Raw genomic sequence first — 230,000 nt, 5'->3', positions numbered from 1 at the left:
ATTGCCCGGTTTAATTGGAGGCCTCTTAACGACCAGTGACTGGACCAGCCAATCAATTCACACAAGGTGTACGTGTGTGTGTGCCTGCGTGTGTGTAGCTGCAGGGCCTTTTTGTAGAGTTGATTAGGCCAGATGGGGTCAAGTAAAGGGGGAAGAGGAACGAACACATACTGCATTAAAATGTAAAATATGTTCTGCTGGCAATCAATGAGAGAATACGGAGAGTCAAGCATTAGGCGGTGAAATGAAAAATAACAAGCCATATCATCAGATCACCAGGGAGATAAGACAATGAAAGACAGTAATTAGTTGAAGTGGAACTACGCTGATTGGTATTGTTAAATTGATGGGTCAGATGACATTGTTATGAGGATTTAGGTGATGTTTCAAGACATTTTTCTCAGTGGTGCAGCATTAGAGACAGATCCCTTTTGACCTTTGCAGAAACAGGGTTACAGTGACCACAGAGCAGAGGCTGTAAAGAAGTGTCTACACTCAAAGCACTGCACATAAAGGAGTCACGTCGGCATTTGAACTTTTTATTTTCCGATACTGACTGTATTGATCCAAAAGCAGTGATCGCTCCATTCCCGATTTTAAATCTGTCTATCACACAATGTGGAACATATTTTAACCAATTGAGGCCAGCAGTTTTTTAAATGACATTGACAATGAAACTGTAAATGAATGTAGACTTCTAGTTGCCAGTATCTGAGATGCTTGTTGAGATCGGTGTCCTTTTTGTGCTTCTTCATAATTTGATTCCAATACATTTTTGATTTAAATAACAAGTTGAATCTATGACACCAGCTGAAACAATAAAAGTCTAAATGTTGTATTTCAGATTAAATTCTTTTACATTTGTGCTTTCTTATATTTCACTGTTTAAAATGTTTTTTTAATACAGGAATGTTTTTTCATAAAGCATTATTTCTCAAAGATCCTAACACTTGTTACACCACAGCTTTAGTCTTTTCATCTTTCAGGAAAATAAGTGGAGGAGTGTGTGCGCCTCCCAACCACCTCCTTTATACAGAAATGCACAGCGGTGGGTCAGCTGAGGTGCTCGTATTAACGCTGTGCTAGTGTTTTGAGAAGGACGAGACAGTGGGAGGTCAGTTGGGGTCACCGTGGCTGTCCTACACTGTGATAGGCTGTCACCCAGGGGTGAGGGGTCAAGATAATTAGGCATGCAGAATCCCAGCGCCGGATTCTAACGACGCCTGAGCTCGTTAACGCAGAGTTTTACACTCAGACCTGCCACTGGGCTGTGCTGCACCGTCACACACACACATACACTCACATGTGGAGTACATGTTTGCACTCACACACACACACACACACACACAAGCGCACACCCCTGCTTCGTTGTGAACGTCCGGTACAAAGGCTGTCATCCCTTGAGCAGCGGAGCAGCCACGAGGGAATGGTGGTGATACAAGACTTGTGAAAAGTTCAAATTATGAAAAGTATGGAGTTTAACTATGTCAAGATAAATACAGGCAGTGGACACAATGTGATGAAACCCATTATAATAGATTATCATTGTTTGGGTGTAACTTACTAATATAAATGTTTTGTTGCGACGGAGAGAAGTGTGTATCCATGCGGTGTCTCGGCTGCGATGCTTTGTACCGGGTGGAAAACTTGGGTTCTTAAAATTGAAGCCAATGTGGAAGTGACATAAACTTGCATTCTTTCTAATTGCCATCAGGGGGATGAATCCTCTGGTTGTAAAGAGAAGTCAGAATGTATAGAAGTCTATGAGAAAATCAGTAAACATGATACATGTGTGGATGGTCTTAATCACTCGTTCCATCTTTTTCAATCCAGCATGATGTTCATTAAATACATTGATGGTCCCATTTAGAGTAAAATAGACGAAAAAAGAGGGGTGTGCTTTAGGGCGGGGCAAACTTGTGATTGACAGGTTGGTTGAACTTGGCTCCACGCCTGATGTCACTTCTGGTTCTGAAAAACCAGATGGGGACATATAAAATGCCAAACTACAAGGCTTAAGGCTTTTTCAACCAGTAACCAATGTGTGACATCACAGGGACTTCATGGTTCACCTCTTAGAAAGTAGACCGAGTGTTTATAATGCAGAAGAGACGCTGGCTTGCGTGTGAAGTTGCGTCTCTTTTATCGAGTTGTTACACACAACCAGATGTAACAAACACGAATGTACATGCAAACGTGTGTGTGTGTGTGTGTGTGTTGTTGTGTGAGTGTGCCGTGTTGCTTCTGCCAGGTTGGCCAGCTGGCTCACACCAAAACACAACCTGGATGTGTTTGTTAGCTGTTGATGGCCATCTGTGTGTTTGATTTATTCTGTAATATAGATTCATGACATATGGTCCTGTTTCGAACACCCAATGTCAACTCGGTTCCCCCTTTCCTTAATGATTTGCATGCATGCAAACATGTCACCTTTTGGAAAGAAATTGGCTGATTTGAATCCAAATCAGATTGTGATTTAGTAAAGATCACGAGTGAACATGGTGTTATGAAAGTGACAAGGATTGCATTAGTTTAATTTACTGAAAATATGGTTGCCATTTTTAGTGACCTTATTTTTTGAGTAATTAATTGGATTTAATTCATTGTCATTGCACAGAGGCAACGAAATGTATTCTCTGCATTTAACCCATCCTGAGTTATTAAGGAGCAGTGGGCTGCAGCGATGCGCCCCGGGAGCAACTGGGGGTTCAGTGCCTTGCTCATGGATACTTTGACTTGTAACTAATGGGGAGAGCGGGGATCAAACCGACAACCTTGGGGTTGCAGGACGACCCCCTTACCCCACTGAGCTACAGCCGCCAATACCATGCAGTTAAATGTCAGCTCAATAATGAAAGTAGGATGTGTACATTACTTCTTGTTTTTAGATCAGGTTCATCAGGTTCTTTGTTAGTTGTTTCAGTTGTTTGTTTTTGATGTTGACGGGGGGAGAGTCAAACCTTTTGGTCCAGTCGAACAGCTTCATATGGGTCACCATTGCCTCTCAAACAGATCCAGTGCACACGCAAATAAACGCACCAACATGTGCAGCGTTGTCTGGTTCCAGTTCAGATTGTTACAGCAATATTTATGTAGAAGCAAGGCAAACAAATATCTTAAATAACTATGTTTGTTGGTGCAGGTTTTGCTGTTTGCGACCACCGCTTTGTGTATGTTAAAAAGTGTTTGCCACTGCTGGCAACCAAGGGCCAAGAAGTAGTTGCCAATTCCTCAAACTCTTACTGTACGATTTATTTTAAAATCTATCTGTTCACATGTTGAGAGTTTAAGAAAAAATTGTTTATGAATCTTAACCCTTGTGTTGCCTTAGGGTCAATTTGACCCGAATCAATATTACACCCTCCCACCGCCTTAGGGTTAATTAAATGTTTAATGTCGGTGTTCTTTCGGTAGTCAACAAACAAACATAAAGTGCCTCACACTTAAACTTGGAAAACAATATTAATTCTAATAATTTTCTGGAGGTTTTAATTGCTGGCGTCAAATTTAACCCAAAGGGTAAAATATGTTAGTAAATATAAAGGTAACAGGAGGGTTAAACATTGAATCGGGTCAAAATGACCCTAAGGCAACACAAGGGTTAATAAGCAAGTTATAGAGCCATAATCCAAATATAGTTAAAGTAGGCCTTCACATGTTGCTATAAATCACTGAGGATGAGGAAAGACAAAGGCAGGATGGTCTTTGGAAGTCCAGTATGTTGGTGTTTGGATTCACAAAACTGGAGGCCAAACTTAAGATGAAGAACTCTTTCGTTTTACTCCTGGAGTGTGCTGCTTTATTTGCCTTTCTGTATGTTTACCCAGCACCTTTATGTGGCATCTCAAAGCAGTCTCAGTTGCTGTGGATTTAAGTCCAAAAAACATGCTCCACACATCCACAAGAAAATTCATTTAGACTTTCCACCAGTATGAAATATGAATTTCCATATTAAGGGTTCTGTCTGCGCTGTATGTTGAACACTGACTTTGAATAGTTATATCCTGAAGCAAAGCAGTGGTTTAGTGTTAACCTCACACATTGTCTCTCTGTCTCTACAGATTCTTCCTCAAGTTTTTCCTCAAGTGCAACCAGAACTGTCTAAAGAACGCAGGAAACCCACGAGACATGCGGAGGTTCCAGGTAGAAACACTTCTGTACTCTCAACATCTCATTGTGTGCATGTCCTCCGCCTCCGTCTCCCTCTATTCTCCCTGGGTTTTTTTCCGTGGACTTAACACATAATAACTCACATAACTTATGGTTATTGCAACACATGAATGTGTGTGTGTGTGTGTGTGTGTTTCTGTGCAAGTAAATTAGCTATCGGCGCCTTTACAGGAAACATGAGATCCTGACCCTGACGAGTCAGAACAATAATATACACACAATGCCGAGAGACCGAGAGGAGAGCGTTGGATAGAGAACGATAGAAGGGAACGAAGGAGAAAGAGCAACTTGAGAGAAACAAACAAACAAAGAAACAAAGAAAGGAAGAAGGGAAGAAAGGAAAACAATAAAGACGGCATGTTGTGGGGTTGTGAATGAGATTTAAGGCTCTGTGGTCTATATTATGTCCTTATCTTCACAGCCGCCACACAATCAGGAAGACACCACTTGAGACTGAGTGGAGATATTGGACGCCCAAAAGATACCGATAGATTTATTACCATGGCACGTGTGTGTGTGTGTGCATGTGTGAGAGAGAGAGTGTGTGTGAGAGTGCGTGTGTGTGTGAGAGAGAGAAATAGCATAGAGAGAGTCGTTCGGTAGCGAGTGTGTGACAGTATCTGTGCCTCTAATTGTGCTGCTCTATTGTAGTGGAACCAGAGAAGACAGCTCTGTTTCCCTAGGAGATAATTAAGGGCTGGACCCATCAGGAACTATTGAACAGAGGAGGATAGACACCACACACACACACACACACACACACACAGCCGCAGAGTTACTTAGTGTGGGTTGATTGTGATGGTAATAGCAGTGATAACGGGTCACATTTCAGGAGCTTTTCCCAGTTTCACGCTTTTAACTCCTGCGTGCAATGATCTCTACACTTTGTAACGCCTCATTCTTTCTCTTCTTCTTTCCCTCTGCCTCTTTGTCCACGCTCTCCCTTCTTCCTCCTGCCTCACCCAACCCGCTTCACTTTGATCTCATCGCTCCTGACCCCCCCACCCTGTCCCGTCTCGTGCTTCTCGCCAGGTGGTGGTGTCGACTACGGTGAGTGTGGAGGGACATGTCCTGTCGGTCTCCGACAACATGTTTGTCCACAACAACTCCAAACATGGCCGACGGGCCCGCAGACTCGATCCCGTGGAAGGAACGCCGTCTTACCTCGAACACGGTAACAGGAGTGTGTATGTTTGTCCGTGTCTGGGCATGAATGTGTGTGAGTGTAAGCAGCATGGACACCAGATGGTTGATGGTTTAATCCTATCAGGTGATTCCTGCCCCTCCATCTGGCTAATCCAACCCACTACACACACACACACACACACACACACAAAACGCTTGGTGTAATACTCTATATGTGTGTGTGTGTGTGTGTGTTGCTAGGTCTAATATCATTATGATTCTTTTTTACAAACAAACCCAGATTAAAGGACATTGTTGTAATTCAGATGATGCCGATAGTCACACACACACACACACACACACTTTGAGGAGAGTTGTTTTTTGACAGATGAGGTTTTATAGATGCGATATGGAATTGGATCCCAAAGTGACAGCTGAATGTATCCATTCAGTTTGAGGTATTATGATACCACACCTCCTGTGTGTGTTTTTATCCATGTCATATCATTAGTTTAAAAATGAATCGCCATAATCTCATGCCAGTCGGGCTTTTGGATTACAAAAACAGTAATTAAACAGCACAGGTCCCCTCTAAAGGATAGCTGAGGATCATAATGCATTTGAAGTAAGTAAATGTATTAGAAAACATGAATGCTTTTACCAGAAAGAAAATAAGTTACTTTTTACTTTAAGAAGTTACGTAAATCTTTTGTCTTTAGCGGCACATCTACGGCTCAAGGCCTCAGGGAAACATCAGTTTTTTGTTCTTGACAACGATGTCAGCGAAGAACTAAACACTCAAGCTTTGAACTGTGTCTCATGGTCCAAACGAATAGAGTTTCAGTGTTCTCATTTTCATGAAAGTTAGTTAAATTCAGTTGTGTCCCAACTCTTCAAAAACTGAATGAATGGTGGTTTAAAATAAAAAATAAAAGAAGCTAAAAAATCAGGAGTTATTTGCTTTGTATGTTCTCTCGTTCCGCTCGGCGGACACATTTACAGGGACAAACTCACTACTGAAGAGCCCATTGAGAAGGACTCAGTCTTTGAATCTACAGTGTGTTCAGAGAGTGAGTGTGTGGTGTGGTGATCTGGACCACAGCCAAAAGCCAAGGGTGTAAGCATGAAGAAATATGAGGTGCAGATCCAAAAGGGACATTAAGGCTTCAAGCCAGATTTACATCCCTGTTTAGAGACTGAGTTGTCTTTAACCCTCCTGTTACCTTCACATTTACTCACATATTTTACCCCTGGGGTCAATTTGACCCCAGCAATTAAAACCTCCAGAAAATTATTAGAATTAATATTGTTTCCCAAGTTTAAGTGTGAGGTACTTTATGTTTGTTTGTTGACTACCTAAATAGCCCTTTAAATATATAAAAAAGTTGATATTTCTTATATGTTTGACACAGTGAAAAACAGCCTGGGGTCAAATTGACCCTAAAGGTAACAGGAGGGTTAAATGAAACAAATGCTTTTTCCCTACAGCCACAGCTTGTTGAGTCAAGTTGTACATGTCCAGAGTGGATGTTGATTTCAGATTGAAACAGTCTTTTCATATTTGTTTTACTAGGGCGACTATGGGTCAGTGGTTAGCAGGTCCGTCTTTCAATCAGTGGGTTGAATGGGTCAAATCCCTCCTAAAGGTCAGGAGTGTCCTTAACAAATGCTTTTCCCGACACTTAACCCTGTACATGTCCAGAGTGGATGTTGATTTCAGATTGAAACAGTCTTTTCATATTTGTTTTCCTCCCATCCCACCAGGAGCAGCTCCTTGCATTAAAGCCATCAGCCCCAGTGAGGGGTGGACCACGGGGGGCGCTACCGTCATCATCATCGGAGACAACTTCTTCGATGGTCTCCAAGTCATCTTCGGTACCATGCTGGTTTGGAGCGAGGTCAGTTTTCCAGCAATCATCATCCTGTCTCGATGTTGTTTCAGCCCCTCGACTGTGTGCTTTTGCCATCGGACGTTGGAAGTAATTCAATATGAAAACATACTTTTCCTCATGGTCGGGCTCTTAACTGCTCGTGATCCTGTGAATGTTTGTGCTTGAATGTTTGTCTAAATGAGGTTTGCCTCGCTAATGAGTCCCCGCCAACGAGCAACCGCCGCCCATCTCTACCTTCCACCACTCCCTCGCTCCCTTTCTCTGGAATACCGATCAAATCAGCACATTCTGATAGCCTTTGGCTAAATGCTCACAAAAAAAACCACACAAACACACACACACACACACACACGCACATACAGAGCTCACTGTCGTACTTTTTGCCAGCACAACTCCTCCACAGAATGTTTATTTGTCTTCTGACTCCACTCACCGTGAGCGCCGAGCAACCATGGCTGGCTTCCAACAACAACACCCAGTGTGTGTGCGTATATGCTGGCATACGTGTGTGTGTGTGTGTGTGTGTTAAGAGCTGTGGGGTTTGTTTACAGTATTGAGAGCCACACTTACACACACCAACATGTGTACTGAGTCTCAGTTCAGTTCTAACTGACTCAGCTCTCTTGGCGTTCCTCAGACTGGCTTCTAATGGATTTTAGCCAGCCAAATGTTTAATTTTTACTCAACCTGATTATTGATTCCGTAGGAAACAGTTTGTAAAGCGATTATATGTTTGCCAAGTTCTGTTGCTCTGCAGCTCTTCCTCTATACCTGCAGATTGTTCAAACATTGGGCCAGATAATAAAAACAATTTTTGAAAAGGAATCTATTAAAATGTGATCCTAACAAGTTAGGATTTGTCACATACAGTTCAATATCATGTTTTATTTTGCCAACATAGATGCTGGAAAAAATTAATTTTTTGTGGCATGCCCAACATTTGTTACAATACTGAGATTGAAAGACACTGTTGTAGGTCAAAGGTCCAGTAACACATTCAAATCCACAACAATATCAGAAAGCCTAACATTATATGTCTATTAACAGGATTCCAACTAATACATATCTATACATAACATTTTAATAGGTATCTCATTCTCCCACGAAATAAAAAAGAATAATTCTAGCGACACCAAAACAAGAAGAAACTCTCAAAGTCAGTTAGTGATAGTAGTGAGTTTGTAACAACTCACCAGTTGCTCTCTTCTGACGCAGAGAGTCAGGTGATGTGTTTTTGTGTCCTAACTCTTGGTCTGCCCTTTCCTTCCTTCTCCAGTTGATTACGCCACATGCCATCCGGGTGCAGACGCCTCCCAGACACATCCCCGGGGTCGTTGAGGTCACTCTGTCTTACAAGTCCAAACAGTTCTGCAAAGGCACACCAGGAAGGTTCATATACACAGGTAGGTCCACCGCACATCCCAAAACACATGCACATGCTCTTCATATAAGTATCTATTACATTTTAATACTTAAGTCATTGTTGTATACATGTTTGTGTGCATATATGAGTTGCAGTTCACTCTCCGGCCAGACAGCGGTGAACTAATGACTGCAGATTAGTCAACATTAACGACACACACTCGTTAGAATGCTGCCATAATCAGAGCCTCGTTAACTCCAGCTACAATTAAACAGTCTGCTCTTTATAGCTCTCCATACTGAAACTATTAGGGAAATCATCCAGAACACCCAGTTTACTAACACACACACAAACACACACACACACACAAGCACTCACACAATCTTTGAAAAAAAGTGTGTAATTTCTGACTGGAGTGAGCGCTTTCCTGCTAATCTCAGTCAAGGAAGAAATGGAGAGAAATGCAGTGTGTGTCTGTGTGTGTGTGTGTGTGTGTGTGTGTGTGTGTGTGTGTGTGTGTGAGTGTGTGTGTATGTGTGTGTGCTCATTTGGCTCGCACATGAATGTGGCGATGGATGGAGGTGATGTGATGTCTGGTATCGATCCGCTCAACATGGCTCCATCACATCGTAACAATGACGTCATTCCCAGAGAGAAAAGACAGAAAAGAAAAACAGCTGCTGTATGAATTTTTTAGTGACATTTAATGACCAAACGATAAAGATGAAGATTTAAACCTGATCAATAGACATGAAAAAACTCACCATGAATAAATTGTCACTTTTTATGTTGTCGTCAAGTCACGGACACTTTAATATCTCCTAAAAAAAAGCTAAAGAAAGGGACGAGTTTTGTGTTTCAAGCTTCAGCTTTAGAATTGAGTCAGTGGCCTTCAAGTAGCACGGCAAGAATGATATTCTAAAATGCAACAACAGAAAAGGGAAAGCAGGGAAGAAAATGTTGAGCAATTTGGCTGATGAGACAAAGAACATAGCTCCACCGAAAGGAACTCATTCAACAATGTCAAACGTGAGAACACGGACCCCAGGATAGTCTTTCTGGACAGAGCTGATAAAACAAGTTAAATGAGTGAAATCAAACAGACGCAGAATATTGATTTTGTTTTAAATATCTTGATGAAGTTTAAAAGACTGAAACAAGTCAACGCATGTTTCTGAAATGGGCAGTGAGAGGTGTGCTATGTGTCGCTGGTCTGTAGTTTCTTTTCGTCCTCCTTCAATGGTTTTCAGTCAGAACATTTCGGTCTGACCCTGAGGCTAGCCGGCTGGTAATTGGTCCGTCTGGTGTCTAACTGCATCTCCTATTGGGCGGAGATGACCCCCCTTGACCTCCCCATTGGCTGATCGCTTCAACATGCGACCCAGGAAACGTGATCCGTTCCTGCGGTTGCTTGACCCCGCCTCAAGGTCGACTTCTCTCTGGAAGTCGCTTGTGAAAGGTCACGGCGGTTGAAGCCGATTGGCTGTTGAGGTTTCGCAGTGGTTCTTAGCCGCGGTCGCCTCTGGGTGTAAGGAGCGAGCAATTAAACACACTCGCGAGCGCACGCACACGCGAGTGTGCAACAACGCACAACTTAAACACACACACACAAAGCCACCCTTGCATCGGGTCGTGTCTTACCACACACACTTTCAAACGGGGGCAGAAGTTGAAAGTAATTGTAAATCAGAGAGATATGAGGGAAAGATGGTGAGTAGTCTGGTAAACAGATGGTCTACTGCATACACACCCACACAACCACACATGTACCCAGAGTGCCGTATGGCGGCTTCAACGCCCTGGTGGGAAAAATTAGCATTCTCAACATCACACACTCCGATAAAAATACAATGGTACAAAGTGACAATCAATAAATACTCTCGCACACACAGACGTGACACATGCTTACACAACGTGCATACACGCACACACACACACACACACACACACACACACACAAGCTGATTTGTTGTCAATGCAGCTGCATGAGAAAATGAATATCACATCTGTAAAGAAGAAACTTTTAGTGAAAGCTAAATAGGCCATAATTTTACACCTTTCTCACTTTTATAAACAATTTAAAGTTCATTTTGCAGACACAGAAAATGGGAAATATAAGAGAGTAAAAAAGAAAAAGAGAGACATAAAAAAGAGAGACAGAAAGGTGGACTTTTAAAACCAGATTGTAAATTATTGATCTGCTCATAAGTGGATCACACATGTACTGATACACACATGCAGATACACACATGTACATACACACATAGACGAACACACAGCAAGTCACTACAGTGGAGCCAGAGAGAGAGAGAGATCTCATCTCATAAGGGGAAGAATGAAGCAATAATTCAGTGGTATTGAACTGCTGGCTGGCCAGAGAATCGATCTCAGCACACCTCCTCTCCTCCACCTCTTCTTCTCTTCTTACATCAGCACAGTCCTTTCATCCCCCCCCCCCCCAGCTTCACCCTTGTTTTTTCTCCTTTAGCCACAGTTGCTCTCTTTTTTTTAAACCCTATTAAAAGATAACTAGAAAAACGTCACCTTACGAGATAACAAAAGCACATACAAAATTGACATGCAGCATGCTTTTGTGTGTGTGTGTGTGTGTGCACCTTCCCTCTCTACTTTTCTTCTCTCTGCCTCCTTCTGTTCACGTTTTATTGTGAAACAGGAGTGGGGGGTCTGTCCTCATGAAACTTCTATGAGTATTGATCTGTGGGCAGCTCTGGACTCTGGGAGGAAGAGCCAGGCTGGAGGGAGAGTGATGGAGGACTGGATGGATGAAAGTGGCAGAAGGTGTAGTTAAGAAGAAGGGGGGAGGAGACAGAGCAGTAGAAATGGAGGCTGGGGAGGGGGAGGTGGGGGGGGGCGATAGAGGAGAACATGAGGGTTTTTAGGTTCAAGTGTCTTCGTTCGATGTTCCGGATGTCGTGACGACATATCTGTGGACATTTTAAGCAAAATTTGCAGGAAAATAAGAAATGTTAAAATGTGAATATTGTGTTGAGACTTTAAGCATGGGATCGCTCTGAAGAGCTGCTTTGGGAAATGTTTACAAATTGGAAAGGTGTTCATAGATATACTAGAAAACACTTTTGGCCGTTGAGGTTGGATGTCGGTGGACTTGATATCTTCTCTGGGAGTTTTCAGCCAGAGTCGTACATCTCAAACTGCGTCACTGGGATGTCTTACATGTGTAACATTGTACACGTGTAACAGTGTACATGTATTTGGTGTTTGCGTGTTTCAGTGTGACCATTGTTCTGTGGTACAGGCACCGTGCTGCTGGTGCCGTACACTGTCATCAATTGAATGACTTTTGCTGCATTCACACTAATTCTGTTTATGTGCAAAAAGAAACCACCAAAGGAATCATTGGAGAAACCTGACCTTTTGTCTTCTTCAAACTACACACACACACACACATACACACACACACAGACACACATTCACAGACCATCGAATGATTTAAGGAGCGTATTGTTCTATTAATAACGAGTCGGTTGGAGAAACGTTAGGCCTAAGGCAATTGAAACTACTCTTGGTCATCCTGGTGTGTGTGTGTGTGTGTGTGTGTGTGTGTGTGTGTGTGTGTGTGTCTGTGTGTATGTGTGTATGTGTGTGTGTGTGTTATATTAAAGTTGGCATCGGTTAAGCGTCTCCAGAGATTACCAGAGCGTGTGGATCTGACACTGGCAGTAAATTCTGACAGCTGATATCCCGCCGACTGTTAGGCATCTGTTTTTGTAGTTTTGTTTTTCTCATCTGAGTTTAGTTTTCTTTTTCTTTCTTGGATGGTTTCAGAAATGATCTCTTCTCCTCTCCTTTATATCTCCTCACCTCTTCACTCAGCAGAATTGTATTTGTAGTCTATTTGTATTCCCCAGTTAGCCCTTACTTCCCTTTCTCCTCTGTTCTCCTCGACCTAACTCCTCCAGACCAATCATGGTGATGTAATTATCATATTTGAATCATAATGTGTCCAGAATTAAGAGTGGAGGAAGTAGTGAAGAAAGTATTGTTCATGACATTTAAACATCTGCTATTTTTACAGATCACAATTTAGTTTGTGTGGGTAACTTGGATGTGATAATAAAACCGACATATATATGAAACACATGCACACACACACACACACACATGCTAAAAGAAACTAGAAAACAACACATAATACATTCAGCTGCAAGTAATTTATCAGCGTTGGACGTGGAAAGTACCAAATATCACTCCAGCTGCAAACTTGGACAACACACACACACACACACACACACACACACACACACACACAGTACACATGCAGTAACATTTGCATTGGAGCTTCAGTAATGGGGTGAAGACACATGTTCAGAACAGAGAAAGAAACAACACGATACTATAACCATCACTCTGACTGACAGCAGACCTTTCAGAACCCGACTTGATTGACATAATGATCGGATGAAGACTCGCGAAGAACATAATTGCAACATTAAAGCGACCACTAAGCATTCTTTAAGACCCTTTAAATTATACCCGCAGTGTCATTATTATACAGATGCTTTTGAAATCATTACTTATTCCACCAGGTCTATCCATCTCTGAACATGTGCGTGTCGTTGGACTGCGACGTTGTATCGAACAGCAGAGTCCTAGTGACCGCCTCTTTTATCACTCTTAAACAGTTCATATCAGGGTTGACAGCCCAGAGCAATGAAATTATGAGTGAGCACGAGTGAGAAGTGAATGGTAGATGTAAGATGGATAAACTATTCATAGGCATGCAAGAGTATCAACTTCCTGACTAAAATTACACTCGAGCTTCATGTGGCGGGAATTGAGAAAGGAGATGTGGAGGCCAGAACAGAGATAAAAGGTAGTGAATATTGGACCAAAATAATGTTAATGTTGCTCTGGGTCTGCTGGATAGGCAATATTTGGTATCAAGTTTGCCATATGAACTTAAATGGTGATAACAACCCCCTGGTGTGTTTACAGCTTGTTTACAACTTGTTTCCGCTGCCCCTCTGGATGCTCAGTGTTGTTTTACTCAAAGGTTCCATGAGTTTAAGCCAACGGACTACGGTTGCTGAGTCATAAAAGAAAGGCGAGATGAGTCGAATATTTGCGATTATTTTATTGGTTGGAGTTACAGTCACACCCACGAGCGCGGCATTAGGTGACCACTGAAGATGCACTGCCCTCCAGACTTCTCCTGGATGTTGAGACCTTCATGTGTTGCAACTAAACCAAATGTTTTACTCCGTCTCTTTGTCTTCTGCAGCATTGAATGAGCCAACCATTGACTACGGTTTCCAGAGGCTTCAGAAGGTAATCCCTCGACATCCTGGGGACCCCGAGAGGCTGCCGAAGGTACGGAAAAAAAATATTCATTCATCACTTTGCTCATTTATTGGAAGCTTTAACTGGACAATGAGCGTAGAATGAGTTAAGCTCCATCTCTTGCTTCAGGGCGCTTCAAAAACATAGACGCGTTCAGAGATCAAACCGGCTACTTCTCAGTTGACACCGAGTTGCTCCGCTGTCAAAGACGAAGCACACAGAGATGCAAAACACGAAGAACAAAAAAAAATTGTGTTTATGCTTGATTTGTTTGTGTTATTTTTATATTTCTAAGCAGAATATGTTTTCAAATCTCTTGTGGGTTGTGCTTTTACCTCTGTGAACTCTCTGTGTGTGTGAGCTGCTTTAAGCCATTTACAAGATGCGTTTGAATCTGCTCCAGATCAGAGAGTCACAACTGATTATTTGTTCATCAGCTGGAGATCAAGCAGCGTTTCAAAGATCAGCAGATGTAAACAATTAGCACCAAACAATGAGCGCAGCTTTGATACCGAACGTGTGTGTGTGCGTGTGTGTGTGTGTGTGTGTGTGTGAGAATGTGTGAGCAAACTGAATTTCAACTTAGAACTTACCTATCTGGGTGGGCGGGGTCATGAGCCTTTAAACAGCTGCTGTTGATTGGCTCCCTGTCCCCTCTGGAGCTGGTCCAGGACTGGCTGTCTGTGCTGTGACATCATTAGAATGTGGGCGCTGGTCGTGATGTGATGATTTGGTTATGATGTCATTACCGTCGTGCCCACACCCTGGTTCCTGCTCATGTGTGAGCAATTAATATGTGCACTATTGCCGTGAGAAACAGGATGATGAGAATAAAGGTCATTTGAGATATAGCTAAAAGTTATATTTTGTGTTCTGTTAATAACATTTTAAATATGAAGTATTACAGAATATTACATTTAATGTTATTTGCTACAGTAAGTTTAGGAACTGTTACAGATGATGTATTGAATTATGTCAACAGAGGAGATAAGACATTCGTTAATTAGTGTAGTTTGGTCAAATTCAGCCAGCTATCCTAACAATGATGTCCATATTGGCCAATTACACAGCTCAAAGTGTAAAGCCAGTATTCACCGCCGATACAAGTAGTGTGCTTTAAGGCTGCAACTGTGGATTATTATGAACGGTTAGTCTATAACACACAGAACATTTAAATAAAAGGTTTTAGTTTTGTCCTACCAGCCTATTTGTCTAATTACACTCTATGTGGGTTTCAATAGAGGATTTATCACATGTTATTATTTATTATTGGTTATTTGATGTATGAAGCTTTGTATGCTTATAATGTTTTCTATCTTTTTGTATTGAATTGGGAACGTTTTCATCTGGGATTTAACTGGAAACTGGCAATCTTATCTGGCAACTCTGGCTCGAGCATTATTAGTCTCGACTGCTCGACTACAAACAGAAACCAGAATCTTGACCCTTTGCCTACAGATTCTTTACATGAATGCAGAATCTGTTTGTCAAGATGTTCTTTGACTTCCTTGTATGATACTCTGTTGGATAACGTCATCGGGAGTTCTTGTTGAATGGCATCAGACGGGTTGAAAATGTGATGTTTAAATTTTAACGTAAATGGTGCAAAAGGCTGCATGAAGTCAAGCCATCAGAGAAAATGTAGCTCTCTTGAAAGCTTTTACCTTTGACCATGCAGGCCTGTTATATTTAGAACGACTAACTGCTGCAGAAAAAATCTGTTCGGAGAAGGATGTTAACAGCAAGCGTGTGATACCATAAGTGATGTTAGTTCCACCTTAAAGTCTGAGTCAGAGCAGCCGAAGGATAAATGCATAAACACACACTCTATTTGTGAGAGCTTTACACAGCATGACACACACCTTGTTAGCTCAGAACTTATGATGCGTCCCTCTCTGGATTTCCTCTGAAAGGGAGAGGGGATATAAAGCTTTACCTCCTCCCCACTACTGTTGTTAGATTTATTTATACAATGGATAATTTGAAGCAATCAAATTGGTCCGACCTGTATTTTCTTTTGTGTCTGTGCTTGTCAGAAGAAATTAATAATCAGCATTTAACTTGTACTAAATGGGTCCATAAATACCATTAAGCTCTTTAACATAGTTTTTTTTAAAGACAATAATGACTGGGCTTTTCTAGACCTTTTTGTATTTTTCTTATTCCCATGGATAACCACTCAGGCTTATTATCAGCAACATAATGTCACACAAGATATTTCCACGAAAAGCTCCAATGAGAACTAACATGACCCGCAGATGGTTTGTCCCACACCTGTGAAGCCGACATAGTAAACTGTTTGGAAACGTGTAGACACGAAATGGTGGCAAGTGATTGCTTGAACCATCTGTCAATCATATCTTTACCGCGGGGAGAAGAGGGAAGACATCTTGTCCATGGAGAAAAGCCTTCAGTGCTGTTTTTCTCCAGTGATATTAGTGACGCTGCTGCAGCCTCCACCCGAACCTCTTATTGTTCAGAGCCAACATTCGCCTCTCTGTGTTGTCCACACCCACTTAAACCATGTTGTTGCCAATAGCTCCTCACAGGACACCGATTGGCCGGTGCTTGGGCTTACCGGAGACAGATTAATTAGTTGAAGCCTGAAAAGATAAAGGTCAAATTAGAACCAGCAAACTGCTGTAATGGCAACCAGAGTGGCTGGATCAGTGCCAACTGGGGAGTCCCTTCCAGGGCTTTTCTATCATGAAAATATTAAGAGCAAGTTCTTCGGGAGCACAAGAACTGAAACGAGAGAGAGAGAGAGAGAGAGACTATATCAAGATCAATAGAGACGATATCAATCAATGGATATCAATCATTATAGATCAATATGTGTGTGTGCGTGTGTGTGTGTGGGGGGGGGGGGGTTGTGTATTTGTGTGTCTGTGTGTCTGTGTGTGTGAGTGATTTAATATCCTGAGTGTTTTAGTTGGCACCACACACAAAGATGTCTGCTCGTTGCGAGTATCGATCAGCCCTTCTATTGAAGTTATAGCTTTGTTTGTTGCGAGCACTACGAAGACACAGACAGAGACACAGACAGACAGGAAGACAGACAGACAGACAGGAAGACAGACAGACAGACAGACAGAGACAGACAGACAGACAGAGACAGACAGACAGACAGACAGGAAGACACACAGAGAGACAGACAGACAGACAGAGACAGACAGACAGACAGACAGACGGGGCAGTGAAGTGTGTGAGAGGATTACCAGTGGACAGACGATTCTATAATTGTTCAGTGAACATTGAGAGGATTTTGCCTGCCTCACCCACACCCACACACACACACACACACACTGATGTTTAGCTGCCAGTTCGTGTCACCTTGATCTCGTCAGCATCCATCCATATGTGCACAGACACTTGCTGTATTCAGTAAAACACAGACCCAGTGACGCCTAAATACATAGACTTGGTTTTTATTGAACAATCTGGAACTTTTTGTTTGACAATCCAGGACTTTTCTGGGGGACTCAGTACAAACACAAGAATTAAGAATACTGTAAAATGTCTTGATATTGCACTAAATCGTCAGTAGCTTCAAAAAACTTAACATTTTGGAAATGTTTCTTTGGATGCACAAAAAGTCATTCACTTCTCGTGTATCATTTCATTACATCAACAAAAGGTGGAAGAAAAAAAACAGCCCTAAAAGACAATAACCTCTCTTTATTAGCATTTTTTTGTCAAAATCTTGGTTACATTTGAATGTAAACTTGACTTGTGATATCTAGAAATCTATTGTTGCAGCAAGACTAATTCAGTTGTACTGGATGTTATTATTTCCCAGAATTACATTGTGGAATATTTAAGTAACGGCAAATGCAAATGCTCACTGAAAAGTATACTTTGAAGGAATCATTGTGTGCAGAAATGTGCAGACCTTTCCCAGTGAAAGGTTTGAATCCTGAAACAGTTTGTAACCCACGATCGACTGTTGACTTCCTTTGGTGACTCACTCAACAGACATGTATGCAATTCATTTTGATGAGGTCATACATCCTACTGAGGTCATGGCATCACCAAAATGAGTAATTCTGGTGAGGCAGCCAGGGACCTGGAATCTCTCTCTCTCTCCCCCACTTTCTCCCCCCTCTCTCTCTCTCTCTCTCTCTCTCTCTATATATATATATATATATATATCAGAGTGTAAGTGTGTGTAGGTGTGTGTGTGATTGTCTGCCACATCTGAGCCGACATGTGCAGTATGACATCATCTCGGTGTGAGGTGTGACCCTGCGTGTACGGCATCCCTAATGGGACATTAGAAGCGGATCAAGCGACTAATGTACCAGCATTAGGGAGGAATAAGTCATGTGTGTGTCATGTACCGTGCACGGCCGGCACACGCACACCACACACACACATCGGACTTCAGAGATACTCAGCTCAGCAATTCCATACAGTGTGCGTGTGTGTGTGTGTGTGTGTGTGTGTGTGTGTGTGTGTGTGTGTGTGTGTGTGTGTGTGTGTGTGTGTGTGTGTGTGTGGTTATCACATTAGAGCTGGTCATAACTCAGACAGTAAAAGCACTGAGACACCTCCAGTTATTCCTGCTCTCTGCCATCAGATCAGCATTTTCTTTCTCATCCATTGTTTCTCTGACTATCATTCGATCTGTCGGTCGGCATATTTACCCGACACAGACGATAACAAATTATACTAAATGAGACTTGATGATGATTTAAATAAACTCAAAGGCGTGTGTCTTGATGATGGTTTTATAAAGACTGACAAGACACCACAATGCTGGGTACATGTCACGCGCATACTCCATAGATCTTTGACAACAGATAGAGACAATGTAGGACGCTCACATCAAGCCTTTAGACTAAAGCTTTAAAATCAGGCTTTGTTTCAGCAATTACTGGAATCAAAGAATAATGCAGCGAACTGTGAATAAAAACAACACATTTCAGAGTCGGTTTCTGTCACTGTTATCATAATTTATCACTACCTGAACCCGGGAAGCAGTAAATGGACAGAGACATGAAAGCACTGATTTGGTGGTTTTGGTCCAAATTGGACTGAATGTGTACTCTTACTGATCAAACTTCAATCACTATTGAAGAAGACGATGATACGCTTGAAAAAAGGAACTTAAATGAAGATAATCTTGTCTAACTACTATTTCCAAGGTCAATAATGAACTTATGTCCTCGGACCAAATTTTGTTTGGATGTGAAGATGTCAAATACTATATTTGAATATTTATTTATTTGTACCTATAGACATTGAAATGAAGTCCTTCACATGCTGTTGAAACGTAACTTTCTATCATCAGTACCTGATGTGTTGAAACACTTTTTCTCAAGCATCTTAGTTGTACCCGAGGCACGCAGTATGTATTGACGTGCACGTCATCACAACCAGGAGACGAACAAAACATGTTGTCAGTATAACTCAGTTCAACTGTTGGAAATGATACCCAAAAGGTATACTTAGTCCCCAATTTCATTTTTAAAAGTTCAGGATGCCAAAGCCAGATTAATTTAGACTTTTCAATCCGTTTTGAAACATAAATGATGATCAACAACAACACTTTCATTCTCATGCATGTAAACACGAAGCAGCTGGAAGCACTATTCATTCGTTTTCGAGCAGGAGGTAATCCGACAAACAATGCTTTCTTATTTACAGACGCAACCTGGGAGAGATTAATTAGGCGATGTGAGTAGCTTTGTTTCTAAATATGAAAAGATGTGAACAGGCAACGAATTCAACAGGCAAAGAAATTAACATGCATCGATCGCAGCAGTCAGGGCTTTGAGTGATTTACTAGCAGAGGCCTGCAGACCTGATAATGATGATGTTACCAGAGGATCATCTTTCCTTCCCGTTTATCAGCTTCTGCCTTACTGGAACCGCTCGCACATTCAGGATCATGTTTCTGTAAGTGTGTGTTTGTGTGTGTGTGTGTATGTGAGACAGAGAGACACTCAGCTCGCCAGTATAATAATGAGAGGTTAACACAGACCCGGCCTGGCCATAATAATGTGTAATAGATTGAATTTAGCACCATGGAGAGGCACACTAAAACTGCTGACTGGCTCTGTGACCTCTCATATCCTCACGCACACACACACACTTATGGAGTGGGCAATATGTTCCACAAGGCACACACTCAAAAGAGGCACACATGCAGCCAACCGTGTGTGTGTGTGTGTGGTGTGTCACACAGTGCAGGTTAATACTGTGAAGCACAGAGTAATTTCCTCTCTCTCGCCAGGCGGCCTCACGTTGTGGAAAGGACAGCACATTAACTGTTAAACAAGACACCTTAGACCCCGGGGTGGGAGTCGAGAGACGGAGAGGGAGGGCGGAAGAGATGCAGAAACAATGGAGAGACTGGGAGAAATGGAGAACTGTAGAGGGTTTGGTGGGCGGGGAAAATACGAAAGACAATTCCCAACGTGGATGCAAAGCGAAATGAAGAGAGATGTGGAGAAAAGGTGAACATGGAAGAGGCAGTAGATTGAAACAAGAGATTAAAATGTCAAATAAACTTATAGAACTCCTTGTTGCTAAGTAGTTTACCGTTGCAAACACTGGAGAATATTTGATCAAAAAAATAAAAATTAAGATGAATATATTTTCCATTGAAAAGACTTTCCATCATTGCGGTCTGATATGAACAGCAATGCACAGAACAATAACCTACAGAGCACTTTAGATCTACTTCAGAGTACATCTTAAATGCCTGTCACTTTAACATGTCATTTAGACAGAGGAACGCTCTGACAGCAGAGAATCTGCCTTTAAAATGAGTGAAGAGCAATTTATTTATCATGAATAGATGGTGAAATGAATGTTGGGGGGGGGGGAGATTGCACGTCCTCAACATCATCTAAAACCTTGATGTATTTGGTGTATTTATATTTCGATGTTTTTCCAAAAGGGCTATATTACACATGTTATTTGTGTATAAACTGAGGCAAGTTCTACCCTCTTCTTTTTCACAGGAGGTTATTTTAAAGAGAGCAGCCGACTTGGTAGAAGCCCTCTATGGTTTGCCACATAATAACCAGGTAAGGAGCACACACTCCGTGAGGAAAGCAAAAAAGAGAATGAAAGTGGTGTTTTAGTTGTCCTGTTTGTGGTTTTCATCCTTTTGTGCTTTTTCTCTTCCTGTAGGAGATCATTTTGAAACGCGCGGCCGACATTGCAGAAGCTCTCTACAACGTTCCTCGAGGACACACCCAGCTCTCAGGCTCCACCCACAGCGGCATGATGGGGGTCAACTCCTTCACCGGGCAGCTGTCCGTCAACGTCTCCGAACCCCCACAGGTCAATCAGGGTAAGCAATACAAGTTTTAATCATCATAATGTTCATTTAAATGGAAATGTACTTCTGACCCAGAAACACAGAATACCTTTATTTTCTCTCTTTAAAAGAAAATCAAGATATTTACAAAGAATTTCATAGAATCTTGTGTTATGATGAATGAATAGTTCTGTACATGTATTAATATAGATGTGCTTTGTGTTGTGTTATCAGCTAAACTGCATTGTCTATTTTTGATCAATGGGTGGCAAAGTATTGCAGTTGTTATACAAATTGTATCAAAGTTCAAATATCCTAATTAGGCATTATCTAATTCTAACTCTTGGTTAGTTTAAGAGATATGTACAGATGCAAAAATGCAGGAAAATAAACATCTGAATTAGTATTTTGGATATTTTCTTTCCACTGGTCTGAAGCCAACAATGCTCATCATGTAATGGAAGCAAAATAGCCTAAATCTAAAAATTGACCATTACATGAAGAACAAAAACTATATTTTGCCTGCAAAAGCATGCGTGGTCTCCCTAATACGTGATGTCATATTTTATCGGCCACCATAAATCCTTCAACTACTCAGCAATCTTTTTTATCTGTAAAGTTTCTCTCATTTCCAAAGTTAACCTCACTTAACTTATATTTCATATACGAGTCTGAACTTTTCTCACAACAGTTTACTTTATGTCACGTATGATCTGTGTTCACATCACTTCGACCAACTGTCCAATCACCACCTGCTCCTCCTCTTCCTCTCTTCCTCTCCTCCTGCAGGTTTCGTGCGCAGCAGCAGTAGTGTGTCTCCTCACGGTTACGTGCCCAGCTCCACGCCGCAGCAGACCAGCTACACCTCCGTCACCAGCACCATGAACGGCTATGCCAACAACGGCGGCATGACCAACCTGGGAGGCTCGCCGACTTTCCTCAACGGCTCTGCAGCCAACTCGCCTTATGCCAGTGAGTGTCCACATGTGCCTTTACTCCACTGGCAATCACACCCTACACATTAGAGCAATATATGTTTTACAAGCTATTAGCTACGTATTACAGTCCTTTTAGCCACTTCAAAAATGCAGTTACATAGCAGCACGTTTAATAACTGGTGCTAATAATTGCAAACACTCATATAGATCTTACATGCTGTCCGTTGAGAGTGAAAGTCACACATCTGGATTCCCCCCATGAGACTTTCTGTCTCTAGATTTAAAAACAATCACCAACTCCATCATGTCCTCCTACCATCTCCTACCTCCTTTCCTCGCTTCTTTTTCATCTGACAGCCACGCCTCTTTTCTCTTGGTTGGTTAATTGCATCTCTTTTTCATTTAGCAGAAAGCAAGAGGGAGGGAGGGGAGAATGAGGGTTTCAGATAGATCTGAGAGGTTGTTTGTTTGCTGGTGTTTCTCTGATTGGGGTTAGAGGACGAGAAGACTGGAACCTTCTGTATATTTTGGATCCTGCCTGCGGGGATTTTGTTCAATTTAAAGCTTCAGTGAGGACCGGCCTGGCTCTCAGTTCGGTTGTTTGAATTGATCCTTAAGATGTTAAGTGTTCTTTCACACCAAACTATTTCTTCAGGAACCTGAATTTGTTTCTGGTGGTGATGTCACGTTAAAACACAAAATGGCCTTTCCCAATCTGAACTAAAGAGTCCAAACTATGGAAACAGCTCAAGACTAGAGAAGACAAAGATATGCAGACAGGAGTGTCTTTGCTTCTGGCTATAGAGCATATTCTCAAAAGGCCAGTTTCTAGACTCTTTTATTTACAAATTGTCAAATTTCTTTGACATAACATCTTAAGAACATGTTATGTGTATCAACATGTCTCTCATCATGTTGAAAGTTTCAACTGTAATTACGGAAACAATCAATTGAAGCGTGAAATTCAATGAAGTAACCATAATCTCTCGCCTTTATTCTCCACCCTTCATCCTTAATCCACCCTTTCATTCATCATCCTACATCTCTTCTTCTCTTTTTTGTCCTCATTCCTCCTCTCTTCATTCAAACATTTAATTACCGCCACCCCAGTTGTCCCATCTAGCCCCACTATGGCCTCCTCCACCTCTCTCCCCTCCAACTGCTCCTCCTCTTCTGGCGTCTTCTCCTTCTCTCCAGCCAACATGGTGTCGGCGGCCGTGAAGCAGAAGTCCGCCTTCGCTCCAGTGGTCCGGCCCTCCTCCCCTCCGCTCTCATGTACCAGCTCCAACGGCAACGGGCTCCAAGGTAATTTGCCATGACGACAGCCAGTCAGTCAGAGGATGCTGAGCAGGAAGACTTCCCCCGAAGGATTTCCAGCCGCCAGAGACCCTGTTGTGTTCCACATTATTCTCTGATAAACGGTTGGAGCATCCTCTGTGTTTAGTTCTGAGGTCAGTCCACTACTTTGACCCAGACAGAAATATGTTAACAACCATTAGATGGATTGCAGGGAAATTGTGTTCAGGAATTTATGGTTCTTAAAAGGGTGAATCCCAATAAATTAGGTGATTCTCCAACTTTTCCCTCAAGCGCTATGTGGTTTAGATTGGTGTTTTTAGTGAACTGTCTCAACAGTTATTAAATGGATTTCCATGACATTTAAAACATGCATGCATGCTCCCAAAGGATCAATCCCGATAACATTACTGATCATTGTGTATATTCTCTCTCTCTCTCTCTCTCTCTCTCTCTCTCTCTCTCTCTCTACCAGATCAAACATTTGTGGACTCGAGCAAGTACTCAACAGCCAACTCTCTACAAGGCCTGGCCTTCACCTGAAGTATGTCCCTCAACTATATTTTCCTTTATCTCTGTTGACAAATTGTTTTTGCAACATTTAAATTAGTAAACTGAATAATTTTATTAAAGTAATATCTTCTATCTCTGAATTATCTTCCCCTAACCTTCCCAATTGTATTAACCCAACATCTCTTACATGTCTTATTTTACTCGTCTATCTTGTCTACTTCTTCCTTAAGTCTCACCATCACCTCTCCATCCTATTTCACCTTCCCTTTTCCATCCACCACACCATCCCACAGCACAGAACTAGCCATTATGTTGCCTAGTAACTCCTCCCTGTCTTCCTATTGGCTGGGGAAAAAGACAGGAAGTTAGAGATTTACAAAGACAAAAAAAGGATATTTGGCACATGGATTCATTTCTCAACATTGCTGACTTTGTTTAGCTGTGTGTGCCTCTGTATGTGTGTGTGTGTGTGTGTGTGTGTGTGTGTGTGTGTGTGTGTGTGTGTGTGTGTGTGTGTGTGTGTGTGTGTGTGTGTGTGTGTGTGTGTGTGTGTGTGTGTGTGTGGAGACAGAGCATGTGCGGGGGTGTGGGAACTCAAAGCTCAGCCTCAAAGCACAGCTGAAATAAACACTCCCCACTTACAGATATACACACACACTTTCCTCTGTCACACACACTCGGTGATCACACACTGGCAGCTTACCAGGGAGCGATCAACAATGACAGCTGTTCGACTCCTGACAGTTTATACTGGCAATATACCGGTCCTATGGTGTGTGTGTGTGTGTGTGTGTGAGCACCTGAAACAAATATGAAAAGAGGGTTCCATGCACTTTACATACATACACATACAATTGTTTTACTTTTGTCATGCTGCATGCTACTAACAATTCAATTCTTATCTCCATGTCATGAAATATAGAACCAGTTATCTAATGTGTCTTTTCTTCTGTGTGTGTGTGTGTGTGTGTGTGTACTTGTAAAGCAGTCTTTGTGAGGACATTTTGGCCAGTCCTCACTTTGAGATAGATGTTCAAAGACTTGTTTGAGGGTTGAGACTTGGTTTGAAGGTTCAAGTCAGAATTAGGTTTCGGTGAGGGTTAGGGTTAGGGTTGTGTTGGTCAAGCTGAGGGTAACGTTCTAGGGAATGCATGATGTCATTGAGTGTCCTGGCTGGACTCTGCCTCTCACAGGTTGACACCCATCACCTGGGTTTAAATACACCATGATGCAATCTGTCAGGCACACACACACAAACATACAATAAAATACAGCAACTGTTCCCTCGCACAATTCAACGTGTGTGTGTGTGTGTGTGTGTGTCTGCTCGATTGTTCTGATTTATCTGTCTATTGATGTTTTAAATGTCGCTGCAGACACACAGCTCACCAGATTGGAAGACATACTGATGTATTTATGAAGGAATCTTTTAATGACGATGAAAAATATTTGGCTGTGTTTAAAAAAAATGTTTTCTCTTTCCTCCTTCTCTCCCTCTGTTTGTTTTTCCACCCAACAGCAATCCCAGGAATGATCGTTCCGCCCATGTAAAGGTGTGCCTGACTGTGTGCGTGTGTGTGTGGTTGTGTGTGTGTGTGACTGTGCGAGATGAACCAAGCACATTCACACCGATTCCTGCGGAGGGTTTCGATGTGAGACTCCGGTCGGGGATGGAAGCAACTGTCCCGATCTGAAGGAACAAACCCAACTCAGGCCCTTTCTAACACAAAAACAACAGCAAGAAAAACAGACGAAGAACAAACGAACAAAAGACTATTTGCAAAGAAATAAGTTGTTTAGACTTTGTACACCTTGATGCTTTATAGGAGAACGGCCACGCCTACATTATGACTCTCCACAGACACAGGAAGTGTATTTATTTTAAGAAAGAATCCATTTCATCCCTTGAGTGACTTGTTTTTCTTTGTTGTGCAACAGTCAACATGGGATAATCATCTTCTATCTGTATCTCACATGAGGGATTTTCTTTTTATGAAATGTGGTCATTAATGAAGGAATATAATGTGAAGAATACCTGATGATGAGGATGATGATGATGATGATGATGATGAAGCTGCAGGAGTCATACAGGGTCAAATCCAGCCAAACCAGACACACACTTTCACTTCATATTGCCAAATCCACACCACTGTCAGCGCACTCGGACAGCGAGGTCTCCCTCTGCATTTAATCGATCAGCTGACGGATTGAGATGCTTCCCGCCTGCTGCAGTTTTAGCCAATGGAGAAATCCCCACGCTGGCTTTGAGCTTGCCGTACATCTGCCCTGCCACTTGTCTCAGCCAATAGACGCCGCCGAAAGAAACGCAATTCTGTCATTTCACAAACCAGGAAACAAATATATTTAAGCAAGAAGGCCACACATATGTGCATGAGTTAGTGACCACCGGGTGCCAACAGCAGCTTCTCTGTCCCCACATGGTCTGTTATATAGTCGGCCACCGCAACCTCTATGAGAGGGCCAACACGTCTTGCTGCCATTTTGGCTTTGATTTTGTTGTGAGAGTTCTCAAATGTTTGTCTTAATTCATACATCCTTGTTTCTGGTTTGTTTAACTTTCTGTTTGCTGTGTTTCTTATTTTCTTCCTGCCGTCAGCCGGCCAATCCGATTGTGTTTTCCTTCGTTACCTGGACACTCACCTGGGGGGATTGAGAATTTGAGTGAGAGAAATAATCGAGCGGTGTGTCTTGAATGCTGCGCTGCAAAGAATGTCATTAAGTCTCCAACTGAGTTTTAAAATCAACGTGATCTCACAGGATTATGGGAAACGACCACACAGCGCTTTGCGTGGTGGTGTCACGTAATGTGTTAAGATTACTCGCCTCCAACACGTAGAGCAATCTAGCTGCAGGCATTTAAACTACTTATGAAGACATTATGGCTTGGTTTAAGATTACTGAATCTATTAAAACATATTTCTGCTGAACCTGGGAATGTGTGTGTCCATCATGAAGAGGGATCTGGATGACCGTCCGTTGACATTGTTTATATGATGCCAGCCCATCATTATAACATATTACAACCTCCATGTAAGATGCTGTTAAGAGATCATGGTCACTTCACGTATTGTGGTGAGATCAAGCTGCTTGAAATCAATTTTTTGTTAAATCTGCTCCTGAGTTCAGTACCTTTTTTACAGTGCATCTTTAATTCAAAGAACACCACTTCACCATCTTGCCCTTCTCCAGGAGGTAAAGATGACTATAAATGTCTTTTTTTTGCAGCGCAGGACAATTAGCCAGCGACATGTCTTAACTTCGCACGAATAGGAGCTGATGATTTGTTGTGAAAGTCACTGCAGTGTGTGTGTGCTTCAACAGTCTTAATTAATTGATGAAAATGTTAATTTAGCCAAAGCCCTTATTTGAGACATTACTGCCTTCACAGTCTTATGCCGCAGCTTCAACGCTATTTGTTTTTGTGTGTGTCATACATGTAAGAAGGCCCTACGATGTACAACTGTCGCTGTTGTTTTCAGACCTTTTTTGCCACGAAAAGAAACTATTTGAAAGTGGACATAAACACCGAACTGGCATCACATGTTAATGAAGTAAACTCCTCTCATCTGATGAAGATGAATCATTCATCACTCATGCCTGAGGGGATCCGGCCTGAATGTTCGTGCTCAATAAAAAAGGGAAGAAAATCCTAAACATCCTGATATTTAAAAATCTATAATAAATAGGTAAAAGCCACCCCCGTCAGCCAGACGTCTTTGGAGCAGTAATCAAACAGTTTCAACAATTTGATGAAAGAAAGATAATTATTTAATTATAAAATAATAATAATAAATTGGCAACATTTCAGAAAAAGACATTCCCTCATTTCCATCGATCTGTCTCTCGTTTAAATATGTGAAGGTTAATAATCTTTCTTTTTTTGTATTATAGTGTCAGATTATCAAAAGCCATACTTCCACTGCTAATTTCAATTAAACTCAAATAAGCCATGGTGTCATTTCTTTTTTCTTTGTAATTCAGAAAAGTAGGAGATTTTTTTATTTTGTCACAATGTTGTTCATATCGATGTTCAAATTTGCATAATTTAGTTGTGTTATGTAGGTGTAGAGTTCATAAATATGTCTTTATGATTGTCTGTGTTTGTCTTCCATGTGAGAAATTTGAAGATGGAACAGAGCTGCTTCGTGTCAGTCAGGGTTTCTGTCCTCTCTGCTCCCTTCCTCCGTTCACTTCCCTCCTCCACCTTGTTTGGATTGGTCCTTTAATACTCTGGATGTTTGCCCTCTTTCTTGCCTTTCCCTCACAAAATGAGCCACCTATTTATTTTATCTCAAATATGGGTCTGGAGACCACTTTTCTGTTTGTGTCTGTGTGTGAGAGTGCCTGCGACTGTGTGTGTCTGAGTGTGTCATCACGTTTCTCTGAAAGAAGAATGTGATGTTTAAAAGTTTGAAGGATGTTTTTTTTCTTTTTATAGTACATATATAAATACCTGTACAGGAAGGACGACAGAGGGTTAAAAGAAGTATGATCCGAAGCACTTGTCCAGCAGCGGTCATAGCGGCTCGTCTGCGTTCAGGCTCACAGTAGTGTTCATCATCCATACACGTATCAGCAGTATCAGTGTGGAGGGGAAGAGTTCAAAGGAAACTACTGTAAAGATGATGATGTTGATTCGTTTTTTTAATTTTAAACTTTGAAGTGTAAAATAACTTTTGATTCTCTATATTTAATTAAAGTTCTTTCTTCTCTGTGAAAAAGGTGTCATTTTTTTTCTTCACTTTGCTGCTCATCGCTGTCACTCAACATGCAGCGCCACATGGGGAGCTACACATGCCAGGAGAAGACGCTAGTGAAGGACGCAGTGAAGGGAATCGAGATACGCCAATGTCGTTTCCTCTACAGGAGCCTGAAGGGAGGAGTCAGGTCGTCACCGAGGTTCAGCTCCTGTAGCAACCGCCTGAATCCTCTATATAAACTGGTGGGAGTCACGTCGTCTTCCTTTAAATGGCCTGTATCGGTTGCTTTTAGTTTGTGGATCCTTCACTTAAAAATAAACCAGTTTGAGTTTATAATCTCAGGCCCCAACTTTGATGCCTTATGTTTGTTTGGGACATTCACTTCTCTTAGAAAGCCCAAAACACATGTCCAGTTCAGTCTTGATATCCTGTATTGTTTCCATTTATTTTACCTGCAGATGATGATGACATTAGAGAGGGACAGGAAGGTCAAGATTCAAGGTTTTATTTGCTATTTGTGCCTAGACCAACATTCCAGACCCATTGGAAATCTAGTGCAGGGCTCTGAGTCAACAGTAGAAATAGCACGATACGGAAAAAAATACAACATATAAAATAAAACACTATACAGAAGGTTGTAATATGTACAAGAACAAGAGAGGTGCTAGTATGGTAGAGTTAAAGACCTGCACTGAAAGAGGGTGCAATGTTGAATGAACAGTGAGTAAAAGATAAAGTCAATTCCTTCATCATGAAACAGCACTCGATTGATTATCTGAAATATTGGGAATCAAACCTGCAGAACGAGAAGTGGAAGATGAAGTAAATGTGATGCCTTCCGTGCATTGGAAGTGTTAAGGTTACGGGTACTTGAACCCAAAAGCAGGACTCGGAAACAGGAAAGCAGGAGGAGGATCTTTACTTGTTAATTCAGGCAGGGTCAACACCGGGTGGTCCGTCCAATAGGGCAACAAAACCAAAAGGGGGTAGGCAAAAATCTTAAGTCGGGTCAACAGGCAGATCACAATTACTTTTTTGGAATATACTGGAGAGCTTGGCAATGACACGCAAGACTATCTGACAGAGGACAAGTGGAAGTGAGGGAGCTAACAGTGAGGGGCTAATGAGGGGATGGGCTGCAGGTGAGACGGGCGTGAGGACCAGGTGAAGGGAATGAGGGACTAACGAGGTGAGGATGACAGGATCTGGAATGACAGGAGAGTTAACTAAGCATGCAGGATGAATACTATGAAGGTGGAGAAGTCGTGACAGGAAGGGTTGCTGCTTGACCGCTGACTCAAGTATATCTAATGCCTTGGTCACAGTTCCACACAATATCAGCTCAATAATGGCCTCACCTGCAGACGTGAGTCGTAGCAAAATACATACATGCACGTCAGATGTATTTTTCTTTTGCAGTCGGCTGTTGAGTTTGACAGCGGAGACTTTGACCCACAATATTTACAGAAAATATGTATAGATCAGTGCTGTGGAAAGTGATTAACAGCTGACTTAAAGACAATGAGTCATTGAGGGTAGTGCACACACAAACTAATCCATAGAATAAGAAGTGAGATAAAATAGTTTAAATATGACTAAACTTCTTCTTGACTGTTCAACAATTAAACTCTATATTCCAGTAAAGATCACACAGCTGTAGAGACTTCTGGGTCAAACAGCTACACAATAAGTTGTAAAACTCAAACAGAGACGTTATTCATTCTGTGGCTATATTTGTATTATTATTTAAATCTTTTCTCTCTATTTCTCCTCCATTCTTTTGTCACGTCAAGCTGTTTCTGTCTCCAGCAGCTCTGATGTTGAGCAAGGATACCAGCACTGCCTGTGATGTGGTCACACGTGTGTGTGTGTGTGCATGTGTGTTTGTGTGTGTGGTGGTGGTGGTGTGTGTGTGTGTGTGTGTGTGTGTGTGTGTGTGTAGGTGTGTGTGTGTGTGTGTGTGTTCATAAACAATACAAATTCTCTAGTGAGAACCATTTCTGTAATGAGACAGATGGGCCCTGCCTGAAGTTAGCTATCAGCACAACCACAGGCTATGTGCGTGTGTGTGTGTGTGAGAGTGTGTGTGTGTGAGAGAGAGAGGTGTTATTCTCCTATTCTTAGCCTGCAGGCTTAATCAAAGAGGAGCCACAGATGTCTTATTGACACCAATTAGTTTCTGTCTAATGGCACACACACGCACACACATTAACGTATTAGAGTGTGAACACACATCTGCGTTTTCGTTTCATCGAGTTGATAAGAGTTGAATTTGGGATTATTTATGGTCTCGTTTCAATGAGTTGAAGAATGCTGTGAATCTTTTGGAGCGCTAACTGCACACATTCACAACAAACCACCAGTTCGATAGCTTGTTGCCTACGTGCGTGTGTGTGTGTGCGTGTGTGTGTGTGTGTGATAAGTCTGACGAGACCGGACTGAAGACATCCATTAGCTAATGGATCTACCCTCTCTAAAACTGTTCTCCCCTCTCCTCTTCTTTTATCCCTCATCCTCTCTCCATCACCACATCACACTCCCGTTTCTCTTAACCCCATCAGGAGGAACCACACACACACACACACACATACACACACATATGCACACACCCACACACACGCTAATCCCCTCTCTCCCCCTTGCTCCTTCAGCTCGATTCAAACCCGTTATGTACACAGGCTACATGCTGACAGCGATCTTTTCTTTTCAGGTTTTAAAATCAAGAATGTGACCAGAACAAATTCAAACTGCAGCAAGATTTGATAAAAGAATGATGCTTCACTACTTTTCACATTGATTTAATAAGAATATAGTTTATATATGAGTGCTACTTGTCCCCCTGCGATACTGGTGTCAAAACCCTCAAAATTGTCAAAATGTTGGACAAACGTACCTCTTTGCCTCCATGTGCCAGCTTCATGCTGCAAGGTTCAGTTTGAGCAGCTTTGCCTGGAGGTCCAGGGCTAGAGGGCTTTCTCTCTTGAACATTAATATTTACAGTATGTGTTCTTGAGACCAAAGCTGAAATAACCTATACGGTCATTTCCAGGTGGTTGAAGTTGTCGGTTTGTTGAAATGCAAGAAGCCCGTGAAAGAAAAAGTGAGGGAGTGAGGAAAGAGAAAGATAAAAGGATGAGGGACAGGATGAGGATGAGTGGGATATGAAGGAACAGGAGAAGATGACATGATGATTGTGTGTACGAGGGTGAGTGTTAATGGAGTCTCCTCTCTCGATAGTAAGAGGATGTTGATGTATGATTTAGCAATCGAGAGCTAAAGAACAGTGACATCTCCCCACTGTGTGTGTGTGTGTGTGTGTGTGTGTGTGTGTGTGTGTGTGTGCGTGCGTGCGTGCATATGTGTGTGTGTGTGGCCTGTGCATTTGAATGAGAAGTGCCAAAGCTAAGTACAGGCGATGACACTCTTTCATTGCTGCCACTCCAAAAGCACTTGTAACACACACTTACACACATACTGAAACACACTCATACCCACTCACTTAAATGGAGGGTTTGAAATTGAGCTGGGACTTGGAACGAATACTCCAAACAATTATCTCTCCCTCCTGCGTCTAATCCATTTCCCATGAATATATTCACATCTGCCTCTTTATTTTTATTTTCCCGCTCTTCCTCCATCCATCTCCGGCCTCTTCTTTAGCACATTATCACCTCCCTCTTTTCTCCTCCCTCACAGGTGATGGCATCTTTCCCTGGGGGCCTCGGACACAATGTAACAATACAGCGATCATACTTCTGATTTAAGGCAGCAGATGCCTGTCACATAATGTCCACACTGTGGTTATTACCTGCAAGAGATACACTGTGTTGGCTTCCTCCTGGTAGCAGAACATTTAAACTGGAAAAAGACAGAAAAACTGGGTTGGAAAAAATAATAATACTAATCAATTAAAAAGATGTATATTGGAGACAGTTTACTGTTGGATTTTATGACATAAGATTCACTTTTATGATATCCGGAAATCATATTGTAGTTTATCCTGAACAATATCAACCAAAAATGATAGGCAACAACATTCTAGGATGCAATTGGATCTCTAAATAGTCAGGGTGTCATCAAAGTGATTACAATTCATTCTGAGGGGGACAAGAAGGTCTGACGCTTATTCCAAAATAATCCATCAAATAGTTTGTCCTAATATTTCACTTAAAACTATCCAATTGAAATTGTCCAACTCATGGTAGCAAGAAGAAAATCCAGAGGTTCACCAAAGTTGGTAGGTTTCATCTTCAGGGGACCATGAATGTATTTTACTGACTTGTTCTCTAACTCCTTCTCCTAAATAACAGAAACATTAATTGGTTCTGTTTGTTCTGCTCTCGTCTTCGACTCTATTCATATTATTAAATTCATCTCCAGCGTCCTCTTTTGATCCCAGTTGATGATCCGTGAAGAATGAAATGGTCAGCGTGCTTTTTCTTTGTCACTTCTCATCTGGAGCTGTGACATCATCACTTACTACCTGATGACATCACCCTCTGCCAGGAAAATTAGATTATCAATGAGCTGATGCCCAGAAATGCGTGGTGATTGACCGGGATGATTGATGATGATATCATCCTGTTGATCGACATAAAAAAAGAAAATAGCGCCCTTCTGGTTTGCATGGTGATGATGATGTCAGTGCCGTTGTGTGAAGGCTGTGTGCATGTGTGCTTGTGCGTGTCCACAGATTGTGGATATATCATCTTCACTTCCCTCCAGGAGTAATGCCTACCCCAATCATCTCAGGGATCTAACACACACACACACACACAGACCACACACAGTGTGTCGGCAGTGCTCGAGTGCAGCCGGCTTGTTAAAGGCCAGACTGAAAAGTCAAACGCCTCGGTGGCGAGTTTCTGTTCACCTGGCAGAAACACTGAATCGGTTCTGAGCAGGCCTGAGCTTCAGCATGAAAAGCTCCTGCCAAGCAGCTGACAGCAAGAGGCTCTGATAGCACAGCGCATGTCAGAGTACACCGTGAGAGGAAAGAAAGAAAGATGCTTGTTGTGGACCAAAGACAGAGTATCTTTGTAGTTCAGAATTAGTTTGACCTTTCCTTTTGTGAGTAAGATTCCTGTTTTTTTCAGAGACATTGCTCTTGAAGGTTCTCAGCTTTGGTAATTGTCATTTAAGGATAACAAAGGAATCACATTATCATATAGATTTTATGTTATAAAACATTAAATGCTGATTTGAACTGCCAATTGGCATTTCTCACATGCCAAGACACAATCTTGCAAAAATAGGACTGAGTTGAAGACTTAAGAGAAAACCAACGCCCACAAGTGTAGCTCCTCGATTGTTCACGAGCTAACGGTGTAATGAATCAACTGAACCTGGTTCCGCCTCTCAAGTCTACAACAAGCACAGATTGAGTGTGTTGTGTTCTAAGTTCTACCAGACCAGAGAATATTAGGTCAAAACAGATCCGTGATGGTTTTTTGCCCTGATTGTTTTCCGTCAAGTTTGCTGGTAGTGGCATAATGTGACATCCTATGTGGAGAGTGTAACGCCCTGTTCTGTTTCTCCTGTGTTCTGTGTCTCCTCTGTGTCTCCTCTGTGTCTCCTCTGTGTCTCCTCTGTGTCTCCTCTGTCTTGATTGTTTAATTCCCTGCACCTGCCCTCAGCCACCCTTGTCTCGTTAATGTCTCATGCCGTACACCTGTTTCCCCCCCCCCCCCCCCTATATATTGTGCCAGTCTTTCCAGTGTCTCCTGCTGGATTGTTGTCTTTTGTCTGTCGTCCTGTCTTTCGTGTTGCTAGTGTGTATTCTGCCTGTTCTGACCCGGCCTGTCTGCCCTGACCTCCGATCCTCTGCCTGCCCCGGTTTGGACCTTGTTGTTTTTTGTAACCTTTTTGGCCTCAGTAAAGACTGTTTTTTGTTATTCATATTGAGTCCAGCCTGTTTCTCTGTGCCTGAGCCTCACCCCGTGACAAGACCCTCACAGAGAGCACTGCGCCATTTAAATGTTACATTGCTCATCAGCAGCCAGTCTTATGGTAAATTAGGACGCAGTTTGGCGTTGTGTGCTCCGATTAATTTACCATGCAGTTCACACACCGGTTATGATTCTGTTTTCATGAAAACTCGGCACCTGGTATTTGGTTGTGGTGTTTGTCGTCACTGTTTTGGAGGGAGAAAACAGGAGTGACATGCAAACCAGCTTTAAAAGTGATGTATTTTCTTTTTAAATAAGGGTAACAAATTTAATAAATAATATTTTATGAAACTTTAAAGAAGTTGTTGAAGTTGTGTTGATACGTGTTTGGGTAAGTGAAAAGAAGCCATCCTGTCTCTCTTCTAAAATGATGTTGAACTTTTTAAAAGCCAACTAAATAAATGCCAGAAAGGAAATAAATAACTTGTACTCTTAAGTGAGGCGTGGCTGAACGTTATTATGGTTGTTTTGCGTTGAATTATAAAAACAGGACATCTATTTGATCAGTATCATTTGGTTAAAACTAGGGCTGTGAAACGATTAAAAATTTTAATCGGGTTAATCATAGGTTTTTGTGGATTAATCATGATTAATCACATATTACCGATATTATCGGTATATTTTGTGAGAACATAGAGATTTATGACAAAAGACGGATATATACATTTATACATTCTTCTATACAATGGTGCTGCAACTCAGCAGTTATTTAGCAGTTTTCTTCCATATGGAACATTAATACATCCTCATCCTAAACAGAATGTTTAACCCTCCTGTTACCTTTCGAGTCAATTTGACCCCATTCAATGTTTAATGTCGGTGTTCTTTGGGGTCAATTTGACCCCAGGCTGTTTTTCACTGTGTCAAACATATCAGAAATATCAACTTTTTTATTTATTTAAAGGGCTATTTAGGTAGTCAACAAACAAACATAAAGTACCTCACACTTAAACTTGGGAAACAATATTAATTCTAATAATTTTCTGGAGGTTTTAATTGCTGGGGTCAAATTGACCCCGAGGGTAAAATATGTTCGTAAATGTAAAGGTAACAGGAGGGTTAAACAGAGCATTTTTCTCTTGTTTGTCAACCATTAACTCCACCATGATACAATCTAAAGGTGGACAGATTGACAAGTGACTTTTATTTTGCTCGGTCCCGATGCGCGCGCACGGAGCTCTGCGGCGCGCCAGACGGAGATCGATAAGTGTTAACGCAACGCGAAGAGACAGAAATGACATGCTGCTGTGGAGATACGATCAACAACAGACGTTTAGTTTAATAAAAGAACAAAGACGTGCTATAGAGAACATGTCAGGGGCGGGCCAATCTCTTTAATGTCATGCGATCTACCGACACTACGCCGCGATCGACTGGCAGGTCGCGATCGACGTGTTGAGACCCTGATCTACAGGAAGTAAAAGTCGTAACAAGGTTTCCGTAGGTGAACCTGCGGAAGGATCATTACCGATGAACAGACCGTCTGCATGAGAGCGGACAGAGTTCAGATTGAAGTGGTGTATTGGAAGCTCATTTTGCAAGTGACTTTTTTTTCGTCCCAACGACCAACAACAGACGGATTGGAAGCTCATTCTGCGCATGCGTTAAATGCGTTTAAAAAAAAAAACTAGTTAAACCTGTAATTGGATTAACTGAGTTAACGCGTTATTTTTCACAGCACTAGTTAAAACATGAAAACTGTTCCCTGAAGTTTGGGGAAATGCCAGCCTGTTTTGTCAGTCATGCAAGAGGAAAGTGGCTCTCAATCACCCATTTTCATTCACCAATCGGGGACAGTTTGAGACCAACCAGCCCTGGATGACCTGCTCTTCCACCTGGAAGATACTTTTGATCATTAATTCCGATCAAAAACGCATTTTTCCGCAGTCGGAAAATACATCATTTTATCACTTACTTCCAGTCCAATGTCAAGTGAATGGAAAAGCAGATGCTTTTGAGTCTAGATTGAATTCAAACCATGTTATTTAGTTGAACAATAAAAAGTAGGGAAAAAACAACGTAAGAAATATGTATCACTTTAACTTCTCGGGACAGAGCTCACTCCCCCGTAATCCTCTCTATCTCCCTGAGTGTTGCTGTTGAACCCGAGCCAATTGAATAATGCCTCTGCCCAGTCAACCGTGTGTGTGTGCGTGCATGTGTGTGTGTGTGTTTGTGTGTGTGGGTGTGTGTAACTGAACCCCGGATTTTAGTTCATTTGTGAATATTTGAGCAGAGCGAGTTTCCAGCACACACACACACCTACACACACACACACACACACACACACACACATACTGAGTGTTTCTCAACGTGCAGCCCTCTGAAGCTCTGTGTTGCCAGCTGAGTGCTCAGGCAGGAGGTCTGCAGCCTCCGCTGACCCCCTCAGCGACCCTTGGGAGTCTTTTTCAGAGAACCGAGGCTCGAGTGTGTAACATCGAGCACTGAGCGAGGTTTGATCTGCTGCTGCTCTCCTGCAGCAGTAAACACAGAAACACACCACCAGGGATCGAACGGTTATCAATAGTTCATCAGCTGCCGTGGACCTTAACCCTTCGACGCAGAACTGCAGCCTAGCAGAACTCTTTCTGATGGAACATCTTGTCCAAAAACATACATTTTTATTTTGTTTTCTCAGCAATGCTTTAGTTAAATTGTTTCAATCTAAACTGTGTATTTTTTTAACAATTATTTAAACTCTACTTGTGTTGTATGTTTTATGCATTTTTTAGACTTTCATCAGAAGTAGAGAAGTAAGATAAATTGTCTGCTGCTGGCGGGATTTTAACCTCCCAGTGTGGTGCCAGTTTCTTTCAATGTATTTGTAACAAAATATACAAACTTTGCACACAACATTTTGGTAAATAAGTAATATGAGAAGTAATTTTATATCAAGTGAACCAGGAGGCGTTAATTCGTTTGGATGATGATCTTTTTCACAAATCTCCGCTGATAATATCAAGTGACTCAATGTTTCATCCCCATAATTAGGAACGTGACCATATATTTAAACATGGGGATTATCGAGTTACAAAATACATGGAGACTATTACGATCATCTACATCCACCAATTTATATTGACAGACCGATAAATAATAATGGCAGTGGCCGTGCTTGGCTATTAAAAGTATAGATTGATATACACCCAGCTCCTCTGTATCATTGAAATGTGTTTTATCTCTTCTCCGTCCTTGGTGGACTTTCACTCTCCGAAACACGACCTGTCCTGAAGACGTGAGTCTGGATTTTTTACTTTGGACAGAGCCAGATGTTTCCCCCGCTTCCAGTCTTCATGCTAAGCTATGCTAACCACATTCTGACGCCATCGCTGTCTCCTACACAATTATCGGCAACTACACTGCATATTTAACTATGTTTTGAGGAAAACATGTATTCCCCCGGGTCACGGTTGCAGTTTTTAAACACATATTTGTTGTTGACTCAAGACTCAAGATGAATACTTGGGTAGATTTAGTAAAACACAATAGTTTGGCTTAAAATAAGTATGTTTGTTCTTTTACTTAATCGATGGACAATATAAGCAGTCTCCTGGGTGAAAGTCCTGTGTTTGTTTAACCCCGCCATTCACCCTGACCACCTCCTGAGCACATTATGATTAGAAAGGTATTTGTGATATGACAATAATAAATGTAATCCTGCAGAAAATACCTTTCCTTCCGAATGTAATTGACAACTCAGTTTTGTTATATGGGAACATCATGTTTAGAAGATCAGTCTCCAGCTTCACCCTTAAGTCGGGCAACAAGTGGAGTGTTGCTTTGAACAATGTATTAAATGCATTTTTTTTTACATTTCTGCAAACCACCGAGATGTTGAATGTGGACAGTTTTTTATTATTATTATTTTCTATGGCTTTGCATAAAGTTGTGGCAAAAATATTAAAAACCAACCCCGTTTGACACATCTGAATCATCACGTCTAAATCAGTACGGTCTTACATGTTGGTGACACAGGAGTAACCAAAGTCCAAACACACACTTTATGGCTGACAAGAGTGCTTTAACTCACTTCACTCATCACATAATCTGCACACAAACACACATATAGGTCGACACATATAAGTCCACGAAGCCACGTACATAAATATGTGTGTGCATACTGTATGCACTCTCTCTCTCTCACACAGGAGTGGACACACACACTCACACACATACACACACACTCCAACTGGGTTGTTTCTCTAGGGGGTGTTTATGTAAAGGAAGTTGGATCCTGAAACTCGGTGCATACTTCACATTTATGAAGGTTGGAAACAGGCCGACTGCTGATATGATTACACCAAGAAGCAAGCCGGAAAAAGCTTTGACATTCTCATATGGAAGCCATTATCCTTTCTCTATTTATCTTCACCTTTTCTTCTACCCCCTCTTTCCTCATTCTCTGACTTTCTCACCCCCCACCTCCCTTTCTCCTAATTTCTCTTCTCTTTTCTGTCTTCTTAGTTTCTCACATGCTGTTTCTGTTTGTTTGCGTTGCAGGAGCTGCATGCATGCGTATCGCACGTCGTGTAGACACAAGCATCAGAAGTGGGGCGCACAAATACATACGCAGGGAAATGGTTTGATTAACGGCTAGTTGGCCTGACTTTCCTCTCCGGATCAGCCACAGTGTTAGGCATTAAAACCCCATAACTCACAAACATCCCACCAGATCTGTGTGTAGGTGTGTGTGTGTGTGTGTGTGTGTGTGTGTGTGTGTGTGTGTGTGTGTGTGTGTGTGTGTGTGTGTGCGTATGGGGGGGGGGGGGTGCGTATGTGCGTGTGTGTGTTTTCTCATAAGCCCCCTCCGCCCATAAATTCCCTCCCAAATGACATCAGAAGGCTGAGGAGTGAGAACACAGTACTTGACTGACAGAGACCAGGACAAGAGAGGGGGATACATGCTGAGAAAGAGAGAGAGAGAGAGGACAACTCTGTAATACACGCCCTAGATGCTGTAATAACACAATCATCTTGGGCTGAACAGAGTTGGTGTAGAAAGAAGACACACACACACACACACACAATCACACTGAAACTGAGAACCACCCTGCCTGACTCCGTTTCCAAACATTGCATCAAATTCCCAGAAATATGACAACAGAAACCTAAGAAGTCGGAGCGAGTCTGTTGCTGACCTCTGAGTCACCACTGAATGGGTTTTAAACTCATTTTAAACGGATAGTTAACAATCAGATGCAGATATTATCTAACAATACATGTGGTTGGTTTCGACATCTGTCTTGTTTTCATAGTTCTCGCCATCATTTCTTACACTTACAAGGGTGGAAACTAAATGTACTCACTATGCTTTCCCTTTATTCTAGAGGGGAATGTTGTACTTTTTAATCTACTACATTTGCTTCAGAGTATTTTTGCATCTTAAAAACCTGATCTTGTAGAATGATGTGCATTGTGTGTTCAATTAAACCACAAAGCTATAAAAAGGATAAACTAAGCTCTACCACAGCCAGTTCAGTTACATCATCAAAATGCTGCTTACACATTGAATATATTATATTATTGGATTATACATCCAATAATATGGTATTGTAACATTGACAGAGCTTTTATTGCCTGCAATACGTTTTACTTTTTACTTAAAGTGCCTTATGCAAAGAACCCTTTATTTTACTTAATGCGGCTCTAATCAATATTATAGCGTTTATAGTTTAATTTCCTCTCTGCCTTTGTTTTAGACTTCTTTCGCTGCGTTCCCAGATATCAGCAATCAGCTCACTGAGTACAATGTCACGATGACAAAAACTACAATGAGATCAAATGCAGAACATGTTATTTTAAGTAGTTGCAGCTGCTGGTTAACATAAATAGTAACAGGATAAATGCTGCAGTCAGTATGAAAAACAGATGTAAATGTAATGTACATGGAAGAAAGACCTGAAGTCTCCAGAACAAAAAAAACATGCTGTGGCCGGTCCATCTCCCATAAATAGAATAGACCCGGGTCTATTTCAGAAAACTTTCACAGTTGCAACACAATCGTTTGAGGTCTACCACATATCACCACCATGACTGGGGGACAAAAAACAGAGAGGCAAAATAAAATTGGCAAAGGCAGAGGGGTCATATGTGTCCCTGGAGTCCTCCATTGTTTCAGCCCTGCGGTCGCAGCCTCCGCGTTGGGTTCTGGTTCTGGTTGGGTTGCTTTACTTTACTCTGTTGGAAACATTGGCATTGCAGTGGGACAGCCTGAGAATGTGGTTGAGTGACACAGAGGGGGGGGGGGGGGTCGGAGAAACGTCAGTTTGTTTGTTTCAGGAAGAAGAAAAGAGCAGAGTGAAGGCATGTAATTCATTTTAGGAGAGAGTCTGTAGTTTTATTGAGTCCAGAGATCATCTCGTGTGAGGGCGGGTCTCTTGTCCACCCTGCGGTGTGATTGGTGGTTTGTTGTCCTTGTTGATGGATTGATGGAGGCTGCTCCCCCGTGGTTGGGTGAGGGGTTAATCCATCATTCACCTGTCCTCCAGGTGCGTCGCAGACATTCACTCTCTTCTCAGCTCATCTAACTCCTCATCATCCTCCTGCATCGCCTGTCATCGTCTTCTCGCTACACCTCGTTTCCTTGTGCTTTGCTAAAAATATAACAGTGACAATAAACTCAAACATGTAGTACAATATAAAAAGGTTTTATTTTTGCTAAAGTATTTCTACATTTCCCTCCAGAATATTATTTTCTTAACATGTCTGCCACGGAGAAAAAGAGATAATTGCATTGTAGGCTATACCACATCTGAACACTCCTCATCGCTCTTAGATATCTTCGCCTGCCTCCGGTAGTGGCCTCACGCTACACACTGAGCAGCTGTGATTCCAGCAGACCTCTCAGGTCTTTCACACATCACCAGAACACCAGCAACATCTGCTGAAATTACATTTAATCTTGAGGTGATGGTCTGCACTGAAAATATGCTCATTAAAAAAACTACAAACTGAAGACATAATGAAAGTGGGAGTGTTTTACATTTACATAGTTCAGACTATAATCCTTAATTTATTGCCGAGCACTGGCCCCATGAAGGAAGGAACAGAAGAACAAAGTGTTTGTGTGCTTTCTGTTCATATCGTATGATGACGTATAAAGTCTATTTTTCAATGTGTTTCTGGTTTTCATTATCATCTGTCTTTCCTCCTGTGAATACATACAGAGCTTTTTTTGTAAAAAGAAATAAATTAACTGTGCACATGCTGTACATATGTTGTGGTTTGTAAGTAGCGGCGTGCTAGTACGGCCGCCTCCGACACGCCCCACCATGTTGGTACTGCAAAGGGTCTCGGACACTGGCCCATCACTTGACTTATATGGATAAAGCTTCAATCACTCCTCTGGTAGATCACATGAAATATCTGTATTTTCATATCAGCCCACAAGCAGACAGAGATATTTGTGGCCGGCACACACACAGCGTATCAACCGGGTCCCGTCGGACAGCAGGATCGCCCACGTTGCCGTGAAGGAGCAGTTGTTCAAGGTGTTGCGTTGGCCATTCTAGCATTTCTGAGCAGCACCTGTGATCGTCTCAAATCTCTCTCTGGGCGGATGCAGGTGCAGGCTACAATTTGTAATTCTTCCCATCTGGCATTTTAATTCTTCAGCGAACGAACAGCATTTCATAAAACACACATTTGGTTTGCATGACTGAAGCTAAACTCATTTTAGCAGCGTCACTGACATGTGGACATGAACTGTGAAAAACTAACCTCAGAAGACTTGCATTCTACTATATACACACAAATACACAAAGACCCACAACATGTCTCCAGTCCTCCTTTACAGCCACCTCTTCCCTAATCCCCGTTCCCCTTCTCCTCCATCACCCCCTCACCCTTTTACCCCGTGCTTCCCTCCACTCCTTGTCCGGTTCAATTTCTGTAGCAGATTAGCGTGCCATGTTGGTGGTGGTCCAAAGGAAAGCACCTATACCACACACATACACAAACGCACACTCAGACGCACACTGTGAGGGTGCTGTATGAGGGGCCGTGAGGGACATTATTCAGAATACCCTCTCACACACACTACTGAAATGCTCTCACACACACTACTGAAAAGCTCTCACACACACACACTACTGAAAAGCTCTCACACACACTAGTGAAATGCTCTCACACACACTACTGAAATGCTCTCACACACACTACTGAAAAACTATACGCTCACACACACTAGTGAAATGCTCTCACACACACTACTGAAATGCTCTCACACACACTAGTGAAATGCTCTCACACACACTACTGAAATGCTCTCACACACACTACTGAAATGCTCTCACACACACTACTGAAATGCTCTCACACACACTAGTGAAATGCTCTCACACACACTACTGAAATGCTCTCACACACACTAGTGAAATGCTCTCACACACACTAGTGAAAAACTATATGCTCACACACACAACTGAAAATCTCTCACACATACTAGTGAAAAGCTCTCACACACACATGATATGAAAAGCTCTCATACACACATATAAAAATTTCACTTGAAACGGAAGGCATTTCACTTGAAACGGAAGGCATTTCACTTGAAACGGAAGGCATTTCACTTGAAACGGAAGGTGCAGTGTTGCCAGGTCCGCGGTTTTCCCGCGGCATTGGGCAACTTTTGAAGTGTTGCCGCGGGTTGAATTTTGTGTCCGCTGGTTCGGGTAGACCTATTTTGCATGCAGATTACATGAATATCTTTCAATAAAAATCCATATTTTAAATGAAATAATTTATTTATACCCAAATCCTACCATAAACTGCTTTTAATGCTGGCATACTAAACATTTGGTGTTACTTTGTAGATATTACAATACATTTGGTAATGATAGCAATGCTGTTGGACTTTAAAAGCAGTGTATATGGTTTGGCACGGGCATATTTTGAGTTCTGATATTGGGCTGGTTTTATTGGCCATTGGGCTGGTTTTGTCACACAGACCTGGCAACCCTGGGAAGGTGTTTCAGTTGAAACGGAAGGTGATCAAGGATGGCAGATCAACCATGTGCTCAACAGCCCTCAAGCAATTTTGCAGAAGCAACGGCGTTGCTAAACAACATATTGGCCTCAGCGGAGACAATCAGAACACTGTCTAATGCCTCAACTGTTCGGCAGCAGCCGGTCGTTGCAGCAGCTCCAGGTGTGGATACAGTAGACAGCCACCTAGCAGCTCTCTTTCCGTCCCGGCAGCGCAGCGGCGTGCCATTGTCTGCTGCAGGTACAGTCAGGAGCAACTGTGCACCTGCACCCCGCTATCAAGCGCAGCAGCACTTCGGCGCATGGACATCAAAAGGCATGAGGAGAAAAAGGTAATTACACCTAGTCGCAGTTTGAAATTATCTTTCATATTACCCTCGTGTGTGGTTTGCTAGCTGGCTAGTTCACCCCTACGACACTAGCCTAGCCTACTGTATGAATAAATAAATGAATGAACGAACGATATTAAACTCGAAGGAGTAAATGTGGGAATTAGGTTAAACTGAAACCAGGAATGGCGTATACGTGTATGAAATGTACGATGAACATTGGCTAGCAATTTCGCCAAGCAAATACCAAAATGTTCGCGGGAAAACGAGAGGAAATATATAATGTTAAAGGCAGCTGGAGGGTTAGTTCTAGGGCTGCAACAACGAAACGATAAAAATCGATAATTAAAATAGTTGGCAACGAATTTCATGATCGATTCGTTGTGTCGCGCGATTATTACAGCGCTCAATAAGTCACGGAGTATAAACAAAGTTGAGTTGAGCGCAGAGCGGCGCAGGAGAAACAAGAGCGGAGGGAGAGACGTAACGCTGCGTTGTGAGAGCCAATCAGCGCTCAGCTGCTCCTCTGTTGATGAATCTAATTGGCTGCTGCTGCTCACGTGGCGCTGGATGCGGAAGTCATTCACGTAGTCGGAGACATTCACGGAGCTAAGTGCGCCTCCGGGTGACGTCATGACCCCAGACACCAGGGCGCTACATGTCACGACGTGTGTGGCATTTCCACAAGAGTATAACGTAGAAAACGTGGTTATTTATTCCACGGAGAAAGGCAACGGAGATAAGCCACGACGCTACTCGCTGTGTGCGCTGCGCGTGCAGACAATATTTAACGGAGCGGAGCAGCGCGTGAGCTCTGATCGGGCGCTCTTTAAATGAAGTATCGATACTAAAAATATGCTAAATCACGTGTTTAACGTACGGGTACTTTGTTAGCATCGCTACACCGTGCAGCGTGACAGCAGCAGATGTAGCGGACTAACATTCAAGCTAACCTAACTTCCCAAACGCTGTCGACATCTGAACGCTGATTGGCCGAGACGCGACACGTCCATCAAAGATGTTTTATTGTGAAGAGCACCACTTCACATTTTGTCCGCGTCTCACTGCAATCTCAACGGCAGCGGGCCAGGTGAGAAAAATAATAAATCGGAACGCGTCTCTGATATTGTTCAGGGGTCCACATGGGGACCACTGCTCAGGAGAGGAAAGCTGTCAGTCTGTTTGTGACGGTTCATCACCATGGTGACCAGTGAACAGGGTTCATCACCATGCTGACCAGTGGGTCTCCAGGACCTTTCCATGACGTTAAACCAAATTTCCATGATTAAACATTTTGTGAAAACTCTGTCTATACGTGACAAAGTGAGAAGATGTAGTATTTAAACTAACAATGAGAATTCCAAAGCATACCGTATCTATACCGTGTAAATTAACATTTGAATAAAACAAATTTGCATGACTTTTCCAAATATTTTGGGATTTTATTTTTTCCAATTACTTTTCTAGGCCTGCTAATAGCCATTTAAAAATTCCATGACTTTTCCAGGTTTTCCATGACCGTACGGACCCTGTTTTGAATAAAGGGTTGAAAATTAAAGTTTTTTTATCCGATTAATCGATAAAATAATCAACCGATTAATCGATTATCAAAATAATCGTTAGTTGCAGCCCTAGTTAATTCACAGCCAAAGGAGGGTCGATAAGGGGTGACGGTTAGTATTTTGCTCTTGTCAAACTGGACGTGTTTAAGATATCTATTGTTTGTATGTTGTTCTCGACTGTGGTCTCTGTCTTGTATTTATCTATGTTAGCATGACTTAACGTGCAGTGGCTGTTTTCATGTCGTCTTAAGAGTTACATTCTCATTTCAGAGCTAGATCACAGCAGCATGACCATTTCAACAAGGACGTAATATTACTTCCCAATCCATCATGGGGAATAGTGTGCAAACAAAATCCAAAATTATGGTTACACAAACATGGGCACATCCTCAGTGCCTTTGAATTCCAGAAGGCCTGGGACCACCAGACTGTTGTGGAATGCATCAGAGATGGTTTTGGTGTGCACATTCCAGAGGATGTCAGGTAAAGACATGTTTTTCTTACTTTGTAAATAATATTATAATAATCTTTATTTATAGAACACTTTAAAGAACAAACACAGGTTTACAAAGTGCAATCATGATTATAACAAACATAATACAATAGCATTTGTTATAAAATGTACATGACTCGGTCACATACCTCGTAGGAGCAAGAAACCAAGGAGACACACAGACTCACACCATCGTACAACAAACGACATAGCCTAAAAGCATTTTTTGTTGTTGTAATATCCCCATCTTCTTTGTAGCCTCCAGTTTCTAATGGCTTGTGGCAATAAGCTGGTGTCCCTAAACTCCAGGAGGGCCAGGAGCTGAATGGAATGCTAATCCATAAGATTTTTAAAACCAAAGGCCTGTATGTGAGACCATCAAGGACCATTTTAGTAAGTTTGCTTTCTTTCTTTTATTTGTTTTTAATACTTTTCACTGAATAGAATTGTATCTTTCGAAAATGAAATGTAAACTGTTTATTACTTGTAGCAGTATACAATATATACAATTAAAGCAAAGGTTTGAGCGCAATCAAACCAGAGAAAAGCACAAACAAAGGTTCCTTGTTTTAATCGGTCAAACGATAACTTGTTTCTAATATGGTTATTTAATTTCAAAGTTGTGATTTTGCTTTTGATATATATTTTGGTCTTTCTTTTCTGTTTAAGACTGACTCAGATGAAGAAAATGAATGTTCCAACATCACTACCAGATCAACATTAAGCAGTTGTGCAACTGCTAAGGACCAGGATGATGACTGTTTGGAAGTTTATGGTTCACAAATCCACACTGGCAGACCTAGCACCACCAGGGTTGCTACAAGAGCAATGAGAAGTAGGGATGACCCTGTACTAGCAGTCAGGATGGAGATGGAAACCCTGGCACTGGCAGTGGTGATGAACATGGCTATGGCATCACACACGCCACCAGAAGTGTTGTTAGAAGGCGTACAGCAATGCAAGGAAGTGGCACTAGTGGTCACGATGGAGGCTGTCTTGCAAGAAGTGATGGCAACCCTGGCACAAGCGGTGATGATGGAGGCAGCCTTGCAAGAAGTGATGGCAACCCTGGCACAAGCGGTGATGATGGAGGCAGCCTTGCAAGAAGTGATGGCAACCCTGGCACAAGTGGTGAAGATGGTGACTACTCTTCATATTTGAGACTTATGGCTGCTCTTCCTGATGACTCTTCAGATGATGAGGAGTTCAACCAGGCTATAATTGCCAGTATGGAGAGTCAAATGTGAGTAGCACAAACACAGAATGTGTCAACTATTGAGGATGATGTGATCACATAGTTGATATGAACTATTTATTTTAAGATTATTTTGTCATATCTGATCATTTGTTTTTGATGTTGTCTTTATAGTGTAGAAAAGGTCCCGGTTCAAGAGATACTGCTGGAACTCTCAAGCAAAATCAACACAAAGCAACAGTGCAAATTTAATATAAATCGCTCTGCTGTCTGGGAGGGAGCCGTGCGAGGATTTCAAAGGGTGTCCTATAACCCCAACTTGATGATCTGCGTGAAATTCTCAGATGACATGGGGAGAAATGAGGAAGGATTGATTTAGGAGGGCCAAGGAGGAATTCTTGAGGCTGCTGATGGAGACCATGGCCAGGTCACCCATGTTTGAGGGAAAGAAAACAGCAAGAACTTGGCTCTTGACAGTGCTGGTAATGACCATTTTAATTTTTGTAATCTTTTTTTACATACAACTTTCAGCTTTTGAACTGATTTACAATGTATTCAATGGCACAATGAAATCCATGATTTTATGTGGTAGTGGGTCTTTATGTATTTATCAATATGACATTTCCTTTTATCCTGTTGTTTTGAAGCTCTAAGAGAGGACGGTACTACACAGCTGGCAGAGCCATTGCTGTAAGCTTGGTACATGGTGGTCCGCCACCAAACTTCCTCTCGCCAACAATATTTTCTCTTCTGGTTGATGGTTCAGCAAAGCCAGTGCTAGACGACATAGCTGACAATGAACTTTTGGAAAAAGTAAAAAAGGTCAGTTGGTAGTCTAAATGTTATCTTGCATTAAAATTAGGTTACATTATAATATTCTCTTGCCGTTTTCCATTTGAGAGGGAATACCAATCCAGCCCAGTCTGCTCATTGCTGAATGCTCACTTCCTATAGGTTGTCGGCAAAGTGTATTTTCCTTATTGTTTATCACATTGTAGCTATCTGGAAGAAAACAAGTTAGGGCACCCTTGTTAATTATGCAGACGTCCAGTGTCTGGGTTCTTACTAATAAGTAGCCTCCATAACAAACTATCCTGATGCTCCTTGTGATGCTAGGTATCTGAAAGTACAACCCTTGAGGACCTTGAGATGACAACGGCACCTCTGCTTGACTACTTGGCCAATGCAGGATGTCTGAGGCCTATGCGCTCTATAAGAGACAGGGATTTGCTGGTACATGACATTGTCATGTTCCAGATCATCCACAGGGTTCAAGGTCCATTTCAAAGGTATTCAGAGGTGTTGGTTGTTTGCAGTCAGATTAATCAGAGTAGCAATCAGAATTTTACCCATAGACCAACTAAATCTATTATTTGTATATAAAACTAAGTAAATTTACAATGCACAAGTGAATTAGGAACCCTAATTAAATTCTTCAAAATTCCATGTTATTTGTACAGATTCTGTGAAGGACTGAAAACGCTTGGGGTTCTGGAGAAAATCCAAAGGCATCCAGACAGCTTTCGTCCCTGCTCTGTCATGAGCCAAGCACACTGACTGCTGACCAGATGGATGATGTTTTCAGCATTTGGCTGTCTCCAGAAGGGAGCAACAAGAGAGCTGCTGAGGAGATAGTCGTTACCTTCTGGAGAGACTATCTCCAGGATGCAGAGGGTAATTGACAGTTTAGTGTATAAGTAAAGCTATGTGTCTATTTATATTTTAGTGTTATTGTTTTTTGTGTGTGTTTTGTGAAGAAAAAAAAATACTTGTGTAACAAAAACATTATAGCTTAAACTTACTTACTTTCTTGGTTGTAATGTCATCAAGTAGCACCTTTGAGATTGTTAAAAGATGAAAGGTGTTTTGTAAATATATTGCTATAAGAGTTATTCAGTTTTTCAAGTACAATACTCTTATTTCACAATTTATTTAGTATCAAATGAGTTGCTGTTTCATATACATGCTTATTGGACCAACTACCACTTACAATGTTTTTCTGTTCTTATAGAGGAAGAAGGGCCATCCAAACTCCAAAAATATTGGCCTTTGCAACTGGAGCATCTGTGCTACCACCGATTGGCTTCTCTCCAACTCCTTCCATCCAGTTCATCCAGAAGGAAGATGACGACTTCTCCTCGACCCCAATGTTCCTGTGGCCAACACGTGTGTCAACTGTCTCAAGTTGCCACTACATGTTTCATATCGGCTCTTTAAGGAGAAGTTCGACTTTGCAATCGGAAACTCGTATGGGTTTGGCAGGGCATAAACATATATGTCTTTGAAAAAGGAATAAAATGGAACTGTTCTTCCCCTCACACTGATATTTATGGAAGCCCGTTTCCGCCACTGTGATAACAAAATTAAGATCCTGTCAGTCATAATTATGAGATAGTATCTCATAATTATGACTTCACTATCTCATAATTTCGACTTACGATCTCATAATTATGACTTAGCATCTCATAATTATGAGATAGTAAGTCGAAATTATGAGATAGTGTCTCAAAATTATGACTTCACTCATAATTTCGACTTACTATCTCATAATTATGACTTAGCATCTAATAATTATGAGATACTATCTCATAATTATGACTTAGCATCTAATAATTATGAGATAGTGAAGTCATAATGACTTGCAGGATCTTAATTTTTATCACAGTGGCGGAAACGGGCTTCCATAGATATTGCCTTAGGCAGTTACGTTAAAGTTAAAGTATATTGAGTCATTTCCCCCTCTGTCTCTTATCCGTCCGTGTCTTATGTGTCTGTCTGTTTCTCCCTCTGCCTGTCTTTTTGAAAAATGCGTTCACAAATGTTTGTTCATTTTTTGTGTAATAAAACAATGTTAACTTTAACATAACTCTTGTAATTCACTGAGAAAACTGCACAGGTGAAGTAAACAATGTTTTAACAAAACCTTACATAACATGCATGTTTTTCAGAGAAGAAAATGCAGAAGAGAAGAAAACACATCTATTCCATGGTTCCCATCATTTTCAAGTGGATTCACTTGTCGAATACTGTCCATTGTGGTCTCATTAATCGTTACATCAATGTCTGGAATTCTAACATCATTATTGGTTTGAAGTTCAGGTAATGGCCCTTCTTCATCAATGCCATAGTAGTTATCGTCATCAAAATGTCATTTATAACGGGATGGATTCCTACATTGTTTATGACCACTGTATGCCACAGCTGAAGAGGAGTCCTCCCCCCTTGTGTGGACAGGCCGTGGTTATTCCACTGGTTGATAAATTCTGTTACTGCCCTTTCAATTCTTGGGAAATAAACATAATGCAGACAGAATAGATGTACTTCATTCAATGAGTCCAGTATACCCTGCTCCTCCATGAAGTTAAACATATTAATAAAGTGTCTAGATACAACTCTATTCAATTCTGCCCATAGTCTCTCAATCCTTTGGTTGTGTACTGAAACTCCTGTAATAACACTACGACTGTTCAGTCCTCTTCTTTCCAACATAAACTGGGCAACACGTATATTTTCCATACCATGATCACATCTGACCCGTAAGGGCAAACCAAAGTTGTGTACTCCTCCCAAAAATAATGACAAGACACTTAAGGCTCTGTTGTTAGATAAGCACCGTAAGTATATAATGGTCCGACTGAAGCCATCAACACAGCCATGAAAGACCATCCGCCATCTAATCAGCTTGTGGTTGCCGTCAAAATGCCTGTTGGGAGATATAAAGTACATTAAATAAAAACATATATAGGTAAAGCTTGCAAACTGTTGATTACCTTTATTGATAATACAAAATAGTTACTAGTCAACTTACCATAATTGGTTGGGGCCTGAACACTATAGACCCTTGGCGTATGGCATGACGGCGTCTAAATGACCGCCCAATGGGATCCACTTGATCGAGGCTCTGTCTGACCCGCCAACGCTGAACCCTTAAGCCACGTGATCTCAGGCTTCCAAGAACGTATGCTTCACCTGCATTTGGAGTGTTCTGTAGTATAGTCGTCACAACGCTGTCCAGGTCTTGATTTGACAATATTGCATATCTTAATGGCTCAACTCCCAGAGTTTGTCTGTGTCTGTATAGGGTTCTTGACTGATTCCAAAGCACGATGCAATTCTCTGCCATGTCATACCAATGGATACACAGTGAGCAATCTGTTCGGCGGCTATGCTGTATCGGGGCCGACCTGGATGGCCAGTCAAGATTGTTGGGGGTATCAAATTGTTGGTCACATCACTGGATCCCTGTCTGGCCTCATGTTCATGAAGAAAGTTGCAAAGCATCTATACAATGATCCTAGTAGATTACTCACATCACTATCATCATGATTATATCTGGACACAGCAAGAAATGCAGATAGAGTTCGTGTATGATCTTCAAGCTCTCTATAAAGCCTCTCCTGACCGTAATTGTTGGACTCCTCACGTTGCAATGACTCAATGCATTGCAGAGCACTAGTAAAAAAACGTACGATATCGTCTTCGTTGCCTCTTACCTCAAAAAATAAAGTTTGGACGTGAAAAACAAAGAGGATCAGGTGAACATGCATTGTGTAAAAGCACATACACGGATGGTAGTCCTCTACCGGATCCTAGACATATATATATATAACCCAGCGGACACAAAATTCAACCCGCGGCAACACTTCAAAAGTTGCCCAATGCCGCGGGAAAACCGCGGACCTGGCAACACTGCACCTTCCGTTTCAAGTGAAATGCCTTCCGTTTCAAGTGAAATGCCTTCCGTTTCAAGTGAAATTTTTATATGTGTGTATGAGAGCTTTTCATATCATGTGTGTGTGTGAGAGCTTTTCACTAGTATGTGTGAGAGATTTTCAGTTGTGTGTGTGAGCATATAGTTTTTCACTAGTGTGTGTGAGAGCATTTCACTAGTGTGTGTGAGAGCATTTCAGTAGTGTGTGTGAGAGCATTTCAGTAGTGTGTGTGAGAGCATTTCAGTAGTGTGTGTGAGAGCATTTCACTAGTGTGTGTGAGCGTATAGTTTTTCAGTAGTGTGTGTGAGAGCATTTCAGTAGTGTGTGTGAGAGCATTTCACTAGTGTGTGTGAGAGCTTTTCAGTAGTGTGTGTGTGTGAGAGCTTTTCAGTAGTGTGTGTGAGAGCATTTCAGTAGTGTGTGTGAGAGGGTATTCTGAATAATGTCCCTCACGGCCCCTCATAGTGCTGATCCCACTTTCTGTGAACCATGTGGAAGTCATTGCTGTGTAATCTGTTGTAATTGTGTTGTATTTGAGAGAGAGAGAGAGAGAGCTGGTCTGCATTACCTCCTTCATCACCACGAATGGGCGTGTGTGTGTGCGTATGTGAATGTGTGTGTTGTAAAAAATTGACAAAAGTAGGGTGAATAGTGAACATCAGCATAAAGAGACGTTATTCAGACATTGTCACAGTTTATCTCACGTGCCTCTGAATATTGAAATAAGGGACTTACTGACCTAAAGTGCCGGCAGTGCATAAACGTGCGATGAGATCGAGCTCTATCTCTACAGATATTTACATTAAGACCAGGACACACAATAAACCCACACATACGCCGTTACACGCGTATAATTACACATAACGGACTGAGGGCTGCACACACTCTGAGCGTACATCTAGCTTGTAACTACACAGTCCTCACTGTGTCGTCGACCTGCAAACGAGCTGCAATTAGCCATCTACCGTGCTGCGTGGTTCAAATGATCATCCAGAGAAGCTTACATTAAAAAAGTGCTATTATGAGTCAAGAAATAAAAACAAAGTGACCAGTGAAGTTGGAATATGCATGTTTTCTAATCTCTGGGTGAGATATGACATTCGGAAAGAATGTCCATCAGTGTTAAGACAAGCAGACACAAAACAGATCATTTTACTAGAAACTGGAGAAAACGAAGGAAACAAAAGTGTTTTCTTCGAACGAGAGCCGTGATGTTCTGATACTTTAAACTTATTATTCAAAGTTGAATAGCATCTCTACAATGTAAAGAATGTAAAGGATAGGTGCACATGTACGTTTGTCTTGAAACAATACTGACATGACAATGCACATTTTTGTGATTGTTTCTCTAAAGAAGGTTTTTCAACGAATGGGAGCCATGATGTTCTGATACTTCCACCATGATCACTAAGCTTTTCATTTAACCCTTGTGTTGCCTTCGGGTCAATTTGACCCAATTCAATGTTTAATGTCGGTGTTCTTTCGGGAGTCAACAAACAAACATAAAGTACCTCACACTTAAACTTGGAAAACAATATTAATTCTAATAATTTTCTGGAGATTTTAATAGCTGGGGTCATATTGACCTCAAGGGTAAAATATGTTAGTAAATATAAAGGTAACAGAAGGGTTAAACATTGAATCGGGTCATATTGACCCGAAGGCGACAGGAGGGTGAAACATTGAATCGGGTCAAATTGACCCGAAGGCAACACAAGGGTTAAAGGTGAAAACCATCTCGACATGAATTTAAAGGATAGGTGCACATGTACGTTTGTCTTGAGACAACACTGACATGACAATATCTCCAAAGAATTCCCTTTCTAAAGCAATTTAAATATGAGTGAGCCATAGTCCTTGTTCTGTGTATAAATGCATTGTGAAGTTTATCTGAAGCTAATCTGAGGCTTCGGCGGTTACAGTTAGACTAAACAAGAGGGTATCATCAGAGGTTGCGGCCTTTTTATCGAATGAAATGATTTCTTTGTGCTGCAACAGGCGATGTTCCCTCGCTGAGCAACAGCACAGGGAAAGAGAGAGAGCAGGAATGTGGGGGAAAAAAAGACTGGAACCCCAACTGAACTTTACACTTAATTTAGCATGGAACAAGAACTGATGATTTACTTGAAGGGAGCGAAAGCATTGTATTACCTTTTCTAAACAAAACGTTTTAGAATAATTTGAAAGCGATCTTGATTACATAAACATCACACACACAGCGAAGTTAAGTGAGGCAAGGCGACAACAGTCCTGAGTAGGACTGCTGTCAGGGAGAAGATCAAAAGCCAAACTCAAAGTAAACTAGAATGAGCACTCGGTAGAGCGCATACCTTCACATATCACAAGATTGGGTATTGAATTATGAACATTTTGGCATTAGTTGCATGCCAATTGGATATAAATTGACCGCGCTATGGTAAAAATGAAGATGTTGACCTTTTCATGACCTTGACCATGACCTTTGACCCGATCGATCCCAAAATCTAATCAAATGGTCCCCGGATAATAACCAATCATCCCACCAAATTTCATGCGATTCGGTTTAATACTTTTTTACTTATGCGAATAACACGCATACAAATAAATAAATAAATACACGGCGATCAAAACATAACCTTCCGCATTTTCAATGCGAAGGTAACCGTATGCATGTCATGCACAGTGTGTGACACAGAGCAACGAGTACATATAGAAGTCAACTGCAGATGAAGAAAAGCAAAAACTTTGCCCAGCCAGCTGTCGGCTTCATCCTCACTGGTCTGAGATCAGCCCTCCTGGGTGAGTCCAGAGTGGAGCCTCCCGGAGCATCACTCACAGCCCTGCTCACCGGTCAGCCCTGCCAATGCTGCAGTGATCGATGCACTGAGTTCCTGGCTGCACACTCACCTTCATCCATCCTCAGGAGAGAGCATGAATCGAGAGAACAGAAAGAAAGATGTAAGCATCAAGTGAGAAGCAGAGCCAGGGAGAAGATAGTCAGGAAAAGAAACATCTCTCAACGCCTGCAGAGTGAGATAAATAGGAAGGGCCGTCTGATACATGAGTTGATGAATGATGAAGCTCACACCTCCCCCAACAGCCTCCCATCGCTTCCCTCTTCGACACACATCCTCACTTCCCCTGCTAATTTATTTACTTGAATTGTGCAGCGTGGGACCAGAGAGGAGAGGTGATGGATGGAGCGGAAAGTCATACAGGGCCGGGGCAGCGTTTGGACTTTTGTGTGTGTGTGTGTGTATGTGTGTGTGTGTGTGTGTGTGTGTGTGTGTTGTTCTTCTATTAATGTGAGAACCAGTTTCAGGCCTTTCAACTAACAGCATTTTTTGCATTTCATGAAACTGTGGTCAGTCCACGCTTCTTCCAGCCGGTCAGGTTCTGATTTAGTAAATTGGAGTTAATAAGTTAATAATTAGAGATCAAAACTAGCATTAACTACCAGGAGCCAAATGTTAAAGCCAGTGTGGAAGAGCTTCAAGATTTTGTTCCTCAAATGCATCCAAGTAAAAGCTCGCACTGCACTGACGTCAGTGGGAAAGAACAGCGTGGGCTTTTTTCTGGTGTATTTACTTTTTTCTTTTCATGCCTTGACTTGATTTGTGAATCTCAGCAAAATCTCTGAACAATTAGCTTGTTGTTCACAACAGATTTCAATGTGTCATTCCGTGAAACAAACTGCACATGTCGTCACATGCAAAAGGAGTTAGTGATCAAAACATAGAGAGAGAGAGTTTTACAGTTTTGTCTTTTGATGACAATGGTTTTAAACAATCCTCTGCTCAAGATAAATAAACATGTCTCTGTTGTCCCGGTAATGTGAGAAATAATCGGATTAATAAATGGTCCTGGTCCTTATACAGCATCGACACCACCTCGAGCCCCTGCAGCTTGATGCACTCACACACTTACGCCGAGTGTGCCGGGACGTTGACAACCCTCTCTGAGGGCTCAGTGCCGAGAGGATAGATATTGAGATTGGTGACATCATCATGGTCATGCTGGCCACACGCCAACTCTGCCTTCTTACCCAAAGGCGTGTGTGTGTGTAACTTCAGTTCACTCGATCTAAATGCAACTTTATTCACTCAATGTCTACCCTCATTCCTCCAACAGGAAAGCTGGAGCCTTTCCATCAAGACCTCCGAATTTAATAAAATGTGTTTTTGCTGTAGAACGACGTGAAAGGATTGTATGATCTGACGCTCGGTTCAGACAGAAACACATCACGGTTAAGGTGTGGGAAAGGTCATGATTTGGAGTTAATAGAAGTTCATTTTAGAAGGACTGCAGTCGGGGTCAAAGAAAAGCGATATTGGAAACAGGAAATGAACAGCGGTCGTCTACGGTGAAGTCCGATGTTTTATTGAACCACGGCAACCAACGTCACCCGACCTCTTGCTCGACTCCTGTCTTCATCACGACGGCTGACATGTGGCTTTGTCGTTTAATGTCATCTGTTGTTGTTTTGGGTAAACAACTGATGCAGTCTCATGATGTCACACATAGTCAATCAAAAGACACAAACATAGTTTGCTCCATGTGGCAAAAACTCATTTTTGTTGAGTGATTCTAAATTAGAAACGTGGGTGGGAATCTCAGTTATTACACACACACACGCACACACACACACACACACACATACTGTATTTAGCTGTGTTTTAACAGACTTCTAGAGACAAAATAATACTATTTTTGAAGAAGTTTTATTGGGAGTGAAGTCCTCTGAACTAAAATCCAGGAAGGGTGTGTTGCTTGGAGACATGAAAGCGTCTCATCCTCTCTTCCTGGCTTCCTCCGTACAGATTTGACATATAAGCGAGTTCCGTCTTAATTTGTGAATTGCTCGGAACTTTGCACTGACTGGTTTATTTACAAAGCATTCAGAGTGTGTGTGTGTGGGGTGTGTGTGTGTGTGATTTTCTTTGCTTGTGTATAAATGTTTACATGGCCCAGGAATGTTCTGCAATGTGATCTACTCGCCAGAGTGCCAACAGCCACACACACACACACGCACGCTCGCGCACATAGTCACACGTGCACACACACACGCATTACGGCTACGATGAACATTACTGGTTGGGTGTGCTGCTTATACGGTTGGTTAGCTCAGTTTATTCAGTGCCTTCCTCTTCCATCCACGACTGAACACACAGCACAGGCATGTCCCGGAGAAATGTATTGTCATTTTACACATAGATACACACATGTATACACACACACTCACACACGCGCACACAATGTGTCATTATCGTGATGTTGATCGTGAAGGCCAAATCATGAATCAGAGTTTGGGTATGTTCAATTGACCTCCTATAAAACAGATTCTGCAGAGCTACAGAGGCACCACTTGATCCCAAACCTCCACCCCACCCACCCGGGCACACACACACACACACACACACGCACACACACGCAGGATAGTGGGCCAGGGGTAGGGATGGGTATCGTTAGGATTTTATCGATACCGATACCGATACCGGTATTGCTTATCGGTATCGGTATTTTTCGATACTCTTATCGATACTTTTCAATAATTTGGTGCTCAAAATTATAGACATGAATACAAGATGTGAAGATTAAACAGTTATTTTATTGATATTGTCTTGCAGAAGTAACTGTATAACTTACATTAGCTTCTCAGAAGCAGACAAAAATAAATATAATAACTTAAAGGGGCCTGGCTCTCCCTATCATGCTTTTTGGAGTTTTCCCTCAAACAGAGGATGAACATTTTTTGTAATGTAGTGGAGCGTGACCGTTATGTAGTGGTCCTGTGTAATACTGGTCCACCCATCACTTGTAATGGCAACTTTTTCCACACTGGCAAGCTCTGCCCTCAGGTTCTCTTTTTCGATGTTATACCAAGCAGGTATGAGTGTGTTGGACAGAGTGTCTCTGGAAGGGGGGTGGTAATTAGGGTTAAGGGCTGTGGTCATCTCCCTACAGTTGTAAAAATAGCAACAAGCATACATATTTAATTATATACATGTATATTGTAATTTATTACATCAGTTAAACTGAATAACTTACTACACTCTGTAAATAATATGTTACATCTTTGCACTTCTGTTTATATGCTACCTGCCATACTCTATGCTGTAGATTTTTCAGAACATCCAATTTAAGAAGTAACATAGAGTGCAAGAATGCTCACAACGTCGTAGTCTGCTTATATTCAACACAGAAGAAAACGTTGGGCAAGTCAAAACTAGGGCTAACTTACCTAACAATTAGATAGCGATTTATGCTAAGCCAGCTACCGGCTACCAAACGTACCTAAACCAACTGGACTCCACTGTACTGAAGGGCTGCATATCCTTCACAATATACTTTGCGATAGCCCTATGACATGTTGCTTTCTGATCCTGTGTCATTGTCCCTCGTTTAGCTATAGAGAATGGAGAGGCCACCGCTGTCTGACTTCTCCTAACATTCTCCTGTGTGGATGCTGTCGCTGTTGCTGCTGCTTGACTGACGTTGTCTATGGGATTATTTGGGGACATACATTAGAAGTTGCTTGATGGCTCCGAGTTAATAATTGTAGAGTTATAAACAAAAACAAATGTTACCTTCACGTGTCGAAGTCGAGGCAGCCGTCCCGCAACTCGCACCAGGTTGCACTGAGGAGGAAGACGTTGTTGTTGTGCTAATGCTAGCACTATTAGCACTAGCATTACTAGCAGCCACAGTGTTTACTAGGCTGTCAAATATGCTGCACCGTTTGAGATTCAACGAGTGTCTCGTTTGCAAATGCTTCATCAAGTTGCTTGTGTTACCCCCTTTACAAGCAACGACTTGAGTACAAAGATTGCACTTTGCACTATCGCCACTCAATTTTTGAAAGTGCACCCAGACCTTTGATCGCTTCGCTCTGTCCGCCATGACTGCGGGAGTCTCACAGTCACAACACAAATCACAACAATGATAAGGGCGCGCCGCTGGCCAATCAGAGGGGTCTCAAACCGGGATGAGGGTCACGTAATATACCGATAGCAGCACCGTATGTCCAGCGGCTTAACGGTAAACCGATACCGTCAAATCAGGTACCGGTATTGACTTAGTACCGGTTCTCGGTACCCATCCCTAGCCAGGGGTGAGCATGGCTGTTCTGTTTAACAACTAATGAAGCAGGTCTCAAAGACAAGATAGCAATTCCTGCCATTTCCACTCTGAACAAACACACACACACACACACACACACAGGCACACTGCCATCCATGACTCTGAATAACAATCACAACAAATAAAAGTGCCTGTGAGGGGGAAACTTTCCTCATCGTCTGTTTTAATTTGAGTCTTATTTAATGAGTTGAGAATCAAACGTCGGATAAGGGGGTGGGCGGCGGCGGGCGAGGCGGCACGCAGAGACGACAAAAGACGCTGAGAGGGGGAGAAGAAAAAAGAAAACGACAAAGAGACATCAGACTCCATCAGTCTGAAAATAGAGCAGCTTTTTGTTTCATCCGACACGGAGAGGTGTCGATAATTAGGCTCTGTCAGGTAGAGCGGGGCTGTGTGCACATGTGTTTGCGTGCGTGTGTGCGTGTGCGTGTGTGTGTGTGTGTGTGTGTGTGTGCAAAGTCTTCCTGACAGTATGTGCTGAGAGCACTGTAAATGCATGGGTACTGGTTGTCAGTGTGTGACAGCTATAAATGGCCCTTTGGTTCTCTTCTCAACACCACATCGACACTCATACACCCGCTCTCTCTCTCTCTTTTCTCATACACATACACACACATCAGCACCTATACTGCTAAGTTAGAGCAAAGGATCTTCATGTTCATGTTCATCGACTTAATTATCATCAGAACCAACACTCGCCTGCCTCCCCACTCGATGGAGTAACGCTGAGAACGAGGATGATGGAGGTTCCCATGCAGCTTGTTAACATCCTGTAAATACAAAAGAACTTGACTGGCAAATTATTGTAAATGATATATTTATTGTAACATAGGGGGAGTTTTATTTCAAAGAGGCATTAGAGTAGATCGCTATTATTTCAAAAATAACATTTCGGGAAAAATTTGGAAAGTCATCTTCATTAAAAACTCATTATGATCTAAATTATGCATGGTGGTTGTAATATAAAGGGCAAAAGATGTTGCTTGGCACCGAAAATTTGAAGTGGATGTTCGAGGAGCAGATCGATGGTAGAGAGTAAAAAAAATCAATTCGAAAAATTCAAGTGAAACAGAGGTTAAATGAAAACTGGTGAAATAAATAAAGAATAAATACTAAAAAACAATAACTTAAAATGCAAGACAAGTGGGAGAAAAAACAAGGGTTAAACCAGCAAGCTGCCACCCACTCTCCAACTACCACTTTAAGCTACTGGGTTAGGGTTGGAAAGATCAAAAAAGATAAGACATCCTTTACAACTTGGGAGGCTGCAACGAAATGCAACGATCCAATGATGTATATGATCAATTAGGTATTATTGTCACATCCTCACCATAACTATATTCACATAAATGTCGTAGATCTTCAGTGAATGGTAAAGTTACAAAAATAAGTTTGAAACGTTTCTCTATCAAACTTTATCTGCAGTATTAAAAATGATTTTCCCATCGTCTATTGTAAAAGGGAAGGAGAGTAAAGCTAATTATAATTTATATCAGAGGCCTCTTAGCGACTTCGACATGTCGTGGTGAGTAACACCCAGCCATGACTTATGTTGTGTTGGTAACTACGTGGTAAGAGATGACCGACGTGGTCATCCGAGAAAAATCTTAAAGGGTTAAAGTTAAAGAGCCCATTAAAAAAAAAATCTTGTCTGCTAAAATAGGTTTTTACACTATCCATCACTCACTGTGTGTGTTGCTCACAGTCAGCGAGGTCACAGTTCAGACAGCTGGATATTAACGTTGCAACTAATGGACTCATCTGTTTATTCATAAAGGTTTCCTCTCTCTTTTTTTTTCTCTGTGGGAGCAAGTGCAGTGTGTGTGTGTGTGTGGGGGGGGGGCATGCAAAGAGGACCGTTTTTAGCGGTTTCACGTTGCGTCTCCTGGGATGCTGTGGTGACTCTACCCAGAGTGCTTTGCTGCACAGGCAGGTCTGTGTGGAAGTGAGCTGGTAGTTTTATTACATTACTGTCAGGCACAGAGACCCACTGTAGCCCAGCATCAGGATGCACGCTAATCCACCGCCAACTAGATGTGTGTATAGTGTGTGTTTTTTGTGTGCGTGTATTTGTATGTGTCCATACCTGCATATAAAGTTTGTTTGCATACGTGTGTTTTCGTATGTACCACTTAAAATACTTATTATTATATTATTTATTTTTCAGTGTAGCTGATTGAATGCAGTCACATGTGTGTGTGTGTCTTGATAAACAGGAAGGAGAGTGTGTGTTGAGGAGCGCGATGTGTGTCGGTGCTTGTGAATGTGTTGTATGTGACATGGCTGATGTCTAAATCATCAACAGGCCACAGGTGCCATCAAACACCTGCTGTTGACAGCAAGAGGTGCTCATGGGAACTGCGGTGCAGATAGAAGAGCATGGACAGTCCTGACAGCTGGCCAATCATCGCCGCTGAAAACCTTTCCCATGATGACCTCACCAGACCTCAATCGTTGAGCTGAACTATCGGACTGCTCTTGGAAAGTTGCAACGAAATGGCTCTTTTTAAATCGGATTATTAACAAAGTGGAAGTTCATGATTGTGAATCTGAAACATGTTGAGATTCATTAATCTGATATAAATGTTGTTTATTCTTATTCTTTTAATTTTGGGGATTTTTCAGAATGCAAGCTCATATTTGTTTTAACACTTGGGGTGTAAGCATATGTAGGTTAAATTGTACATTTATTTTTTAAGTGTATAATCAGCATTTAAACATAGGTTTCCAACTCTCACTGAAACCAGGTAAACAAACCTGCTGCGTGTTTCCTCCAATTATTCCAAGAGGTCGGTCGTGAACTCTGATGTACCAGCTGGGATTTTCTAACATTTGGCTTTAATAATATCAGCAAACACAATACTGCCTGGCAACTAAAAGAGTTCTGAAATCATGTATTCCCTTTTGGGAATACCAGTAAAACCTGTTGATGGTGTTATTCTAACACCTCCGAAGGCCAGATTCAAGCCGGGAAATAGCCTTTTTTACACCTTGATTACGCATGTAAGTGGTGTCAGTGTTGTAGTGGTTCCCAACCTTTTTGGTTTATGATGCTTAAAAAATCTATATTTTAAATAAAAAAAGATAAAGATGAACAATTTGCATTTACTTTCAGGAACGTACACAAAATGTGACGATTACATTTAACCCATTCTAAAGAAACGGGGCTTCTGTGAAGAACAACTCGCTCAGCTACACTTGGGGACATACAGATTGCAGCAGCTGAGGATCGAACCAACGAGCTGGTGGGAAAGGAGGAGCCGCTCTCCTCCCTGACCCCAAGACGCCCCCTAAACATTGCAATGTCTTTACTTTAATACACTCGCTGGTGTTATCTATTAACTCACAAGAATAAAAGCAAAGGAACAATATAAAAGAATAAAATGACCACACACTGACAAAAAATTAGGAAGTTCTTCTGACGCAAAAATAATAATATTTGTAAGGGAAGAAAGGTTTGAAAAGCAGGTGAATTGAATTACTGTTATGTTGGTAGCAATATATATAGCTAAATATAACATTATGAGTATGTGCTTTGATACATATGTTGTTTTATATTAGTGAAATGGGTTTACTGGACGTAAAGCCTAAATAGCATTAATTGAAACATTAAATGATCAAAGGCTTAAAAGCTAACAATTAATTATGGAGTAACTAACCCCTGTCCGATTTGACTTTTTTGAAAAAGATTTTTTTTAAAGTTATAGATAGTTATATAAGATACAAATCATGAACCAAAATACAATATTTTAAAAACAAACACAAATGTTGAGAAAATATATTTTTTAACTCTTTTAATTTCTGTGGCTTTGCTCCAAACTGAAAATAATTTATCTGTGGGAGGGGCCTGTTTCCCAGGGCAACAGTTGGCTGCTCTGAGAGGCAGATGAGCAAACATGAGATATGTTGACGAGTCGTCTAACGCTGTTCAACCCGCCAGCAACGCAGGAAAGTGGCCTTAATGGTTTATCACGATCTATCTTTACAACGAGCTGCTCCCAGTGTTCTTATGATCAGCTGCTGCTGTTGTTGTGTGGATCAACAGAAACACATTCATGTCTAAGTTTCCTCAAACAGTTCCCAGACACACAAAGCTACGTCTGTGAAATGGACGGACGTTTATTACAAGCCCACTCCTCGGGCCACAAATAGCCTCGCTGCTGCTCGGAGCTGGAATAGTTGGCTTCCCTCTGTGGTGCGAGCAGTTTGGGAGCGTTGCTAATGTGGGATGACAGGTAAACTTGTGAGGCTGGCCTCCGTACCAGCGGCCACTGCTGAGACGCTGTGTGAGTGTGTGTGTGTGTGTGTGTGTGTGTGTGTGTGTGTGTGTGTGTGTGTGTGTGTGTGTGTGTGTGTGTGTGTGTGTGTGTGTGTGTGTGTGTGATCGTGGCGTTGTGGGGGAGTAGCCATCAGTGTGTCCAGGCAGTAATCAGGTCGTAAACTCCATCAGGTTTTGTTTTCTCTGGAAGACTTTGGAGGGACCGAGGGGAAGGACTAAGGTGGGCGAGAAGGAAGGAGGCAGTAAAACTCTGGTTAGCTCTGTCAGCTCTCCGTCAATCAACAGCGAGACGGAGGGGACCGAGCGTAGCCAGGGGAATTAGGAGAACATAAAACATGCAAGGAAAAGATGGGGGGGGGGGGGGGGGAGTCAAACAGGTTGGCAGAGAGCAAGAGAGCAGCAGGACAAAAACAATATATGGCTTTTTTGTGGTTTAAAAGTATTTTCAAAAATGTTTTATAGAATTTTACAGCCTTCTGTGGCGGCAGATGGTTGGAGTTTGACACATGTGACAATAAATAAGAATTATTAGACTGGAGTCTGGTGGGGGGCTTCTGTCCGGCAGTCGCAGCCCTGCATAATCTCAGTCATCACTTGTCTCTAGTTTGTCAGTAGCGGCCGACACATGTGGTGCACTAAATGCACACACACACACACACACACACACACACACACACTCTGCAGACTTCAGAGGTCATCTTGGGGGGGCTTTTGAAGCGAAAGAGGGGGCTGATGATAGGTCGAGGTTATATTTGTGTGTGTGTGTGTGTGTGTGTGTGTGACGACGACGATGATGATGATGATCATGATGATATGGAGTAAATGGTCATATCTGTCAGGTTAGGTGGTGTTCACAGCAACTGTTGTGATGAAAACACCATTTCATTTTTGTGAGAGAGACGCTGGATATTATTACACACACACACACACACACCTACACACACACACACATAAGATAACATACACCTGGTCAAATACGCAGCAGGGTTTTCTAATCTTCCGCTATGAGAGACAAGATCCAGCTGTTTTCTTGTTTGTGTGTGTGTCTGTGTGTGTGTGTGTGTGTGTGTGTGTGTGTGTATGTGTATGTGTGTGTCCTTGCTGGAGGACTAATTGTAACTGGACCCGGTCCTGAAGCTTTTCAGAGCTTCCTGTTGTGACTCCTTTCGGGGGTCAAACACTCGTCTCCCACCCAGTAGCCCAAACAACAGAACAGTGTGTATCTCATATCAATATCCGATCAGACTGAAACTAAATGTATGTTACATCCCCCGGTCTGATCGCTGCAAGCCAATGAAACCTTTCTAGAAGGGAAATCAAAATCAGGACATTGACCAGGTTAATAGGCCTTTTTTTAACCCTCCTGTTACCTTTAGGGTCAATTTGACCCCATTCAATGTTTAATGTCGGTGTTCTTTGGGGTCAATTTGACCCCAGGCTGTTTTTCACTGTGTCAAACATATAAAAAATATCAAATTTTTTATATATTTAACGGGCTATTTAGGTAGTCAACAAACAAACATAAAGTACCTCACACTTAAACTTGGGAAACAATATAAATTCTAATAATTTTCTGGAGGTTTTAATTGCTGGGGTCAAATTGACCCCGAGGGTAAAATATGTTAGTAAATGTTAAGGTAACAGTAGAAAAAGCAGAGGTGTGAATAATAACATGATTAATGGCTGAACTGCTTTTAGCTGCTTCAAGTTTAGGGTCCTGGTGTCGTTCATGCACACATTTAAACACAAATAAAAAGCAACTATTAAATGCCAGTAAGAAACGCCGCACTTTCTCTTCAACTTCCTCTTTGAATCGGCAAAAAAACTGAATTCACTTAACTTTGTCTTTCTTTATATATTTATTTATAATACTTTATAATTCCTTTAAAAAAAAAAGGTTTTACAAATGGTCTTTGAGTAGATGTTACTACGGCCTTCCAGTGTGATTACTGTATATCAGTTTCTCCAAATCAATACAATGATCATGTATTTCCTCTGTCATGGGCATCCGCAGGCGGTCAGCAGGTCAGTGGCAGCTCACAATCTGATTGGTTCGCACTCCACTGGCCAAGGAACAACTGACTATGTGTTGCTAATCTGGGATCTGTGCTTTTTTTAGTTTTCTTTAGTTTTTTTGCCATTAAACTAACAGACAGGGACCAACATATTAAAATGCAATTGTTTCAGTTTAAAGAGATGAATAAGATGAAAAAAAAACGTGCATGAATTTTCAACCAAAATGTATTGTTGTTTGGGGTACAGTAAGTACAGGGTTGACTCTCAACCCTGTTTTCAGATGCAAAGAATACAGAGTATTTACTGAATGGTTGGAGTCCATCTTCACAAATGTATTCACTGATTATTAGAGGCAGTAATAAACATTTAGAAACATTCACATTTCAGCTTTCATGTCTAAGAGGCTGTGATTCATTCTCTATCAAAGGCATTTGAAAAGCAATTAAGTGCATTAAGTTTTTAACTAAATACATGTTCACATCTCCAGGTCCCCCACCACCTCCTCTTTATAGCATACATTCATGCATAAACAAATGCACATGCACACACACACACATACACACACTCACAGACACACATATATCCCCCCTCGTGATATCCGATGTGATGTTTGAAGCTGTGAAGATTGTCAGGATGTTTTTTTGCCGTAAAGCCCATGGGCCTCATTTAAGAACAGAGAGGTGCTTTCGCATGTTAAACAACGTGTGTGTGTGTGTGTGTGTGTGTGTGTGTGTGTGGCATCAACAGTTTTTAAAAAAATTTAAAGCGTATACAGTTCAGTATCGGGGTTGTGTATAGTGGGAATGTGTGTTTGACATAATGGTGAAGACGTGTAATGAAGACAAACATGAGGCCAAAGCAGAGCATACCATTTGAAATATTATAGGAGAAGAGTTAATGTATCTCACAGATCTAAAGAAGTTAGGGAGCACTAATTAAAATTGCTTCCATGACCCAGAAGCACTTATTAATTCCCAGAATTCAATTAATTTGATAACAAAAATCATGTGAATGTCAGTCACCTAAACCAACCTACCGTGTATTACTTCAAATATAATTATTAATCACACAAGAACCAGCCTTTTCGGAAGGTACACACAAAGTAGTTGAGTTATATCATTACATTTGTGTTATATATGAAACATAATGTTGTACTTCTGAAGAAAATGTGGATTGAACTATCGAAAAAAAAAGGAATAACTGTTAAGAATATAGAAAATATATACTAAATAAAGGTTGACATTTCATATTTGTAGAAAACTAACTTCAGGTTAGATCTGACCAACTGAACATGTCCAATAACTTTAGCACAATGTTCAACATCAAAGTAAAATAGTTTGAGGGATTGAGGTTCTGAGTTTATATTAGCTTGCACTGGTTTCGACATGAAAACACACACAAATACACACACACACACACACACACACAGGGAGACACACAGTGTCTAGACCATTCAGCTGCAATGAGACCCTAAATCTCCACTTTGCATTAGTTAGTCTGCTCACGAGAATTATGGTATAATTAGCCTAATTTGTTGAATTCTGCGTGTCCCCATCTGTAAATCCCAATGACACCCCCACACACACACACACACGCACACACTAACACACACACACGCTCTCCCCCTTCCTCTCTTTGATGATTAGAGTACACCTCACTCACGGGTGGCAGCTCTGCCATTTCACAGTGTTGTAGTTGTGGTTAGTTTAGTTGAGGTTAAGTCAACAATGTAAATTACTACAGTATGTAACTCTGAGTGTGTGTGTGCGTGTGCGTGTTTGTGTGTGTGTGGGGGGGAGGGGGGGGTATTACAGTGCCCTGTATCAGCAGCAGCCCCTGCTCTAATTGAGCAGCAGTTGTGTGTAATGGCTGTGATATGTATCAGCACAGCTAGATCAGGAATGATAACGATCCGGGTTGCCAGGCTTGGTCTCGTGTTTACAGGACATGGTCTTATCTCCTGAGCCTCTGCAATTATTGTGAAGCCATGTAATGAGTGACAATAAGCACTTAATAGAGCAAATGAAGGGGAGTTGTGTTTTTTGGTTCATTCTCACAGTACTGAAAGTCTATTATTTGTTGTACTCTGTTTAGAGAGCCTGACAATTACATGTGTATGTGGTATTACTGCTAGAAGTACATCAGGTTTGATTATTTTCGGAGGTGAAATGGATGAAGCTGTTGAAGCTTATTAGCTGTATTGCACCGTCCTCTTTTATCCATTGTCACAGTAAAAAAACGAGAAGGGTTTTCAGACGAGACGAGAATAAAATATCTTAAAATATTCTTCATGTTATCCAGTGCAACAGTGTGGCTGTGGCATGTTTACATGGTGATCGAAGATTCTTTCAATCTTCTGATCAAACTCGTCAAAAAAGCCCCGCTGGGCCAATAGTGAATATTGAGCTCACTTTGGGTGACGTGGATAGACTTTCTTCATTCATACCTCACTGAAGATCATAAAACACGCTGGTCTCAGCCGTTTTAATCCTTTGACCTGTTTTCTCCCAGTTTACTGCAAACATAGCACATGCACGCAGACACATGCAGGTTTAAACGCAGCGCACTAATGGTTTCCATAAAGTGTTCATCAGTCTGTGGCCTGGAGGGAATGATTGGTAAGTCATACTGTTGAACTTGGATCACGGCTCGGGGCTAAGATCAGCTCCTGGGCGAAGCATATAGGGGCAGCTGCAGCCACTCATTTGTGGCCACCCAGGACAAGCTAGTGTGTAAGCGTGTGTGTGTATGTGTGTTTGTGTGTGTGTGTCTGTCTGTGTGTGTGTGTATGTGTGTGTGTGTTACTAAGTGAAAGGCATGGCAGCTGCAGAGGTCTATTCATAGTGCACTGATATCTCTGATGAAGACTGATGTCTCTTTCCTCTTCTGTAAACCTGCCATCCCTCCATCACCAGGACTTATTTCTGTCAGCTCGACCGTCATCGTTCTTTTACTGTACGACTTCAGTAACCATCCCATCATCTTAACACACCAGTGAGGAAAGGAGAGACCATCAGTAGTAGAACAGTTTTTTTCCCAATATTATTGCTGTAAGTGAAAGATACATTGAGATAGATATCACGATCCAGGATTACACGCAAAGACGAGGTCGTTTGACCGGAAATCAACATCAAAATATGTTTCCAATAGCGATATACTATCCATCACAGTATGGCAAATGTACGCAAACTAATATATATTAGCTTGGATTCGTTCAGCTGGACAACAGAATTTCTGAAAAAAATAATGAAATATTATATCATCACAATACTATTCAACAGAAAGCCATTTAACAGTAATATGTAATTAAAGTCCAGCCCTTTTATGGATTCCTGAAATCAAAGGATACATGACAGACAAATAATCTCACCAGCCACAATCTTCTCTCCGGTTATGTGTGTTATCCATCGAGGAAGGTTGACACCCCCCGAAACTTGGGAAAGTACCACTCTCCCATCTGTCATGCTTCTGATGGCCCTCCAGGGAAATTTGACCTTGAAAAGGGAGCGGCCTCTCTGGACAGTGCCCTACCATTAGTTGGGATATTGCAGAACTGGGCACTCGTTTATTCTGCCGGTTACAACCGGTTGCATCAGGAATCTGTTCTCCAAACACAAAACATCCATCAATCCATCAATCTATCCATATATATATATATCTATCCGTCAATCTATATATCCATCTATCCATCTATATATCCATCTATCCATCAATCTATCCATCTATATATCCATCTGATCTATCCATATATTCATCTATCTATCTATCCATAATCCATCTCTCCATCTATCCACCTATCCACCCATCTATCCATATATATAGCTATCCATCTGTCCATCTATCCATCTATATATCTATCTACCCATCTATCCACTCATATATCCATCGATCCATCTATCTATTCATCTATCCATCTATCCACCTATATATCCATATATATATATATATATATACATATATACCCATATATATATATATTCATCTATCTATCTATCCATCTATCTATCCATCTAACCACTCATCCATCTATCTATCCATCTACCCATCCGTCCATCCGTCTATCCATCTATCCATTTATGCATCTATCTATATATCCATCCATCCATCTATATATCCATCTATCTATCTATCCATCTAACCACTCATCCATCTATCTATCCATCCATATATCCACCTATACATATATCCATCCGTCTATCCATCTATCCATTTATCTATCTATCTATCCATCTTTCTATCTATCCATAGGAGTACACATGCCTGTCACCCTTGCTCATCTTCCTCCAGCCTCATTCATCCTCCCTCTGGTCTATAGGTCCAACAACCTCGTTAGCACCAAGACACTCACAAAAACACACATACACACACACACACACACACAAACAAGCCACAACTTGCCCAGCAGATACACATTTAACCATGATGCCTCAGGGGACAGCCAGAAGGTAGCCGGAGGGGAGAAAACCCAAGAGCGAAAGAGATGGAGGGAAGAAAGAACAGTGCAAACATCTAAGGTCACATTCTTCCTGGTGCAGCTGGCTTCCCTCTTTGATTAAAAGGGATTTGAGTGTTTTCACAATGATCAGTGTTAAGTATGATACTCCTCGCTCTGTGCATTTGTGCATCAACTCATGCATACCCACATACAGGATCTTCATAAGTCTGACAGACGTCGTTTTGTTCACGTAAGCCACATTCTTCCATATTTGGGCATCGTTCCCATTTCCTGCCATGAATATGTATGCAAGTGGATGGAATCTAACACAAGCAGAGCTCCCGACGCACACACACACACACACACACAAACACGCACACACAATGCCACCGAGTGTTAAGAGATTTACAACAACACTTGTGTGTCGCTGAAAAAACAGAATCTATTTAAATCTATTTCAATTAACTTATCAACACTTTTACATTACTTTACACTGCATGTTGAGTGACAGGAGGCGACTTATCCAAAAGTAAATTTAGGTTATATTCATCAATAAATGGATGGATGGATGATTTTGAAACAAGGTACGTCATACTTGATCAATCAAAACAGTGGAATATGTTTTTTTAACTGCTGTGTAAGTTTAAATAAAATACACAAACTTGCCATTACAAGTTCTCAGTTGGTCCTCGTTGAAATAATGGTATGTATTGTTTAAACATTCAGAATACAGTAGCTAAAGTGTTCGGCTGTAACACTGGCTTTATTTGATCTGCTGGAAGGACAAAAGGGAACTTATCTCTCTCCTCCTTCACATGTTTGCTAAATATATTTTTTTTGTGGTTGTATCGACCGATCGGAATCGAATCTGACTTGAGTAACAATTTGACTGACTAATTTGGTTTCAGACTAAATGCAAAGAACATTTTAGAAACCGCACATGACATAAACAGTCAACGTGAGGAAGCAAGCGAACACAAAAGGACATGAATTCTCTCTGCTTGAGCCCAAACTATAAATGTTTATCCCGTTACATCACGTCTCCAATTCATGAACTTATGGAGATAAGAAGGCCTTGATGTGAAGAGACTCTGGGATCCTGTGCCTGTTGACTTTGGCAAAAATTGTATTCATCTTGACAGGGACCATGTTTTTATTCTTTTAAAAAATGAATATGCCATTCCCTATGTTCAAGATATCTTATCCTTTCAAATCACTGCTTGACTTTTATCCTCATTTAACTCAGTTTTCCACCGATGACTTGAGGCTTCACAGCCGTGTGGCAGACATCCTTTTAAATTCAGGAGACAAGCAGAGTGAGGAAAAAGTTGGAAACACCTCTGACACGTTAACACACTTGGAGGTGAGTTAAATAACCACAGTGATTAGCGCCATAGCAATTCCCTCACTTCCCCTCTGCACAGCATCTCCCACACTCACACACATAGATGAGTAACACGCATGTTACACACACACGTATTCACTCTGTTATGCTGTAACATGTGACTGTGACAGAGCGTCATTACAGAGAGACAAAGACAACTATTTTTGTTCTGTGAAAACAAAACAGGATTCAACACTTTGTTGCATTCTGTTTGGAGACATAGTATAAACAAGCAGTATAATTATGGGCTTATTTGAGACAAACAACCGGTGTCTTTGTGTTTGTGTGTCTGTCTGTACGAGTGTGCGCAAACACGACTAGTTCTCTATCAGGGATGAGATGAGAAGTAAAGGATGAAAGATACTCAGTCTTACTTTGGCAGATGACAAATAAATGACAGCACACAAACACCGATACACACATGAACTCATAAATATACAAAAACACACACACACAAGCAAGCAAGCACGCAAACACACACTCCAAACAAATTTGTTTGAAAAGTGACACTTTTCACACTGTCATTACACCGCTCACGGCTGTCATTTTTAGCGTTTCTCATCAGTACATCACAAAGACAAAAATGTGTTCATTCACACACAGACACACACACACAAGGCTGACAAATGTGCAAAAATCATTTTAACACAAACAGCGAACGCACAGGCAGAGAGCAACACAAACCGTGAGTGTTTCTACAAAACAAACTGCCTTTTTTAGTTGTGATGAAGCTCCAACAGCAAGCGCTAATGAATACAAACACTGATGTGACGGATACAAGGATATATGTTCATACGGGGTAATATTAGCATCAGAAACTGTCAGATTTATTTTCTCAGGGGAGTGAGACACCACTAGTATTAATACGATGGGTTTTAGTTTAAATATCATACGGCATTCAACACTCTGATATGTCAGAATAGTTTACCTCCACAAAGGAATGTTTTTCAGATCATAAAGGATTTCTGTTTTGTTAAAATCCGACGACATTTCAGGACTAATTAATGCTTAGTGATATGTTTTTTTAGCTGTCTTCGTGTGGAGCTCAATAAATCAACTTGAACATGTGATTATGTATTAAAAACATAACTTTGTGTCTTTAACCATTCACATTTATATCTTATCTTTTGATTAAAACCATCACAAACTCACTCTAGTGTGTGTTACCACAAAACTGGCTCATAAGTCTGATTTTACGTGATTAATATTTTTTATCCATGAGTTGCAACTCACAACCGCCAAGCTTGCAAAGAAAAAACTTAGAACCGTAAGTAAGATTTATCTTCGGCTGGCTCAAATTTCCCTTATTCTGGAGTAATCGTGCCCTTTTTGAAACAGAAGGAAGCTGGAAGTGAGCGTTGGGCGCTCCTCTTGAGGCTCTGATAACAAGCTCTCTGCTTCCTCCATCCTTCGCCTTTGCTCTAACTACCAAACTGCAGTGTTGCATTTTTCAACATGAAAAAAATCTGGTAAAATGGCTAAAGAATTAGAGCAATGTCGTTCTGTAACCCTGTCAAAATGGGGTTGAACTGTAATGTTTCTACTTCAAAAACTAATCCCAATAGCTTTTTATTGTATATATATGAGTCTTTATTTAGGTTTTCTGCAGCTGTAAAGTTCAGATTGAGTTGCTTTAAACTAAGCACACACATATATTTCATTGTTTTTAAAACGCTGTCTCGCATTACATGTTAAGTATTTCGGGATGCTGAACGAGGTGATGGACAGAGCCATACTGCCCCCTGTTGTGTCAGACAGATCATGGCACCATATGAGTTCAACACAAAGCAACTCTCAAATAAAGACTCAAGAATCATGTTAATGTTTTAGCCAGGTGAGATTTATTAATTATATTAAGAAGGTATATAACTTTTATTCCAGGGAAAATCTGCTATCGAAGACACATTCATATCTTTAACTTTAGTAGATGTACCAAAACAATAAAATAACTACATTTCAAGTTAACGTCTTGCATTCATATTTATACCTGGTTTCTATATTATTACATACGCTATTATTAGATTGCTAAAATGATATATAAGAAGCATGTTAGTGTTGGAGCTGGACAAGGTGGAGCTGGTTTTAGATACTTTATATAGAGTAACGTAGTTTATCCCAGAGGTCTGGCTCTCAGAGGGGTCACGTGATAAAGGGCGATAGAGGGGTCGGTAGATTGTTAATGGGGCACAAAATAAGAAGAAGAAGAATCTGCAACTCAAATATGTGTGAATAACTGGATGATTTTATCTCTTTGTGCCTCAGCCAGTCAAATGAAAATGGACGAACAATGTGGTGTGTCAACTCACAACTCACATGCATCTGAACTGTGACAATTGGATTTGTTTCTTGTCAGGTGTCAAAGCCAAAAGGTTTGGAAAACACATATTTATGCTATTATATTTTAAAAGCTTATTAAATATTTTTTGTAGAAACAACTTTAGGGATACAACTCCAAATTGTGCTCGAGTAGATTGAGTAAATGTACCCGGGAACTTGCATCCTAACTCACAAATACAGCTTCAGACATTGTGAATAGTGTGTGGGTGTGTGTGTGTGTGTGTGTGTGTGTGTGTGTGTGTGTGTGTGTGTGTGTGTGTGTGTGTGTGTGTGTGTGTGTGTGTGTGTGTGTGTGTGTGTGTGTGTGTGTGTGTGTGTGTACATGCATGTGTTCCTTTAGAGTGGAAGTAACTGCTGTATAACCCCACATTTCTCAATTATTTCTTTCATTCGTTCTCTCTGCCACAGAGAGAGAGAGAGAGAGAGAGAGAGAGAGAGAGAGAGAGAGCGAGAGACTGATGCACACTTAGAGAAGAAGGACACAAAGTATCAATTAAAAATAGTAACCTGTGACGGATGAGGAACCAAAACAGAGATTTGAATGAAGGGACTGATGTCCGGCTGAGAGAAATATAAAGCCTAGAAGGATAGCGACGGGTAAGACGAGTTAAAGCTGGCAGCAAAAGTGAGTGAGAGGTTGAAAGAGGAGGATGAACAAGTAGAGGAAAGGTTCATCTTTCTGCCCCTTTTCCTCTCAATCCTCTTCTCTCTGTCTTTCTCTCTTGGCCAGTTGACAACTCAGGAGGAATCGGACTACCATCTGTCTATTGGAGAGGAGTAAGCAGCCCTCCACCTACTTCTCCTCCTCCTCCTCCTCACTTCCCTCCTTATCTCCCTCTATTCCTCCTCTCCCTCCTCTGCCTCCTCCTCCTCCTCCTCACGCAACTCTTCATTCTGACAGCATGTGAGAGAAAGAAAACCAGACAGAGCCAATTGACAGACAGGATACTAATAAGCTAATATGCTAATCCTGCTCTGCACTTGTATGCTATCTGTGTGTGTGTGCATGCTTATGTGCTTGCATTTGTGTGTGTGTGTGTGTGTGTCTATGTGAGTGTGGCAAGGCCTAGCCCCTGGGTAATAAAACAATACAAAGAGAGCTTTAGGCCTGCTGGGCCCGCAACGGCACTTGAATACCAAATCAGCCAGCAGAGATCACTGGGGGAAAAGTGTACCGTGTGTGTGTGTGTTTGTGTTTGTGTGTGTGTGTGTGTGTGTGTGTGTGTGTGTGTGTGTGTGTGTGATAGCAGAAAGCGGAATTGTTTTTCCAGTGGTGACCGTTGTTTGGTAACTCTCGCTTCTAAAAGTAGGAGAGCAACTTTGCAACAGCTCTGGGCACAGATGGATGAATTTCTAAAAAAGAGGGGATGCTTGATGATGGTGGGGTGGGGTTTGGGGCATGAAAAGCAAACAAGAACAGGGATTTAAAAAGATATAGAGCATAGAGCGCCGTAGAAAAGATTGCACAGTTAAAACTCTATTTCTAACAGTTTCACTTCTCTATTGGTCGTCACACACATGTTCATACAGACGAACACACCCATTGCTTTTTCTTTTTCTCTCTCTCTATATCCCCCTAGCCTGTCAGCCAGCCCTTGCTATAATGGACCATACACACAATTACTACTGATTAATATAGCACTTAACATTGTGACCCCTCATACAACACACACACACACACACCACTTAACATTCTGGCCTTGCCCTGGTGTCATTGGCTTTTCAGGTACCCAGCATGCTGCAGCGACGCTCCAGGGCAGCCCCGCTGAGACCACTGCTGTCTGAAGAGGAGAGTCAAAGTGCATGCGGGTGTGTGTGTGTGCATGTGTGCGTGTGTGCATGTGTGTGTGTGTGTGTGTTTGCGATGAGGTGAGAACATGCCGGTGCCAGCTCCCAGAGGGACGACCATCCAGTCCAAGTCTTCGGGGAGCCTCGCCACTTTAGGAATGGCACTACAGTCGGGCATCGTCGCAGCCAAGAGGCCCAGAGGGATGAGGGAGAGTGAGGGAGAGAGACAGGAGGTCGATTGGGGAACAGTGGGGCTCAATCATCATCAAGGGCCCCAAAGGGAGGATGGACCGCTGTTTGTGAAAGGTGGATAAAAGACTCAAGTGTGTAATATAGAAGGGGTCGGTGCAAAGCTGTCAAGATATCTACGCATCAAACATGAACCTGTCCAAAACTGAACTGCACTCAAACTAATCACTTTCTGGCAAAAATATAACATTTCATATTACTTTTCAACCCAACAAAATATGTGTGAATACTATTGAATGTAAACCTGTGGAGTTGGATATGAGTCAACATCCGCTGTTCCATGAAGTGAGTTTCTAAAGCAGCGATACTTAAACCTGCAGTCACAGATTGTTCTGGCCACTTTAGTGGAAACAAGCAGTGAACACAACACTGACATGTCATCACATTTGAAGGTATTAGTGCATACTTGTTAGCAAATAGTTTAGCTTATTTAAACAGACAGTTACGAAGCAACTTTGCCTTCATTTGGAGCATGTGTGTCCATCTGGTGAACGTAGATCAGATATTCATTCTCTTTCCTCTCTGCTTTTCGTCTCCTCCGTCTCCTGAGGGAAATATCTGTCTCTCAAGCAGCTAAATGCTCCACTGTGTTCACCAACGAGTCGCTAACTGTATCTGGCTGCTGTTTGGTGCTGAGCAGGTGGTTTCAGTTAATTTCTTAGAGCTTTTTCAGTCAAAAGAGTGAACTACATACAAGTTACACCCGGCCTGAAATGATGAACTGAAATTATTTAAAACACCAGTCTTCTGCTTTGTGGTTTATGTTGGTCTTTATACAGTATATGTAATCACACTCCCTGAACATTTTCTCTGGGCGTCTAATATAGATGCGGATGGGTCCATGTTGTAGTTACTTGAATGCGTCTCACACAGACACTAAAGGTTATCAGGCAGCTAAAGGCGCGACAACGAGCTGGTAAAGACGATGCAATACTGCTGTGTTGTGTACGGTTAAGGCAACAGTTGGTCATCACAACACTTAAACAAACTAGCTTTTGTTAAGTTGCTTTAACAGCTCACTTTTAGACTGTTGGTATCAGGCAGACAGACAGCCTGCACACCCTGCAGTCCAACACCTATGAGCACTTTATTTCACCATAAACAGGCTCAATTTGGTAAACTATCCACTTTGATATGAAAGTGAGCTGAGAGCAAAAGGATGAAAGCCCCACAAGCTACTGAGGGAGTTAAATGATATAAAGAGGGAGAAGAAATACATTATAGAGATAAAAGGTTTGAATGAGGCGTAAAGGTAGCAGTGAGCGAGTTACAGATCAAGGTGTGAGGATCACAAGGGAGACAGGGATGGTGTGACAGTGAAGGCTGGAGGCAAGGTGTGAGTCAAAAATATTAATCAGAGGAGAAACATAGAGACGGGTATTAATTATATGCAGGGCACTGATGTGAAAACACCACAGGCCTGATGTTCTTATGATGGAGACATGAACATGCACATCACACAAACCCAAGAGGGTTACCTGGGGCTGGAGATCTGTGATGGTCTGACAGCTCGGTCCCAAAGTTTACGTTTGAAGGAAAGAGTTGAAGAAGGCAGGAGGTTTACTCGGCGCACTGAAGTTGAGGAAACTATTTTTTTTGTTTTTTAATCTTTGTTGGCTGCAGTGTGGGCAGGTATTTAACTGTCTCTATGTGGATTCATTTGACAGACTGGGAAGATAATCTCTGGTCATTTTGGAAACATTATAATAATCATTGAATTCTACATGTTATCATCTTATATCCATAGCAAGGCTATAAGTGAAAGTAGCAATATTGCTTTATAAATACTTCATCATGTTAGTATTCTAATGGGAAGTACATAAGAGCAAAATACAGTTTAAGAAGTGTAAGTACGGAGGACCAATGGCACCTTTCAGAGTGTTATTTGTATCATATATAATTTAATAATCTATAAAAACAGAACGTATGCTAGATTTCATATTAGATTCTCACTGCTCCGTATAAGTTAGTGGGAACAGTGTGAACGTTCAGGCTGCCTCGTGTGGCTCAAAGCTGTGCTGCCGTTACTGTTGTTGAATAAAAGACTGGGAGAAATTTAGCTAAATATATATTATGTATAGACCCAGTGTTTGGGAATGAAAATATATATGGCAAATAGAAAAATGTGAACATATCTGCATAATATATATATTTGTTTCCTATTCATTATATCTGCTCATTGTGAATAAAAGGATGATTAACATGTTTCTGCTTGTATTTAGGGACGCACAGGACTCGGTTAAGGATAAAGAAGGATTGTAGTTTTGCTAAAAGGTATTTACAGGATGTTTTTATCACAGTATTACGTAAATATGAATCCCACACTGAAAAAACATGCCAGGCAACATAATCCAGGTGTAAATTACATTTCACTGCAAAATGTAAATGAATAATATAGAAATGTTAAAACTTTATACATCTACAGTTTAACAACAAAAATATTAGTTTCAATATTAGAGATAAAATTGGGAATGTTAAATAGAACTCATGTGGTGAACAACGAGGTAAGTGATGGAAACTATGTGCGGAGCCCACTAATGATAGATTTTGACTATTTGTGACCGGTACATTGTTTATCCCACTCATTTATTTATGCACAATTGATGTGTGGGTTCAATTCAATTCAATTCAGTTTATTTGTATAGCCCAATTTCACAAATTACAAATTTGTCTCGCTTTGCAATACAATCTGTACACACACCCTGCCCCCAAAAACCTCACATCGGACCAGAAAAACTCCAGAGCAACAGAGGAGATCCTCTCCAGGATGGACAGTAGGCATATTCCACGATGAGACCTCCACGATCCATCAGGCAGATGGCGGTGGGGAGGAGGAGAGGGAGGAGCAGGAAAGTATCGGCGGGCGATCCATCAGGCAGCGATCCATCAGGCAGATGGGATCCAGATAGATCCGATGACCCCATGAGGTGAGGGCGAAAAGGACTGAGAAGAGAAAGGAGAGTTAAGAGTGATTGAAGAGGAGAGAGAGTGTGATTGAGAGAGAAAAAGAAAAAGAAGGAGAGAGAGTCCCTAAGGGCGTCCCGGCAGCCTAAAGCCCATCAGCTATAAGCGGGGCCCTGAGCAGGGCTGGACAGCTGGAGACCAACTAACAACCTTGTCAGCCCAAAGGTCTTTCAAGTCAGAGGAAGGTCTTAAGTCTACTCTGCCTCCCGTGGGAAAACTGAGCTGGTTCCAAATTGGAGCTTGCTAACTAAACAAAGGCTCTCCCAACTCTGACTTACAAAGACTCTAGGAACTACAAGTCCCACATTTTTAGTGAGTACAGCTCTTCTCGAGTAGCATCATGTGGCATGACAAGCTTAAGAATATGGGATATCACCAATCAAGGGCTTTGTAGGTTAGAGAAGAATTAAAAGTGATTGAATTTTTTTTTGGGAGGGGAGCAGAGAGAGCAGCTAGTGCAGAGTGCAGTCTCTTCTGATGTGATTTCTTTCTTAACACGAGCTGCAGCATGGATCAACTGGAGGGACCTGGGATTGAGGAGATTATTGCTAGAGAGGAGTAATAGTAGTCCAGTCAGTCCAGCAGTCTCAATCAAGAAACAATTTTTCTGCATCTTTTTCTTTTTGAGACAAGATGATTTTTGATTTTTTACGTAGATGAAGAAGATGAAAGAATGTTTTGAGATTTTGCTAGTTGGGGGTTAAAAGGACAAGTCATCAAATAACGCCAAGATTCTTTACAGTGGTGTTGGGATGCCAGGGCAATGCCGTCTACATCTGTGCTCAGGGGGCCGATTAAAATTAGGTTTTGTTTGTTTGAGTTTAACAAAGTTGCAGGTCATCCAAGTTTTTTTTTTATGTCTTTAAGACATGAATTTACAGAGTTGTTGCTCTCCTCTGGTTTTATAGTTTGGAGTGTTTGATATAATATTGCCCAAAAGAAAGATGTATATAAAATAAAATTGGTCCAAGCACAGAGAACCTTGAACTCCGTGATTAACGTTGGTGTGGTTGTCGGCGCCATCGCTTACAAATACAAAAACCAAATTAGTGCCGTGCCTGAAATGCCAATCGACTGCATGTCATGGTCATGGTGTCGAATGCAGCACTAAGGTCTGTAATTTTCACAGTGCCGTCCTCGTGCTGTGGTGTTTTCTAAAGTAGAAAGTACAAACTGATTTTTGAACCACTTTCTCAAGGAGGGGGAGAGGAGGGAGGGTTAGAGAGAGGGTCTATAGTTAGCCAATACCTCTGGATCCAGAGGCTTCTCTTTCAGAGAGGTTAATAACAGCCACCTTGGAGTGTGTGGCGTGGCCTGTTGAGAGAATTGATAATAATATCTAGAAGAGAGTCGCCAATTAAAAAAAAACTTTCTTAAGCCAGCTCGGGATGGGGGGGGGGAAGAGACAGGTAGGTGAGAGAGTAGAAAGACGTTGAAAATAATTGGTCACGGTTGATAGGAGAAAATCCCTCCAAATATACACCAGGGCATACAGCGGTTTCCAAGGCCATTCCACTTGAGGTTCAGCTGAGTTCCTACAAACACACGCAGAGTTCCTACAAACACACGCAGTGAATGAGCGATGCAGAGCGATCAATATGCAACATTAACACAGGGTATAGTCTTTAATTGTATTTTCATTTGCAAAACACAAACACACTGTTTATTTCCATTTCCACATCCCTCATTCTCTCATAACTGATATATTTCGTAGAAGCTGTCTCACCCCAACCCCCCATCCAAACACACACACACACACACACATCACACCCAACCTGGCCTTCTCTCCCTCCTGGCTGTGTCAGCAGCAGCTCTACTTGGGTCTTTGTGTCTCCTTCATATCATCTTGTTAAAAATTAAAGTGATTCTACTTCCCTCCATCTTTCTCTGTCTCTCATGCTAATCTGTTCCCTGTTGGACCGATATGCAGATGAGACGCAAATACTGCAGAGCCTGATGAATAGTGATGAGGCTACAACACACACACACACACACACACACATACACACACACACCTGAGCAGCCTTGGAATGCCCTGTGGTTTACCTGTCTGTCTGTCAATCAAAGCAATGACCGAGTGAAGGAAAGGTTGTGTGTCTGTGTGTGTGTGTGTGTGTCCCTAAAATGACTCCTCAAACCATGAAATTGGAGTACATCCAAAAAATACAGAAAGTCTGTAATTCTTTTAATATAATTGTACTAGCAATGTTCTTGCAGATGACTTTCACTGTGTCTGTGACCAGCAAATGTAGATGCAAATATCATATTTTTTTATAACAGTTGACAGTACATACAAACAAGTAAAAATGTAACATGACTTGAGTGTTGATTGGAACACAAACATACAAGCTAGATGTTTACATGTGCATATTAGTCAGTTAAAACTCAATATGAAGATATGTCGACTGTGAACTATAATACGTTTTCCGTATTAACATGGCTTCTCTCCCTGAATATTTAATGGGGGTTCCTTTACATCCTGTTGGTAATTAGTGACCCGGATGTGAATCGGGTCTTTTCTTCCAGACATCGACTGACAGGAAACAGAACTAGGAGAAACCCCTTTAGGGTTAACATGTGGCTCAATTTGAATCCATGTTGTGACATTTGATTATCTGTGAGAACATTTCAAAAAATGACAAACATACGTGGGTGATGGGTTTGTGATGTGGTGAACTGGTGCTGACCTGCCATTATGACGGCAAACTTAACATAAACATATTAGATGTCTGCAGTGAGAGTCAAAATGATGTTCCAGTGCAGCAGCAAGAGGAGCTTATGACAATATGGCATCCGGTACGAATGAGGCTGTGAGATGTTGAAAATCGTCATGTCTGAAGGCGCAAGGAATTAAGTGACATGAATGCAACCTGTATGACCTGAAAGAAGAGGATGCACAGAGAGAAGATATGCAAAACAGAAGAAAGTTGAGTGACAGCTGGAGGAGTTCTGGCAAAAAAGAAGACTAAACTTTTGCTTCAACAGGATGTCATCAGGCAATGCATTGACTTGTGAATTAAATGCAAGAGTACATTACTGGCAGATTACCTTGTAAGGTGAACTGTGTATATATACTGTTAACCTTGTAATTATCTTGACAAAAAATGAAATAGTCGCCAGCAGTTTCCACAGTTGAAATAATGAGATGGCATCAATGTATCCCCTGCGCTATTTTTTACTTTAGCGGTGCTTTGAGTTAAAGACATTCTAACAAAATATTAGACAATTTATCATTTTGACCCATTGATGACACGACATAAAAAGTTCAAGGGGGATATAAATGTCTGTGCCAAATGTTGTGGCAATTCATCAAGACATTTCACAAAAAACTATCAACCTCATGGTGGCACTAAAAGAAAACAAGGAAGATCACAGAAGCCATTAGGATCTTTTGGGGATTTATTGTTTGTGAACAATGAATGTCTGAGAAAATGTTGTGCGAATCCATTTAGATGATAAGATATTTCACAAGAAAAACTTTAAACTCGTGGCAGCACATTAGGAAAAGTCAGTACGATGGATGTCTATAAAACATTGATTATAGTTTTATTGTAGTATTTTAATCTGGAGAAACATAGTGGCCTGACCAACCGCCCTGTCCATCCCTACAGCCACAGCTAGCAAATGTAGCTTGTGACCCCTGAATTAAAATGGCTCAAACTAAACATAACCCATACAATTTAGTTTACCCCTCAGATTCAATTTAAGACCTCTTGTTGGTTCTCGGCCCCCAGGCTAAGAAACATTTCATTTTTTAATCAATCATTTAATCAGACTTTATTTGTGTCGCTCTTTTCATAAAAATAGGATGCGATACGACATGAATTCAGCTACACACAAACAATAAATGGCTTTGTAGTTCTTAAAAAAGACATTCAATAACAGCACTGAAAAAACAAACTGATGAAAACGCTCACATCAATTTGATACATGTTTAGTGAGGAAAAAACAGAGATTAAAAAAATAAAACTCAATTAAAAGACAGACTAAAAGGTAAAATACATTAAATCATTAGAAATATACATAAATAAAGCTGAGTTAAGTTAAATACCAGACTAAAAAGGAGGTCTTGCTTTTTGAAAATATCAACATTTTTCTGTAGTCAGCGATGAGAGACTCAGCCTGACTGTCGGCTCGAGTCTTGCATAAATAAATCAGCTGAGAAAAGTGTGAACGTCTCCCTTTTCGCAGGCCCTATTCCCCAACATTAACAGTGTTTATCTGCTAAATTATTAATTTCTGTCCAAGGTTTCTGTTTACTTTATAAATTATCAATCGCATTATAGAAATAACATGTTTGGTCTGGTAGTTTCATCGGATTAAGATCCGTTAAAGGGGATTCACTCTGTTGCGTGATGATGTCGTTCGGCTCGATGTCCTCAGCATGGAGGGGACTGCAGAGCGGGGGCAAGATAGTCAAATAGTTCTGCAGTAAATTACATTTATTTACATTTAGTGTGCTCGTCATTGCACAAGGGTGCCCATAGATGAGCTGCAACAAAAGACAACATTTAACCCTTGTGTTGCCTTCGGGTCAATTTGACCCGATTCAATGTTTCACCCTCCTGTCGCCTTCGGGTCAATATGACCCGATTCAATGTTTAACCCTCCTGTTACCTTTATATTTACTAACATATTTTACCCTTGAGGTCAATATGACCCCAGCTATTAAAATCTCTAGAAAATTATTAGAATTAATATTGTTTTCCAAGTTTAAGTGTGAGGTACTTTATGTTTGTTTGTTAACTCCCGAAAGAACACCGACATTAAACATTGAATCGGGTCAAATTGACCCGAAGGCGACAGGAGGGTTAAATATTGAATTGGGTCAAAATGACCCGAAGGCAACACAAGGGTTAAGAAAACATTACATTCGTGTTAATTGTTTTATTTGTTATTATTTGCATGCTTGCTCTCTGTTTAGTTCACCCTGTATGACCTGTGCAGTGGTGGGTGTCCATTAAGTCATTCACTGGAGAAGTGGGAAGATAAAGCATAAGAAGTAACGGTTTATGCGGACAAATGCTTGAATTTCTTGTTTGTTTGTTTTGTTTTTGTTTGTTTTGTTTTTGTGTGTATATATATATATATATACACTACCGTTCAAAAGTTTGGGGTCATCCAGACAATTTTGTGTCTTCCATGAAAACTCACTTTTATTTATCAAATGAATTGAAAATTGAATAGAAAATATAGTCAAGACATTGACAAGGTTAGAAATAATGAGTAATATTTGAAGTATTAATTTTGTTCTTCAAACTTCAAGCTCAAAGAAGGCCAGTTATAGCTTATATCACCAGCATAACTGTTTTCAGCTGTGCTAACATAATTGCACAAGGGTTTTCTAATCAGATATTAGTCTTCTAAGGCGATTAGCAAACACAATGTACCATTAGAACACTGGAGTGATAGTTGATGGAAATGGGCCTCTATACACCTATGGAGATATTTCATTAGAAACCAGACGTTTCCACCTAGAATAGTCATTTACCACATTAACAATGGATAGTGTGTATTCTTGATTAATGTTATCTTTATTGAAAAAACAGTGCTTTTCTTTGAAAAATAAAGACATTTCTAAGTGACCCCAAACTTTTGAACGGTAGTGTATATATGTAAATAAACTCAAACTCAAGGAGGTGCAGCTTGCCTTCATTAGATTTTAATTATTTTTACTTCACTACACTTCAGTTTGGGGTTCCATGTTTGCCTTTGTTTCAGTAAACTTTGTGTTACTAAAATCAACCTTTTATGCATTTTACTGCTTATTTACCTGCTCTTTGATTTGACTTGAATATTCTATGGCTTGCTTTTTATCTTCTCTGTTGGTTTATATATTTTATTGCACCATCTTTTTACCGTGTATTCTACTTTGCTCTTTAAACTGTTGATATGTTTTGGCCCCTGTTATTGCCAAATTGTTTTAAGTGACTACTGTACTGTACTTTGTGACACTTTTTCTGTGATAAGTGAAATATAAATAAACTTTGCTTACTTACTTACTTACTTTCAACATTCCTTTTTTAGGTTTTCCAGTGCTAAACAACACAATCTGCCTTTACGTGAAGCGGCAGCGCTGCAAAGAGAATGAAAGGGACATGCGTAACATTTTCAGTCACAGTGGTGAATCATGCCACCGTCGGCTCTGTTGACTATTACTGCATCCATCTATGGCCTCTTCTGAATAGTTAATAGACAACAGCACACTGCTGCTTCTAATCACAAGCACACATATAAATATACCCACACACACAGCTGCAGAGTCGGCTGTTTCCTGTATACTGTTCTCAGTGTCCACCATCTGCACAGGCATTTCCTGTCCGACCTTGAAATCAGGCCCTCAGACACGACCACCATCACTTCCCCCCATTTCCCCTCATATTCTGTGCTTTTTGAAGACATCCTTTTTGCATGATATCCATATATCCATTCACACACTCACCATTCAACCACATAACTCCCTCATATGTTCACTTAACTACTGACAGGAGTCCAAATTAAATCGTGACTTGGCAAAAACAATCACCAGTGGAATATAAATAAAAAGAATGCCTAAAGAAAAACTGTAATTATCATATTATGAAAAACTACTTGGCATTGTTAGCATGACTAGAAGCTACAATACAGAACAACCTCGAACTTTATGAGCACCCAGAGCTACTCCTATCTGCCACTTTCACACCGGGGAGCCATGATGTCATCAATCAGTAACCCAGCGTTGGAGCAGCGGCCAGCCTTCCCCCAAATCAGCCACATGTGTTTTTATTTAGCAGGAAAGTTATAGCAGAAAAGGTTAGGTCACAGATAGTTTACAATAATATTATTCATGAAAAGGAAAGTGGAAACGATCCCTGCATGTGACTTCACTCTATTTACACAAGCATGCCCTGAATACATTGATATCGCCAGACAGTAAAACACACCACGCGCACGCACACACACACACACACACATTAATTCCATGAACTGGATTTCATAAGGTGAAGGAAAGGAAGCAAGCCAAAGTCTGACAATTAGCAAAGATTTAAAATAACAACTGAGGGCCTGAGGCGAAGTGTTAAAGCTGAGGAGACATAATGAGAGTCAGAGTTATGATTCCAACTCACAGGAGAAACAGAGTCACTGTTGTAGTGCTCGAATGACTGATGCCAAGTTGTTACAGCTCAGAGAACAGAGAAGTTGGTTCTCTGGTTGTTTTTGATACTGACTTGATGAAAAAAATATTGATTAAGGTTAACGCATTAAAGGTGTGGAGAAGGCGTGGTGGCCATGTTGTTTAGACCAAAAGCAAGAGAAACTAGAATGGGCACTCGGTAGAGCGCATACCTTCGCATATCACAAGATTGGGCATTGACTTATGAACATTTTGGCATTAGTTGCATGCCAACTGGATAAAAATATACCGTGCTATGGTAAAAAGAAGATGTTGACCTTTTCATGACCTTGACCTTTGACCCAATCAATCCCAAAATCTAAGCAAATGGTCCCCGGATAATAACCAATCATCCCACCAAATTTTATGCGATTCGGTTTAATACTTTTTGAGTTATGCGAGTAACACGCATACAAATAAATACATACACGGCGATCAAAACATAACCTTCCGCATTTTAAATGCGAAGGTAATTAATGAATGAAAACTATTTTTGCTGTACACAGAAGTCTTGTCCGAGTGAATGTGAGAATGTGTGCAGATTGTGTAAATCTAACTGGTATTAATCACATTTTGAGGACGTAGTGCCGACACACCATCGCATTACGGGGACTTCCATTCCATTTGAGGGCTGTCCCCACAAGGTAAACCATTCAACTTTGGGGTTACGACTTGGCTTTATGTTGGTTAGGGGACGTCTCCAGGGATTCAGATACAATGTCCTCCTAAGTAATAAAAACAAGTCTGTGTGTGTGTGTGTTATACAGTCATAGTTTCCGTGTGAAAAGAGGACACATCGTCAGACACACAGGATACAGCACCACACATCCCATGGGAAAAAGCAGAACATAGCAGAGGAAAGAGAGAGAGAGAGAGAGAGATGTGGTCAGGACTCTGAGCGTTCACACAGCTGTTGTGTTGAAATAAATGGAGACCATCCGCTTGTTTCCCCTTAATTTTCTGCCTTCTTATTTACTTGAGCTAGTTTGCATTTATTTATTCATACACAAATTATTACAAAAAAGGTTGTTTAAGCTTGGCTAACAAATTAACGATCAACTTGTTAGGTGTTGCGTTTTTAGCTTTTTTTCTGCTGCCCCCAAGTGGCCATAACTTTTTTAATCGCAGGTTCAGAGGTCCCAACTTTAGGTTCATACCTGGATGTATACAGAAGCTGTAATGCATGCAGTTTTTTAGAGACTAGAGTGCCTTGCTCAAGGATTTCTTGGTTAACAGTTACTGGTAAAGGTTTGATGAGTATCGTATTTCCCCCTGTTCAAGATTCAAACCACGTTGTGATGGCCCTTCTGTAACCATTCAGCTACGACGGGACCCTTCAGCGGGAGCACTTGTGTTTTAAAAATGCAAGACAGTCTTTTTCCCTCACCCACACACCAATAAAAACACGCACACATAAAGAATCAACCCTGTGTCATGTTCCCAGTCGAGTGGAGCATCTGCAAATAATCATCGTTGCTTTTCCTCCTTCTTTTCTCTCGGTCTCCCACTCCCTTGTTTCCTCTATTTATTTATTTGTCAGTTGTGCTGTTGATGCATGAATACTGGCGCGCACAGGTGTTTGTCTTCATCCGGTCTCAGCCGTTAAGTGCTGCCCCGAGAATCAAAATGGAAAGGAAAATAAATACAAATTATTACTAGATATAATTCCCATACTTTCTTAAGAGCTCAACTATTCAATGGAATCGCTGGGATCCATGTCAACTGCTTTTTCTTGACAGACACCAGTATGATTGTCTTGTCCCTGAGACGTCTTTGTCCTTGCTGTACAGAGCTGTTATTTGCTATGTTCTATTAAATAATCAACTGAATTAAACCCTTTTAATAACAGCTGCTTCTGGGTTTGTTGCAGAGGATGTTTGTGTGTGTTTGTGTGTGTGTGTGTGTGTGTGGGGGGGGGTTGAGAGAGTGAAACGTGATTGATCATCAGTCAAATTGGCTTGTGATCAGTCAGTTTTAGATTCACCATTTGTACTCAGTACACGACTCTGTGGGCGGCTCGAGTTCCCAGTTCACACACCCCGCCCTGCAGGCTGTTAATGGAGCGGGACCTGTTGTCCATGCAGCGCAATGCACACATCGACTGGCTAGAATTTCCCATGGCCGATCGTCATCTTTGGTCACGGACGCCTTCCAACACCCCCCCCCCCCCCCATCTCTCCATCCACTCTCCATTGCAACAAAGAAGGAAAACAAATCAAACAATTTACAATTTCCCATTATTCTCTCTGTCTGTCAGCACATGGTTCCAATCAGCATTGTGTGTGTGTGTGTGTGTGTGTGTGTGTGTGTGTGTGTGTGTGTGTGTGTGTGTGTGTGTGTGTGTGTGTGTGTGTGTGTGTGTGTGTGTGTGTGACAGACCATGTGAATGTTTTTATTTATACATTTTCTCAACAGATACAAAGCTCTTTGTCCACACTCTTTCCCCCCATCTCATCGGCTCTCCGTCCTCTCACCCCCTCTCCATCTTCCATCTCTCTCTCTCTCTCTTTCTCTCTCTCACTCACTATTTTAGTCTTGCTTTTCTTGGCTGCATGTCAGACCTCAGGCAGACCTAGAGGTCTTTTTCCCAAGCGATCTCCAGGGTGGACCCCAGGGAACAAAACACACACACACACACACACACACACACTCACAGACCCTGCTTTCACAGGCTCTGACCATTTCCTCCTCCGTCTCTGCTCCAGCTCCATATCTTTCTCTGTCTGCGCCTTCTTGATGACTCATATAATATTGTTGCATTACTGTCAAAATGTGTTGCAGTCACAGTTTATAAGAAAACAGAGAACACAGTGTTCAAAATCAAGTATTGTGTTCAAGGCCTGGAGGAACTCTGCACCACGTACACCCATTTGTCAATGAAATGCTTTGTGGGTGTTTTGAGGTGTTATTTATCCAGGTTAGTCCAACTGGGATTAGGGTTCTCCTTTACGAGGGAGACCTGGTTGAGGCTGCATGAGCACACTTAGTAAGAACAACTGCAAGTATCAAATGCACCTACAAGATTTATCGATTTAGCTTCTTAGATGTATTGTTGAATAACACTGAAGGATATTGTTATGAGTTATGTGCTGTATCCTTTACTCGCCCCTGTAAAAATGGTATTTACAAAGAAACTTTATGAGTTACTGTAAAATATCCTTGCATTCAAATTGGCTCAAATTGGTTTGACATGGCAATAATTTGCAAAACTGGTTGAAGAAGAACTCAGATATGTTAATGAAGTATTTTAGTAAGTCTACATGGAAATTAGCATCAACATATACTTCAATGACCAAAAGTATCCCTCATGCAAAAGGACCCATTTCAGAATTTTATATAGGCCTATATATAGAAATATATATATATATAGAGATATTATATATATATATATATATATATATATATATATATTGGCTTTTAAGATGCAATGCAGCTATGTAACATAACATAACATACATAAGTAATGATATTAGTTATCATGCTTTGTAGAAATAATTGATATCTCCAATCTAACAACTCTCTGTGGAGAAGAAGTATAAAGTAGCGTAAAAAGCAAATGTTGAAGGAAAGTACAACTCCAACTGAGGTTCTCCTTGAAGGTACTAAATCATCGTTGGCTGAATCTAATCTCCTTCCTCTCAAGAATGTGTTGAAGCTCAGATCAACATGTGACTTGTTGATGTTACTCAACCTGCATGCTTGCTTCTATGACCTTCTATGATTACATAACCACATAACCATATTTCATGTAATGACTTGTGCAGTTAATTAATGGCTGTAAGACTATTCAGAGAAACACAATACAATATGATATATGCATTAATAATGTAGGAAACATACAGACAATTGTATGTAATATTTTTCATGAATGTGCCAAAAGATATCACCTTCACACTTTATATAAACACCTTAAATGTACATTGTGACTTTCCACTGCTTCCTTCACAAGAAATATTTGCAAGGGTTCAAAAATCAACTTTAAAAATCCAGCTGTTGTGGTGTGTATGTGACATAACTCTCATATCTACTTTCTATGAAAGCAAAGTTCACCAACCATCAGAGGCCAAAGCAGCATTACAGTGCTCTCTAGTGGTGAAACTGGGAGGATGGAGCTGCTCCTTAGAATCATTAGCAGGAAGTTGCGAAACGACTAAATGTGTTCAAAAGAAATGCGATGTGACTATATATATATATCCTGGCACTTCAACTGGCACTAATATATCTGTGAGGTTAATGTTGAACTTTAATGGACCCTCAGGGAAGGTATTTTGTTTCGGGATGACACACTTTTTGCTTTTCTGTCGATGAAATGTATCAATGTCATAGAAAAATTAAAATAATATAGAAATGTACGGTAAAACTTTGTATATATATTCTCTTCTTGCTCCCAGCTGAGCTCTTTATGGCTGTCTGCTCCCTCAGAGCAGCATTTTCTGCAGCCAGCTCCATGTTTTCTGCATTGTAAGCCATAAGGACTTGAAATAGACAAGTGAATGAAGGGTTTGAATGAAGGTTAAAAGAGCCCTGCATCCCCACCAGCGAAATGGAATGCAATTGCCTCAGCAAAAAGTTTAAAAAGTCAATTTCTCAATTTACTATTGAGTAATGATGGTATTCAAAGATATAATATTGTAAAAGGTTTAATTCGTATGTCTTTTTAATGCCTATTTTGCATGTTTTTATTATATTTATAATTATTACATATTTATAATTATTAAATAATAAAATAGGCTGTATATACAGCCTATTTTTTGTATTTGTGTTTTAATTGTTCCTTAATATTTTTCACCTCTGTCCAACATGAAAATCTTTTAAAATGTGCTTCTTGAATAAAGACAGGAAGAGAACCCATGGCTGAGCAGCTTAAGGAGGACCAATGGCTGAGCATTTTGAAGAGGACCAATGGCTGATCAGCTTGAAGAGGAATGAATAAACTGATCCATCAGGAGGAATGGGGTGAACTGTTGCGCAATATGCATGATACTTATTTTAGCTGAATAGTTCAAAAGCCACAAAATACAAAATAACAAGGTAAAAAAGGATGAACTAATTCAAGGTTACACGGCCAGAAATTCTTCCAGTAATATAGATGTGTGTAAATATATATACATGTGTGTGTGTATATATTATATATATATATTAGGGCTGTCAATCGATTAAAAAAAATTAACTAATTAACATTTTTTTTTGAGTTAAATTAATCGCGATTAATCGCGATTAATTGCGATTAATCGCAATTAAAAGTTAAAAGTTAAAAGTTCATTCTTTTTAAAGACCAAACTTCACACAGAGCTGTGTTTCAAAGAGGCTCCTACCTATAAAGTGCCAGCGAGGTATTTAATATTGTGGATGATAAATTGTTTCTTCAGTGAAACATCAGATTAGTAAAAAAAAAGAAGTAGGCCTATATTGAGACCCCATTGGTCCTGTCATCTTTAACGCTGAAAAACAGCAGAACCAGTGGCCTTGGTAAACTGACTGACATTCAAATATGTCCTGTTAACCCTCTGGAGGCTGGGGGCATTTTCTCCATTTTACAAAAACATTTAAATTCACCTTTTAAAGGCGTTTGCATATGACACATACCCACGTGTTATACATCAAACATTCCAGAACAATCTCAGCTCTATTCAATGAGGCTCAGTTGTCCTGGTGCCGTGTTCTCTGCTCTCTGACTGACAGGCTGCTATAGAGCCTCGCCGTGAGGTGGGAGGTCCTTTATGATTTACTGAGTGTTCATTGGTTGTTTTTCCCAAAATGTTGACAGACAAACGGATTGACCAATCACGTTGAAGGTTTCGTGGACGTTCTTTCGCGCCGCGTCCCCCGACACGTCGCCCCTTCGTTCCTCTGTGTATCAGACGGGAGGAAGGAGGAGCAGGAGGAAGGAAACCCGACTGATTCATCCACGAGTTTAAACTGATTTCTGCTCCTTATTTTCGCGGAAAATAATTGTTTTCACTTCAACGACACCGGAAGTAAACAAAGTTGCGTTAATTGCGTTAAAATATTTTAGTGCGTTAACGCGGCCAAATTAATCGCATAGATTAACGCGTTAACGCTGACAGCCCTAATATATATACATACATCTGTGCAGGCACGTGCACAGGTAGAGCCCTAGTGGTGCTCAAGCACGTGCCCCTTTGCCCTGGATGAGAAAAGTGCCCTTTCTGTATTCATGTCAAATACACATTATTGTGGTCGTCATGCTCCGGTTTATTTTTTCTGTTTTTTAGATGTGAGACGGGAGTTGTTCTTCCAGAAAGCCCGTCGGCCCAAAGATGAACGGGACGATTAAAGTCTCCGTTTGATTCCTTCTACAGGTTGGAACCGACATGCCACCTTCAGCGAGTCCAGAAGGCTGAGCCCTTTGTCCGGCTGCTGGGAGGCGAGGAGCTTCCAGATGGACTCTCCAGGAGCTGGTGGACGAGATGCCGGCTCATATCTCCTGTCCTCAGCCTCCAGAGGACATGAAAATAATCCTGGGCCTAGCAGAGGTCACCAATAACAAGACTGCAGTGTAATTTCTTTCAAGAAATTTACGGATTTGCTTTAAATACAATTCAAATATTGACATAATATTAATAATATTAATTTTCCGCTCACTTTAAATTGAATTTTCTCCCAATCCACACAGTGATATCTCATGAAAATAATCCTGGGCCTAGCAGAGGTCACTAATAACAAGACTGCAGTGTAATTTCTTTCACGAAATGTAAGGATCTGCTTTTAAGAAATATCAAATATTGGAAATATATTAATATTATTTTCTTTATGAAGTGCTTTCATTTAGAAATCAAACGTCAGAATGTCTTGATTATCTCTGGATGACACCTTGAGGTAGTCTACCATGAATCAGAAGTGAACATATTTTATAACTACGCACCATTTTGTTCTAAATCTATTCTGAAATTAGACACACATTTAAGATAAGATAAGATAATCCTTTATTAGTCCCACAGTCGGGAAATTTCAGGATCACAGCAGCATTGCACGTTAGAGCATTAATAAAAATAAAACACAATAACAATACTAAATACTAAACTAAACTACTAAATATACAGAGTAATATAAAATAGTAATAGTAAATATTTGCGCATGAATGTGATTTTCTTTATCTTTTATTTTGAAATTCTAAATCAGAATATCCCAATATTGGAATAATTACTTTCTTTCATTTAATGTATTCATCATTCATACCATTCATGATTTTTCATCTCTTCATTTAGTTTAATCTATCACTATATCTGTATTTAAAGGTGTGTTTCGTCATATCACGTTCTTTTTTCTTTTTTTTATGGTTTATTTAATAAAGGACAGTACACATTGATAAAAACATTGCAGTAAATGTGCCAGAGTTAGCCAAGAGGCTATTTTTCATCTGTAGTCCCAATGTTGCTGATGTTCACCGGAAGTTCGCTCTTATTTTGAAAACAGTTTTCACACACTCGCACCGTAATGCCTGGTATATACGTGTACTGAAAAATATCGGGCGCGCTGGCTTGACTGTTTTCCGAAGTGGCGGCTGGCTTGACCGCAGTCATCTCAGAGCGCGTGGAGGAGATGCTGGAGGCAGCGCGCGCTCGTGCAGTTAACTCTACTTAACAAACAAAGCACTGCGACAACGAGCACAGTGCATTTTAATGTTAAATAAATCACTTTCATATGATAAAGTAAAAGGAGCAGACGTGTGTACAATAAGGCCCGTTTCAACGGTCACAACAGAGCAGCTCCGGGTCACGCGCAGCTCAGGTCAGGTGACGCCCGCGCGTTCCCTATGGTTACCATGGTGCCGAGTTCATGCAGCTTACAGGGTACATTTGAGAATTCTATAAAAATGGTTCAGGCGCCATCTTTTTTCTGTAATTTCAAAGTTAAATTTCGACGTTTTGATGCCTTAAAACAAAAATAAAAGGTGTTTCGAGGAGTTGCACTAATTGTCAACACATTCCGCACATCTCCTGACATTTTCAAGACATTCTGCAGCTCAAATCTCATTTTACACGACGAATCATCGACTGAGTGTCACTTTTCACAAAATATGTTTTCCCAAAATTTCCTGTCAACATTCTAAACGTTAAAACTCAAAAGGTTTCACTGATTTCTAAACTGAGAACACTTTTATGGATTTAAGGGGATACGTTAATAATAAAAATGCTAAATTAAATGTAGAAATGGTCTTAACTGTATAGTCCAAATCACAGCCCGGTCTCTTCAGCAGGGGCTCGTCCTCGGCTCTCGGTCGTCGGAGCGCCTTCCTCGGGGTCTCAGGTCTCTCGTAGTCCGGATCTCGTGTAGTTCTGTTCGCCAACAAGTTTTGTTTCCAACAAAAAGTCTCAAGCAGTGCAAAAGGCCTCAGAGTTTCCTTCACAGGTATGGGTTCACAGGAGGGTTCACAGGTGAGGTCCGCTCGTGTCAAAGTCCAAAGTGCAAAGGGCAGAATCGGAACGTCCGCGGCCTTAAATACCCTCGGTCCGGTTTCCATGGCATTGACTGACGTGCGTGCGTGCGATTGAGCAATACAGAGAGGCATTATATATTTCCCCCATATTTTTAAAATATATATTTGATTCATACGAGTTATTATTATTATCATTATTTTTATTTGTATTATTATTATTAGTCTTATTATAAGTATTATTATTATTATATTATTATTTCTCAGTTATCTGTTGCTATTCAGTACAGCTGTATGAGCTGTAAAGCCAAACTGTATGCTCGATGAAATATATTATATTATATATTATAATCGTATTATTTCAGAGGGACCATGTACCATTTGATGCACTGCACCAGATTGTACTTGGCAGATGGATGAGAAATAGATGAGGCGGGCTTGCAGGTGTATGGTCTTCCAACTAAACTTCATTTATTTGACAGCTATACGTTTCCCCTCTCAACTTCTTGAAACTGTTAGAGAGGTCAAATGATTTGTTCTTCTTCTTTCAACAAATAATGTATTCTTTTATTTGGAAATATTGACAGGTACATAACACAGTAAACATGAACTGATATTTCCATTGTTTATCATCTTTTTGTTGAAATATCATATAACAACCCACTCCCCCACCCCTCCCACTGTATACACTAGAGTACAGGACATTAAATACATAAACAATACATACAAAGAGGTCACCTCATTTCGCCGAGCCAGACGTATACGCACACACCCATCTGGAACATCTGTATGTAGACACACCTGCACAGACAAGTACAATACACTACCGTTCAAAAGTTTGGGGTCACTTAGAAATGTCTTTATTTTTCAAAGTAAAGCACTGTTTTTTCAATAAAGATAACATTAAATTAATCAAAAATACACTCTATACATTGTTAATGTGGTAAATTAATATTCAAGGTGGAAGTGTCTGGTTTCTAATGAAATATCTCCATAGGTGTATCGAGGCCCATTTACAGCAACTATCACTCCAGTGTTCTAATGGTACATTGTGTTTGCTAATCACCTTATAAGACTAATGTCTGATTAGAAAACCCGTGCAATAATGCTAGCACAGCTGAAAACAGTTATGCTGGTGATATAAGCTATACAACTGGCCTTCCTTTGAGCTTGAAGTTTGTAGAACAAAATTAATACTTCAAATATTAATCATTATTTCTAACCTTGTCAATGTCTTGACTATATGTTCTATGAAATGTTCAATTCATTTGATAAATAAAAGTGTGAGTTTTCATGGAAGACACAAAATTGTCTGGGTGACCCCAAACTTTTGAACGGTAGTGTATATCCAGAAATTAAATGACAATATGAGTTGTTCTTCTTCTTTGAGTACAGCCAACCTATTATACCACATGACTTGGGGAATAGACACAACTGAACATCAGAAATAGGATATTGTAAATCGACAACTGGCACATCTCCGGCTCAAGATTTATTTCCCAGGGACGTAGACACATTTTTTCATCATTAATCAGTATTTAAGAATAACACTTACTCTCTCTGTCATCAATTCCCCCCAAATGTGTTTGGATATCTGTCGGGGCATATATTTGAGTTCTTGTGAGAATTTCGCCTTGACATACTCCGCGGCGCTCATGTCTTCAGCTCTCATGTCTTCTCACGGCACAATGTGTTTCAGGTGTTTTGTAACAACCAATTACTTGCTCACTTCAAGTTACAGTGATCAATAGAAAAATCATTTTGCCAATGGGTGCCCTTTTTTTTTGGTTTGAGCACCTGCCCCCCAACATGTCTGTGCACGTGCCTGCATCTGTGTATATATATAATACTGTAGCGGTATTAGAGTTGTAGTATTTACTTGTAGTTTTACAATGAGATGTTTTGTTACGTCGTCATGAGAGCTGCATCTTGACTGATTAGTTTTCAAAATGTTACAAACCCGAAATACTTTATTAAACACATCAATACTCATATGTACAAGACAGCATCCAAAGGGAGCGTGTGTTTGTAATAAGTTTGTCTTATAGCACATGATCCTTCTTACAACCTCAGAGATCTAGATACTGGACCAAAAAGGAAAAGGCCAATCTGTTTTTGTTTGCATTTATATAGTAAATGTACTATCTATCCAGAGTAAGAATAAGTATATTGAGTCTTGTTTCAAAGCCCTTTTCCATGAAACAGTGTCAGCTGTCACACTGGGACCCGAGTCTATCTCGTCTATGAAAATTACAAAGAAAGTTGTTTTAAGCAAAAATGCAACGACTGCGGAAATGAAACTGAATATTGTTATATGTGCCGAAATGACAATCTATACCGTGTAACAATATACATTGTGTACTACCGGAGTAAGTGTCCATTTAAAATATCTATTCAGTCTCCGTTGTCTTTTGTAATTCAGCAATATTCCATCTGATCAGCACAAACCGGCACACTCAAATTCAGAGAAAGCTGTGCTGCTCGGCAAGAGCAGATCTAATTACGGTGTAAACCAAAATAGTTAAAATAGGGTAGACAAAATCATAATTTTATTTTTCTACATTACAAAACAGCTCAAACTTTCCAAATACCTCCTCCACGTTTACCACAGTTCACAATCAAGCAGGACAGTCCTGATTGGTTGCCATGGGGACCAACGATGTGCATATAAGTATCTAGGCTTTCTCATTATCACTTCCAGCTTTCTCATCATCGCTTCCTTCCATGCTGCTATCTGTAGAGTCTGCTTCCTCTTCCTGTTTCTGTGGTTCTATTTTGGGCTGCGGTTCGGGCTCCGTGGCGCTGGCGGGTTCGGGCTCCGTGGCGCTGGCGGGTTCTGTTTCGGTGGTGCTGGGTTCTGCTGGCTTGGCCGTGTTGTTCTGAGGGCCCTTATCGCCTCCCTCCAGGAAAGTAGACCAACCCTTCAGCCGCTCCTCCCGCTCACGTGTTGTTTCTTCCACCTGCACAAACGGTATCAGCATTTTAAGGCCGCAAATTCTTTCCAGATGCATCGTTTAAGTGTAACAAGGATATCACAAAAATCAGCAAATATATTTATATAATATGAGAGCTTCAAAAATGCCACATCCGTAGAACCCCTATAACCAAATTCAATGGGATCTGTTCATCATCCTGGGTTTACCTGATAGTCTGTTGTTCCATCCCAAAGCTCAGCAGTCAGCTGCCTTCCTCCAAACCAGCGGCCATTGAACGACTCTATGCACGCATCCGCTTGTTCAGGCTCCTTAAATGCGACTGATGCCACGCCGTCTGGGTGTCTCTACGGCACGAGCACAACCACATAGCAGCTCCTTATTGATGCCACTGACACACAATTCAAACCATTACACTATGAATATTAAAAAGCATGAATAACATCAAACTCACATCAAAGAGGATGACCTTCTTGACCCCTCCAAACTTGTCACACTCTGACCGCAGATCCTCACGATACTCATTCAACTCCAGTGGGTCTTCCTACGAAGGCACAAAGAACAGAGATGAATACCCTCATTGGACAGTGTGTGTGTGTGTGTGTCTCTCCCCACCTCAAAGTCACTGGGGTGGAACATGTTCCTAATGATGACAACTTTTTCATGCCTCTTCCTCAACTCTCCTTGCTTCTCTGGCCTCCAGTCCAACTGTCTGCACGGACACAGACAAGAAAATACTCAAGTACTTGTTGAAGTCTGTTTAAGCCGACATGCAGAGTGGGACTAGTGGGCGGTTAACAAAATAAAGGAACAAGGAAGTAGTATTAACTTCTGCTGGTTCTGCATTCTTTTCCGATGGTCTTTGTTCTTCTTCTTCTTCTTTGTGGCGTCGTACTGGCCTTTCAGCTCAAACCGGGCTGCTTCCACATGGAGCCTGTAACCTCGCACCTCTGACTCATCAATCAGACGCAGAGCCAACTCCACTGACTCCTTCTGCAGAGAACCACAAACACACGCCGTCACTTCAACTCAAACTTCTTCTCGATGCAGCGTCATTCAAGCCAAAACCCACGTGGGACCTTGTGAACATGCAACTGTGGTAATTATAAATGACGCTTTTAGTCAAGCAAGGACGAACAGACCTTGAGATAGCAGCAGAGACCGTCTCCCTTCAGATTTCCCTCTTTATCCTTGTAGAGTTTGACCTTGAACTCTTCACTAACGGGGTCCCGCATCACAATGCCGCACTTGGTCATTAACTCAGCAAACTCCTCCGTGCTGATGTCAGGAGGCAGGCCTGAGGAGGAAGAAGTTAGGGGGAGAGGGAGATGAAGGATGAACAGAGTCAGCTACTCACTGGACAGCCGTCTCCTTGACGATGACAGAAGAAATGTTAGCAATACCAACCTGATACGTAGACGTTCGTGTTTTTATTTTCTTCTATATCAAACCATCCTACAAGCACGAGAAAGGAAAAAAGCATATATCAAGAGACACGTTTGTACAGATATAAATTCAGAAAGTCTACCTAAAAATGTATGCGTGTAATAATCCCTATTGTAGACAGGAGTAAAGGTGGAAACATACATCAATGACTATAGTTTTTTTATTTTTTCTAATCCATTATTTACCATTTGTGTGTTCGTTAATCTAGTTAGTCTCTATGGTTGTGGATGTCACTTTACCTGGATCTGGTTTTCTCTTCTCCCCTTTCTGTTTGGCTTCTTCTGCTGCGGTCTCAGGCTTGTCTGGCTTCTGCTTCCTTGGGGTATCTCCTGGTTTCTCCTTTTCTGAGCGCTTGCTGTGTGGTTCTGGTGCTGCTGGGTTGGCGCTGCTCGCTGCAGCTGCATCTGGATCTGGATCTCCTTCCGGAGTGAAGCCATAGTTGGCCTGGTAGGCAGCAATGAAGTCCTCCGTTATCTAGAGAAACAAAGCAAAACCTACTTAAAATGAACACTGAAACTGTTACGACTACAGACTAAAAAGAGGTCTGCCATCCAATTTGGGGTGCATGGACATCTCTATTTTGTGGTTCCAACAGTGCATTTTTTTGCCAGGTGTGGTCAGTGGCAAGTACAAGCTGGTATTTCAACTTGTATGACATTATTGTTGCCCCAGTCAAAATAGCATTGTATATTAATCATAATCAATCGAAATCTCAATATGGCCAATTACAATTTTCCAATCTGGGAAGTGCAATATTTGTTGCAGGTGAAATGTTTGATGTCAACTTTTATATTTATCAGCATTTAAGAATAAAAATGACTCTGTCATCGAGTCCCCCCAAATGTGTTTTGATATCCGACGGGGCATTTATTTTAGTTCTTGTGAGAATTTCACCCCGACATGCTCCACGCCGCTCACGAGCCCCCGCCTCCCTCCTCCTCCTCCACTTAGTGCTCGCGCAGTGCTCCTCGCGCCACGCTAAACGGGTCAGCCTACTTCTTCTCTGACCTGCAGCATCAGACCCACAGGTAATGACTGTGTTTGTCCCCTGACGTTGTTTGGTGATAAATTAACCACGTCAACATAAGCGCTGCTGAAAACATGACGTCGCAACTGGTCCGATGTTTCCTAAGATTTTTTTTTTTAAACTCACGAAATCCATGGTTTCACAGGCTTGTCCAGCTGTTTACTGACGTCATGTTTAATGAACAGAGAGAGGGAGCGATATACAGGCAGGCATCTTCTTTGTTTTGTATAAATGCTATTGAGACAATTTCGAAAGTATGTTGAAATTAATAATTAATTTGATACGTGTCACAAGAATTCACAGCTATAAAATTGCAGCTAAACTATGATTGCTATCCTTGTACCACATTGTTTTTTATGTGGTATGTTTCTCTTTGTTTTGCCTGTTCCAGTTTTACAAAGATCAATCTTGTATGAGCATTGCAGAGGGTGAAAAGAGTAAACGCAAGAAAAAACAACACTTGTAATAACTACTTACTAACCGAGAGTGAGGTCATTCCGGGAAATATCAGACAAATGCTTTAAATAAAAATAAAATAAATATACACTTTTATTAATCCCCAAGGGGAAATTAGTTCTCTGCATTTAACCCATCCTTAGTTATTAAGGAGCAGTGGGCTGCGGTGAAGCGCCCGGGAAGCAACTGGGGGTTCAGTGCCTTGCTCAAGGACACTTCGACTTGCAGCTAATGGGGAGAGCGGGGATCGAACCCACGACCTTGCGGTTGAAGGACGGCCCTCTTACCCCACTGAGCTAAAGCCGCACCAATATAATTATAACTTTTTTACAGAGGTTTGATAATTCCCGGCATGACCGAGCGGTCGAGGTTAGTAAGTTGTTTATTATATGGCATTTTTTGCTCCTATCATTTTGTAAATAAAAACTAATTGTCATTGTTAATAGAAAACAATTTCATTTTGTTTAGCTCTCATGTCTTCTCACGACACAATGCGTTTCAATTACTTGCTAACTTCAAGTTACAGCGATCAATATAAAAATCATTTTGCCGATGGGTGCCCTTTTTTGGGGTTTGAGCACCTGCCCCCCAAAATGTCTGTGCACGTGCCTGACAGAGTATTCAAAAAACAAATACATGCCGTAGGAAAACAAAAGTTCATACTTTAGGGAACCAGGCCTTCTTTTCATGGTCCCAGTCGTACACGGTGCCATCCTCTGGGTCAGTGTAGGTGTTTGGGTCAGAGCCAGCCTCACGTCTCCTATTATAGAGCTCCTGCATCCGCAGCTGCTCCATAAACTCGTTGTTGGCATTTAATTGACCGCTCATCTGCAACAAGAAAGTGAAATGATCCAAGTAAACATAAAGCGGCTGTATTATACCCAAATGTGGCAAATATACCTCAATGTGTCTTTTCGCTGTGCTCATAGATTTATCCCAGTCGGGCCTGTGCTGTAAAATAATAAACGACTCTGTATATAACAACGCCATGCAATTAACCAACCAATCAAATGTTGCTACTGGCACTGTCACCGCCCCGAAAATCATGAGGACGGTGCCAGGCAGGGCCTTTAATTAAGTATTCGCACGATGACGTGTTTGCTGAACTGACTGCATGGATCGGGGTCAGAAAGGTAGTTTAGACAATTCTGCTGTTTACTCGACTGTCGATGTTCAGTTCGCACTATGATAATTTACTCATGAACATTTGGTAACACCGAAATGTATGTGCTTTTGAGTATGAAGATAGTTAGGAAATACAGTATTTCATGGTAGCCACCACAGCTAACATCGTTTCACACTGGCTATCGGTACCTTTAACAACAATGGCGTTCGTCCGGCCTAAAATCTGTTGGGAAGGTTAACGGAACGGATCCCCTCCGTCTGAAGACCCAACCACAGAAACGATCTGTGTTCAGAGAATTCAGCCAGTGTGTTCACTTAATGTATTACCTTTAGATTTACGCGCAAACGTTGAGGTTACCCGACACTTGCATGAAGTACTTCCGATGTCAGGTTTCCACTACGCATGCGTGTCAACTGGAAACGGAGCGCTCGATTTGTTATACAGCGTCTACCTTTTTTTCCCGTAGCATCTCCCGCGGTCACTCCGCCCGCTGTTTTCTAAGGACCGCACGTGTTGAAAAGAAGCGCCCCCTAGCTAAGCTAGCTAGCCGGTAAGTTAGCGAACCTCTTTCTCGGTTTGTCATGGCGGACGGTGGCGGTAACGGTGCGGCAAACCTTCCACCGGGAGACCCGCAGCTAATCGGTATGATCGTGGAGCATCTGAAGAACCGGGGTCTTTTTGACGAGTTCCGTCGGGACTGTCTCGCCGACGTTGATACGAAGGTAAGCCAGTCCTCTGTAGCACAAGCAAGGCTTAAAGCTAACCTGGGAAAGGCTCGAGCTCAAACTTCAGTGAGAATTAGCAGCTATATCTCTCTCACGTTAGTAGTCGTTTCTAGTTTGAATGGGAATAATGTGTGTTCTTAAGTTGTTCCAGTCTACTTTCCATGTTACAGTATACTTCGCTGTATAATGACTGGGTTTATGTCGCTGTCGTTGCTGCCAGCCTGCCTTTCAGAACCTGCGGCAGAAAGTTGACAACTATGTCACGTCGCACCTTGGCACGCAGGACTGGAACCCGTCCATCAACAAGAACCAGATGAGGAACGGACTGCGGCAAAGTGTTGTTCAGTGAGTGTTACTGTCAGCTCTCTTTAACGTATTACTTGTCCTCTGTCCAAAGGAATATGGATGTCCGATGAACAGCTGCTTTTGTTTTCAATTTCTTCAGAATAAGCGACGTTTTCATTGTAATCTATATAGTCTGCAGCTAATTGTTCCATGTCAGTTCAATCCAGTTAACTATACTGCTATATTGATTTAGTCAGTCAAATAACAGTACTTATGTAGCGCCTATTTGTGTTGTCATTTATTTTGTTTATTCTTTCTTTCTAGATCGGGTATGCTGGAGTCCGGTGTGGATAGGATCATCACTCAGGTCGTCGACCCCAAGATGAACCACACTTTCCGGCCGCACATCGAAACTGCTATCCATGATTTCTTGTCAGGGGAAAGTAGGGAGGAGAACGCCTTGGGTTGCAACTCTGCACCGTCTGAGCAGACCGAACTACAGGAGGCACCGTCTGCCTCTGGCCCCAAAACCCCTTGAGGTCTGTTTTTAAAAACTGAAGAAAGGTGTAAGGTTTTTTTTTTTTACGGTTAAGACATCTATATTTCCTCTCCTGCTGCAGGTACACGTGCTGGTCTACACTGCTGTGTTAGCCTTTTTGAAAGGTACAGCATCAGACACGATGATCACGATGAAGAGGAGGAAGAAGAAGAAGAATAATGTCTTATTTTTAAAGACTAGCGTCTAGAGTGTTTGTACATTCAAGGTTTTCGGCATGAAGACAAGTTACATGGCTCGTCTGCGCTGCTCTATGCTACTGCTGGAGAAGTTGGACAATGTGGAGCGGTGCACACTGCACGACGCTGCCGCTAGAACATGTGACAGACAGATTTTTTACTTTGAAGTTGTATATTATGTCATGCAGATTTCTCACTCGAGCTGTTGTGTTGACATTTTCAACAAGTAACTTGTTAAATAACGGTTAAACATGTACTGCACGGATTCACCATGGAAGGTGAAGTCATTTGGCTTGTTTCAGTTGGGGTGTTTAGAATGAAGACCCTAAGGTTTCTGTCTAAAATTATGTAAATATTTCTTCAGGTTTCCTTTTTCTTGCATGTATTTAGTATGCATCATTGATTGTGCTTTACGAAACACATTTGACATTATGTCCCTTTTTTTTCTTATTGTACCTTTTTGTAATGCCTGTTAAGAAAATGTTTTATTAGTAAAGATACTCTGCTGAAAAGGTCTTGGCTTAGTTTTTGAAATCAATTAATATTTACTCTGAATGATGGGGGAAATGTTTCCTGCATAATCTAAAACTAAACCAGTAGGTGGGGTAGTTTTTTTCAGTTGGTCATTTCAAAGCTGAAATCTACCCCAAAGTATTGGGAGACTTTAATTTTTAAGGGAAACTCTGTGATTCCACCACATGAAACCTCTACAGGGCCTCGCTGCATGAGACCAGACATTACTTATTACTATATGAGGGCGACAACCTGGATCCATCAACCCTGGAGAGGCTTAATGATTGAAGCAACAAAATGTTTTATTGGAATGTTTATCTCTAAAAAGTCAAAAATAAGCTGCAAGTAGCGTCCCAGTCTGGTTTAGTTTCTAGTTTCCTCACAGCATAAGAGGTATTTCTGAAAATAAAGCCTTCACAAATCCAGTCTTAAATCTCAGTCCATCAGTTTTTGGGATTTGTGTGTGTGACATAGCTTGCGTAACTTTATTGATTTAACTACTTGTTGGCAGTGATGCACATGTTAACACAAATGTGTGTCAGAGAGTGTCCAAACATTGGATGCCCTCTGCCTGCGTGTATATGAAAAATACACTGTTACGTATTAGGCTAAACTAATTTATTCAACATTTTTAAATTATTTAAATTATCCTTACTTGAAAAAGGACTTCAATTAATGAAATACCCCAAATATAAGTGTTGTATACTATTTATTTGCTTGATGCAAAAACTTGCTAGAATAAATCACTTCACTTATTTAATTGACTTAACTAATTTATTTAATTTAGGTATTTAAGTGATGCTCATGGTCCTCCATATGGGTTCAGCTAAATCTAAATCATATTTTCTTATTCATCCCTAGTTTTTCTCAAAGCATCAACCTCAACAGCGGTATGTTCACGTGCATGAAAAAACAGAAATGAACACAATATGGTTCTTGAAGATGAATAAATGGTGAACTGAACCGATCCGGGCGAACCCAAACGTTACGGCAACGCTTCCTCCTGAGTTCAGGAATCACAAAGCAGATCCTGAATGAATATGATTGATACTTATGCCTCCAGGGGCGGACATGTTATTCACAACATGATCGTGTGAGAGTCGGAGCTGAAGAGGCTCCTGCTTGCGTGCTGTTTGCACAGTGGTGTCTATATGCATTAGGGGAGCATTTTGTGATTGTGTGCGTGTGTGTGTGTATGTGTGTGTGTTCAGTGTCGGGGTGAAGGGTCATTGCGTGGGTGGTCGTCAGGGTTTGTGTGAGGGAAGCTGTGGGATGTTGTTTTGAAGCAGGATGAGACGGATCGCGCTGAAGAGGTCAGGGGAAAGAGTGCTTTTAATGAACGTCCGAACATTAGCCCCCCAAATGATTGTCTTCCCCATCGGGCCCTCTGCATGGACACACACGTGGATACACCCTGCCTCCGTACCTTGACCTCTCGCTACAACACACACACACTTGTATGAAACCATCTTCACTGGAGGGTAGATAAACCTGAGCAGGCGTAGTAGTTTCTTCTTTGACTCACGTGGCGATGCTGATGCCACGGTGTCACATGACTGTGGCCTGTCTCTTTTAATGTCAAGGGTCAGAGGTCATGGTTGTTAAGAGGCAAAACACGACCACAACAACTGGGCTGCGAGAATGGAGCGTATCTAAAGTCACACAAATCAAAGCTTAACTCACTTTGGACTCGCAAACAAAAGCATGTTGCTCCTTGATGTGACCGCAGCTTAAAAATCACATGTCACAGTTATTGTAAGCAAATAAAGCCTCATTACCAATCTGAAGTACAAAGGAGTGTTTTTATTTCCTATCCCCTGTAGTTTTAAAGAGTCAGTTAAACAAAAAGTATAGATGATCTTACATAGCTTTCTGCTTACTGACATGAAAGAGGTCTCTGATCGAAAAAATAATTACTTATTATTATATAAAATAAAGATATATCTAAAAAGCATATTGACAAGAGACATCAAAAACAATCGCCTGAGCCTAGAGTCCAGCATATTGTGTTTGTGTGTGCATGAACCAAAACATTAATAACAAATGGGCTGCATTGTGTTTATCTTTTCTCGTTGGTAATAATTCAGTTCAGGATTTCTCTCTTTCTAATATGTAACTGAGTTTGCAGTTATAGATGTTAATCAGTCGTTAAAACGTGTCTAGAGGATTCTGCATGGCTAATCCTGGTCTGGAGCATTCATGTGGTGAGAGTTGTTTTTTACCCAACCTGGAAACACCATATTTCTTTGTATCAAAAATGTAATGTTCCTGAACTATAATGAATGAGCTCAAATTATGTATTAGTTCTCAATAAAGCCATTAATTACAATTTATGAACCCTTTTATAAATTGTGGTACCGGATATATCAATATTATCAACTCTCCCTCCCTCTCAATTCAATTCAATATGGTTTACTAGCATGTATGTTGCAACAACAATGTGGCCAAAGCACAACAACAACACAACAAATATACAATTCATATATATCTCTCTCCCTCTCTCTCTCTCTTTCTTTCTCTCTCTCTTTCTCTCGCCCTCCCCTCTCTCTCCTTCTCCTCCCTCTCTCCCTCTCTATTGCCTCTCTCTCTATATAACCTCTCCCCCTCTCTCTCCCTCCTTCCTCTCCTTCTCTCTCTCTCCCTCTTCTCCCTCACTCTCTTACCCTCCTCTCTCTCCTCCTCCTTCCCTCTCTCTCTCCCTCTACTCCCTCTCTCTCTCCTCCCTCTCTCTCTCCCTCTCTATTGCCTCTCTCTCTCTCTATTGCCTCTCTCTCTCTCCCCCCCTCCTCCCTCTCTCTCTCTATAATCTCTCCCCCTCTCTCTCTCTCCCTCCTCCCTCTCCTTATCTCTCTCTCCTTCTCTTCCCTCTCTCTCTATCTCACACCTCTCTTTAACCTCTCCTTCTCCATGTTCTCTCTCCCCCTCCTCCCTCTCTCTCATCCCTCTCTATTGCCTCTCCCCCCCTCTCTCTCCCTCCTTCCTCTCCTTCTCTCTTACCCCTCTCTCTTTAACCTCTCCTCCCCCTTTACTTCTCCCTCCTGCCTCTCTTTCTCTCCTTCTCCTCCCTCTCTCCCTCCTCCCTTTTCTCTCTTTCTCCCTCTCCCCCCTCTCTCATCCCTCTCTCTCTATAACCTCTCCCCCTCTCTCTCTCTAACCTCCCCCCTTTCCCTCTCCTCTCTCCCTCTCTCTCCCTCCACCCTCCTCTCTCTCTCTCTCTCTCTCTCTCTCTCTCTCTCTCTCTCTCTCTGTGTGCTCGCCCGATACGTTTCTCTCAGCACGTTTCCCTGCTAAGAAAGCAGCTGCTCTCCCTCCAGCACACTCGTAACCCTCTGTTGTGTAATTGAGTGTGGATGTCTTGAGTGGTTGACCTTGCCGACTCCAGAGGAGTTGCACGACCTTATACAGACAGTTATGTCGTTGAACGATAGGGTTTGGACGTTATTATTTGATTGGTCCCTGAGGGCCTCGAAGGGGGCACGGGGTGGCACACTCTCCTGGTATACGTTCAAAAGACACGCGTCCAGTGGAGAGACGAGACGCAGGGCTTTAATGGTGCCCTTAAATGAAGACAACATGATGCGGTTCCCCTTTGGATGCTTGCAGTGCCCTTTTCATTTAGTTTCAGCCCCTATACCAGCTATAGTCTGAGCCTGCCACTGGTATCATAATAAATAGACACGCTGATCCGCTTCAAATGTAGCTGCAGGCTCCATTCTGCTCCATTCAGTCCTCTTTTCTCTCGTCAATGATAAACTTTTGTCTCCATGGTCGTGTGTCCACAGGGCTGCGCTGTGATTGGTGGAGATTGGTGAACGCGCAGTGATCATGTGGCTTTATATATTACAGCCTTGATGCCGCGGAAATACTTTACAGCGGGAACTCTTCTGCCAGGCTGCACCCGCGCTGCTCCGGTCTGTAAGAAGACTTACGTATACAGACAAAACTCTCAGATATTAAGCTTCGGTGGGTGGTAAAGCATGCCGTCGAACTTGTCCGCTGTGTTTTTCCTGCTCCTGGCCTGTCAACCGGTGCTGACCACGGATCTGCATGATCTCCATGAGAAACAAGTCAAGAAGCGCCTCTCTCTGCAGAGCACAGGTGAGTCCTGCTTCAGGTGTAGGCCTACTGCTGCGCATTGCCTCCATGACGGCGCCTCCGACCGAAGGGCTGCTCGACATCCACAGAAGCAATAACCCTCGACCTATATCAACAAGAGCAACACTATCATCCTATATGTATGGGAAAGGTTCAGGTGAAGCTAGATAATCCCCTACTAAAAAATATATATTATCTGTCTCATAAGGCCTATCGTGATATTGTCTCCTCGGCAAAAGAGAACAACAATTATTCTAAGCGATATCTTTGTTTAGAATTGAAATGACATTTCAAGCACTTATCACACTGAAATGAAATATTGCTTTCAACGTGAAATAAATGCTGTCCATCGCTGATGTTGTACAATTTGAGCTCGCCGTCTCCTCTGGATGATGTTGTCATCCTATCCTGCTGTCCACTAGCTTGTGTTATAGGAAGTATTAAACTGTTCCCAGAATCCAAACCAACTCCAAGAACATGTTCCCATGTCATCCTGATGAGTGATATCAATGTATTTGTAATGCCTATATGTCTTCTCATATCTCATGTGATTTGAGAGACACTTGATTCTGTGGATGTTTACTGATCTCTCTCTCTCTCTCTCAGCGGAGATCCAGAGTTGCCTGGTGAGTTCAGGGGATGTCGGCTGTGGGACGTTTCAGTGTTTCAATAACAACTCCTGTGAAATCCAAGGGCTGCACCACATCTGTCTCACTTTGCTGCACAACGCAGGGCGCTATGACTCACAGGTGGGCTGAAGCACGACAATTAAACAAAACAAAAAAATACAACGGGGAATATAATGGCGTTATGGGGGGATTACATCTAACCATGTTACTTTATTTGGCAAAAGCAACACATTCGGTATATAGCCGTTATACATTTACAAAATATCTGGATATTGTGCAATAGCACATTGGCAGTCTGACGTGGCACACATTTGTTACCGGTAGTTTGGCGGCCCCGAGCAACAGTTTTCATATTTTCAGTTCCTCAAATGTTTTCATAGAATGTATAAGGCAACATAATTGAACTATAGCCTCTCTCTTAAGAGAGGTGGTTGAAACGCAACTCCCGCAGCACAGGCCAGACAAGATATATCATCCTTCCAGCGTATTCTGAGGGTATTCCAGGGCCTCTTACCAGTTGGGCGTGCCCGGTAAACCTCTAAAGAGAGGCGTCTCGGAGATATCCTGATCAGATATCCAAACCACTCAGCTTCCCCGTTCCACTTGAGGGAGCAGCAGCTTTACTCCGAGCTCCCTCCGGATGTCTGAGACTTCTCACCTATACCGCAAAGGCTCAGCCTCAGCCACCCTACAAAGGAAGCTCATTTTGTCCACTTGTGTGCGCGTTCTCATTCCATTGGTCACGACCCAAAGGTCATGACCGCAGGTGAGGATCAGAACGTGGATGGACTGGTCCATTGAGAGATTTGCCTTCTGGCTCAGCTCCCTCTTCGCCACAGTGGCCTGGTACAAACACCGCCATCACTGCTGACGATTACTGAACTCCCTCGCTTCGGGCAGTGACTCACGTCCAGCGCTGACAGCGCAACACAACGTGTTCTAGCAGAGAACCACGGCCTCAACACGGAGGTACTGACTCTCCTCCTGGCCGCTTCTAGGTCTGTGACTGACCCAAAGTATTTTATTAGCTTCTCAGCATTACTATGGTCTAGATTATGTCTGTTATTTCTTTTTGTTCAATGGGATAGGAAAGGTTGACCAACTGCTAGTGGACATTTGGAGAAATGTGTTCCAGTGCCACCATGCATGAGAGTTCTTGATAACCCCGTTAGTTGCCAATATATCTATCAACACATTTTCCAAATTTGGGGCTTTTGTCACAAAATTGTTATTATGTTGAGCAATGCCATCGCACGAAAGTGCTCTCAGGAATTGTGTGTGGTTTGAATGTATTGATACAGTACACTGCCTTTTTATGACAGAATATGGCATTTTAATGGCATACTAGACGGATGTTTTCGATACAATACTGTACTATTCATTTTTAATGTCATTGTTATGACATACTATCGCCGTACTATACTTTTGATGTATTTGATATACGTCCTATACTATGAATTTTCTTAGGTCATTTTTATTTTACTATAACTTTTTATTCTTTACAATTTTATGGCGTATACTGAATTATGAAAGCGATTTTTATGGGATATTATTCTATGACCTTTTTATGATATACTATTCTTTGGAATTTCTTGGCACTGAATTGTTGAACTTTTTATTGCAATGACTTTTATGAAATATGACTTTACTCATGGTGTTTTTTATGACTCTTTATCACATATTATATATTTTCATACATTCTATACAATTAATTACTTCTGACATTTTCAAGCTAAATGTCGATACTACAGTAGATGTTGACTTAATGATGTCATACTTGAGAATCACTTGCAATACAACATTTCTATTCATCTATGACTTTTTCTGTCATATTATACTAATATCATACATAAGAGTATGCATATATATATATATATAGTATTGGCATATATTATACATTTATGCATAACCTAAACGTCGATTTTTCATTAATATGTCATACTATGTATACAACTGTTTTATATTGTTATGGCATTTTATACTATACAACTTTTTAAAGGCAAACAATACTATGACTATGACATACTATGATTTCTTTGCAATATTGCTAGAATTTTTTCTAGGAAGTGGCAAAAGCAGGGGAGATGGCACAAGTCCCAAGTCAGATTTGACATTGTGATCACTCACTACCTGCATCTTTGTTGACCGAGCAATCAGAAATTAGACTAATTCCTCCTCCTCCTCATCCTCCTCCTTCTCCTCCTCCACCCAGGGAAAGTCCTTTGTGAAGGAAGCGTTGCGCTGCATGGCGCTGGGACTGCGGCAGCGCTTCAGCTGTGTCAGCCGCCGGTGCTCATCGGTAAAAGAGATGGTGTTCTCGCTCCAGAGAGAGTGTTATTCCAAACACCAGCTCTGCCTGGCGCCACGAGACCACATGGATACCATGGGCAACCTGGTCCAGTTCCACCTGATGTTTCCCCCGGGGTGAGAGACACTAATAATCAGTCAAATAATATATCGACCCATAGTTTTACATTAATAAACAGTCAATAAGGTCATTTAAAGTAAGAGTATCACTTTTTAAAATAGAAAAACGGACATAGTATAGCATATCAGGAAAAGAGTCATAAAGATTCCTGGTATTATGTCTGAAAAAAAAAATGTATATCGCATTACAAATAGATTTAGTATGTTGAACTATTTATATAGCGTCTTTGAGTATTATGGAAAGCGCTATAGAAATTTGATGTATTATTATTATTATATAGTATAGTACATTGAAAAAAATCATAATGATAATAATAGGTTAATTAAAGTATTAAACTATTGAAAAGTTTATTATGTCAAAAAAGTCTGTATAGTTTGTTCAAAAAAAGTCATAGTATACTAGGTTTAAAAAGTCAAAGTGTACTTGGTTAAAAAAGTCAAAGTATACAATGCTACAAAAATACTAGAACAGGTCATAGTATACTTGGTTTAAAAAGTCAGACTGTAGTATGTAAAACATTTTAATCATTGTATTTTACGTATAAAAAAAAGTTAAAGTATAATGTAAGGAAATCATAGTATAGTACGTCACATAAACGTTAACGTTTGTAATTAAAAGAATTATGATTTGTATGCCATGAAAAAAGTCATGGTATAAGGTCATAAGTCATGAGTAATAATGTGATAAGTTATAAGTAATAATGTCATAAGTCATGAGTAATAATGTCATAAGTCATGAGTAATAATGTCATAAGTTATGAGTAATAATGTCATATGTCATGAGTAATAATGTCATAAGTACATTTATGTCATAAAAAGGTAAAAGTGTAGTCAAAACATCTGCTGTGGAAAAAAATTAGTCTTACTTTCAGTGGTGTTTTCCATAAAAAAATATCAGTCTGTGTTAAAAAAAAAAAAAAAAACTTCCTGTGTGTGCTTTGGCCATTAGACCGTACGTGGAACTGATGAACTTCCTGTTGAAGTGTGGAGACAAGGTTGAGTCGTGGGTCGGCCAGCGGCTGCGCAGGCAGTGCGAGCAGCACTGGGGGGCCGTGTGCAGCAGCTTCAGCAGCACCTGCTCTCACAGCCAGGCAGACGCGCTGCAGCAGACCACCGCTACACCGCCCACCTGGTCCACCGGGCCCAGCACCGATCAAGGGCCCCCGCAGCAGCCGACCAACGTGGCCGAACCAGAGGACAGTCGGAACGACAACGCAACCGAATTTGGTCGTCTCACGTCTGAGAAATCCAATGTTACTGCTTTTTAAAACAGGGTACACAAAAGGTCATGCACTTATTAGTAGTAGTCGTCGTAGTTTAGTGTCTTATTGCTGGTGAAAGCAATGTAACATAACTTATTATAACTCTGTTGGATATCTGTGCTATATTATTATTTTTTACTTTTTACAAGGATGAAAACCACGCATCTACCTCTCTTCAACGTCACAGTAAACCACAGTGATGTTTGTACTGCAGCAAAGGGCCGTGACAAACACGAGTCAACGCCGCAGGGAATATCTCAAGTGCAGATGATAGCTCAGTCAGTATTCTACCTATTTAAAATCAACTTTTTGTATTCATGAGTATCGTTTTATTACGCCCCGTGAAGTGGACATGCTATCCAACGTCATCTTGTAGACCGTCGGGTTCAGTCTGCAGGAAGGAAAGCACTCTTTGGTTATGACATTATAGATATGTATTTTTGATGCTCAACATTTCATACAGACTACAGGTTTCAAAGCTATGTTTTTGTAACTTTTTATTTAAAGTAGTCTCAAAATACAGGTGTAGGCATTTTGATTGAAATTAAATAAACTACAATGATGTCACTTGACAGAGAGAAGAGTGTTAGTCCGTCCGGTCCTGTAAAATAATTCTTCATACAAATGAACAATAAAGCCTCTGATGGTGGTAAATATTGGGTATTCTGCCATCTACTGGCACATCTGTGTCATTGCTTCACATCAACATTTGCCTCAATAAATGGAAATAGAACTCTAACAAAACATTGTTCAACATTCATAACATCTGACTTAATGTGGGAGACAACTTTTACGGTATAGGTAAGTCATAAGATTTTTAAATCAGTTGTCCAGACGTCCGAAGGAAGAAAGGCACAAGGTAAACTGGAAATAACTATAACAATGGCATCTTTGGAATAGCCGTCCAGAACAGATGCACAGACATGTTCTATGTTGAATACACACACACACACACACACAGATTGTAATTCAAAGTGCTTTTCTATATTATTCACGCTTACTTTGTGACCAAGAAGTAAAAGTAGATGGAATTAAAACTTCTCAATCCTCCTTTCCACTGCCGACACTTCTCCTGCAGCACCATGACGGCCTTCGATGAGAGAGCGCTTGAAAGAGTGCACTCTTATCTTAAATTTCAATAAATTGCCGCTTCAAGACGACAGCCATAGCTCTCGGGATGTGACGCGGGGAAAGAAGAAGCTATGACAGCCGGCTTCGAGTGAGGCTATTTGAAAGAAGTCTAAAATATTTGACCTTCAGACACGTTTGAAGCAATTTGAGGCTTTATCCCGATCACTGTTGTTGCATGAAACCTCAGCATATCAATTTAAGTTCACCATTTTATAAACTCACATATTGCGTAAGGTTAAAATAAAAAAATGAGGACGCTAAACGAGATTAAAAGTGTTCTATGTGCACGAGTCCAGCCGTGGGACCGCTTCCATGTCTGCGTGTCGTCCGCACCGGTTTAAAGTCTTTGTGGTAACTTTCCGCTGAGGGGAATAACCGCCTGCAGCCTCGGCGAGTTCTTTAGTCACGCAGCTAAATGAAAGGGAAGAGACGTTTCTTAAGGATGTAGAGGACGGTGGCGAGGAAGAGGGCCACGGCCAGGAAGATGAGCAGCTTGTCCGTCAGTTCCCGCCGGTTGTACTTGAGGATCAGTTTCCTCCCCAGGTGAATGGTTCCCGTCATGCTTTTAAACTCCTCGTTGGTTTCCTGCACTGTCCTCGAGGAAGTGGCTGTGCGAGGAGAAGAAGAACAAGGAGAAGTATACGAGGTTTAGGAGGGAAGATGTGTTGGTTAAATATTGATTTGAGATCGAAACATTAAAAAAAAGGGACAAACGTAAATTGGATGTATCTTTTGGACACACACTATAACCCGTAGAAAGTAAAACACATGGACAAAGTAGAGTTGTTTTTTACCCAGAGTGCCGATAGTGTCCTCGCTCTGCTTCACCTGTTCCGCCATCATCCTGCTCATAGACATCAGACTCTCTGTGATGGTGCTGCTGGTTTCTACGAGGCTTTCTTTGGTCACCTTCCTGATATGAAAACACACACAGAGCAGTTCTGAGGTCTGCATGGGGTCAAACCACCGTCAATATCGGCGAGCACAAATGAGATCCACACTCAAATTACTTTAGCGAGCTCGGCACAGATTACTCCGCGCAGAAAGTTTCTGCTCCCACGAGCAAGATTGAACCCTGCGAGGACAAAACTTTGCTTTGAGTGCTTTGCTTTGCAATCCCCGAGCACACAACTTCTATCTTCTGCTCGACCAATCACAAACACAAACAAGTCGATTAACTGTTGGTAATGCACCATTTTTATTTATTTTTTTAAACGAAGGGCAAATTAGGCTGTAACATAAGACAAATACAAAGAAGTTATGATCAAAGTCATAATCCGGGCTGAAAGCTAAATTCCCCGACTGTGTGTGACTGCACAAGTATATCATAATTTAAGTTCTTATCCGTAAAAAGTTACAAATTAAATAACTAATGAAAGCTCCATTCACACAGGATTGATATTACAGGGTGGTGGTTAATACTAGCTGTAATTATATTATATTATTAATAAAGACAGTCAGAAGAAAGTAAAATTGTTCTCAATATCGATGAGGCTGCTTTTGCAGTAAGAAAGAAACAGGTATCCGCAATGTGAACTCAGCTGAGAGATAAACTTTTAAAATGCATATATTCTATAACTTAATAGTTACGATGAGACATGAGTGTTTGACTGAGGTAGAATAAATACCGGGATGCGTGTTCAGGCTGAATACAAGCGAAGCCTCAGCCTCTGGGTGTCCTGACCTTTGTCTGGTGCTCTGGTGTTCGACTCCAAACAGCAGCTCGTCCTTCTCCGTGCTGTCGATGACTAGTTTACACGACAGGTTAGCTTTCTTCCATGCTGTCTGGTTACTGGAATCCACAAAACAAGAACAAAAAACACACATAAAAACAACATTTTCAGAATCTTTGTTTCTGTTATAGATTTGCAACTCCTCTGTGTGCATAATGTTTAAACTTATAAATATCAAGTGTAATACTTTATCTGCCTCTCAAACTACTATTGGATCCAGGTTTGAATATATAGCATTTTTTTGCAAGGGGTCATCACCTAGAATGCAAACTCCCAAAAGCACCATGGACACGGTAAATTAGAGCTTTTTGATTTACACTGCTAATCCTAATTGTCTTTATCCCCTAATTACAACCCACCACAGGAGACAGAGGCACCACCAAACCTGATGCAAAGAGGAGTTACAACCAAGCACTACAGCTCATTGTGATGTGTTAACAGACTGAAATACAGATGGGCTCACTCACTGAAACACTGGACTGGACGCTGGCATTCAAGCGATATTAATGACATCAATAAAGTCAGTGATTCAGGCAAATGAGTGAAAATGAGTTCACACACCTCAGCATTTGCCTTCGCTGGCTCTCCGTCTCTGCCTGGATGGACAGTCTGTCCGTCTCTCTGTCATACTCTCTGGCCATCTGCTCCAGATCCTGACAACAGAACACAAATCAAACAGTTTGGACTCGAACACAACACATCTGTCGGATGCAACACAGTACACATGTGATGTGAGGCCTGACCTGTATTCTGAGTCTGAGCTTGTTGAACTTCTCTTTGACCTGCGAGTTGAGCTCCATGAGAGTTGACTGAGGTCCAGGGCAATCCCTGATGTCCTGCATGCAAAACAAAACCCCATAATAAATGACATGGTATGTTTTAAATATATAACATTGATCATGATCTAAGGTCTGCAAGAGCAAAATTAACACTGAAACATTATATGAAAGACTTATTTAGAATTTTCTTTCGGACAACACAGCTCAACTTAAATTGTTGTTCTTAAATATAATGCATTTTAAAATAAGTTGTAAGTAGTCTGGTGGTGACCCATAATCATGTACAGAGGTGGTACTGAATTTAATTATCAATCTTTTCATATTCATCAGTAATGTTCCATCATCATATTTTCTACATAAACTAAAACCTTTTAACATTAATCCTGTAAATAAAAAATAAAACATACCAGTAAACTGTTCTTTTGATTAAATGGTTTGACTTATATTAAAATGGACCAATTATCTACACAATACTACTAAAGAGATAACACAGCATCGGCGTAAAAACCTTTGCTTTTATTTTATGATTATATCCAATGCAAGCATTAGTATTTTGATCATTTTACTTAATTTGAAGATGCGGCTGTGAACTTCTATTCCTCAACATTTACAGACCACCTAAATACTGTGCAACCTCCTTTGATGAGTTTACTCATTTTTAATATCCATGTTGAGAATCCTTAGGATAGAGGGTCTGTAGAACTATGTGCACACTCTAGACCTAATCATCACCATTTCCAGGTGGCGAAAAACTAATCTCCAGGTTCACTGTGACATCTACAAATAGACGTATTATTATAATTTGGAACTTAAAAATGCAAGGCAGATCTTATTCTCTGACTTCATAACAAAAAACATGAACAATACATTGACAGGCTAACACACCCTCCAGTGTCAGTAACTGCTATGCATGGAATCAATTTGCCTCCTTTATTGTCAAAATTCAGAAAATTAGACAAACAGTTGGTGCCTCCACACCAATGTATGTGTTGTCCCCATCTTTAAATAACATCCATTCAAATATCCCTACACAATGTCACTCAATCAACCAAAGAACGCTTTATACGACACCTGAAATGATCCTACTTCTGGATGGATATTCTACAAACATACTTTTCCAAAAATATTTCCGACTGCATGACCACTGACATAATACTAGACAGACTAAAAGTATGGGTAGGACTCTCAAGCCAGAAATCTAAGTGTAGTTATGGATGCAGACCTCAACTTGAACAATGACGACTACAAAATCAGGCTACCATCACCTGAAGAATATATCAACCTGAAGAATATATCAAGGTTATTAGGTCTCAACAGAATTTGGAGAAACGTGTCCATGCATTTATCTTCAGTAAACAGGGTAACCTCTGTATCGTTTGGTCACGTGTCACGGTCTGTCAATAACAACATGATCGCTGATCATTGATCCGTCCGACGCGTCGCCACTTTCACGATAGTTAGACAATAAACATCGAAGCAACACATCTGTTGGCAGTGAAGGATGTGAATAAAGTGACATTTAAGTACTCTCATTATACTAAACAGCTGGTGTCCCTCTTTCCTCCGTCTTTTCCGGTTTAGCCGTTAGCTTCACCTTTGCGTTAGCAAACGACGAACCAACAGACAGTGATTCAGGCGGACGTTTCACTTTTTACCTGAACGAGAGCCTTAATTTCTAGGTCATATTTGATAATTTCTTGTCCACAGATTCGGACGTGGACATCCGCGGAAGACGCCATATTTGTTTTTGTACGACAAGCCGGACGGCCAAAAAGATGACGGGCTTGCTGAAGGCGAAGCGATGACGGGTTTCCGGTCACTGGGAATATTACAACCACTGTGTGATAAATTAAGAACTTATTCTGTTAACATATGATATACCTATTAACGAATAAATAATGTCAAGAAAATATATATATGCATGTATATATTTATATATATTTATAACGAAAGACACTAGTAAACTACTTTTAATTGTTATGATCTAGACTGTATATATAGCTGGACAAATGTGAGAGCGAAATACTGCATTAGTAATTAGGATAAAAGACGTATTGTTAAAGGTTTTGCACCAAACTTACCCTGGCAAGAAAGTCAATTGTAAATCAGTTCTGTTTTAGGACTAGGTCTTACAATCCCTGATTGATTTGCACTCCTGAGATGTAAAGTGGGTTGACGCAGACATGCAAGGTGTTTCCGGGTAAGGGTCATGGTGCCGTCTGTGGGACAAAAGGGTTAAAAGCCTCATTGGAGTCATCAGGTGGGCACCCTCCATCTCCGGTGTTTCGATGATAGGCCCACAACACCTCCAGAGGGCTCATCAGCAACACCTGGCGTCCCAGATGTGCCCCTCTGCTTCAACCCTTCTGCGCCACAGATGCTATTTTGGGGCCCAGGTGGCGTCTCTCCTCTTTCGTAGGCCTCCTCTACAGCGTCCTCCCAGGGTACAGTCAGCTCTACGATGTACACCTTAGTTGAGGAGGACCAGAGCACGAGGTCTGGTCTGAGGTTCGTAGTAGCGATCTCTGATGGAAAGTAGAGCCTTGGACTCAGATCCACCACGAGCCTCCAGTCTCGCGCTGCTCCCAGCTGACCGAGGTCTGATGTTGTATTGGCCTTGGTTGGCTTTGCACCTTCACAGACAAAACCTCTTGCAGATGTAGGACGGGATGATGGAGGTAGGCCATTGATGGTCGTTCGTCTGGTCTCCAGCATAGCTGCAAGGCACTTCAGCACTTGGTTGTGCCGCCAGGTGTAACGGCCTTGAGTCAGGCCTGTCTTGCAGCCAACCAGGATGTGTTTAAGGTTTGCTGGAGACGGGCAGAGTGGGCACGTTGGGTCTTCTCCGTACCATTGTTGAAGGTTACTGGGAGATGGCAAGACATCATACGTTGCTCGTAAGATGAAGCTGGTGTGAAATGCTTCCATACTCCACAGTTCCTTCCAAGAGAACTTTCTTCTCTCAACACCCTCCCACCTCATCCACTGTCCCTGTTTCGATTGGGAGACAGCCTTTGCGCACCTTGTTGCCTGCTCTTGCCGGCGCACCTCCTCAACGACCAGACCTCTGCGCTGAGATGGAGCTGCCTTGTGCCACGATGGTCTGCTCTCTCCGAGGCCAAAGCCTCCTCTCCCCTGTTGCACAAAGCCAACGATGTCACGATGCCTTAGGTCTGCCTTTGCCTGCTGTGTAGCTGCGCTTGCAGTCCATTTCCTTCCGGTCGCCAGAGTAGGAGCTGTTTGGGCTACAGATGGGTCATGGGATTCTGTTAGTGTCATTTCCAGCCTTACTTTGGAGCACTTGAACTCCTCTGTAAGACTGGACACAGGCAGCTCCAGAATGCCTCTTCCATACAGCCCTATGTTGCTGAAGCACCTGGGAAGACCCAGCCACTTTCTGGCAAACGAGCTGATCAACCTCTCCAGTTTTTCAACCTTGGAGATAGGGACCTCATAGATGGTAAGAGGCCACATCAGCCGGGGTAGAAGACCGAATTGAAGGCACCAGAGCTTTAACCTGCCAGGAAGCAGGGACTTGTCGATACTCTCGAGGCCGCAGATTGTGTCCTGCCTAAGCTGGTGCACTTGATCTTTGTCCTTGAGGTTGGCATCGTACCAGCGCCCTAAGCTCTTCACTGGCTTCTCTAACACTGTTGGTATGGGTTCCTCGCCGATGAAAAAGTGCTGCTCTGACAGCTTGCCCTTGACGACTGATATGCTCCTGGATTTGCTTGGCTTTTTCTTCATCCGGGCCCACTCGATGTTCTCCTGGAGCTTTTTCAGCAGTCGCCTTGTGCATGGCATGGTTGTTGTGAGTGTGGTCAGGTCATCCATGTACGCTCTGATGGGAGGGAGTCGAAGACCAGCTTTGAGCTGCTGACCTCCTACCACCCATCGGGAGGCTCGGATGATGCCCTCCATTGCCATGGTGAAGGCCAGAGGGGAGATGGTGCATCCTGCCATGATCCCTATATCCAAACGCTGCCATGCTGTGGTGTACTCCTTAGTTGTGAGGCATAGCTGGACATCCTGGAAATAGGATTTGACAAGAGTGGTGATAGCCTGTGGGATGCTGAACAGGTCAAACGCAGTCCACAAGAGACTGAGGAACAGAACCAAAGGCGTTGGCGAGGTCCAAGAACACGACATGGAGATCTCTTCCCTCCTTTTTGGCAGCTTGGATTTGATGCCATATCATGTTTGTATGCTCCAAGCAACCAGAAAAGCCTGGAATCCCTGCTTTCTGCACTGTTGTGTCGATGTATTTGTTTCTGTCTAGGTACACAGCCAGCCTGTGAGCTACTACGCTGAAGAAGATCTTGCCTTCAACGTTTAAGAGGCTGATGTGGCGAAACTGGCTGATGTCAGCAGCATCCTTTTCCTTAGGGATTAGGACGCCACCGGCCCTTCGCCAAGCTGTTGGTATCGATTGTTTCTGCCACACCACCTTCATTAGCCTCCAGAGAAAGCGTAACACATCTGGTGCGTTTTTATAAAGCCGGTAAGGGACTCCGTTGGGCCCAGGAGAGGATGCAGCTCTTGCTCGACGAACAGTTCTTTCCACTTCACTCCACTTGGGAGGACATACATCTAGCTGGTGTTCTGGAGGATGTATTGGTGGCATATCCGGTGGAAGGGTGATCTGTTCGCACCGGTGGCTGTCAGTGTGGATTCTTTTCAGATGTCAAAAAAAATTTGTTTGTGTTGTGGCTGTTCATTCTTTGGCAATAAACCTGTTTCTGATTCTGATTCTGATTCTGATGAGCTTCAAGATCTTTCCTTGTTGTTATGAGTTTGCCGCTTTTCTCTTTCGTGAAAAGACTCTTTACAAACTTGAAGGGGTCTTTGAAGAAGCTTGATCTTGCATGCTCCTTCCTTTTATGCCTCCTTCTAAGATTCTCAGCTCTCCTGAAAGTTGACAGCCTGTTTTGGATTTCTGCTTGCAGCAGGTTTATTCCATCCTTCTCCTCCTCTGGGGCTTTCCTCCACTGCTTCTTCAGCTGTCTTCTCTCAATCTCCTGCTGTCTCCTGGACTTTGTTGGGATGATTGATGTTTTTTTCCTTTCCTCTGTGATTCCAAAGCGCTCAGCACCATAGCTGTACATCAGCTCTCCCACCTTCTCCAGCTTTTTAATCGCAGTTCCCTTCAGTTGTTCAAAGAGTTTGCTGATGTCTGTGTTGATCGCTTCCCACTCCTTTTTCTCACAGGATTTAGGCCACTTGATAAGTGGCTTTCGCCCTGGGATCTTTGTTTCAGTTGCGAGCTGAGGTAGGCTGGGCTCAAGGGGCTCTGCTGTGCTTGGCTCCTCTTCCTCTGGACCCGGGGGATTGATGTCCTGCAGACTTTGGTTTTTGTCCTGCTGCTGAACTTCACTTGACTGACTCGACTTGCTTCGTAAGAAGTAGGGGTCGATGCGAGGTCCCTGTCCGACTTCCTTCAAGCACTTTTTTCGACCTTGATGTATTCTAAGGCCTGCATAGGATGTTACTTTCTCCCAGCCACAGCTGCACCTCTGAAGCTTGATCCCTGGAGTAGATGTTGTAGTCTCAGGTATTGTGCCGATCATCTTTGCCGTTGTCTGTTTCGTTCCTGGGTCAATTACCGTGTTGTCTACCGATGAGTCATCTTCCGCCCCCGCTCTCGCAGACTCTAGGGGTGTTTTCTTCTTTGAATTTTTAGTAGCCAGTAAGTGGGTGGGACCTGTACACTAGTAGTGCCAGGTTCAAGATGTTTGTTTACACACACAGGTGTGCATTGCACCTTTTATTTCCTCCTACCATAGGGAGCTAGCCTATGGCAGGCCCGTTGGGGTCTTTCCCTCCGGTCAGCTGTCTTTCCAAGCTGTCGCTAGGTCTTTCCCTAGTTGCCAGCTGCTCTTTCACAGCAGTCACTGGGTGGATCCAGATGATCAGTTCTGTTTTTGGACTAGGTCTTACAATCCCTGATTGATTTGCACTCCTGAGATGTAAAGTGGGTTGACGCAGACATGCAAGGTGTTTCCGGGTAAGGGTCATGGTGCCGTCTGTGGGACAAAAGGGTTAAAAGCCTCATTGGAGTCATCAGGTGGGCACCCTCCATCTCCGGTGTTTCGATGATAGGCCCACAACACCTCCAGAGGGCTCATCGGCAACACCTGGCGTCCCAGATGTGCCCCCCTCTGCTTCAACCCTTCTGCGCCACAGATGCTATTTTGGGGCCCAGGTGGCGTCTCTCCTCTTCACCCACAGCCACCGGCTTGCCCACTCAGCAGCGCTTGAGAGGGCTTTGATGGCTTGGTGTTGGGCTTGGCCCCGAATTCCAAAAAGCTATAAATATGAAAACTATGCTTGTGATTTCTGCTATTTATACATTTCAAATATACTTATTTCTTGTAGGTAAACATGCAGAGCTTTATCAAACATAGATAATAATATCCATGCACTGGTATTGGAAGTGATGTATCTTGTAGTCAGTGGGCTGGAAATTAATATTTTTGTCAGACTACAGCTGCTCATTGATCCAAATTCCTCATTTCAAAATTAAGACAAAAAGACAAAGATGTATCAAGAGATGCAACCTGCAGTGGTAGTTGCACTGGCTGCAGCCTCTGGTTGAGGTAGTTGATGCTACGTTTCACTTCCAAATACATGTGGCACAGTTATCCTTCCTGTCAGCCATAGTTATTTGGTATGGTAAGTCTGGTGATATTATGTAATGTCCAGAGAACCAAATCAACAGTAAATTAAACCTACTGGGTATCGCTACAGCTCTGAAAGAGCATCTCCCTGTGCCACAGATCTCTAATTGGTAAGCCCCAGTGTTACACTGGGTGACCAGTTCTTCCAATATGATAAAAGGTGGGCATGGAAGTTTATGGCAGGTCAATCCCACAGACACCGTCCTTATGTCATCAATACTTTCGAGACCACCAAATTAAACAAATTCATGTTTCCCTTATTCGGAGTATCACCTACTGAAAAAAATGAATGCGCCTTTTCTAGAAATTATATTTGTGAGCCGTAAACATCTTCAAGAAATTCACAGACTTGGACCTGTAATCTCCAACCGGGTGTGTCATGCAATAATAGGTATCGTGTCCCTGTATTTGTTCCTTGCTCATACCTATATCATTTCTTTAAACTGGACATATACGTACGTTACATTACATGTCATTTAGCAGACGCTTTTATCCAAAGCGACTTCCAATAAGTGCATTTCAACCTAGAGTATAAACCAAGAACAACAAGAACACAGGAAGCAACACTTCCTCAACTCAGTCTAACCACAAAAGCACCACAATAAGTGCCATCCCAGTGCCACTGAAGTGCAAATCTGTGTTTTAATCCAGATATAGTCGGAAAAGATGTGTTTTCAGTCTCAGGCGGAAGATGTATAGACTTTCTGCTGTCCTGATGTCAGTGGGGAGCTCGTTCCACCACTGAGGAGCAGGACAGCAAACAGTCTGGATGTAGAGTGATGAGCTCGAGGTGCAGGAGGCACAAGACGATTGGCTGTTGCCGAGCGGAGCGAACGTGCCGGGGTGTACGGTGTGACCATATCCCGGATGTAGACGGGGCCCGATCCGTTTAGAGCACGGTACGCCAGAACCGATGTTTTGAAGCGGATGCGGGCAGCCACCGGTAACCAGTGGAGAGAGCGGAGGAGCGGAGTGGTGTGGGTGAATTTCGGGAGGCTGAAGACCAGTCGAGCTGCTGCATTCTGGATGAGCTGCAGAGGTCGGATGGCCTTAGCAGGTAGACCAGCCAGGAGGGAGTTGCAGTAGTCGAGGCGTGAAATGACCAGAGCCTGGACCAGAACCTGTGCCGCCTTCTGAGTAAGAAGAGGCCGTATTCTCCTGATGTTGTGCAGCATGTACCTACAGGACAGCGTCGTCGCAGCGATGTTGGCCGTCAGGGAGAGTTGACTGTCTAGTGTCACCCGAGGTTCCTGGCAGTCAGGGGCGGGGCCAACACTGAGCTGTTGAAGGTGGTAGTCAGGTCATGGGGGGGGAAGCCTTTCCTGGAAGGAATAGTAGCTCGGTCTTGTCAGGGTTGATCTTCAGGTGGTGAGCAGACATCCACTGAGAGATGTCGGTCAGACAGGCAGAGATTCGCGCCGCCACCCGTGTTTCGGCCGGTGGAAACGAGAAGATCAGTTGGGTGTCATCAGCATAGCTATGGTAGGAGAAGCCATGCGAACGAATGACAGAGCCGAGAGAATTTGTGTACAGAGAGAAGAGCAGGGGACCCAGGACGGAGCCTTGAGGAACCCCAGTAGTGAGAGGACAAGGATCAGACACAGATCCTCTCCAAGTTACCCGGTAAGTGCGGTCGTTAAGGTAGTTAGAGAAAAGCGCGAGAGCAGTGCCTGAGATCCCCAGGTCCTGAAGAGAAGAGATAAGGATCTGGTGGTTCACAGTGTCAAATGCTGCAGAAAGGTCTAGAAGGATAAGGACAGAGGAGAGAGAGGCTGCTCTAGCAGTCTGAAGCTGCTCGGAGACAGCAAGGAGGGCCGTCTCTGTCGAGTGGCCGGCCTTGAATCCAGACTGGTGAGGGTCAAGAAGGTTGTTACTGTGGCGATAGGAGGACACTTGGCTCAAGATAGCTCGCTCCAGAGTTTTGGAGAGAAAAGGAAGAAGAGAGACCGGTCTGTAGTTGCTGACTTCAGACGGGTCAAGCGTGGGTACGTGAACACTTTAGAGGAATGTGGGAATCTGTGATCTTCTTCCCAGCCATTCTAAAGCCCATGTGCACATAGTTACATGAACCAATTAAACACACAAGATTTAGGATGGGGTGCTAATGGTTTTATTATTTTGATATTAAAATCAATAAACATAATCAGACTATTGTGGTTACAAGCAGAGTTGTGGTACCAACTCAACAGAGAAAGAATAGTTTAAAAAACAAGAAAGCAAAAGAGAGGCACAATAACACAACAGCCACAGACAAAACTGTCAGAAGCTCAGAAACAGAATGAGTTATTAATGTACAAACCCAAAATAAAATTTAAAAAAAATCATCCTTTAAATGTCCATGTCTGTGCATAAAGCCCCTCCCCCCGTGTGCATCCAAGAAATAACAAAACAATGTTAAACAAAAGTAAAAACGTTAGATATAACAAAAGTAAAAACCCAGCACAACATTTATTACACAACATAAATATAACAACTGTCAAGATATTGTATTCGAACAGGCATATATGTGAACTACAAATATAGACGTCATTGCTAGAGAGAGGATCAAGTTAGTTTCAGCAGGATACATTTTCTGCAGGTTTTGCTTCTTAAAGAAATTATAAATCACCAAGAGATCTATTATAGAGCACTTAGAAGTACAGCCTTCCTACTGAGACTGGGGAGAGGAACACACACAGGACTAACTACAGAAAGATCCCATGCTGTTGATCTAGTCCAATAAGTTACCATACAAGACCAGAAGCATCATAACAATGGCATGGAGCTGTGGAGCTCAGAATAACCGATACCATCTACATCAGCTACATGGATTTGACTATAAAATAACTTCGTCTTGATTATCAAAACGGAAAAAATATAAATAAAGAAACAGAAACATATGCTTTAGGATAAGTATTTCCTGTTTGTTAAATGTCTCTCTCTCTCCTCGTGCATTTTGGTAAATCTGGAAGGAGTTGAAATCACTGCAGTGGTGTATGATGACATGTGATATAGAAAGAGGGGTTGTTTGTATTGCGAAGGGTGGTTTGTTGTTTTGTTGTTTGCTTCAATAAGATCAGTCTGCAGAAGAGGAAATCATTCCCCTCCCCCAATCATTCATTGCAGGGGAGGATGAGGGGTCTCTGCCCACCAGCCTTTAGTGGCCCCTGGCTAAAACCAGGAGCTCCCTGACAAGACAACTGCGAACCAAAGCCCTTCTGAAAAGAAAAGAAAAAGCACCCAGAAGGGGGCGAAAACATCTCTGGCGCAGTAGTGACGTTTTCCCAGAAAACTGATCAAATGTTTCATTTTCCCAACGAAGTCAGAGAGCAGGCGAGCCGACTCCTTCAACCTCAAACCTTCAATGACAGAACGCTTCGTTCGCTTAATCAAAGTCACAATGAAACCGCAGCTCTGACCGCATCCTGCTTCCCGTGGGGCAGAACACTACACGAGGAAGTGGAAAGTCATAGATTACTGAGGGCGAGACGGGCAATAACTGAATGTGTGGGATTTTGATCTAATCATACAAAAGACATTGGAAATTTCGTGGCCAAATCGGTGCAGTTTGTGCGTTACTTTCAGCTTATTAATATCAGCTAGTTTGCAATGAGCCAACACTTATTTATTAACGTTTAAAGTGACGTTTAGTATTAAAAAACGGCATGCGTCCACACAGGTCAATATTTCTTGATCCCAATAACTGGAGTATTTTCTTCATGTGCCTTCAAAGCTTTTGGTTTTAGCAGGATGTTTTGCACGTGATTTACAAATATTGTCTCTTTTGGGTATGTATCTATCTATATTAATTATCTGTTGATTTATTTAGTTATTTAAAAATCCATTTTGAAAGAGATTTTAATTTGTAAAATTTGTATCTCTGTTGTCAAAAGTTGGATTTCTATGTAAAAATACAAGAAAATGTATTCAGTCCATTATGTAGTTATATACAGCTGTGTAAAATGGCATAATGAAGCAAGATAAGTAAAAAAATTTGACTTTGATTCAGGTCTATGAACTCCGTGAAGTCGATGACGCCTGGTAAAGCCCGTTTCAGTGGAAACACTATAAAATCTAGTTTCAACAAATTGTCTCCTTACATGTTAATGTACAGGACAAAACAAATAAATATCAAAGAAATGGTATGAACACTGGGATTGGAAAAACATGCAACACAACATAATTTAGGGGAAAACAAGTCTACCGTGCAACATTTGACAGAGTCAGAGCATAAATATCAAACATATTATTGATAATATAAAAAAAAAGGTTGAGACATACACAAGCAGGACAGCGCCGTATAAAGATACAACATTCATTATCTTTCTGGATTCTGACCTCTGTATCCAAACATAAGTCAAACAGGAAGTAGCACAACAGGAAAAGCTCAACGAGACACTCGCGTCGGTCTTCGTGATCCTGCTGAGGAAGACTAATCTACATTCATCAGCAAAGCAGCAGCGTTATACCTCGCTATGTCAGCATACAGCAGTGTAGCAGTCAGAAACACAGCACTGACTAGAGTCGTCGACAGAAGGAATAATATGGCTAAAACTGCTTTTTAAACACAGCCATGATAGCACCCAGCCACTGACAGATTAGCACCACAGTTTGCCTCGATGCTCAGTTCGTCGCTTCATTCGCACGCTGCGACCTCAGTGCCAACACTGACTTCAAGGACGGTCTGGCACTTTATAATAGCAAAGTTAAGAAACGGAAAGTTCGGTTTTATGCTTTTTTGTGTGTTTTGTTTTGCTTTTTTCTCGAAAAAGAGGCGGCAACACGGTGCGCCGTGTCAAAAAACCACAGAAGAAGACAAATGCAATTTAATTGACTCGGTCAAAAGCAGGCCCAAGTGTCCCCTCGGCCTCAGACACAGAGGAAGTTTGCTCTTCTCTACACGGGACACACCAGCGGTTATAGTAGCAGCAAACTATACAGAAAACACAACATGACGTAGTGGGCAGAGAAAGAGTTTTAAAAAAAACAGAGCCAGGTTTCCCAAAACATCAATTTAGAGTTTGAATTTGTGTTCTTCTTCAGTTCCACGTTAAAAAGGTATAATCCATCGCAGACACGACAAACAGCATATCGGCTGTTTAAAGCTGCTTGGACAAAATCTATTGATTTGGGATTTAAATGATTTCTTTTTTGTACTTCAAGTGTAGGTTTTGGGAAACCCAGTCCCTTGTTTCTGTAGGGTATCCCCTCCAGACTGATAGAAGGTGCAGATTTGTGTTCTTATATATTTGATTAAAGCACCTGGTTCAGCAGGCATCATATTCAAAAACCAAGTGCAAGGTGAGTAACACTGTTGGTCATTTGACTGTCATTGGAAAAAGGTGTGAAAAAACAAAAACAAAAACAGGGTGTGTGGTAATGAAATACTCTAATTGTGTCATGGACACTTAACCAAAAACCTCTTGTGCTCGTTCAATTGCAGCAAGTGTGAAATCATTTGACTGCGAGTGCAGTAACAATGGAGACACTTTCCATTGATTGGCCAAATAATTTCACGATCTGCAAAGAATTCCAAACGTTACTCGATTCTCTCAGTGCTATGCAGGAAATCGTCAAACATTATTCCTACTCTGTTTTTTTGTTCGGAGTACATTTCAGTTTGTATTCTATTGGAAACAATGTGCAGGTTAGTGAGTATACAGCCTCTGAATATGAGGTGTATTGACAAACGGGGTGGCCCAAATGGGTCCGAACAAGACAGGACAAGTTCGAAATGCCCCGAAAAAAAACTCAAAACCAGACAGATGACACCACAGCAAACAGGAGGTAAAGTAATTGTATCTTTTTTTCTTCTTTTTTTTTTTTTTACAAACCCAATATATTGAGATGATAATATTTGGTGGCACTCATTTTAGAGATTTATAATTTCCTAATAATTTCCTAACAAGTCTCTTGATTCCTTTTCACTAATTATAAACTTATTATACAAAATAAAGTTTTCTGTATTTATGTTGAATCATATGTTTTGGCATGTTGCACCAACTACAACTCAATTTGAATAATTGTAAGTTCCATTACTAAACTGCAAATCTCTTTCAAAGAAACTTCTTTTGAAATTAGTCAAAAATGACAAAAACAATGATGACATCAAGCATTACCAAATATTTCCTCTCTCAACGTCAACTTATTAACATGATAATAAAATTCCACTTGCTACTTAAATCAAAAGTGAATGTTTTGTACCTCTCAGATGGAATAAAGATCCTCTGTGGCTTTGGCCGATGGTATCGAATCAAGGAGTCTGACTTTTACATAAACAAATGTGGTATACCCAACAATAGCAACCATACAGCTCAATCTAATACATATGACATTTTCATTATTGGATGGTTTCTTGGAAAAGTAATCAGCACCATGTGACTAACCCCAGTTAGAACCCGGCGGGAAATCAGAGTAAAATCCTTTTGCGAGAGGAACATGTTGCAGGTTGTGTATGTTTGAATACCGACGTGGAGAAAGCGGAGAATCTTTGTGAATTATTGTGCCAACTCTGTTGGCCTTTTTTAAGGTGGTGTAGCGAGCATTGCACGATATTGATTGACATTAACAATTCATAACACACACAAAATATTTTGTACAGAGTAAAGAATGGCGACAATAATTGGAATACATAAATATATATTTCTTTTGATTTTATATGTCATCACATATGTCAGATAGAACGATATTACCCTGATTTGCTGAAGAGCTTTATGGATCCACTTAGCTTTTATTGGACAAGAGGAGCACACAAGGTTACACACTATATTAGCTTAATAGTCGACAGTATAGGATTTATATCATCAGAAAGAAAAAGAAAAAGGAATAGTTTAACTGGCGTGCATTTTCACTCATTTCCTTGACTGTTAAAATGCCACAGAGTCTCCTGGTCTGAATGTAAAGTTGCACAGCTTGCACCTATCACGTTACATGTACAAACCTGTCAGGACTCTCGAATCAGCAATGTGATCGTCTACAAAACACACACACGCGCACACACACACACTCCGCTGAGCTGGTCTACTATTGGCCAACCAGTGGCTCTTTAACCACTGTCGACCCCCTACCAGACCTCGGCAAACTTATAGTTTAAAAAAATGGCTTCAAAAGTTGTCCTAAAAGATACAAGTAGGCCAACGTGTTGAAGCCATTTCTCAGATCTAATTCACCACGTCTGCTACTTCAGTCAAGGTTGTTTTGAGCCAATCAGGCTGAATAGTTTTGTTGTTATTGTTGTTGTTGTTGACAATATATTGGCCAAACAATGTCTTAAACCTCAGGCACACCCCTTGGCAACTGACATGTCTGCTAAGTAATTATTTGTTTTGTGTGTCAGTTCAAAGTTCAAAAAGGCAATAAGTGTCCGGATCTCCATTTGTAACTGGCTTGCCATACAGTACAGTGATATAGTAACCTCCCCCGAGGCGGCCCGGAACAGCATCTTTAAAGCGGGCTCTTCCTGGCCGCCTCGGGCTAAACCCTCTCCTCATTAAGTCACAAGTAGAAATCAGTTTACAAATGATAACAAAATAGCTCTCTGGAGAAATGTGTCACACTGTACATCACCCTGAAGAGGAAGCCAAAGCAGAATCAACTTTTCCATAGGAAACCTCTACTGAAGGCAAATGGATCATGACACCAAGGGGGTCAGCATCAAGATCAACGTAGGGGCCCTGGAATCAAAACCCTCTTTTTATATATATATATATATAAATATATATATATAAGACCACAAACACACTATCCACACAGTTCTTGACCAAGAAATAAATCTATCCCGTCTGGGCTTCCCAGAGCAGTGATACATGCTCATACAGCACCTCATATCATTACATTTAGACCCGACCCTCATCAGGCCGCGCACCTATTCCTTGCTAGTTCACAGACCTAGCCAAGTCAGGTGACTGACCTATCCTGGCAAGTAGTCATCAAGTACACTTGCAGCATTCACACCAGGCCTTTTAGCAGCAAATGGAAGAAAAAAATGCTTTCTTTTTGTTTTTTGGACAAAGTGCTTTTGTTTTCAAACATATAAGATAGAGTATTCTATACATATATATCTAACATTTAGAAGGTACATATCAACTTATATATTCTATTTACAAAAATGAATCACTACTAAGAAAATAGCCATGGACGGTCGGGGGAGGGCAAGTCATTAGGCTACAACGAGCACGAAGAAGTCGAATAAGAATCATGGATACTAATCATCCTAGTTTCAGAAAAAAGCACCATTTCTCCCTTTTTAGACAGAAAACAAAAATCGGTAAAAAAGATATAGATTGCAGCACTAGCTGTTTTTCAGTCACACAGTACAGAGAGACCACAGCTCGGCATCGCCATCAGCAGACATCAGAGTTCTATCTGTGAAGGAGTACTTTCCTCACTTCAAACTAATCTGAATTCAGCCTTGTCACACATGTACTTTTTGTTTGTATTCGCCTGCTAACAGAGAAACTCTGGTTGAATTTTTAAAATTCCTGGGTATGGCAGTGTTTCCTCTGAGGAGACATTGAGAAGGCCAGCATACAGGCATCATGCATTTCTAAAGGTTGGACATGCTGCCAATCTGTGGCCTGGATATTGTACCTCTGCATGTTTTGGGGGGGAAAAATAGACTTTGAGGCTGCGACTGGTCAGGAAGGATGTGAGCTGAAAACCGAAGGTGAGGCCAGCCTCAAAGGCAGCAGTGTCAATCCCAGGAAATGCATAATTCAACCGGTTTCATTTTCAAAAAGGGAATATGTGGGAAAAGGGGAACACAATGCACAGTTCTGAATCCAGATCGATCTGAGAAATACTCGAATGGCTTTGGCTTTCATGGAGCAACTGCCCTCAGGTCGACATGCTGTTGTCCTCAGAGTTTCTTGCTCCTCTGGACATGCCCCTGTCCTTGCTAAGGACAGCAGGTCCTCATTCGCTTTATAGACAACTCAAAGTGCACCATGGCGTTGCTGCATTGCGTTTCAAATGAATGCAGTCCGGATTCTCTGTCAATCCCTCAACCAGTAAATGATAGCGAAAGGGTCAGGTGACCGTTTATATATATCAAACATATAGATCAATTGACTGCTCTTTAAGACCGTTCTCCTTTTTTCCTCCACATTTCCACACACACAAATATTTCCAAACCAACAGGAAAGATAGCAGACAGCTAAAGTACAAAAATACAACAATAACTTTGTTTTTTTTATGCGTTTTTGTTTTTTTCCTCTAACTTACTCGATGCAAGGATAGGATTTAGAAATGTGTCATGCTTAAAAATTAATAAATTGTCATGAAAAGTGGCATTTCACCATTGCTAGATATAGCATTAATGATTCTATAGACAGTACTTTAAAAGACAACTCAGTTAATATTTTGTTGATGGACTAGACCTCATCTACATACAGAAATAAAACAAGTGACACCAGGAACAACATGTTTTGGTTATTGTTGGTGACATTTTGACAAACAAAAATGTAACATAGCTTATCTACTAGCGCTCTTGGTTTTTGTCCTAAATAGAGCCATAAAAACAATTAGCATGGGGAGGGAGGAACACGTTCAGGAATTAAGTGCTTGCTAAGCCACACATCTACTGGAGAAGCCCACAGATGGAGTTCATTTTCATATTCTTAAAAAAATAACAGAATCTTCCTTTTCTGTACAGAATTGGACCCAATCTAATTTCACAGTTCTAAGAAGTTCCCTGACCCTCCCACATTTCTTACATTCAATACGGCCTCAGTTAAGCTGTGCAAAACTTTACTTTAACTGGCTGGTCGCCATTTCGTTGCATGTGTCTTTGGTACAAAAAACAATCAAAATATAGTGTGCAAATCTTTTTCTTTTTTGTAACTCTAAATGAAAATATCTGTCAACCCTCCCCCGAACCCTAAAGACAAAAGTACCAAAAAACAAAAATCCTCCATTGCGCAGCCCTCCTATATACACAGACTCTGTGGCATGGGCGCAACGAGAGCTTCCACTTATTTTTGTACATTCAGAACATCTTTAGACGACGGAAAAACACAGCAAAACCCACAATAGTCTCCCTCCTCGCATTCATTAACAATCTCCCTCAGTGTAAAGCTGTCCGCTCCTTGGCCGGACCTCGGGGAGTTCGGACCCATCACCTCTTCTCGGTCAGTCCCTCTCACGCACTCAGACTTACAGAAACACACGCATACATACACAAGGCACAATGAATAGAACTCTGATCAAACACGAGTATGAACATCTCTGCTGTACAAAAAGAGGAGCCAGTGCCGTTTTTCACTGGGAGACACTTTTGTGTACAGTTTCCTAGAGGAGATGGATCACTGTTTGTCATCTTCATCACCACAACTATCTTCCTCACAGTCTGCTCTCATTCTGGCAAAATGCCCGTTTCACCCGGTCCAGTTATAACCAGCACAAGGCCAAAAGCACCAAACTACATTCCCTTCCCACACCACATGGCCAACCACCTCCTGCTGTTTAAGTTCACGTCGTCAAAATGAGGCGTTACGCTTCATCCTGCCTGCCGCGAACCGCAGGACGTCTGTCGCTTAGTCGTTGAAGTCGAATTCTGACTTTAAGCTTCTATTGCTTTTTTTGTTTTCGAGCTTTACTTTTTTTTAAAAAGAAGTGAACTCCTACATTTTAACAACAGCAGACCTGATTGGCAAACGGGGGATGGCATGAACATATTTAGGCCTTCAATACAAAATACTTCCTGCCACCCCAAAACGCCTCGGAGCACCCTTCGTTCATTTTAGTCTTTTTGATTCCTCCGCAGCTGCCTCGGCAACCAAAAGCTGTGGATCAATTCAACATCCTGGAGTTCATTTTTGTTGCCACGTAAGTAGTAGGAAATGATAACTGGAAACTTTTTTCACTCTTCGATGGTGTCTAACGCGTAACAATTCTTCCTCTAGCATTACAACCTCAAATGAACTGTGTGGAAGTATTCCAGTGGTTACTCTCGTGGGACTGTCTCTGTATCAACCCTGGAAGCAAACCGCCGACAGAATCGACCCTATACAACACTATGTTAAACACATCTAATAGTCACCAGTGGATTTAGGACGTGCTATTAGCTATACACCTAACCATCCCCTGCTGTTAGAGGTGCTTTTCCCAACAGACGCTGACAATGGGTTGGGAGACAGTGACACACTGACACTGCGCAGTGTGCAGAGACAGTAAGCTAAGGTGTAAGCCTTTTAGGTGCATGGCTAAAACAAGCACACATACATACACACAGTATGTGTGTTTGTGTGACTAACAATGTGTATGTACTCTGGGTTGGAGGGGGCATGCAGCAGGGAGCAGAGTTACAATGGGACAGCACGGTGGAAATATTTAGTCCACTGCTCTCAGTCTGTCTACATTTTGGAGGTCGGGACTCGCAGGCCGACCAGTCCGCCGGTGGGATCACCGCGTCCTGTGGTCTCCAAGATCTTGTTGACAAAATCTGAAGTCTGCCCAGCAACAGGTGATGCCACTGCAGTAAGACACATTCAGAGATGTTAAGCACCTTGTTCATGTCTCAAACAAACACAATAAGATGATTTTTGTGGAGAAGCTACAGAAAATATACTTTGTTATTAACCTCCCTGTTCAGATTGAGCTTAACCGTTGAATAAATATCCATTACTAACATCTTTATTACTATCTATAATAGTTCTCATTTGATTTTCCCATTATGTAGATTGCAGCATTTTCTTTTTTTACCACTTTCATAACAGTTTACATTTGCTCTGTTAAAATTATATTTAATCTAACTTTAAATTATATCAGCTTATCATAATAAAACCTATATTTTCATGTCAAATGTAATTGACAGAGACTTTTGTAACTATCTGTTTTCGGAGAGCAATGGGTCATTTAAATCAAATGTAATTTCATATACATTTAATGTGTGTAAAATTACTGCCTGCTGTCGTCGTCCTCTTCAATTCTCACCGAGTGTCTTCTGGATGAGATGCTCCAGAGTGTCGGCCATGTTGGTCGCACGCGGAGAAGAGTCCTCCACTCGGGCCACTATCTCCTCCTTGATGGCGTTGATCACAAAGAGCAGCCGATCTACAGGAAGGCACACGGTTGAGCACACAGACGAGCACTGAACACACTCAGGAACAGCTGGTGAGCCGTTTTTGTAATTTTCAATTCTCTAAAAAGGTAAAATTTTAATGTCAAAAAGCTTAAGTGTAGATATATGACAGGGAGATTTAGTCGAATATATTAGACAAATGAATTTATGAAGGCATAAAAAAAATAAAAATACAGAGGTTGATTAGCTCGGTATGAAAACGTGTGTCGCAAGCAACGTACCGTTCTCCGTGCTCAGTCCCCAGAGCTTCACCTTGTTTGCTTCGTACTGGGCCTTCTTTTTTAAACGACAAGCTCTACAATAAACAACAGATGATTGGAGTTTACTAACGCACAACAGGAGAGAGCTCTTTTTCAGAAAACATGGAGACATGACACGATGCCCCCAAATGAATAACTTGGGTTCAACTGAACTCTACACGCAGGGTCGAAGCAATACAACCTTTTTAAACCAACGCACTGTGGAGGTCGGTGCGATTGTGAAAGAAGGGCGGTGCTACTCTGCGGTGTACGTACAGCACGGGCGTGCATGCCTTACCTGGATGCCAGCTTGTTCTTCTCCTTGCGCGACCGCGGCCGTGCGGTCAGCGGCAGCTCGCTGACGGGCGTCAAGTCACTGATCACCTTGTTCAATTTGCGAAGCTCGGTGCCGATCTGCAGCAGCTTGCGTGGATTGGGGGTCAGGTCTTCCACGTCGGTGCGGCGAGACTTCTTCAGCATGTACTTTCCTTCACGACGATGAACGAGCGGAGGCATTAGAGGACGCTCACATGCATTTCAATGTTTCAGCAGGCATGACGCACACAAGTATGCATGACAGCTATTGCAGTTTCCTTTACTGGTTTTGTATCATTTCCAGAATTAAGAGTATTTGTTGTATGTTAAATAATCGGTCACTTAATTTTAAATGAATCATTCAACATTTGTTGGCACCTCTCAGCCAAAAACTAATTTGTTTTCACTTTTCACTAAACGTATTTTAGAGTCCGGATGTCCAATGCTGCGTTTGCAGTAGACATGGAAGCGCTGCGAGGCACCATCGTTTTCAGAAACACACTGCCCAAGTCCGTACAGCGGCCATGGAAACCGATTGGGCTGTTTGTTTACAGTTTGAGATCTCCAGCTAATAATAGTTTCAGTGTCTGATATACTTTCTCTGCGTGCCGCAACAGAATAAAGCAAGAAAAACCCACTGATAATCTAAAATAAACCATGTGAATGATATTTTATCTATGGTATCAATTATGTCATTCTGATTAATGATATGCAACACACAGAGACATTAGCTCTATATAGCTAATCAGAGGAGCGGACAGGCTTGATGACTGGCAATTAGAAATGAGCATTTTGTGTGAACAGCCAGGCTGCAGCTTACCCAACAATTCACTTCCACATCGAGTGCAAACCCGGCAGGTTCAGTTCGAAAAAATGTGTCATTGAGTGTGTTGGACTGACACAAATTCAGAATATTTACATTTTCTGTGCTTTCTCTTTCTGAAACCCCTGGTAAATTATAAAAATTCAAGTCATACTCTACATATGCAAATAAGAAACATTTAAACGGGGAGTGAATGCAAGAAAAATGCTTTGCAGTGCAATACAAGTGCCACATGGGATCACTTAAACTACAGTATCACTGTAACACACTGTGCACAGCTGCTGTTGTGGAAGTCCAAAGGGTCACAGTCCCACTGAGAGACCCAGTACTTGCACTGCAGTCTCCACCAAGTAGGAGATGTAGTGTACAGTGATGCGTGATCGAGGTGGTCAAATGAAATGTCAAAAACAGAATAATCCAAAAGTCCCTTTGAAGATTCTCATAAAGACTTTGACTAAACATCAAAAGCAAGTGTTCAAGCAAGTCGTACATCAGACAGTTCCAGCTTGCGTTATACATTTATACTGTATGTGTGTGTGATTTCATACCATGGAGAGGCCCGTTCTTCTGGTACAGGTTGCTAGGCAGCGTGTGTCTGTCCCACTCAGACGGCTTAAGCATACGTTCCTGTTTGGAGGGGGTGAGCTGCTCGCTGTACTCCCAGAAGTAGCGACGCTTGCCTCTCTTCCGACTGGAGACTCCTGCTGTCAGGCCTTTTATGTCCTCCATTAGCTCCATGTCACAGCCTTGAGAAATGGGGAGGAGAAATGGGAGCGAAAGACCGAGAACGAAAATGAAGGGCAGGAAGAGGAAGGCAATAATATAAGAAATAAACAAAAACACTCAAACTAGAACGGGCACTCGGTAGAGCGCATACCTTCGCATATCACAAGATTGGGCATTGAATTATGAACATTTTGGCATTAGTTGCATGCCAATTGGACAAAAATGTATCGTGCTATGGTAAAAAAAGAGTTTGACCTTTCCATGACCTTGACCTTGACCTTTGACCCGATTGATCCCAAAATCTAATCAAATGGTCCCCGGATAATAAGTAAGTAAAAGTTTATTTATATAGCGCCCTTCGCAGTACGAATACACAGAGTGCTTTACAATAAAAACAGTAAAAACAGTACAACATCATCAATATCATCATGTTAAGCATAGCAGCAAGGTGCAGAAGCCAGTGCTACATTACAAATTGCGGGTGCATTACCTCCATAACCAATCATCCCACCAAATTTCATGCGATTCAAGAACATTTTGACCTGTTCATGACCTTTGACCTTGGACCCGATCGATCCCAAAATCTAGTCAACTGGTCCCCGGATAATAAACAATCATCCCACCAAATTTCATGCGATTCGGTTCAATACTTTTTGAGTTCTGCGAAAGATTTTGACCTGTTCATGACCTTTGACCCGATCGATCCCAAAATCTAATCAACTGGTCCCCGGATAATAATCAATCATCCCACCAAATTTCATGCGATTCGGTTCAATACTTTTTGAGATTTGCGAATAACACGCATACAAATAAATAAATACACGGCGATCAAAACATAACCTTCCGGCATTTTCAATGCGAAGGTAATAATGACGAGCCATTGATTGGTCACACAAGCAGAAGCAAGTAGATACCTTCACCGGGCTCGGAGAAGGTGTCGCTCATGTCGTCATCCTTGTCAGCTTCGTAGTCTTCATCGTCCTCCTCCTCCTCGTCGTCCTCATCCTCGTCGTTCTCAGACAGCTCGTGCTCACTGCCGAAACCCTCGTCGTGGTTTTCGTCATCCAACTCAAGCCCATCGACTTCCTCCTCTTCCGCATCTTCCTCCTCTTCCTCCTCGTCGTCTTCTTCTTCTTCATCCTCATCATCATTTTCTTCCTCCTCCTCCTCTTCCTCTTCCTCTTCCTCTTCCACCTTGCAGCAGGCTTTGTCGGCCAGCCTGCTGCGGGTCAGGAACAGAGAGTAGTTGTGCTCCTTCTCCTTGCTCTTCTCTTCCCCGTCATCGGCCTCACCGCTGCCACCGCCGCTAGCCCCTGCCATGCTATCGTCGCTGCTGACCAGCCCAGACGTGCTGCCCTCCAGGGCCTGGCTCGCCTCAGCCATCTGAGGCACGGAGGCAGACCAGCCTAGAGGCACCTCCTTCCTCTCAAAGCTCGTCAGGCTGGCGGAGCCACTGGCTGCAGAAACAGGAATTACCACCATGGTGGCGTTCGCCGAAGTGCAGGCCTTCTCGTCTTCTGGCTGCGAGAGAGGTAGAGGCGGACCTGACTTCACAAAATTTGTCTGGGAGGGCGTGTCGGGCTGAGTTCTAGGCACAGCACTCATACGGACTTTAGCCTTCCACACAAAGTTAGTGCCGTCAGAAGTTGGGGCTGCCATCTTGGTTCCTCGCCACTGGGGCTTGGTTTCAGCTTGGCCGTGGTCCTGCGTGAGACTGAGGAGGCTCTGGTTCTTGGCCATAGTCTCAGTGCAAGAGGGGACAGGTCTGGTGGCTCTTTGGGAGCGTTCAGGAAAGTCTGGTAGAAAGCTGCGGGATGGACGGTAAGAGGATGTGAAGCTTGAGGAGGGCCGTGCCGATCCGGGGCCCGATCCCTGGCCAGGGACCAGGATTCTCCTACTGTGACAGGGAAGCTGGGAGAGCTGAGGCTGAGGGACAGACAGCAACAGGTCAGCAGGTGGGTACAGGACCTCACACACAGGCTGCGAATCCTCGCTGTTGAGCTGAGCCAGTGTCGGGGTTCTACCAATCTCTTCCTCGTCCTGGTAGGGACTAGAGAAATCATCTAGTCCAAGGAAATCAACCTCTTTGGTGCCCCAGATGTCACAGCTGGCCAGCCGTGTGTATCTGCCAAGCACAGAGACAAAGCTTTGATTATATATGGCCTTACAAATGTAACTATTAGCTGCGTTTCAATTGAATACGTAGGAAATAAGACCTGCACATCCCAAGAAAAGTATCATCATTGTTAAGTGAATATATTTGGATCCCCCCCCAAAACAAGAGGTTACCTGTGACCTTTTGAAGTCCATACCACAGAAAAAAAATCTGAATTTGTTATTTCATCTGCAAGTTTTGCTTTGCCTTTAGTATATGGTTGTGTGTGTAGCACAGTGTGAATCCTGGAGGTAATCAAAATTGTAAAAAGAGTTTGATGATGATTGATGATGTTCCTACAACAAACAAATATATCCATCTCACTCATTAGCCAAAATGAGACGGCACTTTTCTCTGTTCCACTAAAACGTGACCTCAATCAAACCTGTTGGCAGCAGATTCCCACCAACCCTGCAACAGCCAGCACTGTTCCACCCAAGTATTAAACACTTTTAGTCTTGAGAAAATATTGTCTGCCGCCCAGAGCGGACTCTCTCCATCAGAGGAGCAAATACATCAAATATGTGAGTAACAAAGCATCAGGATCGGTGCAGGACAAACAGCGCAGCACCGGAGCACCTTAACCCTCCTGTTACCTTTCGGGTCAATTTGACCCCATTCAATGTTTAATGTCGGTGTTCCTTGGGGTCAATTTGACCCCAGGCTGTTTTTCACTGTGTCAAACATATAAGAAATATCAATTTTTATATATTTAAAGGGCTATTTAGGTAGTCAACAAACAAACATAAAGTACCTCACACTTAAACTTGGGAAACAATATTAATTCTAATAATTTTCTGGAGGTTTTAATTGCTGGGGTCACATTGACCCAGAGGGTAAAATATGTTAGTAAATGTGAAGGTAACAGGAGGGTTAAACCACCTTAGACCCCCCCCCCCCCACCCCTCCCTCCCTTCGAGCAAAACAGTCTTCTGCCTCGAATCCTCCGCCGTCCGCGGCACACCAAGATGACCTGCCTCAACGATTACCCGTCAGTGATGGTGAACTCTGCTGCTATAAAAACCTTTAGGCACCTGTCCTAACACATAACATTCACAGACTGGCCTCTCATTGGCTCTCTAACAATACAAATCCAACATTCTGAGCTTCATGGAAACCACTAAGTAAAAAAACTACTCAGCAGTGGTGCAAATATTGTGTCTGTGGCTCAGTCAGGGAAGGAGCAGTCTTTCAACAATGTTACTATCAAATAAGAAACTAGTGCTTTGGTGTGTTTTCAGCTGCACATTAACACACATTTGATGCTATAGTTAGTATTTACAGCAGCACGATGGTGTGGCTCAAAATAATCTACAGTAATCATGTCCATCATAATGAATAATGACACCCAGTGCAGCAGGCACAGATGTATATCAATAGTTTTTAAATAATAGAGCTCTATGTCACAGAGGAATACATATATATAAGGCGTACAAGTCAACACTTATTAATAGGATTAATTGCTTGTTAGTTTTGGTCTTTTCATGGTATTTGTTGAAACTATCACAACAAAAACAAAGAGGTCACTTTTCAAAAGCTTCAAAACCGACTGGTTCCAACCAGTCGGTTTGGGGCAGCCCATGTGAGGAGGCAATTCTTTCTTAATTAAAAACAGACACATCTTCTGGACACTAAATGCCACATTTTGTACCTTTACTATTCAATACGGTGCTAGTTCTTGCACAATAGTTACATAATGTGAAGCACCATTAATGGCAATAAATGTAAGCTACTTTTACCTTCAGATAGTTACCAGTATGCCATTCGAGTTCCATCAGATTCCTCAGTATGTTTTTATTAGTGCTGTGAAAAATAACGCGTTAATTCAGTTAATTCAATTTCAGGTTTAACTAGTTTGTTTTTTTTAACGCATTTAACGCATGCGCAGAATGAGCTTCCAATCCGTTTGTTGTTGGTCGTCGGGATGAAAAAAAAGTCACTTGCAAAATGAGCTTCCAATACACCACTTCAATCTGAACTCTGTCCGCTCTCATGCAGACGGTCTGTTCATCGGTAATGATCCTTCCGCAGGTTCACCTCCGGAAACCTTGTTACGACTTTTACTTCCTGTAGATCAGGGGTCTCAACACGTCGATCGCGACCTGCCAGTCGATCGCGGCGTAGTGTTGGTAGATCGCATGACATTAAAGAGATTGGCCCGCCCCCTGACATGTTCTCTAGAGCACGTCTTTGTTCTTTTATTAAACTAAACGTCTGTTGTTGATCGTATCTCCACAGCAGCATGACATTTCTGTCTCTTCGCATTGCGTTAACACTTATCGATCTCCGTCTCGCGCGCCACAGAGCTCCGTGCGCGCGCATCGGGACCGAGCAAAAAAAAAAGTCACTTGTCCGGGCCGGTGAGATTTCAGCTTTGCAGTGGTGTCCCCGCCGTCCCTTTCATCACGGCCCAGTTCATGAAGAAAACCCACACAGTCAGTTTGCCTCAGCAGCTGCTAGAGGAAGACTAGAGGCCTTTAGATTGTATCATGGTGGAGTTAATGGTTGACAAACAAGAGAAAAATGTTCTGTTAAACCCTCCTGTTACCTTTACATTTACTAACATATTTTACCCTCGGGGTCAATTTGACCCCAGCAATTAGAACCTCTAGAAAATTATTAGAATTAATATTGCTTCCCAAGTTTAAGTGTGAGGTACTTTATGTTTGTTTGTTGACTACCTAAATAGCCCTTTAAATAAATAAAAAAGTTGATATTTCTTATATGTTTGACACAGTGAAAAACAGCCTGGGGTCAAATTGACCCCAAAGAACACCGACATTAAACATTGAATGGGGTCAAATTGACCCGAAAGGTAACAGGAGGGTTAAACATTCTGTTTAGGATGAAGATGTATTAATGTTCCATATGGAAGAAAACTGCTAAATAACTGCTGAGTTGCAGCACCATTGTATAGAAGAATGTATAAATGTATATATCCGTCTTTTGTCATAAATCTCTATGTTCTCACAAAATATACCGAGAATATCGGTAATATGTGATTAATCATGATTAATCCACAAAAACCTGTGATTAACCCGATTAAAAATTTTAATCGTTTCACAGCCCTAGTTTTTATGTTTTATTTACTTGTTTTTAACCCAGTCTAAAATAAGCCACCGCACATGAATAAATGATCCATTACCTGGTGACATCATCCCAGTAGGAGTCCCACTGTTCGAATGCTGGGCTGCTGGAGACGGTCTCACTCTCGCCCAGAACCATGAGCTGATCCCCACAGCCCTCCGCTTCCTTGCCTCCGTCTGCGATCCCCGTGATGCTGTCCCGACAGGGGCTCTGCCGGTGGGTTATGTCTCTGTCCTGCAGAGGGGAGAAAAACATGGAGGCGATTCAAGTAGAAGAAGACAATCTAATCAGTCAGACAATCAGTCTATTCCTAATTCTATTTGGCGTCGTTACATTTATATTGTATTCAAACGATTTTGGTAACTTGCAGAAAGACATTTAGGATCACAAGCTGAGAACTGATTACTGCAACCGGAAACTGTTGTGCTGACTTGGGGGCAAGAAACTGGCATTACAGTATAAACTAATAAAAAATACAAACTAGAGATGCACCGATCAGGTTTTTGGTGCCGATCACCGATCACTGAAATCAGTATCTGCCGATCCGATAATACCGATCACCGATCACGGTGTCGATTAAAGCATTCTATTTATTGTGTAGCATTATTGCCGAGGACTATGAGGAAATACATATATAAAGCACCTCAAACATTAAAGAAATTACAGATTTCTTTAAACATTTAGGACTTTTACTTTGAAAAATGTCCTAATTGATACATTAAAATTGATTGATTGCTATTGTAGGGGATTTCAGATATGTATGGAACACATCTGCATCATTCATTTCCTGGAACTCTTGGGGAAATCTATATACAGGACTTTTTTTAATATACAAAAGTCTGACTTATTTTTATAAACTACATGGTACAGTAAACATGTTTTAATGTTAGCATAATTTAAGCTAAATCTCAGAAACGATCTATAAAGATACAAAATAAGTTCATTGTTTACTTGTATATGTTCGTGTATGATTTGTCATCATCTTATTTTGATAAACGGATGTTGTTTCACGTGGTTCTTTCCGCTAACTTTGCAAAATCGGATGTTGTCACTTAAATCCTTCCGCTAACTTTATCAAAACCCTCGCGCGCTCCCGATCGAATGTGTTTACCGTGAGCATCAGTCTATAGGGGCTCAGACATGTGAGAGTCGGCTGAGTCGACCCAGAGATTCAACTCGGGGGACGAGGACGCCGCTCGGTGGTGAGGATCCCCTCGTGGACCTCTCACTCTGCGGCCCTCGCCGGGCGCATTGTCTCCGTTGCGCCGCGATTGAAACATCTGATAGTTCTCGCAGATGTTACGTCATCTGATCGGCCGTTTTGATCGGCCGTTTTCAGAACGCCGATCAAAACCGATAATGGGAATATCGGCCGATATGGATCGGCGCCGATCAGATCGGTGCATCCCTAATACAAACGGTTAAAAAGAGTAAATGCTTTTTTTTTTCTCCACACATATTTCTTGCAATAGCTGACGACAAACGATGGAGCTAACCTAACCCTAATACGGAACGTGTATGCCAACCTTTAACAAATTCCCTCTTGCGATATCGTGTTCACACATATTTCTCTGGCCTAGAAGGTGAATGTCTATGGAAGTGTGACGACGATGCAAATTAGTTTTTCTGCCAGTAGCGTTTGGATTTAACCAGGATGAGGCAAAACACATGAGAGGTTGTCAATATCAGATTATTTAATGTCTTTACAGGAGAGAGAGAGAAGGAAGACCATCACAACATAATGCAGAAACCATATTTGTCCACGGTGAAAACTAATCAAACTATATTTTATATACACTACCGTTCAAAAGTTTGGGGTCACACAGACAATTTCCTCTTTTCCAGACTTTTATTTATCAAATGAATTGCAAAATATAGTCAAGACATTGTGAAGGTTAGAAATAATGATTTTTATTTTAAATATTCATTTTGTTCTTCAAACTTCAAGCTCAAAGGAAGGCCAGTTTTATAGCTTCTCTCACCAGCATAACTGTTTTCAGCTGTGCTCATATAAAAAGAGTTCTCTAATCAACCATTCGTCTTCTACGGCGCTGGGCAAACACAATGTGCCATTAGAACACCGTAGATGGGCCTCTATACACCCATGTAGATATTTTATTAAAAAACAGATGTTTCCACCTAGAATAGTCATTTACCACATTAACAATGTAGAGAGTGTATTTCTGATTAATTTAATGTTATCTTCATTGAAATAAAACAGTGCTTTTCTTTGAAATATAATTGTTTTCCTTTTTTCCCGCTAGTATAGGTGTATATCGCAATTAAAAACTAATGCTAATTTCCCAGTGCAGACATTTTAACGTAAAGCAGCACCAGCAGCCGTTAACATTTAAAATAAGGTTGAGATCCGACCATCTGTACCAACAGGAACATGGAAGTGAAACTAAACTCCAAACTACAGAGATAGTTAGAAGTTAGAAGTATCATTTGCTTTGCTAAGACGGTGATCGACTGCAATCTGCCATCCCTCCTTCACTTCTCTTCCTCCAGGAGGCGGGGAATACAAATAGTAGCCAACCGACAGTGAGAGTCCCTCCATCTGGCAGGAGGCTGCGGTCCATCAGGATCAAGACCTCATGCTGCAAAAACAGTTTCTTCCCATCCGCAGTTGAGCTCATCAACAAAACCCGAGACGCCCACTGGCTGACTTTGAAATCCGCAGGACAATAAAATACATTAACTTACTGCTCAACTCCTCAATAAATTATACACTTTACACCTAATAACAGACTTGTTTAAGCATGCGCTTAATTTAGTTGTTTATCATATTTTATTGTAAATGTGTTATTCCTAAATGATGTGGTTATTACTATAAGACGGACGTTGTGTTTATGGACACGCACCAATCACCGAGCAAAACTCTTGTATCTGCAAACGTACTTTGCAATAAATGTGTACGATAGATACAATTGTACTATTATACCACTAAAGTTGTACTTCTAAGTATATGAGAGATATCAACTCCGCTATATATTAGTTTATTAATTCTCTATGTTTTCTGTGTGCGTGTGCGTGTGCAACCACTCACCAATTCGTACATGAAGTCTGGGTCAGAGCTGCTGGCCAGCAACTCTGTGCTGGTGAGGGCCTGGTCAGCGAAGGAGTAGTTCAGAAAAGCGTCAGCAAAGGGAGGCTCCATCCCAGTGATGCTGGGCTGCAACACAACACAAATTAATTAAATTAAAATAGTCGTAGACGCTATAATCACCTAAAGCAAAATCTGATAAACCAAGTGCTTCCTTCTTAGCCTGCCTTACTGTTCTGTATCACTAAAGTTCAGTATTTCATTGAATCTTTTCTCATATTACTTTGTTGTGTGCGGGAGGAGACCCGTCTGCCCTCTGTCACTCTTACCAGAGGCATTGCAGAGCGCAGTTCGGAGCTCCAGCTAAGGGAACCTCTGAGCCTCCTGTCCTGTTCCGGAGGCCTGAGGTCGTCCGACCAGCAGTAATAAGTTACTGCTCAAAGGAGACGATCTGGTGGCTGCAGCCTTCAAGGCTGAGGGGGAGGGGAAAGGGAGGGTGTCAATGGTTGGGCTCGACCTGGTCTGGTCGGGTCCGTTGTGGTCTGTTGTAGTCTGCTGTGGTTCTTGGTACGCTTCAGGTCTGTGGTAGAGAAAGTAGAAGAGTAGAAGCAGAAGTATAAGAATCAATAGTGACAAATCCAAGAAATAAGACACCAATACGATGCAAGAACATTATGACCACAGCTGCTGAGTTGGCTTGTTTGTTTATTCCCCACCAAAATGCAATTAAAATCAATATATCTATACCGATTATTCATCCGGTCGTCATTTAAAATGTTATGTTTATGGAGAGTCGTTGTGCCTCTTCTGAAATGTACTGCGAGAGCCATCGATACCAGAACTGAAAGTAAACGGCAGCAGCAAAACAGACAAGCAGGTCGTTTCCTTTGTGGTTTGCCGATATGGAAATACACATTCAGTCTGCCTTCTCTGTAGCTCGTTTGATTATGGAGGATATCATAACCCATTTTCCATTGTTAGAAAGGTCTTCTGGTGTGGTCAAATTGGCAAGTGGAACAGGAAATGATGTTTGTGTGGCTGCGAAAAACAAGCTGGAGCAGCTAGCGGGCTGACCACAGCATTATGAGAATCACAAACCTTTATAAACCTTTATAAATCAAACATTTACTGTCACCATTTATCATCAAGGTCCGTTCATTCACTGCCAGCCACGCAGCACCCTGCCCTCTCTGGTGCTTGTGTCATCTTATCATGCAAGTGCAGGAATAAGTGTATCTACAAGTAATAGTTCTTAATGGAGGGGTACATCCCATGCTCTGTTAAAGTAGTCCAAGAGAACTCCTCACCGCCCTCCTCTTGAAATCAGAAGTGGATTTCGGTTGCAACAGGTCACTTTAGTATAGTGTGAATAACACTGTAACTACGCAAGTTTTTTTTTTTAAATACCCAGACCTCCAAGGAAACGTCCTCCTGAACAATTACAATAGCGAGGCTTTTGTTTGTCACATAAAACACAGTCCCAGTGTTTATGAAATTGCAGAACTGTTGCCTCCAGGATTCCCTCTGTTGACAGGTGACTGCTGGATGGGAGGCTGGGCCTTCTGTCTAAATCTCTAGAGCTGGACCTAAAGTCAACAAGAAACTGGGCCACGCTTGTCTATTGTAATCACATCTTTCCTCCACTATCCCTCTAGTCCACTTCTGCTTTCACAGGCGTATGACCTACATTTACTCTGAGGTTACTGGGGCCCGTATGAAGAAGCACCATTAGTGTAGATTGTGTAGATTATCACAGTAACCAATGCTACACAGCTAACAGTCAGGGCAGGTTAGAGCTGCAAGGAGACAGAACTACTTAGTCGTGTAGTTTTGGGAAACCCTCCCCCTGCACCTTTCCAATATCGGATTAGTGGGGAGAGCTGTGTTCAACCTTTTCTGTAACTTTCCAGCAATCAGAAATGTACACCCACGTCACAATGTGGTGGTCAACTGTGTGGAGGACAGGAAGAAAGAGAATTAAGAAATGTACACTTTTATTAATCCCAGTGGGGAACTTCTCCTCTGCATTGGACCCATCCTCAGTTAGGAGAAAATGAGAAAGAAGTTTGGACTTCGATCTGTAGAGTTATTTACAACACATCATACAAAGCAGTTCTGATTGAGCATTAACCAGGCGGCAACCTCCAGGTCTGAAACATGATGCGGAAGAGAATTAACCTTGCATTACTTCAAATGGCCATGAGGGGGCTCATCCTCCGGTTGCAAAATGAAGTCAGATTGTATTAGAAAGAAAGAAAATAAATGTACACTTTTATTGAACCCTGTGGGGAAATTCTTCTCTGCATCAACCCATCCTAAGTTATTAAGGAGCAGTGAAGCGCCCGGGGAGCAACTGGAGGTTCAGTGTCTTGCTCAAGGACACTTCAACATGCAACTATGCGGTGATGGAACCAGGTACCTTGTGGTTACGGGTCAACCACTCAACCACCCAAATGAGCTACAGCCGACATCTATGAGAAAATGACTGTACTTCTCACTTTATTTAATTCCTCAGTACACATTGTCAACATGAGTTCATGGTCTCAATTGCTAGTTTCAAGTCTTCTTCGATACAGCATGATGTTCATTCAGTAAATTCTGGTTCGAATTTTAGGAAACAATGGCCAAAAAAACAGATGAGCGTGGCAAAAATGCCCTAAAAACTAGTCTACAAAAACAACCTGACCAATAAAAATAACTTTGATATTGAGACATCATTCTCAACAATAACTTAACCGTGATGTTTTTTGACCCAGAGCAACAGATGTTGCATAGGTCTGTAAAATACCTTTTAACTACCATAATACTGAAGTCAAAGATAGAAGAAAGATGTATTGTGTTCTTCTGGGGTTTAAAACAGGACTTCTAATAAACAGAGTGCAGGAAAAGCTCCGGCAGTGCACTCTGTAATTAGTCAATTAATCACTATCGGAAAGCCAGATGAGGCAGGCTGCAGAAATCCTCTTTGCCATGCGGCAGACAGTCTCCCCGGTCACTGAAAAGACGTTATCCAAGAAGTCACCTGTTGTGTCCGTAGATGCATAACATGTTCAACTAAGTGTTACTTGAGTTACTGAGTAATCTGATGACTACTCTAGGGATTAATTCATTCATCTTGAAAATATCAGTAATTGGTCAAAATGAAAAATGTTTGGTTAAAACAAGTATGTTATTAACGTGGCATGTGTATATTAATAGAGAAAAAGGTGTGTAACTAATACATTGTCTTGGGGATGTCAGTAGGGGTCGTGAGTTTTTAGGCAGAGGCATTGAAATAATCTGGAAATATTTGTCTGCATTTAAAGTTCTTGCTCTTCATTCATTGTGCTGTTCGTTCAATCCACAAAATGGACAAGCAAGCCCATTAGCAAAGTGCACATCAGCTCTCTGTTTACCCAGTAGCAGCTGGAAGTTGTTGAGAGAATAAGCTTCTTAAGAAGAATAAGAAAGTTGCTGTGTACTCTAATCCGTGCCCTAGATTATTTTTTTCGGAAAGCACCCAACTGCCTCCCCACATTCGTTCAGAGAGCATCCGATTTGCTTCCCCCCCCCCCAACAGACTCATCCTTTGGCCCTTTGCTGCTTTTGCTTCTCAAATACATAAAAAAATCTGCATGGAGACAAGACCCCCTGCAGTGAACAGCTGACACACAAAATATACACCAATCCCACTCCTCTGAGGCCAGGGGGACGACATCACTTCCTCTCACAGGGTGCTGACTGACTAAAATGAACTTCTCACCTCAGCGCTGTGTCCCCATGTGTTCACAGTGTTTGCATAGAGACAGCAAGTGACAAAGAAAACCATGAGTACAACAGCGATTGTAAAAGCATCACATTTGCAAACGACAGGCAGGCACACAGGTCTACACACAGAAATATCCACGTACTCTTTTTAAGGACCAACAGTATATTTGGAAGCTCAACCTCTCGAATACGAATGGGGATCCTTATATCTCAGACACAGAACGAGGAAACATATGGCCTGAACACAACAGTAACCTCAGCAGCATTGATCAGACTGGTTGCTTTCACAGGAGGAAACTGAAAGCCTTTGTGTGTACAAACATGCACAAAACAAGTCACAGCGATCCTCGCCTCTCCAGGCAAAAGCTGCACCGAATATTTTCCAGCAGCAGAATTAAATAGAATCCAACCCACTGCTTAGTAGCTGACACCGGCTGTGATGGCGAGCCAGATATTTATGACAGAGCCTGACAGGCCCCAAAAGACTGCAGCTGCATGCCTCCCAGGCTTTGGTTAGACTAGTTGGGTGGTGAAACCTGCCAGCATTAAATATTTTCTTCTAGCTCTTATACTGAGGGAATGTACTGGGTTCAATGCCACAACATAGGTCAGGGTTATATACTACAATTATATTTTCCTTTCTATAGCTGATGTAAAAATCTATTTTATACATAGAAACTGAAATTTTCACTCAAGAGAGACATATAAACTGATATTCCATCTGAAGACAGAAATAGCTCCACCGGACCGTTTTTTTGCAGCATCATGCTTACACCTCGGAAGTGCTTGGGGACAGAAAATTTTCGTTGAGAAACAAGGGCTGACTTTCACCCACCATGTCAAGGTAACAGAGCACTACCCTCGCTCGCAGTAATTTAATTGTCTTTTGATTATTCCCTTACGGTGCACGGTGCCTGCATCATTCTCAACTGCAGCTCATATGTTGGATACATCAAATGTCTCCTGGCACAATTTAGAAAATGTGCATTTGTTCTTCATAGCATCCCTTGACAACTAGTTGTGTCACGATGCAGTCTCTTTATAAACGCACGGTTTCCTGTCGTGATGTCAGGTTCACACATTCTGCCGTTTACGACGAGCTCAAAATGGACCCGGGCCACGTCTGTCTTCTCTGCAGCATCAGCTGGGTTTGCAGTATCGTGTGATAGTTCAAAGACAAACCCCAGGCCAAATTAATGGATGAATGAATTAATCAAGTGACAGAAAAAAAAAACTTAATGCCAACGTGATAATTATCTGTTGTCATTTATCAAGTACAAAATAACAATAAATGTTGATATTGGTGTTTCCTGTATAGCTCTGTTAGTTCAGGCCTGAACACAAAGAGGAAGACAGTGGGGACTGTGTTCGTAGCGTCACTATCATGCAAACAGCTCACATTCTCCGCCTCACAACATTGGACGTGATCCAAGTAGGCCAATCAGCAGTGTCTTATCTGGAATGAGTCACCTCCCGATACCAGGCGGTCGCTGATTCCTTACCGGATAAAAAGCATTAGATGCCAGGCAATTTTCTAAATGCGAGAAAACCTCTGAACATCATAAAAGGTAATAATCCAACAATCAAGTGTGTGTACAATGCAGAAACAAACACACAGTACGGCTGCTCATCAATAGCCAAATGTGCTTAAAGTTTGGGACTTAACATTTAATTTATCTGGACATTTTTGATTAAACAGTGATATAAGCAGGTAACAGTAGGGCAATCAAATAAATACTAAGACTATGTATCACTTGTGTATTGACATCCAGTGGAATCATACAGCATCACATTCATCTTTTATCATTTTATAAAGATAAATGTTGAAGTTGGAATTGCAGCCTTAGATAAACCGAGAAAAGATACCCATCTTAAATAGATATCACAAAATGGGTTATGGATAGAAGTCATTGTTAAAGAGACCAGCCGACAGTCAACAAGATGCGACTCGACACGTGCAAATCATTTCTACAGTTCAAACAGCTCTTGCACCAGAGTTCCACACAATTAACAGCGACTTAATTGCAGTGATTTGGCTATTCAGGTTAAATGCTGATGAGCATTTAAAATAGGGCTGCAACAACGAATCGATAAAATCGATTATTAAAATAGTTGGCAACGAATTTCATTATCGATTCGTTGTGTCGCGCGATTATTACGGCGCTCAATAAGTCACGGAGTATAAACAAAGTTGAGTTGAGCGCAGAGCGGCGCTGGAGAAACCAGAGCGGAGCGAGAGGGAGAGGAGAGACTGAACGCTGCGTTGTGAGAGCCAATCAGCGCTGAGCTGCTCCTCTGTTGATGAATCTAATTGGCTGCTGCTGCTCACGTGGCGCTGGATGCGGAAGTCATTCACGTAGTCGGAGACATTCACGGAGCTGAGTGCGCCTCCGGGTGACGTTATGAACCCAGACACCAGGGCGCTACATGTCACGACGTGTGTGGCATTTCCACAAGAGTATAACGTAGAAAACGTGGTTATTTATTCCGTGGCGGACAGCGGAAAATATTTTTCCACGGAGAAAGGCAACGGAGATAAGCCACGACTCGCTGTGAGCGCTGCGCGTGCAGACGGCATTTAACGGAGCGGAGCAGCGCGTGCGCTCTGATCGCTCTTTTAATGAAGTATCGATACTAAAAATATGCTGAATAACATCGTTTTTAACGTACGGGTACTTTGTTAGTATCGCTACACCGTGCAGCGTGACAGCAGCAGATGTAGCGTGCTAACATTCAAGCTAACCTAACTTCCCAAACGCTGTGGACATCTGAACGCTGATTGGCCGAGACGCGACACGTCCATCAAAGATGTTTTATTGCGAAGAGCACCACTTCACATTTTTTCCGCGTCTCACTGCAATCTCAACGGCAGCAGGCCAGGTGAAAAAAATAATAAATCGTAATGCGTCTGATATTGTTCAGGGGGCCGGGCCACATGGGGACCACTGCTCAGGAGAGGAAAGCTGTCAGTCTGTTTGTGACAGGTTCATCACCATGGTGACCAGTGAACAGGGTTCATCACCATGGTGACCAGTGGATCTCCAGGACCTTTCCATGACTTTAAACCACATTTCCATGATTAAACATTTTGTGAAAACTCTGTCTATACGTGACAAAGTGAGAAGATGTAGTATTTAAACTAACAATGAGAATTCCAAAGTATACCGTATATATACCGTGTAAATTAAAATTTGAATAAAACAAATTTGCATTACTTTTCCAAATATTTTGGGATTTTATTTTTTTCAATTACTTTTCTAGGCCTGCTAATAGCCATTTAAAAATGCCATGACTTTTCCAGGTTTTCCATGACCGTACGGACCTTGTTTTGAATAAAGGGTTGAAAATAAAAAATAATAAAAAATATCCGATTAATCGATAAAATAATCAACCGATTATCAAAATAATCGTTAGTTGCAGCCCTAATTAAAACATTTTTACTGTACCAAGGAAGAGTTTATAAAAATAAGTCAGACTTTTGTGTGTTAAGAAAAGTCCTGTATATAGATTTCCCCAAGAGTTCCAGGAAATGAGTAATGCAGATGTGTTCCATACAGATCTGAAATCCCCTACAATAGCAATCAAACAATTTTAATGTATCAATTAGGACATTTTTCAAAGTAAAAGTCCTAAATGTTTAAAGAAATCGGTAATTTCTTTAATGTTTGAGTTGCTTTATATATGTATTTCCTCATAGTCCTAGGCAATAATGCTACACAATAAATAGAATGCTTCAATCGACACCGTGATCGGTGATCGGTATTATCAGATCGGCAGATACTGATTTCAGTGATCGGTGATCGGCACCAAAAACCTGATCGGTGCATCTCTAGTTTTTACAGAAGCATAGAGGAATCAGCTAAATAATAGAGATACAATTTTGGACGCTGTGAATGTGATGCAGAAGACAGTGTTCTGCTGTTTGAGGCCCACATAAAACCATTTGGGAAGAGGCAGCAGGTCAGACCAGCAACTTCTCCAATGGCTGACAGTGACACAGATGACGATGATGATGAAATATCAAATATGACAAATAAGCTACTCATATATGTACATATGTATACACTGTACATATAATGTAATATGTACTTTTTAATTTTCTCAAATTACATTTTCCCCTCAACTCTGCTGAACTTTGTTTGTAAATTGATTTTAATTAATCTATTTACATACCTTTTATCTAAATCTAAGGAAACACTTTGAATCTGTAGACGACTGCCTTATTGCCATTTGACGACAATTGCTCATGTACTGTAAGCCTTAATAAGTATATTTATTATTTTTGAACAAAGGTTCAATGTTATTTCACAAGTTTCAAAAAGTGCCCCTAATTTATTTTTAAATGCCCCCGAAAAAATATGTACATTTTCTACCCTGATTTGGTGGATGTGATGGTCATGCTATAACATGCAAATACTTTTATTTAACCAGCACTATTACAAAAGTAACTGTATTAGATCTAGTAAAGACACTGCAACTGTTGATAAAAAACAAACATGCGCTTTGCAGTTTTCCAAAACCATATAATAACAACCACAACTCTAGTAGAATAAAAAATACTACACAAAAAAGGTAAGAAAACGTAATATATATAATAGAAATGAAAATAGTAATGTATTTAACTAAATTGTTTAATAAACAAAAAAATACATATCTATATTTATTTGTGATAGATTCCCTTGTTTTGAAGAAACAGTCAAGAGTGCACAAACGTCCACATCTCAACATTATCACCATCTAACAGGCGGGTATAAATTAAAAATTAACACCGTTGAATCCAAAAATATCACCAATATCTCCCCAGTCTTTGCACTCATCACAGATCCTCAGCAAAGCAAAACAAACCTCAATCCAACACGTTTCGCCAACACCCACCTAATCCTTCAATCCTATTGGTCTAGCGGAAATGACGTCCCGCCTCCAGACGTGTCTGAATGGCCGCCATGACTGTCAGTTCCAGAAACTGCTACATACTAAACAGCCCCTATCAATCTAGGTTGAGGCAGAAGATAAACAAGTTGGAGGCCTTTATGCCCGTGGCATAGATATATTTATATATATATATATATATATTAAAAAGGCGTTTAATGCAAACATCTACAACCTACCACCAAAACGTAACACAACATAAGATTATACATCAGCCATGACATTTGCTATTATTCATACTTTAGAGGGGAAACCAAATCAAACGTGTATCTGCCGAACTCGGTTGCTAAAACTATACAGCGGGTTGTCGAGGTGGGAATCCATAATAATCCATCATCACAAACAATTATTAGCTTGATAAATCTCATTGGTGTAAAGCTAAATCTGATTCGGGGGCATTATTTAACTCGCATCCCGTGGAAATTTCTAGCAGGGTCGAGCTCTTTCTCCAGCAGTGTGTTGGGGGGCGTGTACCTCGGGCTGCCTTCAAAAAGTCAGCGTCGGACAATGCAATGGTCCACGATGTCTCCCTCGCCATAAACACAATGAACTATCGTCAAATTGTGTTATTCTCGAAGTACAAATGAAAGGTCAACGAGCGGAAAGTATGTTTAGGACAGTTTCAAACTCAATATTCTTCCATACATGCAGGTGTTAACCGTCCTCGCCCCGAGTAACATGTGACCCCCACTCCTGAACAAACCGACCAATTAATTACACGAAGACACAAACTACAAAACCAACGGGACATAATAGCTGGTCTTAGATTAGATTACGCGCCAATTTGACAGTGACGGAAATGTGTCTCGGACCACCATGACACGTTAGCTAGCTGCCTTTCCAAGCCGTGTAACACTTCCTGCAAGAGCTACAAACACTGCAATGCACAATAAGACACCCAGTGAGTGTATTACTTTCCCCAAACTGTTTATTTCATTTGTTTATATGCGGAACCGATTAATCTCGTTTCCCTTTCACCCGCAGCTCTCAGTCAGTATGGCCTCCGTCCGCGCCCCCTTCCTCGTCCCAGTCGATACACAACAACCTACCGCTAGTGCCAAAGCTAATCCTCTGCCACGCAGTGAACACAGATCCACACATGCACAGCAACGTCCCCACCCCCAAAAAAACAAAACAACGGCCCTACTCACTTTCAGGACCCCCGTGCATACGCCTCGCTTCGTTTCGGACCTCGTGTATGTCCCCCTATTGGAAATAATAGGATCCTCTTTTCAATGGAGTCCACACGCTGTTACTGTTCTCTCTCGGGTTTGTTTTGTTTTTCTTCTTCCTGACGGGTTGCTGTAGAGCGCGTGACTGCCCGACCACGTGGTGCGCCGCTGGGCGAATAGGAGCAGCGCCCAAAGCTGGGTGAAAACATTTCACCATGCTCATGTAATGTATTGCAATAGAGAGAAATACTGAGGCAGTTTGTCCACGTCCAAATATCTACTTTGTATCATGAAGACCAAACATTCCCAAAAATATATTTCATTTTTTTGTAACATGTTAATTCCCCACATGAGATTATGAATGCTGTTTCATAGGGATTTTACAGTATGCCACCATGAATATAAGTGTGATGTAGACGTATACAATCAGCATTGACTTAACATCATTGCATGTGGGTAACCTTTCCATTGATTTATGTGTGGCAAATGAACACTAAGTAAATACGATTGTAACAGGGTGCACTGTCCAACATTAACAACATAATGTTGCTTTATAAAGGTTTTGTGAGGACGGCCTTTGTAGGAAAACCCCACAAGATACCATTACATTCATTCTTTCTTTTTTTAAAGACAGAACATTGTATTGTCCGATCCATCCATAACCAGAAAACAAAATACTATTTTGTGAACATTCAACAACATTTATTGATTACATTTCTCCAGAAATTATAATTATTCAGCCCCCACCTGTGAGAAAACTGGCAAGTTTAAAAGAAGCAATCAACTGCCTGATTTCCATCAACTCACAAACAGTCTATTGAGCTCAGTCAGAAAGAAACACCCATCACCAGCTGTTCCAGGGAGCCTACGCCCCACTTTCACTGGAAATAGAAACCAGGACTCCAGTCTTTACCAAGTGTGAAAACTTAGTCTAAAGACCATTAATTAACAAAGAAATAAAAAACATTCAATAATATTTTTGTGGTCTGAGTTGAAGTTTCTTTATTTTTTTAGAGAAAGAGAGGTCCCAGAGAAAAAGACATATTACACTTTCACTTTCATTATTCCTCAAAAACACCAAAGTGAACACAGCATTTGGGTCTGAAAGCTTGACATTGTTTCAGGCCAGAGAGCCACAGCCGAGCAGGGAGCAAAATAACATCACAAGATGCAGGGGAATGCTCACAGTAACCTTTGACCCCCATCCTGCAGCTGACAGAGCGAGCGTCCCCATTGGACGTCTCTGTGTAGGTCAATTGAAGCTGCGGCAGCAGCGTGAACAGACCACTGCGGTCATCTCACAGTCTCCGAGTGCACATTTCACACACACAGCAAACGGCCCGCAGAGATTCTCTGCCAGTTTGAGGATGGCATGAAATTTGGAGGGTCTGTGTGTTCTGGGGAATCTGTGAGCTTCTACTGAAATAAGACTTGTTTTTGCACTCAGCAGTATTATTATTAAAACTAATGTGTGTGACTTTAATGCAGGGCCCACAACATGATGTATTCTGTGTTGATAACTCTGGAGTGTAGGTTACATTTGGTTCATGCTTACTGACATTCTATGCATACTTCTTCTTTTTTTTAGCACAAACTTAAGATATAAGTCTAAGTAAGTATATAAGTCTAAGTATAATTATCAAAGTAAAAGCCTGGAAACCCAAAATACAAGACAAATTACACAAGAGCCTCTAAAAATACACTCAAAATATTACTATAGCATAGCTCAAGGTTGAAATAGTGTATATATATATACATCCACATCAGGTGAACGGTGTAGGAATTACAACACATTTTATACGTGTCACCTCCTTTTTAAGGGACCAAAAGTAATTGGACAAACTAATATAATCATCAATGTAATTGTCAGTTTTAATACTTGGTTGCAAATCCTTTGCAGTCAATGACAGCCTGAAGTCTGGAACCCAGAGACATCACCAGACGCTGGGTTTCATCCCTGATGACGCTCTGCCAGACCCAGTGGCGGCTCCTGAAAGAATTCTCAGGGGGGGGGCATGATTGACCCTCCCAAAACCACAGAACTTCAGACAGCTGTCTATGTGTAGCTTCGTCACAATGCCATCAAGTCATGTGACTCCAGTCAGTGTTATGGCTGTGACTGAACTCTGTCTGTGATCTTGTAGTTAGTTCATAAGCACAGACAGACAGTCTGAGGCAGTCTGTGAGCTGTCTGTCAGTAATCCAGCTCCTGGTCTTTGATTTGGTTATTTTTTAAGATTTAAATAATTATAATAATAATAAATATGAGATCACCATTTGTGACTCCTGCGTCTGTGCTTTTTCAAAAAATAGAATGAATACAATTGTAATCACTTTCAAGTAAACCAGATTGCTCTGCCAGACAAGAAAAAAGCTCAATGTTGAGCTTTTGTTTTGAAGGGCAACAGCAGAAAAGCCGAAGAATCTCGGCTGTCGCGCATGCGCAGGCGTAACTTGTTAATGCCGTAACGTAAACATTTACACAAAGGGACAGGCATTTCAACATTTATTTATTCATGACTTAGTTTTATGTCGGTGTACTTTGACCTTGTGTAATATGTGAAGTTCATATATTACACAAGTAAATGTAAAGACAGAAGTGTTAAAAAAAAAAAATCTGAGATCTTAAAAGGGTATTTGAGGAGGTTTAGGTCTGCACTTGCAGATTAGACGAGACGGATTAAAAATAGAATTATATACACGACCGTTCAAAAGTTTGGGGTCATCCAGACAATTTCGTGTCTTCCATGAAAACTCACTTTTATTTATCAAATGAATTGAAAATTGAATAGAAAATATAGTCAAGACATTGCCAAGGTTAGAAATAATGATTAATATTTGAAGTATGAATTTTGTTCTTCAAACTTCAAGCTCAAAGGAAGGCCAGTTGTATAGTTTATATCACCAGCATAACTGTTTTCAGCTGTGCTAACATAATTGCACAAGGGTTTTCTAATCAGACATTAGTCTTCTAAGGCGATTAGCAAACACAATGTACCATTAGAACACTGGAGTGATAGTTGATGGAAATGGGCCTCTATACACCTATGGAGATATTTCATTAGAAACCAGACATTTCCACCAAGAATAGTCATTTAGCACATTAACAATGTATAGTGTGTATTTTTGATTTATGTTATCTTTATTGAAAAAACAGTGCTTTTCTTTGAAAAATAAAGACATTTCTAAGTGACCCCAAACTTTTGAACGGTAGTGTATATATTTGTAATGTTTACGATGAGTTACACTACAAAAACCCTTGATCCAACATTTCCCACAATGCACAACATTTGCATTGTTTATCCCATGAAAATTTAAGACACGAATCAGACAACAAATCAATCAGCGCTGGGCTTTCCAACACGATTCCCAGTCTTCACTCAGAAGATGGAGCTGGCCCGGGTGTCATCCTGTGACCTCATTTCTGAACAGTTGGTCATGTGACAACGGCAAACCTGTTTCAAGGATTTTCTTTGGCATCGGATGCAAATCACCTGTTTGATGTTGAGCTGGCGCTATTCACTGAATGAAGACCGTGAGCTGTAGTTAAAGCTCTGTGTGACTGAGTTCAGCGTCTTTGTTACATTCAGTACCTTCATGGTGGTTTTCTCAGACCTGCATTTCTGGACTTGAATGTTCTCCTCCTGAACAATGTGTGTTATTCAACAGTCATTTAGTCAAATATTGTACTTAAGTACAAATTTGAGTTACTTTACTTGAGTATTTTCCAGCAACTTCTTCTCAACTGCAGTATGGAGGCAAATGTTGTAGTTTTTAACTACATGTATTTGATGGCTTTAGTTACTAGTGCAGATTTAGATTATTGATATACAATATAAATTAGTGAATAGATTGTATATGTTAAGCTACTCTTTGGTAGTATATTTTGATAATACTTTTGTATTTTTTATGTTTCAATGCAGGATTTACCAAAGTATTTTAACACTAATTGTATTGCTACTTTTATTTAAGCAAAATATCTGGATACCACTGCAGTAGTTTGCCTGAGGTGACAGAGCTCAGCAACAAGGAAGGAAGTAGTGAGGAGTGTGTGAACAGATTTTAAAGCCCTCAGAGGCAAGTTTGTCATTTTGGGCTATAAAAAATAAACTTAATTAAATTGAACAACATAGTCGAGGGATTTAATGCGGCACTCCTAGAGACTTCTGTCCTGGTTGATTTAGAAACTCTATTTAAGTGTAAAAAATTTGATTTTGTTTTGAGCATAGCAGTCTTGTTTTTAATAAATGAGGTGAGTGTGCAAAATTGTGCGAGTACCATTATTTGTGTAAAACAGCACTTAGTCCCCTGGGAATGTCACCAGAGACAACCAGTTATAATTTCTCCAAATATTTAAATATTGTAATACTTTCTGCGATAGGCTCAATTACCAGTGTTACTACCTCTTTCAGCAATAGTGATTTAACAGACATTTATTTATATGAAAATATAAAAAAGAAGCATAAGTGACCCATGTTTGAGTCTTGGGACAATTAGTTTCCAATGTCCCTTCTTTCTTCTTCTCTCCATTCTGTTAGCCGCTTTGTGATGGAGCTCTTGCTGCTGGGAAGCCCAGGAAGTGGAGACACAGGACCCATTATACATCATAATAGACAGAGCACTGTGGAGAAGAGCTTTGTTGTTGGCCTCTTCATGCTTTCCACTTCTTTGAAAGTTTTACATTCTTGATCCTGAAACAGCTAATTTTGAAACACTTCACAAGCGGTAGGCTCGAAAATACTGAATATATTTTAGAGCGTTTAAAATCATACGGGGGAATCAATCTTTTTCCACTGTGAGCAGAAATCGGTCACACATCTTAGCACGGGGCCATAATGGTCTGCTGAAATTCATTCAGGATCTTTGACATGGAATAGTTGGTGATGGAGGACAGTGAGAGGATCTCAAATTACTTTTCTTGAGATATACTGTCTGGCCACTTGTTCAATTTCACAGTACAAAGACTGAAATAGATCATTAAGTGGAACAATTAGGTAGATTTAGGATCTTATAATCGGAGCTCAGTATGAAAACTGTCATCACAGTGACAACACTGCAGCATGTCGTCCATTTAACTGCATGTATCTGATTCATAAATCTGGAAAGCAACATTTTGAAACTATCCACCGGAAGACATGTGGTAGGAGTTTACAGACCGATCACGTTCACTTTCTTTTTTATTCCCATTCCAGTAAAAGAAAATTAAACTTCAAATAGCTCAAACACTGGCAAGATGAAATCAAGCAAGAAAGTAGATTGTGTTCAGTGCTCAAAGGCTTTTAAATCAATCTTCTGCTGAGTCATTATGACTAGACAGGGAATAAAACCAGAACTCAAAATAAATCAGTGGGTTTTCAGTATTCTTTAAAAACAAAAATTCCTCGCAACTCATCCAATACTTTAATTTAATCAACTGTCGATATAGTGCACTTCATTCATGAAAACATCAGCAGATGAAATATGTTGATACATGCTTTGCGAAGCAGAAAGTTGCATTTGTAAAGCAATAGTGGTTCGATGTGGAGTCACAGAGATCTGTTGTTGGACATAATGGTCTCGACTCACTCCGTCCAGCAACCTGTAATCACATCTCACGACCTTCATCGGCGGACAGTTTGCTCCGCCCCTCAGCTCAGTAGGATTCTGCGATGATGTTGAAAGTTCTGCAAAAACCCAGCAAGTGAATCTTGATTGAGATGGTTCTCAATCCCTCTGGTAAAGCCACAAGATGATTCTACAATACTCATAAATATATGTTTTGATTATTTAATTTGTCTTCATTTCAGATGGACCACCGTGATTTCTGATGCCACTGTCGAATGTTAAACAATTCCATCAGATTAAAAGGTTGTGTAGTTTTCTCATCACATTAGCCGTCCACTAAAGCTCTTTGGAGTCACACGGTTTTCAGTTGACAGTTAAATTAGTTTTTTTTCCGAATCCAGAAATCCACTACAGTCGAAATACAGTTTTTCAAATGTAAATGAACAAAACCAGACATTTCTCAGTCCTTTGCAGGAAATCAAAAGGTTTTCATATCAAGCCATCATTTTAGGCACTTGCCATTTCTAAAGGTTAACGTCCAACTATCTCAATACCGTTTCTCTAAGATTGCAGCGCTTATTAAATGTAGCATCTCAATAAAGCTTTAGGGCTTGGGATAAAAAGGTCATCTTTACCACCAGCAGTGGCACGGATCTGCCCTCTGCTTTCATTTGGCCGAGTGTGAAAGCTTGTTGGCTCTGTTCCCCGGGGAAACATATTTCCACTGGATTATGCAGAAGGAAAGGGAGCTAATGAAATGGTCTGATGAGAGGGAGCATAGCGCCAGTGGCCACTGCCTAGTCACTGAATAAGGATTTTATTAATTTACACAAATTCTTCAGAAATCAATTTAAAGAGATTCGGGCCAGCAGCCAGTCCAGGAACACTCCCCAAATATAGAGATAGTAAAAGCAGAGCTGCAGTTGTTTTTGAGGGCTGGTTTATGTATCCGTCTCATACCTCAGACTAAGACTCATTTACAAGTCTCATTAATGCTCTCAATCTTGATTCCAAGGAGTGTTTTCATGATTTGACCACAGCATTTTTGTATTTACCCAGAGCATCACCAGTGACCTTAAACTGGTTCTCATTAACTGGTGTTCATTCCCACCACCGGCAACTCGTACGACGGGGACTCCTCAGTCCATTCACCTCCGACTGAGATAAATATTACCTGGTGTTTCCCCATTGTTGCTTAGTTTCCATATTTCTTGGCAAAGAAAAGCTTCTTGCAGCTGATTTATTTGGATGAAACCACTAACTAGCATTAGCAACCAGTCCTGGAAAATGTCTAAACTGGTCTTTGAAAAGTAGCATAGGACCAGTTTTCTTACGGGATGCGAGTAATACGAGTTATAGACTTGACTTGACTTTGACACTTACTTGTTTTCTACTGAGGATGAGGCAGGCTAGGATTATGTTCAACGAATTGCTCTTGTATTCAGTCTATTAAATATATGTTGTATTGCTTAGAAGCATTTGAATATACTTTGCCACGAGAAGCTTCAGTCAAACTGCAGAATGTCCTTAACACGGCCATCGGCTTCGGGATGCCGTCAGGTTTTCAGATGACCCGGTCATAGCTCAATCTTGATCCTGTGCATCAGATCTTTCTGGTCCACCATGTCCGTCTGTCTGTTCCAGCGGTGGTACGCCAGCAGGGCGATGTTCTTGGCCGCGACTGAGCTCATCTCCATCGCGCTGCCAGCCAACTCGATGCCGTTGAGGTAGTAGAGGTTGGGGTGGAGCTCCACAGGAGACAGTGCCTGGTTGCTGCCGTAACAAGGGTAGGCCTGCCACTCAGTCACCTGCACGGAGTAGTACGACCTGAGATCCAGAGGTACAGTAAAAGAGGAAAGTTCTTACTGTGATGTTAAAAAGATCTCATTGTAACAGGGCATTGTCAATGTTCTTGGATTTGGATTGCCATGACATTTGATTCATGGTCCCCTCAGGATGACTTGTGAGCCCATAACTTTTCATATCGCACTCTCATCACGATCTTCACTTTGTTAATGACCAAATAAATAATTGCAAAACTAGTGCCATTACCATCAGCCTCAGCTGTACTTCATGCTGACAAGACAAATTTAGCTGTTAATGAGAAAAAAAAGACATTACATTGACTTTTTACACTGTCTTCATTTAGTTTAAAGCACCACCGTGCCCAGATACAGACCTGCTAGCATGCATCATGTACATTTATTATATCATGAAAAGAATAGAATGTATCTTGAGGACATGTTTAAGTTAATCTGCAACTATTTTGATAATCTTGTTTGTTATTTTCTCAACAAAAAAGGCCAAAAGTCGCTGGCTACAACTGGCGACAACTAAGAATGTGAATAATGCATTGTCTGTTATGATAGCTCATTGAATATCTTTAGGGTTTGGACAGATGGTCAAACAAAACAAGCAACATTTATATGGGAAATTTGGGAAATTACGATGGCTTTTTTCACTAGTTTCTGGACCAAATTACTAATTGAGAAGATAATTGCCAAATGATGCAATAATGGTTAGTTGCGGCCATGGTTACTTTGCCATGGAGGGAGTGTCTGACCTGAACAGTGTTTTGAGCTGAGCCTTGTCCAGAGGTTGTGGTGAGAACACTTTGTAGACTCCAGCCTCCTGTGGCTGCTTACGCCGGAAGCCAGTCGAGATGTTGACAGGACAAACACTTGCCACGCTGTTAAAAAACAGGTCGAGTGTCTCAGTTGTCAAGACGCTGGCGAAGGGGAAAAGGCGAGGGTCCGGGAAACCAAAGAAAGAGGTATTGAGGTAACCGTGGACAATGGTTGCGACCGTGCTGTGATAGTTGCCGGGGAGCTCCTCAAAGGCAGGGGTGAAACCTTGGAACTGGACCCCAGACCTGACACTGGCCTGGAGCGGCGTCGCAAACACCACGATGTCATACAGCTCCGAGCCCGTCTCTGACGCTGTGGCGTAACTCAGCTGGTACTGGGGCACCTCCCCTGTCGGGGAAACGCAGACCAATAATGTTGATATTGTACTACATGATTCAGATACAAATGTATCCACATCACTTCACTAGTATCCATCTAATATATATATATATATTAGGGCTGTCAGCGTTAACGCGTTAATCTATGCGATTAATTTGGCCGCGTTAACGCACTAAGATATTTTAACGCAATTAACGCAACTTTGTTTACTTCCGGTGTTCGTTTAAGTTTTTACACTCCTCTGAGTGTCAAACCGTGGCAGTGCGGTTTAACACTGTTTCCGTTTTTAAAACAATTATTTCTCCGCGAAAATAAGGAGCATAAATCAGTTTAAACTCTGGATGAATCAGTCGGGTTTCCTCCTGCTCCTCCTTCCTCCCGTCTCCCCCTCTGATACACAGAGGAACGGAGGGGCGACGTGTCGGGTGACGCGGCGCGGAGAGAACTCGTCACACGAAACCTTCACCGTGATTGGTCAATCCGTTTGTCTGTCAACATTTTGCGAAAAAGACAACCAATGAACACTCAGTAAATCACAAAGGACCTCCCACCTCACAGGTGAGGCTCATTAGCAGCCTGTCAGTCAGAGAACCAGAGAACACGAGGACAACTGAGCCTCATTGTAGAGAGCTGAGATTGTTCTGGAATGTTTGATGTATAACACTGGGATGTGTCATATGAAAACGCCTTTAAAAGGTGAATTTACATTTTTTTGTAAAATGGAGAACATGCCCCCAGACTCCAGAGGGTTAATGAGACATATTTGAATGTCAGTCAGTTACCAAGGCCACTGGTTCTGCTGCTGTTCAGTGTTAAAGATGACAGGACCAATGGGGTCTCAATATACTTCTTTTTTTTTACTAATCTGGATGTTTCACTGAAGAAACTATTCATCATCCACAATATTAAATACCTCACTGGCACTTTATAGGTAGGAGCCTCTTTGAAAACACAGCTCTGTGTGAAGATTTGTCTTTAAAAAGAAGAAGAAAAAAACTTTTAATCGCGATTAATGAATTTCAAAATGTGCGATTAATTAGTTAATTTTTTTACATCGATTGACAGCCCTAATATATATATATATATATACAGTGCATCCCTAGTATAAATATATATATAGGCTATTATATACTGTTCTTGGCTGCTAACTTTTGTGTGTGATATTTATATTTTATAATAATTAATAATGAATGAATAATTATATATATATATAAATATACCGTTATATATATATGCATCTATATTTACATTTAATATATTAAATGTATAATATATATATATATATATTTAACACGGTACATATATATATAATATAAATATCGATAATATATTAATATTATTTTTATAATACATATCTAAAAAATGTGCAGATAATAACGGTACATTTATATTAGTATGTATAGGAACACGTTTTTGTGATGTTTTGTAAAATGTTAAATACTGTGGCAGCAAGAGAAATAAACAAGCACCAATTCTAGTTTGCTGCAGGTTACAAGTTGCTAATATTCCGCTCCTGTGGTCTGCACCTGAGTAGACGGGCGAGATGGAGCTGACTTGTGCTTGCAGCAGGTTAGCGTTAGCCATCTTCAGCAGGCCAGAACATACCAGCTTGTTGCCTCCTTCCACTGCCCACAGGTTATTCTGGGCACCAGCTAAAGACACAGCGCCTGTAACACACACACACAAACGCACACACTCTCTCAGACAGGACCAAGTGCTGGAAACCAATTATCAGCTGCCCACACATGTTCCTGTTCTCTTGCTCCCATAGGCCACCCCTTACTCACACCTTTCTCCCCCCTCTTCTATTTCCAACTCCCGCTCCTCCCTTCAGCGTCTCCTGTATCTTTTTTCCTTCCTTTCCTCCATCCTAACCTCCACCCGCCCAAAATTCATTGCCGCAGCCTTCCTCTTCTCCATCTCTTTTCTACTTATCAACGGCCACTCGCTCCCTCCTCTTTTTCTACTGCTCATTTCGTCACTCATCTGACCTACAAAGGCAGGGATGCTGACGTTCTGGCCGTAGTTGACCCTCATGACCGGCTCGATGACCTCGTCGATGAAACGCTGCGATACACCCAGCTCCAGCAGGGAATCAGAGAGTGGTCTCCGGGTCATGTTGATGAAGCCACTCCCCCCAAGAGAGTCTAATAGTTCCTCCACCGAGCTGAAGGCATAGCCATGGGCCTGGTACTTGTAGATCCTGTATTATACATGCAACAAATGGTTAATTATCAATGACAGTAGCAAATGAATGAATCAGCAGGCAGATTTTCTGATTAAAATCTTCCCATCTCAGAAAAAAAAGACAGAAACAGAGAGAGGGATATACAGGCTCACAGTTGATCTAAAGAGTGTAAGAAAGACTAAATGATACAAGAGATAAATCACTTCCTGAGGGAGGAAATAGAGGTCAATGACTAGGGAGTCAAAATAACATAATATTAGCAAAATATTCATTGTCTTGGCCATATTTGACTGTCACTTGTGAGGTTGTGCATCACCTGATATCTGAGACAGTACTAGCTGAGGGAAGACAACAGCTCTGTTGTCGTATTTATTTAGACATCATGGTTGGAAAGTCACACACTTAGTTTAGGTTTTTAAGTGATTACAGCGGCAGGCTAGGAAATGAAATAAATCATAATACGTTTTAGCCATTGACTGCCACACTGTGAGGCAGTATCAGGCGTTCATTTTATACCTAAACTATATATCCAGGTATAGCGGCACAACAGCTACATCCTGTAAAGAAAACCCGGCACAAATTGTTCTGGCTCACCTCATGAATTTCTCCATAATTTCCTCCACCCACATCTGAAGGCGTATGAAGCTGATGCCATAGCGCCACCACAGCCGAAACAGGTCCAACAGGTACCAGTCTGTCTCCTCCAGAATCACCTGCTTGCCGTTAAACACAGCGGTCTTACCCGCCACACTGCGTCGGTACTTCAAACCTTGAGAGGCGGACAAAGGACGACACAAAGGACAAACAAACACAGATACACACAGGCAGGAATTTAGTATTGAATAAATGGTACATTTTCAAATTAAAATATATATATTTCCATATATATTTTAAGAACTGTGATCTGCCATTGATCAATGTAATTTTCTCTGAACATTTCTTGACTTTGAAATGAAATGCCGCATTCGAAGATGTAAACAGTCATGTGGTCAGTTTACTCAGACTGGACCCTGAATCCTGGAGACAGAACCACTATGATTTGTCTTCCAGTTAAGAGAGACACACATAAAGTGCTGCTTATTAAATTCAAACCATCAACCTTTCTTGACTGATGATCACTTTTCTTGCTCAGCTTACGTCTGCTGGAGGCAGTCACAACATGTGTCAGATCAAGCTAGATACTCATCTTCATCGCTGTTACACAGGATCTCCATATTCTACAAAAAGCACAACTCATTTCCACAAAGAAACCCGAAACAGATGTTTGCAGGTTCCACTGGAAATCACCTCTGTTACTGCCCAGCTCTTGTTTTAACTCACTTTTGACTATTTAACATGCATCCATTGACAGATAAGTGACTAAATGAATGCTACGCAGTTACATATACTTGTTGTCTTGTCTGCCCTTTAAGCTTTGGGTGTCGTGTGTTTGTCCACAAACCTAGCTGTTTGACAAACTCCTGCATGTGGAGGTTGAGGGAGTGAATGATGGAACCTCCAGACTCGTAGTCGTTGTGATTAACGGTTACAGTGGCAAGACGGCCTCCGACCGCCCCCTTCTCAAACACGTCTACTTGGACCTCAGGGCCAAAGTGCTGCCGCAGGAAATGGGCTGTGGCACTGCCTCCTATCCCTGCCCCGACCACCGCTGGAGCACAGAGGACCGGAGCCAATGACAGAGAAGAAGTGTGAAAACAGAAGTGAAATTTGGCAGAAAATTAGTGACATTAATCCTACCAAATTGTGCGTATAATTGTATGTCATCTGCAGGAGTTTAAAGACCTGCTAAAAATGCATGTTACTCAATATATAATACAAATTAATCACAATTGAGCGATTCAAAAGTATTGTGTTATTGTGTCTACTACTATAGTATTTTGAATGATTGTTTAAGTAATTTTGACAAACAAAAGTGGCAATCTTAAATGAGTGATGGACTTCTTGAACAGGTGGACGCAGGCGAAACAGACTTGTGTAAAGATGAGAGAAAAGAGGAGGAAGCCTGGGACTCAAAGGGTCCAACGTTTTCTAGCTGGCTGACTTTAAACATTATTGCCATGTGATTTATCTTTATTACACGCATGCTATATTTGAATAAATAAGTCATCATCCTTCAAAGTGCAATAATGAAAACATGCCATTTGAATTACAAATTATTAACCAACGTTTTGAATCGAAATTAAAATTACCATATAACGCTACATGTAATAATAACGGTATTTAACAGGTGCTCGTGAAAACACAATGGAGGATTAACGAGCTATCTGGTGACCACGCACGAATACGTTCATTTCACCATCGCTCAGAGTAGCGTGTCGGCCTCTGAACGAGTGCTGACAGGCTATAAATTCATCAGCTTTTGTGTTTAACACGGTGCTTTTCTTGCCTATTTTAGACGGCGGAGCTCCGTCGACATGAGCGGATCCCGCCGGGTCTCCGACACCCGACCAAGCCGACAGCACGACGACCAGCAGCGGGAGAAGCGGGCTGCACATCATCGCACCAGAGCGGAGACAACCGGGAGAAAGGAGGCCAACGGCAGCAGCGACCGTTAGCTAAAGCATTAGGTTAATGCTGAAGTCAGCTACTTTTTTTATTCCTATTTTCTTTACACAACAAAACGCAGGTCAGTTGACTCCGTCGCTGTAAATGTGCACGACTGCGTTTTAAATGTGGTCGTTATACTGCACAGAAGATGGCTCTAATGACCATGCAGATCAATTCTCCAATCAACCGCCGGTCACGTTCACTTCCGGTAACATCACGTGATTTGAAACGAGGCTTGTTTCGACCAATCACAGCAGTCAGCGCAAGGTAAGTGCGCACACACTCGTATGATTTCCTTTTACCATTTCCAACGTTTTTTTGGGACTACACATCAAATATTATAGTCAAGATTCATATCGTAGTCGAACGGCTTAGTTTTATGCTTAAAACTCTTCATAAAATAATGTTTACTAGAGTGAATGAATGCGAAATTCACTTCCGGAACCGGTCAAAGGGTGGGCGGTCATAGAACTGTGAAGCTCACGAGTCACGTTGGCTAATTTAAACATGGTACATACAACTTATATCATTCTCCAGAGATAACATGTAATCTCTCGATGTATCAGGTTAGGGTTGTTTTCCCATTATATAAGATAAGATCATCCATTGTTAGTCCCAGTGAGGAAATTGACCAGATATGTCAATGCTTCCTTCAGTCGATTGTATGTGGTGCTTGTATTGAGGTCATTTAGAAAAGAAAATCCATATAACGACATATTGAAAAACAGTGGGAGTTGCCTTTATTTCATTCAACAAAGAAATTGCTGCAACATCAGAGTAAACCACTGAGCAGAAACTAACATTCACACTGAGCCGCTGAAACAATGACTGGCAAAGTGGAGCTGTAAGGCTTAAGGACGCCTCAGACACATGCACGCACGCATACACGCACACACATACATACACACACATACACGTGCCCACACTTTCTCAAACACACACTTATCTTCATTTACATCAGCTATCTTACACCTCAATTGCTGCTCGGGCAGCAGACGTATCACTATCCCTCTCCCTCTAATGTGGCCGGTCAGAGGTGAGGGCTCAACGGTCACCTTGAGATCAGGTAACCTCTGGTCCCTGCTGTGGCCTTAAATAAAGGGCTATTTCAGGGCTAAGAGGCAACATAACAGAGACCATAACCGTTCATCTCTATGGTACGTCTCTAAGCAAAATGAGCCCCGGCAATAACACTGGTAGGCCAGCCGCGGGCCCGAATAGCGGGGTTCAGGGTGAGTTTGGGGGAGATCATGCTCTGGCCAAAGGGAGGGCACCGGCCGAGAAGATTATGTATTGGTCACTTGGTAGAGCGTCGGGTGGGCTCGGAGGCAGTGGGGGGAGGAGGGGGGCCACGGCGGTCTAGGTCTTCAATGTAGAACATGATGAGCTTCTTGCGCTCCTCGGGGACACACTCCAGGATGAGGTACCGCTTGTCGTTCTGAAGGATCTTCTCCACATCCTTCAGATGCTGCTCAGACTCCTGGATCAGCTTTCTCGACCTGAGGGATAAGAAGATGCGAGACGGGCAGAAGGCATTCAGAATAAATACGGTAATACTATGAATAGTATCCGCTGCGTTTCAGATTTTGGTTCAAGTCTTCGTGAGGCACACTTGTATACCGTACAGCTTTCCTTTGCTACGAAGACTACTTTTTTAAACTAGTTTTACAATTTTCTGTACAAATACATTATGAGGGATTTGCAATCAAAGTAACATTTTCTACATGGCAAATAAAAACTGTACATGGGCAAATGAAAGAGCAGAAAGAGACACAGATCCATCTGAGCAACAGTTACAATAAGAGAAGAATCACCTCTTATTGGTATAAGAAAGCGGAAGCTGAAACCGAAAGATTTGTAGTATTTTTGAATTACTTTTAGATACTAATATTGCCGTGGTATGTTAAGTAAGTGTACACACCTGTATGTGATGAACTTTGTCTCCTTCAGCAGGGTTCTGAAATCAGCCTTGGCTGTGATGTACTTGTCTTTGATGTAATCTTCAAACTCCCGTTGTCTCTTCTACAAACAGATTCACACGTCAGACACAAAACTCAAACTGGATGAAACCGTTACAGCCAAATTCAACTCGCACCATAACTTATTTAAGATGGGAGAAAAATATCTTTTGACCAATTCAGAACAGGTGTTTGTACTTTATGAAAGAAGGCAGCTGATAATGGGCTGATTAGCTTCTAGGTTTGGTCTTCCACAACTAGGAAGAGTTATTTGCAATGTAACTACAGTGCGCCTTAACCCATCAATAGTCACAAAACTCAAGTAAATTGTTGAGAAACAGTAAACATTTCATAATACGAGCAAAATAACACGTCTTACTCTGTCACTGGAGGAGAACTTAATACAGCGAGGGTCCTCCTTGATAATCTTCTTCACCTCCTTCCATGTGGTTGTCAGAGTGATCTCCAACACAAAATAAAAATACACTTAATAAGCTTAGAAAACTAATTAAGGAAAACTTTGTATTTCATATTAATTGAGAAAGCAAAATAATGGGCATGCGATCAAAGAAAAAGCAAATGAAGACAAAGAACAGCGTAGAAAAGATGAATGGTAACTTATTCTGCTTTTGGCACCTTTTTACTTTTCACCATGCTGGTCTCATCTAGCAGCTGGCGGAAGTGTTCTTTCTTCTTCTTGGCCAGGGCTTCTACGTGTTCGTTAAACAGCTTCTCCTTGTCCTCTCGCTCTAGCAGCGAGGCCGACTCCCAGCGATGATCTTTTCGCAGGTTACGCCGAGTGTCTGACCACGTGGCATCTGAGGACCGTACCTGAGGAATGAGGGCGCACGCACTCGTCAGTCTTCCGCTGCCACCAACATGCATGCATTTCTCAAATGATCAAAGATGATCATCCCTCTCTCCAATCAATTTCTCTGGTCAAATTTTGAGAGTAAAGCGTGACACAAAAATCAGTATAATTAACTTATTTTATCACATTCCGGGGGACTAAATATGCGGCAGAGCGTCTCACCATGTCACACATGAGAGCTTTGAAATGCTGGATGGCCTCCTCCCTTTTGTGCTGCTCTCTCTCTCGGTCGATCTCTTTGGTCTGTTCTGACCGAGCCTTCTGCACCTCCCGCTCCCTCTCTCGGAGACTGGTCTCGATACGAGCCTGCCGCTCCAGATCTCGCTCCTTGTCGAGGTCCACGCTCTGTGGAGGACACACACGGTTGGGATTAGTTACGTTTGTGATGAACAATGAGGAGCCTTTACCAAAAACAGAGATGGGAACTCTCCATTGCACACGGATTATTGATTCTTGTGATTTTCACAGGTTGAGTAGTCTTGTAATATACTTGAGGACAGATTAATTGCTCTTATGTTGAAGAAATTCACTATTTGCCCTGGGACCCAAAATTATTTCTTCATCTCAGTTTTTGAGCTTCTCATCGACGACAGATTATTCGGTCCATATTTTTTTACGCTTTGACTTGATTTATCAGGAATTTATTAGCTCCATATCAATAAAACCGGTTACTGGATTAGTCAAATCTGGGTGGCTGACTAATTTAAAACAGGCACGCTATGAATGGATTTGAATCTGAATTATATGTTGTCTACTTTTTCAAATGGGAAAGATATTTGGAGGTCTGTCTTAGCTGTGCAACACGTTAGATATGTTAGTACACGTTCACCAGCAATATTCAGACACTTATTAAAAAAGATGAATCAATTAGTTATCTATTCATACCAACACACACACACACAGTAAAAAGCAATGTTAAGTTCACAGCTGCTGCGATGCAGTTCAGATTTTCGTAGCACATGCATATCAAAGCCACCATAAAGACAACAGCTCATACCTTGGCTTGTTTATCAATGTACTGTTTGAAAAGTTCTTCTCTGTGTCCGGAGCTGTCCACCGACTTGTATCTTGGGTCAGTCTCCAGCCTCTCTTTCACTTTGCTCCACCGGTGGCCGACCTCTATGTGCTGATCACTTAGGAGATCATAGAAGTCTTGCTTCACCTGAGAACACATACACATCAAAATTGGAAATCTGTCCAAATACAGTCAGCAGCAGAGCTGGACCTGCAGATGGTAAAAGCCCACAGGGCCTCATCTCATGGTCGACATACCTCTTTCACTTAAATAAAACCACATTTGTGTTTCAGTGAGATACAATACTTTGGAATGTGAACAGGACATACCTTCTCTCCTCTGGACTTGGAGTCTTCTTTCTCTCTCTTCCTTATAGCGTTGATGAATTCCACAAAGATGGTCTCCCTGTCCTTCATCTTCTCTATGGTCTTAAATCGTGGGTCTCGACCGTGCTTCACTGCAAATTCACTAAACGTTGTTCTGTAAAAAAAAAAAAAGAACAACATTTTTTTAAATGAACTCTTTGGCAAACGAGAAAGAATAAAATACGTTAAATACTGATTAGATATATTGAAAAATTAAATAGTGAGTAAACTCCAAAATGGAGAACAGGATGTTCCATAAAATCAGATATAGGTTTTACTCGTGCTCTGAAAAAAAAGTTTTAAAAAGTAAGAAAAAATATCACAATAATAAGAATAAAGTTACTGATAAATATGAATAGTCTTTGGAAACGCAAACTACCAGTAGAACAACTGGCCTGTTTCTTTACCGTGGTGTGAACTTTGCCTCCTCCATCATCCTCCTGAACTCGTCTTTGGCCTGCATCAGCTTGTTCTTCTTCTCCTTCCTCTCCTCTTCCGCTCGTGTCTTCACATACTGATCAAACACCTGAAGAAAATAAACACAAAACTATGACTTAAGGATATGAATAAATGGCCAGTAAAAATCACAAGATTGTGAGGATGAGTAACGGTAAGGGGGAGGGAAGAAAACACATGACAAAGATCTGAACCTGTTTCCTCTCTTTCGGGTTGAGCAGAAGGTAACGGGGGTCAAACACAATCTTATGAAGCTCTTTGTCCCAAGTCGAGAATGCAGACACCTGCATGTAAGATAGACAATGATAGCATGAGAAAGACAGTCCAATAGCAATGTGTAGAATTTAAAAGACTATCATTGTTTTGTTTATGTAGATTGAAGCAAACCACCTCAAAACATTGCTCTGTACAATGTCACAGATTTGCATTACCCCTCTCTCGAGCAGCATTTCTCTGAACTGGATCACCCGGGCCTCGAGCGGCACTACAGCTCGTTCTCTGGCAGCTCTGAGCTCTGCCTCCATCGCTGCTTCCTTCTCCGAGTCTGCCTCCTTCACCTCCTCCTTCCTGAAGGTGATACAGCAACGGTCAAGAGGGGGAGAGACAAAGTAGAAAGGCAGGAAAATACAACAAACGGCTAAAGAAAGATTTGATAATGTATTATTTAGAGACGTATGGCGAATCCCTTTTTTTATGGCTTTCTTTAAACAGCTGAAGACAGACAGGAAAGGGGAGAGAGCAACATGTAGCAAAGGGCTGCGGGTCGGATTAGATCCTGGGCCGCTGATGTAGGGACACCGTCTTAGAACATGGAGCACCCATGGGAGTCAAGGGAGGCACATATGACTTACTTTCTCTTTTTGGCTTTAGTTGGTTCCTCATCTTGATTTTCTTCACTAGCAATGGTTAATTCTGGCTCCTCCTTATTGACACCTGTCAATAGTAAGAGACAAAATAAATACTAATCACACAGCAGCGCAAAACATTTAAGATTGATGGCATCCCTTTCTGGCTCGATATAAATTAAAAAAACACGAACGCACACATGCTTCTGTGGCCCTGGTTTTGTAGTTTTAAACAGGTACATGATTCATATAATTTATTATTAACACCACACAAACGATTGGCATATATACACAATTATCATAAGTGCTGCGTTGAATGCCATTATCACCGACGGTGTGCGAGCGTTTGTCCACACCCGTCTTCTTGCCATCATCCAGGCCTCTCTTGTGCGGCGGCTCCTGGATGTGCTTGTCGACGTCCGCTCGGCTAACCAGCTCCTCGGGCCGGTCCCACATGGAGAGCCGTGTTGTGGGGTTGTAGAAGAACACTCGCTCATCACCCGTCCATACCACACACCTGATATTTAAAAAAAGGCATTAGGTTCATTGCAATATAGTAGAGTAGAATGATGGCGAGGGCCGTGGTGTGGCGTGCGTACCATGGCGTGCCAGGGATAGGGTTGGTGGCGACTGGTCTTGCTTTCAGAGCGGCTTTTTCCTCCTCCGTCATCTCTTCTTCTTTAAGCTCCTCGATTGTAAAATTCAGTTATCTTCATTACTATTACATTCATAACATTAAACAGATATATTATTTCAGAAAGGTGTGCCTTTCATTATAGTACATGTAGAACAGTAATGTAGGATAGATTATAAACAGTGGATAGCATTCCTTATTGAATTATGAATATAATGTATATTACAACATGACAAGACTGTACTTAATTATCATCACAGAGCAGGATTCTTTTTAATATAATGTGCCATTTTAAATGTTCTACAATGTTCTGTTTTAGCAATATGGGAAACATCAAGTTGAATGAAATTTGATTCTATTAATTTACACTGGAGGCAATCAATCAAGCCGGCTGTGAAAGTAGACAACAAATACCAATTTGTATTTTTTTAAATTTAAAATCTGAATCTGTGACTAGTAACTAATAATGTAAAATAAATGTAATGAGATAAAAGTAAAAAATTCCCCCCGATATGTAGTAGGGTAGAAGTATAAAGTTAATGAATACTAAAGTACAGTCAAAACCTCCAATGTTACTCAAACTGAACTCGCAAGCAGGTCATTTACTCGTCACATACCTCTTTCTCATGATTAGCGTGGTCCATTTTGTTCTCCTCCTCCATCTCCATCTCAATCGCCTCAGCTTCCTGCTGGGCCAGGCGCTGCTTGATCCTTTCTGCTTCTTTTTCTGAAGACAGCGAGGAGAAATGGCAACACACAAACAGTAAGGTAACTAAAAGAATTGGCGTGTAGCTCAACAAATGCAGCTCGTCATCAATTGTGCCAGGGTTTAATGCTGCTGCAAGTGACACCGCTAAATCTTAGGACCGATAATCATCATCTTACAAATGTGTTGTTGATGAGACGAAAATCAAAGTGGGTAAAGCTTTTATGTTCCACTACAAGTCTTTATCTCATCATGTTAGAGCTGACTGTGTGTGTGTGTGTGTGTGTCTACCTTTTTCCACAATAGCCAGTGGTTTTTCCCAGGTGGACTCCAGTGTTCGGTTGTTGTAGTAGTACGTTTTCCCATCAGCTGTTTTGTACTCTGACCACTCGGGGAGATGCATTGATCCGGCCATGGAGATAGGACCTGCCGAGAGGGCCAGCTGTGGGTGCATCATGGAAACTAAAGGCGGGCCCATGCCAGGAAGCATGCCTATCATTAGACAGAGAGGAAAAAGACGGACCAAGATTGGCGGAGACTCGTCTTTCTGTCTTAGCCAATAATATTAGTTGCAGTTGACTATGCACTGTTGAAAAAGCATTAGTTTATACATTCATTTGTGAAATGTCATTTCCAAGGTGAGGAAAAGTGCTCCACAGGCAGAATAAAACTGATCACTGCAGCTTGAGGGCTGTCTCTGTCACAATGTGCTTGTCATCTAGAGGATTACATCATTTTCTGGAAGAAACGGCTGAAGTCTGAAGAATCTATTCTTTCTAAAGAAATAAATAAATCTAAAGAATAAACATACAAAGCAGTGACCACCCCCACACACACACAACTAAGGAAGACAGCACACAACCTTACTGCTACAGCCCTATTGCGTCTCTCTTTTGTAAAAGCAGCCAGCTTGCATTATGGGAACTAACAAAGATGGACTCTGTCTCAGGTTTCCAGTCCCCAAACACTAACCTAAAAATGACTGTTCCTAACAATTAACGGCTCAACCCAATATAACTATTTAGTTGTTGATTTTCAAGTGTCTCTCATTTACTAAGAGCAACCAGACCAAAGTCCTGGACAAGAGCATTCATCATTAGTGAGAGCTGAATACTCTGTTTGCAACAAGGAACATTTGTATTCCACTGTACACCGGATGGATCATGTTCACAGCATTCACCACAATGCCACTGTTTGAGGGTTCCCATACATACCATATACAATATATATAGAGACCAATCACTACCATGCCATCTACTGTAGATCTGAGACGCGAGCGGCTGGTGTTTACCGTTGGGTCCGGGGCCTGCCTTTAAACAGGGTCCACCTACTATCTGCATCATTGCTACACCTGAGAGAACAACAGACAAGCAAGCATCTGGTTGAACACAGCGGGACACTGAATATGAGCCATCATGGCGTCTAAGCGTCTGTGTGTGTGGCTCCAATTATAGACTGTGTGTTATTGTTATGTTACAACAACTCAGTCTCTGTTGACATTCATGAGTCTGTAATGTATTGAGAGGAAAGAGCATTGTACATTCGGTTCACAAACTATGATTTATTTGGATGCCACATTAACACTTATGATGAATAGAAAAAAGAAAATTCAGGAAGAAAATAAATCCCTTCTCAAGTAGTGAATGCATAATGCTGGAACACCACACATCTACACATCTCTCATCAAGCAGGAAGCTCTGTCAGATATTTGACAGTTTAATAACAATCAGCTCTAAACTGAAACTAGCCCCATCGGATTGTAAGTCCGACTACGACACTTCTTCCACAAATAACACATATACAGGGAGAATTAACCAGAATGAGCTTATTTTACCAAAATGAGGGACAGAGAAAGAAAAACAAAGAGCGAAAAACAAACAAACATGAAAGCAAACATACAACTGCGTTTAGATTACCCTAAATTATAATTATTAATAATTCAACAAAAGGTTACCTGACAAATATGTGCTGACTGAACTCAATAGAGCAAACCATAAACAGGATATATCTGCTGATACCTAATCCATTATTTACATTTACATAGCAGCACCAGATGTATTGATTTAAATGTATCTGGCACATTGAACTAACAAGTGTAGCCTACGAAATGTGGCCCACCATTGTTTTCATGAGCTATTTAATCCAAATTCCAAAGAGCCTGGTTCAAAACTAATACAATTAACTTAAATTATTGATCTGACATGGATGAAAGTGTAACGGGGACACACAATCACCAAGAAAAGACACATCACTCTGATCCTGGATCAGCCCCTTGACTTAGGACATCTCAAATTTCAACATGTCAGATAGAAAACTCCTTCTTGGAGCCCGACCAATAAATCGGCAAGATCACTTCATAGATAGAAAGGTAGACAATTTTACCTGATTCCAAAGTATTTATCCAGTAGTTCCTCTCAAGAGCATAATGATAGCAGCTAGATATTGTGTGCCGTTAGTTTCTTGCTCTTAGTCTGTAGTTCTTACCTGGTAGAGGGATGTGCATGCCCGGCAAGGGCACCCTGAAAGGAGGCACCATGACAGGGGGGAAGGCAGGTATGTTTGAAGTGGGCTGGCCCACACTATGAGACAGGCCTGCAGGAAGCAGTGGCATGGACTGTAGAGGCATGGTCTGCATTGGCATGGTCTGCATTGGCATGGTCTGCAGCGTCGTAACAGGTGAGGGCACCGTGGAAACAGTTACGACAGTGACTGGAGACACAGCAACAGTCGAGGACACTGGGGACATGGCTGCTACAACAGTGGCTTTTGGATACAAAAACACAAATAAAGAAGATTTTTATTTTTGCTTTAGTGTGCATGCTTGTCTGTTCATAGAAGACTCTGTCCTTACCGGCCATGGTAACGGAGGGGGAGAGGGAGGCGGCATCTGGACTGGAGGCATGTGTCCGGGAGGAAGCTGTGGACAGGGCCTGAGTCGTGGAGGCTGCGGATGTTGTGCTGGCTGTAGTGTTAACACTGCTGGCAGCTGCAGTCCCCCCAACACTTGGACCCGGCCCCGGAGACCCCGCGACAAGAAGAGGGTTGAGTTCAGACTGCTGGATGATCTTCACACCATCTGGTTTACTCCACGATGACTCTCTGGTCCTGGCGTTGTAGTAATATGCCTTTGGAAGGGATAATGGACAAGAACACACGTATTACTTGGGAACAAACAGTAATTATTCTATAAAACTAGGCAACAAATGTGTAATTATCCTCGACCCTTGTACACACACTACAACTTTTTTGTAAATACAGTGCCAACCAATTTTGTTGATTATATCGACATTTAAGCAAGATTTCTCCCAAATCAACTCAGTTTAGAATGGCAGCCCAATATCCAGCCCAATATTAAAGATATTACTAAGATGATTAATCATGGGGTTTTCAAATGAAATCAAGTTAAAGTGAGACAGTGGCTCCTTAAAGCAGTGAGCATTTCTAGTTTTCAAAACCTGCAAAGCTGTAAATGCAATCAAGTGATTAGCACCATTAAAACAGCTGTCTTATATCATCAAAATATTTCACTCTTGAAACTTGAAAAGACTAAAAATAATTAATTAATTTCTCCATGTTTTTCCAGACGATGTGCTTGCATATGAGCTTGATCTTACCTTTCCTTCTGGCGTCTTGTTTTCTACCCAGATCTCCTCTGCAGGGCTGAGTGCAGGGGCTCCAGGTGCAGGAACAGGGGGCATCCCGGGAGGAAACAGCATTCCTGGAGGAGGTGGGAGGTTCCCCATGGGAGGGGGAAGAAACGGAGGTCTCTGCAGCATGAGACAAAACCCCAGTGTTACATTTTCAAATTTTAAGGAATAGGGTTAGAGTCCTCCCCGGTGGCCAGATAGACAAGCAGTCGAATATTTAGCCAGCAGCCGACACTTCAAACCTCTGAATTCGAATTACGAGGTTCTAGTCATCAAATTCTATCATTCAAGACAGAATGACAGTCAAACAGATTATGAATCGGGTTTAGTCATATTCTTTCTTGATTATGTCTTGTTCTAAGAGCTAGTAATGCTGTTATTTCCTGACACAGTCCTTGATAAAATCATATATCATCCCATTCCTAGGCTGCAATATTGATTCCTCTAATGCAATATAGGGCAGAGCAAGAGGTAAGTACCCCCTTTCTTGTCACTTCTCATGCAAGAGATGTACGTATGATGCTGGTCTACTAAATGTATGTTTGACCTAGATTCTGCCAATTTAAATTAGACAGCCGTTTGACAATTTCCTGAAAAAAGTTCAGTTTGATTTGACGTATTTTATATTCATGAGCATGCTTTATAACGCTTTCACGTGTTTTTTCTCACTCATATATATGTTTTTTCTAAGAATCTAATATTTGAGATATTACAGTCTGTTACACTAGATGTAAACATCATACTAAATCTATTGTACGTCTCTTTATTAATGATGTGTGTGAACCATCCCTGCAGGCAAAGTTAACATTTTAACCGCACACTTCTGTAAAGAAAAACCTACATGTTGTATACAAATGGGAAACAGTCACCTGGAGATGAGGAGGTCCAATGGGTGGAGGCATGCCTCCAGGTGGTGGAATGGGCGGCATGTTGGGGTCAAAGGGTGGACGTACAAATGGTGGTCGTGGCGGGGGTCCCCTCATCATACCAAAAGGAGGTGGCGGTGGCCTCAGAAGTGGTGGTGGGCCTCGTAACACGGGGCTCTGGGCAGGCACAGGTGAAGGGCCCCGGAACCGTACTGCCTGCTGCACCATTCTGGCACACAAAACAATATCAAGTTAAAAACAGTGTGGTAAGTGCAGCGTTAAGAAAAAACCTCAGATATGGCTGGGAAACATAGGTCATATTCATAATATGCTCTCTATACCTGTGGTTCTCAACCTTTTGCTACTTAAGGCCCACTTCTGATTGTTATATCATTACCGAAGACCACCTTGACAAGTGAAAAAGAAAAACATGGTTTTGTAATGATGTTTCTTCTGATTTATGTACAACAAATGAGCTAAAACAAAAAAGTATACATAAACACACACATTTTATATATATATATATATATATATATATGAACATGTGCTGACACCGACATGTATGTTTTGCTGTGGAGGCTTTGAGTGTAACCTTAGTAACGTTCCAGTAAGTCATGTAGCTCGGAGGTGTTTATTCTTCCACATGTTCTTTAAGGTGACATCCTGCTGATCGTGGTAACTTTACATGCCTAAGACCCTCAAACAAATCAAACGAGACAGTCCCGTCCATTACCAACTCGACTAACGTTCACAAAAAGCCAGTCCGTTCAAATGAATGGACGGAGTTGTATGCCCCCGCTTACTAATGAATGCAGCGCAGCTTAGCTCGCTGCCTGGTTTACGTGCACATTTGAGCACATAACACGCACTAAGATAGGAGCCGTGTCTGAACACAAACCCAGGGCCTGGCGAAGAAGGCAGTCTGGTGAAAGAGGAAAACATCTGGCTGTGTTTGATCTGGCTGCCTGTGTTTACCGCGTGCCACGAGCAGAGACGAGCCGCTAGGCAACACAGGCTAGTTAGCTGGAAGCTAGCTTGCTAGCATGGCTACATGCACAAGTAAGAGCTCTGTTGATCAAAACCTCGAGACTAAAATTAATTATACCTAACTTATTATACAAACTGGACTCGTGGTTAATAGTACACCGAGCTAATATTCATGTAAACACTTTATTTGCCGTTATCTGACCTGTTGTCGTTGAACCCGATAGTCTCGCTCTCTGTCTGCTCCGCCATTACAGGAAAATGTAACCTCTCTCTTCCTGGAAACGCCCCTCAGGGGTTTCTGCTTCTCCTACTCGCTGAGCTTGGACGTCAATCATAGCAAGATCGCATTATGTAAGCTCTGATTGGATGAAAGGTTTCTCGTCGTGGTTTGGCGAAGCGATCATTGGCTCTTGTTCTTCATGATGTCTTTGTTCAGTCAACGGGCAGGGTGTTATGGATATTACATTGGACTCTAATCTTTTTCACTTTTTGCATCGCCCTAAGCTGTTACCACTTCTCTCTCTCTCTGTTTGCTGTGGTGGTGAGTATGTTGTGTGTCCATAGTTGGAAACTACTACGAAGAAAAAACTAAAGTTGTCTACTTAAGAATAATAAAAGTCTACCACAGTGGAAAACTACTGCATTGTTGTGGGGTGGAAAACGCAAATCCATAACAAACTCCTCATGCCATAACTTTAAAAACATATCGGAAGCAAAATATTCATGTTTATATTCATGTAATTATGTAATGTAATCTTTCTTGATCTGTTTTCAGTTGAATAGTGTGTTCGACAAATTACTCATGTTGGTGCATATATGGTTCAAAATATATATTTACAGCTGAAAAATCAATTAAATTACATTGGCATAGGCTTTACAATCTGTATTTTGTCATCCTTTTGTCCCTGGACCCTCGCATCGGATAAGCATAAACTCCCCCTCAGGTAACATTATGTTTTTTACATCATTTGGTTTCAGTGTTCCTATTAATTTTAATGCACTAACAATGATTAAAATCCAAACAAAGACCTAACATGTATTTGTATTGGAATAAAAGCCAACCGACACATATCCATACAAAGCATTTATTTTGCAATAAAATGCAATGTATTGTTAAGACCCAGTGTCGTGGGGATTATTAGTGTTGTTCACCTCCCAGCCTGAGGGGGTGGTGTGTGTTATGTGGTGTGTTTTTCTTTCTTTCAGGAAATTGGGATAGAGGGCGAGTGCAATCACTGGCACCGACAACTCGGCGACAACTAAGCGGCAAGTCTGTGGCAAGTGCCGCTCGGTGCCTGTACGGCGACAACTCAGCGGCGTGTTTGCGACGAGTCGCCGGCAGCAACACTCAAGTGCCAGGACGGCAGCAAGCGAACGACACTCGCGAGAAGCTGTGGGTGGAACAACCATTGTTGTTACGACAGATCAGCTGCCGTTAATCAGTTTTATGATCATAGAATGGAGGAGCTGTGGTTTTTTTCTTTTGTCATTGCCTAAGTGTACAAATAGATAGATCATGTATTTCTTTAGACTTACTTACAATATGCAATAAGATATTGCTGTACAATACTGCTGTACTATATTGAATATTGTTTTGCTCCTACTACGTTTCACTTCGTAATCTATTACACTCAGTGGCGGGGGGGCGGGGGCCTGGCCCCTGGCCTTCTGTGGTCCCACCACAGTCACCGAATTAATCACCTCTTATTACTATCATTATGATATGACATAAAAAATTGGCCCGCCCGTCATTTTCTCTATAGCATGTCTTTGTTCATTTGTTAAACTAACTGATGTTGATTATCTACACAACAGCATGTCATTTCTCTCTCCGTCCGCCCGCTGCAGAATGGCGCATCGGGACGGAGAAAAAAAGTCACTTGCACTCGTTTGTTCACTAAACAGGCATTGTCGCACCCAAAGCAGATTTCAAGTATATTCGACCAAATCGACATATTCTCCTCCTAACGCCATTGTGGGTTGAAAAACAGCTTTGTAGTCCGATTAATTCCTTTATCAAATTCAGTTTCCTAGTTCTGAGGTTTTGCATCTACCAGGCCCCCCGCCTCTCAATATTGGTAATCCAATCAAAGCACCACCTCGCTTGCTAGCTGGCTCCTGTCCTGTGCCCGGGGCCTTGAAGGCCTAGAGGAGCCAACTCTAAAGCTGATTGGTTGACACAACATCGTCATTCCCATTCACTTGAAGCTACCAGCGCCTTCAATGTTGATTCTGAAGGCCTAAAGGCAGATGTTAGCCCCCTGGCAACAGACGATGGCTGAATATGATTGATAAAAGATCTCTCAACCCGCTACTAGCAGCGCAACAGAGGAAACGCTATGAAATTAAAATAATTGAATACATATTTGTGGGGAAATATATTTAGAAAAATATATATATTCTGATGATGTTTAGGCCAGCAGAGAAGGCCTTGCTGGCCCTGACGGCCCGCCACTGATTACACTTATATACCATGTTATGTATTATGTACCCGCCTTTCTTTAATAATACATATATATATATATATATATATATAATTTATTGTTTTACCATGTCATACTGTTATACCGCCATGAAATTCTACTTTGAGGAGATGCCACTGTTAGTCTAAAGTTTAACACTGGAGGATCAGGTATGAATTTGTCGTGCTTCCCCTTTATGAGTTCATCTAGAGGTCATTCAGCCTGGTCAGTAGATGACATGTTTTGTGAACATGTCGGCACTTTCGCTGTTGGACTTTAAACTGTAAAGAAATTCAAGTTTCAGTGATTCATGTTCTATACAGACTTTAACAGTTAGCAAATTTCCGACTGGGTGGCACCACATTACAACTATATATATTCTAATTAACAGGAGGATACCCTTTAAAAAAATAAAGTGTTGCTGAGTTACATTTCATAAATGTAAGGAAATCTGCTGGCAAGTGCTGGCAAGTGCCACTGAGTGCCAGCGTCGCTCGGGGGATCTCGCCCCTACTGTTAATTGGACTGAGCTGGAGGCTCTGCCTGTGAGACGGAGATGCCAGGGTCTTGGTCTGCCCCCTTCTCCGGAGATAAACACTCTGTTGTTCTTCTTCTGTCGGCAGAACACATGATCTGGTACGATATCCGAGATACAAAACGGGAGGTATTCAATCGTTTAGGGGGTGCCTAGTCGTTGTCCTTTAATCTGTAAGTGTGAGTTTGGGAAGGCGGTGGTCACCTATTTGGGTAAATAGGTGGGGCAGGTGCGCCCTCTATCTGCCAAAGCCCAGGCCATCCTGGATTTTCTGGACGTCCCTCCCGCAAATTGGTTTGGTCTACAGTGTGTCAGGCGTCGTTCGATGCTGCCAAGTCCCTTCTTTGCAGTGCGCCTGTCTTGGCTGCACTGGATTTTGTGCGTCCCTTTACACAGGGTAACAGTGGGTTGTCCATAGGGCTTTATGGGGGGGTATGGATACAAGGGTTCCCTTAAATTGGACTGAGCTGAAGGCTCTGCCTGTGAGACGGTGATGCCAGGGTCTGGTTCTGCTCCCTTCTCCGAAGATAAAAACTCTATGTTGTTCTTCTTCTGTCGGCAGAACACATGATCTGGTAGATATCACAAGAGGAAAGCCAGAGTAAATGGAAGTCAGAGGTTCAGCATACAGATATGTTTTGAATGTGGAATTGGCACTTTATTGTGATTTGATTATTTCATAGAAATAAAATAATTAATATGTTATAATAAGGATCATTATCATAAGATATTTTTCCAAACATGTCATCATAATTTTCCGTATACATCCCAGAATACTATAACGTACCTTCCTTCGTTGGCGGGATGGTCAAACTGGGAACCGGACTATCACCTCCGAGGACTAGTGAGGGTGTGAGGGGGACTGGATCTGGGTTCAGAGGTTCTCTCGCTGCACCCTGTTTCTCTTCAGAGTGGAGCAGCTTTCCAGGTGGTGACCTCCCGTCTTCAAATTCAGAACTCGCTCCAACTGAGGCCCCGTCGTCTTTGCAAGCGTTGGACCCATTTCTGGTCCCCTGTAGCGGAATCTGACCCGCAGCTCCAGTTTGAAAGAGCCGGGATGCGGGCTTCGCTGCCCCCGGTTCTCGTTTTCTGTTTTTAAGGGGCATGTCAATCTTCAATTTACCACCGTGGCTTTACTCTGGGGTTAGTTAGATCTGGGTTTTAATCTAGAGTGTGATTGATTAAAAACGGCCTGTTGCCTAGACAACAGCATTGGACGCTCACGTGCCAACATTCCTGCGAACTATTTAGCCGTTTATCAGGTTTATGACCCTCTCTTAATTACAAATAATTTAGTTTGTGTTTATTTTTGATTCTGTACTAATTATGTTAACTTTTCAATACTCAACCTACTGGTATTTATTTCATAGTATATAATAACCTATTACTATCACTATTTGTGGTTTAATCGCGTCGGTGAGGGGGCGTGGTTTATCTCCGTTGCTTTGCTCAGTGGAAAAATATGTTCCGCCATCCGCCACGGAATAAATAACCACTATTAACTTTGTCTTCATGTGCTCTTTTTTATTCTAATTTTCTCTTCATTATATTTCTGTCTTTGTGTTGCTGCATAAACAGGTTTATTTAAAGCTGGACATAGCTATACTTCACTGTAAGAGTTTCAAGTTTTTTATACCTGTTCTCAAAAAGATTTTATTTCCCCATCTAGTTTTATTTGTAAAGCCTTCTATGCACTACCAATAATACAACTCTGGAGGTATAGATTTTTGTATTTACTAGTTGGCTGAAAAGTAGTTTAAAATGTCAAAAATGTAAGTTGAAAAAAATACTGGAATCTCCCAAGAGCATGACACTAAAAGTCCACACTTCGAGAACAAAAAGGAGAAGATGTAATCTTCAATGTTATATTTTAATTTCAAATGAAGTACATTAGACAATCAAATTAAACAACCTGTACCAAAAAAAAGTGGTTCTCGAACATTACATGATGTTGTTAATAGCTTCAGTGTGAACATAACCGTACAAGTAAACTTACAACATATTACACTAAAAGCTATGCAATCATTCCTCAGAGTAATAAAATAAAGATTTGGTCATTTGGAGTGCACTGCCACAGAAAATGGCAATAGGCTCTGCTTAGCTGGGTTTGCACTTCAAACTGAGAACTATTCCCATAGTCACACACACACACTCATTTATTCTTTTCTCACACACACAGACACGCTTCGCTCAAGACTCCCCCAACACCGATTTGATTAGTCTCAACTAGTCTTATAAATCATTTATTAAAACTCAGCAAACAAAACAAAAATGGCCTCCAATGTGTTTAATCTATATGAATATTTTTTCGTACACAATGTGTGAAGTGCACCAAGAAAAATTATTGAGGTGAGCCACTGGCTTGGAAGAAGTATAGAGGATTGTAATGTTCAGTCTTGTGACCATCGTTGACCGTCTTCTCCCAAAGCTAGTTGGCAAATACTGTTTTTTTTTAAGTATACTGTACCGTTATCAATAAACTGTCTGTATGAAAAAGTAAAATAGACAGAAGAGATCTATAAGTGTAAAAAGAAACTGTCAATGATTAGTATTCAAAATAAAATACTGATTTTTTCAGGCAATAATCTAACGAAGGCATTCAAAATATAAAGTAGAGGAAAATTGTCATTTTCTAACAAACAGATTATTGTAATATAAAGAGACCAACAGTATGTTACAGCCATTTGTCCTAATCAGTTCAAGGTTTCACTCATGTTGTCTTTTACATCAAGTCTAATACACCTACTTTGCATCGAGTTACTGTGAACTGCTTCGGTCCTGATGAAAAGAGGAGGGGAGGAAGAGAAGAGGAGGAAGAGGATGTAATGTGTAATTCATGTCTCAAGAATAAATACGAGACTGTTATCCAAAGGCGTAGACCCATTGTGCCCTCTGCTGGGAGACCAGAGTATGGATTCAGGATGCACCAGCATCATGTTGTAACTGTTATACTGGTCACACAAGGAGTGACAGAAACTAAAAGAGTCCCCTCTAGCAATAATGCAATGGCTTACATTTTATATTGAAGTTTGGTTGAAATGATATAAAACACAATACCTCAAGCCAAAATGCAAAATGAAGACGGCAATGCCATTTTTATTGGAGTTAATCCTACCGATTGATTCTCTATACATTTACAGAAAACCAAACTTTTTCCAGTGATTTTTGTGTGTGTAGGAGGACATACTTTAGCTCATATATAAAAGCAGCTAAAGATGAGGAGCTCTTCCTCACAGGGAAATAATGACTCGCGGATGTGGGTTGACAGCTTCCCTGCTCTTCAGGCGTCCTCTCTGTGACTTAAAGTTCACTCATCAAATGGTTGAAGAGCGGCAGTGGGCACTCCCCCTACCGCCGAGATCATGTCAACAGACTGGGATCACCAAAGACAGCAGAAGCATCGAGAGAAACATGCACGGTTGTCTTCAGGTACAGCAGTCCTCTGGGTCACGCTCTCAACATGTCAGACATGCACCCTCACACTCACACATTTGAACTCCTTCATTTCCCAAAGCTGCCAAAGTTAGCGAAGGCATCCTGTTTGGGTGGAACCACGGCTGGGGTGATGGAGTGTGCTAGGCCCAACCTCACTCCTGGCACTCCCATGCCACCCATCATCACTGGAGTGGCCATGCCCATATTCATGCTTATGTTCATTCCCATCATGCCTTGGTTGACGGCAATTCCCCCCATCCCCGTGGTCATTGAAGGGGGCATACTCGATACCAAGGAAAGAGGCATGCCCGTTCCCTTTGATGCAGGCATGCCCTTCGTCATTGCATGGCTTGCGATCAAGGGAGTGGCCGGTGGTCTGCTGGGTGGGGCGTGGGGCGGGGAGCTGAGGTTCAGTCCGCCGAAGCTCTGGGCCAGCAGGTTAACCGGAGGAACTCCTGCACAGACACATATGGACGGGGAGGAGTTAATCCACTCTCTTGGGTTGTTCAGATAGTTACACTGACCAGTCTAATCCAAACAATTTATATTTAAAATGTTTTTGAGGTTTGCAGCGGGAGATTGATTGACCACAATTAATATATACTTTGTGTATTGAAATAGAATCACAATACCTTGTTGCTGGATGATATTGTTGAGTGTGGGTGGTGTCTTAGTGGGGTTGAGGCCTGCTGATAGGAAGTCCAGACTGATGTTGACGGAGGGGTCAGACCAGGTTGACCCTAATGATCCTGGACCTCCACCACCAACCTTCTGCTGTTGTCCTATGGGCTGCTGAGGCGACATGCCTCCCAAGCTCTAAAATGAATGAACAAATGTTTTACACAGAGAATATAGATTTTCCTGACATACACAAGGAGAAAAAACAGAAAATAAAAAACCAAAAGCAATCAACAGCCTCAGAATGATTTATAACCCTTTATAATTATTGAAAATTTGAATAAAAAGCTTTCTTTAAGGGGTGCTTTGACATATATCTTTGATTAGGTTTACGGCATTGACGAATGTTTCTTCTCTGGCTCTCTCGGGCCCCCATTTTTCTCCCCCCCTTCCTCCCAAACGCATTGACACCATCTTCTCGAGCGAAGCTCGGGTTCGGGGAGGGGATATGTGACGGGACGTGGGGGCGAAGTGGCGGGTCTTGTGCCCTAGCACCACTCTCCGGTGGAGGCGAAGACACATCTATATTCGGAACTATGATTACGCTGTTTGATTTGGGCGCTGCCTGGGCTTCGGAAAAATTAAGGAAGCGGTGACAGCTGTAAAAGCCCCTAAGGCTGCCGACATGATTGCGTTGGGTAGTAACATCGTGGAGAAGCTGACTCTGCAAAAATGAAGGATCGATTGAAATCCCTATGGCAAACGGGAGGAAGATGATCTGCGGCTCCCCTACCAGGGACGGGCCTGGCCAAGGCCGTTACTGGAACAACAACTCCCGAAGATCACTGAAACGAGAATCTCTCATTCCCTCCCCCTATCGGGGCACAGACCACGAGCCCGCTCAACACACAATATACACTACTCTGAATTCCACCCCCCCCCCCTCCCCCACGCCTTCGCCTGCGTCCCTCCCCAGTGTGACAGGGGGCGGGGCTGTGATCGCGCTGTAATGGCTGAAGGACGGGCTGGCTGCTTGTCGGTTCTTGGCTACTTCCTCCCCCCCTCCTACTCGTTGCAATTTATGTTTAAGATGTATGTGCTGTGTGCTAAAGGTTTTTTTTTCCTGCTCCTGTACCCCTAGGGGCATAGTCGGGGGGTTTTTTTTCGCCTCTCTTCCCTCATGTATTAACGTTCACATGTTCTTTTAATCCACGCCTCTTTTAGATGTTTACAATAAAAAAAACAATACATTGGATTTCATTTAATCTCCTGAGCTACCCTGCCAACCACCCACCAGATCTGCGCCACCACCTCAGTCGGCCATTTCTTTGTTCATGTTCATGGTGCTATTGAGACTGTGAACAGGACCATTTAGGATTGGAAGTTTCTGGGTTATTCCTTCAGTGGGATTCATTATCTTTAACATGTTCTGATTCTCATACACTTTTAGACAAACTAGGCCTCCCTGTGAAATATACCGTACTCACCTGTTGAGAGCGAGAAAGGGGAATGGCTGGCATTGCGACAGAGGCTCCTGGCGCTGCACCTCCCAGAGAGAAAGTCATGCTCTGAGAGGCACTCAGTGTTGCGTGTGGATTGGTTAGTTGATGGCTTACTCCACCCATCAGGTCAAAAAGCTCGGTAGAAGGTGGGGCAGTGTTCGAGGCCGGGGTTGACTGGACGCTGCCAAACAGGTCAGTGACGGGCTGGGCGGGGCCGGAGCTCGACGAAACTGGTGTATTGGTGGAGAAAGCATTCCAGTCCCCAAATTCTCCATTTCCATTGGATCGTGCAGCAGCTGGCCACAAGAGAGTTGTGATAGGTTTAGTTGTGATTTTGACAAGAACCAATTGTGTCCTTAATTTACACTCATATTCTACAAATACACACCCCCCCCCCTAAAAAAATGATTTAATATATGGATTTTCTTCACGGTGGACTTTCACACTGACCCTGATGGGTTTGCCCAGTTAGTACATTCATTGGAAACCTGCTGTGATAAAAACTACTGAACCAAAACTGCTTCAAGGTCTTTGTACAAACGCACTCGGACACAAAGACCAAACTCTAAGCTGAAACAGTGTATAGTTTCCCCCTTTGTCCGAACGACATTAAGCAGACTACAAGTCTGAGAGCACCTTCAGATTACCACAGGAGGAGCTGAGAGAGGCAAGAACAGGTTTACCGGTGGAAGTTGGGAGGCTGGCAGAGGCTGCAGGAGAGGAGAAGTCAGCAAAGCCCCCAATGAGGTCTGAACACACACACACACACATACGCATGTCTTCATTAACTCTTGTCCAACAACATTTTGTGTGCAAAAGTGTGTCACTACCTGTTGCAGTGCTCTGATTGGATAAAGGGTCAATCACGAGCAGGTCAGCTAGACCGCTACTGGAAGACTGCCTGGCGGATGACTGAAGATAGAAATAAAAAAGGCACGGTGATTAAACGTGCACTCTTGATATCTGACATTTGGAAAAGGCGTGTCTGTGAAGTACCTTCCCCTCTGGGCTCTTGTCTCCAGTGTAGTGGGCTGCGGCCCCCAGGTCCAGCGCCTTGCTGCTCGTCGCTCCGATGCGTTTCCGCGTGGTGGTGGTGGTGGTTTCTGTCGCCTGTGTGATTTGAATGCTCTTCGTCGTCACAGTTTCCTCCTCATCTTTGAACTCGAGGATCTCCTGCCTGCCGTTTCTCGATGCTCTGTCCTCCTCGTTGTCGCTGTGGCAACCAGACACAAAGAAGAAGCGGCGGTTTGTTGCTTTGCAACTGTTATACGTCTGTGGGTTTGTTTATGTCATGGATAATCCAAGGCATGCAGGTTTAAAGAATTAAGTCATTCAGAAGTAAGCATGGAGTATACACCCGTAGATCAATTTAAAACGAGCATTCATTCAGACCATTCAGGAACATAAGTATGTATTATGTAATATGTTTTACTGTGCAGCACATCGTATGTTTACCTGATTCTGTCGGGCGAGTCATCTCGCTCCTTCTTCCTGAACTTGTTGAGTGTGTCGTCGATGGTGCTGCCGATCTTCTCACTGATCTCTCCGAGCTTCTCGCTGAAGGGGAAGGCTCCTCGGCTCTTGTCCCAGTCCTCATCCCACTTACTACGATCCAACTCATTGGCTGGAAGGAAGAACACAGAAAAGCAGAGAGAGAGAGAGAGAGAGAGAGAGAGAGAGAGAGAGAGAATAAAGCTCCTTCAAGTTCCACTGAACAATGTTGTGTAAAAAATGCTGATCTGTAACAAATATAAGACACTAAAAGATCAATAAGATCAGAGCGGCCTGTAAATAATTATGTTTGATTAATTGTAAATTGTTAATTCTCCGATCACACCATAATCGACACATTATATAAGTTTGACCTAGAAAATGTTTTGTACTTTTAAGTGATAATTTTAAAGTACAAACATGCAAAGTCAGGATACTGTTCTATTGAAGACAATTTTTGGGCTCTTGTGATAAACTTATTGATAAATCAACTAATCAGTGTTACAAATTCCTTGTTATTACGTGAAATTCAAGTTTGATTCTAACGGTCTCATGCTTCCTTTACATGTTATGCTTCCTCCAATTCATTTGAATTATGCTGGGTTTGGATCGGGAAGTTATTATTAGCATTTTAATCCACATTTGACTTGTCAAAGGAGACGTAGTGAATTACTTACGGGTCTTAACGCCGCTGCCGCTGCCACTTCCTCCTAATTCTTCTCCTCCTCCTCCTCCTCCTCCTCCTCCTACGACTCCGCCTCCTCCTTGTCCTTGTCCTTCTCCTTCTCCTCCCATATTGTCAGAGGAGACTCCAATGTATTTATCTTTGTTCTTCTTGGCTTTCTTCCTCTCCTCTCTCAGTCTGTCATCGTCCTGGATGAACTCCACCATCTCCTTCACCTTCTGACGCACATTGATGCCTTGATCCTTACCATTCTCATCTGGACACACACATACACACATATACACACAGAAAAATAAAACGGGAGGACTACTGGCCAGACTGTTGTTGGCGCAAGTGACTTTGGTGACATTCTGACCCTCCATACTGTCACCCGCTGTGTAAAGGAAAGGTGTCTTTACAATGTCAGATAATCAATTAAAGCTTGTGAGATTTTAATTGTCCAGAGAGGCTCAATCATAATGTTTTTCTTTACTTTTCTCTTGGACCACCACAATGTCAAAATGTATTTGTGTACGCAAGAATGATCAAAATCAAATTGATTGAATTTTACTGTGCACACTGTATTCATTCTCCCCAGAGGATGAACCCATTCCATTTTGGTTACTCAGTGATCTTTCTGATAGAGTTAGATTTGCACACACATTTTTTTCAAATGTAAGAATAAGAAGAAAATAACTATCTAGCCAATATGGATTTAGCGACTCACCGATGAAGGGGTAGTTTTCTAGCGATCGCAGGTCGTAGATGTGTTCTCTGGCACTGGTGACGACCCTTTCAGACCCGTTCCTGATCAGGTAGGCCAGCAGCAGTAAAGCCTGGACGAGGGGGGTGGAGAGAGATAGTCAGAGACGTGATTAGAGACTATGGAGGGGATGCAACCAGAACCACTGACTGAGGAACAATCTTTTGATCATTTAAAGTCCATTGAGCTCTACTTAACAATCCCTACACTTAAACTCATTAATTATGCTCTAAAAAGTCAAAACAAACTAATTACTAATATATATACACATGCATGTTTTTATATATATATACAGGACTGTCTCAGAAAATTAGAATATTGTGATGAAGTTCTTTATTTTCTGTAATGCAATTCAAAAAACAAAAATGTCATGCATTCTGGATTCATTACAAATCAACTGAAATATTGCAAGCCTTTTATTCTTTTAATATTGCTGATTATGGCTTACAGCTTAAGAAAACTCAAATATCCTATCTCTAAATATTAGAATATCATGAAAAAGTATACTAGTAGGGTATTAAACAAATCACTTGAATTGTCTAATTAACTCGAAACACCTGCAAGGGTTTCCTGAGCCTTGACAAACACTCAGCTGTTATAAATCTTTTTTTTTACTTGGTCTGAGGAAATATTAAAATTTTATGAGATAGGATTTTAGAGTTTTCTTAAGCTGTAAGCCATAATCAGCAATATTAAAAGAATAAAAGGCTTGCAATATTTCAGTTGATTTGTAATGAATCCAGAATGCATGACATTTTTGTTTTTTTAATTGCATTACAGAAAATAAAGAACTTTATCACAATATTCTAATTTTCTGAGACAGTCCTGTATATATATATATATACACACATGCATGTATATACACATACATGTATATAAAATATATGTATACATATATATATATATGTGTGTACACACACACTCATGTGTATATATATATATATATTTGTGTATCTAAGATAAAAAATAAAGAAAACCAGAGAATCAATAAACCTAGAAGGTGTAACTACGTCAGTTGTGTAAACAACCCATGCTGGCATCTTGACTGCAGGAACAAATAAGCCCTGAAACTCAGCTTTTCCAGATCCTAATAAAACGATACAGAACTGAGCCGCACAACACAACCCGCCACATTGACCACACACACACACACGCACGCACGCACGCACGCACGGGAGTCACCCGACTAACCTTCCAACCAGAGTGTTACCATACCTTGTAGACTCTTCTCCAGTTTTTCTTGTTGTCCTTAAGCATCCTGGTCCACAGCATGTTCATCACCTCTGGGAACTGCTCATACATAAAAGTAGATCTACACAAACACACAGTAAAACATATTATTGTGCTGGCAAAATCCATACCGGTAATCCAATGCATGATCAGGTCAAGTAAGTCCCTCTGATGTTCAGGTGTGTCGAATAACACAACACAGTTTACCTTACTGGTAACGTGCATGTGTTTGCATGCACACACTGAAACGGTGTCCGTGTGCTACACATACTTGGCTATTTCTCCCATTAGTTGACCGGAGTGTCCCCAGGGGTCGTCATTGGTGGCCTCTCTCACCTTGGACTCGATCTCGGAGTAGTTCATCACCACATTAGTGCTGTTGACAGAAAAATATATTACTCCAATTAAATATCAATGAAATTGAAATAAAAGTGAAACCATGTGGCTTCACTTTCTTGTAACTTACTTTAAGTTAATCTCTCGACAAAATCAAGACTGTTTGGTGTCCTGGCTCCTCAGTGGTGGAGCGAGCTCCCCACTGACTGAGTTTGTACACATGGTTGATGCACTTATTGTAAGTCGCTTTGGATAAAAGTGTCTGATAAATGACATGTAATGTAATATAACTCTGTTCACTTAATGTGAACACTGAGCTTTTTATTGTCAGTCGATCAGTCAGCCTCACTGTTCTGTGCCGATTCCCTCCACACACACACACACACACACACACACACACACACACACACACACACACACACACACACACACACACACACACACACACACACACACACACACACACACACACACACACACACACACACACACACACACACACACACACACACACACACACAGGGTGATTCTTAAATAGCAAACAACCAAACAAATACGACAAGGTGACTCTCAGCTCACTGAATTATGAATGATCGCTTTCTAAAAAGCCGTCTCGACCACTGCACTGCAGAGGACAGGCATGCAGACATACACGCGAGTAAACAGCAAGGTCAACAAAGCAACAACTCCCCATCGGCAAGGTGTGCCTCCTGTACTCTTTGATTGTGTGGGCTCACAAGCTGCTGTTTGTTCTGAAACAATAGACAGCCCAAGGACTGAAACATGAAATTAATCTCTCTTCCACAACCTCCCTCCTTCTTAAACTGCCATTGTTCCCTGTATTTTCTGCTCCTCGCGTCTGCCAATCTCATGTTCCCATCATTGCTCTGGCATTCCACAGCACCTTTCCTCTCTGTCTCGTTCTCCTCGGAGCTGACACCCTCCCAGCAAAAGAAAATAAGAGTTATCTTCAGTACAGGAGCTGCCACTAGTCTTGGATGACATTAGCTTTTTACAGGAGGTGTGCCTAATAAAGTGGCCACTGAGTGCATAATACAGGGTACAACATTATAAAAAGAAATGATTGGTTCTTCATCATTATTGTATGCAGCAGTTGCATTCTGATCACAGCCATGTACAAACCACTGAAATGTTTTCAAAACATGAAATTAAGATTGACATACAAACTCTTTCAACTAAATCTAAATGACATAACCGACTATCGAAAGAAACAAAAATATTTATGAACTAGAACAGGCACTCGGTAGAGCGCATACAATCGCATATCACAAGATTGGGCATTAAATTATGAACATTTTGGCATTAGTTGCATGCCAATTGGATACAAATTGACCGTGCTATGGTAAAAAGAAGATTTTGACCTTTTCATGACCTTGACCTTTGACCCGATCGATCCTAAAATCTAATCAAATGGTCCCCGGATAATAACCAATCATCCCACCAAATTTCCTGCGATTCTGTTTAAAACTTTTTTTGTTATGCGAGGAACACGCATACAAATAAATGAATAAATCAATAAATACAGGCGATCAAAACATAACCTTCCGCATTTTCAATGCGAAGGTAACTAAGTATCGCAACTGAAAAAACAGAAACAACTTTGGAGTGTAAGTCATGCTACAAGGCAAACACAGTTATAGCATTTATGTTTGTGAATTAAAACATTTATTTCATTCATACATTTAGAGTTTAGAATATGTGTTTCGGAGAAGTATCTAAAAAGTTGATAACAACAATGACGAACAGTCTGTAAGGGAAAGGAAGGTTGTTCTCCCTCCTCCTGTTACAGTCTAATGATTATGCACACTATACTCACAACAACATATATCACAAAGAAGCACGCTGAGTCTAGTGCTCGGATAAACAACACCAGCATCAGCACCAGCAACCAACAGGACGATCTGTGTCGCCGACCAGCTTTGTTGCCGTCGCTGTCCGGGGCCACCGGCTCAGTCGAGACATAGTTGGTCACTAATCGGCAGGAAATGTACGATCCACGAACAATGATCTTGCCTCCCTGATGGCTTTGTATAATGTCAGGTGAACGCATGGTGGAGGTTGCAGGCACCACCAGGTCCACACACAGGGCGTGATTTTGCAGCGGCGCAAACACAAACACAGAACCGACATGGGCTTCGCGATACTAGTGGAATTAGCTCGCTACCTGTGTAGCTTTCGTTTAGGATTGTAAATAAACGAATCGACGGGCTCCCCCTCCCCCTCCCCCGCCGTGTGAACAAGTGATGGACATGTAGAGTGGAACAACCCATCGCAAAGCACAGGGTTGAAGATGGGCAGCTAGCCAGCTAGTCGGGGCTAACAGCTGAGGGGCTATCACCGTGACGTCACGGCCTGTATCGGTTGCTGATGCTGCCCGGCTAACGTTAGCCGGTTAGCATAGCAGCCACTTAGCGGTTTATCTCCCGCAGATGGATCCACCTGCTCCTCCGTACTCACGCTTTGTCCACGAGTTCTCGGACTTTCCACATATTTAGCATCCCCGGACGGAACTGCGGGCTCGCCGCCTGGATAACTGCGTCGCCCCCTTGTCTCAATGCCCCGCAAGACAGATGAGGTGTCCGGTCACCGACGACGAACCCCCCCCTACTCCTCGATTAGCTCCCGTAGTACAGCGGCCGCTGCGGTTAACGGTTCGCCCCCAGTTGCTACGGAAACGTGGTTCATCTTTCTACGTCACGGGAGCGTCAATATGTTTGTTTCCTCGCTGGCCGACTGTTTTATACGTTTCACATGTATCATATGTATCAAATGAAAATATGTTTCATATGTGTTATATGTATCATTTAATTATGTATCATATTTGTTTATTATGTATCAACTGTTTAATCTGTTTCCTTATGTATCATGTTTCTATGTATCATATGTTTTATATGTATCATTATGTATCATATCTTTAATGTTTCATTATGTATCATATGTTTCACTTGTATCATTATGTCGTATATATTTCATATCATATGTTTAATGTTTCATATGTTTCATTATAAATCATATTTTTCATATGTATCATGTGTATAATATGAAAATGTGCTTCATTATGTTTCATATGTATCATCAGTTTTATTATGTATCATGTTTCATATATCATATGTTTCATCTGTTTCATTATCTATCATATGTTTAATATATTTCATATCATGTTTAATGTATCATATGTTTCATTGTGTATGTTTTATTTGTATCCTATGTTTCAATATGTTTAATTTTGTATCAACATGATAACAAGTTTCATATACGATTTCACTCATGGAGCAAATTCACGCAGCATCTATGAGGCAATGGAGACAATATACAATCTTGTTCACTTCAGGATATTTGGGACAACGTTTATCTTCATGATGCTCTAAATTCTGATTTATTTCCAATTTCTCTAAGAAGCGACACGTTTCAGGCCACTGTGTCTAAAATCAGTATCTAACCTTTGTGTAACTTTAGAATGATAACAGTTAAACGCATTGCTCCCTCATTGATAGTTCTATTTCTGTCGTATTTGACTGGTAACTGTTGATTTTTTTTTAATCATGAATGTGTGATTTACATAAAATAAATGTTTAGTTTTGATATGTTAGTCCAGTGGTTCTCAAATAGGGGTACGTGTACCCCTGGGGGTATACGTGAAGGCACTCAAGAGGGTACGGGACATTTTTCTAAATATATTTCAAATGAATATCCATTAAAAAAGTATCGTTGACTAATGCAATGCACTGAATTAATGCATGAATTACTGCAAGATGTATCCTGAGTTCCTGTTGCTCACCATCAAAACATGAAAAACAGAAATCCACCATAAATCTTACAATATATGAAATAGTGCAGCATTTTCTATTGCTGTCTAAAGCTTAGATGATTGCAAATGTATACTTACATACATCTTACATCGAGGTTATGGTTACAAATTAACATGCTTAACTGATAATAATATAGGTGGAGCTCCATCATATAATAATAATAATAATAATCATTTATTTTATATAGCGCTTCTCAAGGCATGCCGACATCCCGAAGTCGCAGCCACAGTAGTCACACACAACACACACAGGGTGGTGGTAAGTGGTATCAGTAGCACAGCTGCTGGGGGGCACTGACGGCTACGATGATTGACCAGAGCTGCAAGATGAGTCAAATGGCCCATTTTAAGTACCTGTTCGAAAAATTAACATATTTCAGGACATTTAAATGTATAATTGTATTCTATAGCAGTTCCTTGACAAACACACTTTTGGTAAAATAAAGTGTGTTTTAAATAGATATTGACAGTAAGTCTGATATTGATTCATAAAACATTTTTGAGGGGATTACTTGAAATACAATGGTGATTAGGCTTTATTTTGTCAATGTTAGGATATCCCCCTTGGACTTCTATATTAATAATTTAAAAGCAATATATCTTGTCTCGTGAAATATCAACTATATTATTAGTGCACGTTTTTTATACATCACAAGATGGCCCGTGTTTTTCTAGTCTGTGAGTTGAAAGTGAATAAATTGTTACAAGATGATCAACGTGCGCAGATGAAGGCTATATATTATTGAATGAAAAGTATACATGAAGGTTGGCAAACAACCATATCTTGATATGAATATATATAGGTCTATATTGTAGAATTGTAAGTCATGTTTGTTCTAAACGAGTGATTGGAGGGTTTTCTTGCCTTGTGATTGTTCATCAGCATTTCATCAGTTCATGCTGCCAGCCTCAGTGTGTTCTTGGCTTATCCTCTGAATCAATCGCGTTCAAAAACTGACCATTGAGATGAAAAGTGCTGAGTGCCACAAGGCATAACATTTGTGTTATTCATTAAATGTATGTTTTAAAAGCATAAAGAAAAACAAACAATTGGTTTACATTTCACGGCTCAAAGGGTAAAGAATTTATAAAGTGATTCAGTCTTTTGGGGACTTGTGTGCAGCGTCTTTATCCGTGTGCAACAGGGACACATATCAACAATACTGTTATCAGCATTTACAAATCTGTATCGTAATAAACCCAATGAATATTCATATTACATGTAACACATTCATACAATCAAAATGCTGCAGGAAATCCATAGCCTATATTTGCTCAATTAAATACACAGCAAAAAGATTGCATCATATGGAGTGGATGCCCCTGACACAACATTATCAAAGTGTATGTCTGTGCAAAAAATAAAACATCAGACTAGTGTCCTCGCCAAAATGAAATAGTCAAATCTTTATTTGCAATACTGGAGCTAGAGCTGGCTGCCGGCAGCTATAAAGACCTTGAATCTGAAATCCTTCAGACCCCAGGAGGAGGCAAACAGTCCATGTAGCAACTCTTGGACTTCATGGTGCCCATCTGTTACTGTCAGAATCAGAATCAGAATCAGAAAGAATCAGAAACAGGTTTATTGCCAAGAATGTTTTCACAAACAAACGAGGAACTTTCTTTGGCGGAAGGTGCAAGAATCGCGCACCAAGACACCGAGGCGCCGTCCGCGGCGCCATCTTGGAAAGGGTGGATGAAAATTATAGCATAACATGAGGGAAGAGAGGCGAGAAAAAGAAAAAGCAACCCCCCGACTATGCCCCTAGAGGGGTACAGTGTGGGAGCAGGAGAAACAAAAACACCATTGCACATAAGCACATACATCTTAGACATGACTTGCAACGAGTAGGAAGGGGAGGGAGGTAAGCCAAAGACTGGGCGATAGCCCTGCCATTGGGGGCAGAAGGTAACCAGCACCGACAAGCAGCCAGCCCGGTCCGTCAGCCGTCACGGCGACGGACACAGACCCCGTCCTGTCACCCTGGGGGGGCAAAGCAGGCGAAGGTGTGGGATGGGGGGGTGGGTAGTGAATGCATTTCAGTGTGTTGAAGTTGTGTGTGTAAGTGGCCTGATATGTCGTCCTCCCCCAGTCCACAACAGACAAAGTTCCCAGACCGCAAGATGGTCGTTGCCATGGAGATAGCCTTGAAGGGTCCTGGGGAGAAAACAACCACAGGTGTCTGTGGATAGGGGGAAGGGAATGAGAGAGAGTCTCGCTTCAGTGATCTTCGGGGGAGTTGTTGTTCCAGTCACGGCCTTGGCCAAGGCCCGTCCTGGTAGAGGGAGCCGAAAGCAGATAAGATTGGGATTGTTTGGTCTTCCAGTAGCTGCATGTCAATTTTGCGCACCTACTATTCCTCCATGTCCTGGAGCACCTCCACTGCAGGCTGCCTCTTCAGGAACAGCAGCAGCAGGCACTTCCTAAAACATTAAACACATATGTGATGGAAATGTATATGTATATATATGTATGTATATGTGTATATATGTATATATACATATGTATATGTGTATATATGCATATATATGTGTATATATATGTATATACAGTGGCGGGCCGTCAGGGCCAGCAAGGCCTTCTCTGCTGGCCTAAACATCATCAGAATATATATTTTTTTCTAAATATATTTTCCCACAAATATGTATTCAATTATTTCCCAGAGTAAGAGTTATTCTCTTAATTTCATAGCGTTCCTCTTGGTTGCGCTGCTGCCAGCGCCAGGTTGAGATTTGGAGGGCTGGTCTTTATCTTAGATCTTTTATCCAATCATATTCAGCCATCGTGTGTTGCCAGGGGGCTAAAATCTGCCTTTAGACCTTCAGAATCAACATTGCGGGCGCTGGTAGCTTCAAGTGAATGGGAATGACAATGTTGTGTCAACCAATCAGCTTTAGAGTTGGCTCCTCTAGGCCTTCTAGAAGGCCCCGGAACCGGCACAGGAGCAGCTAGCAGGCAGAGTGCTGCACGTCTTTTGATTGGATTACCAATATTGAGAGGCGGGGCCTATGGGCAGGTATATGCAGAACCTCAGAACTAGGAAACTGAATTTGATAGACTGTACAACAGAGTCATTGAAGTCTTCTTGAGGAAAGAAAGAAGGATGGATTTTGTGTTCAAATAATCAGTCTTTGGTGAGTAGGCATACAATGCATTCTATTTTTTATTAAATGTGTATGTATGTTTGGCACAAAATAAAATGGCAAATAGCCTATCTTGCAAATTATTTGTTTTCTTTCTTTTATTTTCAGTGAATAGTTATGTGTCTTTATCATCACGGTGAAACTGCTTTGGGTGCGACAATGCCCTGTTTAGTGAACAAACTAGTGCAAGTGACTTTTTTTCTTCTTCTTTTTGTCCGTCCCGATGCATTCTGCAGCGCGCGAGAAGGAGAGCCGAGAGAAATGACATGCTGTTGTGTAGATACGATCAACATCAGACGGCTGTTTAGTTTAATAAATGAACAAAGACGTGCTATAGAGAAAATGACGGGGGCGGGCCAATTTTTTTTAATGTCATGCGATCTACCAATACTACGCCGCGATCGACCAGTAGGTCGCGATCGACGTATTGAGCAGCCCTGGTCTAGAGCCATGGCATCATAATGATAGTAATAAGAGGTGGATTAATTCGGGTGGGACTGTGTAGGACCTCACTGAAGGCCCAGGCCCCAGGCCCACGGCCCGCCACTGTGTATATATATGTGTATATGTGTGGTTAGTTTTGTTGAGTGTCTGTCACTCACCTTGTCCCTCGTTTCAGACTCCTCCTCCTGTTTGATTGCAAGCCCCGCCCTCATTGTTTCCACCTGTGCCTCGTTCCCCTGTGTATTTAGTCTGTGTCAAGTTGTCAACCCCTTGTTCTGGGCTAGTTTGTAGGCCTACTGTTAGGAGAGGCTGGAGCCACGGGGCGTAGGACTATAAAGCAGACTTTACGAATCGGTGGTCGGATTAAAAAACAAAATCTTTACTTGGCAAATATTTAAAGACAAAGTAGCCCAGAACAAGGGGTGGACACAGAATAAATACACAGGGGAACGAGACACAGGTGGAAACAATGAGGGCGGGGCTTGCAATCACACAGGAGGGCGGCACACGAGGAGGGAGGAGTCTGAAACGAGGGACAAGGTGAGCAGAGTTGCCAGTTCCCCGGTTTTCCCGCAGAATTGGGCTACTTTTGAAGTGTTGCCGTGGGTTGAATTTTTTGTCCGCTGGTTCGGGTAGACCTATTTTGCATGCAAATTACAAGAATATCTTTAAATAAAAAGCCATATTTTAAATGAAATAATTTATTTATACCCAAATCCTACTGTAAACTTCTTTTAATGCTGGCATACTAAACATTTGGTGTTACTTTGTAGATATTACAATACATTTGGCAATGATAGCAATGCTGTTGGATTTTAAAAGCAGTGTATATGGTTTGGCACTGGCATATTTTGAGTTCTGATATTGGGCTGGTTTTGATTGGCCATTGGGCTGGTTTTGTCACACAGACCTGGCAACCCTGAAGGTGAGTGACAGACAACACAACATAAATAGACAGTGAATACAGAACTACCCAGAAGGTCTGGGTGTTATAGTAATAATGACAAACTTGTTAGCGGCCGTTCAATTTCAGATATTGAAATGCTTTGGGTAGTTTAATATATAAAACGATGCATCCAATTTTATGTTTTGGATGCCAAAGTGCAAATTCAATTCCAACTGCAGCAGATGCATGTAGTAATGTATACGTATTGGTCATTAATCCGGCAAATAAATGAAGAGCTGATGGGATATAACTGTTGTCCTAGACTGAATGAATGTGTGTCTCTCTCTCTCAAGTATCTCTGGTGTCTCTCTCTCTGCTGTCCTTGGAGCGGTACTCTGTGCTGCTCGGCAGAACCCTCTTGGACTCGGAGCCCTCTCAGTACCGCCGGGCCAGGCTCGCTGTAGCCGCCTCCTGGCTCTCCTCGCTGATCTGGACTCTGCCATCGCTGCTGGGCTGGAGCAGGTCTGTACGGCACCAATATTAATGAATCATTTCACTCGTTATTGGATCAATCATGATTCAAACTATGAGGAAAGTGCTGGGTTAGTCACTAAACTAAGAAATTAGTCACTAGAAAATAACTTTAGATTGCCACATGTTTTAGTTGTCTGCAAATGTTCTGCCTAAGTTCACAATTCTGACTTACTGAGTTAAATATTCTTTGGTTTACTGGTCAAATGATGATAAATAATGCCCGAAAACAATAAAGTATAATGCGTGTTTTACCTCAGGAAATATCTTTATATATATATCACAAATTGACATGAAAATTAAGAAAGGGATTATCAAAGTTCTTGGCATTTAACTGACATTGATGAACAACTGAATAATATTTTGTTCAGAGGATAAAAATAAAAAAATCATGTTGGGAGGTGTCTGTCTTTTTTGTACCCAAGCCCCATCTAACACGTACAAGTATCGACATGAACAAATAAGTCAATTCCATTTTTCAGTTGCAAACGGATAATAAACATATCCCAACACAGAAATAAGTAATCTGAGCATAATGTTGTTGCAGCTGCGGGCCGGAGGGTCCCGGCACCATCTGCTCCGTTCAGTGGCACCAGCGCTCCACCGCAGCTCGCTCCTACATCAACTGTTTGTTCATCTTCTGTCTGCTGCTGCCACTGCTGCTCATGTTCTTCTGCTACGGGAGGATCTTGTTGGCTGTGCGTGCGTTGGCAAGACGGGTGAGCATGCAGAATGACCTTTGACCCCTCAGTAATGTGTGATGTCTTTGTGTGTTGGATCCAACCCTAACTCTCCTATAAATGTTGTCACCTAGCACTAGTATTGCTGCTGCTGATTTTTTGTGGAGCCAGGTCTCAGATAGTCAAAGTGTCCGTGTTTTGTCCAGGTCACCAGGATCAACCGATCCTCAGCTGAGCGGAGGGAAGCCCGTGTCCTTCTAATGGTGGTCTCCATGGTGACAGGCTACCTATTGTGCTGGATGCCATATGCTGTGGTGGCGACGCTCGCCTCCTTTGGACAGCCCGGTGGTGCCGCCTGCCGCCAGTTTAATTCCATCCCTGCTGGCAAAGACCAGCACCGTCCTCAACCCTGTTATTTATGTGCTGCTCAACAACCAGGTACCAACTATTGCCTGAAAATATCTGACACAAAGTCATCTACCGTCCTCTCAATGACATTTGCTTTTAATCAACTCCAAACAAGACTAAGTGAAAAACATGTGCGCGGCCAATTAAAAGATATCATCACTCGTAAAAATTTTTGAACTTAATGATAAATCCTCAAATTATGCTGCATCAGAGCTGATTTGCTAAACCATAGTGTAGGATTTTGCAACGCAGCAAAATCTCTATTTAAATATGTTTTTATAAGTTTATATCCAAAATAAATAAACACAACCCGCTTTAGCACCTACATTGCTGGGCTCAGTGGAGTTTTAAAAAATGATCCAAATTGATACAGCAGAAAAAAAAAATTCTTCCTTGGGCCGACATGCTAATAATGGCAAATTCAGCCTAGAGCTGCAAGCCTTACACTTAGACAAGGGGCGGCTATAGAAGTCTGTTAAGCTCACTTCTTTCTACCTGATTTCTAGGTGAAGTTAGACTTCACCTAGAAATTACCTTATTTAATTTTTTTTTTTTTTTACAAATGCAGTATCATTTAAGACCTGTAACCAGACTTTATTGTGTAGAATTAGTGGCGTTCCCCTTTAGTGATCACAGGTCCTTATTCATTATAACGATTGCTCCTGTCTACTGGCTTTGAAATGCATTGTTGCACACATGGGTTGAAGCTGTTGTCCTCCATTTCTTACCTTGAAGAAAGGATCTCTTTACAGTCAGGATGGACAGGAGGAATGACTATGATGTATGTGAGCATCGCTTGAAGACAGACTTGATAAAAATAAATAAAAAAAGCCTTCATAATTGTATTTTTGTCCATCCAGCCTCTATACTCTTTTTAAATTGTCCCCCTGGCTTAGGAGTTACATTTTGCCATTAAACATCCTCATGTAGTCAAGGAGGAAACATTTCCCATCTTGTTGCTCCGACATCTGAATGCATCTTCTGATTCTGTATCATATTCATTGTGCTGCCTCTGCTTGTGTGTCTCAGTTCTCCAGGTGTCTCCTGTACATGATCAGGTGCAGCTCAGAAGCCCCGCCCACCGTAGTTCACCATACACAGCCCAGCAGAAGGGGTCCCCCCCCACCAACAGCGCATGTCATGTTCACATCCAGAGAGCAGCAGGTACACCTGCTCTGGTGCTAGTGGCTCAATATGCAGAGGGCAAAGGTCACTTCAGCGCAATCAATGAAAAATACATTATTCCACTTTTGTATTTCAATTTATTTGAACTATTTTGAAAACAATTTAAGAAAGATGCTTGAGGCATAATTTTAGTTTTAGAAATATGTGTTTGATATGTTCTGATAAATCTAGTGGACCATGTGGCTCCATTTTGAATATTTGAACTGTTTATCACAGCAGCAGTCAGATGTATGTTGGCATATAATTACAGTTTAAACTATAATTAGTTTGATATTTTCTCTTATCACTAACTACTCTATTGCACGTTTAAATGTGTTGCATTCAAGTCAAAACAAGTTTGACTACATGCAACTTTGGACATTATGCACACACTGCAGTATGAGTTAGTAAGGTATGCAACGAAATAATTAGGCAACAAAATACATCGACCTCATTAGATGCATAAAGAGACATTCAGACTTTTTATTCATGACCAACAATATACAACAAAAAAACCTAAATTCGGAGATTCCAGAATGAATAGTCAACACCAAAATAATTTATTAAGAAAATAAAATACATCTTTAAAAATATACAGTCATTATGCTTCATAAACACTGACTGAACTCTCAGTAAGTGAATTATTAGTCTAAAGTCAGTCAAATTTGTGCTGAATCATACAACTTTACAGACGGATAGAAATACTTTCAGGTACGAGAGGAGAGGACGTTAATACTGTCTGTTGAGCTCTGAGGAAATGTTGGACAAACCATCTCGAGCAGGTATTCCACATGAGATATAAAACCCAAACCACATGATGAGTCGCTCTACAGTGTTCAGACACTAACACCGCACATTAGTCTTACAAACAATCCAAAAATACACATGGAACACTTTCAAAAATTTCCCGTGAGGTGTAATTACTGCTGAACTGGAAGTCTGTCTTTAAGGTGCATCAATATCGTGGAGCACCGACGCCAAAGTTTTCTCTTTCGCTTAACTCGGGTGTGGAGTCTCTGGGGACTTCAAATTCTGTGGGAAGCAAAAGACACAACGTTTTAGTATGACTGGAATTATCCAAGTCATTGGCGAAAATGAAGAAGATTTATGATTGTAAGTCACACATCAAAACGGCATCCTGCTCCTGTGGTGCTTTGATTCATCTTGAACAGTTAAAGGTGCAATACACGGACTTCAGAGCATTAATATAGCAGCAAACAACAATTCTCTAAGTCTAGAGTGGAGACGTCTCCCACTGGCTAGCTCACGGCCGATGCTACTGTGGGTCAGTGGTTAGCAAGTCCGTCTTTCAATCAGAGGATCGGCGGTTAAATCCCGCCTCCGCTAGCTCGAGTCTGTGTCCTTGAGCAAGACACTTAACCCGGCATTGCTCCCCATAGCTGTGTCTATGGTGTATGAATGAAAGTCCCTTTGGATAAAAGCGTCAGCGAAATGTAACGTAACCCTCCCATCAGTTAACCCTCGAGTAAACTGTTAGCTCTGGAAGCACATTTGCTGTAGTTGGGTATATTGAAATAATGTTGTCATTTGGTGTAGTGATTATAGTTGTGTTGCGTACTACGCGTCAGGGTTACAGCAGCGCCAGTTGTGTGAGAACTGGGCTGCTGGTGTTTCCCTTGGACATTGTGAAGAGTAGAGACGACATTATGGAAATCAAAGAAAAGATCAGTCTTTCTTTTTAGTTGCACACATATTTGGCAATATTGTTAGTGTTACTATTACAATTGAAGTCTCTTTAGAGGTCGTCAGTTTGAATAAAAAGAACTATACACCTGCAACACTATAGCTTTATATTTAGAGAGACTGGCTCGTTACTATTGTCCTCATTTTCAAAGTGATCAACTTGCAAAACAACATTGGTCACTGTAAACTCTGGTAACGGCAAAACATATTTGGGTGCGTGGGTAAATAAACTCCAGGTGAAAATCTGTAGTGCCAAACCACAGTTGTTTAATACTTTTTTTTATTTTTTAAGTCAATCAAGATAAAATGGATTGAATTCATGATGAACCTTCGTCACAAGTCGGATTGAACAATTTCTCATTTAATTGTCATTCAAGAAAGAAAAAAAATCTGGTTATTTTCCTGTTTATTCAAAAAGTTTTTTAAAACAATGGCCTGTGATTCTGTTCTGCCTCAGATCAGTTTTTCAACCTCACCTGTGAGGCGTTGAACAGAGGCACCATGGGCTGCGCTCTGGTGTAGTCGGGAGGGTTGGAGTAGGGGTCGTAGCCCAGGCGAGCCAGCATGGGGGCGATTTCAGCCATGTCGCCGATCACGTCGGGGGGAATGTGACCGACCCACTTGGAGAGGGCGTCGGTGTTCACCGGCTTCATCACCTGGTCTGTGGAGCGCTCCACCCTGCACACAAACACACGTTTAGTTCATGTGTAACGCGGTAATGTGTCCGTAATGCTACGAGTTTCATATGGAGGAGGAAATGTTCTCAACTAATTCTGATAAATAAAAACATTTGATCTAATACACACTGTTATATTGCTGTATTTCATTGTTATGTATGCATTTACTATGTCGATGAAAAGCATGTTCATGAATATCAATGCAAAAGATGTAAAAAAACAATTTATTATTTGGGCATTTTAATTCCTCTATAAATATCAACCTGTCCAGCCAAAATAAATAACTGTATGAAAGCTTGGACTCATGATTCAGAATATGCCACATTTTGTGAGAATTTAGATGTGTAACTGTTGCATAAGTAATCAGTAAGGGTGCTAAATCTCTCAGATTGTGGACTCATTACTTCAAATACATGCCAGGTTTAGTATTTTTTTTGCAGTTTGAAGCCACTAAAAGAGATGCTCCATTTGAATCACGACATGAGTGGAGCAACAAAGTGAATTCTACTGACTAAAGGCTTTACTTGATCTTAAAATGTTTGGCTGCTGAAGATGAAACCTCTGGCTGAACTTGTGGATTCAAATGGATGAATGTGTTCCTTTCCACCTCTCGCTTTGAGCTGCATTTCAATTCAGGAGGAAAAAGCTAAATGATGGACCTTGATGATGCGAGTCAGCGAGGTGAATGTTCTTTGGGATGTTTCTGGGATTAGGTTGAAAGAGAATTTTACAGTCTAATGACTTCTCACACGTGTTCGTATGGATACTTAGGATGCATCTTTAGAGTTTAGACATTATCGAAATGAAATAAGGTTTTCCAATACAATAATATGGAGACTGATTTCATGCAGCATTTAGAGCTTTTTTTGGTTCTCAAAATTCATCTCAATGTAATTGTAAGTAATCTTGATACCGATTCTAAATTATTAGTTACAACCCTGTTGAAATGGTGTAGTTTAAAGTATAACTAGCAAATTATACATGAGGGTACAACATAGACTAGTGGTGAAACATTTAATCAATTAGTGAAACCACAAAACACACAGGTAAACACAGATTTCACACACTTACTTGGACAGAGACACGCCACCAGCCTTTCCAATCAGCTCTTCGTGGTGCAGCACTGATGGGTCCCACTGCAGCTCCAGGAAGTGAAGCAACTTCCTCATTTCCTCCTCCGTGTGGAGGACCAGCTGCTCGTAGCGGACGGGCAGACACCTGGACTCGCCGGCGGCCTGGCACTGGCTGAACATGGTCTCCACCGCGCTGCTCCACTTAGTCAGGCAGTCCCTGTAGCTGGTCAGGTCAAAGCCGGAGATGGTCACCTGTGAAGGGAGGTTGGAGCGAGAGGCCGGTCACGGCGGAGAGCGAACACAAAACGGGTCACGTGGATGTTTGGAAACACGAGCCGGCGAGGAACTCTGTCTGCCCCGATAAGAGAAAGAAACCCAGCGTACCTTGCGTGATATCATGGAGTGGACGGTTGCCCGTCCGTCTCGTAGCATGAGGACAAATTTGGCTTTCGGGAAGATGCGTGACAGATATGAGAGAGACTTCAAGGCGAACGGGTCCTTGTTGCAAAGGCGAGGCGCAGGCTCCCCGTGGCCGACGATCACCTGCAACACATCGAGGGAATGTCACAGCAAGGAACACCACAGCTTCTTCTTTAAATGGCTACAGGCAGTGAAGCAAAAATGATAATATTTGTGGTTTAGAAGTAAAAATGTGATGGACCGTAATTAAAAATGTTATATTATATTATATATATATAGTTTTTAGTTTTGTGTTTTATATTTATTTTCATTGATGCTCTGATGTGCACCGCTGCTGTGATTTTTGAAATTTCCCCACTGTGGGACGAATAAAGGAATATCATATCATATATATATATATAATTAATTTCAGTCATTATCCTCGTCAAAATGCCAAACATTTGCTGGCTCCAGCTTCTTAAATGTGAGGATGTTTTGTGATACATGCAAGTAAATTAAATATGTGGTGACTATGGACTGTTGGTCAGACACACCTGTGACAGGCAGTCACAAATAATTGATTGATTAAAATGTTTAAACATGTAGCATATTCTGCGTATTATCTACATTTAAATATGCGCAATAGCTTTTTAATAACCCTGTGTATTCAAACACATCATCTGAAAGCTGATATATTCTTTCCACACACAAACACGCAGATTAACAGGTACAACCGGGTCACCTCGAGCAGGAACGCTCGCACGGCTGAGTCCAACACCTGGTCGGTGACGCCGGCCTCATCCAGCCGTATCCTCTCCTTGACCGAGCGGCTCCAGGTGGCCCGCATGGCCAGGAGGCGGGGAATCACTCGGGTCTCTTCCCCGCACCGGACGGCATTGTGGGCATCCAGCATGACGCGCATCAGCGTGGTGCCGCTCCGGGGAAAGCCTCCGATGAAGATGAGGGGCGTGTCTTCGGGGAAATGTTCATTCGGGGATAAGCTCTGATTGGCTGAGCCCATGTTGAGCTCCATCCACCTGTACCGATGGCTTTTCGGCGGGCAGTCTATCCCGCTCATGCCCAGGTAGATCAGGGAGGCGGAGCAGAGGAGCATGCAGCCCAGCAGCAGGCTCGATCGGGTGGTCCTCATGGTCCAGATTCAGGAGGACATCAAACGATGTTCAGGGGCGCCAGAGGAGGAGGAGGCTGGAATCAGATGTGAATCGAGCAACTTTAAAGAAACTACCACGGATGACCTCTTAAATTTCAGCAAAGGTGACGACGAGGATGACGGCGAGAGAAACAGCCGAGAGGATTCTGAGGAAGGCCAGGAGGGCGGAGTGTCCTCGGGAAACTCCTCACACCTCTGCAGCTCCTCAGCCCTGCTGTGCGAGGGCCGGCTGGAGGCCCGCTGCGCCCCGCTGCCAGCCGAGTCTCTTCTCCATCGCCGCCACCTAAAACACGAGAAGAGCACTTCAGGACGAGGACTGCGCCAGAATCAGTTGATGCCGCTTCCAACCGGATGCGTCCGTTTGAACGGGATCCTACTGCAGTGTGGGAGGAGGTTTCTTTTCCAAGCATTATCTCACAACTTGCCAAGGAACAAAATAATCATAAGATTAGATAAGTGAGTAACTCCAAACATTATAGAAAATGCCCTGCACGAGTGAGTTATTATAGGCCAGCAGGGTGTGGTGGTGGTGTCTGTGTTCTTTTGCCAAGAACACGACTCACTCGGCTGAAACGCATCACTTTTTTTTTTCTCAAGTCAGCTATTTTGCTTCTTTCCTCTGGAGAGCCACTGACCATTAAGCCGTATCAGTTCACTGCGCATGCAACGCAGACACACTCGCAGGCAGTGTATCTGAACACACTAATGACAGCTTCCTCGTGTTTTTATTCCCACTGACAGTTTCTGTCGACAAGCAATTTGTTTAAGATCACATTACTATTGACCAAGCCAATCATCCTGCAACTTCCCCATTTCACTTCTGCAATATGCTCGCGAGCAGATTCAGGAACGCAAGACAGCATCCGATTCCTCTTATTCTAAACTTTTTTTAAAAATTGTATTCATTGAAACATATTATGACTGCTTCACTCATGTCTTTTAACACTGATTTCACTGCAGATTTTGGATTACTTTTAAGGCAACACTGCAGTTTGAATCTCAGATTCACGGCAGTTTTATTTTTTACTTCTCTCTTTCTTCATTTCATTTTGGTTTCTGTCAACGTGCAAAGAGCCTAACATCTGGACGCCACGTGGGGAACTCCTCTCCCGTCTGGGCTGGAGGAGCTTGCCTGTAAAATTTGAGTCTGATGATCGCAGCAAAAGGGGAAAAAACAGCTGGAAATGAGGCCATCACTGCCTGGCTGGGAAACGTAGGTGCTGCCTTAAGCCATTCTAAGTCCAGTGGTATCCACAAGCTTTACATGGCATTATCATGAATTTCCATGCAGACATTTAGCTACTTGGAGTGTTGCAGAGAATTAGGCCAGTGGGTTAAGACAAGCTTCGCTGCTTCTTTAAAACAGATTTAAAAAGAGCCAGTTCCCCCAAATTACAAATATGAAAAAGTGTATTTTCTCAAAACGAAAAATTGCCATGGGATGTTTTTGATTGAGAGATGTTCCTGTAGATTTGTTGTAGACATTATATTTGAATTCTGTTCACTATCTTTGTATTAGAGCGGAAGCAGAAATCTCGGAGACAGACGTCTGGATCCTTGACAAACAAAACCAAAAATTATTGGGTCGACACGTCTGGACTAGAGGTTTCTGCAGAAACAGGGAGTGGACAGCTCCTCTGATAACTCGGGGGATTGACCTTAAAAAGGCCACGGTGTTCGTGGATCAAGGACGAACCAACAAACTAAGTCCAAGCAGAAAACAGTGATCTGTCATCACAGTTGTCGGCTGGCATGAAAACGGACATCTTTGAGCAGAAGGTTGTCAGGAGAGCCAAAGCCAGCGTTCCCTCCTCTTCACAGGAGGGATCATATACTTCCTGCCAAAGGAGCCTCGACATTCTCAGAGCCCTGAATTTAGGACCACATTGAATTTAGGACTCTTGACTTTTGTATTTTTAGTTTTCTTTTCTTTAATAACTGCAATGACAGTGTCCCCTCAGAGGATAAACGTGAGATTAATTGAATATCCTTAAAATGCACACCTTCTGTTAAGCTGCTTCATCATCATCAAGGATTACGGACCCTTTTTTTGCTCAAATTGGGGACATCTTTGACCAGCAGGTTGTCAAGAAATCTAAAGCCTCTTTGTTCCTCACAGGAGGGAGTAACGAGACTGACTTCCTGCTAAAAAGGGAAAGTCTGAGAGGGAGAGCAACTTATACACTTTCCCTTCTCTGGTGAAAGCATTGCCGTCAGGAACGTGGCCCCTTGTTGGATCAGTTACCTTAAATATCCTTCCTTGAATGTTTTGCTCTTTTGTAAATGCCATTCTTGCTCTCTTGTTGTTGCACTGACAGCTCCCTCTCAGTGGCAACAACACACATACATCTCAAAAGCTACATATTCAACTGCAGCTGTTTCAACATTAACAACTATTTGCAGCATTTTTACCGCGTTGCATAACAGATGTGTTGTTGACCCAGGTGCATACTGGTGGATAGATATCTATAGATATAGATATGTACATCATAAAAAGGCTCCAATCAAGCTATCACATAAATAGGATTATTTAAAGGCTGCCAGTTGAAGGCCCAGCATCCACCAACATCTGGTTTGACTTGATGATGCGTCTCGTCCTTAAAAAAAAATGCAGGCGGGCTCCGCCAGGTGAACGACCTGCGATCCGTCAACACGCCGTGGCCGACCAGCGGCCACCTCCTGCTCGCCGTAGCTCTGCCCTGGTCAACCCGCTCCACTGAGACACATTTAGCGGGCTGGAGTGAGCCGATACTCGCCGTAAATAAACCACAACCGTGAGAAAATGGTGTTCACTCACCAGCGTCTGTGAAACTGACGAAATCCGAAGAAGAAAAATAAAAATAAAAACACGAGCCGTGATCCAAAAAGCTGGCACCAGCAGCTCCTGTCGAGACACACGGGGTGTTTTCCACCACGCGGAGGCTCTGCCGGCGGAGGTCACCGCGCTGCTCCCCGCATTACACAACGTTTCGCTGCTGGTTCACGATGTAACTTCGCTCCGCGAGAAGTGGAGCCGTAACGACGGCTGTGAGAGGAGGGGAGATCCAGTGAGTCCGAGCGCAGCAAGGCGGAGGATGCTGAGCTCTGATTGGTCCGCGGACGTTCTGACGACCTCGACACATCTGCTTGGGACGATCCTATTGGTGGAGGAGTTAAAGGGTAATTCCGCCGCAGTGACAAACCCAGGTTTTTTTCTCCCTTCGTCCCCGAGGCTAAAATTACTTTACTTCATCGATTCGTGTGCTCTCAGTAAACGGCCACAGGGGAAATCTAATCGAAAGGTGTGGGCTTTAGTTGAGGTTGAAACCCGCCTGATTTCATTTACCCACCTTCTCATTTACACACCAGGTTTTGGTAGTTCTCCCTGGGTGCTCTGAGGAGAATCAAATGCAACTTATTAGTAGGCAAGTGTCAAATGTCAATACATATAACATAAAATAACCTCTGAAATGTATGAATAAGCAATACAATGCATCAATACTCAATTTAATATGTACAAATTAATGAGTATTAAACTGATAAAAGGTGTGTAAAATAAAATAGTTTTAAGAAAACAAAAGGCTGACTTTCCCTTCGTGTTGACAACAGATATTGTTTAAACAATATGATGTATCTATATCAAATTATACTAAAACCTATTAACTTGACTTATGTCAAGTTGGCTTTGCTATTAAACAGAGAGTGGACAAACGTCAACACTAAGATAGCACATCCTATTGCAGCACGATTTACAGAATGAGAAAGCCACAGGCAGATCACTATGGGGCCCGAGGGGGCAACACTTAGGCGACAGGCCCCTATTAACACCGTTTCATCCCAATGCAACATGTAGTTTTTCAATGCTACAATAGGTCTGTTTATGGTCAAACACATTCATTCAGAGACTCAAATAATAAAGGCCAAACCACAAGCCTTTATCGAATGGTATGTGCTTGATTGCTGCATATTTTCAAACTGATTTAAAATCAAATAAATGATCACATGCCAGTACACATGAGGTGGCTGGACAATTGTTTGCTTGGATCGTTTGATTATCCATCCTTGGAAAAAGTTGGCAACAATGATCTCTTCGACGTGTCGCTGAAATCCGTTTACTTCAAAGTGCAACCGATGCCCGGGGGTCACATGAGGCTCCTAGATGTGCGGGTACAAAGTAGTCCAGACTTTCACTTTGTACCTTGCCCCTTGCCTCAGTAAGGTGCTTAGTAAGCACAGGAAATTGATGTGACACACTAACAGGAAGCTCGAAACAGATATGTGCACAGGTCTGAGTAGCACATCCTTCCTCTGCTTCGTCAAAACATCCCTGCACAGAAAGCGTGAGCTGGCCCTGTTGTTGGGGGCTTTGTGGCTTTTTCTACCTTTGTGTCGCATTCACCGACCTGAAGCAGGATGCATTATGGGTACCACCATTGTCTGACGTCAAAATGCTTTTCAGATTTGGTCCTAATTTAGCACCAGCACTTCACAGTGCGTCTTGTTGCAGCACATGAGGACCAGTGGTCCCCGTTGTGCATGCCCTTATATGTACATCCACATTGAGATGTCCTTCACGTTGATGTGTTGGTGTCCACATGCCTGCCAGCTAAACATGTCATTTCAACTGCAGAAAAGAATGCAGACTCATTTCAGCTGTTATGCTTCATTTGGTTACAGAAGGAATACATCAGCGCGTTTAAAAAATGATTGCATCTCTACCGTTGTTACGACACAACAATCACCTCTCGGTCCATACCGTCTGCTCCTGTTTATATGACATAGACGCTCTAATAATACTGTCTGACCTGATGTTAGTGCTGTACCAAAGTTTAATTGCATGACCGACTTATATTACAGCTTGCAAAATCATACAGCAGCTAAAACCCTGATATCTATGCTTCACGGTAGAAACTGACGTCTAACATCGAGTCAGAAGCCCCAAAATATATCAGACTGTCTCTGCATGAACATTATCTGATGTGAAAGACAAATTAGACCAGTCAGAGGCAAAACAAGACATCTTTGCCTGGATGTTCAAAAACCTGTACTTACACTACCATTCAAAAGGGTCACTTAAATTAGAAATGTTTTTTTTTTCAAGAAAAGCACTGTTTTCAATAAATCCTTGTTGTCTTCTTGACTATGTTCTATGAAATGTTCAATTCATTTGATAAATAAAAGTGAGTTTTCATGGAAGACACGGAATTGTCTGGGTGACCCCAAACTTTTGAGCAGTAGTGTATGTGTATGATTTGTATGCATACACGTAAATGCAAATCAGAAACAATCTCCTGCCATTTATTAATGTATTTAATGAGTCATTTCAAATGGCATTGAGGTAATTATATGGTCGTCGTTGTGAATCCCGCCTGTCAGCATGTTGCTCAGTTCAAATGGCGCAGGATAACGCGACCAGTGCAGTTCCGTAGTCATTTTAGCCTCCGCTCCAGTTCTCCACCTCCGGGTGGTGTCGGGCCTCTCGCTGCGTCATGACTGTTCGACGGCTTCATCGACCTCTGCGTCAGCTGGAGCTGCGTTCTCCTGCTCCGGGTCACCAGGAAGGACTTCTGCAACCATCTGGATGAGCTCCTCGATCTGCTCCTCTGACAACCTCTCTTCACTCTCCTCCACCATCTGAACACAAACAGAAACATGCTGGTTGTTACAAGTGGTTTCTTTGCCTTATTTAACACATAGCATGCTACACACAGAAACATGCCACGCCTTAACTGTGTCAATCCCTTCGTCTGCAGCAGCCAACAACACATATTTCCATCAGCGGAGTGGCAGTTTGCCAGTCGTCATGGGATTTTGGACGTTCACATTTCCAAAATGGACGTTGAGTCCTTGAAGGGGGCATGGTATTTACAATTCTGGATCACATTTTATTTTTATTTTGGGAGCCTTTTAGGAAATGTTTTTATGCTTTAATATCAACACATTGTTTATCTCAGACTGTCTATTGCTATATTTAATATGAACTCCATTTATGACAAAGTAATAATCACAGAAACATAATTGGGCCCTTACAAAGTACTATGACTAATTGGATGTAGAATATCTCATTCCAAAACTGGCAAACTCCATCAGCTGATGAAGAACATGTGATTTGATGTAAGCACCAGAACAGATACTACTTCAGGTTTCAGGATTGTTTTGTCCATAGAAAAATAAACTTCAAATCACAATTTATCTGCACATTATTTAGGTCTCAAACATTTTGAGCTATTGCTATTTACTCTCCAACAGCATAACTGCATAGTTTTGTAACTCTGGGTGTTGGCAGATTCAAACTAAAAAAACAGTAACTTTAAATAATCAGGAATCATAAGTTGATATCAGTAAACAAGACAGAGCGTGTTTGTGTTTACCAACCAGACCACCCTTTCTAGATCACTTTCTAGCTGTGGAAATGTGCTTTCAGATAGCTGCAGGGCATTTTTGAAAGTGGACCACCAAAGTTTATTGATGTTTCTGGTGATGGATTGGATGTCTGAAAACCCCCAAATGCTTTATGGCCTGGGTGTACGAGCAGTAAATCCCTGCTTCTGCTTTGAGTTGCAGCTCCACAAGAGCATCAGTGACGCAGATTCATACATGTTAAATGTTCCTCTGATGAGCGATCTGGCAAGATCTTCTATCCCTTCTATAATGGGATCAATGGAGTCATGCAGAAATTAGACACATATAGATGGTCAAAAATAAAGCATGTTGAGTTGTAATCTATTATTAAATTATTATTTAATGACAAGGCTGGCATTATTCTATGTTTCCCAATATCAACAAATTCCACAAAACTACCAATTTTCAAGTCACTTTCTCAATACCTCCTGTCTGCAGCGTTCAGCCCCAAGGCTCTTCATCCTACTGCGGACCGAAGGAATGGGTTACAGTTTCAAGTAACATATTAAAACGCTGGGTATCGTTGTTTTCAAAAAATGATACTCAAAGACAACAAAATAGACCAATTGTTGGGGACTATTTTTTACCAGCAGATTAATAATCATCTGATGTACTAATAAGTATTTCCAGCAGACATTTAGGTGGGACTGACTCAAGGTTGATCGTAATAAAGGAACATCGCCACCAGAGCAAAACTGAGGCTCACTAATGATAAATGGTAAATGGACATGTACTTGTAAAGTGCTTTTCTAGTCTTCCAACCACTTAAAGCTCTTTTACACTACTTGTCATCATTCACCCATTCACACACTGGTGGGAGGGGCTAAGGTAACAACTGCACATCAGGAGTAGCGAACATTCATACACATTCACACACCGTAGGCACAGCTACGGGAGCAATTTTGGGTGAAGTGTCTTGCCCAAGTACACATCGGCATGGGCTAGCGGAGCCGGGGATCGAACGGCCGATCCTCTGATTGAAGGACAACACTGCTCTCCACTGAGCCACAGATACGTCATTATTATTATTATTATTATTAGGTTATTGTTAGTTTTGTAAAGTAGAACATCACAATAATGACTGAAGCAACTCTTAGCACATTACACACTGGCTCATTTGTACCACAATAACTGTGTGAAAGAATGGTAGAAAAGTACATCAGTAGGGAAAAAGAGCAAAAGAGAGGTATGGTAACGTGTAATAACAGTAATTGGTGATAAAACACTCACAAGCTGAATTTCCACTGCTGTCTGTGGCCGGTGGTTCAATAGCTGCAGTTTTTCTGCCCTGATGGGGGAAAAACATCAGTGAATATTTGATGTAAGGAACAGCACATACTGTTGTATTTGCTTATCTTCTAAATAATCAAAATATTCAATTCAATTCAGTTTATTTGTATAGCCCAATTTCACAAATTACAAATTTGTCTCGGAGTGCTTTACAATCTGTACACATAGACATCCCTGCCCCAAAACCTCACATCGGACCAGGAAAAACTCCCAAATAACCCTTCAGGGGAAAAAAGGGAAGAAACCTGCAGGAGAGCAACAGAGGAGGATCCCTCTCCTAGGATGGACAGATGCAATAGATGTAATGTGTACAGAAGGACATATTTAGAGTTAAAATACATTCAATGAATATGACAGAGTGTATGAATAGATCATAGTAGGCATATTCCACGATGGAGACCTCCACGATCCATCAGGCAGATGTGGGGAGGCGGTGGAGGGAGAGTGGCGGAGTCTCAACAGGACAGTGGCGTGGTCATGAGCAGGAATTACCTTGACCCAGGCGGATATCCATCAGTCTCATAGGGTCCCGTCTCAGGTCCGATGACCCCATGAGACGTAAAGTCAAAAGGACTTCCGGGGAGAAAGCAGAGTTAGTAACGTGTGATTGAGAGATGAAAATTCATCCTTAAGGAGAGAAAAAAAAAGAGGAGATAGGTACTCAGTGCATCCTAAAACGTCCCCCGGCAGCTATAAGCCTATAGCAGCATATCAAGGGGCTGGACCAGGGCAAACCTGATTCAGCCCTAACTATAAGCTCTGTCAAGAGGAAGGGCTTAAGTCTACTCTTAAGCGAGGTGACTGTGTCTGCCTCCCGGACTGAAATTGGAAGCTGGTGCCATAACAGAGGAGCTTGATAACTAAAGGCTCTGGCTCCCATTCTACTTTTAAGACTCTAGGAACTACAAGTAGTCCGCATTTAGTGAGCGTAGCTCTCTAGTGGGGCAATATGGTCGACAAGCTCCTTAAGATATGATGGAGCATCACCAATCAAGGCTTTGTAGGTTAAGAGAAGAATTTAAAAGTGATTCTTGATTTTACTGGGAGCCAGTGCAGAGCAGCTAGTGCAGGAGTGATGTGATCTCTTTTCTTAGTTTTAGTGAGAACACGAGCTGCAGCATTCTGGATCAACTGGAGGGACCTAAGAGATTTATTAGAGCAGCCTGCTAATAAGGAGTTGCAGTAATCCAGTCTCGAAATGTGACGCGTGAACCAATTTTTCTCCATCTTTTTGAGACAAGATGTGCCTGATTTTTGAAATATTACGTAGATGAAAGAATGCAGTCCTTGAGATTTGCTTTACGTGGGAGTTAAAGGACAAGTCCCGATCAAAGATAACGCCAAGATTCTTTACAGTGGTGTTGGATGCCAGGGCAATGCCGTCTACAGAATCCACATCACCAGATAATTGATCTCTGAGGTGCTCAGGGCCGATTAAAATTACTTGGTTTTGTCTGAGTTTAACATCAAGAAGTTGCAGGTCATCCATGTTTTTATGTCTTTAAGACATGCTTGAATTTTACAGAGTTGGCTGCTCTCCTCTGGTTTTATCGATAAATATAGTTGAGTGTCATCTGCATAACAATGAAAGTTTATGGAGTGTTTCCTGATAATATTGCCCAAAGGAAGCATGTATAAGGTAAATAAAATTGGTCCAAGCACAGAACCTTGTGGAACTCCGTGATTAACGTTGGTGGTTATCGAGGCGTCATCGTTTACAAATACAAACTGAGATCGATCTGATAAATAGGATTTAAACCAAATTAGTGCCGTGCCTGAAATGCCAATCGACTGCTCCAGTCTCTGTAACAGGATGTCATGGTCAATGGTGTCGAATGCAGCACTAAGGTCTAACAAGACCAGGACAGAGGAGTCCTTTATCTGCTGCCATTAAGAGGTCATTTGTAATTTTCACCAGTGCCGTCTCGGTGCTGTGGTGTTTTCTAAATCCTGATTGAAATTTCTCAAATAAACTATTATGATGTAGAAAGTCGCACAACTGATTTGCGACCACTTTCTCAAGGATCTTGGAGAGGAAGGGAGGTTAGAGATCGGTCTGTAGTTAGCCAACACCTCTGGATCCAGAGTGGGCTTCTTCAGGAGAGGTTTAATAACAGCCACCTTGAAGGAGTGTGGTACGTGGCCTGTTAGCAGAGACACATTGATAATATCTAATACAGAGCCGCCAATTAAAGGCAAAACGTCTTTAAGCAGCCTCGTCGGGATGGGGTCCAAGAGACAGGTAGACGTGTACGAAGTAGAAACACGTGAAAATAATTGCTCACCGTTGCTAGGAGAAAATCCTCAAATATACACCAGGGCATACAGCGGTTTCCAAGGCCATTCCACTTGAGGACAGATTGGCACTGGTTAAGGGCAGAGATTATTAATCTTGTCCTAATAGTTAAAATCTTTTCATTAAAGAAGTTCATAAAGTCATTACCACTAAGGTTTATAGGAATGCTCGGCTCCACAGGCTGTGACTCTCTGTCAGCCTGGCTACAGTGCTGAAGAGAAACCTGGGGTTGTTTTTATTTTTCTATTATTGATGAGTAATAGGCTGCTCTGGCATTACGGAGGGCCTTCTTATATGTTTTAAGACTATCTCGCCAAACTAAGCGGGATTCTTGAGATTAGTTGAGCGCCATATGCGTTCAAGCTTTAAATGACGTTGCTTCAGTTTGCGGGTCTGAGGGTTATACCAGGAGCAAACCTCCTCTTCCTCACTGTCTTCTTCTTCAGAGGGGCTATCGAGTTCAGTGTCATTCTCAGAGAGCCTATGGCACTGTCAACAAGATGATCAATCTGGGACGGACTAAAGTTAGACCAGGAGTCCTCTGTTATATTGAGACGTGGTATCGAATCAAATACAGAAGGAATCGCTTCTTTAAATTTAGCTACAGCACTGTCAGTTAGACATCTGGTGTAGAAACTTTTGACTAACGGAGTACACTCCGGTAGTATAAATTCAAAAGTTATGAGGTTGTGGTCTGACAGAAGAGGATTCTGTGGGAAGGCGTTCAAATGCTCAATGTCAGCCATAAGTAAGAACAAGATCAAGCGTGTGGCCAAAGCTGTGAGTGGGTTTCTGTACTCTCTGACAGAAGCCAATCGAGTCCAACAAGGAGATGAATGCAGCACTAAGGCAATCATTATCAACATCCACATGGATATTAAAATCTCCAACAATAATAACTTTATCGGTTTTAAGAACCAAACTTGATATAAATTCTGAGAATTCAGATATAAACTCTGAATATGGACCTGGTGGCGGTACAGAATCACAAATCGAATTGGCTGTAGTGTTTTCCAGGTTGGATGTGAAAGACTAAGAACAAGGCTTTCAAATGAGGTGTAGTGTAATTTTGGTTGAGGATTAATTAATAGGCTCGATTCAAAGATGGCTGCTACTCCACCTCCTCGACCGGTGCCTCGAGGAATGTGAGTATTAATATGACTTGGAGAGTCGATTCATTCAGGCAGACATATTCTTCATGGCTCAGCCAGGTTTCAGTTAGGCAACATAAATCAATGTGATTATCTGATATTAAATCATTCAGTAACACAGCTTTAGATGACAGAGATCGAATATTTAGGAGACCACATTTAATAGACCTATTTTGTTGCACTGCTGAAATAATGGTGTTAACTTGTATAAGGTTATTGTGCGACTCCTCTTCTGCTTACTTTTGATTTATTTAATTGAAGTGGCCGTGTGACAGACACAGTCTCTACTCTAAAGTCAAGGGTGTGTAACTTTTCGAATGGAAGAGCAGAGAAGGGTGTTAAACTACAACTCTGCTCCCGGTTCCTGATCTGAACCCTGGGTTGTCATAGATTAAGTCCGGTGATCAACTTGGTCATATTCGCAGAAATGAGACGCTCCGTCCAACGTGGGATGAATGCCGTCTCTCCTCATCAGATCAGGTTTTCCCCAGAAAGTCTTCCAGTTGTCTCGTAGCCCACATTATTCGCTGGGCACCACCTCGACAGCCAGCGGTTGAAAGGCGACATTCGGCTATACAATTCGTCTGTCTGCAAATTTGGGAGAGGGCCAGAAAATTACGGTGTCCGACAACGTCTTGGCATAAGCACACCGATTCCACATTAATTTTAGTGACTTCCGACCGACGGGCTCGGCGTCATTACCACCGCGTGTATTACAATCTGACTGTATCTCCGCTTATCCTTAGCCAGCAGCTTCAAACAAGACTCCACGTCGCCCGCTCTGGCCCCGGAGGCACACGACTTTAGTCCGTGGCTTCGCTATTTTCACGTTCCTGACTATAGAGCTCCCGATAACCAGGGTGTGTTCCTCAGCGGGTGTGTCGCTGAGCAGGAAAACTGGTTGGAAACGTGAAGTGGTTGGTGCAGCGGGCTTCTGTGTAGACTTACTACTCCTGCGAACAGTTACCCACGATCCGGCTGATCGGGCACCACCGAGAACAGCTAACAGCTGACTGTAGCTCAGCGCGGCTACGGGAGCGGGCTAACTAGCATAGCTGTCTGAGCTTCGATAGCGCGGAGCCGTGCATCTAACCCACTTAGACCTGCCTCCAACCTAGCAAATAAACTACACTTGTTGCATGTATCGTTATCATTAAGGGAGGCAGGGGGATAACTATACATGAGACACACTGAGCAAGAGGGAGCGGGAGGGAGAGAAGAAGAAGTCATGCTCGCTGCTGTCAACCGGAGCTTACCGGAAGAGTGAGATGATACATTATATTATATTAGGTCATCTTTAAATTCCAAATAAAACACACGAACGAGAACATTTCTGCCACTGATCTCACTGACTTTGTGAGTTTGTGAGGCATCATGGTGGTCAGGAACTCTCTGACGATCTCTGGAGTCTGCCTGCTGCTGGGAGTCTTTGACAGGTACTTCAGTGTCTGTGTGGAAATGCAGAGGAAGCTGTGGTCCCACTATTGAACACGTTTAAAACGAGTCAGTGGAGAGAGAGAAAGAGGATGTGTGTTTACCTCATACATGATGGTGTTGAGGTTCTGCTGGCCGGCACTGTTTTTGTTCTTCCCGCTGTCCTTCCTCTGTTCCTTCAGGTCTGTCAGGAGTTTGAACACCTGAGAAACACAGACAGACAAAACTGAAGCAACACTTAATTATTTGAATCTCTTGATTGGACGCAACAACAATATTTAATGTGAAACAATGAGATGCAACACATCACCTCATAGTTACTGAGCATAGCAGCATTTGCGTTTTTCCTAAAAAAGAAGAAAAGAAGTCATGATTAAGCATACATTCATTCTTGACTATTGCAAACTGTATATGACCCCAAAGATCAAAAAGTGAATTCAGCTTCTACAGACTTTTCGAATGGATATCACAGTCACCTTCCAGTTACAGTAACTGAGGTCGTTCACTACCTTGATAAATACAAATAAAACCTGCGCCCATGAAATGAAAAGGCGTATATGGCTGATATTTTGACATAAATTTTTTAATACATTATTTCAAACTCCAATAGTACTGGCTAATGAATATAACAAATGTCCATGACTTTCCCAACACTTTTGGGATTTTATTTTTTTCCCCATGACTTTTCCAGGCCTGTAAATAACTATTTTTAAATTCCATGACTTTTCCAGGTTTTCCATGACCGTACGAACCCTGGTTACTGAATGAAGACGAAGATGGATGATTTACCTTTGTGATTAGATCATTTGGTTAAATAAACATGACAAAGTATTTGTCTTTTCAATTAAAGTTCACAGGAGGTTGTAATGATTTAGACAGGCAAAAAGGATGGACCATCCTGTTTTGAATTATCTAAACAAATATGTGTTCTAATTTGTCAGTGGGCTACATTTGGAAACATGTAAAACTGCTTTCCTGTTAATTAATCTTTAGATAGTCAAGTCATAGATTGCCAAGTACCAGAATGGCTTTATAAGCATAAAGAAAAACTGTATATAATCCTATTTATGAGAAATCAAAATAGATTAACTGTTTTCAACACTGTTGTTCTTAAAACTTGAAATTATATTGAATTTTTAAAAATGAGGTGTCAACATTCAAACAATGATTTCCTCCGAGTGAGCTACAGAGGTCCATTATTTAAACAATATGTTTGTTTACAAATACACCAACACAAAGTGTCAATTGATATCAGCTGCTCAGTGTCGTCAGATCAGTGTGTGCTAATGTTCTTCTTCTATTCACGATCAGAGTAGATCGTTGATCTTTAATCATTTAAAAAAGTCCAAGAAATACAATTCAGGGTGCTGAAATGTCTGTGTCTCATAACTCGATCAATAAACCAACCGGAAATTGCTACAAAAGACAATCGTAACTTATTATCTTTAACCATAACAAAAGAACATAGAACATTGAAATAACAAAACACACCTTTTACAATTCGAGTTTCCCAAATAAAAAGAAATCCCTTACACTTCCATTTCCTTGAGCACTTTTGCTTTGGTCCCGTTGCAAAAGTAGTCGTGTAGGAAATATGTGAACCAGCTCAAAGGTTCTACTTCTTCTTTGTTTAATGGCGGATTGCAACCAACTTTTTAGCTGCATGCCTCCACCTACTGAACCGCAGTGTGCAGAAACATGCAGCTGTTAACTAACATAGCCTAACCCACCTACACGCAATGGGTCCCATGTTCCCGTTTCCCAGATGAAGCAACAGTAATATATCAGTTCCGCCTCTGCTCCTTGCCGCCAACAGTCCTCAAGATCCACCTCCGTCCCAAGCCCTGGACCTCAATCTAAGGTTTAAACTCTGGCTTCCCAGCGTTCACCATCTCCACCTCATGTTGGGTGCTTCTCCTGGGGCACAAAGAGGAAAGAGAGGCAGAATGTCAACGACAATTCTGCGATGGACGAATACATTCAGTGCACACCCAACAAAGAAACCACTCTAACAAGTGATCATTCACAACCCACAGATTGCAATACACATTGCTGAGTAACAATACACGTAATATAGCCTATATTATATATATTTAAGGTGATAGATTCCGTTAGTTGAACTCATTATTTGACCTTTGACTTCTAATTCACACGTTTAAACTGTAGAAGAGAGCAAGGACACATAAAACACAATAAAAATCCAAACATAAAAGTAATCACTTTATTGAATATCGAAAAAGAATAATTACACATTTGAAGCATTATAAATGATTTTTTGACAATTGTAGTAAAAATTCTCACATCAAAACATTCCCAAGACAGTGGTATGTGACAGAACATTACAATATCCAATACAATTTATAATAATAAAATGAAAATCTCAAAAGAGCTTGAACAAAAGATTATTTTTCTTAAAACATGAACGTCTTTCTCTAGCAGTCCAATGGAAATAGATATGGCTATTATCGCAGCAAAGTGATAGCGTACCCAGATACTCCGTCTTCTAAAGCTGAAATCATATGAATATATTTGAAAAACTTATCTTTAAAGTATTTATTCTTGCAAGAAGAATAAGGTGCACAAACCCTGGCGATTCTGTGTGAGTGAAATTGAAGATTAAATGTCTAGGGCACTCAACATATTTTAAATCGCGGTGTGGCACAATGTATTTTGAGATCCTTCCCCCATCTCACTCCAGATATGTGACCGAGGAACTTTCTTGCGACTTACCCAAACTAATAAGCATAAAGACAACTTTGATTTTAAGTCCAGAACTCTGTTTGTTTTCATAATGATTGAATATTTAAACTCTTCTCCAAAAACATAGACATCTTCTACAACTTATTTTTACATACTCATAGGTGCTTAGATATAGAGTCAAGAGCAACCTATAAAACAGTTGACCTGTACAAAGAGATGTAAAATATCTAAAAGATAACTCATTTCCATTACGCTATGCAAGGCTAAACAAAACCAACGTGTTTACTGAACCAGACAGTTTACAGTCAGTATGTATCTTTAGCATTTCATGCTACCTTCATGTTACTCCTGTGATGTCATATGAACCAACGCCAATATAGCGATAAGATATCAGCCGATAAGACAAAAGCAGGTTTATCAAATCTAGTTGGGCAATAGTAGACAGTACAGTCACATTTACTATGAACAAGCCAGGCATCAACATTCACAAATAATAACCAGATGTATTCCTAGATTTAACAAGTTGTAATTGTCGACAAGTCTCTACAAATGTGGTATAAGCAACAAGCATTGTTACCTAAACCAATGAAAATAATCGATTAAGGTAGGTATACTACCGGTGCGAGCACTGAACAAAGTACCCTGATCCTTCAGGCCTGATGTCTGAGAAAGCAGACGCAGGTCATGAAAGCCCTTTGTTGCTCACTGCTGAGCCCGTTTGTCCAGCTTTGTATCTATGACTTGCTCAATCAGTGTCCATTTGGACAGGATCTCTCTCTGAGACAAATTCAAAGAACACTCAAACTCTACGTCACCTGTGACCCTTCGGCTGTGTTAGTGCAGTGTACTGGATTCTCTGTTTCTGCTCTCAAGCAGTTTCTTCATTATTGTTCACGTGTTGTTGATGTCTATAATGGCAATAGTATTCCTTCAACCGTCAAACCGACCTCAGTACCATTTGGACAACGATATGCTCGATGATGATGGATGCAGGGTAGCCGAACTCTACGATATAATATTTCACCTTGTATTTGTGTCTGGTATCGCCTGGTCATTACCTTAACTTGTTGGTGCTTCGTCCAAAGACAGGGAGGCGGATGGTACAACCAAGATGAACCACCGTAATGCGAACCTCAGCCTTCTCTTCGCCGTGTTCACATCCTCAAAAGAAGCAGTAGCGTAATTAACTGAATGGCCTCATGGTTTGATTTTTGAGCGGAAAACTCCCTCTGGTTTTCAGCGTGCCTCTCGACAATCTCAAGCGTCTTTCAGTTGGAACTATGACATGGATCTATCATTTTGGAGGGTATCAGGATGCCCAATAATACAAATTCTCCACTTTGGGACATAATCCAATTCGTTTTAACCAGAACATCAAGGCAGCTACAGTCAGCACGATCCTCAACAAAGCCCAGTCATGCTTGTGCCCTGACACATCAAGGGCGCATTCAAATCCAACAACTTCTTCCACTTCTACTCTTGAATCCACCTGGCCTACACTTTCATAAGAAATGGACTGTGAGCTCCTCAGTAAACTGCAATGTAATCTCATTGATAACGTCTTTAATTACATGTCCGTTTGTGAGGACAAACTTGTCAAATAAAAGGAAGCCACTTCCTTTTGGTCTTCCATTTACTCTCACACTGCAAACAGAATTACTGAGCTCCATCAATTTGCTTCATTGTTTTTCACTTCGGCATCTCTGAACGTTAACTCCGTACTCCACACTGAGATGCTTGAAATCAGATAAGCCCTCATTTTTTGTCTTCAAAATCTTGAAACTGTGAATTTAGGTAATTCATCATTTTGGAATGAGTTATTTCATATGAATGTAAATCTGGTGCCTCCTTACCAGCTAGCACCACTGTCTTTTTAGTGTATGCATTCCACTGCCTCAGTTGTGTGAACTGCTCTAGAGCATCCTCCAAACTGCTAGGCTGGCTCTTTGGTGGACTGTCCGTATTCAGCAGTATGATCTTGAAGGTTTGACCATGAAGATCATCAACGAGCGGACTTGTTCAGTGATTACTAAAGTACTCTTGTTGGAAAATTTGGTTTCTTTGTGAATAGTTCTTCCTGTAAGCGACCATCTTTCAGAGCCTGCTTCACATTTTCCCCTTTATTTTTTACAGTAAATTAAGTCAATGGACTTTTTTTAGGGCTGGGTTTCTCATAATCTTAGTTTGAACTTTCACCTCACTGTCATTAAATGTTAAACATCCACAAGCTCACTAGGTGGCCTTTCTCTGGTCACGATCGAACCAGTAACAATTTGTGACTTGTCAGCTGTAGAAACTTGATAGTCAACATTTCATCTTTTCCGATTCGCTGCATGGAAAGTGTGAACTGATAAGCTTTATATCTCTGACAATATATGACTCTTTGTTTTCGTTTTTGCCAACAATTTTCCTGAACTGTGGACTCGTCTTCAGCAAGTTCTCAACAGTTCTTGCTTTATTGCAGGTAATTGTTGTGGCTTCCTTCTCAACACCACACAAAAGTATGAGTTTTATATGTGGCTCCTCTTCCCTGGGAATGAAGCCACAATTAAATGTTTCATTTATTACAGAAACAAATGTTATATTCTGTTAAGCAAAACTTTTTAAGCATCCATCCGTGACTTTACCCATTTATTTAGAGTAAGGTTGGACCCTTCAAAAACAGGCAAATTTAAAATTTTTTCCCCTTTTAAAAAAAAAGTGACAAAAAGAGAAAAAATTAAAAAATGGTTGTATTTTCCAAAAAAAGATAAAAAAAAAATTAAATTTGAATTTTTTTTTCCAAAAACCAAAATGTAAAAAATGGATTTTTGAAAAAATAAAAGGGAAATTTTAAACCCCAAAACAGATAGGGGAAAAAAAAAGGGCAAACCCCTTTTTCCCGCCCTTTTTGTGGCTTTAAAGGGGGTTTTCCGGGGTTTTTATTTGGGGTTTTTTTTTTCCTTTTTAATAACAGAAAATGTTCATTTTTAATAATTTTCAATTTCCTCCTTTTTTCCTGGAAACCCCCCAAAGACAAAAAATTAAAATTTTAACAAAAGGGTTTAACAAAATGCCATTTATGATTTTCCATGGGCCCTTTTAAAACATAAAGATTTAAATTGCAAACCCAATGTAAATTATTAAAAAAGGGTTGGAAATTGGGCCAAATTTTGCCCCTTTGCCCTTAAATTTTTTTCAAAGGGTTTTTTTCAGGGGCCCATTTGTTTTTTTTTCGGCTTTTTTGTTTGGGGAAAGAACAAAAAATTTTTTTGTTAAACAAAAAACAAGAAAATTTTCCCATTTTTCGTTACGGATCTAATTCTTTCAAAAATTTATTTTAACTAAAAAACAGGGGAATTAAAACCCTCCCCGTAAATGGTTTAACCTTTTTTCTTTTTTGGGTGGGAAAAACAACCCAAAGAAAAAATTCAACGGTTTGTTTTCAAAACCAAAAGGCTCTTAAAATTTCACCCCCTGGGGAAAATCCAAAAAGGGGAACCTGAAAAAGGCAACCCCCAAAAATCCATAAAATTAAAAATTTAAATTAAATGCCCCATAAATTTTTTACAAAATAAAACTATTTTCCCCTTTTTTGGGGGTAAAAGGGAAGTGAAAGCGGGTAAAAAGGATCCATGGTTTATTTTTCCCAACATTTTAAAATTTAAAACCCGCAGAAAAAATTTAAACCCCACATTCCCTTTGGCCGTCTTTTTAATTCCCCCCGGGAAAAACAAAACCATTTTTCATTTGGAACCCCCAAAAAACCCAAATACAAAAAAAAGCAAAATTTTTTTAAAAAAATGAAATAAAAAAGGGAAAAACCAAGCCGACCCCAATGGACAAGTCCGTCTTTGCACTTCCTATACAAACAAAAGAACATTTATACAAGGAAAACATACGCCGGGGCGACCGGATGTGGCCAAACAAACGGCGCCAAAGTGGCTCAATGAGTCACAAAACGTTTACTTTCACCGTTCAAATCACACAACAGCTGGACACCGTGATCGTATCAGCGACCGTTACCGTGTGTAACATAAATGGTTACTTTTCATTAAAGAACAGAGCCAAAACAGTGCGACATAATTTTCCACTCGACTCACCCTCAGCAATACAAAACCATTGTGAGGGGGAGACGGACTCAGGAGCAGGAAGTGCAACAGATGGTCAGCAATTTCCGCAGGAAACTGAATTTTTAAAATAACGCTCAATAAAAATGGCTCATTAAAATAAAATTCACAAACACTCAACAATATTGTTGAACAAACAAAAATACAACACATTGAAAACAAGAAATGACAGAATAAGGGATATCTTTAATTGCTAAAAAAAGTTAGGTTGGTAGGGGAGAGCGGGGTAATGTGATACACTTTTTACATTTGATCCCCTCTAGGCGAGCTTAAATGATATATCAGTAAAACCATTAATTCAGGATGTTACCTAGCAATGTACGTTATCAGAATGTCTTTTGGACAAAGGGCAGTGAAAATATGATTGTTTCAAAAAAAGTGGTCTTGTGTCTCACTTTACCCCTAAGCTGGGGTAAAGTGAGACAGACCTGAGAAGTCAAGGGGGTAAAGTGATCCACTTACTGTTTCCATTTTAAAACTACCATAACACATGTTGTAATAGTTACAATCCTGACAGCTAGATTGACAACCACACATTCCAAAACTAATATCGGACTAGTCATAGAATCATGGAGATTAAGATCAATTAAGCACATTTATTTAAACACTTGAAAGTAACTCCGAACAAAATCCTATAAAACAAAATATAATGCAAAATGTTTTAATTAACAATCAAATGACAGATAGAACCAGTTAGATTAGAACTCATATGCCAGTTCACGGCAATTAACTGGAGCAAGGCCATGGAACTGGTCAGCTAGTTGTTTCAAGTGTTTGCTCCTCCTCCATCTCAAATGTAAATATTCTCTTTGCCTCAGCTACTGCACCCAAGGATACTGATTTTACTTCCCCTTTCTATTTTTCTTGATAAATCTTTTGAGAGTTGTCTTGTCAATATTTCTATCCCTTCCATCTTTTCTTAAGGACTTACACTCCCGTTCAAAAGCTTGGGGTCATCCAGACAATTGTGTGTTCCATGAAAACTCACTTTTATTTATCAAATGAATTGAAAATTGAATAGAAAATATAGTCAAGACATTGACAAGGTTAGAAATAATGATTAATATTTGAAGTATTAATTTCGTTCTTCAAACTTCAAGCTCAAAGGAAGGCCAGTTGTATAGCTTATATCACCAGCATAACTGTTTTCAGCTGTGCTAACATAATTGCACAAGGGTTTTCTAATCAGACATTAGTCTTCTAAGGCGATTAGCAAACACAATGTACCATTAGAACACTGGAGTGATAGTTGATGGGAATGGGCCTCTATACACCTATGGAGATATTTCATTAGAAACCAGACGTTTCCACCTAGAAGAGTCATTTACCACATTAACAATGTATAGTGTGTAATTTTGATTAATGTAATGTTATCTTTATTGAAAAAACAGTGCTTTTCTTTGAAAAATAAAGACATTTCTAAGTGACCCCAAACTTTTGAACAGTAGTGCATGTCCTTGCATGACCTCAGCGGCTGCACTCTCCATCTCTGCAAGGTGTGTTTAGCCCCATGTTGTCTTCCTGGTGTAGTTTCTTGGCATGATGGCTTTTCTACAATGTTTATGATATTGCAAATACAACATAATTAATGTAATATTACACTCAAATATGTTTAAGACTAAACTTAACTTGGGGTAAACTGTCTCACTTTACCCCATAACAT

At 41.6% G+C, this 230,000-nt stretch overlaps 12 protein-coding genes and 2 long non-coding RNA genes across 28 annotated transcripts in view; 4 read left to right on the top strand and 10 right to left on the bottom strand.

Annotated features, from left to right (window-relative positions):
* The window catches only part of LOC130191411 (transcription factor COE1-A-like), an 83,160-nt gene extending 54,526 nt beyond the window's left edge, over nt 1-28,634 (top strand). Inside the window, exons 7-17 of one of the 4 annotated variants that reach the window (XM_056411078.1) lie at nt 4,062-4,143; nt 5,203-5,344; nt 7,066-7,193; nt 8,464-8,590; nt 13,814-13,902; nt 20,844-20,909; nt 21,016-21,178; nt 21,935-22,117; nt 23,194-23,388; nt 23,855-23,923; nt 25,412-28,634. In XM_056411078.1, coding sequence (XP_056267053.1) covers nt 4,062-4,143; nt 5,203-5,344; nt 7,066-7,193; nt 8,464-8,590; nt 13,814-13,902; nt 20,844-20,909; nt 21,016-21,178; nt 21,935-22,117; nt 23,194-23,388; nt 23,855-23,922 — 1,243 coding nt within the window. In that variant the 3' untranslated portion in view covers nt 23,923; nt 25,412-28,634. Of the gene's footprint in view, nt 1-4,061; nt 4,144-5,202; nt 5,345-7,059; nt 7,194-8,463; nt 8,591-13,813; nt 13,903-20,843; nt 20,910-21,015; nt 21,179-21,934; nt 22,118-23,193; nt 23,389-23,854; nt 23,924-25,411 lie in introns of all 4 variants that reach the window. The other 3 variants (XM_056411069.1, XM_056411085.1, XM_056411062.1) reach the window with 3 other exon arrangements.
* Nucleotides 28,635-47,802: 19,168 nt separating this feature from the next.
* Nucleotides 47,803-48,654, top strand: LOC130191771 (uncharacterized). Its single transcript, XR_008831247.1, has 3 exons — nt 47,803-47,947; nt 48,242-48,414; nt 48,586-48,654. It is a non-coding gene; the product is annotated as an uncharacterized LOC130191771 (long non-coding RNA).
* Nucleotides 48,655-57,404: 8,750 nt separating this feature from the next.
* Nucleotides 57,405-58,908, bottom strand: LOC130190885 (uncharacterized). Its single transcript, XR_008831082.1, has 2 exons — nt 58,404-58,908; nt 57,405-57,774 (listed from the first exon to the last, which is right to left on the bottom strand). It is a non-coding gene; the product is annotated as an uncharacterized LOC130190885 (long non-coding RNA).
* A 37,578-nt stretch (nt 58,909-96,486) lies between these two features.
* htatsf1 (HIV-1 Tat specific factor 1) lies at nt 96,487-101,350 on the bottom strand. Of its 3 annotated transcripts, XM_056406087.1 has the most exons (11): nt 101,136-101,267; nt 100,722-100,772; nt 100,485-100,649; nt 98,578-98,812; nt 98,300-98,347; nt 98,035-98,189; nt 97,722-97,885; nt 97,508-97,604; nt 97,347-97,436; nt 97,102-97,239; nt 96,487-96,919 (listed from the first exon to the last, which is right to left on the bottom strand). In XM_056406087.1, exons 2-11 carry the CDS (start codon nt 100,746-100,748, stop codon nt 96,635-96,637), a joined length of 1,404 nt encoding a protein of 467 aa, XP_056262062.1. In that variant the 5' UTR covers nt 100,749-100,772; nt 101,136-101,267; the 3' UTR covers nt 96,487-96,634. The 3 variants fall into 3 exon arrangements, with proteins under 3 accessions (XP_056262062.1, XP_056262069.1, XP_056262066.1); XM_056406094.1 differs by lacking the exons at nt 100,722-100,772; nt 101,136-101,267 and adding an exon at nt 101,274-101,350; XM_056406091.1 differs by lacking the exon at nt 100,722-100,772.
* LOC130191676 (uncharacterized) lies at nt 100,784-112,277 on the top strand. The gene is made up of 8 exons (XM_056411333.1): nt 100,784-100,954; nt 101,414-101,669; nt 101,893-102,017; nt 102,282-102,494; nt 107,182-107,303; nt 107,907-108,049; nt 110,142-110,353; nt 111,306-112,277. The coding sequence occupies exons 2-8, from the start codon at nt 101,529-101,531 to the stop codon at nt 111,622-111,624; spliced, it is 1,275 nt and encodes a 424-aa protein (XP_056267308.1). The 5' UTR covers nt 100,784-100,954; nt 101,414-101,528; the 3' UTR covers nt 111,625-112,277.
* Nucleotides 112,099-117,020, bottom strand: bnip1b (BCL2 interacting protein 1b). Its single transcript, XM_056406120.1, has 6 exons — nt 116,917-117,020; nt 115,226-115,318; nt 115,044-115,135; nt 114,434-114,541; nt 113,544-113,662; nt 112,099-113,357 (listed from the first exon to the last, which is right to left on the bottom strand). The coding sequence occupies exons 1-6, from the start codon at nt 116,998-117,000 to the stop codon at nt 113,161-113,163; spliced, it is 693 nt and encodes a 230-aa protein (XP_056262095.1). The 5' UTR covers nt 117,001-117,020; the 3' UTR covers nt 112,099-113,160.
* A 497-nt stretch (nt 117,021-117,517) lies between these two features.
* On the bottom strand, nt 117,518-120,828 carry LOC130191675 (uncharacterized). Its single transcript, XM_056411332.1, is given in 3 exon segments — nt 117,518-119,351; nt 119,353-119,934; nt 120,095-120,828. Coding segments are annotated over 3 exon segments (3,150 nt in total).
* Nucleotides 120,829-126,728: 5,900 nt separating this feature from the next.
* Nucleotides 126,729-154,290, bottom strand: crebrf (creb3 regulatory factor). Its single transcript, XM_056406031.1, has 10 exons — nt 154,215-154,290; nt 144,717-144,967; nt 144,391-144,516; nt 141,400-141,575; nt 137,014-138,224; nt 135,922-136,119; nt 134,534-134,723; nt 134,218-134,291; nt 133,849-133,968; nt 126,729-133,387 (listed from the first exon to the last, which is right to left on the bottom strand). The coding sequence occupies exons 2-10, from the start codon at nt 144,723-144,725 to the stop codon at nt 133,269-133,271; spliced, it is 2,223 nt and encodes a 740-aa protein (XP_056262006.1). The 5' UTR covers nt 144,726-144,967; nt 154,215-154,290; the 3' UTR covers nt 126,729-133,268.
* A 5,328-nt stretch (nt 154,291-159,618) lies between these two features.
* Nucleotides 159,619-167,672, bottom strand: LOC130188026 (prenylcysteine oxidase-like). The gene is made up of 7 exons (XM_056406072.1): nt 167,320-167,672; nt 166,375-166,581; nt 165,528-165,702; nt 164,737-164,948; nt 164,272-164,412; nt 162,343-162,754; nt 159,619-161,606 (listed from the first exon to the last, which is right to left on the bottom strand). Exons 1-7 carry the CDS (start codon nt 167,429-167,431, stop codon nt 161,357-161,359), a joined length of 1,509 nt encoding a protein of 502 aa, XP_056262047.1. The 5' UTR covers nt 167,432-167,672; the 3' UTR covers nt 159,619-161,356.
* A 525-nt stretch (nt 167,673-168,197) lies between these two features.
* LOC130187958 (transcription elongation regulator 1-like) lies at nt 168,198-180,178 on the bottom strand. Of its 8 annotated transcripts, none has more exons than XM_056405978.1 (21): nt 180,033-180,178; nt 178,847-179,072; nt 177,945-178,097; nt 177,182-177,455; nt 176,815-177,093; nt 175,577-175,681; nt 174,622-174,822; nt 174,242-174,351; nt 173,590-173,678; nt 173,320-173,507; nt 172,997-173,078; nt 172,577-172,712; nt 172,340-172,429; nt 172,097-172,215; nt 171,654-171,804; nt 171,307-171,471; nt 170,472-170,654; nt 170,075-170,269; nt 169,818-169,901; nt 169,402-169,502; nt 168,198-168,979 (listed from the first exon to the last, which is right to left on the bottom strand). In XM_056405978.1, exons 1-21 carry the CDS (start codon nt 180,077-180,079, stop codon nt 168,778-168,780), a joined length of 3,180 nt encoding a protein of 1,059 aa, XP_056261953.1. In that variant the 5' UTR covers nt 180,080-180,178; the 3' UTR covers nt 168,198-168,777. The 8 variants fall into 8 exon arrangements, with proteins under 8 accessions (XP_056261953.1, XP_056261947.1, XP_056261979.1 ...); XM_056405972.1 differs by having other exon boundaries at nt 169,818-169,905; nt 170,076-170,269; XM_056406004.1 differs by having other exon boundaries at nt 173,347-173,507.
* Nucleotides 180,179-185,896: 5,718 nt separating this feature from the next.
* Nucleotides 185,897-195,533, bottom strand: LOC130188011 (clathrin interactor 1-like). 3 transcript variants are annotated; one of them, XM_056406051.1, is made up of 12 exons: nt 195,345-195,533; nt 192,802-192,906; nt 192,516-192,612; nt 191,265-191,373; nt 190,551-190,814; nt 189,838-190,006; nt 189,379-189,595; nt 189,213-189,294; nt 189,066-189,131; nt 188,368-188,678; nt 186,895-187,078; nt 185,897-186,717 (listed from the first exon to the last, which is right to left on the bottom strand). In XM_056406051.1, exons 1-12 carry the CDS (start codon nt 195,383-195,385, stop codon nt 186,329-186,331), a joined length of 2,034 nt encoding a protein of 677 aa, XP_056262026.1. In that variant the 5' UTR covers nt 195,386-195,533; the 3' UTR covers nt 185,897-186,328. The 3 variants fall into 3 exon arrangements, with proteins under 3 accessions (XP_056262026.1, XP_056262033.1, XP_056262019.1); XM_056406058.1 differs by having other exon boundaries at nt 189,066-189,092; XM_056406044.1 differs by having other exon boundaries at nt 189,066-189,294.
* Nucleotides 195,534-201,527: 5,994 nt separating this feature from the next.
* On the top strand, nt 201,528-204,167 carry LOC130191673 (rhodopsin-like; the record flags this gene model as incomplete). The annotated part of the gene is given in 7 exon segments (XM_056411327.1): nt 201,528-201,691; nt 202,248-202,419; nt 202,587-202,723; nt 202,725-202,818; nt 203,818-203,953; nt 203,956-203,997; nt 204,145-204,167. Coding segments are annotated over 7 exon segments (768 nt in total), but the record flags the coding sequence as incomplete, so codon positions are not given.
* A 254-nt stretch (nt 204,168-204,421) lies between these two features.
* On the bottom strand, nt 204,422-212,005 carry LOC130188050 (protein-tyrosine sulfotransferase 1-like). The gene is made up of 6 exons (XM_056406107.1): nt 211,774-212,005; nt 208,548-209,259; nt 207,791-207,949; nt 207,405-207,658; nt 206,133-206,334; nt 204,422-204,984 (listed from the first exon to the last, which is right to left on the bottom strand). The coding sequence occupies exons 2-6, from the start codon at nt 208,953-208,955 to the stop codon at nt 204,949-204,951; spliced, it is 1,059 nt and encodes a 352-aa protein (XP_056262082.1). The 5' UTR covers nt 208,956-209,259; nt 211,774-212,005; the 3' UTR covers nt 204,422-204,948.
* A 2,232-nt stretch (nt 212,006-214,237) lies between these two features.
* On the bottom strand, nt 214,238-221,926 carry LOC130188066 (DNA-directed RNA polymerase III subunit RPC9-like). Its single transcript, XM_056406132.1, has 5 exons — nt 221,839-221,926; nt 221,633-221,731; nt 221,448-221,542; nt 216,588-216,645; nt 214,238-214,589 (listed from the first exon to the last, which is right to left on the bottom strand). Exons 1-5 carry the CDS (start codon nt 221,854-221,856, stop codon nt 214,443-214,445), a joined length of 417 nt encoding a protein of 138 aa, XP_056262107.1. The 5' UTR covers nt 221,857-221,926; the 3' UTR covers nt 214,238-214,442.
* Nucleotides 221,927-230,000: the final 8,074 nt, after the last annotated feature.

Source organism: Pseudoliparis swirei, chromosome 3, assembly GCF_029220125.1.
Source record: "Pseudoliparis swirei isolate HS2019 ecotype Mariana Trench chromosome 3, NWPU_hadal_v1, whole genome shotgun sequence".
NCBI classification, from domain to species: domain Eukaryota; kingdom Metazoa; phylum Chordata; class Actinopteri; order Perciformes; family Liparidae; genus Pseudoliparis; species Pseudoliparis swirei.
Note: the sequence above shows the minus strand (reverse complement) of the source record. Positions and strands in the feature narration are given on the sequence as shown.

Coding starts and splice junctions, on each gene's coding strand:
- bnip1b (XM_056406120.1), bottom strand. CDS start 117,000: ATGGCGTCTTCCGCGGATGTCCACGTCCGAATCTGTGGACAAGAAATT. Junction 115,319..116,916: donor AAATTAAGGCTCTCGTTCAG/GTAAAAAGTGAA, acceptor TTTTGCATGCAG/GACATCAGGGATTGCCCTGG. Junction 115,136..115,225: donor AGCTCAGACTCAGAATACAG/GTCAGGCCTCAC, acceptor TTCTGTTGTCAG/GATCTGGAGCAGATGGCCAG.
- htatsf1 (XM_056406087.1), bottom strand. CDS start 100,748: ATGAGCACAGCGAAAAGACACATTGAG. Junction 97,605..97,721: donor AGAATGCAGAACCAGCAGAA/GTTAATACTACT, acceptor GTGTCCGTGCAG/ACAGTTGGACTGGAGGCCAG. Junction 96,920..97,101: donor ATGGAACAACAGACTATCAG/GTAAACCCAGGA, acceptor CCGTTTGTGCAG/GTGGAAGAAACAACACGTGA.
- LOC130188011 (XM_056406044.1), bottom strand. CDS start 195,385: ATGCTAAATATGTGGAAAGTCCGAGAACTCGTGGACAAAGC. Junction 192,907..195,344: donor CGAGAACTCGTGGACAAAGC/GTGAGTACGGAG, acceptor TTCTGTCAACAG/CACTAATGTGGTGATGAACT. Junction 189,596..189,837: donor GACTCGCCCGACAGAATCAG/GTAAACATACGA, acceptor TGGTTGCCACAG/CGACAACGAGGAGGACAGAG.
- crebrf (XM_056406031.1), bottom strand. Junction 138,225..141,399: donor TACTGGGATGATGTCACCAG/GTAATGGATCAT, acceptor TGTGCTTGGCAG/ATACACACGGCTGGCCAGCT. Junction 133,969..134,217: donor GGGACTGAGCACGGAGAACG/GTACGTTGCTTG, acceptor GCCTTCCTGTAG/ATCGGCTGCTCTTTGTGATC.
- LOC130188066 (XM_056406132.1), bottom strand. Junction 216,646..221,447: donor ATGCCTCACAAACTCACAAA/GTCAGTGAGATC, acceptor TTCCCCCATCAG/GGCAGAAAAACTGCAGCTAT. Junction 214,590..216,587: donor CAGCAGTGGAAATTCAGCTT/GTGAGTGTTTTA, acceptor GTTTGTGTTCAG/ATGGTGGAGGAGAGTGAAGA.
- LOC130188026 (XM_056406072.1), bottom strand. CDS start 167,431: ATGATGTGCAGCCCGCTTCTCCCGCTGCTGGTCGTCGTGCTGTCGGCT. Junction 166,582..167,319: donor AGCTCCGCCGTCTAAAATAG/GCAAGAAAAGCA, acceptor TCTGTGCTCCAG/CGGTGGTCGGGGCAGGGATA. Junction 162,755..164,271: donor CATCTCGCCCGTCTACTCAG/GTGCAGACCACA, acceptor TTTCCCCGACAG/GGGAGGTGCCCCAGTACCAG.
- LOC130188050 (XM_056406107.1), bottom strand. CDS start 208,955: ATGAGGACCACCCGATCGAGCCTGCTGCTGGGCTGCATGCTCCTCTGC. Junction 207,950..208,547: donor TGCGAGCGTTCCTGCTCGAG/GTGACCCGGTTG, acceptor GATGTGTTGCAG/GTGATCGTCGGCCACGGGGA. Junction 204,985..206,132: donor CTCTGTTCAACGCCTCACAG/GTGAGGTTGAAA, acceptor TGCTTCCCACAG/AATTTGAAGTCCCCAGAGAC.
- LOC130187958 (XM_056405972.1), bottom strand. CDS start 180,079: ATGGCGGAGCAGACAGAGAGCGAGACTATCGGGTTCAACGACAACAG. Junction 174,352..174,621: donor ACTGGCTATTGTGGAAAAAG/GTAGACACACAC, acceptor CGCTGTCTTCAG/AAAAAGAAGCAGAAAGGATC. Junction 170,655..171,306: donor ACATTGATAAACAAGCCAAG/GTATGAGCTGTT, acceptor TGTCCTCCACAG/AGCGTGGACCTCGACAAGGA.
- LOC130191676 (XM_056411333.1), top strand. CDS start 101,529: ATGGCGGACGGTGGCGGTAACGGTGCGGCAAACCTTCCACCGGGAGAC. Junction 101,670..101,892: donor TCGCCGACGTTGATACGAAG/GTAAGCCAGTCC, acceptor CGTTGCTGCCAG/CCTGCCTTTCAGAACCTGCG. Junction 107,304..107,906: donor CCTCTCTCTGCAGAGCACAG/GTGAGTCCTGCT, acceptor TCTCTCTCTCAG/CGGAGATCCAGAGTTGCCTG.